This window comes from Leptinotarsa decemlineata, unplaced genomic scaffold (assembly GCF_025532065.1).
Source record: "Leptinotarsa decemlineata unplaced genomic scaffold, Ldec_3_MD MMD2_tig00026299_RagTag_RagTag, whole genome shotgun sequence".
Classification (NCBI taxonomy): domain Eukaryota; kingdom Metazoa; phylum Arthropoda; class Insecta; order Coleoptera; family Chrysomelidae; genus Leptinotarsa; species Leptinotarsa decemlineata.
The window spans coordinates 3,856,725-4,094,352 of NW_027412676.1; the positions used below are offsets into that span (position 1 = coordinate 3,856,725).

Below are 237,628 nucleotides of genomic sequence, written 5' to 3' on the forward strand. Positions count from 1 at the left end.
AGGGAACCTATATACAAAACTTAGGTGCAAAAAATATAGATGAATGGACCTTGAATTGATATTTTCAGGTACGGAGTACGGAGCCAACTACACAACATGTGCTACTCGTTGAGTTTCATGGGCAGCAACGACTGCAAAAGCAATAAAATAGGGAAGAATTTCTACTACTCAAACTATAAACATCTGATCGGAATACCTGAATGTGAAGTAGAGGTTGAGTGTTCACTGTGTTTTGTGATGTTCAATTGGGAGTTTGTGAGAGTACTGTTTTTGGTGCGATTATTATAGCATAGTGGTGAAATGAACTACTTTCGCTAACGGGGAGTACAATAAACCAAAACGCTTTGTGGAAACATCTGATAGGACTTAGTTTTTTGAGTTTCGTTTCTGACATGGTGGTGGGCGGACGTGCCGATAGCGACCGCTCACAAAGAAGGTACGCGGACGCCATTGTTGGAAGTGGAACTCATGTTGTATATGTCCGCCGTTTTCTAACGTTCATGCAAAATTTGAAAAAGTGATTATAAACATTGTTTTAGTGTATTTGAATAAATAGTGCTCCCATTCACGCCGGTTGGAGGCAGGGGTGGACCGGATGTCCACGTGGGAGTGCTAAAGTCAAATAATTATATAATACCTACTCTCATTCACGCTGGTTGGAGACCAGGTGGACTGGATGTCCACCTGGGAGTAGGATTGCAATTAATAATCTTTTATGAAAAAGACGTAAATTTTATATCACGAGAAGAGATAACGGACCAGTAAACAGCAAATCTAATTAATAAAACAGAAGTCTTGGATTACAGCATGATTCACAATCAGACCAAGCTGTAACCATTCGAATCGAGCTGGCTAAATGCGCCTATCTGAAAGCAAAGGCCAAGAACTTTGAGTGAAGTGAATTGACTTAGTTTTTGTTCAACATCTGCCTTAGTTCCAATGTTCCCGATAGATGTCACGTATGGACGTCTGGCTCCATCCTTGTGAGGATCAAAAACACAGAACATTTCAGGCTTTCGAAGTGGTTCATTGGCAATCATTATCATCTTCTTCCATATCACAATAAACAAAGTATCTAATAAATTTAATGTATTTTTTGTTTTGTAAAAAGTTCTATCACATCTATTTCCAATTCAATACTTGATAAATTCTTGACAGTATCAAAAAACCTTAACACAAAAAATAAAAATGTTTTCCTTTCTTACAGCTGATCATTAATATTATTCACAATAACCCAAAGATTTTCAATGGCTTCATTCCTATGGAAAATTTCAGATGTCTAATAATGTTTTGGAATCGATGCCGTACAAGAATAAATGACCTTCAACCTTAACTCCAGGATAGGAGGTTAACCTTTCTACCACCCTATGTACAAACTAATTTATACAGCATAACAAAATAAATGACCATTGTCAAACACGAATTGTGACCTATTATTCTTTCTCACTTTCTTTGTACGGCGTTTCCAGTCGTAATTAGTATCTAAATTTGTAAAAACCACAAAATACTTTTTGACAAATTCAATCCTCTTCCAAAATGTTCACGTGCACCACTTTCAAATGGCGATATTATGCAGGAATTTTTCAACTTAATGAAAATTATATATTTTTAGATATAATATAAATTTAGCATGAGGTTGCAACCTATTAGCATTCAATTAATTTGGAGACAGATCATGTAACCAATGACGTAACCATTGAAGACAGATCACGTAACCAATGACGTACCCATAGTTCTGAAAAGTTTGGTTTTGAGCATTTCCAAATAAAATGGCTTCTTTTGTCGAATGTCAGAAATCAAATTCAACGGATATTTTTTTAAATGGAATCAACGGTTTTGCTGTGGTTTTGACTTTCTTGTGTAGTTCGTCTTATTTGCAGGGAATTTTGAAGTTGTGATAGTATATGAGTGTTTATTGAAAAACTATTTGAGGCTTAATTACATCATGGATAATCCTGTATGGGAACGAATATTGGTGGATTGGGCAAGTGATAGTTATTTTCAGTATTTAAGAAAATGATGTTTATTATTACTTTCAGGTGAATTGTTTGAAATTGTCCAAACCAATACACAAATTAGAAGACCTGAAGGATGGAATATTTTTCAGCAATTTACAAAAAGTTATGTAGGTACCATGTTTCTCTTTATTTCACTTCTCTGATCTGAAATTTTTGTAATGGAGGGAATTTAAGGGATACTGAGTTATTTAAAAATATTGAAAATCAAAATGCATTTGTTTTGAATGACTTTAAGATTTGTTATTTCACATTCTTTTACATGTATTATTTTACAGAAAAAAATCTTCAGAAACGGAATCGGATGTTTTAACATGTTTATTTCTCATTCTAAGTCAACATTATCCACACTTTGAAATACATAATAAGGCGAATATTCACTTGAGTGATTTACCATATTTGGATTTGTGTGCAGTAACATCTTTGTTGATGCACTACACATGTATACATGACAGACGTGATGTTTTAACTTCTCCTTTATGCCATAATTTGCAACAAGTTATACAAATCAATATCAAAAACTTTCTGGAAAAAGTACAAGATTGTTCTAAGTTAACCAATGAAGAGCTTTCCGCTATTATAAAATGTTGCATAGAAGATAAAGAGAATGAAGGCGTTGACCAATGTAACAGTTGGTTGTCAGTTTCGGCTGGTAACAGTCCAAGAGGTAGTCCACTATTAGATATTTTGAAAACACCTGCTTCAAAAGTCAGTAGAATTTTGGAAAGAGACAAAGAGATAGCAAGACTCAGAGCGAATTTGGAGTTAGTTCAGGAAGAAAAAGATAACCTGGAAGAAGACTGGAAGCAACAAATAGAAAAAAATAAGAAATTAGGTGAGACTGATTATAGATCTGAAATATATACAAATTAATGTTTTGTTTCACAGAGAAACAGCTTAATCAAAAAACTATTGAGATATCGAGGCTACGTAGTGAAGTCATTGCCTTGGAAAATCGCACTCCACCCCATTACCAAGATAAAGATTTCAGGGAGAATCAGAAAATCTTGCGAACTAAAATAGAAAGTTTGGAGCAAATCTTAGAACAGTGTGACAGAGAAAATGAACAACTTCGAGATGAAAGAGATTCAGGAAGAGCACAAGTGAGTAAAAACTGAATATTTTAATATTTGTTTCAGAAATTACTAACATTGCAGTCTCAAAGGCTTATTGCGTTTTTCTCCCATCATTTTTATGATAATATTCTGGACATAATTTGGGTTATCTCTAAATTGTTTACTTTTTGTGATCCAGTGCTTCACATTTACAAAAATATGATCTCTATTACTTTGTTGTGTTGCCTACTGCTAAAACAATTGTTGTACAGCCCCATTTTGGTCAGGTATTCTCTTGATGGACAGTCCCCAGTAACAACTAACCGTGTAATTGTTCTGTAGCCGATATTTTCCATGTATTTTTTGTTTTTTATTGACCCACTTGTCATACCAGAGTGTCCAGGTACCCGGTATGAAGTCAATCTATTCCTCAGTTCTTCACGATATTCCAGACCATTTTCAATGTCACTGTTGGGTTCATCAGTGCCCTGATGAACCCATGGCTTCGAATTAATGAATGAATACGTTTATTTAGGAAATCCTAATATACATACAATAATAATAATATACAATAATAATAATAAATCAGTAAACAATAATAATATGTCCTTAAACAGCAATAATAATAACTAATAACTAGAGTCATACATATGACTGTAACCTAACAATGTTGAGAAATAAAATAGAAAAGGAAACAAAATTCAAAGTCAACTAACTTAGATAAGACTATACTTACAATTTAAAACATACTGATACATGATAATAAATGTTAAGGTTTAAGACTACTGATGTTCTGCATCATTGAGTCTTTTCCTACAAAATTGTGTTTGTTTTAATATAGTTGTTTAGTTTACATTTAAATATATAAATACTTTCGCTTTGTTTTATATCTTTTGGCAGCTTATTAAAGTGGTTTAAACCTTTATAAAACAATATTTTCATTGAGCTGGTTAATCTGCATCTTGGCAAGTGAAAAAGATGACTTTGTCTTGTCTCGTAGTTGTGAGTAGTATCACGATAAGTAATGAATTCATCAAAATAAGATGGTAACATATTATTAATAGTCTTAAAAATAAATATCATTGCTGATCTATAGAATCTTTCTTGTATTGATAACCATTGTAATGTGTCAAGCATAATCTTTATGCTTGTATAATGATTACATTTTAATATGACCCATTCCACGATTTTGTAGTTTTTGTAAAGTCAAAATTTTGTTTTGATCACACCCATATAGTAATGTACTACAATATTCGAAATGAGGCTGAATGATTGTGTTATATATAGTGACCTTGGAAGAAACTGACAAATGATAAGAGATTCGAGTAAAAAAGTAAAGTTTCTTTGATGTTTTTTTAGTTATGTATTTGAAGTGTGCATCATAAGATAAACAGTTGTGTAACATGAATCCCAGGTATTTAATTTCGGTTAAAAATTCTATTTTTTATTTATTAATTTCCAAAGAATAGTAAGTTATGTTTATATATTTATATTTATATGCTGTGGTCAGAATCATGGCTTTTGTTTTAGACAGGTTTAGTTTTAATTTGTTGACGTTCAAGTATTTATGAATCTCCCCCAAGCAGATATTTATTTTTGTCAAAGCTATCTCTAAATCTTTATGAGATGTTGTTAACATTGTATCATCAGCAAATAAATTCATAAAGTCACAATTTTGACATAAACTGATGTCATTATTATATATATAAGAAATAAAGGGCCTAAGACACTTCCTTGAGGTACCCCAAATTTTGCGTTAATAGGAGATGAGAGAACATTACCCACTTTAGTGATTTGTCTTCGATCGCTTAAGTAGTCCTGAAACCATCCTAGCACTGTTCCTTTGAGACCTATAGCTTCCAATTTTTTCATTAATATGTTACGGTCAATTGTCTCAAAAGCTCTTCTTAAGTCTAAGAATACTGTTACAACATAATCTCTGTTGTCAATAGATTGAGTCCATTTACTAATCGTAAGTTGTATAGCCGTTTCACAAGAATGATTTTTCCTAAAACCGGATTGATTACTTATGAGAATATTATTGGCCTCAACATAACTTAGGAGCTGATCGTATACAGCCATTTCTAGTAGTTTCTCCATTCCTGGTAAGGTGTTTACTGGACGGAATTCTCCCGCTTTATTAGTATTTTTGATTTTGGGAACAGGTACTATTATGCTAGTTTTCAGTTGCTCAGAAAATTGCCCATATTGTAGAGAGATATTTATAAAATGTAACAAAACATGACCAATGACTCCAAACGTAGCTTTAATAAACTTGATATCTAAGATTTCTGTTCCAGATTTATTTTCCAATCTATTAACAATTCCTGTAAGATCTTTCAATTAAAGTTGATTAAAACTTTCGAAACTAGAGACCGCCGTAATTTCACCTTTCCATGAAGTAGTAGTCTTAATTGATTTAACAATTTCTTCTAAGCTGTATTCAAAATATTTGTTGAAAGTTTCTGCTATTTCAGCTTCATCTCTAAGGATTTTTACTTGTCCTTCTCCTTCAAATTCAATATTGTTTGTGTCAACTCTATTAGACTTAGTATTAATTAGAGATTTAATGGTTTTCCACATAAGTTGTTGGTTCTTAGAGCTTGAATCAATTTTATTATAATAATATTCTTGCTTTTTAGTTTTCAGTAAACTAACTACATAGTTTCTTAGACTTTTATATCTTTCCCAGTTGACTTCACACCTGTTGTGTTTGAAAATTTGGTATGCTTCATCTCTTTGCTTAATTATGTCTTTTAGGTCCTTGTCAAACCATGGAAGACTATTTTGGTGAGAAAAATACCTCTTGACTGGAGCAATTGTGTTGACAGTATTTACAGTCTTATTAATAAAATCCTCATAAAATCTTTGAATGTCAACACAGTTTAGTTAATAATTATTGTCAATTAATTCCAAACAAATTTTATTCATGTTTTCGTTTCCCAAATTACGATAACTCTTTAGGGTTTTTGGTGAGTTGGATATTCTATTTAATAGGTTAACGGAGACTAAGGAATTATCAGTTATTTTGGGTATATTGTGAACTACTGTTTTAAGTTCAAAGTTACTGATGACATAATCAATTAAGCTTGCACTAGTATAAGTAATTCTAGTACATTCTTCAATACTTTGATTTATTCCAAACATATTCAATAGATTTTTGATGCGTGTCGATTGAACTTCATTACTTTCAAAGTTAATATTAAAATCTCCAGCTAATATAAATTTTGATTTTGATTGAGAAAGATCTCTGCATATATTTTCAAAATGATCAATGAATATTGTGTGACTTGCATTAGGTGAATGGTAAAGGGCACCAATTAACAATTTTACATTATTATTGTATTTTATTTTTATAATTAGTTTAGAAAATATTTTTAGGCACCAATAATTTTTTTCTAAAGTATAGTTCTTGTAAATGGAGTATTGCAAATGAGATTTTACATATATAAGAACCACTCCTGTATCTCGGGAAGGTGAATCACATCTAATTGTTTTATATCCCGTTAGCATTATTTCACTGTCCTCAATGTCAACAGTGGTACGTGTTTCACTAAATAATATTATTGATGGTTGGTATGGTAGTATGGAATTAATTATTTGGTCTCTGTGTGCAGTCAAACTTTCAATATTACCATATATAATGTCTGTTTTAAGCGGTATATTAGGATATTCGTTTAGTTTTTTTCATTAGAAACTTTATTTGCTATTATGGGTACATTATTTATGTATTTGATTGTTTTTGAATTATCACCATTTGATATTAATTCTTGTAATTGTTTTTTAACGTTAAGGTAATAATCTTTTTGTTTTTTGGTCTGATCTCTAAATATTCTAATGCCCTGTGGAATATTGTTTCTATTATTTTTTATTTTTCTTAAAATGGTAATTGCTTCATTTTTGTTCATCATAACTACTTTTATTAATCTATTTTTATTTGGTATAACTTTTCCAACTCTAAATATTGTAATGTTGTCAAGATTAACATTGACACTGACTTTCTTTAGTATTTCCTTAACTACATTTGCATCTTCTTCTTTTCTTTGCAAAGGGGTTGTTACTTGCGCCTCTCTAACATTAGCTACCATGATATTAGCTTCTCTTCTTTGGCGTTCTAGTAGTTCCATAATGATACTTTCAGTTGGAGTAGTTTCAATGTTCCTTGCACATTGTAAGATTGCATAAAATTCAGCCCGGAAGACTGACCGACTGGGTAAATGAAATGAACATGTCTCCCAACTCAGTAAATTCCATCCCATGTTCGATCTAGGACTCCACAGTATACTAGATGTTTCTGCTGAGCATGCTGTCGCTATGACTGTAGTGTCATGGGATCTGAGAAGATGTTTGATGTTCGTTCTTCCACATATTTGAAAATTTCTCTTTCTCCCAATTGCATGTAACTTGGTGAATTTTCCATTCTGAACTGGTCCAATCTCGCTAGGAGTTAGATTCCAGAATACCTTCAATGATGCTGTTGGAGTGGTTTTCATACCTTCCGTTATTCTCCAACAAGTCGATTTTTAATCCAAGGGGGACATGTTTTTGTAACTCAACTGATATACCTCCTTTCTCGCCCTTTGGTGAGCATCACCCTTAAAATAAGAATAGGGAAATTGCTAAGTTTGACATCATTAAAATGGTAGTTTTATAAGAAATTTATCCATGTCAGTCCATGTCACTGCATGTCATGAAAAATATAACAAAAATTTAAAAAAAAGATGTACATTGTATCAATCTAAAAAATGGAAAACCGCAAATAATACACATCAATGGTTTCGGTTGTTTGAAGGTGGTTGACAATGTTTCGTGGTGCATTTCATTAGTTCGGATTTCCATTGTCTAATATGATATAAATTGATTTGAAATCCCCGAAAATTAAGCAAAAAAACTGAAATTACAATGAAATAAAATACAAGCAACAACCAACAAATAAAAAAAATTGAACTATTAACACGAGATGAAAAATAAAAATTATTAACAAGAAATGAAAATTAAAAATCAAAAGATTCCAAGCTAAGTTACTTCACGATGTTTCGATTGTTAGTATCCACAATCGTCCTCGGATGATGACTGGACTTAGTTAGATCTCGGAGGAATAAGTCCAGTCATCACCCGAAGACGATTGTGGATACTCCAATCGAAACATCATGAAGTAACTTGGCTTGGAATCTTTTAATTTTTATTTCTTGTTAATAATTTTTAATTTTCGTTTCTTGTTGATAGTTCAATTTTTAATTGTCGCTTGTATTTTATTTTATTGTAATTTCAGTTTTTTTGCTTAATATAATTGTTATTTTTTAGCTAATATTTTTAATTTTTATAGATTCCTTCAGGGATTTCAAATCAATTTATATCATATTAGACGATGGAAGTCCGAACTAATGAAATGCACAATGGTTTTGGTCTTATCTTGATGGTAGATAGAAATATGTACAGATATCTCACATTAAGGATGATGGACAAAACAACAGCATGCACTGTTCTGATTTTCTATCGATAAATGTAGGGGTTCCATAGGGAAGTGTCCTTGCCCCTACACTTTACGCAGATGATCTGTCAATCCTAGTAGCAAAAGACTCCTTAGAAGCCATCCAACAAAACTGTGATGACAAAAATAATACTTTGTTTGGTTCTCAAAAAAACATAAATTTTTTAGGCATAATTATGAATGATACATTAGATTGGGAATTCCATATCAGAGAAACATTATCTAAACTAAACAGCAAAATATACCAACTGAAATGCCTACGAAAAGATTTCAACTTGTCCATTCTTAAAAAAATTTTATTATGCTAAAATTCAGTCACGACTCACATATGGAATCATATTATGGGGTTCAACATCAGCAGCTCAGAAATGCTGATAAAATGCCTTAGAACATTATTAAATGAAAGTAGGAGAGAATCATGTAGAGTTGTAAAACATTATTTACCAATCTGAAAATACCTCCTTTCTCTTGCCTGTGTATTCTAGAAATATTTTATTACATATTTAAACATATAAAAAGCATTAGCTCTCATAGTAATGATCACAGTTTTTTAACGAGATTTAACCACCATCTAAAAACACCTCGAAACAATCTGAATGTAACTCTCAGGGGTCCCACCTCCGATGGTGTAAGCATTTACAATAAGCTTCCGGAATCAATTAAATAGGAAACTACTGGCTTCAAATTCAGAAATTATCCCAAAACTTTTCTGTTGTCTAAATTGTTTTATGATATCGAAAAATTGTATACCAGCTAGTCAGATACTTTCATTCAATAATATATTTTAATTTACTTGATATCTATTTTTAAAATTGTCAGTTTTAAATGTGGAATGTGAATTGACTATATTTAATTGTGTTTTATATTACTTTCACTGTAATTTCTAAAACCAGTGAATAAAATGAATGAAATAAATGACTGAATGAATTGCAATAATTTTTAACTACAGCCCATTCGTTAACAGAGGCATAATAATTTATAAAAAATGTTATTGTTTTTGTAGATTAGGTAGTCATTTATTACAAATAAAATCCTGGTATCAATTTCAGATTAAAACCTTGGAATCGCAATGTAAAACTTGGCTGGAAAAGTTTATTGATACCGACAACAAGCTCCAAAGTCTTACTGTACACTCTGAAGAACAGGAAATAAAATTTGAAAACCTCCGAATGCACTGCAGTGAACTGGAAGGTTTACTTGAAGAGCTCCGACCTAAACATCATAATGATAGTTTTACCGAAGAAAGTTTTCGAGGTGTAAGATTGAATCGTCGTTCGAAAAATTTAGATCTTTCGCCATCTTGTGAAAATTTAGCTCATTCAGTAGTTGATGTACAGCTTAGGGAAGTTCAGAAAGAAAATGAGTATCTCAAAAATGCCCTAGAAAATGCTAATACCAGATCCAAAAGGCTGAATGAAGATCTAGAAAAGTCTGTAATGGAAAAAAATATGGTAACAGATGAAAGGGATAAGTTCAACAAAGAACTTGTTGAATTCAGGAAAAAAATTGAAGAAATCATATCAAATAACAAAAAATTCATTAGAGAATATGGGCATATTTCTGCAGAATATGTGACCTTCAATGATAAAAAACAAAAAATACAAGAAGGCTGTGATGATTTCTCAACTCAAAATGATCAACTAGATATGCAAATGATAGCAATACAAAAAGTGTTGATTAGTCTCGTGAATGATCTTGAAAGGGAGAAAAATCTTTCGAAAGACTTGAAAAAAGATATCCACAAACTCATAGCTGAAAAAAATGTAGTAATAGCTGAAAGAGATGAACTGGTGTATAAACTTGGATCATCTAACAAAAAAGTTGATGAGCTTATTATCGATAATCAGAAATTACTGTCTGAATATCAAAATTTGTCTGAGAGTTATGAGTCACTTATTCAAAAATACCAAGTTATATCAAAGAATCATGATGAATTGCAAAATAATAAATTGAATCTTGAGCAGGCTCTTCAAAACAATAATTATATTTTGAAAAAACTTGAAGAAGACATTAATAGAATGACTTCAGAACGAGAGAATATTATACAGGACAGAGATAGGTTCATGAGTAATTTTCATATTGCTAATGAAAAACATAATGAACTGAAACTGGAAAATGAAAAACTGCTCTCTGAATATAACAACTTGAATCAAAAATATGAAACTCTCAATCAGGTGAAATATAAACTAACTAAAGAGATAGATGACTATATGTTGATGTGTAAGCAACTTGATGAAAACCTAAAAAAAATGCAAAACAAAACTGAAAAATTGGATTTGGCATTCAATGAGGAATCTAATATTTCAAAACAATTGAGAGAAGATATCAGTAAGGTTACTATGGATAAAGTAACTGTGATGGAAGAAAGAGATAATCTAAAAAATGAACTTGAAAAATTGAATCAAAAGTGTGATGGAATCATCTTGAATAATAACAAATTACTGAAGGAATATAATGAAGTATGTCAAAAATTTGAGATATTAAATTCTGAAAAAGAAGAAATACTAAGAGAATTTAAGAAAGCCGCTGCTAATGCTGAAGAACTCAAAGTACAATATAATAATGTGAAAAGAGACAATGAATACATTGAAATAATCCTTCATGAAGAGAAAAACCTTTCCAAGCAACTGAAAGAAGAAATCAACACCCTGTTACTATATAAAACAAAACTAGCAGATGAAAATAACATGAAAAGTGAAACAATTGAATCACTTGTACTGGAATTGAAAAAATCAAATGAAAATTATCAAGAACTCATCCAGAATCACAATGATTTAACACTAGAAAAAGAAACTTTGAGAGGACAAAAAGATGCACTTTTCCTTGCACTAGAAAATGAAAGATTATCGGTTGCAGGCCTTTCAAAAGAATTACTAGAAGTGAAAAGTGAACTTGAATGTTGTGAGATCCTAAAAAAAGAATTGTGCAAAGATATAAAACAAAAATCAGAATCTTTGGAAAAATGCATGAATGAAAGTGATGATTTATTAGAAAAATTAAACATAGCACTTTCTCAAAAAGATGAAATTTCAATTCAATTTAGAGAACTTTCACACAAACTGAACACGGTCAGTTCAGAGAAATATCAGTTGGAGATTGAGAGAACTGATTTGTCAGATACAGTTGAAAAATTTGTTGATCAAGTGAAGGCATTATCTATGAAAAATGATAAGCTGGCCACAGAATTGGATGAAAGTATTAGAAAATGTGAAACAATGTTTAATTTGCTAAATACAGTGGAGTCAGAAAAGGTGGAGTGTACAGAAAAATTGAAAACTGCTGAAAGTGCATATCATCAAGCCATAAGTGTGAATTCAGCATTGAAATCGGATTATGATAATCTTAAATTAACGTTAGAAAATGTCAAATTAGAAAAAGAAATGTTTGAAACTAAAATAAAAACTATGAGTACAGAATTGGACAATGTTAAATCTGAAAATGACCAATTTCAAAACGAGTTAGATAAGGTTATCAAAAACTTGTGTGACAGTCAACAAGAGAAGTTAGAATTTTCTAATTTGACAAAAAAACTAAAAGATGAAAAAGACAATTTGCACATTAATTTGTGTCAAGTACAGGAAGACCTAGAAAAAGTTGAAACAGAGAATATTCTTTTGAACAACAAAATTGAAACATCAATATCTGAAAAACAACAAATTTCTGAACGATTTGATAAAGTTGCTTTTGAAAATGAAAAACTTTTAATGAAAGAAAATGAAAACAAATCAGATTTAGAAAAGGTTACTGAGGAAAATGTAAATTTGCTTGAAAAGTTGAGATACCTACAACAAAACCATACACAACTTACCGAAGAATTGAGCACATGTAATTCAGAAAAGAATGAATTGTCAGAAAAAGTCAATAAAGCTCTAAACGATATGAAATATTCAATATTGGAAAAAAATATGTTGTACCAGAAGTTGGAAAAAACTGTAAAAGATTTTGATGAAAATTCTGAGAAATTCAACAACACCTTGAAGGAATTAGAAGTTACGAGGTTAGAGAAAGAACAGTTGAGAGAGGAATTGAGCAAAGTAATATTGCAGAAATCTCAGTTGAAAGAAGAAATGGAAAACGTTGATGTAACAAGGATTCAAAATGAACAGAGCCTTTATGAGAAACTTTTAAATTCAAGAGAAGAAATAAAAAGTCTCAAAGAAGTGAAGGACCTTCTGGAGAAAGAAAAATGTGACTCGAACAGAAAATTGGAGGAGTGTTCAGAAAAAATGGAAAATATTCTAGCGGAGAATATAAGATTAAATCAACATTTAGACAGTGTAAACTTGGAAACCGAGAAAAAAAATAAAGATCTTCACTTGTCTTTCGAAAAAATCGATAGGCTTTCAGCAGAATTGAAAGTGTACGTTTCAGACCTAAAAAGGGCTCTTGATGAAAATTCTAATTTATCCTCAAAATTAGAACAAATCTCGAAGTCATTGGATATTTCTGAAAAAGAAAAAGATGAAATAACTAGAGAATTTGAAAAAGCCCAATCCAGTAATTCAGTCATTAAAAAGAAACTATCTGAGGACAGAAAGCATCTGTTCAGTATTCTTCAAGTAATATACAATGAATTGGGAACTTATGTTTTAGAAAATGAAGAACACCTTGAAAAATATATGTCACTCGTTGAAAAATTCAAAATAATTTCAGTGTGTGATCAAGATTTGAATAGTAGTGATTGTCATGTGTATATGGTAAACGTTGATAATCCAGAAGATGAAGGTGCTATATATGATGAATTAAAACAAATTATAATTCAAATGATACATATGATTATTCTTGATAAAGACTATATTTCTGAAAAAATACTACTCTTATCTCAAGAAAACATTAACTATTCACTGCAAGTGGAAACTCTTAGTTCCGATTTGCAGACATACGAGGCTGAGAATGAAGAACTTTCTAATATGTTATGTGAGGTTAAAAAACAAATGGAAATCGCATTTGATAAACAGAGTGAAAGCTCCAAAAATCTTGAAATGTTGTCCGATGAATTGACTCAGTACAAAGTAGAAATTAATAAAACTTCTGAGAAAATACACAATATAATCAAAGAATTAGAAAATGGCACTTCTGAAAACGGCAAGCTTACTAAAAAACTAGAAAAGAATCAAACACTCCAGCAGTCTGTGGAGTTATTAGAAAAATCATCTCATGATGTAACTAAAGAAATAAATCGACTTAATGGTGAAATAAAAGACATTTTACTCAAATTAGATACAGCAAATGAAGAAAAAAGTAAGATACTGCTCCAGCTTGAAAATGTCTCCAAGGTGAAAGCAGAATTTTCAGAAGAATTGGATAAGGTTTCTCAAGAGAAAGCCGAGTTGTCAGAAGAAATTCAAAACATGAAGAAAAAAAATTATGAAACTTCTGAATATGTGAAAGATTTGTTGAGTAAAATCGATCAATTAACTGAAGAAAATGCTCAACTGTTAGGGCAGATCACAATTATATCCAGCGATTTGAATGAAAAGAATAAGCAATTCCATTTGCTTGAAATTTCTTCCAAACAACTGAAGATAATTGCTGACGAGAAAGCCAATATTTTGGAAAAAGTGTCGGAAGAAAATAAAGGTATTTTTGAAATTGTTGACAGATTATCCCAAGAAAAATATGAAATGGCTTGTACAATAAATCAAATATCACAAGAGAAAATGGATTTGAAAGAAAATTTAGACAAGCTGACCAAAGATTTTGAATGGCTTTCCCAAGAAAAGACTAAATTAACAGAATCTTTTGAATTGAGTCAAAAAGAGTTACAAAAAGTAAAAAAAGCACGGAATGATATACTAGAGAGTCAGACAAAAATTATGAAAGAAACTGAGAATAACATTGTAATGGCTCATCAAAGTACTATGGACATGAAGCAAGAATTGCTGAAACGATTAGAAGAGTCAGAAAGTAAGAAGGCACAATTAGAAACAGACATGAAAAAAGTCCGAGAGGCATATGTATCTGTGGTTTCGGCGAACTCAAAGTTGGAACTTGAAATTGTGAATCTTAGGAAAAAGATTGAAGACAAAAACTCTCGTCTAGTTGAATTTATACATATCAAGGAAGCCTATGAAAAGCTTCTAGAAGAAAACAGTCGGTTAATGACAGAAGTAGATACAGTAAAGTATAAAAGGTCCAGGGATAAAGAAGAATTTGTTAATTTGTTGAAAAAAGAACGTGAAGAAGCTGATTCGAGGGAGAGCAAGAGAGTACGAGAAGTGAGAAATGAGTATGAAGAAAAGGTGGAAAAAATGAAAGACAAAATGGTATGTTGGGAATCATTATTTATTATAAAACATCAATTAAATTTTTATTTCAGTTGAAACTGTATAGAGAGGAAGTCAATAAAGAGATACAGAAAGTAAAATTTGATCCTACTGAGACGGTAAGTATTTCTATAAACGTTAGTCAGTAACGAATGTATACTATAATTCCAAAATAGTAGACACTAAATTCTCAGAAATGACTGAAGTTTTTGCCTTAATCTGTCTTTTGCAGTGGCGTACGGAAATTATATTATACAGATGAGAAAAAATGATGATGAAATATATAGAATCACAACCTTGACAACAATGTTTTCATTTTAATGAAATAATATTTCTGAGAATGTAGTGCCTGCTATTGACGAATTGTACTATAATTCTTTGTTTTTTTAGGCTTTCATTCAAAAAAGAAATGAAGATCTCACAAATGAACTCTTTGAAGCCGAACAGAAAATACATCTCTTACAAACTGAGATTGAAAGGTTGAAAACAAACGAAAACGAAGTAACTAGAAGCATGTATTCTTCCAAAGAATCTTTACGGTCTCTAAGAGGAAAAGAAAGTTCGGCATTTCAAGGTGGATTGAATCGAGACAGTGTTATATCACGAAGCAGTGTTACCTCTCGAAGTAGTGTCACCTCTCGAAGTAGTGTTACTTCCCTACGTTCAAGTAGTAAAGAAAATGAAGTTAGAAATAGACCAAGTTCGGTAGTAATAAGGAAAGGAAATAGTGTATCAGCCATGCATATACCAAGTGCGAAAAATAGGACTGAAAATGATAGAAAGTTGTCCACATTACCTAGATCAAATATAATGGAAATTGAAGAAACATTAACAATATCTCGAAGAACTTCCATAAACAATGTTCCAAGTAACATTGGTTCAAATTTGGAAATGGAAGACGAGGATGATGATTTCAACAATAAATATTTGGCTGATCTTAAGGCAGGAAGATGTCTGTTGGGACCATCAGATAATGATACAAATGCTGACAGGTTTTCAGAGTTAGCTTGGAGAAACTCTTTGGTACCACCACATTTAAAATCATCCTACCCTGCTGAAACACAATTTATCAGTCCATCCCATTTTAAAGAGGATGACATAAAGGTATTTCATAGCACACTGTTCAGTATTAGTTTGTCTCTTTGAGTTTTGAATATGAAACAAACAAATTCTTTCATATATATCTCCAAAAATTTATTATGACTGTCTTTGCTTTTTCAACTAAAATTTTGTTCAATTTTGAGTGAGTAAAATGTTTTTCGTTACAGTTACATCATAAAATGTTGATAAATTATTTGTCTTATACTCTCAAGTAGCTCTTCTTTGATATTAGGTTTATAGTAGATTGTAATTGGAGATTTCCTTTTCAAGACCATGAAATTCATTTGTGCCTAGGGCATCCTAGGAATCCACTACTTTTTACGAATTTCAAATGTGCAAAGCTCTTTTTTGATACAACACATATTTGCTATTAATATATAGAACAAAATTTGGGCTGGTAGGTCATATTCAAATGGAACTTATGGTACTAAACGTTTCATCTGCTAAAATGGACATCTTCAGCAGTGGTTGGCAGCGATGCATAGCAACCTTCTTGTGGGTTCATTATACAGACCCCAATATTACACATGTTTAAACCATGAAGCCATAGAGATTTATAAGCATCCGAACAAATTTGATAGAAAATAGGAAGTTACCAAGATTGACAAAATATGGTACCCAACTCTCCGCCAATGCTCTGTCAAACCTAACAATCAGGAATGTTTTCCTCACCATTTTCTCTCTATGAATATCAATTAATTGCAACATAGGTCAGTCGCTAGCCAAGCGGTTCGGCGTGTGTGCTTTGTTCACTCACTCGAATTGACTGCCGTGTTGGTCGGTGGTTCAAGCCCTAGTCTGAACGATCGATCTTCACTTGCTACCGTCCAACCCGTGTTAGGAATCACACGTTAAAAGGTAAGACCTCGTTAATCCTTAGCTCGCACAAGTTTCGACTTCTGAGGGTTGTCGTTCGTAGGGGTGCGACAGCTGGTTAACGGAAAAACAGATTTTTTTTTAAACAGATAGGGTCCATTAATGAGTCTGCCAAGTAGAACCACTCCTGAAGATGCTCATCATAGTTATGGGTGAAATGTTCAGAGTTAATCTTTCCATTGGGCCAGAGCCACTCAGATGGATAACCAAAGTTCGAAAAACGTGTTTGACTGGAAAAATCAACAACTTGATGCAAAATTTATGTTTTTTTGTTTTTATCTTTAAACAGAGCTTTCAAAAACCATTGATACATTTTTCAATAAAAAATATTATTTAAAATGGGATCAAGTGGAAATATTACTTCTTGATTTTGAATATATTTAATTGATAGAATCCAAATTACCAAATTTAATAGTACTTTTCATCTGTTAAAGATTTGTTTAGCGTTTCTTCGGGTAATAATTTTAGGTAGAAACTGTTCATATTTATAAATATTATAGTGAAATATATTGAGAATTAATCAGTTTTTTCAAGACATTTTGAAGATATACCAAGGGTTTTAAGTATAATGAAAAAACTTTATATAGTTTATATTATGGTACAAAACTAAATATAGAAGTAAATTTATATTATAGGGTTTTCCTGCAGCTGAAAAAGCAAATGCGCCACTGGAATCAATGAAGTCGCCCCAGAGCGCCAATTAATTTTTATTGTTGTTTTTGTTTTATTTTTATCGTAGTTTTAATAAACTTCACATACATTAAAATTTCATTATATATTATAGATTAAAAATAAAATGGCTCCTCAATTCAATATAAAATGTTATTTTCATAAATGAAAAAATATGGAAAATGTAAATAAAATTGAATATTAAGATGTAGGTATCGATAAATATTAACATTCTCCACACATGCATTATATATTACAAACAAATTAGAAATTAAAATCTAATTTTTCAGGAATCGGCAAATACTTTTGCTACTGAATACTAATCATATAATTGTTTGAAACTATATAAAATAAACAAGTAGTAATGCCATTACTTCTGTCAGTCCATTTTTAATATTATAAAGAAACAAGTGTCTTCAATTCAATACAAATAATTCGATTATTATTGATGCAGTAAACTTTGATAATGAAAATAAAATGAATTTAATTATTATTGAGCAGAAAACTTTGAAAATTTAAATAAAATGAACTATTCAAAAAGCTTTTGAGCTTTCTACTTCTCCATCTTCCGTAGGAACAAATTCAAAATAAAGAAAAGAGAATTGAAACTTTCTATGTGTTTCATCACTTTTATTTGTAACTAACGTTACTGCAGTTTCGTCCTTTAAGGACATTTTCAAACTTAAACTTTAAACTAACAATGGTTCATTACATTAGCCCTTGTATACATATACCACCCCTGTAGGTAATAACAGATGTACTTGGCTTGATGGAGTACGTGAATTTACAGTTTACAATGCGGATTTGACAATTTGAAAAGCATTAAGTGAACTAAATCGATTTGATCATTTAACAGGTTGCGCCCGCAATGTTTATGCTTGTGAATTCCCAAGGATTCTAAATAATTGAGTTTGTAACCCTTTCTTGCATAGTGCAAAATTTCCGTATCGTTTAGATTCGGAAACTTGTAGTTGCATGCCAAGGAATTGTTTGAAAACGTCGAATCATTTTTTCCTCTTCTGAAGGACCTTTCATGTTCAGCATACCGTTTTTGGAAATTTCGACCACATAAACACTATTACACTCCGGACACTTAAGCTTATAAACTCCAGATTTCTCCAACTTGTCCACCTTATCTTTGGCATTGAAAATGAAATCAGATAACCTGGCATGTGGTCTGAATGCCACTTCCACATTGTTTTCTCTGAAGAAACCCGCAATTTCCTCTGTTCTTTTTCTAAAATATGTTAGAGTTAACCATTTCTTGATTTCTGAGATTATACCTGAGATATACCTGAGGGTATATTAATCACTAAGTTAATTTACAGCTTTATTTTCTGGCTAACTTCTGACAGAAAAAAGCAGAGATAATTGCGGGTTTCTTTCAAAAAAAACAAAGTGGAAGTGGCATTCAGACCACATACCAGGTTACCTGATTTCATTTTCAATGCCAAAGATAAAGTGGACAAGTTCTAGAAATGTGGAGTTTATAAGCTCAAGTGTCCGGAGTGTAATAGTGTTTATGTGGGACAATGTGGTCGAAATTTCCAAAAACGGTATGCTGAACATCAAAGGTCCTTCAGACTAGAAAAAAAATTATTCGACGTTTTCAAATCATTCCTTGGCATGCAACAACAAGTTTTCGAATCTAAACGATACGGAAATTTTGCACTATGCAAGAAAGGGTTACAAACTCAATTATTTAGAATCCTTGGGAAATTCACAAGCATAAACATTGCGGGAGCAACCTGTTAAATGATCAAATTGATTTAATTGACTCATCGGTTTTCAAATTAACAAATCCGCATTGTAAACTGTAAATTCAGGTTCTCAAGCCAAGTACCTCTATTAGTACCTACAGGGGTGGTATATGTATACAAGGGCTAATGTAATGAACCATTGTTAGTTTAAGTTTGAAAATGTCCTTATAGGACGAAATTACAGTAACCTTAGTTACAACAAATAAAAGTGGTAAAAAACATAGAAAGGTTCAATTCTCTTTTCTTCATTATGATTTCCTGCCACGTAGTAACAGCTACATCCTTCAAATTCAAAATAAACTCTCAACAAAGGTGTGTGGATCATGCACAAAAGATACAGATACAAACTGTAAAAAAAAGCTTTATTTGAAACAACTTCACAGGAACATTCAATTACGTGAAAGAAGAAGTCCTTTCAAAATTGCTACTCTCATGAATATCGAATTACACGAAAAACACTTTTTTTCCATTCAGTCTGTGCTCCAAACATTTGTTTTGGAATTGAAACAGCGATCATTGACAGGAAAAACTACACGTGAAATTTCATATCAAGAGCATTGATATGAAATTTCACTTACATATAAATCCAGCATTGTTGAGATATACTTCTTGAAGTTTCAGGATTGAAAATACTTGTCACCAATACCTCATCACACCTTTTTGAACTACATTAATTTTAATCCCAACCATAGCATCTTCATTTGAATTTAAATAGTAGATATTTTTCATGGGAGATTAGTTTATGAGAAACACGCCTTTTGATTCCCTACTCCATCTTTATATAAAAAATGCAAAATATTTTTTTCATTAAAGGTCTCTCATGTTCAATGGCCATCCATATAAAATTTGAGTATTACATTCAATGATTAAAAAAAAAGGTAGTTAATTTGATAATAATCTTATGAATTAGCAAATATGCTATTGAAATATTATCATTCCAAAAAACGTTTGCTGGACGGCCCACATTTTGTAACAACACTTTTAAATGGTGCTTATTTTTTTTAACATATATCTAAATGATTTTATTCATTTCTATATTTTTCATAGTCAGGAAATATTGGATTGGATGACAGCCTCAGCAAACTCCTTCCTGGAGAAAAACCACGCCAAAAAAAAGATTTTGGCACGACCTCCTACAAGAAACCAGGTCCTCCGACACCGAGCAAAAATGGCGGCCGTTTATCACTTCAGGGAAATGAGGTTCAACCTTTACGTGAACACAATGACAGGACTTCTCCTAAAAAAACTACTCCAAGTAGAATCAAAGCATTATTCATGGGTCGAACTAGTCTAAGGGAAAATTCCGAGGTACACTTAAATGATTGCTTTTTGCATATGATCGAATGCTGTAGACTAGTGGATGAGAATCACCGCCCTGTTCCTCTTTGTACTGATTCTTGCTACAATGCCACCTTTAGAAAATCGCTCTTCTATTTGCAAACTCTTTCTAAACCTTGCTGCAGTTCCAAACGTGAAAATAGGAGTGATTGTTGTTTTAGAGCTTTTGTTCTTGGTAGGATGTGGGTGTGTGCTAAGAAACTTTGCATTCTGGTGGTATTTTCTTTTGTGGCATTCAAATACTGTTGTCATGTCTTGAAGTCAAAGTAGTGAGACATGTTTTGTTAGAATTTGGTAAGCTAAATGTAAAAACTTTTCTTAATTAATCGCATGATACATCCTAACATTTCCACTAACTTATTTCTCAATTATTTAATTTGAAAGGAGTCTATTTTGAGGAAAGTTGAATTTTTTTTGGAAAAGAAACGTTTTGGCTTTCTACTTCTCCATCTTTATACAAAATTATGTGTGGGAATCTTCGAAAAAAAGGAAGAAAGCAATTAATTTCCAAATATTTTTTTACAAAGATGTAAATCATTCAAAGAAGTAACTTTCAGACAAAAACTGGAAGAAAAAGCTCTCTTGAAACAACTAATTTCATATAAACATTGAATTACACAAAAGAAAAAATATTTTCTAAACAACTACTTTTATTTGAAAAATGAATTATACGAAAATAACTTTTTTCTATTCAGTTTGTACTCCAAATATTCGCTATGGAATTGAATCAGATATCGTTCATAAGTATGCTACACAATATAGTATATGAAAGAGATGAAATTCCATTTACATGGTACACTGTCATCCTCAATGGTGGACATCTGGAATAAGACACTTGTGTTATTGCCTCTTCACCAATCTGCATAATATTACAAGATGAAGCACTCAGTTCATTCATAAAATTATGACTTTATGTCACGAATTAATCAAATCTGCTCGTGTTATCAATGACGGTACTTAATGACATTTATTCGCTTATTTAATTTAATCCCAGCCATAGGAATCTTGTTTGAATATTTTCAACAACGAATAATTCTTTATATTTGCTTTACTGGCATAATTGAAAAACTTCAAATGTTGACATTTTTTATTGATAATTAACTTGATAAAATGTAAATAAAACCATACATGCTATTCATCTAAAGATTATGTATATTACTTCTGTTGCAAAGTAATTATTAGTTTGATTTATTTTGAAACAGATTTCTTTTCCAATTCCAAGGTTGTATTGGGCTTTAGTAGCATATTTATAACTATTGGTTTTACCTAGGAATTTGGAAAGAATAAGAATATTGTTAATATTACGAATCACCTGTTGAAATGTATTCGATATACTCTGAAATTTAATTTTGCATAGTTGATACAAAATTCAATTTCCACCAAAAAACAGGAGAGGTGAATTCTCACAAGTAGTATTTGAAGTATTTTCTGTGGTTTGTAGACATATGTTTCATCTTCACTGGCTTATATATCGGCCAAAAACATTTTTTTTATCACTAACATTAATTTTCTTGGAATTATGTGAAAGCTCATCTCTTATGGTGTAAAGATTACCACCAAATGTTTTAACATCATTCTAGTTGCTTCATTATTCTATAAAATGTATGGAATGTATTAGAATTCTTTTTTTTCACTTGCCAAGCAAAGTAAGGTGCTTGCTTTGAAACACTTTTAGAGTAATCGTTTGTCTAGAAACATTGATGAATATGTAGTTTTTTTGATTTTTTTTTATATGTGCTTCACTTGAATAGAAAGAAGTCAATATTATTTTTTAATTTTAAATCATTTTTTACTTAACAAAAAATAAGTATGTATTATTTTTACAGAACCATTCCACTCCAAAGACCAATAAGCGACTGAGTATTTTCCGAAAGCAAAAGTAATGGAAATGCAACTTGCCAGTTATTTAATAAAATGTATTAATTCTTCTTATTTATTTATGTAATTTATGTTTTAACTGTGTTGACGAAAATTGTTTGTACAAAAACAAATAAAAATTATTTCAGTTTTCTAAATTTGTAATGATGTGTACAGATAAATAAATAGATAATTTAATTATTCTCAATAAATCTATTATATGACATAAGTCCTAAAAACAAAATAAATATAAAAATTAATATAATAGTTTAAATAATCAGGTATTTACAGCTATGACAGTAAGTGATTGAGCATACACAAAATATACAAATATAAGTCAAAAGTTAGTTGCTAACTATTTACAAAACTTGTTGAAAATATAAAACAAAATATTTTGTATTAAATGAATAAATAGATATATTTCATTGACTAAGTTATGCAAAAACACATTTGTAGTACAGCTGCCAGACTGAGTCATGGCCGGCGAGCTTGGCTTTTATATATCTACAAGAACCCAAATGACATTTTAAAATCCATTTATTGTTCACCCCTTGATCTGTACTATGTAAAATTGCAAACAAAAGTTTCTATTCCTTTTTTCCTAATCCTTTGTCATACACCGACCCAAACTTTGCGCAGATACGATTTCTTCCACCGGCCACGACTCAGTCCCGTAGCTGTACTCTGGAATTTAAAACAGTAGTAAAATCAATATTTGAATACTGGGTGACAACGAAATTGTTGTGCACGGCACCACTCATTTGTTTGTGGGGTAAAGAATTTGAAAAGAAGGGGTAAGTTCATTGGAGCCGGTATTTCCAATAAACAACAATTGAAAACCTATTTCAGTTTAACCGAAAATGAGTCTGAGTAAAGAATTATTTGAATAAAACTATGTATGATAGAATATAAAATTATTGTGTTCAACGTAATAACACTTTCATAATGCCATTTTCTTCAAATTTTACATGGCTGCTGTATGACGTCATCTATGAAAATATTGTCAAACAATGTTTCTTACGGTTTTTTTGGGTGTATAATCTTCCACATTATAAAAAAATAAACAAAGCTGAGTCAAAGAAGTTGATAGAGTGAAAAACAAAAGACAAAATTTGCTCAGTTCTCAAATAAAAATTTAGGAATTGCAATTTTTAACGCACTTTAGGTTAATTTTTTTCAATATCCTTTCTACTTCATTCATCTCTAAAATCTTGATGGAAGTAATATTTTTTAAACTTTAACGTTGGTGTGCACCTCTTATACTACAAAACTATTCATTTCATTTTTCTGTACCAGTGAAACAGTGCATTTTTTAATTTTTATCAAAGTAGAAATTTTGGAAACCTTCTTTCATTCACTGAGCAGCACGTGTCCGACATTTTTTTGTGGTAAGCTTTGATGTTAAAGTTGAAAAAATACACCTTTCTATTAAGATTTTCGAGATGAAAGAAATGGCATTTCAAAAAAAAATAAAAAGACTATGATCTGCTAGTAAGTTCGATTTAACCTATTATCTATACCAAATTCCAATAATTTAACACTTTGAAATTCTGGCGGATTGCTTTTAGAAACGATCAAGTTTTGTGATTTGTATATATATATTCATCTATAGTTTAACAGTAAAATTCTTGTTCGTTTATTTTTTTTTGATTAGCCAAATATGCATAGTTGTCACTTGAATAAATGAATAATAATAAATATATCAATGCCAAGAAACATCACATGTTTATAGTAGGGACAATGTAACATACATATTAGAGACGTATCGTTCACAAGGGCCAGGTTTCATGACATTGTGCAAGTGAATAATACAAATAAAGAAAAAAGGGCCAATATAATTAACTGATTGGAGGCAATTCTAGTAGAAAACTGAATACTAAATTTGCCGACTTTACGGTCTACATATTCTAAAGACTAAAGATATATCCAAATATTTTGAACTGCGAGCCTTTTTAAAGATAGTTACAGTGCCGCCAAAAAACCCGAGTACTACAGAAATCATAAATTCAGCAACTTATTTTAGAAGCTCCAGGCAATATATACCTACTAATGGTAAGGCATACAAACAACGGCTTGGTATTAACAAATTTCGAGAAACGCTAGAAGATGCAAAATCTTTAAAATTACCACACCCACATAAATTTGGTGGGCATTGTTTCCGCAGAAGTTTTTCTACATTGATAGTGAACTCTGGACCAGATATAACTACTTTAAAAAGACATGAAGGTTGGAGATCATCAACAATAGGTGAAGGTTATATTGAAGACTCTATAGCTGCGAAAACAAATTTATTAGTGAATGACTTTTGTTGGATTCCAAAAAACAAAATACCGTCCGTTGTAGAAGAATTTCACAAATAAATGAAAATAATTATGCTATGATTACAAAGAGCAAGACGGATTATTCAATCCAGTGGAGTATTGCTGTAAAATTGTTGACACATTACTACAAATATCCACAACACAGTGATCCACAACAACAATTAATTTTATCTATTTACATGTTTGTTATGTTCTGTGCTTTACTTTAACCATCAACACCGTGTTACAAATCACATGTTAAAAGGTAAGACCTCGTTAGTCCTTAGCTCGCGCAAATTTTGACTTCTGAGGGTTATCGTTCGTAGGGGTGCCATAGCTGATTAACGGAAAAAATATATTTTAAACATAAGATATTTTAACGTTAAAATTATAATAAAATTTATAATGGGTATCTGCTTTCAATTATAATTTTCACAAAAAAATACAGTAAATAGTCAATTTATCAGAGTATTTTTTGGTCGGGTGCTTATACAGACCAACATTTCAAAAATGAAAAAAAAAAGTTATTTTTCAATGCCTGTGCTTCTGTGATCAATAAATGTCACTACATTGACGTTGAATGCCAATCGAACCAACTGTAATTCTTGCAATGCCCATTAAGTTATGCATTTGCGTCCGTTAAATAGCAGATTTCATATATGTGATAGAATTGGCAGATACTTAAATCCATAATTTATTCAAGTAAAACTTGATTTTGAGATTTTCACTGGAAAGTTTACAAAACCGCAACACGTGTTTCGATAAACAAATACGCGGATTCAATTCCCGAACTAATTTTTTTTTAATTTTCAAATTATTATTCAAATTGACAATGGTTTTTTCAATCATGAATTGAAACATGTAATCGAGACCGGGCGCGGATCTAGGCGGGAGGGGGGCAAGCCGGGACCTATGCCCCGGGCGGCAAGTTAGAGGGCGGCCAAATTCATACATTACAGATGAATGGACAATTCATCATTTCTCCATACGTGCAATAAAGGAAGGGAGATGAATTTGTTGAAAGCATTGGGAATAAAATAAATTTAACTGAATTTCAAAACGCTCAATGATCAACTGGAACTACGCAGCTCTTTCCTTTTGAATTTGTGGACAATATCGTGGCCAATCTTATGATAATGGGTCCAATATGGCTGGCATCTATCAAGGAGTAAAAGCTAGGACTGCAGAGCATGAGCTTACCGAGTTCGTACCGTGCCTCATCATGCTAGGAAGCTATCGACCTATTTGGACTGTATCAAAAACTATATTGCTTTTTTGTTGGCTTTTCTACTAGGTGGGACATATGAAAAAATATGTTAAAACTAATATAAAAGGAAGTAGTCACACAAGATGGTCGACGAAATATGTTGCTGTGAATGCCCTATTGAGAAATTTGCTAGAAGTAGTGGAAGCCTTAGAAGAAGCAAACTTATTCTCATGCTCCAGAAGCTAGATATATGTGAGAAATCTGTCAAAAAAGTCATGTTCCTGGCAGAAACTATTCTCTGAATGTATACCGTGCAAATAAGTTGGGGTTATTTTAGACCTGCCTAACTTTGGCGCCATGTCAAAAATTGAATAAAAAACAATATTTTCACATAAATCAGATGCACAAAATATTCTGATGAAGCATCCTGTGGACCAAAAACTCAAAGAGACAGTCTTTCCAAGAATGCTAGCCGATAAAATTTTTTTTGTTGCAAAACAAGATATTCTAATCTGTAAATAACAAACCATAGTGAAAAACACCATATCGTCGGGTTACAGGCAGAATACATTAAGTCAAAAAATGTACTTTTGAGTAATTTGGCTTGAAAGTTTTTTATTTTTGATTTTCTGTTATATTAACATGTCTTGAAATTATTTTGGTATTTTATGAATTTAAAATATATTTCACACATGTATGGAGTAATAAGACTGGATAAACAGTTTAATTTAACCTTTCAAAATTATTTTATTCGAGGTTATTGGTAAACAATGCACTGACTTAATTCACTTTACATGTAAGGGTAGACTTAAAAAATAATAATAGACTTATAATACTTATTTTAATTTATGTATTATCAAAAGTAAAAATACTTACCATTGGAGGATAAGTAATAATGTAGGAATGGTAATAAAAACAAACTTAAAGCCGAAATCCTTGAAACTATTTTAAATAAAATTGAACTAGTTCATGTTTTAATCTTCTTGGTCAGTATCATTTTCAGCTGGTTCGGTTGTTACATCCAAAACAGAAGATGAACAAGGCAAATTTTTGTACCAGTCACGTAGTGTCGACGGAATGTTTCGATCGCAAAGCTTAAGAAGATATTTCTTCTTAGCAACCGAATCGTCGAATTGCAATTCATGTGTTTTATAAGGGGATGTTTCATGTTTCTTACCAGCCCTTGCCATTTTGAACACATTCTCATATTCTGGCACAGTGAAGATATCAATATGACGTTTAGCTGACTCAATTGAGCTGTGCATCGAGTCCACCTCCATATAAGAATGTCCACTTTCCATAAACTTTTGGTCGATAACACAAAGTGTTGGGTGTAGTCTCACAATAATGTGCAAGAGTAGAGCTGTGATTTGCACATTTCTATTTTGACCTCTACATGTGTCCGAAGAAATAGTTAAATGTTTCACCTCTGGAGATAATGAATTTAAGTATAATGATAAGCAGGTACCAATTTCACAGCTTCCACGCTTTCCATTTACTTCTGTTCAAAAATAACAAAAGGCCTCGTTTGGTGGAGCTGATTCATAAATGGTGAAATTATATAAGTTCAGTTCACGGAGTACAATAAACTAACTTGTGATGTCGGGATTTGAAGTACACTCTGCATATCATATGTTTATGTGATTTAAAAGTTCTATCACCAGTTGCCTTTTTTATCTTTATCTTTTTCTTTCATAGACTCTTCTTTCCTTCTTAAGTGGTACTGGTACGTGGTACTTTAATTCTAACTTTTCTTTATCCACAGCCTGTTGATATTCATTGCAAGTTGAACATTGTTTTTTTGGTTAAAAAAAGGACAGATTGTATTGGGAAGAAAATATTCTTTTATGGGTAATAAGACCTACTCCTGGCCATTGATTTGTTTTACATTTTTCCATAAATAAATCAAACATTTTTTTAATATTAAGATTAGGATCTAAATAGAGGCGTTTAGTGAACTTTCTTGTGTAATGGCTTTCAACAACAGGAAAACTCTCAATGTGTTCTTTGACTCTTCTTATTACATCTTCTGGCGTTTTATTGGCCGGAACTTTTCGACCTCTCTTGTCTGTTTCACTGTACTCTCCAGTTTCACTCCTATTTTCAAATGCATTCAAGATAGGAATGTTTGAAATACATAAAGTTTTGCTAAAGAATGACTGACAAACTTGATATTTGCATTCCGTTTTAGTGAAAAAATATGAATTACATCTCTGCTTACTTTCTTCTCCTTTTCGAGGTCGCCGATATTTCACTTCTTTTGATACGACATTCATAAGTTTGAAATCTTTTTGCCTTGAGTATTCCAGATTCCAAAATGTCTTGCACAAATTCTTAAGATAGTTTTCAGAAAAATGTTTCGTACATTTATAACGGCACTTCTCACAATCCACTGGCTTGGGAACTTTGGGATTTTGTATTTTTCTTGCTACACTTTTATAGGGTTGACCTTGGCTTCTTTTTTTCTTTTCAATAGTTCTCTTCCAACTTGAAGGCCTTACAGTGCTCCATCTAGTTTTCTTAAGCTCGTTTCTTTTACCATTTCAGTTATAAACTCTTCATCTTTGTTGTTTTCTTCACTTGTTGTTGAACTGTCATCATCATTTTCTGGTTTATAGTCCCTATATTTTAAAGAATAGTCCGAGTCTTCCAAATCTGGGCTATATCCTGCTAGTTGGCAATTGCTAGGTTCAGGTACATCTGGATTTTGAGCAGAGTTAAGGTTGCTTTGGTTACTAAAACACTGATCATTTAAGCCATCCATATCTAAACCAAATTCCATTAACGGGATATTGATACGCTATTCTGTAACGCTGGCTTGGGCTTAAGAGATAATATAGCATCGTCAGTTGTATGCTCAAGCCTTGATTGTAAAGTAATAACTTGCGGTGATTGTCCTGGGCGCAGATTATCTAAAAAAAAAACAAAAACATTATAAAATAACGAATTTTTTTCTAGTTTTGTTAAAAGCACGTATCATTATCATTCTCGAAAGTACCTTGAACAATTTTAAAAGTTTAAAACGGCGAAAGTACATATTACGAGAAATATCAAATACACTAAGTCACAATGCACTAGTTTTTCCAATTCATATATAATAAATATTAATTTTTTACCTTGAAAAGAATCATCTGCCTTCACAGGAGTTAATGTGGTAAAAATTCTGTTATCTGACTCTACTTGATGCACTTGTGCAGTGGAGTCTGCAAAGAGAAGGTAAATAAATAAAATAATGCAGTTTATTATTATTGATCAGAACATCTGACTTTATATATAACAACCTACTTACCCCCCTGACACTTTGCTGAGCCCTTAATTGTTGAAATATTCTGTCAACACGCTTCATTATGTATATCACTCAAACACTACACAAGAGAAACTAAACCGTTTCACAGTAATTTCAATCTAAAATAACGATATATTTTTGCAGGTCCCAAAGAGTTATTTATCCAGTAGAATACATTAAGTCAGCATTTTGCTTGGTATCCGTACAATATGCTTACAAGAAATGTACATTAAGTCAGTTAGTATATTTTGCCAGAACAAAATACGTTATTAGTGACTTAATGGAAATATGAATTTGCAGAATAATGTACTAGGAAGATCTCAAATGACTTGGTGGATTTTACCATAAAGAAATTTTATGAAATGTCGCAAAAGATCGTGTGAATAACTCAAAAATGAAAAAGAATGACTTAGTGTGTTTTGCTTGTAACCCTACGATATAAACCTTTGTTCGCGGAAATGAGAGAACTTGTCAAAATATTGGTTGAAATCAAAAAAACTTCATCCCACCGTGAAAAATTTGTATGATGCTTTGCATCCAGTATATTTTGACTCATTTGTTGCAGCAACAAAATCGATATCTAGATTTGATGCGAGTAAAAATGAGTATGGATATGCAACTTTCACAATGAATATTTATTTATTTCATAGACTATTCTACAGGATGAACCCAATTACAGAATAGAGAGTAACAGTGGCATTTACAAAAAATATGTACTTACATAATATAATTTGTGAATCTATATTAAAAAAAAATTATAAAAACAGAACTGTCAGTTAGCTAAGAAATGTCTTTTGATTTGTATAATCCGGCAGTTAAATATATCTAGGACATGACTAACAGAATTAGAGGTATCGCACATTGTATAAATTGCAGATTTGTTCATTAGATATATTTGTATGCGGAGTGTTGAGATAAAATGTGACACTATTCCTAGAAGACCGTCTAGGAACTCAAAAATTCAACATATGTAACAGTTGAGAGCAGGTTATGATATTGTTTACGACCTTGAATAAAAAAAGAAATGAATAATATATACGACTTACCTCGAGACTACAAAAATTGTGAGTTACAAGCAATTCATAATAGGGTATTCCTACAGTAGGATACGTGCCTTCAAGTTTAAAAGACATATTTCAGAAAGAGCCTCTGTATTAGGGCTTCTAGTTGATTTATATGAACCTGATAGTAGGGACTCCACACGACAGATGCATATATTCCAGCCTAGATCGAACAAAAGTGAAAAAAAGTAATTTCAATGTTGAAGATTTTTTTAAGTCTTTTGTATTTCTAACTAAGAATCCATACATGCGATAGGGTGCTGTTAGAGTAGTGTCAATATGTTTATTGAAAGATAGGGATGAATCAAAAGTTGGTTTTCAGTGAATAAAACATTACATTACATTTGGATATGTTGAGAGATAGATTATTCTTTTGACACCGTGTAGCAACGCGATTTAAATTCAGGGCGAGACGTTCGCAATCATTAGAACATGTTATATTGTGATAGAGTTTCAAGTCATCTGCGTATAAAAGGAAATTGACATCAATCTCAGCTCCGATATCATTAATGAACATATTGAATAATAGGGGTCCTAGATTTGATCCTTGTGGTACACCAGATGTGGCTATATATTCGATAGACTCGAGGCCATTGAGTTGGACGTACTGCTTACAGTTGTAAAAATACGATTTGAAGAGGGCAATTAAGTCATTGGATAATCCAAAAGTCGAAAGCTTGTTGAGCAGGATACTATGGTCAAGTCTGTCGAACGCTTTAGAAAAATCAGTGTAGATGACATCAGTCTGAGACTGACAATTTTCGCCAATTGAAGTACATCACTAGTGCAAATATATTAAAAACCTCATACTTTTCACTGTTTCACTCACCAATCAGTTATGGGGTACAACTTTGGGGAAATTCGTGTCATTCCATTCAAATATTTAGGATGCAAAAGAAGGCATTGAGAGTGCTGGCTAATATTGGATACAGGGATCACTGTCAAGAATATTTCAAAAAACTCAGAGTTATGCCATTGCCAACATTATTTCTATATTACGTCTTGATTGAAATCCATAAGAAGAAACCGTCCTTGACGAAACACACGAAACGCTCACCACATTAGATTAAATCGATTTCGTCTTCACTTTTCGCAAAAAAATTCCATAGATTACTCTCTGTACAATATTTTGCCCCAAGATTTCAAAGAACTCAGTCTGAACACATACAAGAGAAAACTGAAAAATTATTTGTTGAGGCATTGCTTCTATTCTGTCCATGACTTCAGAACACATTTTTGTGGTAACATATAAGTCACTACTTCTTTTTGATTTTCAAAGTTTTTACATATGTGATTGTTTTGTAAATTTTAATTTGTGAATGTTGTATAAATTTTAACTTGTAAATTTCAAATGTAAAGCCAAACATGACTTGCTACAAACATATTGTATTATGTAACGTAGTCAAATAAATATTATTATTATTATCCTCTGCAATACATTGAATGATTGTTACAAGATTTGTGGTGGTTGAACGTCCTTTCATGAAACCATGTTAATTCGGGCTAATAATGTTGCCGACATGACAATAGATTGTCTTCTCGAAAAGCATCTCAAACACTTTACAAAAGTTGCATATGATATAGAGATTGGTCTGTAATTTTGTATCTCACTTTTATCTCCTTTTTTGAAAATTGGGCAGACTTTCGACATTTTCCATATTGATGGTACATTTGATGTTTTCAGGCATATATTAATTAGAGTTGTTAGTGATTCAGCCAGAGCTGAGCCACAATCTTTAATGATGGGAATATCACTACTGTTGTTCGCATGGTCACTTAATGTTGACACTATATAAGAACCACAGAAGAAATCTGCAAAACCATCAAGAATATCTGAGGGATTATCGAGTAGCTTGCCTCCATGTAACATTTTATCTCCGATTTCATTCGTATGTTTTGACTTGTTAATGAATGACCAAAACTTATTGGGGTTATGGATAATCTCGCTCTCAGTTTTCTGAATGAATTTTTTATAAGCTATTCTAATGGCTGCTTTGATTTCTGCCCGAAGACGTTTGAATTCGTGAAAAGCGTGAATGTCGCCGTTTCTTTTGTATTTACACCAACATTTTGTTTTAATTCGAATTTTCTTTGTCAATATGCACCATCAAAGTAGGCTGGATAATTATTTTTAGATTTTATCGAGAATTTTGGCACGCATATGGTGTGTTGGATGCCAATGAGACGCTTTGCGCATCAATAGAATTTTGTACGCCACTGGAACATAGCCACCTCGACACGTGTTTCGATCACCAAGTGATCATCTTCAAAGAGGGAGATCAAAACTCTTCCTCTTTCCAAACTTTCACTTCTGGTGGAGAGTGGCCAGGCAGGGCTATTTACAGGAAAAGGAAAGAGTTTCAATGAAATAGATCTAGACATGGAAGAAAATGTGAAAGAGCATTCATCAGTTGAAGAGGAAAATGAAGAAAGCAAGCTCCATTAAGCTCTATTCGGCCACAAAATAAAAGGAAACTGGTTCATTGGACAACAAATCAAAAAAATCTGACGATATCCTATTTTAGATTCCACATAACAAATGAAGTGTCTTCAAAAAAGGGGAATGCGAAGATTTGAAACCAGCCCATCTTGGGGTTTTTGATAATAATCAGTGGAAACAAATAAGAGTTTTATTCAAAACGTTTATCGTAAACAATAATACTGTTTCCCGAAATGAAAAAAAGTATTCTTTTGAGTTGTTTGTTTAATAAAAAATAAAATTTACCTTCGTTTGTCCGTACTTCAATTCAAAAAGTTATCAAGGATAAAAAGGTATAGTATTGCTTTTCTTTTCTCAAAATATTCTCCTGATACTTTTCCTCTTTATTGAAAAATCAGTTGTTACATTCAATTTTCAGTGATCGATAAGAAAAATCAATTGGGGGGAAATAATTCTTTTGTAAATATATCAAAAACCGTTTTTGAAAGAATTTCGATGGAAATGATTATCATTGATCTGCAAAAACAATCAGATGGTATTTTGAGATTTCACTACAGTCAACATATGGATAATGAATTTAATGAAAAATATTTCATTTCTGGGTTTGTAAGTTCAGTTGAGTTTAATTGATTTCCACTTAAATTCATGTCTTCTAATCCTATTCGAGAAATTTACAAATATTCCTGCATACTCTTATTGCATTGTATTACATAACATTACCATTGTCTAAGGATTTAGACAATGATATCACTGAAAAGCAAACTCTTACATTGGCAATAGGGAGAAGGATGCATGACTAGTAATAACAGATTGAATATATCCAAAGGAGATGCATGAAACACTAGAGCGCATAATCAAAATTATACGGATGCAGAATTTATTAATTCATGTAAAGATGCAGAAATATTGGTAAAATGTTCATTTTCGGAAAAAAAAATTGACCAAAGTATATTTTTAGATTAATCTCAATTAACTGAAATGAACCAATATTATTTCAATTTCACGTAAAAAAAACGTGATATACTCCATGATTTCTAGTAGACGCCATAATGATGGTATTATAAAATGATGCAAAAATGAACCACGAAGCATTCTTTATCATCCGTAGTATTTTGTTCCATAATCTCTACAACTTGAAGATATCGCAGGTCGACTAGGCACCTGAAACATACCTGATGACATACTTATACATTGTATTATAGATTAAAACCTTGTTTTCAAAGTCGAGTATGGACTTACGGTTGATCAAGGGTTCATATTTGAAATCTGCCCCTGTATTCTCGTCCTCACGTTTTTGATGTGCAGGGTCCACGTGAGCCTGCGGTCTATCAAAAGACCAAGGTATTTTATCTGCGGTTGCCAATTGATTTCCATTGTAGAAATATTCGCTTTCATGACCGGAGAAGACATCATTTTTTCAATGGTTATTGCCTGAGTTTCATTTGGGTTTACTCGGATCTTCCAATCGAGGTACCAGCGCTCGAGGTCGTCCAATGCGCGTTGCATATAGACAATTCCGACCTCACGACCCATGGAGGAGATGAGGAGAGCAGTATCATCGGCGTTCAGAGATAGCTTCACACGCTCGGTCCTAGAAAGGTGATTGGTGTACAAGGAGTACCACGTAGGAACTAGCACAGCCTCCTGTGGTACCCAGCAAGGATCTACCTACTATCAGATAGGGAGTTCTCTACTCTGATCTGAAAGGTCTTGCCCTTCAGAAAAGACCAGATCCACCTGATCAGGCTCCAAAGCAGACCAAATAAGAGTAATTTGTGAAGCTGGCTTTCGTGCCAGACACGGTCGAAGGCCTTCGAAATGTTTAAGCCAGCTATCAAGTATGCTTCATGGTTCGTGCAGCTGTCTTTCATTCAGCAGTCCATTCCGTCAAGGAATCGGCTAGAATATGATTGAACACCAGAAAATTAAAAAATACCTACTTCCTACCTCACTGAGACCTTCAAAAATTAGATGGAAGTTCTCAACATTGGTTACACACCACGGGATACCTTAATCAATATCAAAAACAGAATTAGGAGCAGTGAGTCGATTAGGATAAGGGATATCTTAGAACTGCCTGATGTATCCGATCGTGCACTATTTTTTTCAATAAAGGAAATGACAGTATGGTTGAATTAAAAATTGTGCTGCCATATGGCAGTTAGGAGAGAATTTTCCTATCAATAATGAAGTTTTTCATTTTTAGATGTTGAGGTGACATCTATGACAATATGTCGAAAGGAAAAGTATTTGAAAAATGAAGGATTTCCATTGTCTAAATTCTAAATTAAATCCTTTTCTATGTTGTGATCAAGTTTCTATGGAAAGCAGCTACTGTCTCTAGACGTTAATATCGCAGTATTTTTATTTTTGTCAGTAGTCAACAGTCAACATTGAAATCTGAAAGTGAATTTGAAAAACAAAAGATATCAGGAAAAATTTCACTTTAAGTGATATCGTTATTCTTTTATTTTTATCACAATGGCATCCGCAAGTACAACAAGCGCAAGATCTTTATTTTCAGATTCCAAAATGCGTTTAGCCGATCGTGTTCAAGTTAATGTAAATAACATTTCATCCTTAGCTAGACAAATTACAAGAGGCTCTAAAAGTACAGAGGTATTGAATGTGGACACATCTCTTGAATATTTTATTTATTCAGGTTGTTCTGTATGTTTTAGATCTTGATGCACTCAGCTCGAAATTTTGCTGCTCAGGAACAAGCAATGGAAAACACCGAAAATAATTTGAAAAAACTACAACTTTTGTCTATTCATTTGGGATATCAGCACGATTCCATGTTGAAATCAGCTCTACAACTCGAAGAAGTTAAAGAGCAAGTTTGTGCAATGCAAAGATAGGCATTGTGATTTTTTTTACATTCCGTTATAAGCCAAAACTAGTGCGAGCTCAAGATCAATGAGATCTTACTCATTAAAACTTATGCATGAATTTTTACATTCTGAGAACAATCCTAGTAAATAATAGCACAGATTATAATATTTGAATTTGAGCATGTATCCTGAATGTGAGGACAGATTCCATATTATCTGTAAAAGGCTGGACTGTTCAGGGGTCATATGATTCTTCTTGAAAATGTTTAAATAATATAGTCCTTATACTGTCAGTTCTAGGTGGTACATGTGAAAATCCTGGGAAAATGAAAACAATAACTCAAGGTGGGTAATTTGCCAAAAATTCTTATAGGTCATTTATAAATTCAGATACTAATTATGACTGGGATCTTTCCTAACCAAACGCTGTACAAAAAACTGGGACAGGACAACAGAATTTTTTTGTTTTCTGCAAAGATGATAAATTTATGAATGGTTTCTGTGAAATTAGTTTTTTATATTACGAAGGGTCATTTATTTTGTCATGCCATACAAATTAGACTTCTCAAAGGGCATAAATGTAAGGTCCACCAACACCATACGTGATTGAAGCTATCCATTTCCACAGAATACACTGAGAAAACAATATTGAATGGTTATTTTTAACGTAGGTGTACAATCTTTCTCTATTTTGAGATAGAGAAACAGATTAATTTCTTAGACCTGACCATCACACATAGTCATAATAAATTTGAGTTCAGTTTATTCAGAAAACCGAGCTATATAGACATTAATTACAATCCCAAGTGATTCTTTTCATCCTGACAGTTATAAATAGCAGCCTACAATTCAATGGTACACAGAGCATTCTGATTACCTTTGCTAGATAGGGAAATTAAAATAATAATACAAATAGGACATAATAATGGTTTCAATGCACAGACAATCCAGAAGTTAGTCAGAAAACGAAGCCTCAAATTTACGTACAGATTAATATACCCCCAGATCAAACAATCAGAAATCAAGAAATTTGTAAGTTTAACATATTTTGGTGAAAAAACAGAGACAATTGCTGGATTTTTCAGAAAAAACAACATGGAAGTAGCATTTAGGCCACATGCCAGGTTATCTAATTTCATTTTTAATGCCAAAGATAAAGTGGACAAGATGGAGAAATCTGGAGTTTATAAGCTTGAGTGTCCATAGTGTAACAATGTTTATGTGGGACAATGTGGCCAAAATTTGTCAAAGCGGTATGCTGAACATGAAAGGTCCTTCAGACTAGGTAAAAATGATTCGACGTTTCGAACCATTCCTTGGAATGCAACCACAAGTTCCCGAATCTAAACGATACAGAAATTTTGCACTATGCATGCAAAGGTTGCAAATTCAATTATTTGGAATCTTTGGAAATTCATTAACATAGGCATTACGGATGTAAACTACTAAATGACCAAATCGACTTTGTCTACTTACCAGTTTTCAGATTAGCATACCCCAATTGTCAGAGATAACAAAATTCAGATACTCAGTCAAGTTAAAGACCGTATGTTATTACCTACAGTGCTGTATAGATATGAGGGTTAACATTGTTAATTATTTCAGTTAATTGTATTTGTTTGGAAATGTCTTTATAGGACGAAACTGCATTAACGTTAGTTAGAAATACAAGTGATGAAAAAAATATAGGAAGTTTTATTTATCGTTTTCCATAAACTTGTTATCGATGACTTGAAAGTGTACTCCGCAATATTAAATCGTGCCTTCGAAGGACCAGTGTATACAGTCAATAAATTTTGTCGTAATTGAAGAAAGAAATACTTTGAATTCCATTTTAATTATTCCTATTCAAGGTTAACTTGATATTACTATGGTTTATTTAACAAAATCTATTGTACATATATCTAACAGATCTATACTTATGCTGTATAATCCTGCAAAACTTTGAACTGAAAGTATTTAACAAAAAATTCAAACAATCACAGTGAACACCTGCTAAAGATAGACAAAACCAAGAATGGAACAGAAGATGTAAATGTGGCCAAACCTAACATCTTGCGGTAAAGCTGGATTTTTTCATCGATGCCACTTCTAATTTCTGAATTTCTCGTAAAAACTTATCGAATATACTTTCAACTCAAATAATTTAGATGAAACAATTTGTTTTTCGTTCGCGACATGTCTCGTCGTTCCTGAAGACTTCTCTCATAATCCCTCTTCAAGAAGGTGGACCTCCTGATGATCCTTCCAACTACAGGTCTATAGCACTTATTATTGCCCATGCAAAAATCATAGAAAAACTGGTCAAAACAAAAATTTGATCATTTTGTAACAATAACATACTTACCCCTCACCAATTCGGACTCCAAGAAAATAAAGGTACTAATAATGCAATGTTCTCTCTACTAGAAATGGTTTATTCCCAAATTAATGTTAAAGAATCACTTGCTGCAATTTTCTGTGACCTATTGAAGGCATTCCACTGTGTCAACCACAAGATACTTCTGAATAAATTGCAGAAGTACAGCTTCAGAGACATCACCAATCAGTGGTTCCAATCTTACTTATCGGACCGCAAACAAATAGTGAAAACATCTGAGCGCTCTTCTGAACAGTCCATTAAATGTGGAGTGCCTCAAGGCTAGATCCTTGACCCAATTCTATTTCTCCTCTATATAAATGACTCAGCTCTCATAGATATATCAGCCACAATCATCCTCTTTGCTGATGACACAACCTTATTGAGGCACAACAAGGATAATGCCATTCTGCATAAGATTATTTCTGAAAACATCAAAAAAATAAGAGAATGGTGTGACTGTAATAAGTTATCCTTCAATATCAACAAAACCAGCATTCTTACAATTCAGTGCACCTTACCTAAAATCTGCCTTGGTAATGAAAACTTGGAAAGTATACATAGTTAGTTACTTCTTGGGCTGAATTTAGATGATAAATTGAAGTTCAAGGGCCATACAATAATCTTAAGCAAGAAGCTTGCCTCAGGCTATTACACGCTGAGAGCCATCTCTACAGAACTAGGCTATGCCCATTCAAGAACAGCCTATTTTGCTCTCATAGATTCCCATTTTAGATATGGAATTGCCTTCTCGGAAGTCTACTCCAGATACTTATTCCAAATAATTTTTGTTCGTCATGTGCAAAGCTGCTTCCCCGGTTACTTGCAAATCTCTTTTCAAAGCTCATGGTATTTTAACAGTAACTTCCTTATACATCTTGAAAACAATCTCTTCAATGAAAAACCACCATCTCCTGTGAGCCACACTCCTCCTCATAATACCCGCAGTCACATTACGAATATAGAACTGCCTATTCCCAAGAGTTCATTAGTTAGGGACTCAATTATTTTCAATGGCATTAAACTATTCAATCACCTGCCAATTGAAATTAAAGAAATCAATGTGTACAGTGATGGGGTCTATTACTTAATTCAGGAGTATTTTGATGATATTTATTTATATATATATATATATATATATATATATATATATATATATATATATATATATATATATATATATATATATATATATATATATATATATATATATATTACAATGTAGGTTTTCACGGATGGTAGAATATATATATATATATATATATATATATATATATATATATATATATATATATATATGTTATATTAGAAAATGAACCACATAATATATATATATATTATATATATATATATATATATTATATATATATATATATATATATATTACATTACATTACATAATATATATATATATATATATATACATCCCGATATCAATATGGCATCCATACATTGAATGCGCTGATAGGGCGTCCATCATAATTTGAAGAATTTACCGAATATATTTCATGGTAAGTACTAGAAAACTGATTTCTGTAGGCTGGCATGACATTTTTACCACCATAAAAAAATTGAGTTCACTATTGATTCGATAGTAGAGCGTCCGTCCGTCAAACATTCATAAGAACTCCTCAGTATACACCATCATCAGACATCTGATTGATAATAGGGAGTCCAATAAGTATATTTTCATACATGAAATAGATTATTGGGAATCCTTACAACGTTGCCAATATTTACCGCATTAAATGTAGGCAGCAAGTGGGTTTTAATTTCTTCACATCTGTTTTTCAACAAGCGTTGTGCCAACGACAAATTGCGTATGGATTTCAGGTAGCCGGTATGTATTTCATTTTTACATAGGTACCAAGTGATATTGACTGATCATGAAAAGTTTATTCCATAACGAAATTTTCAATATCATTCGATAATTTTTGTCTTGGTTGGCATATTTCCATTTTAACACTGTATGATATTTAAGCGAGCCGAATATAATGATAGGAGAAGTGAAACCGACACATGCATGGTGTGATTATTGAAAGTTCAACTTTAATTACAAAAAGTTCATTGTATATTTCCATTAGAAAACAGCAAGAATTCAAAGTATTCAAACTAGTTGAAGACGCCAAAATGACAGACGATAGGATAAATAATATGAATTACCAAAGAATGTAAATATTCACGGCCGTAGATGACAGTGTAAAATCTGTTTTCAGCGTTTGCGTGGTTTGCAGGTTTTTATGCCTGACGTTTCGTCTACTACTGCGGTATACATTATCAGAGGCGATGTGGTAACGGTTGCAAAGCCCGAGTTCGTGGTCGAGTTGTTGTTCCCGTTAACTGAGTTATTGAGCATTGAAAAATTTGGTTGTTGAAAATTGGACGTGCCTGAGTGTTTTGTTGAGCACAGTCATATTTACTCAGTGTCATATTTATTCCATTTGGCTGATACACACTACACAGGATAGCCATCTAGAAGGCATCAAGACCTGTCAAGATTCATTTCCGTGTATGGTATACGATTTTTCGAGTCATGCATTTTTCAATATTTCTTTAAGGACTGACCTAAATATTTTTTAATTTTTTCTAGAGTTTTTCGTTTTTAATACGCTTTTATTAGGTCGACCTGTATGTATGTATGTAACTATGTAGTCAAATCTAAGAAAACTAATTTAACCATCTTTTAAAGATCGTAGCGTTATGAAAATTGGCAGTTTTATGTGATTTTGATGACAATATGGTAGGTACTCTGGAGCTGATCTGATGATGGAGCCGGAAGATAGGCACTAGGATTCCATGATGAAATATCGTATCATAGTCGTGTTTGGTCTTGTAATGAACGTGAATCTCTTTTTATCAATGTGCTCCACAAGATCACATTATAAAAGTTCAAAAACATTATATTTTGTTCATTATGATTTTTTTTAGTAACATAACATATTGTTTTAATTTTTCTATATATTTATCATTATATCCTGTTTCTGTATCAAATAAAGACATTCGGTAAGTTGAACAAACTGTTTTAGCGCAATTTGTTTATAAATTGTGTATGACCGTATGGGAATTCAAAAAATTTTTATCTTCATAATATGATATTCAGAAAAAAATACGATTTTTAATTGTTTATGAACGTTTTTTTATATATCTCGAATGTTCAAATGATTATTCGGAGAATGTTTTCTATTTTGAAAATCATAATTGACATTTCTCTACAAATTGACAGAAACATTTTTCATAATTAATTTTATCATTTATTACCAAAACAATTTATTATTAACGCATTCTTAACCGTCAGAGTTAGTATCTGAGTTTGATACGTAGAATGCCTGAATCAGTTTTCGATATACTGGATGGTTAGTATTTTGTTGATCAACAATCATGCCGTACTCGAAGTTGAAATTGTCATCATCCCAACAACATCGGATGCACTCATCACTGTTTTTCTACTGCTTTAAGTTTTACTGCAGTTAGATACCTACTATGCAACTACAATGAACTAGTTTCAGTAATTCTAAACCTGCCAATGATTATGGTGTTTTCATGGGCAAAAACAGAGTCTCTGTTTTTTCTCATCCCAAATCTGTAGCTGTTGAAAGATTGTTAAGCTATGTTTGAACTTGACTAATCTGATCAAGAAGTGCTTTTTTCCGAACTTTCTTCAGCAGTCTCCGAAAATTATGGTTGAGGTGTCATTCGATTCGGAATAGCGTCTAGAAAGTTTTTGAAAACGGACGACTTCCGAAAATGAAAATAGCAAAAGTTATAAACAATTTAGAGAATAATAAAGAATGGATTTAATTTTTTGAAAATATTTCTAAAACTAATTGAGATTTTCAAAATCGAAAATTCGAAAATAGGAAGAAATTTCCTATAAAAAAGTTTCAACTTCCGGAACTGTAGGACCAATATATATAATTTTCCCGAAGCCCTGAAAATGAGCTCGAAATCGGCTGTCTGGCCGCGCGTGAGCCGTGCCTGTTTGGGCCATTTTTACTAAAAAAAATTTCAGCATTTAAAATATATAAATTAAGGAATGGAAGAATTCAGGCATATACTCAAATGATAAATGAACAATAATCTGTCGGTAAAAAATGTTTATTGCAGTTATTCGATTTATTACGCTATTGTTAATTAACAATTTTCTATCGCTCGATCATCAACAAATCAGAAGTTAGATGAACATATTTCTTAAAAATTTTTATCACTCATTGTTTAAAAATTTATTATAAACAAATGCATTGTTTATAACATGATTGAATTTTTTTTGGATCTTAATTTTTGATAAAAATCATGATTTTTTTCAATTGTCTCTTGAAGAAATTTTTACAATGCAAAAAAACGCATTTGTTGAGTAACAATTTTTTTACCACCAATTAATAATATTAAGAAACCAATTTTTTAAAATAATTATTCATCTTGTTTTTGATTCGGAACAAAAACAATTTAATTTTTAAAATTCTCCATTGTGTATTGAATAAACAATTTGTTATAAACAAATGAATGTTTTCATTTCATTTTTGTTCCAGTTGCAATTGATGAATGAAAAAAACCATGCATTTTTTTATTCACTCCATTTTTTATCGAATTTATAACAAAGTTTTAAACAATAAGTGATGAAATAAAAAAAATATTTTTATGTAGCTTCTGATTTGAAAAAAAAATATACTAATAATAATAATCAAAAAAAAATTGTTCTTCGATTATTTAATAAACTTTTTAATTCAAAAATGCAGTAAATGGTTAATAAATAACTGAAAAATAATAATTTTTCAATATTTTGGAAGTAAATCAATTCCTAACCGTTATAATCATAACTCTATGGAAGGAAAAAAATTCCACACTTTTAGTTTGAAAAATATCACACTTGCAATAATGATATTCGAGTGATAAAAAATTGTTAATTAACAATAGCATAATAAATCTAATAATTGCATTAAAAATTTTTTACCGACAGATTACTGTTAATTTATCTTTTGAGTATATGACTGAATTTTTTCATTCCTCAATTTATATATTTTATATGCTATAAATTTTTTTTTGTAAAATTAACCTAAACACGCACGGCCTACACGCGGCTAAACACCCGATTTAGAGCTCTATTTCAGAGCTCCGGGAAAATTATAAATATTGGTCCTACAGTTCCGGTAGTCAGGACTTTTCGATAGGAAATTTCTTCCTCTTTTCGAATTTTTTTTTTTCGATTTTGAAAATTCCAATTAGTTTTTGAGATATTTCCAAAAAACTGGACCCATTTTTTATTTTTCACTAAATTGTTTATAACTTTCGCAATTTTCATTTCCGAAAGTCATTCCGAAACATTGGCAAATGTTTCTCTGAAAATAGCTCAGCATTCTTGGATTATTCTTTCCTTCAGTGGCTTTATTGAATCAGATTGCGTCGTCTTTAAAACAACCTATTTTAAGTAAGTGGCCCAGAGGAAAAAATCTAGAGGAGATAGGTCCAGGGATATGAGAGGCCATTCAGTAGAATCTCTTCTTCCAATACATTGATCAGCATAATTATTATCTAACCATTGAATAACTGGAACTACAAAATAATAAGGTTCCCCATTCTGTTGAAAATGTAATACATTTTCTTTCAAAGATAAATTGCCGTGTATGTCTCTGTGATTCTCTAATTCATGAACTATCCGAGGTTCGATAGATCTTTCTAGCATGTGATCATACATTTCGCCATTTACATTTTCTTCTATATACAGTGTGTAACAACGAAAACCTAACAGAGCCGTTTTTGAATATAAAAAGTAAGATTTTCAAAAAAGCTCGGACACGTCGATTTCTAATTGAAGGGGGACACCTTTCAGACTAATCAGATTTTTTGTAGTACGCACCCCCTCAGAGAGGTGCGTCCGACGACCTTTATTTAGATGGGGAAAGTAGGTCGAGTGGCACCTTGTTTTAAAGGTCTTTCAAATACCTTCACAACTCTGTTAAAAGAAAATTTTTGTAACGATTAGTTTTCGAGATAATTTGAAGTTAAAATTGCCATGTTGATAATACATTAGACAGACCACTCGGTAACTTGTATGCCTAAATAAAAAAAATTTTAAGCAGTTCTTCTTATCAATTTTTTGTTAAATAACAACGTTCGATTGTTTTGTTGAAACGGGTCGTGTATTGTTATTTGTTTAAACATTTCTTTCACTACTGCCGAAAGGGTTTCAGTTATTGCTTCATTTTTTGGCAACGACCAAAATGCTAATAAAACATCAATTTTATTTAACGAGCAAAAACCTGGTAAACACCTAAGCAGAAATCACGTTCTGGATTTGGTCACAAAATTCAGGGAGACAGGTTCGGTTTTAAATGAAAAAAGTGATGTTCAGAGAAGGGTAGTGAATGACGATAATGCGATTGTAGTGTTTGGTCAAGTCATCGCCAATCCCAGGTTAAGTACCAGAGGTTTATCCGCAATGGCAGGAATAAGCCATATGATCGCATGGAGAATCCTTAAAAACCACAAATACCATCCTTACAAAATTAAACTTGTTCGTGAACTCAATGAGGATGATTTTGACCGAAGACAGGAGTTTTGTGAGGGCATGAGTGAAATATTAATGCAAAATCCCGAACTGCTTTATAACATCTGTTATTCGGACGAAAGCTCATTTTATTCAAATGGTTGCGTGAACCGTTACAATTGCCGTTATTGGTCGGATGAAAACCCAAGACAATACGCAGAAATACATACCCAACATCCCCAAAAGTTGAATATCTGGGCCGGAATATTAGGCAATCATATTATAGGTTCATTTTTCATTGATGGAAATTCAACCGGTGATTCTTATTAACAACTTCTTGAAGAGGCAATTCAACCTTCATAAGTAGGTGCCACTCAATTTACCTAAAATGTAATGGTGGTAACCAACCCCATCCCCCGGAGAAATCTCCTCGTAATAAACAAATAATTCGACATCAAATGGACACGTATTAGCAGGTTGTCATAAAAAGCAAAAATTTATTTTTTTTATGAGAGTTCTGAACGTAACTTGCACCTTAAAAACAATTTGATTTATTTTAAAAAGAGTTGAACTCAATGCAAATACCTTTAAAACTTCAAATTATCTCGAAAACTAATCGTCACAAAAATTTTCTGTTGACAGAGTAGTAAAGGTATTCGAAAGACCTCTAAAACAAGGTGCCACTCTCCTTCCCTATCTATCCCTATCTATTATCGAGACGAATAAAAAAAAATAGAAGAGGCGTAAAATATTCAAGTCTTAATATTAATGCTACGATGGTAAAAATCATGTTTTTGAAAATTTACTAAATTAATAATAGAAAATAAAATTTATTCTGAATGAATTCTTTTATTTGATGAACCAAAACTTACTGCATCGAATGTAGCTTTGAAGAGTACCATTGAAGAGCATATCTTAAGAGCTTTCAGATAATGTATCACAAGTAGGTGGTTGCCTTTCAAAAATATGAAGTTGTGGTGGCTGGGGGCAAGGGTGTGAGAGAAAAAACAAGTTAGTCATCACATCATTTGTTTCTCCCTTTATATTATGAAAGTTGTTTTCAGCGATTTCTTATATTTTATTTGGTTGCTCAGAGATAGACCTTGTAAGTTTTCAAATTGTCACCCTGTGTATGAAACCGGCGCCGACCTACAAACATACCAAATCAACGATATTTCTAACAAATCATTGAGACTTCCCTCTCGCAAAAACTATTGCATTGTTGTCAGTTATATGGACGCCTCATAATCGCTCACATGTATGAAAAATATACGGCACAAGTATACGCGTACCTCCCGAGCGCCACCAAAATAAAAAAGACTCAACTAGAATATACGCCAATACATATAATTTTGACAATGAAATTGATAAATAGGCGCCCATCTGAAATTTTGTCAGATGGAAGATAGGGAACCTCTGAACTGCCTGGCATGGTGAAACAATTCGGCGTCCATATATGGACGCCTCATTGAAACCGGACGCCCGATTGATAGAAAATTGTAAATGTACGGAAGCTCTATTGATAGTTGGATATATATATATATATATATATATATATATATATATATATATATATTATGTATTCTATTATATTTATAGATTGGTCGGTCGGTAGCCGGGTGGTTCGACGTGGGTGCTTTGTTCACTCAGTCAATCGGCCGATGTGTGAGTCGATAGTTCAAGCCCCAGGCTGAACGCTCGATTTTCACTTGCTAATGTGCGTTAGGAGTCACACGTTAAAAGGTAAGATCGCGTTAGTCCTCAGCTCGCACAAGTTTCGACTTCTGAGGGTTGTCGTTCGTATGGGTGCGATAGCTGGTTAACGGAAAAAACATATTTTTTTTTAACACGTACTGTTTCTATTATTATATTTTGTCTATAAGATGTATTTTTCTTCTGACAATAAGGTGTTTTTGATTTGATTTGATTGAATTCAGTGTATCTCAAGGTCATACTTAATTGTTCCCGTTCATTCTGCTTCCGAGATAACGTTGATCTTGACTTTCAAATAATTTGAAAGGTCATGATTAAGTTAAAATCTAAGCTCTCTATCAAGTAGTTGAAGAGAAAAACAAACGTGTACATTTTTGTTTGTTTCACTTTTAAATGACCTTCAGAGGTGAACTGTTAGGTCAGGTCATACCTGGCCCTAATTTTTTCCTGTTATTTTCATTTCCTTGATAAAAACATGGGTTCCCATTTGAAAATCTGACCTTGACGTTTAAATAATTTGCACGTACATATGCAAGGTCATTTTTCATTGTTGTAAGAAAACTTAATGAAAAGTTTTCCGTCATCCAGTCCCGATTTTTTAGCACGATTTCCAATGGACGCTCATCAAACACAACTTAACCTGTTCTCTCCCTTTGAACATCTAAGCTAGGCTCTTACCCTTCGAAGAGTACTCAAAGATATCGTTCAACAATGTGGTAACAAACTAATTATTTTCCATGACCCGGCCTGATTTTGTTTCGGATTATTATTTTATAACTATTCAAATATTTCTTGCTTCTAGGAGAGCAGTTGCCGCCTTCTGCCCCTCGCTAAGTACGTCCATGTGCACTGTGAGCATGGGAATAAATCTTGCAACTATTTTGATCATTGAAATGTATTTTGTTGTTTTTATTTTTCACTTTTACGCAGTTGGCAACATAGTTAAATAACCTCGCACTGCACTGCACAATATTTTGATTAAAGACATTTTTCAGAAGTTACCGAACGGAACTGAAATATGATATAGCACTTGATTCAAATTATCCGTGTAACATCGTTTTTTATTAGTCTTTAAGCTGTCACGGTAAGGTGAGTAGATTGATTTGGTCCTATAGGAAACTGAAATTCATACAAATACATTTTTAATATTATATTGAAGTACACTATGCTTGCTTTTCAGAAGTTTATCATCATACTCAAAAAAATGTCTTTATTAACCAAACACCTGAGAAGTTCAATCATGAAGCTCAGCAAAAGAGCTCAACAAACTCAAGCAAAATTACAAGCAACAGCTAATCTGCCCGGTGGGCCAGTTTTCAGAAATGCCCAAAATTTTCCTGATAGAGTTGCCCTCAGAGATCATATATCCAGTTATACATATGCTAACATATATTTGAGTGCCAATGAACTTTCCAAAGAAATTACTCAACTTGTACATGGTCGAACAGGTGAGAGGGTATTGTTTATGTGCCCAAATGATGCCAATTATGTAATAACTCTATGGGCTATATGGATGTCTGGACAAATTGGTAAGTGAACCTCGATTCGCCTAATAGTATAAATTTGTATGCACAAAGTGGTAAAGGATTTTTTTGTGATGGGCAGAGTTATCAGAGATGAGAATCATTGAAAACAAAAAAATTATGGATGTAGCTGTTACTACTTGGTAGGATATCACATGAAAAATGAGAATTGAAACTTCCTATGTTGTATGTTCGTCCTTCTAGGACGAAATTGCAATAACGTAAGTTACATATACAAAGTGGTATAAAAACATAGGAAGTTTCAATTCTCATTTTTCATCATAAACAAAATATGTCACCCTGTATTAGTTTAACAGAATTATTTTTTCCCTGTACTACTATAAGTTCGAAACTCTATTCTCCAAAGACTTTTCATCTGCTGAATTAAGAAAATTGAGAGAATTGATTTAAAGTAACATCTATTCATATCTACCTATCTGGGTATACCTAACTCCATCTATACTTATTTTTATTTATCTCATACATTAATAACGTAGGAACTGAGATTGCTTACTCCAACTGTACTTATTGCAGATGATTTGAAAAATAAATGTGATTATATTTTACTTGTAGCTTTTAATTTCATCTGTAATGATCTTTCTCATTTCTCAGAAAGCTCGAATCATTTGTTTTCATAATGTTTTACATAATATGTAACCTCTAAAATTAAATATGTTATTATAAAGTAATAAGGTATAATTTTTGGCCATGGTCTGCAGGTTTTTATGCCTGAAGTTTCATCTATTACTGCTGTAGTGCTCGAGTAGTTCTCTTTGTTGAGAACTATTCGAGCACCTCGACCAATACCTCATCGCCTCTGATAATGTCAGTAGACAAAATGACAAGCATAAAAACCTGCAGACCACGGATAAAAAAAAACGGAAAATAGATTTGACAAGTTATCTCTGGCCATGAGTGCTCACATTCTTTGATCTAAATTGTCTATTTACGAATTATCGATCTATGATTTCAGTAACATAAACAGTTTCAAATCAAACAAAGATGTACGTATTATAAATACTCTTTGGAATAATGAAGTCCAAGCCCTAGTTCCTAAGCTAAAATTACTGGAAATTATTGTGGATCAAAAATATTCAACTGCCCACTGAACTACATCAAATCTCCGGAAAAATTCAAATTTAATTTGATCTTACCTATAATCTGTTCAGAAATGAGAGATACTACAGCAGTATATATATATATATATATATATATATATATATATATATATATATATATATATATATATACTGCTGCTATATAACGTTAATTCAACAACATTTATCCTGAAATGTCTACCATTATTCGAAAATATTAGTTTTTAAGAAAAATGGAAATGATAGGTAAAATGTTCATAACGAATTTTTATAATGCAAACACGTTTAACTAACGAAACTCAAGAGCCTCAAGAGCAAACAGAAATGAAAAATTCGCTACAGAAACTGCTCGATATACATTTCTCTCTATACATTTTCTTAGTCTGCGAAGACACCCTCTCTGTACTTGAAATAGCATTCCAGGGTCGTTTCGTATGGCTTCACAATGTAATGTTATTCTATTCAACAATGCATCTCTTGTGTGAATAGGTGTAGCGTAAACAAGGCTTTTTAGATGCCCCCACAGAAAGAAATCCAATGGATTTAAATCCGGAGACCGCGATGGCCATGAATATGGCCCACCTCTACCAATCCATCTATTGTGGAAAATATGGTTCAGATGGTCACGCACAATCAAACTAAAATGAGGAGGAGCGCCATCATGCATAAACCACATATCTCTTCGGGTTTGCAATGGAACATGTTCCAAAAGTCCATTCAAATCGTTCTGAATGAACTCCAAATAACGTTCTCCATTCAATCGGTCCTGTAGAACGAATGGTCCTATAAGATGGTTTCCTATGATACCAGCCCAAACATTCACGTTGAATTTCCGTTGGTGTTTGGTTTGCAATATCCCATGGGGATTTTCTTCGGCCCATATATGCAGATTATGAGAGTTGATAACTCCATCTCTACTGAAACCTGCTTCATCAGTGAAAAAAACTCGATTAATAAAAGTCATATCCTCTCTTTGCCTATCCATGAACCAATTGGCATATTCCAGTCGTGCTGGAAAATCTTGAGGTGTCATGGCATGTATCTTCTGGATGTGAAATGGGTGGAGCAGTTGTTCCCTAATTATTCTATGAATAGTGGACTTGGATGTATGGAACTGTTCTGATAGATTTCTGATGCTCATTTAAGGATCATCAGCGACGGCTTCCAAAATATTTTCCTCCAATACAACGGTACGTACAGTCCTAGGAGCGCCCTCACCACCTCGTTTTGGCAAAACTGTACCTACAATAATATCGAAATAAAACAACGTGCTCAAATTAATTATCAATTATTACATACCTGTCTCCCTCAAGCTGCGAGCGACACGCTCGAATGTTTCTCTTGACGGTACCGTTCGATTGGGAAAATGCTCGGAATACAGACGACGAGCTTCTGCAGCATTACAAAATGCTCGTCCATAAAATACATGCATATCTGCATATTCATTGAATGTAAACTGTTCGGCCATATCAAAAAAATTCAAAATATCCTATAGAATATTGACAATACAATGATAGTCATATGACAACGCACCACTCAACAAAACAAAATCGCATTCCAGTTTCTCATTTTTTATCAAAACTTTCTAAAAGGTTTTTTTGTCAACATCTGTGAAAGAAATGGAACATAATTATTCCCTGGATATTTTTCACCTGATCATGTGCAGCCGTTTTTGTAGTTCATTCGTTTGCTTTTTATTAGTATAGTAAATATTTTTTCCGATGTGCGTTTTTTCAGCTAAATTTAGATTCGTGTTAAAGAATTTCTCCCATAAAATTATAATTATCAGTGAAACTCCTCAACAGTTTAGCTGTTAAGAAGAATTTGAAACATTCGAATGTTGAGTTTCATGAGATTCAGATAACTGATCAACACGAAACGTGATTATTCCACACGTATTATGTACATACAAAATATGGAATGAATTCGATATTTCATAGTAGAGTAGCTTGTTAGTTTAAAAACACCACGAATCTACAGAACTTGATATTTCTTTTGGAAAAATATCTGCTATCACAATTGTGACTTAAACTTCCATATAGGTACTGTACTTTTTGTTTACGACTTCATTTTAGCATACTTTGTATTATTCCTGTTATAAATGTTGTTGAATTAACGTTATCATTATTATTTCTGCTTTGATAATTATTCATTTCAAATAATGGTGGACGAGCGGGTTTGATGTCGTCGAGTAGAACTACATTTTTATCAAGACTCGTTGCTCCGATCGACTTTCCACACGAGTACTTTTATTCATAAAATTGTCCAAGTAACCTTATTTTGTTGAAAAATATTGAAAAATATTTGTCATTTCAAAGTTTTGGGGTGTGGACCATCGGGGGTAGTCCGTTCCTGACTTTGTAGCAAAACAACTGACTCCTGCATGAAAGCTCATCGACGGAATTCATTTGTTTAGTCAATTACCAAAATTTGGATGATTTTGAATATTCACTTGAAAAGTTATCAAAGAAAAACATTTTTCATTTTGTAACTTCGAGGGCCCGTAACTTGGTTACGAAGACTTTTAGGAAAAAAAGTTATATGAAGTACTGGTGATATTTTGACCCCATCTATACATTCCCGAGAGGAAAAGAGGATGTCCAGGGACACCCTGTATATATATATATATATATATATATATATATATATATATATATATATATATATATATATATATATATATATATATATATATATATATATATATATATATATATATATATAAATATTTTTTTTTGATTGATGCAACTAATTTTCCTTTATTTTGAGTATTTCAATATTAAATTCTACTTGGTATTCTATTTGGTATATGACTTTCCGTTCTTTGTTTCGGGCTTCATTGCTGAGTGGTATCCTTAACATTCTATATATGAATGCGTTATAGGCAGCCATTTTGTGTGATGGTGGATGGTTTGAACTTGCGGGTATGGTGGAGCTTGTTTGTGTAGGTTTCCTGTATATTGCCATTTGAAATTGTGTTTTGTTGTGGTTATATCCTATGGATATGTCCAGGTAGTTAAGTTTTGAGTTGTGTTCTTCCTCAATGCTGAAACATAGTTTTTGATTTATTTCGTTAATTTCTTTTGTTATTTGTTCTATTCTTATTCCATTGTTTTGTGATATGTACAGTCCATCGTCAACGTATCTGAACCATTCTCCTTTTTCATCATGTGTTCTTATTATTGTTAAGATTTTCTCATCTATGGTTTGCAGGTATATTTCGGATATAATGCTAGATATATATATATATATATATATATATATATATATATATATATATATATATATATATATATTTTAGTGCCATAGGCGTACTGCATTCAAATTATTTACTCTCAACAAATTGAATAAATGAATTTATATGACGAAAATACAATATTTATTCTTGAAAAATATCATTCATAACAAACAAAATAACAAATCTACTATGACAAATGTTAAAATATGTCCAATAGTAACCAAGACATTTTCCAACAAACAGGTATTTAGTTGAAGGGGATTGAAAAAACATTGTTTTTTTGAAGGCGGTATAAATAGATATTCCTTTGAATTATACTGTCAACAGACACATCGCATCCATCAATAAGACCGAATTGGCTTTTTAGCGGGGTTATTCGTGGTATTCTTCAGATTACTTAGAGAGCTCCTTGAATAAACAGCTATACAACATGGAAGCTAGTTGTTTGGGAATCGTGAAACGGCCGAAATTGTCACCAATAAATATAAATGAAAAAACAATTGTTATGAATGTATATAATTCTTTAAGAATACAATATCCGCCCGAAATAAAAAGTAAGGAGGAAGTAGTGTAAAAATGCCCGAGTATGACCGCTGTCAATAGATCGACAATTTTTAGAATTCTCAAGGAACTCAAGGAAGACAACAACTTTTTCGAGCCGAAAGTATCCACTGGTAGAAAGTGTTTGGTTATCGATGAAGAAGTGAAGAATTCTATTAGGAGAACAGTACACTCTTTTTACATAAAAAACAAAATACCTACAATAAATAAAGTTTTGTCAGTTATTCGTGAAGACTTTGATTTGATAATATTCAAAAAGTATTTCTTGCAAAAACAATCTCATTTTGTCATAATTTTTAATCTGAAGGAGTAAATTTCCGAAGGCCCGAGACCTACGTCCTATTGCAAACCTGAAATTTTTAGAATGTGTGTATTATATGTATGTTAAATACCTATACAGTGCTCGGGAAACAGTCGACCAAAAAGCTTGGGAAAAATGTATCCATAAAACAATCAGAATTGAAGCAGAGATGTGGGATCTGGATGATCGCATAGACTCATTATCAGAAAAAAATATTCCATTTGTCATTAATCCCTATGAAACTGGTTCATCCAGTGAAGAGTCACTCAACGAATCCCTGTAGACTTTTTTCAGATTAAAATTATCGCAATGTCTTATTCGAAGTAAGTATTCCCATTAAATCTATAAAATTGTTTCTGAATCAACTATAAAATACAATGAGGACAATGAATCTTCATTTCCAAACCAACAAGAATATATAAAGTGTATCTCTCATCGCAGCCACACTTTTCTACTTCCTGAAAATGTCGAAGCCGAAACGTCGAACAACGCAAAATTTTGAACGCGGTTCAACTGGAAATCAGATGTTTAAATCTGATCTATTCTATTTGTATATTTCGAATACTTTATCAATATTCATTATCATACCGACGATCAACTTGATATTATCAGTGTCAATGATAATAATAATATAAAATTTATGTATATCAAAAGACGAATCATAACTACAAATTATAGTGGTTTGATTTAAATAGGTTGGATAAATAAAATGGATAGAGTTTTCAAAACGTCACCAGATGATACATACATATTTATTTTAATATGCAAAATTTTTTAAATTCAAGTTAATGACAAATTTGATTTTTTTACAAAAAGCCAATTTATTAAATTCAGTAACTTTCTGCCCTTTCTACATTTGTATTTATTTGTAAATTTAATATTCTGATTAATTTATAGATCTGTAGAAGGTAACAATGCTAAATAATAAAAAACTATTTCAAATATAAATTGTCCTTCCCAAAATAAAATATTGAAATAAAATTAGTTTTCACCATATTTTAATTATCTTATCATATCTGTCTGTTTTAAAATCTGTTTTTCCGTTAACCAGCTGTCGCACCCCTACGAACGACAACCCTCAGAAGTCGAAACTTGTGCGAGCTAAGGATTAACGAGGTCTTACCTTTTAACATGTGATTCCTAACACACTGATATATTCCTATAGAATATATCAGTGGAAAATGTATATTAATACCCCCAGTCCGACGCCTATTAATATTATCTCAAATGTAATATCAGAAAAAACATCGAACGGTTCTTTTGGCGGTATTTTCGCATTCTTTGTCGGTGTTTTCGCGTTCTTTGTCACATATCCCTATTTTAATGGCTAGTTAGCAGCGTAATCAAGGGATATAGATAGAGGGTGGACATATCTCAATGATTTTGTGGGTGAATTGCAGTGCTATTTGCTTGAGACGACTATGATGCTTTCTTTGATGTAGCGACATGTTTGCATTCTTGAAATTCTTTTACTCTCAGACAATACTGAACGAACTATACTCAAGAATTTTTTATATATTGTCCAGGAGTTCTTTTATCAAAGTATGAGTAGTATTCGTAAACAATATTGCTTTCATTGTATGTAACTGCATTTTCTGGTTAATGCATAAATGCATGTTGATACATCAATAATAATAATACAAACATCTCACTGATCTTTCAATTCTCTATCCCATATTGATTTTATTTGTCGAAATCGGACCAGCCATTCTTGAGTAATATTATTCAAAACTTATTCAAGTTTATCCCAATAATTGTTGAGGAATGTTTCACCATTATTTTTCTCACAATAATGAAGTATGTTTATAAACTCTATCACTCTAATGCAGAGAGTTTCCTAATTTGAAGATATGGTTCATCAGTTATATGTCGACAAAGGCCACACCCATCTAACTTAACCCATCCTAACCCCAGCTAGTCCTCCACATCATCAACATTCGGATTTATATTGATAGCTCATGAATTTCATATATTATATATATATATATATATATATATATATATATATATATATATATATATAAAAAATCTGAAGTTTTCACGGATAGGAATATGCCGAACTGGTTTTTCCGGTATTTCGGTATTATCTCTAATTATATATATATATATATATATATATATATATATATATATATATATATATATATATATTGATTATATTACATTTTCTGAAATAATAAATTTAATAGTACTCTTAGTAGAAGTAAAAATGTGTTTGTAGGTATAGGATATGATGAAATTAATAAAATAATTGAATAATTTGGAACACATTATGCTATTAATTCAATTTGTGTCTTCTGAAAGTGGTAATGGAATAATTTATAAAGATGAATTAATTTTAAATTATCTGAAAAGCTTATTAGTGTTTGGGGTGATCATCATATCAAATTATTTTATTATGTATTTGAGATAAGTATGTAAATGTTTGATATGTTTAATTATAAATTTGAATCAGATGAGTATGTTTGGTTTATCTGATTGAATTTTTCAGCAACAGTAGATACGATGATAATTACACGCTAAATATTTTCATTTTTCGTTATTTGAAGTAATAATTATTTACAGTGGCTTAAATTTCACTCAGAAAATTACAACTTGATATTTAAGACCGGCAATGCAATAAATCATTGAATTTGAAGAAATGTTTTTTGTAGAGAGTGTTTTAGAGTGTGTACTGATAAAATGAGAAGTAACTTTTTGAATACTCCATTTCATTTATTGAATATTTGAAGATTGTTTGACTGAAATAGAAATTCAATCAAATTAACATACTTCTGATTAAATGGGATAAATCAATAAGTAAAATCAGCATTATAACATTTTTTATCATAGAAGGGAGGTGGTTACTTTGAAAACAGCATCTAGATTTGGTAAATTTATTTTTTCACAGTGAAATTTACAGTACTTTAGAATATTCCTTGTGCCACATAAATAAGAATAGGTATTTTTTACTATTTCAGTGTTAAAAATTTTCTAACTAAATGATATCCTGAAAAATAAAAAATAATATTTGTAACTAACAACTATTTGTAACTGACATTACTGCAGTTTCGCCCTTTAAGGATATTTTCAAATTAATATAAAAAACTGTAATTCAATACAATAAATTGTAATTCAGTTTATTTTATTAATTTCAAAATGTCCTTAAAGGATGAAACTACAGTAACGTCAGTTAGAAATATAAGTGTCAGACAATTTAGGAAGTTTTATTTCTCATTTTTCGTTTTCAATAATCTTGTTATCGATGTCTTAAAGTTGTATTTCACAATATCAAATCGTGTCGCTCAAAGGACCAATGTATTAGTCAATAATTTTTGTCGTAATTGAAGAAAAAAATACTTTGGAATTCATTTTAATTATTCCTGTTCAATGTCAACTTGACATTACTATGTTTTTTTTAATCTATTCTACATAAAAAATCACTGATCAATATATCTAACAGATCTATACAAATAAAAGTGATGAAAAACATAGAAAGTATTATTTCTTATTTTTCATGATGATCTCCTACCACATAGTAACGTAGTACATCCATCAATTTATTAAATAAAATCCCTCCATTAATTCATTTTCTGTACATTCATCTCCTAGTAGGAAGAAATTTTAAAGATCTGTGTATTAATATTGTTAATTTTTTGTTTTGTTGGCCCCCTTATATGCTCATGAATGCATGAGTCAAAAAAACAATAATAAGTTACAATTGTTAATTTTTATGGAAATAACAAAAGTTTATCTCAAGATATAGGAAGAACAGTATACTTATCTGTTATACATTGACTTCTTGAGGTTATTTGAAAGTGCTTCTGTGTTGTCAAGTTGTGTTTATAAATATATTTGCTAAAATTAAAGGCGCCTATTCAGATACGTTTTAGTAGTAGTCACATGATGTTTGGAATGTAAAAGAAAATTTGTTCTAATAATACTTGTCATATACTTCAACGATTTTGTCAAAAAAGTGTTTTTTACTCACTGAATGACTTCAGCTCTCTATGAATAACAAATTTTGATTTATTGTCCAATCATATTGTTATCCTATAACCTTTTTTTGGTATTCAATATCAAAGTAAGCAAAGTTGAGCTGACATTTATATAGTGTATTTCCTGTTTCATTGTGATTGATATGGTAGATTAAGTTTCAGTTTGGTATCAAATTTTACCGAAATTATTCATTCAAGTAAAATTACAAAACTTCCTGGCTGATAAAAATTGATCAAAAGTACGGAGATGTTAATTTGAATTCATGCAGATTTATACCAGTTATTACCTAGAAAACATTTAAGATAGTTTGTATAGATGCAGAGTTGAGATTTAGAGAAAGTTTAAATGACAGAAATTAACTTGTGGTCTGAAAGCGTGGGTAGAAAAATCAAATATCAGAATTTTGAAAAAAAAAATGAGGTAACATAAATTGTGTTGTTTTCGTGAAAAAAATCCATAATTTTGCATATAATTTTGTGTGTCTCTTATTCTCGGTGGACTATGTTTAAAACATTGCAAGCCATTTAGTTATCATAACTATTTGTATTTCTTACCTCTGAAAAGAGAGCCGGTTCATTACCACTTCACCATATTTTGTACAAATTTACTTACATTGAATCAAAAACTTAATTTTTATGTATTGATTTTCTATAGTGTGTGCCACACCCTGTTATTTTGGAACCCATGAACCGATTTTCAAAAATAAAAATTCAAATTACTATGACCTGCAAAAGGGTCGAAATTTCAAGAAGGGCCATTAGGCATTTTTTTATTGGAAAATTGAATAGCCCATTCGATTCGGGAATATTTCAAACCTCTATATACAAGTTTTAGCCCAATATCTCATACAGTGACTGACCCTATATAACAAACTGTACACTTCAAAGGAAAGGAAGTAGTCATTGAAAGAAAGAAAGAAATAAACTTATTGACCTCAAATTACAATTTCTGTTACATTTGAAAATATCTGCAATAACAAAATTTGCTTAGGTACGTCATACTGAAAATATAAAAAATATACATACAATATGCAAGGAAAAATCTCACAATACAAAAGTTATGACTCACAATATATATACACACATACTCACATATACACACACATATATAGAACCACTGACAATTGAATACCTCATCAATCTTATAGAAAGAACTTGGGTGACAAGTGAATTTTTAACTTTGAACTTCAATTCTTTTATATGAAGGTTTTTCCACTCACCAGGCAAAGTGTTATATATTTATGAAATGAGAAACATGAAATATTCAAATACGAAGTTTTATCATCAAAAATCAAAAGTTGATAATGTTTTATCCACATCATTTGATTTTTTGTTATAATGAATAGTCTCAATCAACGATGACCCCTTTATATGCTTTTTTTAAACATTTGACTCAACCAGATGACAGATTTTGGCAAATTTCTCATGATTTAATTTCATACGGGATATTCATATGATTAGGTCAATAAGCCAGGCACTGTTTTTCACAGTTTTTCATAATTGCTTCAAACCGAAAATCATACACACGTTAGAAAGAGATGATGGAAAACGAAGGTTGGAATTCTGTTTATTCTGCCAAGGTGAATATTTGAATAATAACTTTCTGGGTAATATTCTCCTCACCGATGAGGCGACATTTACCACTAACAGTACAGTGTCCACTCAGAATTCCAGTTACTGGGCAAGGGAGAATCCACACTGAATGATGAATGCAAAAAGATAATATTCACAAAAAGTCAATGTCTGGATGGATGGAAGGAACAGCCCTTTTATTTGTTGGCCCTCTCGATCACCAGACCTGCCTCCATTAGATTTTTTCTGTGGGGATATTTGAAAGAAAGTGTTTATAGAAATAGATCACGAAATTTGAACGAATTGAAGGACGGCATGAGGCAAAAGTGTGGTGAAATAACACCAAGCCAATTGAGGAAACCCCCGCCAGAATTTGAGACGACGTTATGAAAAATGTATAGAGCTTGAAGGAGGATATATTGAAAACTCCAATATCGGAAAAAACTTCTATTTATCATTTAATTCATTTCTGTTGTTGGTGATTTTTATAAAATTAAAAATACGTTTTCAACTTTTGATATGTTGATTTTAATTAAACTAGAGACAACTCCATGAAACGATTACAGCTGAGTATGCGAAGTATTATTCCATGGAATGGTTACTTCATCTTTTCTGTAAAGTTTATAGACTTTCATACTGGGTCAGTCAAAAAATCATGGATTTGTAAATTTGTCATCATATACTTCACACCCTGTATGAGATATTGGGCTGAAATTTGGAATCTAGATGTTCGAAATATGCCCAAATCGATTGAGGTATCTACTTTTTTATTAAAAAATACCTAATGGTCTTTGTCGAAATTTAGACCCATTTTGCAGGTCATAGTAAGCCTTGAAAATGAGAATAATTCATATCTGTCAACATACTTGGATAGAACTCGTCGAGTATCATAATTTGAAATTGTGATTTTTCCAAATTGGTTCATGGGTTCCAAAATACCAGGGTGTTGCGGTTTGAAATCGCACACACTATATAACATATTTTATTCTTCATATTGTCGAAAACTAAAAGTGCAAGTTTAAGTGGCTTATACTCGTATACTTAACAACAACGAAAAACCAGAATCAATCATTGTAGGATTTACCCGCAGACTGAGTAGGCTGGGCCTAAGCCAGCAGCATATTTGGAGCAAAAATTGTTTTTATATCTTACAGCAATTGAAAAGATATATTCATATACCTAAATATTAGGGCTATACAAATAATTCAACATTTAATGTGTTTAATCACTTGAATACATTTTTCTACGGTTTATGTAGTCGTATTTGGTTGTGATTTGAGAATGGGTGGAATGACTATTTGCTAAATGACAGGTCTCAAATTGAGACGCAGTCTGGTGAGATGTAGCAGGGTGACTAACGGTGATTTCTGCGGGTAAAAATGCTGGTGAGTAGTAGTGAGTAGTTTTGAAATGGCTATTAATGCACCACTACTGATCGACTTCAGTTCAGAATCAGAAAATGAGTGTGAGATCGAAAAGACAGTTTAAAATTATCTGGTGGAGATGATTATCAAAACATTTGTATCTGGAGAAAAGAAAAGCTGCGATACACAGGATCTCGTTTACCCTTATAAAAAAATACGAGATTAGAGAAAAAGAGGGCAAAAAAAAACTAGGGTGTTTCACAACCGTGCCATGTTTTGAAGGGAAATTTGGCACGATTTTGATCTTTTTAGGAAATTTGTAGGTTTTCAACAAATACTTCTCAATTTTTCCAACATCGAGACTTCTTAAAATGCTGAATTTTTCATTCATTTTTTTGAAGAAACTTTGTGAACTTTGTAACATCTAACGTCAGATCACTAATGTTTAACGACATTTTCTTCAGAATGTTACAACGTCAGTAATGTGACATTCTAATGAACAATGTCTTTTATTAACTGCAGTGATCTGACATTAGGATAGATCCCCTAAATGTGCAAAAAGGGCCTATTTATATTCAGATGAATTCAGTAAGATATGTTTTGATCTATCAAAATTGCCATTTGCCAATTCACGATCGAAGGGTTTGACTAATACTCAAGCTAAAAAAATAAATTTTATTATCATGAGTTTTCCTTTCAAGCATCTTGGTATGCGAGTAGAGCAAAAATATCAACAACTACCTAGATGAGATGTGTGAAAAGGATTGATAAGTATTTCTCAATAGGTCATGAATCTTACAGAAAAACTTTTCTCAATTTTGACAGTGTGTTCGTACTATGTAAAAGACTAGCAGCAGGATGTCATGCAGTGAGAGTTGTTGCAAGAGAGTTAGACATGACTATCACAAGATCAGTTTATTTTGCACAAATTGAGTCCTATTTACGTTATGGAATTTGTTTCTGGAGAAATTGTGCAAAATTTCGTTTCAATATGGTATTCTCTCTACAAAAAAGATCCATCAGATATTTATGCAAGGCTAGCTATAGGGATTCATGCCGCCCATTATTTGTGAAGCAAACAATTCTGACCTTAGTATGTCTTTTTATTTTGGAAACAGTGTGTCTTATCCACAAAAATATATAAAACTCAACTTAGTAACACCTCAACTTATAGTACGTGTCAATCTTACTCCGTTTCCCTTCCCATACCTTCTCTAGCCCTTACAAATAATTCTATTGTTAAATCTGGAGGAAATTTACTGGCAATACGACTGTTCAAGGGAACAAAGGCAACTGCAATGACTCGCTATGTGATTCACCAGCATCGTCGATATCGAGTTGTATAACTAATAAGTGAATAATAGACAGTCTTGAAATAAACCGGGAACAGTGAGGATCGTGTATCATTTTTGAAAAGTTTATAAGTTTGTATTTATAAGTTTATAGAGCAGCGGTGGGATAGAACTCTCTTCTACCGAGTGCATAGTGTTCGTGGTTCATCAGTGATTTTGTGCTACTAATTAACGTATAAATTAGTCATACGGTTGTGTTATTTTTGTTCACCAGAGTGTGTGGAACTGTAAGTACACTACTTGAACTAATTTAGGCTCGTCTACGATGATTGTTGCCAAACTCTAAAGGTCTAATTAACGTATAAATTAGTCACCTGAGTGTGTGGAACTGTGAGTACAAAACTAAACTAACTAAGGCTCGTCTACGATGATTGATGCCAAAATCTTAAGGTCTAATTAACGTAACAATTAGCCGAACGTGTATATATTTGCAGTTCTTCGTGGTAGCGATAATCATAGCGTTAGGTATCGTTGTTATTAACTATATTATTTACTCGTTATTAGTGGGAAAGTTTTCAGTCAATGTATAGACTGAGTGTTATTTTTCCGAGTTTAATCATCAGTTCACATATTAGATTTACAATATATTGATTAGTGTTTAGTGGTTCTACGAAGGGTTTTCAGTCAACGTATAGACTGAGTGTTGATTTTTTGGATTAAATTAATTGCTCACATATCGGGTATATTAATCATTGCAGACTAATTAAGGTATAAATTAGTCATAGTCTTTCTCTGCGTTGATATCTAGTATTGACGTTACTGGGTTTGAAGAAATGGGTCGATCAAGATCTGGTTCTCGGAGTTCAAGCGAAAGTTCTAGCGATGACGATGGACGCAAACATAATGGAAACCGTCGTCTACAACGCAGTGACTCGCGTGTACGATCTGCAGTACACGTTGTAGATTCGACTGTTCGCTCCACTATTAGAAGCTCTACGCCACCACTCCCTCGCGATAATGTGCAACGGTTAGAATCACTGGTAGAAAGGTTCATCGAATATGAAGTTTCGTCAAGACCGAGCACCAGTATGGTTTTTGTCAAACCAGAGTGTATCCCAGAATTCAAACCAGGAAATCCTAACCTGAGTTGTACCAAGTGGATCGAGAAGATAGAACAATTGGGAAGAGTGAATTGTTGGAACGAGCACACGAAAATATTCCACATGCAGAGCCGCCTAAGTGGATTAGCTCGAAAATGGTACGACAACTTGAGCTCGTACGAGTTGAGCTGGAATGAATGGAAAACTCTACTTCTGAAATCGTTTCCAGAGCACCAAGATTACGCGACGTCTCTTAGGAAACTCCTCAACCGACGGAAGTTGCCTTCGGAAGGATGGGAAGAGTACCTACTATTTCGATAAGATGGATATGATTAACGCTTGCGAAATCAAACCAAAACATGCAGTTTCGTGTCTTATTGATGGAATTAACAATCCAACAATCCAAGTTGGAGCGACAGCTGGACGCTATGAAACACCTGATGCTCTCTACGCAGAATTTCTTTCGTCTCTTAACCAAGAGGCTGATTCTTCATACTCTCCTCACCCTACCTCAAATCCCGTACCGTCTAGGAAGCGACTCCACTCAGATGACCGACGAAAAGCTAGAAGCCCGTTTAAGAAGTTCAGGAGTAACACGAAAGAACAGCGGTGTTACAATTGCAAACAACCTGGGCACTTCTCGAACAATTGTCCTAAACCTAAACTGGAGTGTTCCAAATGCAAGCGATTGGGTCACTTAGAGAAGGATTGCAGGCGACATTTCAAAATACAGATCGCGGAGTTCAAGAAACAATGTCACAACGACGAATACTTCTTCGACTGCAGAATAAACGGGATGCCGTCCAAGGCTTACGTCGACACTGGTTGTGGTGCTATGCTGATTAGAGAGGAACAAGCGCGCGAACTAAAACTAAAGATTAATGCCAGCTCTGTAACGATAACAGGGTACGGTGCATCAAAAGTTTCTGTTTTAGGGGAGACAGAGTTCACCATAGAATTAGACAATGCAGAGGCTAACGTAAAAGCTTTTGTAGTACCAAATGCAGCTCAAGAGGTGTCTGTTATGGTGGGTCAACCTTTCCTAAGCTTGCCACATGTTGTAATGATAGTGGCAGAGGGAAAAGTGCGAATACTCTCTTCGAGCGACGACATAAACGAGGTGCTTCAGTCAGCCCCGAGGAAAATACCATTATGGGCCAAGGAGACCGTCGTCGTCCCACCTAAGACTACTGCAATGATCGCTGTTACGTCACGAAATGCCGTGAATGGAGAAGTCTACGTTCCGGGTGGCCTACGATCAGCGCCAAATCGAGAGCATTATATAGGAGAATGCATCACACAAGGCGAAGATGGCTTTGTGTCCCTCACGAACATCTCTCAACGAGAAATTGAGAAAAAGTTGAATACCTTGGACACGAAATTTGTCAAATGGGCGTTCAACCTGGAAGAAGAAAAATCGAAGCTGTGGAGAAGTATCCATGCCCCACGGACATCAAAACGGTAAGACAATTTTTAGGTTTGGCAGGATACTTCAGAAAATATATCCAAAACTTCGCAAGTATAGCCAGACCGTTAACCATGTTAACAAAAAAGGACGTAGTATTCTCTTGGGGATCAGATCAAATTAGAGCGTTCGAGACCCTTAAGGAAAAACTCATCACCAGACCATTACTGGCTATTTACGACCCAAAGCTAAGGACGGAAGTCCATACGGACGCATCGAAATGGGGGCTCGGAGGGATCCTTCTACAAGAACACGATGGGAAACTGCGACCAGTCATGTACTATTCCAGGCAGACAAGCAAGGAGGAACAACGTTATCACTCATATGAACTGGAAACCATTGCCGTTGTTAGCGTTCTGAAAAATTTCCGCATCTATTTGATAGGGATTACGTTCAAAATAGTTACAGATTGCAACGCCGTAAGAACGACATTCTGTAAAAGAGATCTTGTACCTAGAATTGGAAGATGGTGGCTGGCGATACAAGAGTACACATTTGAGATAGAATATCGTCCCGGATTAAGAATGTCACATGCCGATGCACTGAGTAGGAATCTAATAGGTCAAATTCATTATCAAAATTTCGGTGTTATCGTGAATGAAGTAAATATTACCAACGAAGACTGAGTATTACATGCACAGATGATGGACGACAAATGCAAATATTTAATTGAAGTGTTGAACAAGCTGCCCGCAGACTACGAGGAACAACAAATTCACAAAGACTATTGTATCGAAAAAAGTGTATAGAAAATTACCCGATGGCAAGAAGTGGGTTGTACCAAGAGCTGCGAGACGGCAAGTTGTATTGCATTTCCATGACGGAGTGGGACACTTATCGTTCGAAAAGACCCTATCAGCGATATCCCAGTTATATTGGTTTCCTGGAATGAGAAGGTATGTCAAGAAATTCACAGACGCCTGTTTGCCATGCATATACAACAAGGAACCTGGGGGAAGACAGCCCGGATACCTGCATCCTATTGAAAAAGGGGCAGTACCATTCGATACGTTACACGTCGACCACTTAGGCCCTTTTGTAAAGTCGAAGAGAGGGAATCAATATCTCGTTGTGATAGTGGACTCCTTTACAAAATTCGTGTTCATGAAGGCTGTGCCATCCACCAAGACTCAACCACTCATATCGTTTTTGAAAAGTATAGTAGAGAACTTTGGAGTACCAAGAAGGATAATAAGCGACAGAGGAAGCTGTTTCACAAGCAAGGCATTTGAAAAGTACTGCCGAGAACTCAATATCAAACACGTCCTGAATGCTACCGCAACTCCCAGAGCAAATGGTCAGGTGGAACGATATAATAGAACGATTCTATCTTCACTTTCCACATCAACGGAAGATGAGGAAAGATGGGATATGAACGTCTCAAAAATAAAATGGGGACTGAATTCAACGAAGAATTCAGCGACGGGCAAGACGCCATATGAATTATTCTTCGGTTATAATCCGCGAGGAATAAAAAACGCGGTTCTAGACAACGAAATAGCTCTAGAACCCCAAGGAGATTGTAACTTAGACGAAACCAGAGCAAACACAAAAGCTCGAATTGATAAGGGGCAACAATGCCAAAAGACAAAATTCGACGCGCGTCGTTCAGCTGGTAGGAACTTTAAAATTGGAGATCGAGTGCTGATCCGAACGATACGAACAAATAATAGTGGAAGGAGTAAGAAATTACTTCCCAAATATAGTGGGCCCTACGTTGTTGTTGAAGCATTGGACCACGATCGATACGTAGTGAAAGACCCTGACGGATCTTCTCGATCGCAGAGAAAATATCACGGGGTTGTTTCACTTGATAAGATGAAGACCTTCAATGTACAAGTCAGTTCAGATTCTGACGAGGAGAATCTGACAACGAATAAGCGCTTAGTTACGGAGAGTGAGGGGACCTAGTTAACAACGTATGTTAACTGGGACTCCTCCTGGGTGAGCATGTCTGACGGATATGTTACATGCTGTTGTTGTTGTTATTATTTGTTTCCTTCACTTGTGTTGATGCATCAACCCCTTGTGTTTTACTAGTCGTGTGGGGTTTACTTTCAGCTAAGCGAGTATCCAGAGCAGACCACCTATGTTGATTTAAATGTGCATTCGTGCCACCACTTATTACTAAATTGTTGTTATTTCTCAGGTGATTGGATCGCGAGGACGCGGACAAGTGTAGCGTGGCCGACTGTTAAATCTGGAGGAAATTTACTGGCAATACGACTGTTCAAGGGAACAAAGGCAACTGCAATGACTCGCTATGTGATTCACCAGCATCGTCGATATCGAGTTGTATAACTAATAAGTGAATAATAGACAGTCTTGAAATAAACCGGGAACAGTGAGGATCGTGTATCATTTTTGAAAAGTTTATAAGTTTGTATTTATAAGTTTATACTATTATTTTCAATAGCAAGAAGTTATTTAACCACCTTCCCATTAATTTAAGGTGAATATATACTATAGTGTGGACGAATTGTACCAAGGCTCTATCGAGTAATTGGCATGTAGCTTTGTGTAAACAAGTTATTGAAACCAACACGAAATGGCTATCAATGTTCATTATGTAGCATTATATATTTACATTTACCTAATATTCATAAATTCATGTACTTATATTTGTATCTGTTCAGCTGGACCTAATATTGATCTGTCCATATACTCTGCTCTTGTCTCTAAGCATTATTTTATAGTTTATATTTGTTAATTGTCCCATATACATGTTTTACTTTACTAGACTTTGCCAATAAGATGTTCATATCTTGGGTATATTTTGATTTGATTCGATTCACATTAATAATAAATTATTTTTTGAAAAATATTTTTGTATTAATTCGAATTATAACTAATATCTGTTCTACGTTCAGTCGAAGTATTTAAATGATAGATAACCAAATCAAGGTATCGATTTTATATCATTGATCTGCAGTTGAAGTATAGTTATCCCATAATGCCAAAAATCGCCTGTTTTTCAATTTTGATGTATGACTCTAGTGAATCATGATTTAAAACCATAAAACCAATAATATCACTTGACCGCTCTTAAAAAATTATCTATTATAATTTTTCTTCTACTTGTTTCAAATATATAGGTTTGTATTTATGAATATCTCTGACGTTTCAATCACCACCCGGAATCACATTGTTTTTCACAGAACCTTTGATAAAACTTGGATCTAGATTCAGTAGTGACTGAGAACCAAACTTACAATGGAATTCTGGAAGATATTCAACTCATTGTTTTTCAGCTATTCTGATAATTTACTCTTCGAACGATTGAAATCTCTTCTGAATATTTATTATGGTAATAATTTGTATCTTCTCCTTTTAGCCGTTCCCCTCAGTCCTATGCACCCGAAAAACATTCTTCTCTACTATGCCAATGATTGTGCATCCAAGTTAATCATAACTACATCAGAATATGCCGACTTGATGCAAAAAGTGTCAAAGAATACACACAATCGCATGCATGTCCTTGATGAAAAATTGAAGCTTAATTGTACACAAAAAGTCACTACCTCTCAAAATGATTTGGAAGGTGGACTGCCCTTGGAGTTTTATGATAACAACAATGCCTTGATATTATACACCAGCGGAACTACTGGATCACCGAAAGGTAATGATAGTGTTTTTTCCATCATTAGTAGATTCTAATGAAAGTAATCAATATATATACTATATATATATATATATATATATATATATATATATATATATATATATATATATATATATATATATATATATATATATATATATATATATATATATATATATATAATAATAAAAAAACTAATAGGTAATTAATTTGTTTTGAAATCAGTATTATTGTATTGCTTCAGTTTATGAATTTTTTTTCTGAATATTACTGGAGTTTTATCCCAACACCTCGACACGTATTTCTATCACCAAGTGATCATCCTCAAGAGAAAGTTTAATCTTCCTCTTGAATAACTTAGTAATCGAAACACACAGTGCATCACAATAACTTTTTTCTGTTCATGATAAATATAATAATTGAAAAAAAAATATTTCCGTAGGTGTTGTTTTGTCACACAAAAACCTCCAGTTTCAAATTTCTACACTAGTTGATGCTTGGAAATGGTCTTCAAATGATGTTATACTACACACGCTTCCTCTTCACCATGTCCATGGAATAGTTAATGCTCTTCTATGTCCCCTTCATATTGGCGCAAAAACCATAATGTTGAAAAAATTCAATGCCAACAACGTATGGTCTTATCTCTTGGGAATCAATGCCAAACCAGAAGATAGAAAAATATCAGTTTATATGGCAGTACCGACAATATACAATAAACTCATTGAAGAATATGACAGAGTGTTCAAGGCAGATAATAAGATGGTAGAGTACATAAGGAACACAATGAAAAATAAAATCAGATTGATGGTTAGTGGCTCGGCTGGGCTTCCTGTTCCAATTTGCGAAAGATGGAAAGAAATATCCGGACATAGACTGCTGGAACGGTAAGAAGAAAGTGTCGATGTATACAATTCAGAAATTGACTTCGGGGTCCCTATAAATAAAAAAAAACATATATTCAAATATATTTCATTCATATGAAAAGGGGACAGTTGCCTTCTAAATTTCAACATAATTATGTACAATGATTCAACTGATTTTAGAAAACTATTTCAAATTTTGTCGTTTTTTGTTTTTACATGTAATCGCAACGTTTGTCACTCACAATTCTTGGTGACTTTTGAAACAAACTTTTAGGTAACTGCATGAAATGGAAATGGTTGAGTGCATTTACAAGCGCTGATAAAATTATTGTTTGAGAAAGCTATTGTATAGCGAAACACGTGTCACGGTTTTTGTAGAACCCTTGATAGTGAAAAACATACAATAAACTGTATTAATAAGTGAAAAAAAGGTTCACTGAATGCAGCTGAAATTGGCTCTTGAGACAAGTAAACAGTTAAATTAAAAAAATCAAAAGCTGATAAACATTCATGACTTTCAGTTCTACATTTAATTTTGGTTAGTGTAGAATTTAGGCAAAGTGCACTAAGGTCTGAGAATTGTAATGAAAGTTAGTGTTATTGGCAACATTGCTAGTAACACATAGATGAAACAAATTAAATTGTTTGATTGGAGGTAGCTTATTCATTGTATATAAAATTATTTATCATTATTTAAGAAATAAACTTATCAGTAATGATCAAATATACTCCAATGTATAATGGATATGATTGAACTTTATCTACTTCTGATAGTGCGAATGGAATCCATTCATTAAGCAAGACTTGATTAACATTCCAAAAATTTGTGGATTTTTTTCATGACAGTATACATTTTATGACTAAAAATATTATATAATGATTTATTCTCTTTTATGCTTATTGTTTCTGAATTGCCCCTGTATATTATATCTTATATTTATTTGTGAAGTCTCCTTTCAATAATTTCACCATGAAATGTTCAATTCATCACTCTACTAATGAAGTTTCATTTGATATTTTGCCTTAGTCTTCCTCATTATAATTTGGAATTGTTCCATAATTTTTTATATTTGATTATATTTATATTGATTATATTTTACCCGAATAATCAGGCAGTCAAAGTTGTGAATGATTTACAGATACGGTATGACAGAAACGGGAATGACATTATCACATGTTTATGAATCTGATCGGGAACCTGGTAATGTTGGAATACCTTTACCAGGTGTCTCAATCAGGTTAGTTGAGGATGATGAGAATAGTGAAGAACTGAAGACCATTTTAGAGTGTTCCAACGTTGATGGAGAACTTAAATTCACTGAGAAAGTTTACAAAAGCGAAAATCATAAAGGTGAGATATTGATAGAGAAAAGAAATAAGTATACTGGAATATAGAAAAAAATAAGAATATTTTGATGCAATAGAAGTTAATTATTTATAATTTAATTCAAATTTTATTTTAATTTAGAGGGGAACTTTTTCAAGGGCTAAGAGGAATATTTTCATTCCAACTACTTGCTTATGCTATTATTACTTTGCATTTACATTAAATTTACTGACCACTATAAAAAAATTATTTAACTGAATCGAACACTTTCCTGGGTAATGGACAACCTTGTAACAATATTTCACTAATCACAAACTAATTCATTCACAACACTTAGCAACTAACGCTTAATTTATTTCCACTATTTGAATTTCTTGTTTAGCCGCTCGATTCACTTTCTGAACTGCCCTCTTGGGTCGGGAAGACGTGCTTATATCGGTAACGGTTTGGTCTTAGAATTTTATCGGCGATTCCCGACTCCATTCTTTTACGGTGATGTCATGTGTTTGTTCCATGATTCGGCCGGCGTACTTCAGATTCGTTACAGTATGTTTCAGCATACCAAGAGTATATAGACCCTTTAAAAATAAAGTCTATTGTAGAAACTATATATTATATAATTATTCACCACCTTTTAGCTCAAAAATGTTTGTTGATCACATTTATTTTTTATGATATTTAATTAATTAATGAATAATTCAAATTAACCAAATAAAAATCGCAACATATTGCAACTTTATAGGTCGATGGTGTTCAAAGGAAATTTTCATAAAAATTTGCATCAACTCATTATTGATGAAGTGGATTCACTCATTTATTCTGAAACGAATTTAATTGCTATTAGAATGCCAGGAGTGACTCATAAGTGACAAAAAACTAAGACAAACATAAGAATGTCAAATATTCACTTATCAACATTATGATGAAATATCCTCAGAATTGGGATTTTTACTTTTTCATCTGTCTACAAAAAATATTAGAAAGTATCAAAGAAAGAAAGAAAGCAATTAATTTCAGATTTATACTGGAAAAAACCCTCCTGAAATAACTACTTTCACATGAAAATTAAATAACATGAAATGAAAAGTTTTTTTTCAATACGATTACTTTCATACGATCATTGAATTAAATGAAAAACAATTTTTTCCATTTGATCTGTTCTTCAAACATTCCATATGCAATTGAAACAGATATCATTAACATTTCACTACACAAAGTGATAAATGGAGGAATATTGATAAAAAATTTCACTTACAATGGAAATCCAGCATTCTCAAGGTGTACTTCTCAAAATTTCGGATTGAAAATGCATTGCTTCGAATACCTTATCAGTACCTATTTGAATTTTTGAAGTCGAAAACTCGCGCATTTTTTGTACAACATTATGTATTTATGTCACCAGGTGACAGGCTTATCTCCCGATGACAGTATGTAAAACATTCATACAGTTATTTGATTTTGTTCCCAAAAACTAATATCTCCTAAAAAGTATGCCACCTCTCCATTTGATCTCAAAATCCACTGTTTTGAAAAATACTTCATCAACTCATGTGTCATTTGGGGTGAAAACTTTATATCGATTTTTTCAAAGGTGAAAGTCTAAAATATTTTCTCATGATTTCAATCAAGTACCTGCCAAGGTCTGTAAAGAACATTAGGTCTTAGTACTGTAAGGTATTTTGCAATAAATTACCGATTTTCTTCATTGTCAGGTGAGCTGCTCGTGAAGGGTGATGGCATTTTCAGAGAATACTACAATCGTCCTGAGGCAACTCGCAAAGAATTCACCAATGACGGCTGGTTCAAAACTGGAGATATTTGTGAGTATTTAGCAGAAAAAAAAGTATTCAAAATTGTTGGAAGGAAGAGTGTCGACATTATCAAATCAGGGGGTTACAAATTGAGTGCCCTAGAAATCGAAGCAAAGCTTCTGTTACATCCTGACATACAAGAATGTGCCGTCGTGGGATTAGAAGATGAAACATGGGGTCAGCAAGTAGCTGCGTTTGTTGTACCAAAGCAAGATAAGGAAATTACCTTAGAAAATCTTCGAAAGTGGTCAGAGGATAAGATGCCCAAATATTGGGTTCCCAAAGTATTGAAAATAATGAATTCTATACCAAAAAATGCAATGGGGAAGGTTAATAAGAAGGAATTGGCGAAATCTTTTTCATAAGGGAACAAAAACTTGTGCAATAATGATTATCAGTGCCATAACTTTTGTATTACAACTAGGCACCAGGAAAACATACTTATTATTTTGAACATTATAAATTGTGGCATTCATGACTGTTGAGTGGGGTAATCGATGATTTTCAAGACTGTTTTGTAATTCAAATTTCAAGTCGAGTGATTGGAAAGTATTAAAAGACTTGTTTTCTACAATGAAAATTGTTTTTGTTATTAATGGTTTCCCATTTCCCTCCATTAAAAATATACAAAGCATCTAACCTGAAACACACACATAGAATATCTCCGGAACTGGATATTCTATTTCAATTTTGCAAATGCTAGTTGCTTAACAGGAATGATGATCTCAAGAGCCAATTCAAATTTTTTGATATTAAGTACAGCGCTGTAGCTCAAATTTTTTTATAGCAACAACTGTCAAATATGTGTATTTGATAAGACATTGAATTTTCATCATACTAATATAGTTATGATTATTTGATCTTTTTTCATATAACTTGCTGTTTTAAAGATGTATAGAATTCAAGAATTTTCTTCTAAAAATTTAAACCAACTGTTGACAAAAATGGTTTTTGAATTGATGCAGAAGATTCCTCTCATGAATTATGAATGAAAATTTTTGTAAAAATACACCTTTTTCGAAATACAGGGTGCTGAAATTCAAAAATTGATTTTTTTTCTCATTCAGAACTTCTGAAATATTAATTATTTCTACATGAAATTCTAGGTATTACCTTACTGTATATGGCATTATTTTTCAGAAGTAATATCATGTTTCTATCAGCAGCCACTGGCTTACAGTAGAAGTAGTTGATCCCATTTATACTGTAATTTTTTATGCCACTGGTCTGTGCTCAAATATATTTACATATTTAGAGTCAGCGCCGTCTTTGGGGAAGTAATAACTACTATTTAGTTGTTTACAATACAAACAAAAAAGGTAAAAACAAGCAAAATAGCATAAGACGCTCAGGTTATTTATTATGTTGTTAACCCTTCGCCACTCGCATACATTTTTTCCCCTTAGTCACTTGCTCATTAAGAGCTGGCATATTAACCGAGCTCAATGTTGCCAAATTTTTCTTATTTTTAAATATAAATTGAAAAAATTCTTTGGTGAATGATTTTAAGTTGAAATAAAAATAAATTTTAATTTCTGTAAAATTGTTATAATTCTGAATAATATTTCTAATTTTTACACCGTTAAAATTACAAAAATAACTTTATAACACTTAATTTACCCTTTTATAAGTTTATATAGTGTTCAAAACATATATCTGTTAAACGATTAGCATTTGTATTCAAAGTCAGTTTAACTTGGAATAAAAGTTCTGGCTTTCATGGTAATTTTTAAAGTAAATTTTGTTGGCTATTTGAGGCACCTGTAAGGTCCAAACCTGTTCAGGTTTGCTAAAATAACGTTTGAATATGAAAAAATATCAATTTTAGAGGAAACCACGAAAACAATATTTTCGATATGGTTTTATTGCCTATTTTTTGAAAAGTTGGTTTACCACTAAACTCTCGACTGAGTCAATAATCGTATTTTCAACAACTTCAAAATGAACTGTACACTGTTTCTTTCTTTAATTGTCTAACACCATCATGTTCCATTGGATTTTATTTTAAATTTGTGATGCTGGAACACCTGAAATGAAGATTCATAATTCATAGATCAAAACACTTACTGGTAGGTATATAATCAAAACAAATAACTTACAAATACTGTTCGAAATTATCTCATTTCATTTGTAACTTTGACGAGAATTCATTTACTGAAAGACTTGCATGTGGCAATAATTGTATTCTGAAAATCAGCCATATTTTCAATCGGTGTCTGCCATCCCATTTCTATTGATCGAACATTTCAAATACTTATTTATACCCTCTGTTACGTAACCAACGTAAATGTATTCACCACCAGTAATGGCAATTATGCTATTTATCATATTGTGAAAATGACTTTCATCACTCCAAATAATATTTTTTAATATACTTTCTATTCTAAAAATCGGAAAATCTAATATTTCCAATTTGTGGACGAGTTTTACTTCATAAACATGTAATTTTTTCTCTCAATATCCTACCGCAAGACCTTCTTGAATTCTCAGTTTTGATTCCTATTTCTTCTAGGCGTATCTCTGGGTCATTGAACATATTGAAGAACCAGAGCTGTGTTGTGAACAAATCACTTTCACCCTTTGGATTTTTCAAATGCACCAAATTTTTCTAAATATTGTCGCAAACTTCCAAGTGTTTTACGATCAGGAACATTTTTACTACACTCTCAAAAATGCCGAATTTTTCACTTTTCGATCATCGAAATATTATGAATATTTCAGTTTTACACTGCAGTCCATTGTTTAAATAATTAATATTGAAATCGCCTGTTAGCAAGACAGTCGCATTGAGATAAATTATACGAAAACGTATATACCGAGCTAGAGGGAGATATATATATATATATATATATATTGGATATATATATATATATATATTGGATATATATATATATATATATATATATATATATATATATATATATATATATATATATTGGATATATATATATATATATATATATATATATATATATATATATATATATATATATATATATATATATATATATATATATATATATATATATATATATATATATATATATTGGATTGTTTCTTATTTTCGAGAACCCATTTCCATATTAAATTTATTTCTTCCTCTGTTTCTTTTAGCAAGTCAAGTATCGATTTGCCTATGTTATTACACTCCAAAAGAGACTTGTTCACTTTTAAGATATTTTTTTATAATTTGCAAATTATTTTTGTATATCACTTGATATATATTCAAGTCATATTTATGAGTTTCCGAGATTATCATGCTGAAATCTTGCGAGAAAGTCTTCCAACAGTGCGGTAGGGATATTACAACCATATCTTTTTTGGAAATTTTTTTTGCAAAAGTGGTTGCAGTATCTATAAGTTACTCATCACCAGCATAGGGTTTTACAATAGATTAAACAGAATATTCTTTTGTTAAGCTGGTCAAAATTTCCACCATTCCCTCACCTAGAAATAATTAATATTTTTCTTTTTTTTTTATTGCTAGTTCCGTTTTTATACTCATCGACCTGAATCTGTTTCTGCCTGTTGTCTGTTATTATTTTTCTTCTCTTCTTTGATTGACGACTTGTTTATTTTGTCGAAATTCATGTTCACTGAGGATACACTACAAAAACACACTTTTGTCTATTTTCCACGATATTTCTTTATTGTTGACTAGTTTCGGCTATTACACCATTTTCAAAACTAACTGATTACCCCCCATGCCCCCTCACGGGTGAGTGCCCTGAAGTAGAAGCTTCCCCCCAGCTAGTTAGCGAGGAGAACCTACTACCCCACTCCATCCACCCCCGCTCTCCGAGCGGTCCTCAACTTACTGATGGGCACTTCAGCAAGATTGACATCTGACCTCTTTTGGTCGAAGGTCAGCCTTTAGGTGCTATTCTTTCGCGATCAAACTGATTACATTTAAATCTGATAGTTGCCTATCCTATCATAAATAATTTGGTACCTACTTTTTGTATACCTGTAATATCCATGAACATAACAAAACAAAGCTTTTGATATAATGTAGGTTTTGGGAACTGGATTATAGATTCAAGAGCGGACTATTATTTAGATCAAGTTGTTCATTGAGGACAATAGAATTGGGATTTTTCTTTGACTTGTTTATTTCCATAGATTCCAACAAATTCCTCATTTTCCCTTTTTCGCATATGTGAAGGAACTTTTAATTATCTCTTTCTATTTTATGTTTCGAATTTTGAAGATGTTCATACATAAATGATTTTTTTATGTCATACATGTCATTTCGGATATGTCATACATATCATTTCGGCCGATTAAGGGTTAATAGCCAAAGTTACCTAAATCGAAACCTGTTGCCAATGCATTACAATGAAGACTATCCATATGTAAACATGTACGAATCATATGAAGAGAATTATTTCTGTTATTAAAGATAATCGCGGTAACACAGACAGGAAAAATCAGAATACTTTAAACATTTCACATAGAAGAGCAGCTGCTATATTGGAACTGATTTGCAAATCCCGCGCACTGCAAGTCGCCAACAACATAGATCCAATCAAACGTTTTTCTAAAGAACATTTACCAGCTGTTAGTTTAATGTCGCTACATCCCAGTTCGACATTAAATATGAACATGAAGTGGAATTATGGTACAAGTTGTGGAAAGATGAAGGTAAACAAAATGAAGATCTAAAAAAAGCTGACTTTACATATGTGCTAAAGGAGGCGGACACTTTCTACCATTATATCGTTGGCACACCCGTGAACAACGAGCAATATAGACCTTGCGACGTGTAAAAACGTGGTTGAGGACTCAAGATGTATAATCATCTTCCTGAAATGCGTAGCAAACTGTACTGAATTTCGAAAATCAACAATGGATTTTCTTATCTAGAGGCCCTATTATAGTTTGCAAGAATTTTATAACCATACCTTTTGATCATATTTTATACACATATTTGTGTTTTTATGCATTATTTTGTCATTTTAAAAATTATTTTTGTGTTTGTATGTGTATATGTGTGTGTTTGTATATACCGGGTGTCCCACATTTTATGTGACAGGCAATATCTGGTTTGTTGAAGGAGATACACAAAAATGTTTCATACAAAAGTTTTAGGAATTCATGAGAGCTATATTTTGATATAATTTTTAAATATACAGGGTGTTTGGTGTAGGTGCTACAGACCAAAATTCTATTTTTTAAAATAGAACGCCCTGTATATCATTACATATTCAGATGCTACGTTAAATTCCGATATCATTTCATGTTTGGTTTTTGAAATTCGGTTACGGCGTTGTTGAGTTATTGCACTTTTCCTTAAATATAAAGTTTCAAAAAAACTTATTTACTCGTACACGAATCCAGTCTATATCTTTTATTAAATTGAACTAGACTACTACTTAATACAAACCATTATTCTCACCTCTACGATACGATATCGATATCAGTTGTATATAATATTGAAATTCTTGAGAATGTGACTAACTTGAGGGTGAATTGCTTTATATTGCACAATTTCATCAAGTAGCTTATGCTTGTTGATGCCATAGTAACAAATGTTGTTGAATTGTATCTACTTGTCAGTTCGATTCAGTAATTCTTTGCAAAACAGTAACTGTGTTCTTTGTGCGAAAACTCCAGTATGCCTTTCGCGTTTAGTCCAAGTGATTGTATTGATATGTTATTAATTTTTGGGGAATGTCAGAAAAACTGCCGTCAAGCACAACGTCTATACCAAGAACGTTTTCCAGACAGACCCATTCCGTCACGAATGACTTTTTCGAGAGTTGTAGAAAAATTGCGAACTGGGTCATTTCCTTCTACTATAAAGCATCGTCACCATACGAGATCTGTTAGAACTGAAGATTTAGAGATCAATGTGTTGGCTTATATTATTATTCATTCACATGTTTGTATCCATACTCTTGCAGAAGAAGTCGGTGTGAGTAAATCTAATGTACAGAGAATTCTGAAAGAAAATAAATACCACCCATTCAAAATTCAGTTGGTAAAAGGTTTGAAACCCACGGACTTTGAACGACGACTTGAATTCATTGCTTGTATTCAGGTAATATTACATGAAAGTCCTAACATATTCAGTCAAATTTTGTGGAGCGATGAATCGCGATTCCACAATAATGGAGTTGTGAATCGACATAACAGTCACTATTGGTCTCAAGAAACTCCCCACTGGGTCCGCGAAACTAATTTTCAAACTACTTGGGGTATTAATGTATGGTGTGGATTGTTCAATGGCCGCATCATAGGACCTTACTTTTTTAATGATTGCGATATTTACATTTTCTAGAAAATGATTTGATCCAGTTGATGGAAGATATTCCCATAGCAGAACGACAAGGAAGTTGGTGGCAACAAGATGGTGCTCCTCCTCACAATTTACAGGTTGTTACTGAATATCTGGATAGAACGTACCCAAATAGATGGATTGGTAATAAGGATCCAGTTCGGTGGCCGGCTCGTGCCCCAGATTTATCACCGCTTGATTTTTTCCTATGGGGTTATTTAAAAGATATTGTTTTCACTACTCCCCCTTTGAATGTGGATGATCTGAAAATGAAAATTCGACTGGCGTGCAGTGATATTACGCCTGATATTATAAGAGCGACTTGTACGAGAGAAGTGATTCGACGTTTCGAAGCCTGTATAATATCTAATGGGCATCACTTTCAACAATTTTTATGACTTATTTCTAGGTACCTACCATTCATATGAAATGATTTATCAAGTTATATTATTTACATTATTATTAATTAAAGATTTGTTTTCGAATACACCTCTTTTAATTTCGCAATTGTTTCATATTCAAAATGATTCCTGACTGAATTCCACAACTCAAAATTGAAACCATTACTTAGAACACCCAAAATTTTGACTAATTTTCATGTGATCTGATGCAGAGAGAATAATTGTATGAGATATTTTTAAAAATAATAGTCATTCTCAAGACTTTACATTTTAAGCAATAACTCAACAACGCCGTAACCGAATTTCAAAAACCAAACATGAAATGATATCAGAATTTAACGTAGCATCTGAATATGTAATGATATACAGGGCGTTCTATTATAAAAAATGAAATTTTGGTCTGTAACACCTACACCAAACACCCTGTATATTTAACAATTATGTCAAAATATAGCTCTCATGAACTCCTAAAACTTTTGTATGAAACATTTTTGTGTATCTCCTTCAACAAACCAGATATTGCCTGTCACATAAAATGTGGGACACCCGGTATATATATATATATATATATATATATATATATATATATATATATATATATATATATGTATATATATATATATATATATATATATATATATATATATATATATATATATATATATATATATATATATATATATATATATATATATATATATATATAAAATCTAGAAAGGTTAATGCAGTCAAGCTGCTGGAAAATAATTCCATGAAAATCAAAAAATAAATAGATAAGTACTCTTTGATCATTCCCATATTGATTTCAATTTAAGAGCCACCGGTATACAGCTGTTTCAGCCTATTGGGCATCGTCAGTACCGGGCAGGCGGTCCTCGATTGAAGACAAAATGAGAAAAAACCAAGAAAGTACTTGATAAAAATAGCTGCGTAAACGCAAGCGAAACATAAGTGGAACCACCTATTGGTGTGACACCCAAGTCAACTTGCCAAGTTTTTATGTCAGTGTTGGTGGTTTGACCAATCAACCGACAACTGCGGTAGCAGAAATTTGGGAAGCTATTTTTATCAAGTACTTTCTTGGTTTTTTCTCATTTTGTCTTCAATCGGGGACCGCCTGCCCGGTACTGACGATGCCCAATAGGCTGAAACAGCTGTATACCGGTGGCTCTTAAATTGAAATCAATATGGGAATGATCAAAGAGTACTTATCTATTTATTTTTTGATTTTCATGGAATTATTTTCCAGCAGCTTGACTGCATTAACCTTTCTAGATTTCATATCATTTCTAGAAACATGTGGATTCGTTTTCCGATGGCATTTCAGGTTAGCTTCCCAAATTTCTGCTACCGCAGTTGTCGGTTGATTGGTCAAACCACCAACACTGACATAAAAACTTGGCAAGTTGACTTGGGTGTCACACCAATAGGTGGTTCCACTTATGTTTCGCTTGCGTTTACGCAGCTATTTTTATCAAGTACTTTCTTGGTTTTTTCTCATTTTGTCTTCAATCGGGGACCGCCTGCCCGGTACTGACGATGCCCAATAGGCTGAAACAGCTGTATACCGGTGGCTCTTAAATTGAAATCAATATGGGAATGATCAAAGAGTACTTATCTATTTATTTTTTGATTTTCATGGAATTATTTTCCAGCAGCTTGACTGCATTAACCTTTCTAGATTTCATATCATTTCTAGAAACATGTGGATTCGTTTTCCGATGGCATTTCAGGTTAGCTTCCCAAATTTCTGCTACCGCAGTTGTCGGTTGATTGGTCAAACCACCAACACTGACATAAAAACTTGGCAAGTTGACTTGGGTGTCACACCAATAGGTGGTTCCACTTATGTTTCGCTTGCGTTTACGCAGCTATTTTTATCAAGTACTTTCTTGGTTTTTTCTCATTTTGTCTTCAATCGGAGACCGCCTGCCCGGTACTGACGATGCCCAATAGGCTGAAACAGCTGTATACCGGTGGCTCTTAAATTGAAATCAATATGGGAATGATCAAAGAGTACTTATCTATTTATTTTTATATATATATATATATATATATATATATATATATATATATATATATATATATATATATATATATATACAGTGTGACCCATTTAAAATGGAACCACCCCTGTAGAATGTGCATTTTTCAATCAATCTCAATTTTTTTTTATTGAAATATTAAAAATGAAAAACTGTATCTTGACACTAACTTTCACAATTTTAGTTTCATTTCCAAGGCACCAAGACTACACCACTGGATTCGTAGTCGTTATAAATCAAAACTGTCAAATTTTCTTTAAAAAATATTTGTTAACAACGAAGTTACAACAACTTCAATTTTGGAAACAAAGTATTTGTTTGTAATTTTTATTCAGATTATAGACATATTTGAGATCTGACAGCACTGTCATCACCAAGTAGAACACCAGTGAATTTGTACAGTGAAAATCCGAAGTCAACAGCTCAATGCGTTCTACAGTTATAACTCCTGAAAATATGGTAATGTGAGAGATTTGTGGTGCAAGCGTTTTGTAATAAAAATCTGACTACGCCACTGGATTTGTGGATAATATTCCCTTAAAATCATTCATTTGAGTGTAGGTTACGAGAAGTGAAAATTAAAATAAAAATTGAATAAATGAATAACAGAAAATTAAAAGTTCATTTTCAAGTTACGCAGTAGTAGACCAAGTTCAGAATCTCATGTCATGGGATCTCCCAATTGCGCTTTTACCAAATCTTGATAGAATCTTGAAGTATTAATGGTCATACTTGTAAGCTTTTTGGAAGTTTCCCAATAATAAATAATAGTACTTTTGTAACAGCGCACCTGGAAAATCACATTTTATGAGATTCTGAACTTACTCTACCTTCTTCTATAGCTGATGAAAACAAAATGTATACAAACAAGTTTCAAAGTATTTATTCAACAATTAATTGCCATTAAGAAAAAACTGATACTAAAATAAACATTGATTTAAAACTAAACATTCAAATTTTTGTGGCTTCTACCAAACCTCCATTAAGTTCAATACATTTATCGTATCTCTTCCGAATATTGTTTACACTATTTCTTATTTGTTGAACTGTAATTTCGGCACAAGCTTGTCGTATCCTTTGCATGAGTTCAGCTCGATTCGTTGGTCTTGTTCTGTATACTTTTTGTGTCAGAATACCCCACAGAAAAAAGTCTAATATTGTTAGATCAGGCGATCTAGGTGGCCATTCAATTAAGTCACTACCTCGTCCTATCCAATGATTTGGAAACTGGTTATTTAGCCACTCTTTAACAATCCTCGAATTGTGCACGGAACAGCCGTCGAGCTGAAAATATAAATTTACTTGTTCCGCAAGAGGCATTTCATCTATTTCGTCCGATAATTGGTTATTTAGAAATTCCAAAAAATTTTGCCCGTTTATGTTTCCATCAAAAAAATATGAACCTATTATTCTATTTTGTACTATACCACACCAAACGTTAACTTTTTCGGAATATTGACTTTTACAATTTATGATCCAGTGCGGATTTTCCGTAGCCCAATACCGAGCATTTTGCGATGAAACTACCCCATTGGTGCTGAAAGAAGCTTCATCACTAAACATTATGCAGTTTAAAAAATTTCTTGTATTCAGGTACTCGCCTTGTGCCCACAAACAAAATTCCATACGTTTCACTTCATCACCTGCCTTTAAAGAGTGAAGAAATTTAGGTTTAAATGCTCTCATTTTGTTTTGTTTAAGACATCGTCGAATAGTCTCTCTCGGTAAGTTTAAATCCAAACTGGCGACTCGTAATCTTTTGTTTGGCTGGTTTCTAAAATAATCTAAAACAGCACCTTGGTTTAAATTTCTTCTTCAGTGATTATTTTTTAAAATATGTTTGCTGACTGCACCGGTTTCTTTAAATGTTTTGTTAATTTTACTGACGGTGCTTCTGTCAATGGGAAGTCGATTTGGATGTCTGTGATTAAATATCCTAGCTGCTTCTCTTTCACTATGATAATTGTCCCCAGAAATTCTCACAATTTCAATTCTTTCTTCTAATGATAATTGCAAAGCCATTATTAAATGCACGTAACTAACAACTATTATTTTATTTATGATTAACTGTCAAAATCACAACCTACTGTTGATTTATTATAAAACCTTTGCATAATGAGTTCAGCTTCCTCAAATTATTGATATCTCCTCTAAAAGATTGTTTTAGCTGAGTTATGAAGAATTTACAGGGAACAATTTTTGTCCTGCTCTCTGTTTTATTATTGAATAAATGATTTCCATGCTTTAAATCAATTTGATTTTAGCGGCTATGCGGAAGAATGTACTAAGTACTGTATAACTTGAAAATGAATTTTTAATTTTCTGTTATTCTAGAATACACTTCTCGTAACCTACACTCAAATGAATGATTTTAAGGGAATATTATCCACAAATCCAGTGGCGTAGTCAGATTTTTATTACAAAACGCTTGCACCACAAATCTCTCACATTACCATATTTTCAGGAGTTATAACTGTAGAACGCATTGAGCTGTTGACTTCGGATTTTCACTGTACAAATTCACTGGTGTTCTACTTGGTGATGACAGTGTTGTCAGATCTCAAATATGTCTATAATCTGAATAAAAATTACAAACAAATACTTTGTTTCCAAAATTGAAGTTGTTGTAACTTCGTTGTTAACAAATATTTTTTAATGAAAATTTGACAGTTTTGATTTATGACGACTACGAATCCAGTGGTGTTGTCAAATTTGAAAACAAAAATTGCCTAATAAACTTTTGCCGTTTTTGACAAACAAAAAAAACCATAGAGTGCCTTGGAAATGAAACTAAAATTGTGAAAGTTAGTGTCAAGATACAGTTTTTCATGCTTAATATTTCAATAAAAAAAAATTGAGATTGATTGAAAAATGCACATTCTACAGGGGTGGTTCCATTTTAAATGGGTCACACTGTATATATATATATATATATATATATATATATATATATATATATATATATATATATATATATAAGAAGAGAATGACGTCATTTTTGGTAATTTTGTATATCCAACATAACAACGTTAAAATTCCCACTGCAATGAATTCAACAGCAATGAAACTAGTAACATTTCATTTTGTAAGGTGCTCAACTGATAGTAAAATTTCAGACGTTATCAAATCGGAAAAAACTCAAAAACTGTCAGTCTTTATTTCCTTCTCAGAACTAATAATTTCTTTTGATAAGACCTGCGTATATTCAATATGCCTAAAGCATTGTCGAAATAATCCCAACAAATACTAAAAGTGAGTAAGGATAATAGCAATAAAACATATCAACAGTACAAAAAAATTTGGAAGTTCGAAGTAGTGCACATGTTAGCAACGCCGTAACTTGTCATCTTGTTATTCATGTAAACAACCTACAGGTTGTTCACGGTAAGAAGAGAATGACGTCACATGATGACAAGTTACGGCGTTGCCAACATGTGCACTATTTCGAACTTTCAAATTTTGTTTGTACTGTTGATATGTTTTATTGCTATTATCCTTACTTACTTTTAGTATTTGTTGGGAATATTTCGACCTGAGATTTCGACAATGCTTTAGACATATTGAATATACGCAGGTCTTATCAGAAGAAATGATCAGTTCTGCAAAGAAAAGAAAGACTGACAGTTTTCAAGTTTTTTTCGATTCGGCAACGTCTGAAATTTTACTATCAGTTGAGCAACTTACAAAATGAAATGTTACTAGCTTCATTGCTGTTGAACGCATTTCAGTGGGAATTTTAACGTTGTTATGTTGGATATTACACAAAATTACCAAAAATGACGTCATTTTCTACTTAACGTGCACAGCCTATATATTTTTTTAATCACTACCTTCACTGCTCATGTGAAACTCATATGTTGAAAATAACGATCAAAACAATATAATCTAGGATTTTCTTTGTCTGTTCCCCCCCCCTATATACAATCCTGGCTACGTCCTTGCTTCCTGCTATTTTATTTACTATAAGTTGACTTCCTTCGAAACAAATGATCGCTAGATGTCATAATAGCTTCAGTTTTCCTGTGAATCAAGTAACACTTTTCTACTGAAACGTTTCTATGTAAATAATATAGGTGTTGATAAGAATATTCGGTTGATACTATCCTTCTAAAATAAAGTAATTAAATATTCATCGGGGAATGTACCACAAGATAATTCATCATACTAACATCTACATTGAGATTCAATATCGTTATTTTCACTTTGGCAGTTCACTTCATGCAACATTGAATTCTTTTTTTTTTGCACATGGAGCATTCGAAAGTGTTTCACAACAAAGGAATATAATTTCTTGAACTTGTAAAAATAATGAATATGAATTCTATAATATCCGCAACTGTTTGTTGATTAGAATCTGTTGCTGTGAATGATTTTTTAGCACAACTTGAGAAACTCGTCCTAAGAAAATAGCGGCCTAATTGCGCAAGAAAAACACTCCAATTAACCCATGCTCGGAAGTGTCAATTCAGATTGCATTTTGCTCAGAGTAATAAATATGTCTTTTGTTACTCTGAGGCATTTTTTGTTGGTGTTGTTCTGTGTTCGTCAGAACACAGGTAAGATCACTTACTGTTCTGTGTCAGATCAAATTAACAGCTGATGAGGTGCTATAAACATGGGTGACAAATAAAGAGTAAATTATCTTGTGTCAACAATAACGTTGTCTAATTACCAAAACAAGCTTGTGAATTCAGTATTATAGGCGATTTACTTTTTTTTCTAAATTATCTAAGAAAATGGATCCTGCCTTACTAAGGGAAAGAGAGTTATTCAAAAAGAAAGCATTAACAACACCAACGTAAGATTCTCTATTTTCAATATTTTTTGTAATGTAATGAAAAGCTTTTTTATTTAGAGTTGAGAAAAAAAAATCTGAACCGAAACCGGAACCTAACAAAGAAGAAAAGAAAAAGTCAAAATCATCAAGTGGGAGTAATGTTGCCCCAAAGCTTGATATAAACACGTGAGTTTTTCTAAAAGTACGGATACAATTCAGTGTGTATTTCATACTTTATAATGAATTTCAAGGTATAAAACATCTACAGGAAGTTCCCAGTACCGTTTTGGAGTTTTAGCAAAAATTGTTAAACATATGAAAACACGACATCAAGATGGTGAAACATATCCTCTAACATTAGAAGAAATATTAGATGAGACGAATCAACTTGATGTTGGAAATAAAGTCAAACAGGTGACACGTCGCAAATTTACTAGAAACATTGATTCAGCTATTTCATTTACAGTGGTTGCAAACTGAAGCCCTCATAAATAATCCTAAAATAGAGGTGACACCAGAAGGAAAGTTTTTATTCAAAGCTTTATATAGACTCAAAGATAGAAAAAGTTTACTGAAGTTGTTGAAGCAGCAAGATTTGAAAGGCCTAGGAGGTGTCTTGTTAGATGATGTTCAAGAATCTTTACCTCATTGTGAAAAAGCTCTCAGGGTAATTTCAAATTCATACTCATTATCTGATAGTGTTTGATATTACTCAATATAGATTGTTGCTTTGATTTTGAACATATTGAATTTGTAATGTGAGCCTATCGGCAATTTAATATACTTAAGTAAAGACTAATTGGCAGATATTTGTCAACTTTTGTTATTAAAACATTGAGAACATTTTCTCTCATGTACAGTGATTTATGAAGCTTCTCAGGATCATAATCTGGATTTCATTATTTACTAGTATACTTGAATATGAGATATTCACAAATTAAATGTATGAAAATGTAAAAACTAATATATTCTCCTTATATAAGCTTGCTTATGTATCTATGTACTGGATTTCATTGAAGAATATACCTTTGTTGTAGATTTTACAAAATCAGAATGAAATAATTTTCATCACAAGGCCTATGGATAAAAAAAAAGTCTTGTTTTATAATGATAGAACAGCGTCGTTGCCGATTGATGAAGACTTTCAGAAATTATGGAGATCTGTAGCAGTAGATGCAATGGATGATGCTAAAATTGAAGAGTATTTAGACAAACAAGGTGAATCAACTATTTTGTTGATTTGAAAATTATTTTGTAAAGTAAAAATAAGTTATTGTACAATTGTGCTCTTCTGTAATTGCAGGTCATATTAAACAAATTGACAATATTGATCATACATAATAACATAAAATGTTGAAATAACTATTTTCTTATTTTTTATAGGAATTCGATCAATGCAGGATCATGGCCCTAAAAAACCAGTTGCTCCTAAAAGAAAAAAGGCTGGAAGTCGCAAAAAGGTGTTCAAGAAACCCCGAGACAACGAGCATTTGGCAGATGTACTTGAGACTTATGAGAATGACACATTGACTCAAAAAAATACTGTATAAAGTAGTTACATTCAGTTGGAGATGAAAATAAAAAAAATAGCGAGAGGTGGTCAAAGTCTGGTCATTTCATTGAGGATTTACTATCAGATTGGACACCAGAAAAGAGTATCTGAACCTAATTTCTGGAAAGATCATATTTATCTTCTGTGGAACAGACGTTGGCGTTGTCTTTTTTAAGAATCTCAAATTTAATTAAATTAATTAAATCGATAAATTGAATCTATCCTTATTTAATCTAATCAAAATGGTTTTCTTACACACCAGGTTTTTCATTGAAGTGTTTTCATGCTGTGTACAGAAATAGTTATTAAACTGATTATTGCCTCGGGATTGTTGATTCTTGACTTTTCGAAGAAATAATAATCTCCATGTGGGACAAGATACCTCACTAGTGAATTTTCTTAATTTTATGAATTAAGGTGTGACGAACAATACTTGAAATTGTTGGAATGGGTACATGATACTAGTCCTTTGGATGCTTTTCAAAGTATTGGCAATAAGAACTATGAAAAAAGGTTATTTCCCAAGCAGGCAAAAGGGGTTATTCATGAACCATCAATAGTATCACTACAGTATCAGTACAGTACCTATATATATGGCACTACAGCCAATAATAGTGGGAGAAAAAGTAAAACACTGTCTATCCATAGACAATAAAAATCAAAAATAAACAATATTGACCTTGAAGTAAGCGAGCAAAATGTCTACCTGATGCAATACACATCTGCAATTGATTTGTCATTGATTGTCTGACACATTAAAAAATACCTGGAGTATTCCTTATGACATTGCATTTGTCAATTACTCCACTTCTCGAGTTATTCCCAGGTGGTACAGGAGTTTTCAGATGATCCCATGAATAGAAATATCCAGGATTCATATCAAGACTGAGAGTTGGCCAATTTTGACATCCTGCATGTCCAATCCAGCAATTCACATTTCAATCACACATGTAAAAAATGTGATGAGGTAGTCACCAATAATTTCTACCCAAACGTTCATCGAAAATTTTTGCTGAAAGTTACTTATTGTGTTTCATCGTATTAACATTATTAACATTAAACATTAATCTTGTTTGACAATCCCGAGGCAGTAGAGCTTGAACCCGTTGTATGTGATGTGGGTATAGGATAATTTTTTAAAACTTTCCAAATGATTTTTGGTCTGACACTAAACTGCAATCTTCCAGGTACTATTTGAAGTATATTTTATCCTATCACATTAAGTATGGCTTCTTCTAATTCAGGCGTTGTTACAGTTTCCAGTCTTCTACCACATGTATTTTTAATAAAACTACCAATTTCACATAATCTTGCATGTATCGTAGCGTAAATCTTTTAACACATTAAATTACTCTGTTACGATATATGTCCTGGTGAATTCTCTGTGCTTCTGCTTCTTCACATAAATAAAGTGATTAAAGTCAAATTTAATCAATAGCTCTAAATAAAAAGTAAAAAAAGTTGTTATTTGTGGTATACAATAGAGTGGTTTCATAATTTTTCTCGAAAATAAGGCCAGATATGACGAAAATCCATTAGACCAAAAGGTTGTATTTTTAATTGTTTGATCTGAAGAAGATTGAAAACTACAAATAACAAGGAAGTGGCTTACTTTTTTCTCTATATTATTGGCTTTGGTGCCCGCTGAGACGCCACTGGATCTAATAATTTTAATCTACTATGGGCTAAATAAGCGCCTATTACTTCAAGTACCTATAACAAATTTCAACCAAATCGATTTAAGGATATTCGTGATATTTCATATAGTTTTTTTCAAATTTCAACGTCCAATATCCCAAAAATGAGCAACTCCTGACATATGTTCATAGAAACCTTTTTTCTTGAAACAACTTAACAAATCACCCTCTGAAGTTTCGTACGGTAGTTAGGAAACAACTTGTAAAAAAGAAGGAAATGTATTCTTTGCTACTACAAATGTTCTGTATTCTCTAATGAATACAGAAGATATAATGGCAGTTGTAATCTTCAAGTGAGCAATATTGACTTTCAATTATTTCAATATTTTTCGAGGTGTTACCTCAGTTAACTTCCTTTTGTTTTTGTGAAAGAGCGTGCTGAATAGGCAAATATTTTATAGATCTGCTTTATATGTAAGAAAATATATTTATTTGAGGATTGTATGTTATGAGTGTCATAGAAAACCTGTATACTATTAGCAGTTTTTCGGTAATATTTATTTTTCCTGGTTATTTCTTTCTTGACTTTAGTACTTCCGTTCTTTCAAAATCACGTTGTTTCATAGGTGTACTGATCGGTATCACTACTGGTCAGTTAGTAGACAGTTGCTCGAGTTCTTTTTAGAAATTGTCATGTTAATACAAGTTCGTTTCCTGCTTTGGGATTCGATGGGTGACTTGTATGGCACTCATACATGATACATGTGTATGAGTGAGTACATCATGTGGGTTGTTCAGATGTCAGACCTTGGTTCAGTTGCTACCAATCGCATATTAACAGGTACAGGAAAAACTATTTTTTTTTAATTTATTTTTGAAACTGAAGTGAATGAAAAAGACAAATAAAATTGATTTACGGGTTCAGCCCTCATCCAATTTTAAATAATATCATAAAGTGGCAAATATTTGTACCTATGTATTCAAATATTCTATAAAACTGGTCATAGTGATATTAATATTTTATAATATACCGTCAAGACAAAAAAGTATAACAAATTTATTCAATTAAATCAGATATATATATATATTTAAATTTTTGAGACAGTAATTTTCAACCTGATAAATGTATCTCCCAAACCGGATTACTATGTGGGTGGAAATAGATAAACACCAAATTTGACACTTCCTGTTCATATTATCTTTTTTTAAATTCATTGTGCTGTGAGGTTTCTCAATGGAATTTAGTTTATTTCAATGACAGGTAAGATATGAAATTCGTTGAATTAAATGTTAACATAATTATTTACAGAATGTTTCCATCTCACTTGATTCTTTCTTTGTATCTCTTTCTTCAATTATTTGTGATGAAAGGGGCCCAAGGGTCAAAAGAATAGTGGGCGGGCGCCCTGCGGATCCACCTCCAATAGACGATCCTGCAGTTTTCACACATTTTGCTGGTAAATCGGCACGAGTACAGGGTGTTTTAGATTTTCCCCACTACGTTTTCAGAGGAATTAAATACGCTCACCCACCTATTGGAAAAAATAGATTTTTGGTAAGACACCAATTCTTCATCATAGTAATTGTAAAACTTGCTATTATGGTTTTTGCAGCGACCTCGGCAAAAATTTTTGGAAGGAACTGTAAATGCTACAATGTATGCTCCTCCATGCATCCAACCCCGCCCGGGAACAAATTTGGTGGTTGGAAGTGAAGATTGTTTAGCCCTCAATGTGTTCACACCAGAATTACCTACAGGTTCAGAGGGTAACTATTTGTATTTTGTATTCTCCAAAGTAGTCTAATTTTCAATGAAATCTATTCTATTCTTCATTCTTTGATAGGAACAATTCTCTCTGGAGTATACAGGGTGTAACTAAATAAGTGTAAAACATTTAAGGAGGTGATTCCTCTTCGAAAAAAAGATAGGATCTTTCATATAAAGAAATTTCATTGGAGCATCCCTTGTTAAGATACAGCCCCTTAAAGGGGGTACATAAAATTTGTATAACAATTTTTTTCACAAGCACTGAAAAAGTTACAATATTGAAATCAACCTGACGTTTTGTACTACCAAAAAGAGACTTAGCCAGAAATTTATTTGGTTTATCCCATGATTGTAAGGGGTGGAGAAGGCAACCCCTAAAATTTATTTCCAATGTAACTTTTTGTCTTATTATTTGTTTACCATTTAAAAATGTATTTCCGATAGCCTGTTTCATTCTAAACAAAAAATGTCTCTTGGGTTTTTTGCCCAAAATAAACCAGTTTGCAGCAAAAAATTATTTTAGGAACAACTACAGAGATACATCGTCATAAATGTGAAAATACGAAACTAATCTATCTAGTATATCGCTATTAGCGATAGTGACAATTAAATTGGTATGACGCTGTCAGTTTGTGAATTTTCGAAATTGAATTAATACTAATTGTGTGTTGTTGTTCTATTCTTAATTTGTTATTTTAATAACTCGTTATTAAAATGGTATACACAAATGAGGAAATGGCTGATATGCATTACGTTTACGGTCTGTAGCAGGGGAATGGGTTAGAAGCTTCTAGAAGATATGCTGAAATATATCCCCAACGGCAGCATCCTTCACATAGAATATTTGCTTGACTTCATCAACGATTACGAGAATATGGTTCATTCGACAAAAGAACGCAGAATTGTAGTCGCCATTGAGAAGTACGAACACCACAGCTTGAGGAAGCAGTATTTAATTTGATTGAAAAACAACTAGAAAGATTGCTTTCCAGCTAAATGTTGATCATATGACGGTATTTCGATTTTTAAAGGAACAACTCTTATACCCTTACCATCTGCAACGAGTACAGGTACTGTTACCGCGAGACTTTCCGAACCGTCTTGAACTTTGCAATTGGATGCTGAAAATGATTAGAAGAAATTGTGACTTTCTGAAGACAATAGAATTCACAGACGAATGTAGTTTTTCTCGGGACAAGATTATTAATTTTCATAATTACCACATATGGGCTGATGAAAACATGCACTCACGCTATTGTCGAAACTAACCATTAAGAACAGTTTTCTCTTAACGTGTGGCTCGGAGTTATTGGGGATGATTTAATTGGGCCTCATTTTCTACCTCCTCAATTAAATGGTGAGGCATACGTTCAATTTTTAAGAAAAGTGCATCCAGTACTGCTGGAGGAAGTTCCTTTGGGTATCAGAAGGGATATGCTTTTTATGCATGATGGGGCCCTGTCCATGGGACGTCCACATGGACTTTTATGCGGGCTTTGATTCGTTCACTTGCTCGCCATTGACATAAAATGATCTATTCAATCGATGAAACATTGTCGTATTTTTGTTTAATCAGAACTGTTTTTATGTAAAATAAAAAAATATTATAAATAAATAATAACATTATTATTTCAGGGTTGCCAGTGCTAGTTTGGATTCACGGAGGAGGATTTAGGTATGGTTCTGCATCTCAGTATGGGGTATGTCATTTTTTTAAGGCATCATCATAATCATACCATTCATTGAGACTCTCGTTTATCTTTGATATTTGTATTTTCAGTTTTTTGTCGGCTTGAAGAGAAAGTTGTAATCACTACTTATGTACTTTCAGAGGAGTACAAACTTTGCATTCATAACTAGGTTTAGTACCCTTGACAACATAATTATAAATTCATACATTAAAAAGGAATCTATACAAGATGAACTACTTGACAAGAAACAATTCCTATTTATATTATTATAATTCCAATTTCTTCCTTGATGATTGGGTCGGGCCATGTCTCCGAAGCCCCGATACATCATCAACCAATAATCACTCTCCCCACCGTGAGGTAAGTGATCTTTGGGTTCGAGAATCATTTGCCAAGAATGACAGCCTTCTGCTTTTGTACGGTCAAGATTTCTGCCTTAGAACGGCAAGCAGACAAGATCTTGAGATCCGAGAGTTGGGAGGGAAGCATTCCACCAAGACTCAAAAAATAGAACAGTCATCTTAATAAAGTGGTAGGGATAAAGTAAGAGTTACTGCTATTGCGGCTATGCCTCAAAAACTTGTCTGTGAAAATCTGATACTGAAAATCTGATATCCAGTAATTGCAGCTTGATAGGTAGAATTGAAACCTCTGGCTTAAAATGAATCTATTAGAACAATTTTCCCACATCAGAACAAAATGCTGTCTCTCGACGCGCGTTTGGCACCATCAATTGATGGTGCACCAAATTAGCACCATCAGGTGATGACTAGAAGTAGTTGAAGTAATTGTTTCTAGAAAACTAATTAACTTTGTCAGAAGTTCTAGAGAGCCTTGCAATCTATTACAAAAAGTGCTGGTACCATCCAGCTGTCTATCTGTTTGCCCTGAAAACTGCAGAAAGTTAGTCAAAGCGACTTTTTCAATAGACCTTATCGAAGCTTGACTTCACAACTAACCGCAGTTGAAATCTTTGATATACCCAGTTTTAGTTTTCTCTTGATGTCATAATTGGCGTCTTCATGAGGGAAGAATCACCACTTCTACCGACTGTCAAAAATTTGCAAAGTTAGGAATTCTGAATAGCAAAAAATAGCATAAATAAATGAAATATAAGGTGTTCTCGATTGGCATTTGTGTAGATCGATTTTGTTTCGGATACAATTGTTGTTCCAATTGATAATTAGTATCAAGCCATCAAATATTTAAAAAAATATAACTACTCTACAAGTTGCTGTCAGTTTTACATCAGTCACTGATGATACCAAACGCCAATCGAGAACACCTATGATTTCAAGACATGTGCCATCTTTAAATTTTCATGTGTGGCAGGCGTTCAATGAATATTAAACCACTGATAGCATAAACATGTTGATCTGCTGAAAACATTGAATGCAATCACTGTTTCATAAAGTATTTTCATGTACTTTCATTCCAACTTAAAATATGGCATTGGACATTGAAGGGCTTCATCCCTTGCTTCTAGAGTTTTGGTCGTATTTTGGAAAATTTGAAATCAACTGATTCATGTCGAGTAGCATTTGCAAACTTCTGAGTTTTAACAATGACATCAGTCTACATCTATGAAGTTTGCTGTTTTGTTTTCAAAAATAGGAAGTTTTTTGAATCAGAAAATTAATCACATCTACGAAACTCGTAACAAACAGTTATTAGTTAGTTCCACCAAAGCATTTAACAAGTCTCTACCAGAAAGGTATTTATTACAATTGATGTAAACTTTTCAATAAACTACCTAATTCGATTAAAGAATGCAAAAAATCCGTTAAGTTCAAACAAGAAACTAAAGAACTCCTTTTTACGAAAACTTACTACAGTGTTGAGGAGTTTCTAACTGACTCATAACACTTAATTTCTATTTTTGTTTATTTATATAAAAACATGTAACTGTGACCCCTGTCTAATTCAGCATGTACATTTTTGTATATAACATGTAATTCCTACTTCTCTGTTCACACCTGACATATTTGTTTTTATTCACTTTATATTTTATTCACTGTATGTGCATTGTGTATGTTGTTTATTATATTATTAAGTTAATTTTTAAATAATGACAATTCCGATAACCATTCATCTGTTTTATGATGTAAAAATTGTATGTATGAATGCTTTTCTGGTATGATTCAAATAAAAGGCAAAGAAAACAATATCAACAAAAAGACAGACATCGACAACCTCAGCAAAATTTATTCATTTTTAGTAACAAAAATTAAAAACCTGAATACATCCTGTAATATTTACAAAATATAAATCACCATGATAAACGACATTAAAAAATTAGAAAAAGTATTTCACATTATTCAATGTCAAAAAGTTGTCATTTTCATGTTGAAGACTTCTTTCAAAAATAAAATTTCCAAAGTAAATATCCTCACATCCGTTATTATGTTATATATATATATATATATATATATATATATATATATATATATATATATATATATATACAAAACTTGGAAATTATCTTTGGGTGATCAAGAGAACGGAAGTGTACTCTTATAACACAAGTTATTCCAATATTTCGATGAAATTTATTATCATCTTCAGGGAAAAGCTACAAATGTTTTTTATGATGGTGATACAATATAAAAATTATTAATATGAGAGGTCACACAATGTTAATTTAAACAATTGAAATATGTCAATATAATAAACAAGTCATTAAATTAAAAGAGGTAGACACAAAGAAGAATATTGAATTAAAATTTACTAAAAATCGTTATTTGTTCTAAAATTATGGATTACCGGTAAAAGCCATGTGGTAATCGATGCAAGGTACAAAGTTTTCTATAAAATAAACAGTAAACGTTTGTAACAAGTTTACAGGGTACATTATTATAACATATTAACAAATTAAGTGTGGAGATTCGGCGAGCATCTTCCTTGTGTCAAAAATGTGTCTACGCACATGTTCTAAATATTCTGAAGTGAAATAAAAACAGTTTTTTTTAAAATATTTTTTTACAACTTTTTTAAAACAAAACATATTCATATTTTTAATATTGGCAGGAAGTGCATTATACAATTTAAAATCATAGGAGTTTTTTTGTGATTTCATCAGCCTGAAACGTTGAGGTCTAATAAAATTGCTGTTACGTGTATCATGATTGTGTAAACTGGATTGCTTGAGAAACAAGGGGGCCCTTTTGTGAATATCTAATAGGCTTGAGTAAACATACAAAGAAGGCACCGACATAATTTCATGAGTGATGAATGATTCACGGCAAAAATCCCTAAAACCGATTCCAGCAAGAATTCTCAGAGGTTTTTTCTGTAATATAAAAATGCATTGGGCATCACTAGAATTTCCCCAAATTAGAATACTGTAAGAAATGTGAGACTGTATGAGCGAGCAAAATACTATTTTCAACGTAGTGAAATTTGTTATTGGTTTCAGCTGTCTGAGTAAAAATAAGGCACTCGATAGCTTACTTTTCAAACTTGAAATGTGGCTTGACCAATTTAACCTATTGTCCAGAGTAAAACCCAATAATTTGACACACTGGAATTCAGGTAATGACAGAGCCATAGAAACAATCATGTTTTGTGATTTTTCGTTTCAATCAAACCCAAAGAAAACCTCTTACAACATAATATGACGGTTTTTCGAGTAAAATGCTGTGGGAAACACAGTCAAAGACCTTTGGCAGGTCCAATAGTGTGACCCCCACAACCTTCCCTGACTCAAGTCCCTCAACTATGCCTCTGACAACACTCATAGTAGCATCGGTGGTAGAGCAGTTTTCACGAAAACCAAATTGATAACTGCAAAAAAATTTGATGATTTCGAAATATTTGGTGAGTCTTTTCTTAACAAATTTTTCAATGATTTTTGAAAAGATACTTATAATAGAAATAGGTCTGTAGTTATCGACAATCTCTTTGTTACCTTTCTTGTGGAGAGGTATCACTTTTGAATATTTGAAGATTTAAAGATTAGATTTATCAAATTGGTAAATCGGACAAGACTAATATCCTGAGTTTCCTTAATAATTCGACTATTTATTCCATTGATATCCGGACAAGCTGAATTTTTCAAAGATGTAATGATTTTTTGTACTTCATCACATGTAACAAGAGTTAAAAAGAATGAAGAGCCAGGAGAGGGAATATTTCTAAAGTTCACCAATTCAGAGATAGGCAGATTAGGTAGGGATTTTACGATATTGGCGGCTATACTTGAGAAAAAATCATTGAAGTCATTTTCAGTTAATTTCTTTGAGAAACACGTTTGTTTAGTCATCTTTCTGTGAAAATTCACAATGTTCCAGCTAGCCTGAATTTTTGTTTTCAGCTTCAATAATATATAAATCATTTTCTGATTTTTTTGTATTTCTAAGTTGCGTATTGTAGCCTTTTTTGAATTTTTTAAAGTTACTTATACTTTCAGGTGCATTGGTAATGTCACATATAATTTTCAGTTTTGATTGATTATTATATATTTATATATTTTACTATTAATGTAAGTTACAAAAAGGATTTGAAGCTCTATAACTTCTGTTTAATTATCTGCGAGCGCTTTCGACAGCTGGTCGTGCTGTCATCCTCTAGGCCCTACTCTATAAGATAGGGGCAATTACCCCGACACCTGTTTATCGGTTGGTCGAATCGTCCAAACGAAATTAATTTCTGCTTTTCATAGTGGGAAATAACTTCGATGAATCTTCCAAGTCGAAGACGTTGTACAGGTGCTTGATGGTTTTACTTCAACTCTCTGCGCGACATTAGCCGGGTGGGTTGTTGTTTTTCCGTTGGGTATCTGTCACACGTACCTACCAAGTCGTAGGTCTGCATGAGAGGAAAGGAGCAACCCTGAGCACAAACATATATATATATATATATATATATATATATATATATATATATATACCGGGTGTCCCACATTTTATGTGACAGGCAATATCTGGTTTGTTGAAGAGAATACACAAAAATGTTACATACAAAAGTTTTAGGAGTTCATGAGAGCTATATTTTGATATAATTTTTAAATATACAGGGTGTTTGGTGTAGGTGCTACAGACTAAAGTAATGGTTTCAATTTTGAGTTGTGGAATTCAGTCAGGAATCATTTTGAATATGAAACAATTGCGAAATTGAAAGAGGTGTATTCGAAAACAAATCTTTAATTAATAACAATGTAAATAATATAACTTGATAAATCATAAGTCATAAAAATTGTTCAAAGTGATGCCCATTAGATATTATACAGGCTTCGAAACGTCGAATCACTTCTCTCGTACAAGTCGCTCTTATAATATCAGGCGTAATATCACTGCACGCTAGTCGAATTTTCATTTTCAGATCATCCACATTCAAAGGGGGAGTAGTTAAAACAATATCTTTTAAATAACCCCATAGGAAAAAATCAAGCGGTGATAAATCTGGGGAACGAGCCGGCCACCGAATTGGACCCTTATTACCAATCCTTCTATTTGGGTACGTTCTATCCAGTAACAACCCGTGAATTGTGACGAGGAGCACCATCTTGTTGCCACCAAATTCCTTGTCGTTCTGCTATGGGAATATCTTCCATCAACTGGATCAAATCATTTTCTAGAAAATGTAAATATCGCAATCCATTGAGATTTTCATTGAAAAAGTAAGGTCCTATGATGCGGCCATTGAACAATCCACACCATATATTAATACCCCAAGTAGTTTGAAAATTACTTTCGCGGACCCAGTGGGGATTTTCTTGAGACCAATAGTGACTGTTATGTCGATTCACAACTCCATTATTGTTGAATCGCGATTCATCACTTCACAAAATTTGACTGAATATGTTAGGACTTTCATGTAATATTACCTGAATACAAGCAATGAATTCAAGTCGTGGGTTTCAAACCTTGTACCAACTTAATTTTGAATGGGTGGTATTTATTTTCTTTCAGAATTCTCTGTACATTAGATTTACTCACACCGACTTCTTCTGCAAGAGTATGGATAGAAACATGTGGATGAATAATAATATAAGCCAACACATTGATCTCTAAATCTTCAGTTCTAACAGATCTCGTATGAAAAACATGAGGATTTTAACAGTTAGTGGTATTTTCATTTTAGAACTTTTGAAGAATATACACAAAGCTCGTGACGACCATATGCGTGTAGATGAACTACACAATTATGATACTAGACAGAAAGGCAAATATTGCGTTCTCTTCAGACGCTTAAATATTAGCTTAAATTCACCTACTGTACTTGGCTTAAGACTCTATAATCGACTTCCACAAAGATATAGATCCTTTTCAAACCGGAAATTTCTTATTGAAGTGAAAAAGATACTAATTGATCTGTGTCCCTACTCTCTAGAAGATTATTATGAATTAATTTTTTAAAGAACAACCTGTAAACATGTATTATTTCACTATCCTATGTTAATTGTATTTTGTCTGCAATTCTTGTTATGCATGTACATAATTTATTTTATTTTATCATTTTACTCACTGTACTTTGTTGTATGTCTATATGTTTTTTGACTTGTCCTATAGCTGTATTTGCTCGAATGGATAAATAAAGAATTGAATTGATGACGATGCTTTATAGTAGAAGGAAATGACCTAGTTCGCAATTTTTCTACAACTCTCGAAAAAGTCATTCGTGACGGAATGGGTCTGTCTGGAAAACGTTCTTGGTATAGACGTTGTGCTTGACGGCAGTTTTTCTGACATTCCCCAAAAATTAATAACATATCAATGCAATCACTTGGACTAAACGCGAAAGGCATACTGGAGTTTTCGCACAAAGAACACAGTTACTGTTCTGCAAAGAATCACTGAATCGAACTGACAAGTAGATACAATTCAACAACATTTGTTACTATGGCATCAACAAGCATAAGCTACTTGATGAAATTGTGCAATATAAAGCAATTCACCCTCAAGTTAGTCACATTCTCAAGAATTTCAATATTATATTCAACTGATATCGATATCGTATCGTAGAGGTGAGAATAATGGTTTGTATTCAGTAGTAGTCTAGTTCAATTTAATAAAAGATATAGACTGGATTCGTGTACGAGTAAATAAGTTTTTTGAAACTTTATATTTAAGGAAAAGTGCAATAACTCAACAACGCCGTAACCGAATTTCAAAAACCAAACATGAAATGATATCAGAATTTAACGTAGCATCTGAATATGTAATGATATACAGGGCGTTCTATTTTAAAAAATGGAATTTTGGTCTGTAGCACCTACACCAAACACCCTGTATATTTAAAAATTATATCAAAATATAGCTCTCGTGAACTCCTAAAACTTTTGTATGAAACATTTTTGTGTATCTCCTTCTACAAACCAGATATTGCCTGTCACATAAAATGTGGGACACCCGATATATATATTATATTATATTTTCAATTTGACCTTTTCAATTTCAGTTTTGGTTTTACCTATAAATTGAGCCCATATCATTTATTAATTGTTTCAATCATAACTTTCGACTGTAACAAACTTATTTTATTCCAGGTCAAACATCTAGTGGGAAAAAGGTTAGTTGTTGTCACAATTCAGTATCGTTTGGGTTCGCTTGGATTCCTCAGTGACGGAACAAAACATTTACCAGGAAACGTTGCTTTATGGGACATGGTTCTTGCTGTTCAGTGGGTGAGAAATTACATCGGATTTTTTGGTGGAAACCCTTACAGAATTGTCGTAATGGGTCATGATACAGGAGCAAGCAGTGCACTCCTTTTGACTCTGTCAAATATAGCTAAAGGTAATTTCTTATGAACACGCACAGTAATGCGAATATAACCTTCCTCTAATTATAGTACTTGATAAATTATGAATTTTTTGCCACTAACATGAATTTTTCTTAACAGATTTTTGCAAGCATGAAAAATCAAATCATCTTGGACAAATAATATTAGTTATTAGTTGATTCAGATATATTATAGTTATTTTTGAATGTGATCAACGTTTTCTGTTCAGTGCTAGGACTCTCATTGCATAAAATGCTGCTGTACAGGTTACGAGTTAGAAACCAAAAAAAGGAAACATACAAAATCATAAGACAATACAAACATTTAAAAAATTGAAGTAGGAATCGAATACAAACTTCAGAAAGTAGAAATAATTTAGAATCTTATATAAACCATACATGTACTTCAAAGTTTGTTCTTTGTCTATACAAAGAACACTTTATGACTTTACTAATGATATTCTAAAGTTTTTACTTTAAAAATTCTTTACATTCTATAAGAGAACTAATATTTCTTGCAAATCTTTCATTTTCTACTTATAGTACGTAGTACAATACATAAAAATGGTGATGAAAAATATTTTACATTTATTGGTCCATCACAGAACTTTCGGTATTGTATTTTCGAAAATTATGAATGCTTGTTTGAATTGAATTTGGAAATGAGAATTGAAACTTCCTAAGTTTTTATACCACTTTTATTTGTAACTAATGTTACTGCAGTTTCGTCTGAAAATGTATTGTATTCGTTTGAAAATGTCCTTGTAGGACGAAACTGCAGAAACGTTAGTTACAAATAAAAATGGTATGAAAACATAGAAAGTTTGAATTCTCATTTTTCATGATGATTTCCTACCAGCTACATTCATGAATCTAGTGAAGTGAATCTATTGAAAACACTTTTTCCTCACCAGAACAAAATTGCTGTCTCCCGACGCGCCTTTCGCTAACCAAGTTAGCATCATCAGGTTATAACTAACACTCTTAGTGGGGGAAAAGTGTTTTCAGAAGTAAATCTCATAATTAACATACAGTGTGACACACTCAAGATCAAGACACCCCTGTATTTAATACAGGCGTAGACCTTCATGAGCCGCACTTTTCCGAAATACTTAGTCTGAGTGCCGGCCTTAAACCCAGCCATCTGCGTTTCCGCGAAAAGGACAAATTCTCAATATTGTGCTTCGCGTTGATGATACTGAAATAAGTTATTTAAAAAAGTTGCTTGGAAATCGATTTTGACCCTACATACCGAATTTCAACGCAAAATTCATATTTTAATTGTTTTTGATATTTTCATATTCAGGTTAGGTTAGGTTAGATCCAAAGTGAGTGGGTCTATTCGACCCTCAACCGCAACCCGCAAGGGTTTATTGTGGCTCACACCTATTCACACTCGACCAAATAAACCCAGCTTCTTAACGAAGCCGATTAGTTTGTATAGTGAGTGGTCTTTCAGGTCAGATGGTAAGAGTACGGCTCTGCCGAACCCTAAAAACCTGATTCGGTCCCCAGCGGGGCAGGCACAAAGAATGTGCACTGCTGTTTCATCATTTTCCAAACAGAGGCAACTTACACTGTCCTCCGACAGTCCGAGTCTCTGCATATGATGATTCAAATGACAGTTACCTGTAAGAAGGCCTGATAGACATCATATTTCGTCAACTGTTTGGTATCAAGCTTCGAAGGGTGTATAAACGCCTTGGAGTAAGCCAAGCCTGGAAGATTCTGCCAGAAGTCCATAAATCTTCTTGCCATGCAGGTGTTCAATGTTTGTTTGGCAAAGCCTAAAGCGATGCCAATGAGACGTTCTGGTCCGATGAAGCTGCTTGCAGCACGCTCCTTTGCAAGGGAGTTAGCAGGTTCATTGCCTTCCAGGCCAGTATGGCCAGGAGTCCAGACCAGAGAGCCGGAGCCGTTTTCTGTAAAGCCTTCGGCCACCAGGCAATTGCTTCTTAAGTGATTGTTGTTCTGACAATCATCACATAAATCCAATGGATTTATTTGTGACCTAAACCCCAAGTTTTACCACAAATCCTTCGACATGTCCATAGGGACAGTCTGGTTTTTCCAAGTGAGCGTTCCAGGTGAGTTTTTCATCAAGGACAATGACAAGATATTTCAACTCCGTTCCAAATGGAATGACCTCACCATTGAGGGAAAGTGGCGTTAAATCGTACAATATTCTCCTCCTGGTGAAGGAGATTATCAAAGTTTTTTCTGGGGTTGACAGATATCAGCTCCCTCGAGCACCAACTGTGAATAAAGTCCATCGTGCTTTGTAGGATATTACAAGCTACCCTTCCCGACGTGGACCTTGCCAAGATAACAAGGTCATCTGTTTAAACTTGCAGATCTACTTTTCTTCTGTCGAGGGCATCAAGCAGACTATCCATCAGCAGCGACCGCTGAAGGGGAGATGGTATCCCACCTTGAGGGCAGCCTCTGGTGACCCTGAACCTGATGGCCTCGCTTTAAAGAGTCGTAGTTGCAGTTCTGTTCACCAGCATGGCATAGAGTCTGTCCGATAATATTTTTATTGACTTGTGTATGAGGTTGGATTCTTCCAATCTCTCCGCACACAATTCAATAGCGTAAATTTCCGCTTGAACTACCGTCGCATAGGTTCCTAGGCAGCTTGATATCTCTGTCCTGGGTCTGCGACTGAAAACACCTGCACCAGAACCTGAAGGTGTTTTTGATCTATCTGTGAACCGACAACTATCTGCTCTTAATATTTCCTTCTCCCGGAGGATTCAGTCCTCTCTACTCGGGAACAGTACTTTATGAGGCAGTTCGTAATTGACAGTTGAAGGCATAAAGTCAAATGTCATTTCCAGAATGCTGTGACTTCCAGTGTCAACCAACAGTCTGTTGCACTCTGCATTAAATTGATTTGTGCAATTGGCAATGTGCACAAGTCTATATGCAGTCCATCTAGCCTTTCTCTACAGAAAAATGTGAAGAGGAGGTAGATTTAGAAGGATCTCCATAGCCGCTGACGGTGTGGTACTGATGGCACCACTGATGGCCAGACAAGCCTGTCTGCTAGCCAGAGCTTCGCCTGTCCATAGGGACAGTCTGGCTTTGTGTAAGACTTTTTCCAAGTAAGCGTTCCAGGTGAGTTTTTTTTTCAAGGACAATGCCACGATATTTCATCTCCGTTCCAAATGGAATGATCTCACCATTGAGGTAAAGTGGAGTTAGATCGTCCAATATTCTCCTACTGGTGAAGGGGATTATTACAGTTTTGCTGGAATTTCATATTCAAGTCTGATTTTAAATCCATGGTTCTAAATAAGAAGTTACGAAAATAATAAATTCGTAATAATATATAATGCAAATAATATAATGATTTTGACTATTTTTCATTTCTGTAGCTTCTTATTTGGAACCATTGATTGAAAATCGGATTTGAATATGAAAATTACAAAAAAAAAACAAATTTCCAATTTTGGATTGAAATTCGGTATATAGGTTCAAAATCGATTTACTGGGTTTAAGGCTGTCACTCGGGCTAAGTACGGTCCATGAAGGTCTACGCCTAAAATACAGGAGTGTCTTTATTCTAAGTGTGTCACACTGTAGAAAAAAATTAGATTCACTACTTCACATCCCCACTTTTACTATTGATATTTTTCGAGGAAAGTTGCTGAATGGATATTAAATATTGAAATTATTTTTTGAAAATGCATATTCTGATTGAATAATAGAAATTGTGACGATCTTTAAAAAAAATTGATTCACACAACCTCACTCTACTCCTGCCATTTCCGGAGAATTTTTGCGGAATGGGTAATAAATAGTGAAATTATTTTCTACTTATATAATAAAAATTCAGCCGATCTGTAAAGAAAAAATTGATGCATCCCTTAACACCCCAGTTTTAATCTCCATATTTTCAGGGAAATATTGCGGAATGGATGTCAAATATTGAAATTATTTTTTGAAAATGCATATTCTGAGTTGATATTGAGAATTGAGGCAATCTATACAGCCACGAAAGAGCGTCTCCCTCGTTTCACCAAATTGTCCTTCTTGCCACCTGACCTGAAAGATCATTCACCAAATGAAGTATTCGATTTCAATATGAGTATAGGATTTATTTGATTGTTTTGAAGTTATTTGAATAGGTAAACCTTTACGGGTTGTACTAGAAGGTCAAATACACCCAATCACTTTGGACCTGCCCCCCATTCAGAATATACATCAGTTTTATGGGCAGTGAGAATATTCAATTGTTGAAAGAGTTCAAAAGCTATCAAATAAATGAATTCCTTTTCTCATTTTGCTTTCTTGCACTTAATATATACGAGAGTTGAAGAAAAATTATCTGGTATATAGTAGTTGTATGCCGAGTAAAATACTTAACAGTTGCAATATTTTGTAAGAAATAACAGAAATCCTCATATTCAGGAGTAATACTGTTGAAATGAAAAGTCACTTTGGGTTGGGCCTTTTTTATTGAAACTTTGGTAGGATGAGAACATTCTTTCTTATAAGTATAAGTGGCTAATTTCAATAGCTGCCATTAGATCTGAAGTTTATTGAACCAAAGTTACATACTATTCAGTATAAAATGATATTGACATTTTATCGAATGATAGTACTTCTATTAGTAATCACCATGATGTTTGTGGAAAATACATGAAAAAATTTTGCTCAATCGTCTTGGTTTTTGAAAACTGGATGTGTATTATTCAGTTCGAAATTGTCAATCAAAAGTCGGAGTACGAAATCAATGAGAAATTGTAAGCATTGAAGCATACGCATATCAAAATATTCTTGAATTTTACAGGATTAACTTCTGGAATAATAGCCATGTCTGGAACAGCAATTTCACGCTGGGCTGTAGATCATACTCCCCACGATACAGCTCAAGATATTGCCAAACAAAATGGTTGTCCAACTGTCAATGCTTTAACGATGGTCAAATGCCTACAGTCGTTGTCTCCAGACTCAATAGTTAAGGTAAACAAATCTTCAAAGTGAAACAAACATTTTTGGTTCAATGTGTATTCATTAATTAGTTTCCTCAGTAAATAATCTACTATATTGGTTTAAATTACTCAGTCAATTTTTTATTGAGATCTAAGAGCACAACTTATTATGACAATCGTCAGATATAGTACCTTTTTTATCTTTCACTGCGTGAGTCTAAATACCAACCTCGTCATGTACTAAAAAAATACACTATACTTAGACGAATAAATATTCATTGAGTAGGAAATGATACTAATATACAAAAATAGCAATAAAATTCTGGGAAATTCAAAATAAAGTAATACAAATTATGAAATTATGACACAACAACAAAAATTAATTGGCGCTCCGGGGCGACTTCATTGATTCCAGTGGCGCATTTGCTTTTTCAGCTGCAGGAAAACCCGGAAAAACCTGCAGCACCACATCATCTGAGTAAATAAAAATAATAGCCCATTAATTAATAGGAGTAAGAATTCGAACTAATTGAACTAAATAATACTGACTGGACTATAAGTAACTTTCTACAAATAATGCATTTGAAGCCTTTATAAAAGAATTGACACACTCTAGGACATGTCATGTTCTAGAGTGTGTATAAGGTATAAATGTAAATGAAAACTAAAAAAAAGTTGGGTGAAGAGAGAACTCCAGAATAAAAGCAGAAAGTTGAGAGAATTGCACAAAAGAATTAAAGAAGGTGGAATCACACGTTAAAAGGTAAGACCTCGTTAGTTCTTAGCTTGCACTAGTTTCGACTTCTGAGCGTTGTCGTTCGTAGGGGTGCGACAGCTGGTTAACGGAAAAACAGAAACAGATGTGAGCGATGAGAACTACAGATGAGAAAATAGAGAATACACAAATGAATTGAAGAAGTTAAAAACAGGATAATACGAAAATCAAATAGAAATATGTGAAAACGAACAGAAAGCCACATGGTATATTGTAGATAGTTTCAAATAGTTTCAGAGGGAAAACTAAAATTGACAAAAATAAAGATTCTTCTTGAAGCAAATGGTATTCAAATCAATGATGCAACAGAAGTTGCAAATAAATGTGCTTGTCAATTTGCAAGAGCAGCCTCTGTAACTCTGTCAAGACATGTAGGTCAGAATACGTCACTGCCACATACGGCCTCAGAATTCAATGGAAACTAAATGTTAGAAACAACCTAAACTAGTTTCAACAATGTATGAACTGAAAAACAAAAAATCGAGTGGACTAGATGATATAATAATTAAGGTTCTGGAATATGCCATATTTGAAATTCTATTGAATCTTGTTAACTAATTAATTTTATACACTTACACACACACACACTTACATGTATGCAAGTCTCTCAAAAATAGTTGAGTACTCAGTTCTTGTGTTTTTAAACTCATTGAAAAGCGTTTTTTTTTCGTTTTTTGAAATCCAGCATTGCTTTTCATTTGAGTAAATTTACTCATACTTTGACTTTGTATAAATAAAAGGTTGACCACTGTTAACGGTTTGAATATTTTGCGTCAGGCCATTTAACTGCATTCAATATGAAATCGATAAATAAGCTAGTCTTAGAATGGTTTGAATATTGTGGTAGTAATCAACAACCGACAATACATCAAATTCTGAATTTGGTCAAATAGATTTCTTCATTCTTCTCAAACGTCTCTCAGAATTTGGTTTTTCAGCAAAATTGGTGAAACTCATGTCAAACTATCTACTCGATAGAAAACAGTATGTAGAGTATGAAGGCTTCAAATCTGCTTTATATACTCCCAGGTCCGGAGTACCCCAAGGCTCGAATTTAGGACCTCTTTTGTTCTTGATTTTCATTAATGATTTAACTGAAATAATAAACAGTTCAAAACTGCTCTACGCTGATGACCTTAAAATATTCAAGGTGATAAAAAATTATGGAGACTGCTTAGACTTACAGTATGAATTAGAGCTGATATATGATTGGTGTTCCAAAAATCGTTTGAATTTTCACATTGCTAAATGTCATGTATTGTCTTTTTCCAGAAAGGAAAGTCTAATACAATTTACTTACGAAATTTATAACAATACCATAAGTCGAGTTAATGAAATGAAAGACCTTGGCATTAATTTTGATCAGAAATTCACTTTTGTTTCACATATAGACCAAGCTGTTTCGTCCGCTAGTCGAATGTTGGGCTTCATAATGAGGAACAGCAGAGAATTTAGAGGTACTAAGGTGATAATCACGCTATTCTATGCTTATGTGAGGTCCAAACTAGAATATGGGGCGATGATCTGGTATCCCATTTATAATTCTCACATACAGCAAATTGAAGCTGTCCAAAGAAAGTTCTTGAAATTTTTGTCTTTTCGCACTACAGGTATTTACCTCCAAAGGGGATTTGGTTATTCCATCCTTTTGAACCAATTTAATATTATATCACTGAATACACATAGACTTCTCATTACGGTCACATTTCTATATAATTTAATAAATAATAACATCTCCTGTACTCCGCTCCTACAAAAAATAAATTTTTATGTATCACGCCTCAACTCAAGATAAGAGAAAACATTTCATTGTCAGAGTAGTAGAACAAATGTGAATTTCAAAATACCAGTAAATTTAATGTGTTATAATTTATATAACTTTCATTTGTTTTATCTCAACCTTGTGAAGGCTAACTCATTATTAATATCATTTGTAATTTGCCAATTTAATAAGTAATATGTGAATTTAATTGAATTGAATGTTATTTTTTTATTTATTTTCTTTAACATTTCCTCTAATTGGGTGTACACCTCTTGGAAATAAAATGCTATCTATATATTTGTCTATAATCAATGGCCGATTTTCCTAGGGATCCATATCATATTTTGCTAGTTTTTTATGTAAACATGATCGACAAATTATCTAAACGTATACAGTCGGGTCGACAAAAAAATACACATGCGTCATCAATAAAATACACAATAAAACCCATTTTCTTCAGTTCCACCTGAGAGCCGTCTGACTTGTCCATGTTTTTCAAGTCTCCGGAAAACACTGCGGCCTCATGGACTTATTGCATTTTTCCCCTCATCTTTTTCATGACACTCATTCAAATAATCTTGTTCCTCTACTGGTTTGTACAATTCTCTTGGTGGACCTATGTCATATTCTTCTGGACATAATTTAGGTTGTCCATAAATTGTACACCTGCTGATGTCTCACATTCGCATAAAATGTGACGAGCTGTCTCTGTCCCTTTGTTACATTGCCTGAAGCAAAGGTATCCATTGTGCAGCCCTATTTTGTTCAGGTGTCTTTATTATTATTATTATTCAGTGAGAATCCTTTAAAATTGAGTTTACAGCCCAGTTGATGTTTTCCAAATCTACCACTTTCTTTGCCACCTGCCAAATGTAGGCCCATTTGGGGGCCTCCGGTTCTGAATTTGTCCAGGACTTCGGGTATCAGATTTTTAATATCTGTACCTGGAAAAACTCTCTCCTCCTGTTTTTCTGTTCTCCCCAGTGTTTGTTCCGAAATTATTTATCGAGAATTGAAGTTATTTTGAGAGTATCTAGAGTCTGTTCAATCTCCTCGCATGGCCTCCCCCATGAGTCTCTCTTAGATTTCTTCAGGGCTTTGCTATTTTTAGTTAGGACCTTTCATATTGATTCCATACTCCTGATTTCCTTCCGTGTTGTAGGCTTTTCTAGTTTGTGGTCTCATTGGTGTCTGATCTTTATTCCACCAGGGGACATGAACATGGAATAACCAAAAATTGTGAGCAACTCATGATTGGTATCACTCCTTGTTCTCTTTATTTCGATATCGGAAAAAAATCCATATTCACAAAATATGCCCAAGTAAATATTTTCTTCAAAAACAATAATTTTGGCCTGACTTGAAATTAATGAATGAGCTGGAACATACATGTATTCATCTATCCATCCTTGACGAAAATTCGTAACGTATTTTCACTAGTTTTACAAAAACGCAACACGTGTTTCGCCATACAATGCCTTCTTCAGGCTTCTACTAGTAAAGACACGCCCGTAGAAGCCATTGTATGGCGAAACACGTGTTGCGTTTTTGTAAAACTCTTTAGGGAAAACAAGTTGCCTATATAATAGACTTTTATATATTAATGAAGAAAAAAAAAGATTATTGATAAAGTTCCCAACTCTAACTTAGTTTAGACATGTTTACGAAGATATGAGTTGATTTATTTTTGAGTCAATGTACCACTGAAATAACTTTTAAATGAAAGTTGAGGCTCATTGGAAAAGTATAACACTTGAAGGAGTTGTATCTTTTAATTTCTCATTTCACTTCTACACATTGTCTTGTATTGTCTCTTTCCTTCTGAACAGGAAATTAAATGTTTATATTGTAACAAAATATAAATATAGTCACTATTTTTCCAGGAAAAAATAAAATTTTTGGAAACAATCCCATGAGATTTTTCAAACTAATATTGCAGAAATATTAATAATGTAACTAGTTTATTTTATTCAAAGGGTGATTCTAACATAGAATTCCAACGGATCCAGTCAAAGGGGTTCATTTCGGGACTGTCAGGTGACTTGGGCTGTGCACCTGTAAAAGAAGGGTTTAACGACGGTAGGTCTCTGCCAGGTTTTGTTCAAGACGAACCAATGAATGACATGGAAAAGCAAAGAAATCCCAAAGTTCCCCTACTAACAGGCATAGTAAAGGATGAAACTAAGAAATCAATAAAAGGCAGGAGTGACCTACTAAATTTTTTTGCTGAACATTTTTATTGTTTTTTTTTTTATTTTTAGGGTACTTAAAAACTGATATTCTTCAAAAGTTGAATACGATTCCCGACTTTGTAGATAAAGTTTTAGTAGAAAAATTGAGGCAATTTGTTCCTCTCAAAGTTAACATGGACATTGTTAAAAATGTGAATGATCTTGGAAGTTCTCTTACTAGTTTGTTACCAGTCAGTTTTAAAAATTATTTGAAACACAATGCAGACAATCTTTTACAAACGCTGGACAAAATTTCTGATGTGACAAGTAGGTGAGAAAAACTTTTGATCAATACATACTTGATTATGCTGATTATTTCAGATGATGCACTATTTAATGTTCCGGCTTTTCTCACAGTTGACAGATGGTCAAAAAATGGTGCACAGACCTTTTTATACAGTTTTGAACATTCAGGAAAATTGAAAAAAGGGAATTCTTTTCTATTAGGATCTCCACTTATTGGTAATTCCACTAACAACGCAGGTATGAATACATTTATCATCCGTATTTGAAATATTATTTTACACCATATGAAATACACAATTATACATATAATTATACCAAAGTCAACTCATAGTCTCAATATGCTTCAGTAATACACAATATTATTCATCATATATCAATACATTGAATTTGTTAAAATTGATTGCATTTTGGAAAAATACTTTCAAATGGAATGTTCACATCGATCGATCATCATTATTCATGCTGCTATAAGAATGTTATGGAACAGATATTTATTTTTGTTGAAATTATGAAACCCTCTAAAGGGAAATCTTGTTAAGTAAGGAAAACCAACGAATAGTTTGTAAAACAGTACAATTTGAATTCAATATCAGAGAAAAACAATTATGTCAAGACAGAAGCAACATCTAGAAGCGAAACAAAAACAAGAATGAGACAAACAGGAAATTCTTCGGAGATGCACCAACACTGCAGGTTGATTTTGAAGATGCTTTAAGAGCGGTGCCTGTGCGAAAATGGTGTTTTCCTTTTTGATCCCTGTAGATACCTAGGTTTTGGTATGTGAGGGTAAGCTTTACATATACTTTTCACCCCAAAGAAAAAAAGATGTTGCCCAATGTGAATCACTACTTTCGCACAGGCACTGCTCTAGGAGGGCCTTGAAGGATTTTCCTACAGTACTTGTGTTTTGTCCTTGAAAAAAAAAGAACGAATCAGGTCTCCTGTTCCTCTCACACAATAAGCCTCCTCTCACTCTCTACACAGTTTTCGGCTATTATTATTGTTTATCCATCGAGCGTGGATACAGTTTGCGATGCCACCGAAGCTGTGGATTATTCTACATAGTTTTTGAACTCATTGGATTTGCTAGGCATACCACCGCATAATTCACAACTGTAGGTTGGATCGCTCCGTAATTTGAATCGAACACAGCTATGTAACTGCACACGATTAGTCATTAAAAAATTAATGAAAAACTTTGTCGAAGCCAGCATTTCAAACGGCAAGTTTCGAGGTGAAAATATATTCAAAACACGAATCCCTATTACACCACAGATGTGCCAATTCATTTTAAACGTGTGCAATTTCCAATTAGATTGGCATTTGCAATGACTAGTAATGATTCCTAACGCCAAACAATGTCCGTTTGTGGCTTGGATTTGAGCACACCAAGTTTTTTACACGGACAGTTATACATAGCATGCTCTCGAGTGATCAAACTATCCAGTTTGTTTGTGTTAGCTAAACATATGGACTAACGAAAAATATTGTACACCCTATAGCATTAAGACATTAATGTTATTTGTAAGTGTTATTCTTCTGATAGAAATAATTCATGTGACAAAACAAAATAATTCATGTGACAAAACAACGTTTGCTGGGTCAGCTAGTACTATTTTATATTATGATAGTAACACATCTGTAGAAAGAGATGTTTTTTTCAACACTTTTGAGGTTAACTTCAACATATTTTTGACAGTTGTCGTTATGCTGAAATTTAATTCTTTTTTGTTTTATTGGAGCATACCTCAATTTTTCTCTTAAAATCACAATGAAACGTAGCTAGACAAATAATTTTAGAGTTGAAAATATTTCGAAGTCTCAAATGAGAGATTTAAAATAACGTTATTTATGCGGTTCTATTAGTTGGGGTATGTTTCCAAAAGTTATATCCAATAAAGGAGTTAACCAGAAAGTGCACCATCTATTTTAAAACACTGGGATGAAACAACATGAAATCGAATTTCCTTTTGTCAACAATAATTTAACAATTCAAAAGGATTATTCTGAATTGAATGTTTTTGTTACTGAGTTCGGTTGACTTGTCGGCTTATCATATGAAAGACAATACAGGGCTTTAGAATGTACTGTTGAAATAGATAGGCAATTGAATAAAAAATTATCGAGTCCTCAGAGAGAACATTCTACATTGAATTGATTTTTGGTTAATTTCATCCTTAATGTATTCTGTATTTCAATTCTAAACTGAAATAATGATCATGATCATCTTGAACTCTCAATTTTTTATTCATTTCAGGGTACATAATTAAAATAACTTGCAATTGAAATACAAATTTTTTACAGATAAGGTTTTGATTATGTGTATTTCAACTTCAAAGTACCGCACAATGAGAATTGAAACAGTGAATATATTGATTTTATTTAATAAAATATATTTTCCACAATTTCAGAAGAGAGCAACGACACAGTTAGTCATGGAGATGATCTAGCATATTTATTTGATGCATATGATATTGAAGGAAACTCTCTGGATACCGATAATAACATAAGTGAAGATGACAAAAATGTCCGAGAATTTTTCACTCAAATGATAGCCGATTTTGCTCGACACGGTGCTCCCAAGGTGAACAATAAAATTATGTCACCATTTTCCAGCGCCAAGAACAATTTTCTTCGAATCAAAGCAAAGCCTATGTTGGCGGAGGGTTTCAAATTCTGCGAGATGGCTCTGTGGTGTAACATAGCTGAAAGGCTGAAAAGTACTGCTTGTGCCTTTTGGAATGGAGTTAATGAATTTATAAACAAAACAAGTCTTAATAACTTGGCTCCCAACAAAATATTGGAGAAAGTCAAGCCACTCGACGTTTTAGCAATGGGATCAGTAAAAAAACCGCAGGTAATGGACTTTGTTAACGGAGGACAGACTAACAATGTTTTTCCAAATTTATTTGGTGGTAGCAATGAAAACCTATTGTCGCCCCTAAATGGGGAGAGTTCAAGTGGAAAGAAAAATTCTTGGGGTTTGTTAGACAGTCAAACAACTAATAATATTCCGAGAGAGCAAAAAGGGCTTGCAGCAGGTACTGATAGTCAACAGATGAACAAATCCAGACAAAATATAAACGGAAGTCCAAGAAATGATTTTATTGACAATAAACTCGATACTAACACCAGTAGAAATATAAATTATGGACAAAGTTTTGGTAATATCGAAGATTCAGTAAATAAAGTTTTTGGTACCAACCAGAAAAAATATCCTGATTCACAAAACATTGAAAAGTTGGTAAATAATGTTTTCGGTTCCAAAGGTACAAATACAGATTCTGACAGTAACCCTGGTAACATGGAAGAATCAGAGAGTAAAAATGTAGGCAGTAATGGTGTTAGGGAAAATCAAGGAATAAATTCAAATGATATTAGCTATAAACAAAAGACATCTTCGCCTAACTTGTGGGGAATATTTGGGAACAAAAATCATGAGAACTCTAGAGATAGTAAGCCTACTTTAAGTTTAGGGGGTATCATAGGGTGAAGCAAAAGAGTTTTTATAAAAGTGTATTTACAGAATTATTAAATAAAAGTTCATTCTTATTTCATTATTTTCTTGTATATGTAATTGGAAAACCAAACAACTCCTGTGAAGAAATGCATCAGCGCCATTAGTCGAAAACAATTTTTGAAACTAGAATCTGAAAAAAAATTATTAATATACTATTTTTTTGTAACTCGTATTCTTACCAATGATCAGAAAGAATAAAAAAGCGAATCCACTCATGATACTTATTAGGTTGAACTCTTTATTGGTTTCTCCTCGTAGGGTTAAACCTAGCAGTGGCATGCCAATATACTGCAATGTAGCTATGCTAATAGTTACTTGGATAGCTCCAAATATCAGAATATTTGATTTATCAGAATCTGAAATCACTGAAAAGAAAATAAATTTTAACAAAGTCTTGAACGCCAGAAAAAAATATTCCCAAAAACACTGTTAGTGTTTTTGGGTCACATGTTATTGCCAAAACTTCAATAGTACAGGAATAATTATATTAAGTAATTTTCTAAAGTAAGTATTCTAAATAAATGAAAATATGTAATGGATAAAAATAGTCCCTCTATAATAGATTATTATTTTACCCTGAATAATATCTGAATTGGACAGGTATGTTGCGTTCCTCAACGTACCTTGGTATGTTGAGGAACGCAATAAATCTATACAAGAACAAGAAAAACTCTCAGGCTAGAAATACTACTTGACAAACATGACATTGACAATTTATGTATATCCGACCGATGGAGAAAAATAGAAATGGAGATCCTAAGTTTCAGAATCTACAGGATAATGAATTCATATTATCGAAAAGCATTCGACTGTGGTGGTGTATGTGAAGTCGCAAAAAACATGACATTTCAAAAACTTGATTTTAGCAAAGTAAGTATGTATTGAAAAACTTGTTGAAATATGTTGCACATAAATCAGTCTACCCAGTATAGGAAAACCAAAATATGTGAACCTAACCTAACTTCTATTTCAAACTTTTCATTAATAAATTGAATGGCTTCATGGATAGCAATTATAATAAAAAATATTCATATTTGATATGTGAGGATATGAACGTGGATCTTCCTTTCTTCTCATTGAGTAGCACCCCTCGTTGGTATTCTATTAAAAATCAGGAACTATATTCCTATATTAAAATTTGTATCTTTAGGTAATTTATTCAATCTCTATTCATAAACATTCAATGTTTTTTCAAATAATAAAGACAATATTCATTCCAGGAATTAATCTTAAAGGGAACAGTAATCTCTCCATGTTTATTAAAAAATTCAGTAAAACTTGCACCTTTACTAATATTGGAAACTTTTTAGCCCAAATCATTGATACAGAAATATTGAATCATTCATATCAATTAGCATCATGTAATATTAACCAGAAAAATTATCAGTCCATTGTAATGGGTAGAATATTGAGTAATGATGATATTCTGGATTCCAGACAAAATATGTTGCTTGTAGATTTGAACAATCTGTTAGTTTATGAAACAGGCAACCAGGAAGCATTCTCACTTTTTCACAAAAAGTTCTTAGATCTATTTGAGTTATCATTCCTAATAAAACAATTTTCAACCAATAAAAGATAAACTAAAGTTCCTTGGATCACTTCAAACATCAAATAACAGTCAGAACTGGTTAGAGAAACTGCAGAAACAGCAAAAAGACTTGATAATGATAGCTACACATTGAGACAAAAATGTCTAAAAGAAATATGAAAAATAAGTTATCCTATATCCCAAATATTGAACCCCAACATAATTCATTATATTTGTTCCCTACTGAACTCGAGAAAGTACATAAAACTATATTAAAAATGTGCATATATGAACACTCATATAATGTAAGACTATGATGTACTGTTTGGAACCTTTGGTGTAGTAATGAATATTACTGGAGTTTTTTCCTAACACCAAATCGTTTGGTGTTGGGAAAAAACTCCAGTAATATTCAATGTAAGACTTGGCAATTATCTCGGGAACTTAAATATACTAGATAGCTCACAGCATAGATGGAGCTATGTCTCATTGAAAAAAAAAGAAAACATTATGGGACTGTTTTTCGACATGTGCCGAACATTCGATATTGTTTGATCACAATTTATTGGAAGCTAAACAGTTTCAGGTAGGTGTTAGAGGCTCATGTTTGGAATAGATAATTTCTCATCTATCAAACAAAAACCAACAAGTTGAAATCAATGGTGTTAGATCGGAACATATTGAAATAAGGACAGGTACACCACAATAATCATATCTATCACTAACCTTACTAAATATATCTGTAATCGATTCATCAAAGGAATTGAATAAAACAGACTATTGGATTCTAAAGACGCTAATTCAATCGTCACTGGACAATCAAGGGGAATAATACAGAACAGAATAATACAACAACCTAAGGATTCGACTATCAATGTTCGGTCTGCTGTTAAAAGATGTTTCAAAAATTGCCAGAAGTGTAAAATGAGAAAAGCTCAAACCACATGTACCGGAAATGGGAATAGAAGCAAAAACTGGAAGCTTTTGTTTATCCATTTTCTTATGTGGGGATAGATTTTTTCAGGCCACTGACGGTTTTAGTTGGGAGATGAATTGATGAGGTATGGTGGAGTTATGGGGTATATCTTGGAAATTGATTCCACCAGAGGCTCCACATATGGGTGGCATTTGAAAAAGAATGGTACATTCTATAAAATCTTCACTCAAAATTACTCCAAAGTATTCATTCTAAAGAAGTGTTACTCTTTTGTCAGAAGCTGAATACATAGTTCTAGTTCTAACATATATTTCAGTCGATAGCAATGAACCAGAAGCATTTACTCCCCATCACTTTTTAGTACTTAGATCTGGAGGAGTTCCCACTTATAGAGAAAATTGCCCATGCACCAGAAAGCGAATAGCTGAAGGATTGGCTGATCTATATTGGCGTCGATCGATTGAATAATACCGCCCAATAATTATTCAAAGACAAAAATGGCATTCCACAACAAAACCCAGAGAAATTCGAAGTATTGTCATCATTGTGGATGAAAAATTGTCAAGAAATGAGTGCTGATGGGTCAAATAAAAGAAGTATTTCCAGGTAAAGATGGAATTATACGTGTGGCCCGAGTTAAAATGAAAAAAGGGGTTTCATACTAGACCTGTGTCAAAACTCTGCCTCTGTTCTGCCAACTAATAGGTGAAGATCACAGTTCACTCAGGAGAGAATGTTACCTACTTGTCACTTTAATGTGAATTATAGTTCCAAAAGGGTATTAAAATACGTTTGTGATATTAAAAAACATTCGATATTATTTGAATTGAATCATAAAAATAAATTCAATTTATAAATTCAATTCAACCACAGTTCGAAAAAATAAATGCAAATTCTTTGAACATAATTCAGTTAAACTTATTGTAGTATCCTATTAGTAAACAGTGTGTCATATTTAAGTGTATAAAAGGAAGAATATTCTTACTTTTTGTTGGTTATTATGACAAACATATGAAGGTACTATTTTGAAATGGAAAATAATCCAGAAAAGGAATCCATTCAAAAGTTCAACAAATAAGTCCGTTATAACATAATACTTACTGAAATATCCAAAGGATCCTAACCAACATAAAAACCATAAGCAGATAGCTCTTCTCTTTCTGTCGATGTTTATCCAATACGATACTCCTGAAAACATGAGACCGCTCAGTGCCAAAGTTCCAATGATGGAAGATACTGTTTTTATATGAATGTTCCCCAATTCTTGGTACAAATAAATTGGAAATAAGGTGTAGTAAACAAAAATCGAGAATTTAGTAGTTATCACAGTTAGGAGAGACTTATAAAAGGTCGGTTGTTGGAGTAGTTCCAGGCTTGAAAATATGGAGGATCTCTGTGAAACAGCTGGCATAAAAACCGCAGGAGGTCTGTGAGAACCTATATCCTGTTCCAAGGCATCATACGAGTAAGTGGTATTGTTATTTACTGGTAAATCAGAAAACAGAGGCATCGGAACCCCGGATATGTTTGTTGTAAGCTCATTGTTATTATTTCTTTCTGCAAAAGACAATTCAAGTTGTAAGTTGCCAGCTTTTATATTTTCCTTTCCTTTTTGATCGTCATGCGAATCCTTTATATTTTCTAGGTCCTCATCTTCGTCAAAAGTTTCCCAATCTTGTTTGAGAACTTCATACTTGTTTTTTTCTCTTTCATCTTCGGCATCATCCTCAAATGTTTCCCATTTTTGAATAACTTTCGGGTTTGTGATGCTAGTATTATGTCCCGATGTTGAAGGCTCAGTAGAAGAAGGAATTGGGTGTTTTTCTATTGTTACATTAGTTCCTGAACTATTTTGTCTTTTAATCTGGAGCTCTCTTGAATTTTTCGAAAATATGTCTTCTTCATCATCAGGATTGTTCTGGAAAAAAACTCTCAAGTAGCACTGTGCTTAAAGTAAAATGGAATACCATACCGTTATGTAATTATACCGGCTGGCCTGTTTAGATTTCAAATAGGATGGTTTTTTAAATGTCAAATTGAATATCAGCCCTTGCAGTATTATTGCTTGGTACCACAGAATCACTTTAAGCAAATGAGAGTTCAATATTTGGTTTCCTAAGACGATAGGAGTTAAAATAAATCCCACCGATGTTACTCCTTGAGTGATGTGCACTAAAATTGTATGCTTGAACTTAAAATACTGCGTAAGTATTATTTCACACTGGGAAATCTGTATTGAAGCGCCGATTCCTGAAAAAATGATTCATTATTCATAATGTATAGTAAATATTTAACATGAAGAGAAAATGCGTGTTCTATTTAAGCTATCATTGTATAGTGTAATACATGTTGCAGTTTTGTAAACTGTTACTGGTAATCATAATAATAATATCTGTTTGAAACTCTGTTTTTCCGTTAATCAGCTGTCTGATTAACGGAAAATCTATTAACCATTGTTGGTTCCTATGGTAGGTCATGATTAGGTACATCAAAACTACAAATTTTAAAAGCTAAAAATGAAACGTTGTAAATCAAATATAGGTATAATATATATTATTAGTACTATTTGATCGACCTTTTTTGGGTATTTGTTACCTTCTACGATCTGAAAAATATAAAAATTATAATGGAGAATTTTATACAAGTGTAGAAGGGCAAACTTTTGGCTTTACCCCTAAAAGTTACTGAGTAAAAATCGAAGGATTTTTCACAAAGAAAAATCTTCTGTTTATCAGTAACTTGTCGTATTTAACAATTTTGCCTATCAGTAACTTATCGGGGTAAACTAAAAAGTTTGCCCTTCTACACTTGTATAAAGTTCTCCATTATAATTTTTATATTTTTCAGATTGTGGAAGGTAACAAATACTAAAAAAAGGTCGATAAAAAACTGATTTTCTTCCACAAAAAAATGAATATTATTAGTACTGTTTTATATAAAATCTCTGTGTACTGAAATATAATTTATAAAATAATGATAATAGTAGTAACTGTGTCTTATTAATAACATTTTGACTGTGGAATACCTTATCATTGTTTGTTTGTTTCACCTGTTTGGGTATCTTGTAACAACTAACAACTGTTCACATCTCACTGTGGGGAATTTTTATATAATTTAATGATGTTCTGTCCAAAAGAGCCCCACGACGAGTGTTGTATTCGTGTTTAGATATATTTATCAAAAGTACTGATAAGTTATGTCTAACGATAATAATAGATGGCAGTTACTCCTAAAGTTTAGATTAAATATCAACCTCAGGATTGTTTCTCGAGCCACTAAAACTTTTGCCTGAATGTTTTGCTCTTTCCCAAGTTATAATATTCAATGTTTGTTTAAAGGTGGTTGACAATAATTCATGGTGAATTTCATTAGTTCGGACTTCCATTGTCTAATATCATATAATATGATTTGAAATCCCTGAAAGAACAAACAAGATTGAAAAAATGAATAACTGAAAACAACAATTATTTTAAGCAAACAAAACCTGAAATGAAATTACAATAAAACAAAAATTAAGCAAAAAATTGAACAATTAAAATGAATTAAAAATTAAAAGATTTCAATACAAGTTACTTCAGGACGTTTCGATTATTAGTATCCATGATAGTCTTCTGGTGATGATGACTATTTTATAGGTGATGACTAACAATCGAAATGTCGTGAAGTAACTTGGCTGAAAATCTTTTAATTTTTATTTCATTTTAATTGTTCAATTTTTAGCTGAATTTTTCATTGTAATTTAATTTTAAAAATGTTGTTTGTTCCTACATGGGTTTCAAAGCATATCACATCAGACAATGGAAGTCTGAACTAAGAAATTCATCATAATATTCAAGCTAAGATGGAAGTAAACCATTACGTAATGTAAACTAAGCAGGCCAGCTTCATCTGGGCTGGACTCCATTTGTCATATAGCATAAAATGCTTTGTTTAAATTTTGTAGAATTTCAGTCATCTATTTTAAAGTATCATGTGATGGAATTGGCCGATAATTGATGAACATCCATAACGTATTCAAGTAACAAATTATTGTTTCATTCCACAGTAGCTTCTTCAGAAGTATTCCTACTAACGACTATAGTCTATTTCAAAAGAGTGTAGAGTAATAAATCATGAAGTGTCATAAAATTTGCCTGAATTTCGTTGTCGTCCATGGGCGTAGGCAAATCTTAGGATTATTAAACTTAATAATTAAAGTAAATTAAAAATTACAGACATAGATAATAATAAAAGGCCATTTATGGGAAGTAATTTGGTCTAAAACTAAGTACCTACATGTATTTAGGTAAGTAAAATTTCTTAAAAAAAGATTAAGATTAATTTTAGTGGTTCTTGTAAACTTATTTAATATGCAATTTGGGTTCATATACTTGAGCATGATTTCTCAAAAAAGGGTTAACACTTAGTTCCGAGGTGCCATGTCATTATAATAATCCCTTTTTGACCCTGCCCACCAATCATGCAATACCTATTAAACCCAGGTAATTAAGAAAAAGGGTTTAAATATATTGTAATGGTGTCTTAAACATTCGAGTTATAATAGTAATTGTTACTACACCAATTAAACGTACAGTGATATTGTGATATAGAAATAGTGAAAAAGTTATAAAATGGGGACATTTACTCCAAAGAAAAGAAGTGTAAAAAATTCTCCGCTATCTGTTTGCGAAAAAGTTATAATTTTAAATGTATATGATTGCATAAAACACGATCACCCTAGTTTGTCTGTGCAAGAAAGTGTTGAGCGATGTGCCCGAATGACTGGAATTGGACAGTCCACGATTTTTAAATTATTGCGAGAAAGAAAGATATCAGGCCAGGTAAGTCCATGCAAGAGAAAATCAGGAAGACCAATAAAAATCTTAGATGAAGACACCAAATGTGACATTCGAAGAAAAGTTCATTCGTTTTATTTTAAAAAGGAAATACCCACTCTTGAAAAAATATTTATCGAGATAAGCCAAAATAACGATATTCCTTTGATATCCAGAAAACTTTTATGGAAAACTTTAAAAAGTATGAATTTTGCCTTGGAAAAGCACAATCGAAAGGCACTATTACTGGAAAGTGATGAAATTGTTTGCTGGAGACGAAAATATTTGACAACTATAAAGCAGTACCGCAGAGAGCAAAAGAAAATTTTTTATCTTGATGAGACGTGGATAAACGAAGGTTATATAGTCAAAAAAATGTGGCAAGATAAAAATATAACAAGTTCTCGCCAAGCTTTCATAGAAGGCCTTTCGACGGGTATTAAAGTGCCTTCGGGAAAAGGGAAGAGGCTTATAATTGCTCACATTGGAAGCGAAGACGGATTTTTAAAAGAAGGTTTGTTAAGCTTTGAGTCGTGCCGGACGGGAGATTATCATAAGGACATGAATTCGGATGTCTTCGAAGACTACTTCGGGGAAATGTTAAAATTTCTTTCAGCTGATTCGGTCGTGGTTATGGATAATGCAAGCTACCATTCAAGGCGCTTAGAGAAGGTACCAACTTCAGCTTGGAGAAAGCAAGAAATTATTAACTGGCTGTCAAAAAAAGGTATTCAGTTTGAGACGAATTCAGTAAAGAAGGAACTACTAGCCATAGTAAAACAACATAAATCTCGCTTCATGAAATATGCCGTAGAAGATGTAGCAGAAAAGTATAAAGTAACTGTGCTGCGCCTACCGCCATATCATTGCGAATTAAATCCTATAGAACTTATATGGGCACAAGTTAAAGGATATGTTGCAAGGCACAATACCACATTTAAAATGAAAGATGTCAAGGTATTGTTTGATCAAGCCATTATGGAAATCACATCAGAAAACTGGCAAAAAGCAATCCAGCATGTTTTAAAAGAGGAAGATAAAATGTGGGAACTGGACAACTTGGTCGATCAGGTGGTTGACCCTATAATTATAACACCAGGGGATGATGACAGTTCTTCGGATGAAGACTATACTGATGTAGAATAATTTAATTGAATTGTAAATATACTGTAGCGGGATAAGCAATCTGGACAGAGACCAGTGTATCAGTGACAGTGACACTTTTGCTTAGGTTAGGGTTTAGAATTAAGGGTAGTCTGAATAATTATTTTCTCGGAAGGTTCTCGAAAATTGTACCTAGTAATCTCTAGAACATTCAATTAGGGTATAAATAGAGTGTTGTTAAACGTTAAGGGAAGTTCACAGTTTTAGTATTGTTCAAGTGTCAAATTGTAATAACGTATCCAGTAAAGTTCTTGTCGTTTTTGTGAATAAATTGATTTAAAGTCCCCACAAGTGTTTCAATACGTAAAGTTCGTTCGTGTGTGTTTGTGAGTATTTCCCGATTTCGGTTCGTATATATTTTATTGTTACATTTTATATTTTTTTAATAACACTGTTCTGCTGTATTAAATTTTTATTTCTTTTAATATAATTTTTATGAATGCATATCCTTTTGGCAATTATCCCACTAGCGCGCCTCTGGCTCAGTATTTATCCGTCGATAACAATGGACAAATCCCTTAAAACAGGGTGATACCTACCTGCTCTTTATGAAACGACATAATTTTGCAATGCGGACTAGGGAAGTGACAGAATTTATTGACGGATCACCCTGTAGCGCTTTTGAATACTTAATGAGATTTTATTACTCTACACTCTTTTGAAATAGACTATAGTATGAACTAGCCTGAAGATATTGTATAGTGAAACAAGTGTTTCGATTATGTAAACTGTTCAATTATACTTCACAATAAAGTGTTACTTGGAATTTATTGAGGATTAATTTGCTTCTTCGTTACCAGGAGCTGAATTCATCGATAATGGTTTTCATGTTGGAAACATGTTGATCAACAGTCGAGTCTGATACTTTAATGGAAAATATTGTGGCATAACCTTTTGTTACACATTGACACATGCCATAAACATATACCAAGAGTAAGGGTCCAATTTCAGATCCTTGTGGTACCCCAAGTTTCAGAATATAACAGTCAGAGAGTGAATTATTACAAAAGACAGTCAAAGTTCTCTTCAACATACAAGATTTGATCCAATGCATGATGTTATATGAAAAACTGTAATTTCCTATTTTGTTTGAAAAATTCCAGGCACACTGTATCGAATGCCTTCGTTAGATCAACTAATAATGAAAGGATGTAGTTTTTACTGCGTGTAAATGTGATCAAGAAAATGGTAAGAAGTTATTTCAATAAATCTGTTTTTTACACAACCGTGCTGAGAAGTTGAAAATATGCTGTTACTTTCCAAATAACCATGCTGTTATCTTTTTTATAAATTCATTTGAATTCCTTTATGTGTAAAGAAAATACAAGAACTCTTATGACTGGCATTTTCTAAAAAACCACATGCAGATGTTTTGATAGGGGAACTATTCGGCAGTTTTCAAACATAATGATCAATAGCTAGTATAGCTTATCTACTCTAAAAAAAAAAAGAGAATTCTCACAACTTTTGCTTTACCTGGACCAAATCGAAATTTAGAAAGCTCTTCCTACAGTTGACAAGCTGTACACTCGTTCATACCTACATTCATACACAAAATGCAGCTTATCAAAAGTAGAAAGAGTTTTCTGAATTTCGATTTGGTCCAGGGAATGTGAGAATTTTCCAATCTCTTCTTAGAGTTGACAAGCTTACATTTTTCACCCCTTTTACGAAAATCCATTTTTTCAATCTTCAATCCAAATTCATTTCAAATTTATCTTTAGACCAAACAATTGAAACGTCATTAGGTATATAAATAATGAAAGCCTTTCCTCTACTACCGAAATCATTGACAGTTCAAGATGAAGAAGTGGAGTAATGAAATATGTTTCGTTAAAATTTATTTTGAGATATCAGTACTTTTGAAAAATGTAGGATTGTATGAGTATACCTAGCGGTTCAGAAGTTATGCAAAAATCAAAAGTTGATCTATTCAACCTTCCCCATTTTCAATAAAAAACCAATTGATAAAAGTAGATTTCTTTATGAAAATGTTTCAAGAATGTGTATTTTTTCCTTATTGAATAATAATTTGACTATGTTCTTTTTGAAAATATAGGGTTGAGTAGGTAAATGCTTAGTGAAAATTGGAAATGAAACTTTCTATGTTTTTTACCACTTTTAAAAAGTGAAAAGTGGTAAAAAAATAGAACTTTCACATATAGTCAGTGGGCATACTTGAAGACTGGCTATAAATCAAATTATCTAAGAACAATTCGTTCAGGCCAGTCTCAACTCCCTACACAGTAGGTTAATGGACTGACACCTATCTGACAACTACTCCCCTGGCTAATACCACGAAGGGCGTTGGATTATATCCGACAGGTGTCAGTGCAGGATTCTTCACAGAAGTTATTCCTGCATATTCTGTTGGCGATACAACTGCCGCAATAGATTTTCAATTATTGGAACACACTTGCAAACCGGTTTCGGGCTGTTTGGCCACTCGTCAGTGCAAGGTAGTGTATATCATCAACATAAAGTCGATGATTTTCGATAATTGAAAATCGAATTCCGTCAGAGTATCATTCCTCGAACTAAGCTGTTACGTGTTAGGAATCACACGTTAAAAGGTAAGACCTCGTTAGTCCTTAGCTCGCACAAGTTTCTCAACTTCTGAGAGTTGTCGTTCGTATGGGGGCGGCAGCTGATTAACGGAAAAACAGACAGAAACAGACAGATACAACAAACAACAGGTTTGTCGTCGCCCCATCTGCCTGTGAACGAAGTAACCAACTGCATATCCGAAGTTTGCCCAATTCCTCGTATAAGGAAAGAAAACCTTCACATATAGTCAGTGGGCATACTTGAAGACTGGCTATAAATTAAATTATCTAAGAACAATTCGTTCAGGCCAGTCTCAACTTCCTACACAGTAGGTTAATGGACTGACACCTACCAAACAGCCCGAAACAGTTCTGCAAGTATGTTCCAATAATTGAAAATCTATTGCGGCAGTTGTATCGCCAACAGCATATGAAGGAATAACTTCTGTGAAGAATTATTATTATGCCCACTGACTATATGTGAAAGTATAGAGGGGGATGTTCTGTTGGCTTGGCCACAAACTGTGGCCACATTTCTACTGTGGCCCACAGTAGAACTGTAGCTTGACGTTGGCATCGTGTAAGATTATAGCCAGCCTCTTCACAGAACTTTCGTAATTTTAATGCACTAATTAGTGACAGAAAATATTATTTAAAATTAGTTTTTATATATTTGAACAAGTTAAGAGGACTAGCTCATGCAGGACTCTGGTTATCAATTGCAGTTTGGCAATGGGCAAGAATGTAGAACTGGCGTGGGATCCACGCTATTTCTCATAATTAAACATTTTCTGTGTCCAAGGGGAGTGGAGCGACCCCTGGCTAGACCGCCACTGTATTATAATTATATAACCTAGCAATGTATCTTCCAAGTTGCCTGCTAGTAGTGAAAGCTGCAACCAATTAGAAAGTGAGTACTTATTCGGCAGATTATAGATGGAATACACGTTTTATCTTTGATATTTGCGGGCAGTTATCATCGTTATATCTTATTCAAGGACATAAGATACGAAACGTTGCACCCATGATCCGTCCTAGTACCACAATACTTATGACAGATCAAAACAGCTGTTTTCTATATTGGATCATGGATGCACTGATATTGGGTTCTGATATCGTGTTAATCATGTAGTCACAAAAAAACGTTTTTACAAATGATTTTATTTCCCTTTGAAATTTGTATAAGGTGGAGGTAGTGTGTGCAAATGTTCATTCCTCTCCATAGCACAAGGTGGATTCATAAACTCTCCGTGATCTATGTAATTAGCAAGAAGTCTTTTCAAATCCACATTTTGCCTTCGCAAAACAACCACTTCCTCTGACAATGTCTTACGATCCTTCAATATTTCGTGGTAATTTTTCAGTCCTTCGAGTAATGCTTCCCAAACTCTAATTCGCTCTTCGTTGTAAACTGTTTTATATTTATCCCAATAAAGTCGAATATCTGCATCAGTTAGCAACCTCGAAATGGTATTTCTCTTTTTTTCCAGCCTCTCTCTGGTCGTGGGAATGGCCTTTCTGTGCGTATAGTATGCTGTTACAAAATCTCTCAACGCCATCAATATAAACACAGAACTAATTACCAGCGGATGGTTGTATTGACATAACACTTTGTCATCAGATGTTATCATTTTCTTTTTCGTGAACCGCTTTTCTTTCAGATCGCTGTAAAATTGATCTAAGACAATTCCTCCGCATACGTTGTCTAATGACTCTTGTTCCAAGTGCAGTCCTTCCGAATATATTTCTGAACTGACTAAGTCCATAACAACCTCTTCTATCACATTATCGGGCTGTTGTATAGCACTAAAAGCTTCTTCCAGTTCAATGATTTCGACATTACTCTGATTTTCATTTCGACTGATTACGGAAAAGTGGGACAATTGCGAGTTATATCTGGATAAGGTCGATTCGGTTCCCAAATCTTTATTATTGCAAACTGAACAAAAACAGTAAGGAATGAAATATTTTACCAGCATATCGATATCCTCTGGTCTGCGTATGTCAAGCGACATCAAGACATTGTCCAATCTAACCAGTGTTTTCTGATCATCTTCGTAAAACTTCAATAGCATTTTCAGCCTTTTTTCTGTTAAGAACCCACTCTTGTCCGACACGAGGGTTAGTATATATTTTAGTAACCTTCGGTAGATAGGATTGGCGTCCAACTGTTCTGGTTTTTGTTGAACTTTTTTAGTTTCAGAGTCGGAATGTTCCAGCCTTTTACTCATTTTGTGATCAACACTAGATTTATTGCTCATTGCACTTGTTTTTGAAACCACATTTAAAGCATCTTTGAAACTACTCAAGGTCGTCTTGTTTATTATACTGTGTGGCGGAGAAAGCCATTCGATTCCCATTTGCTGTTCGTAAAGAATTTTATCAGTCGCTAGAATTCGAGTTAGAATAGCTTGACATTTATTTTTGTTCATTTCCCACACCTGGTGGAACTTCTCATCATTAACTTTGGCAAAGTGATCTGCTTTAGCTTCTACTTCTAATATGCTCTTGTGGAGTTTCTTTATGTCGTCCGATAATTTCTTGACATGATTTTTCGCTGTTGTTTCGTAATCGGTTATTTTTTTCCTAAGATCGTTTTTTACATCCTGAAGTTTGTTAATCCTTCTTTTCTGTTGGGACTTGATTATGAGGTTTTCATCCTCTCTTTTCTTGAGGATTTGATAGTTATAATCTAATTTTTCGCTATTCAACAGTGCTAAAGCTTTGATCCTTTCTAATTCTTTTTGCAAATTCTCTATGTCATTTTCAAGTTTAATTTTAGTTTCTCTAAATTTCTCTTGAAAATCTACCCGAAGTCTGTACATGTTTTTGTTGAATTCCTCCAATTGTCCAAATTTCTTGTTGGAATTTTCAATTTCCTGTTGATCTCTCTTCTTATGAAGTTCCTCCCATTTTTTGTTATTCAAATCTATAAAATTTTGTCTCTCTGAAAGGATTACCTGCTCAATTAACTCAAACTCGTTTTGATAGGCCTTTCTCATGAACGTTATCTGTTTTTCTATTCGCTGAGCCAGAATATTGATATCTTCCGATTGTTTTTTCTGGTCTTTAGTAAACTTTATTTCCGCGTTCTTCAGTTCCTCTCTGAGCATAGCAATTATTTCGTCCTTTTGTTTAATTAGAAACTCACACTTTTCTTTTTGGTTGGCGATATCTTCGTTGATATGTAAAGGATCGTTGTATTTTTGAATCACAGACCATTTCACTGCAATTTCTTCGAAAGCTTGATGGGCTGCTGCTGCTTCAGCTTCCAGTTGAGCTATAATCTTTTCTCTTCCAATGCCTTCAACCTCCCTTCTATCCACCTCTCTGCTGTCATTAGCAACTCGAACGTTAGTGACATACTCCTCAGCTTCTTCGAGAAACTTTTCTAAAATTTCAGCACTTTTCTGGACTTGTAATTGGACGGCGGTTTTATTTCCTTCGTGCAAACTCTCCGATTCCTCCATACATGATTTCCGAATGACGTTCCATCTTCTTTCAATGCGCAATTTTCTGGCCAATTTCCTTTCATTTGCGTCGTCCGATGTCAGTTGCGGTTCATCAGGTTGCAAATTTTCATATGTTGAGGGATCATCGTGAAATGATGTATGCATATTTTTCAAATGATATACTGGTAGTCACTTTGAGTATATAACCACTTCAAATGAATAATGAAATAGGAGACGATCAATAGCGTTGTTACAAATTCAAGTATAGTTGCTAATAGTTACGAATTGTACAGATCAGGGCCGAACTTTCCCAGTGGATACCTAACCTGGCGCTTCTCCCCACAGTTTTGAAAGAAAAAATTTCCCAAACGAAAAATAGATCAGAAACAGAATGAATGTAGCGATTAATTATTGACACTGAGTAAACGAGGGTACACTACCCAATGATTAAATGATCCAGTTAATCGATTACTGTTATGTTACGAGACTCATTAAAAAAGTGATCATAAATTATTAGAATATATTTCCAGTTTATACAGCGTGATAACATATTTAACGTTCATTTCAAAATATTGTTACATCATAACACCAATCAATTAATCAAGTTCTTTATTGTCTGAAGATTTACAATTCTTATTGACAAGGATCTGTAAAGCAGATATTGAGATATTTAAGGAACATTATTTGTAGTATATAACTATACTCAAGTATTATTCGCGCCTGAAGAAATTATAATGTATAACGAAACACATGTTGCTGTTTTGTAAGCTGTTATATGAAAATCTCAAATGTGGTGTTACTTCAAGTGTCACAATTTAACATTTTGTCAAATATTGAATCTTTTGAAAATTTCTTGCAACGATCTATCGAAGTTACCAATTAACCAATTACAAATGACAAAAGTAATTTTTTTTGGAGGAAATCAGAGTTTTTATCGACCTTTCACCTTCCACAATCTGAAAAATATGAAAATTATAATAGAGAACTTTATACCAGGTATAGGAAAGGCACAATTTTTAGTTCGCCCCGATAAAATTACTGCGTAAATTTGGTTTGAGCTCTCCCAGGAGAAGTCGTGACAGATGTTGTCAACGTTGAAAGTGAAATTCAGCACTTACCTGAGATATCGAAATCGAATATTCGGGAGGCTTGCAAGAAACAAATTTCTGATAACTTGTCCAGGAAGACTGATAATGTACAAAAGAAAGAAAAATTAACAAAAGAATGAAGGAGAAAGATGTTTTCTGTCTAAGAATGTGATATTGGGCAAGTTAGATTGCTTTAAGAGAATTGAGAACAGTCTCTATAATAAATTAGCAAGGAACCCATTGCCTTAGATGGTTTCAGAAGTGAAAAACACACTCAAGAAGTTACAAAATTTGATCAAACCAACTTTGAACAGGAGTCTACAGGTATCTAATTCCACAGTTCCTAAATTATAGAGTCTACCAAATATTCACAACCCTGGTGCGACCAATTATCTCCGCCATAAGTTTCCCTACTTATGAAATTGCTAAAAGGCTAACCCAGTGTTTCTCAAACTTTTGGAATACACGGCTCCCTTATGTTTTTTTAAGGTTATCGCGGTGCCCCGAACGTAAAGACTACACTAGATATTTAATTAATAAAAGTAGGTAGGTGGCTGTCTGAACGAATTGCATTTTGCAATTACCGATATCAGAGGATTTTTATTAATAGGTACCGACGTATTACCTTTACTCTCAGTTATCTATGTTGTAAAACGTTGTACCTTGAGACTACCGGTGGCCCACGGCGCCCCAGTAAAGGTTCCAGGGCGCCGCGGCGCACACTTTGAGAAACACTGGGCTAACCATACAGTTTGAAACTCTCTCAATCTCATACTTGAGTTTAAGTGTTAATTCACATGATTTCATAGAGCAGGTTGGGGATATAGAGTTGATGTATCCTCGCTGCTTCAAAGTGTCCCTATACCAAAATCTATTGAATATTTGAGGGGTCTTGTGAGGGTCAATCGTCTCAGTGGGGAAGTAATCGAAGACTACATACAATTAACAAAAAACTTCATGTAACCGAGTTGCTTTCAGTTTAACAACTATTTCTACAGACCGCACGATGACAAGGCAATGGGAAGTCCACTTTCCACCTTCATAGCTAATCTGTTCATGAGCAGATATGGATCCGATATGCAGACAATGTATTTGGCGATTTTTGATACAAAGAAACCAAAGCTAGAAGACTTTGTTTCAACTCTTAACAACAGAACCCCAATTATTAAGTCTTCATATGAAGTTACCATTCTTGGGTGTCTTAATAATTAGACGCCGCTTGACTTTCCGAGAATATTTCCATTGATTTGTGTATGAGGTTGGATTCTTCCTATCTTTCCGCACACAATTCGATAGCGTAATTTCCGTTTGAAATATAGTAGCAATGTTGTAACTTCCAGTGTCAACCTGCACTCTGTTGCAATTGATTTGTGCAATTGGCAATATTCACAAGTCTATATTCAGTCCATCTAGCCTCTCTCTCAGAAAGATGTGGAGAGGAGGTAGATCCAGAAGGATCTCCATGGCCGCTGACGGTGTAGTACTGATGGCACCACTGATGGCCAGACAAGCCTGTCTCTGTAAGCCACAGATGAACTTCGCCTGAGACGTTTTCTGTAAAGCCTTCGGCCACCAGGCAATTGCTCCATAAGTGATCATTGGTCTGACAATCATCACATAAATCCAATGGATTTTTTTGGGACTTAAACCCCAGATTGTCCATAGGGACAGTCTGGTTTTGTATGAAACTTTTTCTAAGTGAGCGTTCCAGGTGAGTTTTCCATCAAGGACAATGCCAAGATATTTCAACTCCGTTCCAAATGGAATGACCTCACCATTGAGAGAAAGTGGTGTTAAATCGTCCAATTCTCTCATCTTGGTGAAGGGGATTATCACAGTTTTGTTGGGGTTGGCAGACACCAACTGTGAACAAAGTTCATCGTGCTTTGGAGGATATTACAAGCTATTCTTCCTCACGTGGACCAAGATGACAAGATCATCTGCATACGTTTGCAGATCTACTTTTCTTTTGTCGAGGGCATCAATCAGACTATCAATCACTAGCAACCACAGAAGGGGAGATAGTACTCCACCTTGAGGGCAGCCTTTGGTCATCCTGAACTTGAAGGGTCACCAGAGGCTTTGAAGAGTCGTAGTTGCAGTTTTGTTCACCAGCATGGCATAGATCCTGCCAGTTATGGCCGATTTTGTCTTTCCTAGCCAGGGATGATACTATAGATTTAGGTAGTGCATTGTCAAAGGCTCCTTCAGTATCGAGAAATACAGCAATCACAATATGTTTCCTCTAACATCTCTTTCGAAAAATATGGAATTGTATATTCGTACTGCATATCGCACTGCTTATGTAACATGTACTTGGAATGTAGACTATTTCAATTATATCAAATAAACCTTTGAACAGTTGAATTTTATAGGAATCGTCAAAAAATTTGAAATTCAATTATTGAAAAGGTGAATTTATAATGGAAATTTTCTATTTTTTCTCCTCGAAATTAAATTGTCTAGAAAGAAATGATAAATATGATTTACATTTTGGCTGAATGTGGCAGAAATTGTTTATTAGCCGGTAGAATTATGTATATTCAAATAATGTAAACTTTCACGGCCAGAGATGACTATGTGAAAGCTATTTTCCGGGTTTTCTGGGTGTGGTCTGCAGGTTTGTATGCCAACGTTTCGTCTACTACTGTGCTAGATATTATCAAGGGCGATATGTGTTAATGGTCGCAGTGCCCGATGCGGTAACAGTGCAGCGGTGCCCGATACTCCAGTTGTTGTTCCCGTCGTTTCGACCGCGTTACCTACGATGCTCGTATTTGACTCTGGTTTTGTTGTTATTATTAGTGGGCGTGACAGGTAGCCGAATTTCATTGATGTTCATTGACTTTTCTTTTCTATTGAAATTATTTCTGTATTTTAGAACTCCTATTGCCTCTCTATATATACTCTTGGATAGTAATTTTGAGTTTCTTCGAGTATTACTGTATCTTAAAATGCGAGAGTAAGTTCGGCTACAGCTGATTTGTCGGTTTGTCCGAATCGACAATTTTTTCTGTATTCAGAGAGACCCACACTTCTCGTGGTTCCAATGTAGACTGACCCGCAGCTAAGAAATCCGGTATTCTGCGGGTGTTGATAAAGATTCTCTGGGGTCCTCTGGTCCTTAGACTTTGATAGTTTCCGTTGGCCTAAATATTGGTTTCACGTAGTGTTTCTCTAAGATTCTTCCAATTCAGTCTGTAACATTTTTAACATACGGAATAAAAAAATGTTTCCTTGACCAGCCTAGCTGGGGTTACTTTCAAGGCATTTTTCATGTGACAGGAGGACTCTCAGGTTCACAAATACGTCGTGCTCTCTCAACCAACGTTTTAATTACCCTTCCCTTTTGTTGTGGCTGGTAGTTAGAGTTCCGGTAACTGTCTGTGTATCTTGGTTTCCTGTCCATTCTGTGGCCCAATGTACCATCTTGACGTCTGTTCACAAGAACGCCAAGTTGGCTAACCAAGAAGGTTAAAGTCCCTTGAGTTTTTCGTTCCATTGTGAATTGAATTTTTGGGTCGAGAGTTTGGACATAATAGAAATTTGTTTAGTGTCTCTTCACCACCTTGCGATACCACGAACGTGTAATCAACATAGCGTAGCCAACAATATAGTTCCATGGCCGCTTGCTCTATAAGGTCTGTTGTTTCGAATTTTTTTTTAAGAAGTTTGACACCGCCGGACTTAATGGACTGTCCATTGCGATACTATATTTATATTCGTAAAAAGCACAATCCCACTGGAAATGAGTTAATGATAAATAAAAAGCAAAGAGGGCGGTTATATTTGCTGGGAATACTTCGCTAATTAGCCGTATCGCGTCCTTGATCGGAACCATCGTGTATAAGAAGACCACGTCGAAGCTCACTAGTACGTCTTCAGGACATAACTTCATGAGTCCTGACTGTATTTCCTATAAATGGCTGCAGGCTTATGACCAGAGTAGTCTATGCCGTTGCCACCAAAAACGGCTCTTTACGAAAGATAATAATCAAATGAATATCATGATAGAAGTAAAAACTGCCCGAGCCAAAATATTGATAATATTGAAAAAAGTGCGGTCTTCAGTTCAGACAAATTACAGAGGCCGCATATATTTAAATTTCTTTTGTCAACAAAACTAAAAATAAATTAAGAACACGTTTGCAACCACGCAAATCACACAGAACTCAAATCACAGAGAACTCGATCACGTAGATACTTTTCTGTGCTCAAACTTACCTGTCATTATTCCTGCCAATGGGAAGAGTATATTTTTACCGTAGTCTGCAAATCCCATCCACATAAATAAAAGCCCTGCACATGTTAAACAGGTACCTGCTGTAGCAACAAGTCTGGGCCACGTGCTGTTTGAAATTAACGATCGTATAGACGGATCTGAAACAAAAAAGTCGTTATTTTTTGATATCTGGATTAGGTGAGAGTAATTTTATTTAGTAGTCTAGATTATGTTTAATTGCGGATCATATTACTTGAGAGAACATGGACAACAATAATTATAAAGATGAGGGGGTAAATATTAATTCGTGCTAATAATTTATGATGTATTAACTGTGAAAAAACTTTTGGTATTCTAGATGTTTAGATAGTATATTCAACCAAACTAACAAATTAAGTGTCCACTGCAATAATGAATGTCTTTTGTTTATTGTTCAGAGATAAATGGGTTTTGAGTTTATGAATGGTGAAAAAACTCTGAATCGGAGATAAGAAAATTTTTATTCCAGTTGAAAGACATATAGTTTTTGGGAAAGAAAGTTTTTGGCTTTCTACTACTCCATCTTGATACAAAAAAATGTGGGAATCTTCCAACTATTCTCTACTCAGTTTGTATTCCAAACATTCGTTATTACTTCCTTCCTTTTGGAAGATTCCTACATTTTTGGATGTAGATGGAGTAGTAGAAAGCCAAATACTTTCTTTCCCAAAAATTAGTCACTCCTAAAAATATAACCCTTTCTATTTAAATATATTATAGTTTTCCCTATTGAATAATCTGAGGTAAATCTTAAAAATTAAGGACAATATTTGATGAATGTCCACAATGTGCTCACAATCAACATTGATAGTTGTCCTATTTGTTGAAAAAAATGAAGTTAGAATAGTTTTAATTAACATCTCTATCTCTAATTGCGATGCCAACAGTGAATTATGTAGTGAAACGTTCTGAAGGTGGGGTAATTTTTTTTTTTTGACTTTCACATGAGTCAGAAAAAATCCTTTCAGGGATTTCAAATCAATTTATTATTATTTATCATACTAGACAATGGAAGTCCCAACTAATGAAATGCACCATGAAACATTGTCAACCACCTGCAAACAAACCTGGCACTGTTCTTCTATTTCATTAAATAAGAAATAGAAGCGATGAGAGGTCACATCATCTGATCCTTTTCGTCCAATACTCTCATATGCGAAAAAATATGATGAGGAATCAGCAAGCACATCTATATTAAACATAAAATAACTGAGCTGTCATTTATAATAAACATAGGAAGATTTTTTTAGAAATCCATTGTTATTGTAACTGTTGTTGCATCTTGCCTTGCTCTCGAACAAGCTTTCCTTTATTATCATAAAAAACTTAAACTTTTTTGTGAGCTAAGTTTTTGATTTCTAATTTTCGAAGTTGTGGTGAAATCTGAGATTTTTCATAATCATCAGGATGAAAATCAAATTTAATTTCAAAATGCTTTTTTTCTGCTTAGAATTCGATGCAAATCAAAAATGTATCCATCCTGAAATACCCAAATATGTTGAAGTTTTTATCAAAAAAGTTTCAATAAGTTTGTAAACAAGATCATTACCTGCATATTTCAAGTGACCAAATGAGGTTAGTAGTTTGAATTTTTAAATTTTTGTTCAGATCAATTTTATTTTTATCTACAAAACCAAATAGCTGGATAACCGATTAATTAATTACAACTTACCTATAATCTAGAACGCACATAGCAAGCAAGCAGTTCAGTTAAAATGAACCATTTGATTATTTAGCATTGGATTATTCTTCTTCATAATAGGATAATACTGATTGTTTGAATGTCTGGATTACCAAGGATTTTTAATTTGAATTTTCTCATCACTAAATGCAAGTAAGGGAATTTCCTCACCTTACCCTCATAATTGATTAATTAGTTGTTTTTAACTAATTATTTGGTGATATTTTTTGATTTTGTACGAAATATTTATAATGAATTGATTAAAGCTTTTAAACACCACATTTTCTAACTATTTCAATATATTGTTGCTTTCTTTTTGACACTGATCACTTGAATATAAAGAATTTTGTTAATGAATCATGTTCTTTTATACAATTACAATGAACTGGAGGTGCGTCAACTCGTCTTATCAACTTGAGTTAACTCAAGTTGGATTTTTCTCACTCAAGAATGAGCTGGCGTTGGCACAGACGATTTTTGTTGAAATGTTAACAAAGCTGTTGACCGAATCTAGATTTGAGGTTATCATAAGTGATCGCCAGTGAGCTTCATCCTGCCGATTCAAGTTTATTAATTCTTTTATTTTTCAACGGTTAATCCTCAATAGTATAAATATATTCTACACATTTGAGAAAGTCAATACTACTACTACCAACCTAATTTTAACAATGCCTATATCATAATATTTATGAAAACTAGAAAAATATAGATAATTAAGATATTCAATATTTCAACCTTGTTATTTACTTGTGCATGTTTTCAATCTATTCTTGAGAGATAATAAAGCTATATGTACATCTAAGTAAATCAATTGGAAATATTGATTTCAGAATAAAGTGTTGCGTAATTACAATTATATTTGAATTAAATAAATTTCAACTCCAGTAGAGTTCATCCCCAGTTGACACATTTCTACAGTCGACAATATATGTTGTTGAATTAATATTATTCATGAACAGGAAGTGTTTCAGTGATCCTTATACTAAAAAATATCGATAGTTATGGCAAGTTTTTTATATTTAAATAATACAGTGTGGAGCCTTGCATCAGTTTCTAGAAACATCATTTATTCTCTTCTAAATCCTGTATTTATCTTTGTTTTTCTAGTTATTCCATCTGATAATTGAATTTTTAGTTTTGTTGGATATAATATGAATCTCTTTACAGCTACCGGACTGAGTCATGGCCGGTGGGAGAAATCATATCTGCATAAAGTTTGGGTCGGTATATGACAAAGAAAGTATTAGGAAAAAAAGAATGGAAACTTTTGTTTGCAATTTTACATAGTACATAAATGGATATTTAAATGCCATTTGGGCTCTTGTAGCTATATAAAAGTCAAGCTCAGCGTCCATGACTCAGTCCGGCAGCTGTACATTTCGTTAATAGGTAATCTTTCAACTGAATTGCCCTTGGCATTGATAGGCATGAATAATGTTTGAGAATTAAATTTTTTGAATGATACTGTCAAGCTTGAACTGCTCACTTATTTAAAAATATTTTTTAACGTTTTCCCGAATTAAATATGGAATTAACTATGGACCGTTTGATAAATATTTTCAAGTTTTCGATATGTACTTTGTTATAGTAATAATGTAAATGTCAGGAAAAGACTGATGTCTTCAACTTTATTTCGTTGTTGCAGTTGCACTTATTATTATAGTGGCCTCAAAAGGTTAATAGTTAATATTATTGGTTGTACTATAACTATTTTTTGAGTTATATGTCGATAACTTCCTGCACAATAACAGTTTTGGAGTTCAAACAGGAAATTTCGTTTTGTGGATAAAGTCAGTGACATATATAATCTGGTTTAATTTGCCTTCATATTGACAATATTACTGATTACCATGAATATAAAAAAATTCTGTTGGATTATAATCAGTTAAAATTAATCATAACTCTGAAAGTGATATTTCTTTTTCATGTTTTATTATTATGTAATGTTGGAAATGCATTTTTTTAAAAAGCACTCAATTTATTATTTTATAAATGACAAGAGCGTAGAAGATAAACCACAGAAAAGTATGTTTCAAGAAATTTTAATTCATAACTTCAACTTTGACTGTAATTATGTATTGTGCTAAAGTTAACTTATATTATCGAAGTTATACAAACTATATCCATCAAACAAACAAAGTAATCCAAACAAAGATAGATGCGTGATCAAAGCATGATCACCACGCACATTTGCATCTATTGGATGAAATAAACAATCCTCCTTACGCTGGCCAATCAGATTTAACTGCAATCGGTTGGCAGAATTCACGTTACAGTGTCGAAGTGGTCAGTTATGTTTTAACACCTGTGGTGTGTACATATACGGTATTTTAAAGTTAAAATTTTTTAAAACGTCAAGTTCTGAAACGGCTGAAGAAACTGTTAATTCGTGTCCCTACACTCCGCCTAAAAAGTTTTCTTATACCCAGCCGCATATTAAAAAATCGGTCGTTCCTTAGTGCGACTCTGTACAAGCAGCCTTGTCTGGGAAATCACATACACTATGAATGATGATGTTTTAGGGCACTCTGTTGCTTAGAAGGACGGAGTATGGCAAATCATGTCCTCTCATTGTTTGAAAATAATACGAATAAAATGATCCCTAATACTCCGTTAAGCAGCGACAACTGGTTATCGGAAAAACAAAAATAGAGATTCTTGTGAAGTTCAAAATATTTTGTTGAACAAGTTTGGCTGAAATAGATGTTCCTTGTTATACTTACACTTCTGTTGTCCTACAGGTCATCCAACAAGCAAAAGTTTTATCTTTATGTTGTACTTTTGACAGTTTATTATTTAGAATATTGCAATCTGTTAAAATCTGTTTTTCCGCTAACCATTTGTCCCCCTGCCAATAAAATCCCTCAAAAGTAGAAACTTGTGCGAGCTAAAGTTTGACAAGGTCTCATTTTTTTACGTGAGGTTCCTAGCACGGGAGAAATGAATCGATATTTCATATTTAAGTTATAACAAAGTTTTAAATGAAGTTATAATAGAAAATGTGGTAGATGGAATATATGGTGAACACATCCTGAAAAAAGTTATATGCTCATGAAACTGCAATCAGGTTCTTTTCAGACTCCGATTTCACATTTATATTCCCTTTTAAAAATAATTCTCCGTTATCTTCTGCATATTTGCTGAATTTAGTAAGTATATAATCTTTCAAACTATATTCATATAGTATGCATATTCTGTGGCTATTCATAATGATTGTCCAAATTATTCATCTGCATCTGCGTTGTTGCATTATTGCAACATGTGTTGAAGTATTGAATAACCCCTGCCTTGGGATTTTCTTACATACATCAGCACTTATCTATAATTTCTTCGAATAAACACAATGAACACATAACGATCAAGCATATTCAGAACCCCTTTGAATTTTATCTGAAATAATCTTCAAGACTCTGAATTTTTCACGATTAAATGTATATATTTCATTAACATCAAAGTGGCTAAGTCAATTTTAAATAAATGTTATTTGTGATTGGTAGTTTGTGAAAGAACAAAGTTGAAACCTCAGTTTAGAGAAATCAAAGTAAACCTTAATTCATTGACGTGAAAGTGATAAAGAAAGGAAAAACCAAATTTGAAAAGCATGAGACATAAAATGTAGAACCCAAGACCAGTTCTTAAGGAAAACAAATTACTATTAGCTGAAATTGAAATATGTTTTCTGTTTTTCCGTTAACCAGCTGTCGCCCCTCTACGAACGACAACTCTCAAAAGTTGAAACTTGTTCGAGCTAAGTATTAACGAGGTTTTACGTTTTAACGTGTAATTCCTAATACTGAAAGAATTAATAATGCGGATCAGAAACGTTAAACAAATATTAAATAAAAATATATCGAAAATATGAAAAAGAAAAAGCAATGAAAGACAAGTTATTCACCAGGTTTCGATAGTTGGTATTGCTGATAATAGTCTTCTAGTGATAGTGATAGGATTTTTGATTTTTTGGAAAACATAGTTCGCCTTCAAATTAAATAAAGGATTCTCAAGTTTTTAATTTATAGGTTGGCTGGCTGTATTTTTTTTTTATCTCAATATAATGAAGACCATATTGTTATTGTTGGTCTGCAGGACCAAGGGCATTGTTTGTTATTGAGACTTCAATTTTCTTAGAAAATTATGTTTACTGTTTGGATAGAGCCTCCGCTTGGAAAATTTTTAGTTAACTACTTGGATGAAACTTTCTTGAAAACTTACCAGTTTAGTATGAGATTGAACCAGATACAGATCAATGAGTATTTGATCTTGGTTCATCAGAAACTTTCAAATTCACTTAGATTTGAATATAGTATTTGAACTGCTTGGTTGGTTATTTTCATCATTATCTGGTAATTCAAAATCTTTATCCAGGATTTCTTGAAGTTCTTCCTCGAAATCTGGCTGGGCTCTTCCTTCAGCAGTTTAGGATGAAATATTGAATAATAGATCACATGGAAATTTCAGGTCAAGATTGATAAAGAATAACCAATACATTTATGCTGGATACATTGAAAGTTTTAAAAACAATTTTCTAATTCATTTACTTCTACAACTGATGATCATTACGTTTAACTGATGCGATTGTGGATGAACTTTGTTGTACAGGTTTTCTTCATTCTTAAAATTTTCATTATTTTATGACACAGATTAGATTTTATCAAATTGTTATTCTTGGTCCGATTAGTCTCCCAGATCTCTTTAACATTGTGATACTGATAAAAAAACACATCTATGACATGTGTCGTTATCGGTACCATGGTTGTTCCGTACATAGTAGAATGCTTCAGTCTTCAGCAGCTGCTTAAAATTTGAGTAATTCCTACTACTCAGATTATTGTCATTTTGACTTTTTTATTTGCAATAATATCATAGTTATTGCTCCGAACAAAGTATTTGTATCAATATGTTTCCTATTATTACCAAGTATAGTTTTGAAGTGACATCTGCAGTATTTCAAATCTTTGATTCGACCACCAGGTTGTGAAGTGAAGAGTCAAAGAGAGAATAGTAGAGAAGCATGAATAATACTAAAGAATGTAATGGAATTTCATAACAAGCTCCTACTCCTCAACTTAACAGAACATCAGGAGGAGACAACAGAGAATACTCAGGCACATGAAATAGATAGATAGAAATAGATAGAGATAGATATAAATAGATTGTTTGTAGTAATCAATCCATAATGATCTATTTGGAAATGTTTTTCAGTGATAAAAGAACAAAAAATGCTACAAAAAAGATTATAATCATGAGGAAATTATATAGTCAAACTCTGTGCTCTACTAAAAAAACCGAAAAAACACAACTGAATCGGTACGTACCAAAATTCTTCTCTTGAAGAAAAAACAAAAATGAATCGGTCCGTAACAAAATACTTCTCAATAAACATTACAAATTCATACCACTCGAGATGCAAGTAATGGTGGTGTTATATGATACAATTAAAAATTTTCCTCCCTGCATTCCTTATCAGTTATTTACACGCGTGGCGATATCATTTACGTACTTTTGAAAGATTTGAAAATATTTTCTTCCAAATATGGAAGTGAGATAAGCCGTTTCCGACATATAATCAGTTTTAATTGGGATTAGGTCTTACTTCTGATAACAAATCTTTATTTTCATTTATAAAAAATTTAAACTGCGGTTTTGAGAAACCTAGTAATGAAAGTAATGTTTTGATAATTCACGTACACTTGGGACAATGAAAGAATAAACCTGTATCATCAATTTGTGCATCCAAGTTGATAAAACTAAAGAAATCGAAGCGATGCTCCAAACAATCTAAACATAAACTCTGGCTGATTAAACGCAAACGTTAACTGTTTCGTTTTTCAATAAATTGATGAATGTTTAATGTATAAGTTTGAAAATGTCCTTACAGGACGAAACTGCAGTAACGTTAGTTACAAATGAAAGTGGTAAAAAACATAAAAAGGTTCAATTCTCTTTTCTTCATCATATTTCGTTTTTTCTTTCTTCGGATCAAAAACAATTTCGAATTTTAATTTTACACTGTTTCTTGATGGGAAAAATACCGTTCAAGCGAAATCCAAATGAGGCAGTAACACCAGAAAACCGTTCTGAATGACGAAAAGTGAAGTTGCATCAGTTAGGTAACATTGTAAAGATATCAAAAGAAATTGGCTTTATATTGCATGAGCATTTGACTATGAAAAAGCTCTGTTCAAAGTGGATTCCGCGAGAGCTCACTGTTGACCAAAAACAAGAACGTCTTGATGATTCTGAGCAGTGTTTGGCCACGTTTAAACATAACAAATCGGAATATTTGCGTCGATTTGTGACAATGGATGAAACTTGGACCCATCACTTACCCCGGAATTAAAACGATCATCATCTGAGTGGAGAGCAACTGGTGAACCCCGTTCCAAGCGCCCGGGAGCGCAACAATCGTTTGGAAAGGTTATGTCCTCGGTATTTTGGGATGTGCGTGGTCTAATATCCGTCTACTATTTCGAGAAGGGACATATCGTCAAGAGTAAATATATAGCGTTATTGGAGCGTTTGAAGGCCGACATTGTAAAGAAACGACCGCATATGGTGAGAAAAAAATGTTGTTTCATCAAGACCTCAAAGTGTCACAAGTCAGTCAAAACAATGGCAAAACTACATGAATTGAACTTCAAATTTCTCCCACATCCACCGTATTCGGCAGATTTGGCTCCCAGCGACTACTGGCTGTTCGCAGACCTCAAAAAACTGCTTACCGCGCTAAAAAATTTCGTTCGAATGAAGAGGCTATTGCTACTTTGAGGGTAAAGATACATTGTTCTATAAAAATTGTTTCGAAATGTTAGAGCGGCCCTGGGACGATTGTGTGGCTCTTCATGGAGATTACGTTGATGAAAAATCATATTTTGGACCAAAAAAACACGCTTTCCTTCTTAGGGCCGAGACTTTTCACACCAGGTTTTATAAAAGCAATGGTTAGAAATCAATGAGAAAATTATGCAACTAAAAATTTAATTTAGTGTTACCGCTTATGCGCAAAACATTAATGAGATGTTGAAAAACTTTACATTTCATCGCCTTCCAAATTCTGTATCACCTCTAAATATAATGTGAATCAACTATGTGATAGTCATCTATCGGTTTCGAGGTATTACGTCTCATCAGTGCAGGAAAGATCAGACCCAAACAACAAAGTGTCTAGGACTCAATTTCAACGCGGCTTAACTGCATGTACATGTGAAACTTTCGTCTAAGAAAGATTGTTAACTAGAAACAGCCTCTACTGTAGGTGATCTATTTGTGAAAAAGTTGTTTTTCGGCAGGCATTCAACCAGAATCTATATACGGTGTAGGTAGTTGGGAGCGATGAATATTTCGACATTTTATTTCGAAATATTTATTTTCTAGTACTCATGTATCTCCCCTCGATACTCGTCGATCACTTTATTAATTATTTTATCAATCTAAAAACAAAACATATTTTATATTTCATGTTTCAACCTCGAAATTTGTCAATTCGAATATTCCAATAAGTAAACATTTGACATAAAACTGACTTACTGTAAAATATGAAATGACCACTTTATCAGTTATGAGAACAACTATTTGTGTAGTACAAAAGAATTGAAACCGTAAAACTGTTCGATAATCAACATGCACAACCTTTGTAAACTGTCGAACGATAGTAGTACCCAAGATGCATACAAACGCATCTTGGGTATTACTGCATAATGAAAATGAGCGCCATTTTAATCGATGCACTTTTGCCAACGTAACACAAGTCGATTAATTCCGTCAGAATGACAATTGTGTGATCGAGATTTGACGAAATCGACGAAGGCCGTTTTTGCCTGATCCTGAATGTTGAAGGTTCTACTGGTGAGAAAATTATCGAAGTGCTTGAAAAGATGGTAGTCGGTTGGCGAGAGATCTGGATGAGGGCAGAATTTCGACGCTCAATTCGTTAAATTTTCGGACGGTGATTTGGGAAACTTGCGGACGAGCGTAATCGTGAAGCAGTATCGGACCTCTTCTGTTGATGCAATTTTCGGTACATTTCGTCGATTTCCTCACAATAGAACTCTGCTGTGATGGTTTGACCGGTTGCAGAAAGTTATAGTGAATCACATCAGCCGTTAACCACCCTACAGTAAGCAAGGTCTTTGTGAGTTTTCGCTACAGATTTTTCAAATTCAGTCACAATTATATTTGAATATTTAATTCCATTGGTTCGATTTGATTAGGACAAAGACTGATTGAAATTGTGAGAATGATGAATAACTAGGTCTCGAGTCACATATAATTCAAGAAAAATTACACCTAGATGTTAATTTCATAGCTATTAAGTTTTATCGCTGTTGGGAAGAAGCGTTTTATCGCTGTAAAACTTTGTTTTGGTAGCCTAGCGTACAACTTTTTCATTATTTTATCTGTTTCAAGGAAATAATTACTGAAACAATAAACTAACCCATGCTTATGATAACAGTTTTTTTTCGTATTCTAATTTTTCACGCATGCATGCAATAAACAGGCCTTTGAAAATTTTTGCCGGGAACAAGTAATGCATGATAAAAGCATTCATATTTAATTAGAGGTTTCAATAACTTTATCGTATAGTGAAATTTAAATATTGAAACTAGCCAGTATAGGGGTGGTTCTCCGAGGGGGTTAAAATGCCCTCTCCCTTACATAGGCGCGGATCTTTAAGTATCTTTTGCTTTTTTAAAGGATAAAACCCACGCACTCTCGGAAAATTCTTGAGGCTCTCTCCAGCGAAAATAGCGATTCACATTGGATTTGAAATTTATTCCACATAAATGCAGTTCTTCAAATGAAAGAGTTGTTAAACAGTGAAGTCCGAGGGGTACTGAGTTGAACTTCAAAACGATGAGCAGCCACAGTCCGTCGCGTATTTCTGATATGTACCGCTCTTGGTGGAATCAAATATGAAAGTATCTATAGAAGAGACACAAATCCCCAACATTTCTTCGATGTTCCAGATTATCAAGGTTGCAAGAGATGTCTCCAATCAAACGAATTGCTTTTTTCTGGATGGAATTCAGCAGCTTCAGGGTATTTTTAGGGGCGGAGCTCCATACATGAGAACAATACTCCAAAGAAGGTCTAATCTGATCATTATAAAGCATCAAAAGTTTCTGAGATGTGTACAGTTCGGAACCAGTTCGGAACTGTACAGTTCGGAACCAAGCTTTTGAGAAGCGGCCTTTGCAGTTCCAATTAAATGTCGCCTTGATGTAATGTATGCATTAGACCATTTGTTTACGAAAAAAAGACGCGAAAGAGATAAAAATTTGCATTATAGGTTTGTCCTGGTTCTACGAAATTCTGGTTCTAGGACGTCAGGATCATGCGCAGTTGATATAGAGCGTTCTGGTTTATTGAGGATAATTTCGGATTGATGAATTCTCTGTTCTGGTTTCGACTACGAAATGATCCTAAACTGTTTTGAAACGTCCCTAATCGGTCTTGCTCTCGAGGCTGAACTGTTGAGAACTGTTCCCGTTGCTCATGCGCATTCATGTGGACATTTGTTTGGGCTATTTGCTAGGATGTTTATTTATTTATTTGATTAGAATAATTGATGATTGAGGTTGGATAACGTTTGAACTGACAAAATGGACATGATCAATAGAATTTTCTCGTCTTCATCTCTTCATATATACGATAGGTGGCACAGTGGTCTCCTCAAAAGCGTTCTGGTTTAAACAAGTGTCCAAGACTATTTTGGACTGTTTGAGATTTTTTGTTTGTACGCATCATGTCTTGCGCTGATTCCAAACAGTTTCGGATGTTAGAACCAGAACAAATCTTACGTCTCCGCTCGATGTTCTGTTTGAAATCAGCATTGTTATCTATACAAAGAAAAGAAATATTTACGTTTGAATTAATCGAATAATTACGGTTAATTTTCGATATTTTGAGTTTTTTTTATATTTTAGAAAAAATGTATATATAGTTTGGTACCAAGAAGTCGCAAACGAAGTTTTATGTAATATAATTTTTAATTTTGAACCACCAAGGCATCTTACCAACTTTTATATGTTAATAAATTGAAAATACGAAGTAATATCTCTACCTTTATTGATTATACAACTGATGTCTACAAAATTCATACCTAACGGATATATAAATATTTCAATTTTTGATCTTACTTTACGTTCAAGATAAGGGGACCAAGTATGGGAATCTCAAAAACCGTCAGATAAACGGGTCGGTAAATTGGTAAAAAGTTGAACTAGTGAAAAGTCTTTTTTTAAATGATGTTTCAAACTTTAGGAAATTCCCATTACTTCTGAGGAAATTGTAAAAGTGAAACTTTTATTTCATTTCAATTTGTTTCGTCGTTATTTAAGCAAATGTTGAAAAACTCATTGCAAGTTTTCAAACTATACAAGATGGCGTTCACAGATTTCACAGTTCACAGATTTGAATTGTTTTTCACTATAGGCTATTGGTTTGTTTCCCTTGATAAGACTGAAAAATATCGTGAAATACGTCAACTTTAGTTTTAGTACCATCGAACATTTATAATAAAGTCATGTATTTATTACTGGATTACTTTTCCATTGTTCCATTAGAAAAAAAATTAATGAATTTCTACTTTTATTAGATATCAATAAAATTTATTTTCTAAGCGCACATCTTTCAAATTTTGTCGGTTAGACCCCAAGTATCATACCTTTTCGGAATCAGCTCGTTACGGATTATCTAAATCTGACAAACTGACACCAAATACAGGGTGTTGCATTAAAAAAAATACCGATGACGTCATCCCATTAATATGGATCATCCTGTATAATGAAATTTAGTTGTGAAATGTAGAATATTAAAATCAAAAATCGACTTGTTTTAGGTATTTGTAAAACGACCTTTGGTTTCGGAAATATCGAAATATATATATATATATATATATATATATATATATATATATATATATATATATATATATATGAAATCTAGAAAGGTTAATGCAGTCAAGCTGCTGGAAAATAATTCCATGAAAATCAAAAAATAAATAGATAAGTACTCTTTGATCATTCCCATATTGATTTCAATTTAAGAGCCACCGGTATACAGCTGTTTCAGCCTATTGGGCATCGTCAGTACCGGGCAGGCGGTCCTCGATTGAAGACAAAATGAGAAAAAACCAAGAAAGTACTTGATAAAAATAGCTGCGTAAACGCAAGCGAAACATTAGTGGAACCACCTATTGGTGTGACACCCAAGTCAACTTGCCAAGTTTTTATGTCAGTGTTGGTGGTTTGACCAATCAACCGACAACTGCGGTAGCAGAAATTTGGGAAGCTAACCTGAAATGCCATCGGAAAACGAATCCACATGTTTCTAGAAATGATATGAAATCTAGAAAGGTTAATGCAGTCAAGCTGCTGGAAAATAATTCCATGAAAATCAAAAAATAAATAGATAAGTACTCTTTGATCATTCCCATATTGATTTCAATTTAAGAGCCACCGGTATACAGCTGTTTCAGCCTATTGGGCATCGTCAGTACCGGGCAGGCGGTCCTCGATTGAAGACAAAATGAGAAAAAACCAAGAAAGTACTTGATAAAAATAGCTGCGTAAACGCAAGCGAAACATTAGTGGAACCACCTATTGGTGTGACACCCAAGTCAACTTGCCAAGTTTTTATGTCAGTGTTGGTGGTTTGACCAATCAACCGACAACTGCGGTAGCAGAAATTTGGGAAGCTAACCTGAAATGCCATCGGAAAACGAATCCACATGTTTCTAGAACTGATATGAAATCTAGAAAGGTTAATGCAGTCAAGCTGGGCAAGTTGACTTGGGTGTCACACCAATAGGTGGTTCCACTAATGTTTCGCTTGCGTTTACGCAGCTATTTTTATCAAGTACTTTCTTGGTTTTTTCTCATTTTGTCTTCAATCGAGGACCGCCTGCCCGGTACTGACGATGCCCAATAGGCTGAAACAGCTGTATACCGGTGGCTCTTAAATTGAAATCAATATGGGAATGATCAAAGAGTACTTATCTATTTATTTTTTGATTTTCATGGAATTATTTTCCAGCAGCTTGACTGCATTAACCTTTCTAGATTTCATATCATTTCTAGAAACATGTGGATTCGTTTTCCGATGGCATTTCAGGTTAGCTTCCCAAATTTCTGCTACCGCAGTTGTCGGTTGATTGGTCAAACCACCAACACTGACATAAAAACTTGGCAAGTTGACTTGGGTGTCACACCAATAGGTGGTTCCACTAATGTTTCGCTTGCGTTTACGCAGCTATTTTTATCAAGTACTTTCTTGGTTTTTTCTCATTTTGTCTTCAATCGAGGACCGCCTGCCCGGTACTGACGATGCCCAATAGGCTGAAACAGCTGTATACCGGTGGCTCTTAAATTGAAATCAATATGGGAATGATCAAAGAGTACTTATCTATTTATTTTTTGATTTTCATGGAATTATTTTCCAGCAGCTTGACTGCATTAACCTTTCTAGATTTCATATCATTTCTAGAAACATGTGGATTCGTTTTCCGATGGCATTTCAGGTTAGCTTCCCAAATTTCTGCTACCGCAGTTGTCGGTTGATTGGTCAAACCACCAACACTGACATAAAAACTTGGCAAGTTGACTTGGGTGTCACACCAATAGGTGGTTCCACTAATGTTTCGCTTGCGTTTACGCAGCTATTTTTATCAAGTACTTTCTTGGTTTTTTCTCATTTTGTCTTCAATCGAGGACCGCCTGCCCGTACTGACGATGCCCAATAGGCTGAAACAGCTGTATACCGGTGGCTCTTAAATTGAAATCAATATGGGAATGATCAAAGAGTACTTATCTATTTATATATATATATATATATATATATATATATATATATATATATATATATATATATATATATATATATATATATTATTGAGATTTATTCCTGTTACGACATTAAATTTTTTTTAATGTTTCGTGATTTTAAAATAAAATATCTTACCTGCTAACGTCCACGCACAAGTGAAAAATAAGGGAACGTAAATGAAATTGTCATCCCATAATTTTGGATCTCTATCATCTTTGCTCAAATTGGGCAGTCTTGAAAATATCAGGAATATGCCAAAACTCACTGTTATACTCGGGATCAGAGCCTAAAAAACACGTTTCAATAAGAAAATTGAACAGTTCATGAAGTATTGAAAGCTACGATATCGGAGTATTATAAGGTATTCTGAATTATAAATAAGATCAGTTCGTTTTCATAAACATGTTGTCCAAAGTTTTTTAGCAGCGGTAGCCGGTCGGTCTGACACGATGTGGGTGCTTTGTTCACTCACTCAAATCGACCGCCGTGTTGGTCGGTGGTTCAAGCCCCTGGCTGAACGATCGATTTTCACTTGCTATCGTCCAACTCGTGTTAGAAATCACACGTTAAAAGGTAAGACCTCATTAGTCCTTAGCTCGCACAAGTTTCGACTTTTGAGTGTTGTCGTACGTAGGGGTACGACAGCTGGTTAACGGAAAACCTGATTTTAAACAGATTTAAACACCAAATCGTTATTTTTAACACTTCGACACGTGTTTCGATCACCAAGTGATCATCTTCAAGAGAAAGATTAAAACGATGTTGGGAAAAACTCCAGTGATATTCATTACTACACCAAAGGTTCCAAACAGTGCATCATAAGATTTAAAAAAACAGCTTTTTTGTTATTTCGAAAGTAACTGTTAAACATGAGGAAAAATTGAATTGAAACTAGATATATTTACTTATTCTAAGAAACTTGTCTTTTATAATTTTTTTCTGAAAGTCGATACTTATTTGCGAGTGAGAATTAAAAAATAACTCAAAAAATTATGTTATCGAAAACAAGTATTTCTAGTAAAAAACAAAAACAAAAAGAATTATGGGTTTATGGTGTCAATAGACCCAATGCAAAAGGAGTACTTGAAAAATTGCTTTTGAAGGTTGTTTTTATTCGTCAAGCGCCAAGATTGAAAGTTTTAACGTGGAAACAATTTAATTTTCAGGAGAAACTCATAGACCCTTTTGTGTGCTTAAAAAATTTATTTTTGTTTTTATTTTTTTATTTGTTTTAGTGAAAGTTTCTATAATTAAACTAAAGCGAGTTATGGAAAAATGTGAAAAGATAATTTTTGTAATTTAATGATACGCAAAACACAGCTTTTGTCAATGATCCAATATTATATCAATAATGGTTCTTGAATCAATTTGAAGAAATACTTTTTTCACATCAATTTTTCTCAAAACTGAGCACTGTAAACGGGTCAAACTTTTAGAATGGTTGTTAACGATTTCTTCGTCTATAGAATCGTCCCATCCAATTCAGGTATTCGAAACGTCCTTGTACGGTGAAATTAATCAAAAATTACCTTTACTATTCTTAGCATGTCTTTTTGTGGGTCGTTCGTTATTACTCCCTTAAAAAAATTGACTCTGGAGGCGAGATGGTTTTGTGACAAATTCCAATACATTTTTTAAGAATCTGTTTTCAGTATAACTGTAACACAACACAACAAAAAAATATTTTTTGAATGTTTCCTACACTAAATTAGTCAATTTCTACTAATTTTGGGGTGATAAAAACGAAAATAACAATGAAAAATTTTTATTAGCTCTGGTTTTTGAGATACACAGTACTTAATCTTAAAGAGTAGTTATACTATACGTGAAAAGTGAAGGTACATAAAACAATATTGTTATGTTTCTTTTAGAATATTTTAAGTACAAAATTAATAAAAAAACATTATTCTTAGTGTTTTGACAAATAAAAGAAGTTTGTACCACCAAATTTCAATTAAGTCCATCCGATTCATTGTAAGATGTCATCAATGTCTTGATGGAATCTTTCTCCATGTTCGTCACTCACAGCTCCACAGTTTTGTGGGAAGAAATTAAGATGAGAGTGAAGAAAATGAATTTTTAAGGACATGTTGCATCCAAGTTGGTGGTAAGCTTGAAGAAGCTCTTTAACCAATGCTGTGAAGTTATCAACTCTTTTGTTACCTAAAAACCCATGTACAACCCCCTTAAAGGCTTCCCAGGCTCTTTTTTCATTTCCTGTTAAAATCATGTCACAAGCAGGATCATTTACGATTTCACGGATTTGAGGCCCAATAAAGATGCCTTCCTTGACTTTAGCATCACTCAACCTGGGAAACTTTGCTCTCAAGTACTTAAAAGCTTGTCCTTCCTGGTCCATGACCTTCACAAAGTTTTTCATTAGTCCCAACTTAATATGTAATGGGGGAAGGGGAACATCCTTAGGATCTACAAGAGGCTCGTAAACTACATTTTTCTCATTAGGGTTTAGGTCTCGTGTAGGCCAGTTCATTTTTTTATAGTGAGATTTTCTATCCCGACTGTCCCACAGACACAAAAAACAACAGTACTTGGTGAACCCTAATTGCGTTCCTAGGAGTATAGCAATGACTTTTAGATCACCACAGATGTGCCACTTGTGTTGTTCATATTTGATTGATTGGAGAAGTGTTTTCATATTTATATACGTTTCCTTCATGTGAACTACATGACCTATAGGAATAGAGGGTAGCTGATTTCCATTATGCAGAAGTACAGCTTTTAAGCTTAGTTTTGAAGAGTCTATAAACAGTCTCCATTCAGATGGAGTGTGATCCAAATTCAAGCAGTCCATCAAATCATTAACATCAGAACAAACTACGAAGTTTTCTTTTTTTTCAAAAAAAGGAAGCAAATCTTGACGCTGTCTGTACCGAGATATTTTCACATCATGTTTTAGAAGATTCCACTGTTGTAGCCTTGACCCTAACAGCTCAGCCTTTTCCTTAGACAAGCGAAGATCTCTTATAAGGTCACTCAACTCTGCTTGACTAATTCTGTGCGGATCACTAGACCTATCGCTTACCTCAAAATCAGGGTCATAGGATGTAGAAGGATGGGTTGCTCCTTCTAAACAGTCTTCATCACCTTCCTCTAAAATTTCATAGTTTTGGGGTGGAGAAGGGACTGGCAAATTGTCTGAGTGTGGTACAGGCCGAAGAGCAGATGGGAGATTAGGGTATTTAACCGTTCCTCTTTTCTTCATAGATAAACCTTGCTTAATGGGAGGAGTTAAGTAGAAATAACAGTCGTCTGTATGATTGGTAGGCTCACCCCAAACCATAGGTACTGCAAAAGCCATTGCCCGGTTTTTATTTTTCAGTCACTCTCGCAATATGACGGAACAAGAATTACAACATATATGAGGAGCCCATGATTTATCTTGGTCCCCAACTTTCACACCAAAATAATGTTCATAGGCTGTCTTAACGATAGGTGTCATTTTACGTTTCTGAGCCTTAAATGTTATTTCACCACATATATAGCAAAAGCTATCGACAGAATTCACACACTTTCGAGGCATTTCAGATCAGCACTTAAATTAATTTGAAAATCAACTTCACACGATAATTTCAATAGCAACCACGTGCGTACAATTGACAAACTCACATAGGTTATGTTTACTACTTAAGAACAGCTGATGAGAGGGGTGTTATGTAAACAAACATGTGTACCAACTGTTGGTGATGAAATATTTCATTTGTTGAAAACTCAATATACATATATATAATATAATGATACTATATCTTGAAAACAAGAGCTAATATATAATTTTTATGGTCACTTTCGGTTTTAACACGTGGAAATACATTAAAATCATCTAATTTCAACCCCGAAACAAAAACTTTGTTGTGTTGTGTAATCCAATATCAAATCTTTGTTTATGCTTTCGTTGAGTTTCAATTTTTCTCTGAGTTGACAAATTTACTAGTTAAAAACCAGTGGTTTTTGCTGAATCGGGGTAATCATCTACGTAGTGATTTTTTCTTATTGCCTCGATTCATTAAGATTTTTGATGAATTGGGCACATGACAGAGAGCAGCATGTAGCACTTTCACGATTCCATAATAATCTTTGAGCATCTTGGTCTTCTGGTCGTATTTTGATCATGTGAAAAATCTCTCTGACGTCACTTGTAAATGCAATCTTCCCTTGCCAAGGTGAATGATATTAGCAAATCAGGAATCAGGACCAGAAAGGAGATTGATATTTTTTAGCTGGTTCCCGATGACTTCGCTTAATTTCTGAGGTTAATTTTCGTTAATGACGCCAAAGTGTGGTAAATACCATGTTCTCGAACCTTCTTTGGCTGTTTCACCTGTCAATTTTCGTATGTAGCTTTTTTGAGGTAATTTCGGATATTTTCATATTTTCTAGAAAATGACTCGTTTTTTTCCATCTGTCTCTCTATACATGCCAGACGTCGTATAACAGTGGCTTCACTTGGCGGCAGTACAACTTCGTCAGACTTCCATGAGAGACTAATGATAGTCAGAGCTCTTTCGAAATATTTGTCATTTTCCGGAGAAGATTGTGAAGTTCCGAATGCATCTGAAATGAATGAATGTTTCACTAATTGGTGGAGGCTTTCGTCCGACATATGTGGAAAATAAAATTATTCTTCCAGGCATAACAATCAGTTTTACCGTGTAGAATCAATCCCAAGGCCATTGGTGAATTTTCTGGGCCTAGGACAACTTTTTCAGGTACAGCACGCCGAATATTGTCCAGTTCTATCAGAATCATAGATTTTTCAAAATAGTCACTTCATAGTGGTGACTGTTTTGAAGGCACGAAAAACATAACTTCAGTTTTGTCACTTGTTTCCATCTTGAGTCGACGTCTTCTGATTTGGAAAAATCACATTCGTCAATTTTGTGCAACAAGGACTTTTTCGTTTTCAGATATGAGAATCACTGGCGATCTTTCTCTTCGTTGATTTACTTGGTTGTAGGGTTTTTTGAGAGAAATTTTTGAATGTGTCACGTTGCAAACATCACATCGTGGAAATAAGTCCATTTATATGTGATTTGACATGTATACAAGACTTTCCATTTCGTATTCACTTACAGTACCATTCATTAGTGATTATCAACGAACAGCACGCATTTAGTTAAGGTAAATCTACCAACATTAATCTACTGTTGTACACCCAGTATATTTTGAATGCTCTGGAAAACAAACAAGTGGACGTAATTTACACCGATCTTTCAAAAGCATTTGACATCGTAAACCATGAAGTTCTTTGTGGTAGATCACAGTGCGTGAAAATTAAATGATTTATCTCTCACGAGATATCTGTTGCCTCAGGAGTACCTCAAGGGAGTCACTTGGGACCCTTTCTCTTCAATATCTTTGTAAATGATATCAAAGAAAAAATTACTCGCTGTGAAATACTGATGTTTGCAGACGATCTAAAAATGTTTAGAGCAATAGATTCCTTGCAGGAATGGACCTTAAATCTTTCTCTGATTGGTGTAAGATGAATTATATGGATGTCAATGTGGCAAAATATAAAAGTATTTCCTTTTCAAAGTCATTAAACCTTTATACAGCTGGTTATATAAATTTCTCAGATATGTTGCCTTCCAAATGAACATGCCAGCTAGAAGTCATTCGCTCTTTGAAAATCGCTCTACTATTGGATTGCTCAAACTCAGTACACACATGCAGACATAGTATTTCTACACAAATTGTTGAACAACGAAATTAATTGCCCAACTCTTCTCTGTCAAGTCAATCTGCATGTTCCCCCGAGGAGGACACATAACAACCAAACTTTCAGTCTCGACTTTCAAAGGTGTAATTATGGAAAACATTCTCCTATCTCCAGAATTCTATCAAATGCCAATGAGACCAATATTGATTTTTTAAGAGTGCTCTCCGAGCACTCTTTGATATTCTCTACGTGGAATAGATTTATAAGACTATTTTTTTTATCACAATTTTATTTTAATTTTCTCTATGTAGCTTGATTTATTAGATATATAGATACTAGAATAATTAACTTTCTAAGGTTAATATATTGTATAAAAAAGGTGGGGTTACCTGTTGAATAAATAAATAAATTTTTATGTTGTCAAACAGTGTATCGACTATCTGGTCGGGTCGCTAATCTCATTTCCAGGGTTTTAATGACTAGATTCAAGTTCAAATATATATCACATATTTTTAATTATCTCGGCTAAATAAATCGTCTCAATATTTTTATTGACAACTCCCTTAAATACTTTTTAACTTATTCGCGAAAAAATTATCTGAAAACGGGTTTATCGGTTGAAAAATTGATACAAGATTGAATTAGTCAGTCTATCCTTGTTTCAACGAAACATTGCTCAAATTTTCTAGTGGTGAAAATGTTTCCTCGAATTATTTCTAGTAATTACTACATACAGGGTGTCCCTGGACTTCCTCTTTTCCTCTCGGGAATGTATAGATGGGGGAATGTATAGTAACGGGCCCTCGAAGTTACAAAATGAAAAATGTTTTTCTTTGATAACTTTTCAAGTGAATATTCAAAATCATCCAAATTTTGGTAATTGACTAAACAAATGAATTCTTTCGATGAGCTTTCATGCAGGAGTCAGTTGTTTTGCTACAAAGTCAGGAACGGACTACCCCCGATGGTCCACACCCCAAAACTTTGAAATGACAGATATTTTTCAATATTTTTCAACAAATTAAGGTTACTTGGACAATTTTATGAATGAAAGTACTCGTGTGGAAAGTCGATCGGAGCAACGAGTCTTGATAAAAATGTAGTTTCACTCGACGACATCAAACCCGCTCGTCCACCATTATTTGAAATGAATAATTATATCAAAGCAGAAATAATAATGATAACGTTAATTCAACAACATTTATCCTGAGATGTCTACCATTATTCGAAAATATTAGTTTTTAAGGAAAATGGAAATGATAGGTAAAATGTTCATAACGAATTTTTATAATGCAAACACGTTTAACTAACGAAACTCAAGAGCCTCGAAAGCAAACAGAAATGAAAAATCCGCTACAGAAACTGCTCGATATGACCACCTTCTCTCTCTATACATTTTCTTAGTCTGCGAAGACACCCTCTCTGTACTTGAAATAGCATTCCAGGGTCGTTTCGTATGGCTTCACAATGTAATGTTATTCTATTCAACAATGCATCTCTTGTGTGAATAGGTGTAGCGTAAACAAGGCTTTTTAGATGCCCCCACAGAAAGAAATCCAATGGATTTAAATCCGGAGACCGCGATGGCCATGAATATGGCCCACCTCTACCAATCCATCTATTGTGGAAAATACGCTTCAGATGGTCACGCACAATCAAACTAAAATGAGGAGGAGCGCCATCATGCATAAACCACATATCTCTTCGGGTTTGCAATGGAACATGTTCCAAAAGTCCATTCAAATCGTTCTGAATGAACTCCAAATAACGTTCTCCATTCAATCGGTCCTGTAGAACGAATGGTCCTATAAGATGGTTTCCTATGATACCAGCCCAAACATTCACGTTGAATTTCCGTTGGTGTTTGGTTTGCAATATCCCATGGGGATTGTCTTCGGCCCATATATAGAGATTATGAGAGTTGATAACTCCATCTCTACTGAAACCTGCTTCATCAGTGAATAAAACTCGATTAATAAAAGTCATATCCTCTCTTTGCCTATCCATGAACCAATTGGCATATTCCAGTCGTGCTGGAAAATCTTGAGGTGTCATGGCATGTACCTTCTGGATGTGAAATGGGTGGAGCAGTTGTTCCCTAATTATTCTATGAATAGTGGACTTGGATGTATGGAACTGTTCTGATAGATTTCTGATGCTCATTGAAGGATCATCAGCGACGGCTTCCAAAATATTTTCCTCCAATACAACGGTACGTACAGTCCTAGGAGCGCCCTCACCACCTCGTTTCGGCAAAACTGTACCTACAATAATATCGAAATAAAACAACGTGCTCAAATTAATTATCAATTATTACATACCTGTCTCCCTCAAGCTGCGATCGACACGCTCGAATGTTTCTCTTGACGGTACCGTTCGATTGGGAAAATGCTCGGAATACAGACGACGAGCTTCTGCAGCATTACAAAATGCTCGTCCATAAAATACATGCATATCTGCATATTCATTGAATGTAAACTGTTCGGCCATATCAAAAAAATTCAAAATATCCTATAAGAATATTGACAATACAATGATAGTCATATGACAACGCACCACTCAACAAAACAAAATCGCATTCCAGTTTCTCATTTTTTATCAAAACTTTCTAAAAGGTTTTTTTGTCAACATCTGTGAAAGAAATGGAACATAATTATTCCCTGGATATTTTTCACCTGATCATGTGCAGCCGTTTTTGTAGTTCATTCGTTTGCTTTTTATTAGTATAGTAAATATTTTTTCCGATGTGCGTTTTTTCAGCTAAATTTAGATTCGTGTTAAAGAATTTCTCCCATAAAATTATAATTATCAGTGAAACTCCTCAACAGTTTAGCTGTGAAGAAGAATTTGAAACATTCGAATGTTGAGTTTCATGAGATTCAGACAACTGATTAACACGAAACGTGATTATTCCACACGTATTATGTACATACAAAATATGGAATGAATTCGATATTTCATAGTAGAGTAGCTTGTTAGTTTAAAAACACCACGAATCTACAGAACTTGATATTTCTTTTGAAAAAATATCTGCTATCACAATTGTGACTTAAACTTCCATATAGGTACTGTACTTTTTGTTTACGACTTCATTTTAGCATACTTTGTATTATTCCTGTTATAAATGTTGTTGAATTAACGTTATCATTATTATTTCTGCTTTGATAATTATTCATTTCAAATAATGGTGGACGAGCGGGTTTGATGTCGTCGAGTAGAACTACATTTTTATCAAGACTCGTTGCTCCGATCGACTTTCCACACGAGTACTTTTATTCATAAAATTGTCCAAGAAACCTTATTTTGTTGAAAAATATTGAAAAATATCTGTCATTTCAAAGTTTTGGGGTGTGGACCATCGGGGGTAGTCCGTTCCTGACTTTGTAGCAAAACAACTGACTCCTGCATGAAAGCTCATCGACGGAATTCATTTGTTTAGTCAATTACCAAAATTTGGATGATTTTGAATATTCACTTGAAAAGTTATCAAAGAAAAACATTTTTCATTTTGTAACTTCGAGGGCCCGTAACTTGGTTACGAAGACTTTTAGGAAAAAAAGTTATATGAAGTACTGGTGATATTTTGACCCCATCTATACATTCCCGAGAGGAAAAGAGGAAGTCCAGGGACACCCTGTATATCAAAAGTATTTTAAACTTTGAAAACCTAAATATTAATGAACAGGGACTTCCGAACTTTGACAATTGATAACGGCTATCTTGTTGAAGCTACATCTGTCAAATTAGTCGTCAGTTATTAAGTTTTTTTTGCCAAATCATCATGGACGGATATAGCATTCATCAACACGTGCAAATAATAAAATTGGTTTATAAGAATGGGTGTTCTGTTCGAGCAATGTACCGCGCGCCATACTTGTCCTACCAAGAGGACTATTCGCAATATGGTGGATAAATTTTTCTACTGGTTCAGTAAACGATCGACCAACGAAACGCAAGATCTGCCGAAAACATCGCCGCTGTCTGTGAGAGTGTGCAGGAGAATCTGAGGCAGTCGATTTCGCGTTGATCACAAGAACGCGTCTTTTCGCAGTCCACAACTTAGCGAATTTTGCGTCGTGACTTGGGCCTGCACCATTACAAAGTTCAACTGATCCAGGAACTGGAGATAAACTATCATATAGACAACGACTTGTGTTCGTTGAATGGGTTCTAGAGCAGTTGGCAACTGTTCCTAATTTTCATCGAAAAATCATCTTCAGCGACGAGGCTTATTTCTAATGAATGGGTACGTGAACAAACAAAACTGTCGAATTTGGGACGATACCCACCCACCTGAGATCCAAGAGCGTCCAACGCACTCCTAAAAATTCACTGTTAGGTGTGGATTTTGGGCTGGCGGCGTCATTGGTCCATATTTCTTTAAGAACGACGTTGAACAGGTCACTGTCAACGGTGTTCAAACGTCTTAGAATATTTGACATTATTTTAAGGATTCTATAATTTTTATCATTTGTGAACTTGGGTCGAGCTGTAATCTCAAAATGCTTATTGTTATTCGTTTGAAATTGGAAACTTTCACATTATTGGTATTTGTTTATGATGGGTAAATTTGCAACTTAACCCTCAATAAAAAGCCAATACCTCTATTGTTAACTTTTTCAAAAGCATCTATTTTTTATTTCTTCGTGACTATATTATTTGTGTTTATAAGGTTAACTGACGTTTCCCTGCATTCCTATCTTTTTTGAAATTATGCTGACTATTATTTAAAATTCTTAATAATTTCTCTTTGTTTGCGAAATCTCGACCTTAGCACCCTTTTTTCCAAGAGATTCAGAGACAACGTAACTTGACAATAATTTCAACCCATCTTGATAAATTACTCTCTCTCAAGAAGAAATTTTGGAATTGGAAGTGAAAATAAAATTCAGTCTTCGTCCGAGAGGACTTGTTACAAGACATACTATCTTACCGCGTATCTTTTGATTAAATTTTTATTTAACTATACCAATTAGGTTTCTGAAACATTGGGTTTGTTATTGTGAAAGTCGTATTTTTTTGTGCTTGTGGACATTTTTTAAACTGGTGTAGCTAGTAGACGCCTTATAAGAGTCTGTTATTTTCTTTCGTTTTGAGGTTTGTTTTTCGCCATTGTCGAACTTTTTTTGTTTTTTGAACATTTTTAAATTAAATTAAGGTAAAAATTGGAAATATTCACATTTTTGTAAGTAATAGCAATAATTGTCTAACCATTAAATAACCTTGTAATTTTTAGTTAAAATGTCTGGTCGTATTTGTGCAGTGTCAACTTGCAAAAGCAATCAGTTGACTTTAAAGAAAAGTGGTGTTACTGATGTAATATTTCACGTAATATTTCACTCTTTTTCCTATTGCTGAGGATATGATTTCTACAAATTTGCCAAAAGAATGTATGCGTCGTTGCAAAAGAGGGAATAAATTCACTCTCAAAAATGGATTTGTTTGTGCTAAACTTTTTTCAGAAAATGATTATGAACGAGACGTTGAAAATGAGTTGTTAGGTAAAAATTCTATTCATTTACTGCTTAAAATAAATGTTTTTTTTATAGGTTTGCCTTTGCGTCGTAAATTAAAAAAACTGCAAAAAGAGAGAAGATTTTCCTTTGAATATTATTTTTGAATTTTGCAAGCTGAGAACAATTGTCAGAATGAAATATAATAACTTAAAGGCTGACGAAAATAGGTTACTTAAAAAAAATTTAAACAATTTTCATATTAGAAAAAAAAATCGAAAATTAAATAAAGTAATACATTAGTCCTTTGAATTTATTTTTCTTCATTCATGCAAAAAAAATAATTCAAATATATTTAGTGGATAAAGTAATTCCTTTTTGCTCTAATGTAGTATTATAATATATTTAATTGTAGATTTGTCACTTTCATCATTTATAGAACAAAGTTTAAGTTAAATTATTCTATCTAAATTTCTCTCCCAATAAAAAGTAAAAACCGTATCATGTATTTTCTGTCAGATAAATAAAAAAAGTTGTTACAACTATAAACAATTTATTACTTTTATATATATTTTTGATTATTAAGCGTTTATTATGAAAGATGGAACAAGAAGTTATAAAAAAATTTTTTGGATAATATTATTATCTAAAACAAAGTTTTACTGTACTGAGATCATGCTATTTGAACCTTTAGACGTTTTCTCGAGGGAGTTTTCTTAAGTCACAGGTGCATGCGAATAAGCCACAAACCACAGCGGTCCTCAAAGCCAACATAACCCATGTCATCGGTCAAATTCAGCCTGATTTATGCGCCAGTAATGGAAAATTAAACGTTTCTGATAGGATCCACACAGACAAGCCGTGGCGGACATTTGAATGATGTTATATTCCACACATAATGCCATCAATAAGTCTTTCAAACGAATAAAAAAATTCGATGATATCTCACACACTTTTTTTTATTTAAATTTGAAGATATAATACGAGTATTCAATAAGAAAAAAACATTTTTAAGAATGGCAATTCGTTGTGGACTTTCTTTTCCATTGTTTTTTTCAGCTAATCTTTTCAATTGTTTACAGATTCTTTTAGGGATTTCAAATCAATTTGTATCATATTAGACAATGGAATATGGAAGTCCAAAATAATGAAATGCATTGTTGTTAAGGTTGTGAGTCTATATATTTTATCATCATTTTTCCTTATCTGTTTAGTATAGTTTCCGTACGCCACTACATGAGAGATTAAGGCAAAACCAGTCATTTCTGAGAATGTTGTGCCTACTAATTTACTCCAAACAGTGTCTCAAACATATACTATTTTTTCAGTAAATTTACTTTGAAAAAATATTTACGAAATGGTCGCTCGGTAGCCGGGCGGTTCGACGTGGGTGCTTTGTTCACTCGGTCAATCGGCCGATGTGTGAGTCGATGGTTGAAGCCGCATGCTGAACGCTCGATTTTTACTTGCTATCGTCCAACCCGTCTTAGGAATCACACGTTAAAAGGTAACACCTCGTTAGTCCTGCTGGTTAACGGAAAAAACATATTTTAAACATATTTAAATGAAAATTCTCTGAAATACATGTTTTTTATGGAGGACTGAATACTTCTTAGTGTTTTTTGAGTATATAACCTTCCACGAGCTGAATCGATAGAGAATCTGCTGAAGTGTAATAAAGGGTAAACTGAAAAGTTCACTCCGAAAAGTTACTGCGTAATATAAACCACTGAAGACTCCAAATAGTATAGTCTATACGAAGTCAATCCGAACAGCTAAGTAAAATATTAATGTACATACTAATGTACTCTATACTACTACTAAAAACATCCTTTAGTTTAATGAAAAATGAAATTAATCAAAACAAAAAAATTATACTCCCCGCCCACACCATACAAAGAAACTGTCGAAGTTCGGTAACTATTAAGTTTTTATGCCATTAGAAATAACTTCGTATATACTATAACTTGTAGATATTTATAAATTTTGCCTACAAGTCAAAAATCAATTGAGAAAAATTTAATATTTATACTTAGGGAAAGTTTGAAGTTCAAAGAAAGCTAAGTTTAAATATTGAATTTTTTCAATGTGTAAGCAAAATTTATTAATACAAGTTTCTAATTAATTGTACCCTTCAGTGGTTTATATTACGCAGTAACTTTTCGGGGTGAACTTTTCAGCAGATTCTTTATTGATTTTGCTTTATTTATTTTTCAGATTGTGGAAGGTTATACACCCAAAAAAAGTAAGAAATAAATGAAAATTATTTCATAGGTAGGTTATACCACCCACACTAGGAATTAGAAGTAGTTTTTTTAATTGAGATATTTCTGAAAAATCGCTCTTGTTGAAGGGAAATAATGTAGATATCTGAAGTTACAAACTACTCGGAGTCCCTTAAAACTTTTATGGTTCAATGACTACATACGTGATTCTATCACGTTCCACCCTGTAAGAAATATACTACCTGAAAGAACAAGGTTGCCATAAACACCACCCAACCATAACCGCCATCTGGGATACTTGGTCCGAGTTCTGGCTGTGTCGACAAAACACTGTCGATTACAAGTTCTTCGTTTTGCTGCCTGGTCTCTTGTTGTACTGAATTCATTTTATGGGAGGGAAATAACTCACACTTTCACGGCACTTCCAGGCCTATACATTAACGAAAGATAGGCACTCACTTCACTTCAAAAACATTAGGTACTTTGTGTATTGGATTATTTGGCGTGGTACTTCCAAAAAACTCGGGTCAGGTGAATCACTTCTTTTTACCTACATTGTTCAATAGTTCACAATCTATATTCTTATCTTATCGTTTGGGTGAGTACACAAACTTCGTTGCGCACATTTATAATTATGAGGTAGGTATAATATTATAGGTAAGTTTTCATTTATTTTCTCCGGCTCATGACTATAATGAATGATATTGAACAAACATATTAACGAATTTTATAGCAATTTTAAATAGCTACTAATGTTCAGAGCCAAGGTCTCGATTTCTCTTCAACAACATTAAATGTGGTCGGTAGTTTTCGTAAATTTAATTATTATTCTACAGGTGACTCGTCAAGTTGTTTATGGTTACTTTTATCATTCGCGTTTTAAACGATCTAGTCTCGAGTTTTTACAGGGTGCTCCACCTAAGAGCCTCGTACGAGTCTTGGACAATAGGACTACACTAACATCTGAGAATCTAAATTTCGAAGAAAGAAACAATTCGGGCTACAGCTCGGAATCGATCGGCGAATGTACCCGTTCCAATAATTGAATATCGATTCTGGCAGTTGTATCACCAAAAGCGTATGCTGCATATGTGTTCTGTAAAGACACTGACACCTGTCGGAAATAATCCAACGCCCTTCGTGGTATTAGCCAGGGGAGTAGTTGTTTTCTGATAGGTGTCAGTCCATGAACCTACTGTGTAGGTAAGTGAAGACTGGCCTGAACGAATTGTTCCTTTCTTTAGATTGTTCGATTTATAGCTAGTCTTCAAGTACGTCCACTCACTATAGGTGAAAGGTCACACAATTTGAGGAGCCTTACCTGATCATTATTGTCAGAACCTTCATTTCTTTCAAATGGATATCAATGACGGTCCAATTTCGGAAAGATAGATGTTCATTGAAATAGGACAAACTGAATCCACAGGTGAAAATTATTATTCATCGGGAATGAAGCTCAAATCAAATTTGTATGTCAATGGCAATGTGTTGGCTGGGTCGCCTAATAAAAAGTGCCTGCTAGGTTAGGTTAGGTTAGGTCCAAAGTGAGTGGGTCTATTCGACCCTCCACCGCAACCCGCAAGGGTTTATTGTAGCTCACACCTATTCACACTCTCCCAAATAAACCCAGCTTCTTAACGAAACCGATTAGTTTGTATGGTGAGTGGTCTTTCAGGTCAGATGATAAGAGTACGGCTCTGCTGAACTCTTAAAGACCTGATTCGGTCCCCAGCGGGGCAGGCACAAAGTATATTCTCTGTTAATGTGGTAGCCGGATAGTCAAGTTGCAAGACTCCCATCTTGATACCCACGACAACCTTCCCATATGAGGGTTTCTGCACGCCAGCTACACCTGACGATACCTTAAATTCAGCCGTGCAGGGCTTTTTCGCCTTTGGTTTTGGTGATTCATCACTTGAGCGCAAACGTTTGCTAACCTGCTCATGGGGGGTTTGTTCCCCCACCTGAGATAGATTCTGCGTTGCACACCTGGTGGCTATCTCTTCGCAGCCAAGTATAAACCGGTATTAGAGCTAACGTTGTGAACTATCTCTACTATTGAAAAGTAGCCGCAAATAGGGGTTGTTAGTTGTTAAAAATTGGTTAGACTGAAAGAGAGCAGTCTTTAAAACTACGCAACTGATTTTGATGCGGATAGTGATTTAAGAGAAAAGTTCATATGTATATAACAAGCATAATGTAGTAGAGAAACACTGATAATTTTATAGGTTTCTAAAGTGATGTCGTAACACATTTTTTTGCGCTTACATTGAAGACGCTGGCTGAACCCTACGAGATAGATCAAAATAATGGACTACATCATTATACACCTTAAAAATTCCTACAAAAAAGTCCGCGATGGTATATGTCTATATCCTTTAATTTTTTACGAAGCGATTTTAAGCAATACAGCATTAATCCTTATCCAATTGAGTACCTTAAATACTTTGTGCATTCAATATTGATTACAATGCCCTTTACAGCATGTAATTCAAATGAATATTTTCGAAGATGTTACAGATTTAAAATGCAGGGACATAGGGGTTGCTGCGGTACCGGCCGAGGGCGTCGAAGACTGCGCTTCGCCCTGTAGCACTTTATGATTAACAGCGATCGCTCGCGTTTATACAGTGTCACCGATAAAGTCCGCATCAAATGGGAAACTTTTTTATTTATCGTTTCATGTGAAATTTGATTTTGGCAGTAGATTTTGCTTAAGAAATGATGTCAAATGGCGTCTACAAAATATGTCACGTGATTTCCTTAACCTGTCAAAATTGACATTTAAAAAAAGAAACATCGAAAAATGACATTATTCTTCAAAATATCCAAAAATATCAAAGGATAAAAACATTTTCTTTTGTAATTTTATACCCACACACCAAGTTTCAAACCCATAATAAGTATTTTATATTTTCACTATTTTTCCGCATTCCTGTTTTTTCTACTTATCAAAATTCAAGAACACCTGTACTAAATCATTTATTTTAACTAAACTCTTCACCGAATTTATTTTTTTGTAATAAAATAATATTTTAAGAGCCTCTTTGATGTTAAAAACAAATTTTGAAAAATAAAAGTTGTCAAACTTGATGGCAAAGTTCATCTAGTTTCAACGGGGCTTTCCAAACTATACAGTACTTGAGTTTTTTAATGAGCAAATGGCCTCACAATATGAATTAGAACAAAACGGAACATTAGGAAACAATATCTTAGAGTGTTTATTGTTAACAAAAAATACAGTGGAATTTAATCTTAATTAAAAGGAACTGAAAATAAACATGTACCTATACCTAATAGCAAAAAAACACGAAAAAAAGACTCATGACATTAAATACACTACATTTCTGTATGTCTTCCATCGCGTTCTATGCAGATAATTGTCCTTCTTGATACATCTTTTATTGAGTTGCTGATACTCACAGGGTTTATGTTTAAAATAGAGTTTCTAATAACAGTTTCTAGGTGATTCACGTCACGAAAAGGTCTTTGTTTATAAACGATTTGTTTTAAGTAACCCCACAAGAAAAAATCTAGTGGGGTTAAATCTGGCGACCTAAGCGGCCATATTTGCTCCATATTTCGCTCAATAACTTTGCCCCTAAACATTTCTAATAGTTTCTCTTTGACTTGTCTTGAACTATGAATAGGAGCCCCGTCACATTGATACCACAGACTGTGTCTTATTTCAACCGGCATATTGTCCACTATATCACTGATCTCAGTATTGAGAAATTGCAAATAATCCTGAGAAGTTAAATTGTGTCTAAAAAAGAATGGTCCCATTACCTGATTATTTAAAACACCGCACCACACATTTGTTTTAAATGAATATTGGTCCCGACATTCTATCACAAAATGAGGATTTTCCTGAGCCCACCACCTACCATTCTGGGAACTGACTACGCCGTTCGATGTGAAGGTAGCTTCGTCGGTTCATAGGATTTTGTAAGGAAATTTTCTGTTTAATTCTACTTCTCCTTGGTACCAGAAAGAGAAATCTAGTCGAACATCGAAATCTCTTTTCTTTAAGGTATTTATAAATTTGGGTTTGTAGGGTTGGAATTTATTTTTATGTAAAATTGCTCTTACGCTTTCTCTTTTAACGCCAGTTCTATCTACAATATTGGTAATACTTGATTTTCCCTGTTCGATAACATCCAGGCAGACAGCCAACTGAACCTCATCATTATTGCGTGATGGATTATGACGTTTTTTAAAAGTATTTTCAACTGAACCAGTCAGTTTAAATTTTTTTTTAATCCTACTTACAGTGGATTGCTGTACATGTCTACCAGGATGTCTTGCGTTAAAAATATCAGCCACTTGTCGATGCAATGTGTTTTCACCACAAATTAGCACAATTTCAATTTTTTCTTGTAAAGATAACATATTATTTTAATTTTCATACATTACATTGAACTAACGGGCATTAATTTATTCAGTGACAGTGATGTTTTCTAAAACACATTATGTAGTTTCATATTTTTTCACAGCCTACCCAGTTTTTTTAAATTAGTGTTGTTAGCGGAGTAGGTAAATGTAAATACTATGAGTTTTTTTCTTTTATTGAATGGGCTTCAAGAATCACGAAATGATGTTTCCTAATGTTCCGTTTTGTTCTAATTCATTTTGTGAGGCCATTTGCTCATTAGAGGCTCTTAAAATATTATTATATTACAAAAAAGAAATTCAATGACGAGTTTAGTTAAAATAAATGATTTAGTACAGGTGTGCTTAAATTTTGATAAGTAGAAAAAGCAGGAGTGCGGAAAAATAGTGAAAATATAAAATACTTATTATACGTTATACGTTAGTAAGTTAAGAAAAATGATGACTCTAACTTGGCTTGAAAGAGAATTCAAATATTACGGTATTAAAGATGGCGCTATGGTTGAACGAACATTTTTCATTACGTTGGATTGGTAGAAATAGCCCATACGAACAATGGTCTCCTCGCTCTTCTGGCATAACTCCAATGGATTTTTATTTCTGGGGAACTATAAAGGATAGGATTTACAAGTCTAGGCCTCGAAATCGACAAGAACTTTGTGAGAGAATACGGCAAACCTACCGTGAAATAAGTATTCCAGAACTTGAAGTGGCCAATAATAATTGTTCGATTGGTGGTTTTTATTCTCTTTATTCTGTATTCAGTTTTACAAGATCGCAACACACGCAAGAACGTTTCGCTATACAGTAGCTTCTTCTGGCGTGTTTATACTGAGGAAGCTATTGCATAACGAAACATGTGTTGCGTTTTTGTAAAATTGTTTGGTGAAAATCTGATGTAAAGTGTTTCTTGAATACGTTATGATGCCGACTCCATCACAAGTCAAAAATTGAAATTGTTTTTTCTCGAAAATTGATTTTCATTTTCAAAAGTTATACTCACATTATTGAACAGGGACTCTGAAAGTAAGAAGTTTGACCTCAGATCAGAGGCGTAAAAATTGGAGTATACTCGTAAATGATTAACAACCCTTATTGTAATCCACCTGATGCTGCTAGATGCTGTTTTTGAAAAGTATTGTTTTATGCAATGAAATCATACCTAGAATTACGTGAAAAAATAATCAATATTTTAAAAGTTCTGAACAAAATTTTTGTACTCCCTGTATTTATAAAACAGTGGATTTCAAAAAAAGAGTCTCACTTTGAAAATATTGATGATTTATGTTAGGAATCTTCTGTATCAAATTCAAATGTTTTCGTTAACACCTTTCGGAAAAATATTTTTTGGAATCCTAAATATCCTCACAACGGCTCGCTTTACGAAAGCTCAAATGATCAAAACTATTCCAAATTCGATGCCCATCAAATACACCACATTTGAAAGTTGTTGACATCAAAAAAAATTTCGGTCCGCAGCGGCATCTTTAATATAAAAAAATATGAACTGACTTTTATGTCAACATGAAATCATACTTCCTATTACCCACTAACAAGCATTTTTAGAATTGAAATATGTTTTCTATTTCCGTGTGGGAGTTTGAGATGAGATGCCTGATATTTAAAAAAAATTGAATTTACCGCCATAAATGATAGTTTACCCCTTTGATAAACAATCACAGAATATGGGTAACACAAACTCGGCTCCTCAACATAAAAGTGCCGTCAGTTACTGATAGCTTATTATAAATTTTAATAAATAAAATTACAAAGTATGAAATTGAAGTATCAATTATTTAAATGTTTGTCTAATTACGCAATAGCTTTTTGTTCTATTTCCCATGAAAAATCTTGTGGAAAACACCTCATATTCTTAAAACATTAGAATGCCATGTGAACGGTAAGATAAATATTTGAGGCAAAAAATCAAAGGGTTTCCAATAAAATCAATAAATGAATAAAACATAGAAGGGTTAAGTACAAGAAAAAATGGATGACCACAATAAAGGAAAAATGTTTTCATTTTAATAAATTGATTGATGTAATTATGTAGGTAGCCGTTACTACTTGATAGGAGGTCATCATGAAAAATGAGAAATGAAACTTACTATGTTTTTTACCACTTTTATTTGTAACTATCGTTACTGCAGTTTCATCCTTTATGGACATTTTCATTTGAAATTTGAAAATGTCCATAGAGAACGAAACTGCAGTAACGATAGTTATAAATTTTAGTGGTAAAAAACATGGAAAGTTTCATTATTCATTTTTATGTTTTCATTTTATACACATCTCTATGCACTAAACTACCTTCGAATAACTTCTTTGGGAATAATCGTGATTTTTTTTGTGTAAATAGGTACTTTCAAATTGCTGCGCCTACGTATGAATTTTGAATTTCCCGCCTACTTCTTCATAGTCCACCTGTATCCGGTTTAATTATTCCATGCCCATAGGTCGCCATTTGCATTTGCGATTTACAATGTTCTGTCGAATTGCCTTAATTTGTTTGTAATATTTGAAATCGGACGTTTACATTTTAGTTTTCAGTTTTTGATACCCATTAATAAAAAGCGATCAGATTATTCAAAAGTTAATTTTTGGATAATTATCATTCAAACTGAGCAGACTTATGAAAAGTTCCGTTGAGGGTTAAGGTAACACATATTTCTTTAAAGCTTACATGCACCACTTTTAGGAATTCATAATTTCCATTTGTTACTTTTAAAAACTTATTTTCTCGTGTACATAAAATTCTTGAGTTAATAAATGTAATATATTAATACTTTTGAATGAATTCTGTTACTGAAACGATCCAATTACTTACCACTTATTAAGTACATACGATTTAAAATTTGCGACTCTCATTAAAAATTTGTGCATGAATCTGCCCTTTATTATCATCTACAGCGTATAACGGAATTGATTTTGAAATCATCATTATAGTGAATATAGAGAAGCAAAATGGAACCTAGAGGAAGGGGTCGAGCTAGAGGAAGGGCAAGGGGAGCCCCTCAACAAGGATCACAAGGTCCTCGTCCTGGTCCACAAGGTCCTCGTCCTGGTCCACAAGGTCCTCGTCCTGGTTCACAAGGTCCTCAAGGCCCTCGTCCTGGTCCGCAAGGTCCTCAAGGCCCTCGTCCTGGTCCACAAGGCCCTCGTCCTGGTCCACAACAAGTTCCTCCTCAGCAGAGGCCGGCACCTGTTCTTCAAGGCCCGTGGAACCGACCTACCTTACCTTCGCAGGCACCCCAGCAGCCTACACCAACTCAGTGGGTCAGGCCACCACAGCCCATCCCTACACCTGTAAGTACCTTTCCTCATTAATATTCTTAGGTGATGAGATATTGACAAAGTTCAGTCATTTCGAAAACGTGTACTCGGGTGTAATGAAAGGCAAACTGAAATGTTACTGAGTGACATAAACCTCGTGGAGAGTGTAATTTAGTCAGTAATTTGTCCAATTTTTTAAATTTTGCCAATCAAATAAAATAGTGCCAAATTTTTCATGAAAAACCTTGAAGATTTATATGTGAAATTATATGCACAACCAAATTTTCAAGAAAGAAAGGTTTTGGCTTTCTACTTTTTTGCATGATTTGCACATCTTCCTATAGAGTAAATATCGGAATTCTCATAATCGGACCTCTGATATCCGAGCTTAAATGCACATTTTGTACTTTCTCAATTCTAGATATATCTACCTGATATAGACGACTTCATATTGATCAATTCCTTTCCAAGACTTAGCGTTCCAAAGAGAAAGACAATATTATTGTCCTTGAACAAATCCCAATAATTTGAGTTATTTGGATACAATGTGATCAATATGACCTTTAAAAGGTTGCTTTGTTATTGTTATTAAACAACACTCACAAGTCCCGAATGCTGTTGGTCAACATTACATTAACATTTTTTATTTTGTGTGGATATACAATAGGTTTTGCAGTTCTTATAGATATTTGATAACATTATTTATTCTTAAATGAAGCATCATACCAACGAGATAAGTTATTTGAGTCTAGCTGTAACAGTTCTGCATCACATAAGTTATCTAATGTCTGCAAACATTGAGTAATATCTGTGATGTGTGACATCCGACACATCCAATACAAAAAGAATGAAGAGTATTGGGCATATATGCTTTCCTTGAGGAACACCAGACGTTACAGAAATTTGTGGTGATATGTGATGAATTGTGCATGATTATGCACCAAAAAAAAATCATCGGTCATATCTAAGACCTCAAAAAAGTTTTTGACTAAATATATATTTTTTGCGTCTAATGAACACTATTAGCAAGATAAATTTTACTATTTTCATCAGCACCCATGAATGATTGCAGATTTTATTAGTGTATAGGTATACAATTAAGATCACTAGTGTTTGTATGTGTAGTCATAGTATTTGAAAAAAAATGTTTTAAACTTTTGCTCTTCAACATTTATTTATTTCCGCCCTCCATAAAGGGGCTTATATATATATCTTTCCAAAGTTTCAACTTTACGTGAATCACTGGTGTCAGAATAATTTTATTTTATAGAATTTCATATTATGTAATATTGATTTTATATTTTTTACAAAAAATAGTTGACAGTATTATCTCTTTAAAGTTAGAGAAATATTCTTTTAGGATAAACATATTTTCTGTGAAATAAATTTTTGAACACTTGGAATTTTGTTTCAGTCAGCTGGTAGGGGATCCCGTCTCGGAGCTGGTGATTCAAGTGATGTTGTACCTTCGGTGGAACAAGCAGGAGGTTTGTATAAATAGCCATTGAAAACGACGGCCACTTTCATTTTTTCAAAAAGTAGGAAAGGCATTTTTATGGAACAAACTCTTCCACTTTATTCAAAAACATAGTTTTGAAAACTTTTAACAGGTTCTTGAGATGATGGAAATTGCAGCTTTAACATTTTTTGATTAACGTAGGAAAACAAAAAGTTAGCTTTTCTCCTTCTAATAATCATCATCTTGAAGTGTATGAACTTCAATGAAGAATGGTGCGATCTTTTAGTTTCTTTTCCCAATTTCGTTGAATTCTTTTGTCAAATTAAATGTGTGTACCATTTAGCTTTATATCTATTCGATCCTCTACAAGAATGGTAGTGATAAGTCCAGTGAACTTTAGCGACGTTGTATACAGATTACGCAGTTATCAAGTTGATTTTTTTCAGCATTTCTTCAAATCATTTCACATAAGTCATTTTCAAAATCATGGCAGTCTTTTGTGCGAAGGAACGCTTCTTAACTTGTGGTATGTCACATGCCCATCTGCTTCACTCGCCATGCTCACCAAATCATTTTTTTAAGTTCCTCCTAAAATTCTGCAGACAAATTGTAAACACTCATTTCTGATGCTACATAAAGTTGAAAAAAGCAATTATTATCGAGTTAGGCCTTTCTTAATATAAATAATTATTCAACAGAAATGTTCATGAATGACTTCCATTATTTGAAATACTCACTGCCAACTAACTTCGTCACCTTCAATTTCAATGCTGCCACTTAATTCAGTTAAAGGAGAATTTCAAAAATATTGTTAACCAGATGTTTACATCGCTAACTGATATCCATAACAGTTGGATATAATACCACTAACTTCAGTTGGTTACTGGAATTATCCATAAAAAAAATCTGATGAAAGAAACATCTTGAATATATTTTTTTTTCACAGGACATCAAGGAGCGGGTGAGGGATCTCTTGAACAGGCAAGAGGAAGAGGTGGTGGAAATGGAGGGGTGCGTGGTCGCACTCTTCGTAATGAAATTATTTTCACCAGGCCCAAATCATTGAATACCAAACAAGGTGAGATGAACCATCAACATTTTTTCTTTTTTTTATTGAACATGAAAACCCAAATAAAACACAAATACTATAAACTAATTTGGAAGTTTTCAGCTCCTTCCAAAAATATTAACAGCAGTATTTATGTGGCTAATTCTTCTATGAATCTCGAGCTAGTGTTATATATAAGTGCAACTCTATCTTCTGGAATATATATTCTAAAATATCAGTACTAACATATGTTGTGTTGAAATTTAAACATGTTAACAATATTGAGGTATCCTTCACTATGTAAAGCTTTACAAGGCATATCTCCATTTCAATACTCTTCATTTCTTCTGATTGTTTATATAAGGAATGTTGAAAAATATTAATTACCCTCTTTGAAGCCAAGTAAGTTTTATGTATAATATGTTGTCTTCTCTATTTTCTATAGTAAAACCAATAATGATTGAGTAGTACGGCAGACGGTGCGGTCTACCGTTCACTAACCCAATCATGGAGTACAACTTAATGGGACCTTACGAATATCATTCTTGAATATTATCTACATATAAAATGAGGAATTACGACATCGCCCCATGGTCGAGAGATTTTTTACAGTAGAAATTATACAAAACTCTCATTTTCCGATATGTCCGCAAAAAAGCTGTGTAACAAGAAAACTATTACAGGTAGAAAGACAAATGAGAGCTCATTTTGTAGCCTGAAGTATTGCCGATCGAATATTATATAATCCATTAATATTTGATCAGGCGAACTTATAGAAATTTCACCATTTCGAAATAATATCTCGATCATTCAACCTTTGATGAATCTTCATCAATCAAAATCTCGATCATTTGCTAAGTTGACTTTATCATATTTTTGTTCCAAAAACTGCGGAATTTCATAAGGAATATTTCATCTCGATTAATGGTACTGATATTCCCAACAGTTTTTCTTCTAGAACCGATTAACTAGAAGAGCGCACCACAGTCTAAGCGTTGCGGCAGTGCACAAATATACCATTCTAAGCGTACCCGGTCAGTCAGACATCTAGTCCCCTTGTGCTTAGAACTTATTCATTAATCAAATGAGCTTATTATTTATTCACTGTTATATTTTTGCGAAAATCTAGATATGGTAGGCAATTTATATTTGTATATACTTATTTATATGTAGATATTTTCGAATAAATAGTTTATAGTCACCGATGCAAAGTAGATTGTAATAAAAACTTATAATATACAAAACAGTAATAAGGTATTCTTTATTAATTATCTTCTTCGTCAGGTTTTTCAATATTGTTGCAACGTGCTTTGCATTTACAATCATCACAGCAAAACACACCCTCTGTTCTGCAAATGCATTTCTGTGTGGAACACGTTTTCTCTGTGCAGAACAGAGAAATGATTTTTCTAACGTTGTCTGGTACTGGGGCATATGTCATCATACAGGGTTCAATCAGAGTTTCCTTTCTTTGCCATCCATATTGAAGGGGGTCATGTTTTTCCATATGTCCAGTATGACTATTGATCCAAATTCTTGTCTGATAAAAGGATCTGAAAATTAAAAATGAATGAAATACTGTACTTATTCTAAAAATACTCTTAATTATTGATCTTACCTCAGAACATGTTGCCAAAAAACATCTTCAGAAGGTGGAATTTCTTGAGATTTCTTGGTTGTGAGAGTCATTTTAACTCTTATTTCATTCAAATCCTCACAGTTTTCATGCTTATACAAATAAGAAATGCTTCCTCCTATATTTGTTTCTGAAAAGGTACTCAAACTCAGTTTGGTGACATTCTTCTTATATACTTCATAAGCAGATTTTTTTCCGATTTTATAAAAACAGCTGGTAGTATCACATCCAGTTAATGCATGGAATGCTGGTAATCCATCACACATTTGTTTGCCTACATTTCTGGCGATTTCATGAATCGGAATGAATCTTCTTTTATCTGTCACCGTGTTTGAGTGTCCAGTTTCCATAAAAATTTCAGAATTATTCATCAGCTCATTGTTCCAATAATAATATAAAAGAAGAACTAGTACGTCAGTATCGGTAGTTTTTATGACAACAGAGCTATTTCTTTTTATGGAACTGATCATTTGGAAGATTATGCGGGTATCAGCTTCTTCATGGTTGCACCGCGAACTATTATCTTCCTCAACCGATACATTGTTGACCTGAAAGTGTATGATTGAATTATACAGAATATTGAACATTTACCTCGTAGGCATCAACAACCATAAAACATAATTCGGCATCTTCTGATCCTCCAGCAATAAAAATATGCTTTCCTTCTGGTATCCTCATAAAGGAATTCGTCAGATACTGGCATACAAATTTCAGAAGTGCAATTTTATTTGGTATCGATTTCAAAAAATTCCTGTAGTTTGGCACTGGTCGACTTCCTGTTATACTGAATACCCCTGAATCATGATGTCCACGTCTTTGTCTCTCCATGTCTTTTATGGAATCATCAATATTGTATCGATCAAATATACTGAGTGGCAGTGGGGATATTTTTTGAAAACAAAAATCATTCTCTGGAGTATCTTCTCAGCCAAATCATCGAATGTTTAGAATTACCATTCCATCTATAAAATAGTAACTAATCGTTGTAGGAATATTTACCGATATTTCACTACAATTTAGTTCTAATTTTTTGGCGAGTTCTGATTTAGATGTTTTTCTCATAGTCCCATCTTCATGAAAGAGAGATAGTGGGACTGGTGTGAGCTCGTAGGATAAAATGTTGGTGAAATCTAAGTCTCGGAACTGTGCAGCACTTATTCTCCTGAACATAAACTCTGGATTGATTTTACTATTCGTTCTTGATTTTTTATAGCCAATCCGATCATCAGTGAAGTTTAAAATTTTAAATCGACTAACGGTTTTCCAAAAACCAATAGCGCGCACTTCGGTGAATCTGTCTTTGATAAAATTCAGGTTTTCAGTTTTGGCTCTCACCTTGAAAGTATCAAGCGACATTTGTATATTCTCTGGCATTATTTTACCAGTTGCTATGTGTAAAAGGTCTTTTATAAGGTTGGATGTATCAAATGGATTCATCCACGTAGTTTCTATCAATGATACCATTTTTTTAACATCAGTTTCATCTCGTAATCTCTCGGCTTGGCCATATCTGAATGATGTTTTCTTAAATACCATTCGCTCCAATTTGTTAACATATTCACCAACAAGGTGCCTTGTTATCAGCCATCTACAGTGTTCCTTCCTGTTTTGTGAATCCAATCACTCCCCCAGAACTCTTACAATCCCTATTAACAGTTTGCTCTAGTGCCCTGTCGGATGCAACACAATTGAATTTTTTGTTATTTGATCTCTTAACGACAAAATTTCCTTGATTAAAATAATCATACATCTGTGGATGTTTCTTTTGTAAATCTTGCATTTTGATAAGGTAAACAGGTGTGTATTTAACATAATTATGACGACCTCCTGCCCTCAAGAATGGTAACGTCTCTTCAACAGCTGATAAATGGAGTTTGAAATCTGCATTCCTATCTGCTCTTTGAAGGGCCATAAGAATGTCAACTGCTTCTAAAAATGTGCACCAATACTTGGAAAGTTGGCGACATGCTATATCCATATTCCTTGAACTCAGTGACGATACTTTCAAATTCTTCAAGTCTGTCCATCACTCCTGAAATTGATTCCACGTGATATTCTGAGTCAGATGTCGGTTCCATAAGACATTTTTCCATGTTTTCAAGGAGATCTAAGAATGTTGTGAAAGTTTGTGGACGTGAACCATATTTATTGTTTTTGTATTGTTCAACTTCTGTAGTTTTATTTTTGTTTTTTAATTATGACTTAGCACATGTACTCAATGTACCAAAGTGTCAAATAAATATATAAATAAATAAGGATGTATCGATTTTCACTCATCCAAGTCATCAATGATTTGTAAAATAATCTAGAGAGGGCATCTCCAACTAAAATCATAGCCCGGATACCACGGGAATATTGCTTTCCTTGCAAAAGTTGTCTGCATGAATTTTCAGTGTAAACCTCCGACTCAACGAAAATATTGGCCAATCCACCATCTCCAAATATATTACCAATACTAGCAATGAAGGCCATCATCAAATGCATCCCACCAAGTTGCATAGTGACTTTATTGTGAAGCCCAGGGGGTTGGTACCACAGTATTTCTTGTGCTTTACTATAGATCGCAAGATCGCAGCAACGATAATGTGGTTCTGTTTCAAGGATTCTGATAATTTCACCAACTGTATGAGCCCTGTGTAAATGGTATCGTACGAAGAGGGAGGTGCGTTTATGAATGGTAGATAATATATGTTTGAAATATCCAAGTTTTTTTGTGATATTAAATTATTGAATTCATTCCAGCCAATGAATGTTTCAGATTTTTTCAGGTACCTGAGAAGCTGCCACAGATTGTCTAATGTCAATTTTTTTTCTGATTCACTTTTAAAATATGAATTCACGACACTGTCACTAGAACGGGTGGGTTCAGGTCTTTTGATTGGTTTCTTCATTCTGGTCGAAATTGTCAATGCTAGCATGTATGAAATTATTAACATTTTGTTCAATAGGAGCTATACCAGCAGGGACAAAATTTTCATTAGAACTTTCATGAGCAAGAGTTGTCAATAATGCACATATCTCATCGTAAGAACATCCATACCCGAAGTGATAAAGTGTATTTATCAGTTTTTTACTTCTAACTGCTTGATACACATATAATGACATACTCAAATCGAAACTTGTAGGAATATGTATCTTATCAAAATTATTAATTATGGCAGAACATGTAGCTAGAACTGGCGTGGTACAATAAGATTCAATTTTCTGTTCCGCATTATCGAAACTATTTTTATCTAGGATCCATGAAACGAATCTCAATAAATCTTCGGGAAAATCTTTTCCGAATTCCTTCTCGCTCAATGCATCAGGTGTTATATATTTTTTGCGCGATTCTTCAGAATATTGAGAATGCGCAATAATCTTTCTTCTTAGTATACCAGCAGCTTTATGTATAATACAAGTTTCATTGTCGTTGAAGGTCATTTCATTGAAGTTGGTCATTTCAGAATCACTACTTGTCGTATGTACTTCAGTTTGCAAATTGTGTCATTATTTATATCTCCCGCTGATATAATTGTCGACTTGCCAGGTTTAGATTCAAATGAAATTCTTTCACCGAAGTGACCCTGTATTAATCTTCTCAGATTTCCACTAGTGATTACCTTGTCACCTGTTGTATTGGAATGGATTCTTTCAAATTTCTTGCATAGTGTATTCATATACATAGGCTTCCTGTCACTGATGACAGACTGGTTTATCTCAGCATAAAAATTATTGAGTGCTTTATGTTCCTCAGTTTGTTGCTCTACATCTTTGGGTCTCGAGTATTCCACATTTTTTCGACCAATATAAGTCGAATAACACAATCGATGATATTTCGCATCATTAGCAAATAAATCAGTGAAATACTCCAAACGTCCTTGCATCTTCAAATCCTCTCTACATCTAGCAGCATTCAAAATTTTCGTCCTGGTGTTTTCACCCGTTCCCGTACTGATTTTTGTAAGACCCTGTTTTTTTTTTTAGTACCGCCTTTCCCGCAGATCAAACAGTCTGTTTTTACATTGAACGAGTCATCATTCTGTCTACTGGTAGATGGCTGATATTAGATTCTTCATTTGAATTTATTCTGATATGAGCCATGTTTTGTTTGCTGCAAAACGTTTTTCTGCAATTATAATGATATCAAAATCGATCTGGGTGAGACAACAGAGAAGTTTCCTGCGCTATGATTTTCAGAGAATTTTCATCGTTCCGATTTTTTGCGCATCTTATAATTGTATCCATACCATAACGTGTTGGCTTTTTCACAACAGCCTCCTCTTTTGACGACTCGAAGTCTGCCCCACATATGATACAATAATCCATTTTTAGGTTATGTATCTCTACAAACATATATCTATTATTGCTATAACCTGCTATACCGAAAAAATAACTATTAAACTAAATACTATAAATCTTCAGAATGGTCTACTCACCAACCAGTAATTCAAAGAATGCCACAACACTTATGTTTATTGCATCTGACAGTAAAGACACCTCATACACATAAACTTCTCAAATGTAATGACTGAAATACTTAATTGGCGGTATTTTCACGCGGTATTATCGCGGAAGCTCGTCCCGAGAACCGGGCAGCGGGCGGTACAAGGGTGCAGTAAAACGCTTATATTGGGAGATCCGTTCAAAATAGATCTTCACATAATTGAGACGAAATGATCGTTATGAAATTCCGCAGTTTTTTATATAAAAAAATAATGTCGATTATTGATCGAATAAGGAACTTATTGGGTGTTGAAGCGAACGGAAATGTGTTGAAAAGGCACAATCCTCCTACTATTTTGACTTTTTCTCTTATTCCGAAAGTAATAAAAACATATCTTTCTATACTGATAGGAAGCCAAATAATTTCTCTAGATAATGAAAAAACTTCATTTCCCTATCGTATATAATAGTCGAAATATATCAATTTTATTAGAGAAAACTGAAAATCTCAGTTTTTTCACATTAATATCAATATTTTTTCTCTCGACCAATGGAGAGTGTCGTAATTCTCCATTACACATGTAAAAATAATGGATTCAACATTATTTCAAGGTCTTATCAAGTTGTACTCTATGATTGGGTTACTCGATAAATAGAAGGCTTTTCGCAAGGAATCTGCTAAACTAGAGAGTAAAGCGCGTTGTCATATCTAAATTTTACGTTACCAGTTTATAGTAGAATCAAAATATAGTAAGCAGTAGAGTTGTAGGTTGTGGCAAATTATAGATAATACACAATACTGGTACGATTAAAAGGTATTATTTATGACAAAAATCAGTAACGAGCTTGTAATGAGTAATACTTATACATTTCCTGATTACTGATCAGTTAAAATTCATTATTTTCTGTATAGTGTTAGATATTTATTACAACTAGTGGCAACGCTATACGCAACGATATTTCTGTCTTTGTCACTTTACCGTAACTTCCATCTCATTGTTGCAGTCCTCACTAATGTACTTGCAGCCATGAGCGTATCATTGGTTTGTGAATTGTACAGCGTGAATTGTACGTTTTACAGTTAAGTTAGTCAGCAATCGACGTGTTGTGATAACAATTGGTGAAAATAATAGTGCTAATAAGTGTTTAAGCGTTACATAATTATATTTCTACACCGTTCTCAAACTACTCAAAAAATGGGAGACATGGTCGGGCCTTCCACGTCGAAAAAGGTAAAACGGTCGGAGTCTCGGTCAGTAAGAGAAAAACAAATTGTACTGCGAGTATTTCACTGTCTTGAAAGAGATCATCAGCCACCAAAAGATGACTTTGTGCGTATGTGCTGTAATTCTACGTGTGTACCTCCGAATAACCAACCGGGCATTTCTACATCATTAAGTTCCACAATTACAAAAGATAAATTAGTTGATATGTGCTCTGATTATACCGGTGTACCAAAATCATCGATTTACAAAATACCAAGAGAAGCAGAAATTCATGGGGACTTACAAACGCCAAAAACTAGTAGCAGACGAAAAAAAATCACAGTTGATGAAGAAGCCAAAACCAGTATACGCAGAACTATTCACAGTTTATTTTTCAGAAATGAGCTGCCCACACTAAAAACAGTTCTGGAGGCACTTAGCGATCATAAATTGGTCCCAAAAATGGGTAAAGACACTTTTAGGGAACTTGTACAGGAAATTAAATTTACGTACGGAAAAGTTGACAGGAAAAGCATTCTCATTGAACGTCAAGAAATAATAGCATGGAAAGAAACTATCTAAGAAAAATTGATGAATTTCGGAAGCTCAAAAAAAAATTGTACTTCATGGACGAGACATGGGTTAACCAAGGACATACGGTCAAAAAAGTATGGCAGGATGGTAATATAACAAGTGCACGACAAGCCTTTATTGAAGGTTTGTCAATTGGGTTAAAACAGCCATCTGGAAAAGGTAGTCGTCTGATGGTGAATTTATATTTAAATCTAAGAAAACAGGCGACTATCATGAAGAGATGAATGCGGAGGTGTTTGAAAAATGGTTTGAGGGCATCATTCAACTTGTGGAACCTGGGTCTGTCATCGTCATGGACAATGCCCCATACCATAGTCGACATTTAGAACCATTACCGAAACAATCATGGAAAAAAGCAGCAATTCAAGAATGGTTAATCAATTAAGAACATCCAATATAACAAAGATAGTTTAAAGGCAGAACTACTTCAGCTAACAAAATTACACACAGACAAATATAAAAAATTCGCAGTGGATGAAATGGCGTTAAGTCGTGGATATACAGTTTTAAGGTTACCACCATACCACTGCGAATTAAACCCAATTTAATTAATCTGGGCGCAACTAAAAGGATATGTGGCACGAGAAAACAGAACATTTAAATTAGTGGACGTGCAACATCACCTACAAGAAACTATTCGAACTGTTTCTGCAGAAGACTGGAAGAAATGCATGCAGCATGTTTTAAAAGAGGAGCAAAAAATGCGGGACCTAGACAACCGTATTGAACACAATATTGAACCAATCATAATTCACTTTGATGATAGCGGTAGCAACAGTGACGAATCTGAGGTTGAAGATTAGATGAAAATTTGTACCAATTTTAATGAAATAAATAAAAAATGTGTATGAATATTTTAACTAATTGTACTAAGAATTTTTCTTTCATTCTTAACCCTCTCAAAAATTAATAAGCACGCCCTGATTTGCTGTCAACTGGGCTTACTTCTACTCTCAATCATTATTGGTTTTAGTATAGATATGTTTCAGTGTTGTAAGAAATTTATCAAATTGCTAAGTGGAACCATATCTTTATAGATGATCTTTTAGTAAACAAACTTGTACAGCTACCAAGAATTATCAGAATTTAATTTCGTATATTTTTAGGAGAGATTATTTTTTGACAAAGAAAGGTTTTGATTCTCTACTTCAATCAATCAATTTCAAAAAAGTTAACTCTATACAAAGATGTGTAGATCATGCAAAGAAGTAACTTTCAGATGCAAACTGAAAGAAAAAGCAGTCTCGATACAGCTACTTTCATATAAACATTGAATTATACAAAAGAAATATACTTTTACTTCTGTAATGAACAATGAATTATACAATAAACACTTTTCCCTATTCAGTTGATATTACAAAAATTCGTTATGGAAGTGAATCAGATATCATTACTACACAATATAGTAAATAAAAAGAAATAAAATTTCACTTACATGGAACACTGGTATACATCAGATGTTTCACTACAAGACACTTGCCTTATCAGCTCTTTAGTACCAAATCTGGATAACATTTTAAGAAAAAAACACTCATTAAATTCACTATGATTATTTACCTCAATGAATGATAACAAAAAACCGTTGAAGGCTAGGCAGCGTTTACAGAGACTGAATAATTTCACATACTTCTCAAAATTGGGATTTTGAAACTGAGTTTTGAGTTTATATTATCATCTCCCTTCCTGAAAAGGATCTTAAATATGAATGAATTGAGTATTTTTTCTTATAATGTTATCCAGTTTTGGTACTGAAAAGATGATGAGACAAGTGTCTTACGGCAAAACATCCGATGTCTACCAGTGAGGATGACAGTGTTCCATGTAAGTGAAATTTTACTTCTTTCATTTACTATATTGTGTAGCAATCCTGTGAATGACCTGATTTAATTCCATAACGCATGTTTGGAATACAAAAAAGTGTTTTTTAAATAATTCAGTGTTCATATAAAAGTATTTTTCTTTCTTATATGAAAGTGGCTGTTTCTGGTGGACCTTTTCTTTCAGTTTGTGTATGAAAGTAACTTGTTTGCATGATCTGCACATTTTTGTACTGAGTAAACTTTTTTTAAATTTCTATTTTTTTCCATGACAAAAGTGGTACAGTGTCCAAAGTGTTTTTGTATAATATAAATACAGCCTGTTTATCTCATCAGATCATCAGCCTCTTGAAATTTATGTAATTTTTTAGGTACGAGTGGGAAGCCAGTTATGCTCATGTCAAATTATTTCCAACTGATGAAAGCTGGGAAATGGGGTTTATTTCAGTACAGAGTAGATTTCAATCCTGATGTAGACCACACTGGCCACAGAAAACGTTATATGAGTACGGCTATGCGAGGATCGGGCATTAATGGATACCTATTTGATGGCACAGTCATGTACACTACACAGAGAATCCACCCTGATCCATTGGAAAAACTTGTGGACAGCGATACAGGAGAAAGATTTCGAATAACTATTAGACTTGTTGGTGATGTTGCATGGGGAGACTATCACTATATACAGTTATTCAATATTATAATAAGGAAATGTCTCACATTCATGAAGTTCCAGTTAGTAGGCAGACAGTACTTCGATCCTACAAATAGGGTAATGAGATAAAATAATTTATATTCAGATTCACTTCATTATGTATTTGAAAAATGTAATTCTTCTCTAGAGTATGCCGAAAGACCAATTTGTTACAATAAGATTCTAAACTGTCCATCATATAAAACGCTACGTTTTAGGATGCCCTAACAATTGTTCAATGGATACTTTAGCTTGAATTATGTGCTCTGATGCAATCCAACATGGAAATATTGGAAAATCACCAGAGTCATAAAACCCGTACTATGAATTTGAAAGAGGATACTTTTTAGGACAGATTAGTTTTTCGGAAAAGTTTTTGACTTTCTACTACTTTATCTTCAAACAAAAAACATGGTAATTTTTCGAAGTTAGGAAGAAAGCAATTAAGTTCAAAATAAACATCTTTACAAAGATGTGTGGATCATGCATGTCATAAAGTTGTAATTTTTTGTGTTTTCTTCTTCGAAAGTTCAAAGAGATGCTAATGAGGGTGTTCAACCCAACACTTCGAAAAGTACACCTTAAGGATGATAAATTGTAATATAAGTGAAATTTTGTATCAACGCTTTCATATATAACATTGTGTGGCATTTCTGTGAATCACCTAGTTATTGACAATTTCATAACGAATGTTGGAAGTAAAAACAGAATGAGAAATTTTCGTGTAATTGTTCATATGTATCAAATCAGTTGTTTCAAATGGACTTTTTCTTTCAGTTTGTATCTGAAAAAAAATTATGTGCATGATCTAGAGGTCTTTGTAAATAGTTTATTTTGACCTAATTGCTTTCTTCTTTCTATTTGAAACTTCACATTTTTATTATAAAGATGGCTAAGTTGAAAACCAAAAAGCCTTTTCTCCCACTAAGAATATTCATTAAAATGTCGGAGAGACTTTAACGATAAGTTTTCAGAAATTGTTTATATGCTGTCATAACAAGTACTTCCTTAACTTACATCACCGGGAACATTTGGTTGAGAGTGGACCTATCACATCTTGATACAATTCTCATTCCTATATTTTTTTTAATTTCTGCAAATGAGTACAAGAGTACTGAATGATATTTATTATTAAATTTATTTGAAATGATATACTCCACTAATGTCAAATAATTTTCTTCTTGGTTTATTTTGATTGATAGTAATTTCTTTTTGATTCTTTATGTATATACATTTTGTGCGTTTGTTATTTAACTATTGTAAAGGTTTTAAAAGAGAGGAATTGGCTATTGCTCAAACTGATCTGAGGCATTGAAGATTTCAATAAATTAAAGAAAAAAATCCTTTTTTTTTTTTCTAATATTCAAATTGAATAAATTTCTCTCATAAAATACACCTACAAAAGGTGCATTTTTTTCTGAGCCAACCAATATGTGAATGCAAGATAACTAGTTATCTTAATTTGTAATTCCCTTTTTTTCTTTAATTCTATCATATTATTTAAATTGAGGAAAACTTATCTGAATTTGTTTTGTATATAATTTCGTATAGCGAGATTTATCCAAATTTAAATGTAACTCATGAGATCCCAACCAGAAAGATATTAGTTGTAAGAGTTCTAAAATGTATTTTTCAGTTATATTTATATTTTTAGAGAAGTAAATGAGGGTTATGTCTCCAGCAGAAAAATTAATAGAACCACATAAATTTAGCTCTGTAACAGAATTGCTATAAATTATAGAATTGAAGCTAGCACAGAAACTTGTGGAACTTCACACTTATGGTTTTTGATAAACTCTTTATCAGAAATATTATTATATTATGTATTTATAAAGGTCATTCTTTTTTTTCCAGGTTGCTATTCCCGAATTCTGTTTAGAGTTGTGGCCTGGATTTGTAACTTCAATGAGACAACATGAAAATGATATTTTGTTGAATTCTGATCTAACATTCAAAGTTATGAGGCAAGACAATGTCTATGATCTAATGTTGGAATGCAGGTCTTCAAATCATCGTGCAGAATTCCAATCGAAAATTATAGGCAGTGTAGTTTTGACATATTACAACAATAAAACATACAAAATCGATGACGTCGATTTTCATACATCTCCCGCCTCCACATTTCCTAGAAGAGATGGAAGCAGTATTTCATTTGTTGAATATTACAGAACTCGTTATAACATCAACATACAAGTATTACGATTCTTTTATTCAATTTTTGAGACTTGTTGATAATATTAATTTTTCAGGTGTTGACACAACCTATGTTAGTTTCGCGAAGTAAACCACGAGAAATTAGAGCCGGCATGCCTGAAACTGTACTTTTGATACCCGAACTTTGTCAACTGACTGGTCTTACGGATCGCCAAAGAGAAAATTTCCAGCTGATGAGAGCATTGGCGGATCATACACGAGTTGGCCCGGTCGGACGAATTGCGAAGTTACGAGAATTCAGCAACAGAATGCAAAATTGTCCAGAAGTTATACAAGAACTTCGAAACTGGGACCTTAATCTTGCTAAAGATTTGATTAGGTTCCAAGGTCGATCACTTCAGCAGGAGACTATTCTTGGTGGTAAGCATTTTTCTGAATGTATAATAAATATAAATTTCAGTTTTAACTTTTGAATATGTGATATGAGAACTGACCCCACCTATGAAGGAAATAAACAACAAATCATTCGAATGTGGAATCTTTCCTGATAATATCAAATCAAATCAAAATATACTTTATTGTCCGAAGATTTGCATCTTATTGACAAAGTCCAAGAAATACAATGTTGATATAAAAAAAGTATAAATGTAAATATAAAAAAGTTCCAAAAATGTATAAATGTAAATATAAAAAAAATTCTAAAAATGTATAGATAAAATACCACCATGTATAAAGTGATGGTACAATAGTAGTAAAAATATTAGTAATATATTATTAAAAGGATTCGCTAAAATATTCTTCCAAACTATAATAGGGTCTATCCACAAGGAGGTTCTTCACCGCCTTTTTGAAATGAACGTTGCTTAAATTTGCCGATCTCATTTCTAATGGTAAATGATTGAACAATTTACCACCATTGTAGTATATGGAATCCTTGATTAAATTCGAAGTTGGGATGGGAAGCCTAAAGGTATAATTGCTATTGCGTGTAGCATAAGGAGTAGAAGCAAAGTTGAGCTTCGATTTATGTTTATAAATAAGGCAAACTGTCTCTAAGATAAAAAGTGCGATGACTGTTAACATTTTATTGGCAGTGAACAAATTTCTGCACGATTCTCTGGGTTTAACTTTACAGAGACATCTTAGTGCCCTCTTCTGTAATATTAATACAGAAGAGAGGAGGGATGAGTTGCATGCTCCCCAAAAAGGTATTCCATAACGTAGTCGTGATTCAACAAGTGCATGGTAAACGGTCTTTGCGACATGGAAACCCAACTCATTTGAAACCACTCTAACTGCATAACATCTTGAGGAGATCTTACTCTTCAGTTGTTTAATATGCTCATCAAATTTCAGCCTATTATCAATGAATACACCGAGAAATTTTGTGTTTAATTTAGTTTGTAATACGTCAGCGTCTATTGAAATGTCATCAAGCGAACATTTGAATGATATTATATTTGTTTTGGATGCATTTAGAGAGAGTAAATTTGCATCGCACCAGCTCTTCACCTTCTTCAAGTCGGATGATATTATTTTAATTAACTCCATAGAGTTTTTTTCTTTCCACAATATTGTAGTATCATCCGCGAATAGAGTGAAACTACCAGATATGTTAATCATAGATATGTCATTCATATATAACAGAAACAGAATAGGGCCTAACACAGAACCCTGTGGTACACCAAATTCAATGGCCCTGTTCTCCGAGAGTTCCGTTGTCCTCACCATTTGACTCCGACCTGAAAGGTACGATTCGAACCAAGTGTTCGTTACACCTCTACATCCATATTTATGAAGTTTTTTTAATAAAATGTTATGATTAACGCAATCGAACGCCTTTGAAATATCCCAAAAAATTGCGGCAGCTACTTCACCAGCATTCAATTCAGAGTAAATTTCATATAAAAAAGAGAAGATAGCATCATTTGTATCTTTTTCCTCTTGAAACCCAAACTGGTTTTTGCTTATAATACAGTGCAGTTTTAAGAATTCATCTAAACGTACTTTGACTAATTTCTCAATAATTTTTGCTAAAGTCGGTATTAAGGAGATAGGACGCAGATTGGAGGGATTATCTAAATCACCACCTTTATGTAGTGAAATGACAACGGAAGTCTTCAGGGAAGAAGGAAATGAGCCAGTCCTGAATGAGGTATTAATAAGGGCGACCAAAGTTTCTAGAGCATTGAGTGGTAAATTCAAGAGAATCTTAACGGAAATATCATCATATCCGGCCGTGTTTTTATTTTTAATGTCATGAAGTGTTTTGAACAATTCATTAAGGTCAGTGTCATATAAAATAAGACTATCATGAATTTTTATATTTTCTAAGTTGATCAATGGATCATATGGAGCATGAATTGTGTTACTCAACTGTTCAGCAATAGAACAGTAGAACTCATTTATTATATTAGGATTAAGTGACAGTTCAGAGTTTTTCTTTTTTGTTTTACCTCTTATATCACTTATAATTGACCAAGTTTCTTTAATTTTATTCTTCGATTCCCCCATTCTGTTGCCGTAATATATTCTCTTAGCTAGACTGATAGTGGATCGATATACTTTTTTGTAATCATTGAAATAGTTCCAGAAAAATGTTTCATTCGTGAATTTTCTGATATAATGCAGTGAGCGCAGGTTTCTAGAGGATGTTTTCAGTCCTTTTGTCACCCATGGCTTTTTACATTTATTTTTAATTATTTGTTCTGGAAACGACTTATTGAACACATCAGACAATGCACTGTGGAATGATAAAAAGGGGTACATTCAGAGAGTATGCTCACCCAGTCTATTTCAAGGCAGTTTTGATAGAACCTATCATAGTTTGAACGACTGAACAATCTACCATACTTATGTATGGTTTGTTTTTTTGTTGATTTTAACAGAATAGAACATATCACTGCTTCATGATCAGATAATCCGGATGGAATAACTGTGCATGAAACATTTTGCTTGTCAATATTGCTACAGACATAGTCGATGCAGGATGCAGAAAATCGAGAGATGCGAGTATCCGTATCAACGTGCATACTCAAGTCAAATGATAAAAGTAAGTTCTTCAGTGACTCATGAACCAGAGAATCACAGTCATTGTAATTGATATTGAAATCACCTGTTACGATTATAGAACTATTTATCGGCAGGTCAGACAAGAGTAGCTCTAGTTTTCTCAAAAATATATTAACATCCGTAGAGGGAGATCGGTAAAGACAAACAACATATAAATTATATTTTTTGCTAAAGCAGATTGTGAATTCAAATGTTTTATCATCCAAGAGATCATTGAACTTTTCGATTTGAGAGAAAGAGTAATCGGTAATTACAGTGTCAGCCACCAGAATAACTGTTCCCTCGTGGTTTGAGTCTGCTCTTGAGTTTCTGCATACCACAGAGTAGCAAGGTATGTATATAGGCTCATTACTATTACACCAATGTTCTGTTAACAATACTATACTGGGAAAATTCAGAGTATTCAGAAGTACATAAAGTTCGTCACACTTACGTCTGAGGGACTGAATATTCAGTAAAAATAATGTGCATGTTTTTGTTATAGATTTGAAATTGTAACATTGTTCACTCTTGGAGTCAGTTTCTTGGGATATCACAGGTCTATAGAAAGGATGTTCTGAGCTTGATCTAAAAAATCGTCGCATATAGAGACATATTTTAAATTATCCCCTTGTTTTTTCGTTAGAATGTTATAGTTCAATACATTTTTCGCTATGGTATGAATTTTAAGCTTTTTACCACCGCGGCTGTTAATCTCCAAGAAAGAAATATCTCCTTCAGCATAATAATTTAGCTTTTTTGTGTATTCGTATAATTTGATATTGAATTTATAGATAAGTTGATTAAAACTCTATACACCTTTCCATAGGGTATAGAAGATAGTATTATGTTTGTATTTGTACAGAGTTTTAGAAGACTATTGATTTTTCTGAATGAAGGATATTTATTCGCCCTAAAATCGTTTGACCCTGCCAAAACTAAAATGTAATCATTGCTGTCTAGATCTTTCGACAAGTTGACAATATCTTCAATTATGTTTTCAAACAACTCTCCCGGTTTGATGATAGTTTGAACAGTAAACCTATTCCTATAAAATCTAGATATCATTTCTCCCAAACCATATCCAAAATCATCGCATAAAATAAGGATTTGATTTTTTGGAGAGCCTCGACCCATACACAATTTGCTTACATATGTTCTATCATCATCTTCTACATCTGATGATTTAGTCAATTTTTTCAAAGTTTCATAAGGCTTATTTTCTTCCACAACATTGTTTGGCAGTATTTTGTCCTCGGTTTTTGATGAGCTAGGACTAGGTCTGAGTTGAGTGTCACATTTGGATATTTGATTTATTTCTAATTTCAATGTCAAATTTTCTTGTCGGATACATTCTATTTCATTCAAATTTACTTGATTTTGCGCTGAAAGAGTTTCTATCGATGTAAGCATTTTTTTGTTGATTTTGTTGAGTTCGCCCAGTTCTTCCTCCAGTTTAGACATCTCTTTCAATGTTTCATCCAATTTTATCTGGAAGTCTTCATTTCTCAGTGCTAATTTATCTTTATCCGAGTTCAGTTTTGTCAGTTCCCTTTCCTGTTTTTTGATGTTTTTCATAAGATCCTCCTCCAAGCTGGCAGCTTCATCTTGAAAATCGCTTGAGACTCTTCTCAATCTCTTTATGTAGCTGTCCTTCTCTTGATTATCTCTTCTTAACTTATCAAGTTCTTCTTGTAGGTAATTAATTTTGTCTTCCCAGTCTATATTTAGTTTTTCTATCACAATAACTTTTTCTGCATTATCCTTCTTGAGTTTATTTATTATGTCTTCACTTTTTCTAAGTAGTTCTGCCTCTTGTTTATTTTTCTTCACAAACTCTTTAGAGCACAGTATTTTTGTACCTCCCATTGTGATGTGTTTTACCCTGTCGACACAGCTAGCGTGGAACATATTAAAACACTGAGCGCAACAAAAATTTGGACCTCTTAATAGAATTTCTTACCCTTCGTTTTTTGTGGCTTTATCTATCGGTGTTTTTATAGCCAAATCTACTTTTACAACTTTGATGCACTCTTCTGAGTTTATTTATGCACTTCACCAAAGTCCGACACAGATAACTTTGACGCACAAAACTGGATGTCTGAATGTTTTTGTATAATGGATATATAATTGGCTGAGCTGCTGCCAGCAATATGTAACAAGCTTTAATGTTTGCTTTGATATACCGACAGATGCAAACACGTCCATTCGCTAGGACAGTCACTACACTACTCTAGTCAATGAATTAGTTGTATTCAAGTCAATGTAATTTGTTCGGATCGAGTGATAGCAAATTTGCAGTGATGAATATCATTTTCAGTATTCGTTTTAACTATTGGGTAGAGATATGAAATATGGACTATCATTATCTTTTGAGGCATTTGACATAGTTAATCATATTTTATTGAAGAAATTGTCAAATTAACATTGGTATTCAATGAATTATTCATAGATAGTTTGAAAATTAAGAATAGTATAAATTTATCAGATATTGAAAGAAAGATTTTGACTTTCGACTTCTCCATCTGTGTATGAAGATGGAGAAGTATACAAAGATGCAGATGTAGAAGTAGAATGCAACATTTATTATATAAAGCTAAGATCGAGTCTCTTCCAGTGATGTAATCACTCGGTCAATCCAATGTACTTTTGCAAGTGAAATTTATTGAATCCAATTCATGTGTTCAAGAATTTGTATTAAGGAAGTGTGTAAAATGCTTTTCTTTAGATCTAATGAAAGAACTCCATATGTTTTGTACGAATCTAAATCTAGCTGGAATTGGGTTATGGTTACTACGGAATCCCTGTCTATTAAAATTTTGATGTCAATTCGTCAAGATTTCAGAGCTTTTCTCGAATCTAATATAATCATTTTTTTTCTGGTTCGGTAGGCTTGAGATACAATTTTGAGTAGGAATACTAGGCGATACATTTGTACCAACAGTAATAAAGTAATTATTGAAACTTCCACAAATATCTTGTACATTTTCAATTTCATTTCCATTTACGAATATATATTTAATTTAATTTCCATGATTCGTTCTATTATATAGAATTTTGTTGATTGATTTTCATACCAACTTTGGGGCAAGGTTACTGAATTTTTATTTATTATACTGATTATATAGATGTGGAACACAAATATCGGAATCCCAATGCATTCTGGAGGGGTCCACTATATCATCTGACCTATTTAAAACGGAATATCTATTATTTGATTGTACCGTTTCCCTTCTTGCACTGTTTCAAATCAAATCAGTTTATTCATTCCAAGGACCCATTAGGGTATAGAACATGTCAGGATATAATGTCTTAGTGCATGTATATAAATGTAGTAAAGACTACATACATAACTACAAGACAACAAAAGGAACATCGATATAAGTTATTTGCTTAAAAAGTTACAATAAAAATTCATCAATGTTATAAAATAAATTTTCTTGCAGAAAGCGTTTTATGGAGTTTCGAAATTTGAAGTGTGTAGGCTGAGTTTTAATGCCAGTGGATAATTTATTGTAAATTCTCACACCTGTTGAAAGTGGTCCATTTGATGTTATTTGGAGATTGCTATGATTTGGATAGATTAGCTGATTATTTCTGGTTTGGTAGACATGTATGTCCGAATGCCTGGGAAGAGAGTTTTTTATTTTATGGATGTAGCAGGCAACCTCCATAATATAAAGACAGGCCAGAGGAAGAATATTCAATTCGGCAAACAATGGTTTATAGGAATTCCTGGGTGATACATTTTTTACAGTTCTTACTGCTCTTTTCTGAATAAGAAATAGATGCAGTGCTGCCGGAGAGTTTCCCCATAGTAAAATGCCATAAAGTAGAATAGACTGGATTTCAGCAAAGTAGAAATTTCTCAAACTTCCGATATCAACCACATTTCGCATACATCGAATTTGATATATTTTGTTGTTGATTTTCTGTTAATATTTAAGTCATTCAGTTTGATCGAGAGTGGATTGTTTATTAGTCTTTGTCTGGTGTGAAAGATTAGATACTCAGTTTTTTCTGTACTGAAATGTAGTTGATTAGCTGAAAACCATAGTCCTAGTTTACCAAGAATATGGTTACAAGCTTGTTCGGTCATTTCACTGCATTCCTGGGAGACAAGAAAAGATGAGTCATCAGCATACAGCGTGATGTTATACTCAGGTAAAAATTCCACTATGTCAGCAATGAATAAAGAAAATAGTATTGGGGCCAAAACACTTCCCTGTGGCACTCCCGGCTCCAGTTGCGGGGCATCTGAGCAGTGCTTACTAATAGATCCATCAACTTCTTTGAAACAAATTTGGACAAACTGACTTCTATCAGAAAGATATGATTCAAACCATTTGGCTGCAATTCCTCGTATGCCACAAAGCCAAAGTTTTTGTAGCAGTGCCTTATGAGGAATACAGTTAAAGGCCCCGCTTAAGTCGCAAAAAAATTCCAACAGGGGAGTTTCTTTTGTCGATCTCGGACAATACATTATTATAAAAGTCAACTGTTGCAGTTGTTGTGGATTTTCCCTTCCGAAAACCGTGCTGCTGGTCTGGTATGTCTGTATTTATTGATGAAGGGAGTTAGTCTGTCTAGCATACAATATTCGTTAACCTTTGCAAACGGAGAGAGACCTGATACTGGTCTGTAATTATTAATGTTAGTTTTTTCGTTTTTTTTTATGCACTGGAGTTAGCTTTGCTGATTTAAGACAGTTTGGAAATATGCCCGATGCAAATGAATGGTTTACTAAATGGGTTAGAATACCTACTATATCTTTACCAAATTCCTTTATTAAAACAGAGGGAATTTCATCTGGACCGGTAGACATTTTATTTTTCAGTTTTGATACAATGTGTAACATTTCATCTTCAGTAAATGGCATGAAAGCAATAGAGTTTGTGTTGCTTTTCCCCGAAAAATCAAATTCACCAATTTTTTTGATGGACTTTGCTACGTCCCTAGGTGCTTCAATAAAAAAATTGTTGAATGTGTCAGCTATTATCTTGGGGTTGGTCAATTCACTATTATGTAGGATTTTCAAGTTAGAAGAGTTACTTGTTTTATTTCTTAGCTTGTTGATGATTTCCCAAGAAGTTTTATTTTTATTTTCAGATTTCTCTATTAAAGTACTATAGAATGTTCTTTTTGCAGTTTCGACGAGATGCGTATGTTCTTTTTTCGCAGATTTGTAGTAATTTTGAATTTCAGCATGCTGCTTTTGTAGAATGAACAGATCTTTCAGGTTCTCGCTAGAGTTTTTGATCTCAGCTGTAATCCAATTCTTTTTATTACTCTGATTCTTTCTTCTTGACATTGGAAAGCATTTATCATATATATCAAAGAAACTGTTTAAGAAGATGTTGAATTTATAATTACAATCGTTTGTATTATATACCTCATCCCAAGTTTCCGCTGTTAAGACATTTCTAAATCGTTGTTTATTGAAGGAGTTGAAGTACCGTTTTTGAAATGATAGATTCTTTTTACTGTTATAATGCATTTCCATTGAATTAATCTTAACGATTATGGATTGGTGATCAGAGATGTGGGTATCATTAACTGATGTCACTGCCTCGTTCCCTAAATTTGCAAAAACATTGTCAATTCTTGTACTACTAGCAGAAGTAACTCTGGTATTTGGAATACTATGCCATATAACCCATACTGGGCCATAGTGTTGATTATATCATCTGCTTCACGGGAGGAATTGTTAAAATTCACATTGAAGTCGCCAGTAATCCATAAGTATGCATCAATAGCGAAAACAGAATTCAGAACAACCTCTAGCCTGTCAATAAACACCTGAAAATTGCCTGTTGGGGCTCTATATAGGGAGATAATAATATGAGTTTTTTGAGTTAAACTGTATTTAACTCCACAAACCTCAAAATCTTGTTCAATACTATATTTACCAATATCTACCGGTTCAGCATCCAGGTCTGATCTGGCCCAGATGGCACAGCCTCCACCTCTCAGGACATTTCTACTGTACTGACTCATAAAATTATAACCGTTAATTGATATACTACACACTTCAGTTTCTTTGGCCCAGAGCAATAAAATATATATTTAAACCGTTCAACTCAAGTTCTATCATATTATTTTTTTGAATAATACTTCTAACATTAAGAAAATATATAAAAATATCTTCCAGATGCGATATTTTATCTTTCAGTAGAGGAATCACTATTTCTTTTTCGGCAATTATAGTATCTTTATCATTGATTGTTCGAGAAAGCAGTTGAATTATTTCTTTAAGGTACGATTCTTCTGTTGCACATTGAGCACTGTCCATCTGGTTTTTTTTCTTTGATTATCACCAATGGATCACAGCATGTTTTCCTCTGGGCACAACTGTTGTGGTATGCTTCATCACAGGTTGCATAGTTTACACCTTTCATAACATTTTTTTTGCAATACTTGCAGATTTTCTTCTGAGCTTCTAAATTGTCAGTTTCACTGTCGGCTATCTTACCAATTGTTGAGCAACCATAAAAATTGATAATAAAATGCTTTCCTAGACACTCTGAAAGGTTCAAGTTCACAAAGAAAGAAAAGATACAAATTTTAAAGTGCTATTTTGGTGATTACTCTATTTGAGATACAATAAATCTATTTATTGTTATGTTTGAAAAGAAGCCAATTCATACACAAACCACCATTCATCGAAGTATTAAAAAAGTTTGAGAAATATGGATTGAGTTCAGAACTGCTGGAAGTGAGTGATAGAATTGTTCGGAATATTTTGAAAAGAAATTATAATTGTTGATATGAAGTACCAAAAAACTCCGGAAATTTCTCCCAACAAGAATGTTAGGAGAGTTCGTAGCAAATAATTTCTGGCATAAATGGAACTTCTACGTCACAAAGTCTCTTCCTTAATCTGACATACACACATCCTCTCTAACATTTTCATACTGATGAATCGGTTGCCGTGAGCGCGGTCTAGCGGACACACGCACATTGTGAGTGAGGATCACCGTAGAGTGGTTCAATCGAGTAGTTGATAATCTGATGTTTCCGGATTTGTTAGGCGTGGTCTACAGGTTTTTATAGCTGACATTTAATCTTGTCTGCTACTTTGACAGACATTATCATAGGCTTGCGGAACGGTCGAAGTGATCTATCTGCTGCACTTCGCAGCAGATAGTGATCTACATTGCGTTCGTCTGCCGCAGTATCAGACGAAACGTCAGGTGTAAAAACCTGCAGACCACGGCTAATAAACCCGAAAATATCGGACTATTTGTTAGACACCGGCAGTGAAAGCCTACAGACAATGATAATAATAATAATCTTTTATTTTCCGGTTATAATCGAATATCAGTTGATATTCTGTTATGAACAAATCTCTAATTTTATACTGTTTTACTGCTATCGTGTACCTTAACCCATTATCTGCCATTATAAATGACTTCCAATTCAGGAAGTTAGTCAAACAATTTCTATTTGATAGAATATTATATAATATTATATTCCTATTATACTTTGGATGAATATTTTAACGATAGCTTATGACTTATGCATATTTTTTATCCTTACTTATTAAGGAGCTCTTAGTTGTTACTTTTTGACTACTGATTTATAAACTTGACTTTTACTCTTTTATATCCTCCATCTTAACATAGTTTGTACCCATGCACTATTTATATTTTTATTTTAATTTCAGTTGGTATGTATTGCTTTTTTTAAGTATGTACTACACACGCTTTGTCTACAAGATTATGTCTTATGATAATAAAGCATATTATTATTATTACAAGGTCTTCACTGAACCAGAGTTTGGAATTTTCTTTCATTTTCAATGATTTCTATGATGAACTTTTTTGAGAAATGTCTAATAATGTATGTAAATGTAAATATACATTTAGGTATATCAGTTGTAATATGTAATTCGTTTGTGATCACTCAGTTTATGATCTGTTATTTGAATTTCACATTATCTATTCAAATTAATGATAGAATTTCAGCAGTAATGACTTATCCTTATACATTTTTTATTACTGTTTTAAACATCTCAACAACCATAGATCACCAAGTATAAATGAAAACTTAGAACACATAGAGATAATAGTATGAGATTATCATTTCCAACACCTTTCCTCAATCATTACTACTATACTATTGACTTGATTCCAAATTCTTCTATACATAATTTCAGCTTGGGCTTACTCAGTGCTTTCGTTGAAGCGTCTGTTATGTAATCCTGTGTTGACACATACTCAAAATCAACATGCTTTTCCTCGATAGCTTCCCGTAAGAAATGATGGTGAATATCTATATGCTTTGTTTTATCATTTGGTTTAAAGTTAACTGATTGTCATTGAAAATTACAACACTGTCTCTTTTTACTCAAATTTCAGCCAATACATTTTTGAGGAAAATTGCTTCTTTCGTTGCCGCGAATAATCCCATATATTGTGCTTCTGTAGTTGATGAAACAACAGTTGTTTGCTTCTTACTTTAAATTGCTGCCCCACCAAGTATAAAATCGAACCCAGGAAAGGATCTTCGATCTATTTCATTTCCGGTCCAATCTGAATTTACGTATCCTATCAGTTCTGCCTCTTGTGATGAACTAGACAATAGTCATTTTGTCAGTTCGGACTTCCGGTGTCTAATGTAATATAAATTGATTTGAAATCCCTGAAAAAAATTAAAAAGATTAAGCGAAAATAACAATTTTATTAAACAAAAAACTGAAATTACAAACCAAGTGCGCGGCTTCTTTGAATTTTCTCCTAAACCAGTGTTCCTCTTTGTGGATGATTTCAGCTTGAGCCCACTTGATGTTATGTTGATGAGTCCAAACATGCTCTGCTATTCCGGATTTGCTGGTTTCTCCTCGCTTTGTGTTTTTTGTGCTCAGCAATGCGAACTTTCAATGGCCTCTTAGTTTCACCGATGTATGATTCTCTGCTCTCGCAGGGTATTCGGTAAATTCAATTCTTGGAATCGCAGTCCGCAGTATATGTTGTCCAACAACGCATTTAGTCAAGCTAGCGTAGATATACGTAACATATGGAAACCTCTACTCAAGCGAAAAACGACCAACTCCCGCCAAACGGTCATTTCCCGCTAAAAGCAATGAAGCGGGGAGAGGGAAGAGGGGATAGGTGAAAGCACTCGAATGACCTATAAATAGTCAGATCTTGGAGGAATAAGTCCAGTTATCACCCGAAGACGATTGTGGATACTAACAATCGAAACGTCGTGACGTAACTTGGTTTGGAATCTTTTAATTGTTATTTTTCATATTTTGTTGAAAATATTTTTTAATTTTCAGCTTTCATTAATATTTAAATTTTTAATTTTTTTTGGTTGTTGCTTGTATGTTATTTCCTTGTAATTTCAGTTTTTTGTTTAATGAAGTTGTTATTTTTTGTTAATCTTTTTATTTATTTTTTTCAGGGGTTTCAAATCAATTTATATTATATTAGATAATGGAAGTCCGAACTGATGAAATACAGTCTCTTCTACTTTTAATGTAGATTACTCTAAACTGAAGTATTTTTCACGCTTTTTATCTGTTCGCAGTAGATGGGAAAATTATTGTTTCAGGGTCAAAATGCAACAGTTATTTGAGATTTAAATTATTTTTAATTTCTGCTAGCTCTTGTCTCATACCAAATTTTGATTTGATTTCAAAAATTTGCACTATAAAACAATAATTTGTCTTCTACTTTTAACGGTACATACAATAATAAAAATTTTAGAGCAAATAAAGCAATCTTTGATAGCAAGACAATGAAAAAATCATGGCCGATTTTTCTATATCTTTTTTCTCGATACCTTCATCTAATTAAAAAAAGTTAGAAGCATTGAAATTGATCTTTCAAACCAGGTATGATTTGACCCATATTTTCAACAGGGTTGAAAAGTGCAAAAAATATAGATTGGGTTTGAACGATTTTCTATTTGTTAAAACGTCAAAGGCGATAAACAAAACCTTGTTTTTTTCCCATTGACTTTCGATGTAACTAAGTATTGAAAAAACATATATTTTTTTCAGGTGGAAATGCTAAATACTTTTCTGGACAGAAGGCTGATTGGACTAGAGATTTAAGAGTGTCACCAATGATTTCTCCAGCTGAATTTAAAAAATTTGTTGTGATATGTCCTGCAAAATTCAAAAGAGGTTGTCAAGATTTTCTGTACCAATTGAAACGTGCTGCTAGTGGCATGTCTTGGTTTATACCTGAAGAAAAAATGATGGATATTGGAGATGACCGTGCAAATTCATACCTTGACGGCATTGAAAATGCGATTGCTAAAGAAAAACCTTCTTTAATAATGTGTGTCGTATCCAATAATTCTGCGGATAGGTATGCAGCTATTAAAAAAAAGTGTTGTGTGGACAGAGGTTTACCTTCTCAAGTCATTCTTGCGAAGAATCTGACATCAAAAGGTACAGGTAATTTTTATTGTTGAAGGGTAACATTTCTTTATTGATTTCTGGTAAGTTTATTATTCATAGATATCAGATAAAAGTGACCAAATTCACTGAACCTGACAGGTAGGTAGAATGGAGGGTACAGCGTGATGACATCAGTTATCCGTATTTTGGGAAATAATAGGACTTATATTAATAATAATATATTTATTTCAAATTGGCATCCTAATATACAAAAACATTTGAAAATTGGATAGACAAAGTCACAGTCCAACTTCTTCATAACACTAAAATATGTATGCTCGGAATTATCCAAACATTCAATAAATAAAAAAAATAACAATGTAAATTACAAATATTAGATATATCAACGTTAATGTTGATGTTTCAAATGACTAGTAAGTTCTTTTTTGAATGTCATAATAGATTCACTTTGTTTTATCTCAAGCGGGAAGTTATTATAGTCCTTTATAGAAATAGGAGTTCGTGGATCGTGTAAAGTTCAAACGTGGTATATATAAATTAGAATTTCCCCTAGTGGAGTAACTATGAATTTGGTGATGGAAAATAATAATAGTCCAATAAAATGAGGATTTAAATTACCATGCAAAAGGCAAGCCTGCATTTTTCAATATAAGTTCATGTTAGCATACATTTAAAGGATTTATAGTTATAAAATGTTGAATTTCATTTAGGGGATAGAAAATGAATAAAAACTACCCAAAAATCACTTATATCTCGAAAGCATAAAAATATATGAAAAAAAGGTTGCAACAAAAAATGTAGGCAATAAATTTTTTTATAAAATCGTTTCTGATCACTTATGACGTATTTGCAATAGAAACAGAGATATTTGCAATAATCAATTAACACTTATAGTTCAGGCGTGCGGCTAGTAGAGCGGCTAATTTTGCCTGGCAACAGGTATTATAAGACATTCACCGAGCAAGCGTAAAGAAATAGATCGATGTTATAGGTTGTGAAATAAATCATTGTAATTGGGTGTTTGGTAGAGTGACGACACTTCCCGATTTTCGCGGGGCAGTCCAGCTTTTTGGTGGGTTTGGGTCATAAGATCTTTTTTTGGAACTTCTGTCCAAGGCACCGAAAATTATGACCCAATGCTCATTCGATTCGGAATGACCCCAATCAACTTTTTGAAAAAATTCGAGAGGCTCAAAAAATTGCAAAAGTAAAAATTTTGTAAAAAAAAGAGGGGTTTCGGTTTTTGCAAATATCTCTGAAACTAATAAAAAAAAATCTGTTTTAAAAATCTGTTTTTCCGTTAACCAGCTGTCGCACCCCTACGAACGACAACCATCAGAAGTCGAAACTTGTGCGAACTAAAGATTAACGAGGTCTTACCTTACGTGTGATTCCCAACACGGGTTGGATTATAGCAAGTGAAAAGTGTAAAAAAACAACCTTTCAAAACTCTATCGCCAACATTTATAATTTCAATTCAGAAGGGAAAATATCTCTAAAAGCGGGCAATGCGCGTCCCGTACGCACTAACCGATATGGACCTTTGAACAATAAAAATTATTTCAACCCATTAAATATCATCATTAAGAAAAACAACTTCACATACCTTCTAGACCCTTGAATGAACGAAAATCCATAAAAAAAATTCTCGTGATTATTTTATTAGATATACTTTGATTAATTAACTAATTTTTAAAAGTTTTTGATTTACATGAAAACCTTGATAATTTTCAAACTGAAAACTTTGTTTTTTTTACTTCTTGAAACTTCTCTTGAAAGCCTTCCTGTTGAAAAAATTAAAATTTTGATTTTTCACTTTGTTATTAATAATCAAAGACAGTAAAAAGTGCAAAATTCAATTGAAGCAATGAAAAAATTTTCTTTGTAGTCAAATTCATTCATATTCTTATTATTGAGAGCTACATAAAAATGGTTTTTACGCAACTTGTAGCTCTATTTGTTTGAAAAATTGTTATAAACAAATGTATTGTTTATGAGATATTTGAAATTTTTTGGGGGATTTTTATCAGTAATGAATATTATGATTTTTAAAAACAAAATCATTTCTCAAAATAAAATTATTGCTTGAAAACGCATTTGATTTTTTTTTAATCATAATTTCAATTTTTTTTTTAATTCTGAAACAAACTGTGTTTTTCATTCATATTCATTCAATAAACAATTTTTTTCAAACAAATTAATTTTTACAATTCATATTTTTTTAATGTTACCAAAAAAACAAAAACAACAATTTGTTACTTCTTGTGACACACGGTTTTTATGTAAAAAATACGGATTTTTTTTTTTTTTTTTACAAAAAAAGAACGAAAAATGTCACATCGTTGAGTCACACAGTTGGTATGACAGCTGCAGAACATCTGAAAATATAGTTTCAACAATTAAATTTCAATAAAAAATGAGAGTTTGAATAATAAAATTATAATACTTTGCAAATTACCTGTCTTAACAAATCTTCAGGCGCAGGTTTATCGGTTGTCATGATTGGGATCATCAACATATTAAGTAATTGGATAGAACTGGCCGATACTTGATGAAAATCCATATTAAAAAACTAATCAATACAGTTTATTGTATGATTTTCACTATAAGGGTTTTACAAAAACCGCGACACATGTTTTGCTATATAATAGCTTCTTCAAGCATAACTGAGAGTTACTTCTAAATTACACCGTTATATACTATAACCTAGTACCTATTCGTCTACCTAAATAATAAATCTACCTGAAAAAAAACATTAAGTCGTTTCCATCCCTATTGCTCAGGCTGAAGGTTATTTCCACTCCATTGTTGAATTTGATAAAAAAACTCTTTTAGCATGTTGAAGCAAGCTGAAGATGTAGGAGGTAAACTTGTCAGTCGAATTTCAATCTTAGTTTGTGTAGGGTAACCAAAAAGTTTATAACACAGTTCTTCAATTGTTAAATTTTCATCGAAATGTCCATATAAATAAAATATAAATGAAGTTGCTGCATTTTGTAGATGCTGGAAGTTCCTCAGCCAATTTTTCAACTCGTATAAACTTTGTCTTCTCCGCAGACAAACACTTAATCTATTTCGTAGTGCTGGAGAGATATAACCGCTCTACTGCAGCCCGTCTGAACTATAAGTATAAATTGATTATTGCAAATATCTCAGTTTCTGTTGCAAATACGTCAAAAGTGATCGGAAACGATTTTATAGAAAATTTTATTGCCTACATTTTTTGTTTCGACATTTTTTTCATATATTTTTATGCTTTCGAGATATATTCAAATTAGTGGTTTTTGGGGGTAGTTTTTATTAATTTTCTATTTCCTAAATGAAATTCAACATTTTTCAACTGTAAATCCTTTAAATGTATGCTAAAATGAACTTATATTGAAAAATGCAGGCTTGCCTTTTGCATGGTAATTTAAATCCTTATTTTATTGGTCGAAATATGAGGGTGCATTACCGGGCAATATTTTGAAAATTGATAAATAAAGGTATTTTTTTTTAATTTGCCTTATCGAATGAAAATAATGACGTTTTTTCAACGCTTTCGCTTATACCGGAAGATGGTACCATCTTCCCTTATTAAAATGTAACACCCTGTATATTTTCACATTTTTGAATGACTGACATTCTAATATGAGTTCATGTAATACACCCTATACCATAAATGAACTGTTCTTGAGATATTCATTTGTTTACTCAAAAATAAACTAATAATTCCGCAATCGAGTGATTATCCCATAAAATTTAAATGTGGATAAAGTACATAAATGAGCTATTATTGATCAAAAAAAATATTTCATTCCATCCTCTTGTAGGAGTAACATTTCCAAAATATTATACAAGGTGTTCTGAATCAATGACTAATTCTGAAAATACAAAAAATGGGCAAAAACTCACTTTTTCAAATTCCGAGATGATGTTTACTCATCTTCATGAAACATCTCCTGTATCAAAAATGAGGTACTTCAGCTTTTTTCGAAAAAATTGAACATGGACATGTCCGCCATAAAACTAGGGGCTACGAAATTTTAATTTCGAATAGTTACAGAGAGTTTATTAGTTATTAATTTGCCGTCATGGTGTTTATTGATGGCGGAAAGTAAAGTTGATGCATCAAGAGTTCTGTGATTATTGAAAAAAACAGCTATTTTAAAGAAAGTTACATGTGAAAACTGTGGGACAATCTTCCACTATAGTTGTGCTAATAAGAAAACAAAAAAGTGTTGTAATAAGCAGAAGTTCGATGAAGCAGTTGAAGAACATGAAAATCCTAACCTAGAAACACTTGATATGGAAATTTCCTTACTGATAGAAAAATTAATAGTATGGGAAAATAAGATTATGAAGGAAAATAATGCGAAATAATAAACTATTAAAAGGTGAAATTGAAAATCTGGAAATTGAAAATGACAAAATGAGAACTCATAGTGGCTTGTTAACAAAACAAGATCGAAATTCCACAACCAGAATCTATTCTACAGAATTTGAACCAGTTCCTAGATGAAAAACTAGAGAACAAATTGAAATCAATCAATGAGTTGATAGAGGTTCTGAATAATAAAATAGATAAGCTTCATAAGAATGAGAATAGGAATAAAAATGATGAAGAGATAAGAGAAAAAAGTCACCAAAGAAACATTAGCGACGAAAAATTCAAATGCACAAAAAATAGGGCATGGATGTATCTACAAGGTGTCACAAGAAGTTACCGAGGAAGACATCACTACATTCCTTAGAATAATATCGGATGATTATGTGGAGGATTTCATCGTTAGAGACCTGAAAGAAAATGGAAAATTTAAATCATATGCTACTGCAGCAGATTTCTGGTTTAAGGATACTTTTTACACTCCTTCATTCTGGCCTAGGGATGTTAACTATAGAAGATTTAATTTCAATCCCCATTATGAAAAATTTAACACCACAAAAATATTGATGAGGAAACCAGGTCCATTTCTTTTTTTAGAGAAACCATAAATGACACCATCAAGCATGACGTCAGCGGGATCAACAGGCGTGACAGGAAACTGAATATAATGCATTTCAATGTTCAAGAAATTTCTGGTAAGGCTACTGATCTTGAAATAATTCTTGAGCAATATGATATTGATATTTTTTGTATTACGGAGCATTGGCTGAGACATGAAGAAATAAAAAATCTCGGTGTAGATCTGACTGAAACTGGATCAAAATTTGTAATTTCTGTATATCGTACGCCTGACAGTTACATCAAAAATTTTCTGAAAGAACTGTATGATCTAATATGTGATATATACACTGGTAAATATTACCTGGTAGTCTGTGGTGATATCATTATCAATTTCCTAACTGACTTTGTGTATACCAGAGAATCAATCAATATTTTCAATGAATTCGGAGTGGTAAATCATATTGATCATGCAACAAGAATTACCAGCAAAAGCTACACTTCTATTGATATCATGTTCACAAATTTAGACGTTGAGCAACAAATAATCAAAGAAAGTCATATATCTGATCATACTTCTCAAATATACCAGTTTTATGTGAAATGTGAAAAATTTAAAAATGTAGTAATTTCAAAAGTGAAATCTCAAAAAATGATCTCTTGACTTTTGAAACTTTACTACAGAAAGAAACATGCGGAGGGTACATTTAATTCATTGAATTTAGACAAGAAATTCAATAACTTCTATACCACCTTCAAATATTATTACAACACCACATTCACTTGGCAAAAATTCCATTTGAGTGAAAATAAAAAACCATGGTACTCCCCCAAATTGAAAGAGCTTCATAATATGCTATGTTGCATCGTTTATTCCTCTCAGTTGGAAATAAGTGCAGCTCCGGCAGCTGTTCGTCTTGGTGAGCAAAAATTAAGGGCGAAGGCATTTGAGTGTACATCTGACTGAGAACAGTACAAAATTATGTAATGGGCGCCACCTGGCTAAATGCAATAATCAGAGTTCAAAGTTCGGCCTGCCAGGGTGACAAACTACATTATCAATTGAAAAAAATATTGCATTCGATTGAGCAACCTGAAAATATAAAAGGGAGCAAACAATTACTATTCTGAGTCCAATTAATCGGCTATAATTAAAGTTCTTGTTTAGAAGTACAGATACCAGTAATATTTTATTCTAAGGGATTTTTGTACAGATCTTCACCTTGCGATCACCCAGTACTGTGTGTTAGCTCACAAATCATATAAATTGATAATTTCATGAATTTAAGGTGAATGATAAAATTAAGAAAATTAATATATCTGGCCTGTTACTCCTGGACAAGCGACTCTGATGAACATAAAATCTGGGTTGGGTTTAATTTTTGCCTTCCTTCTGAACAACAGTTCGAGGGATCCTCAGCAGGAACAAATTGCAAATGACTGAGTATCAATAGTTCCAATCCACGGATATCCTGTACTAGTGTGTAACCGTCCCTACAACCTACGGGGAATGATTAATAGGAAAAAACAAAATCCTTGCTACTTACTCCACTGGAGGAGGTTTAAAACTTCAAAAAATTACCGAGATACTTTTTATTCCTTACAATTCAGAAGAAGAGATTCCACAACTTCAACTTCACTTATGAAATCTTAAAATAAGAGACTACGGAAATAAGTATTTACAATAGAAAACTGGCAACTGAAATACATCCTAAAAAAGGGAGCAGGTAGTACAAAAAAAAACACCAAAAGGCGTTTTAATCATCCTATATGATTCAACTTCAAGAGGAATATCTTATGGAGGAGTGTTCAAATCGACAAATGGAACTTATCGGTTCAGAACGCCATTTATTGAAGGCTCGTGATTTTTCCAAAACACATCCGCATCCACTCTTCATGAACTCGCCTCTCGCCTTAAACTCTAACTTAGTGGTCAGCTACGTGCTATTCGCATTTGCGCAGATAGCGGCGGGACTAATATCAGGATGCCATCTCTGGGAGATAGTGTTGGCATATGGACTTTTGAAATTTAAATATGAAAAGATCAGACTCAAAAAAGAATATGACCAGAGGCGTAATCACCAGCGATGACCAGGATAAGGAAAAGAGGAATTGATATCTATAGACAAGAGTAGCCAGTTCAAATCAAAATATACTGAGGTATTAACAGCTGGTTTTGTTTAACTAATTCGATTTCTGTCAATCACTGATTGACACCATTATCTTTGAATTGTTATCATAAATAAAAAACAAAATTCTGACTGTATTTATAACTGGAATATTTTTCGTGAATAAGAATTAAACTAATGATTTTGATTCATTATTTATAAAGGAAAGATTTATTGGAAATCACGTTAAATAGGCAATCAACATTGCATTCAAAAATTTTATCGTTACTGGACTGTGTTTGAACATTTCTGAGAGCTATCCTTGAATAATTGAACATTAATTTCGCTTTCCATACCTTTTCGGCTTCATAGAGGTACACCTACAACTTTTCTCATGAAATTTTTTGTTAAACCTCAAGTAATCTTTAAAATGTGAAATAGTAGCATTTTCTAACGCTACAATGTAAGATGTCAAAAATTATAAAGAGTACGTCTAACAATATAGTACATATATAAGATCTTGAAGCACTATTACAATGAAAAGTTGAAAGAAAATGAACCGTGTTAGGAATCACACTTTAGAAGGTAAGACCTCGTTAGTCCTTAGCTCGCACAAATTTCGACTTCTGAGGGTTGTCGTTCGTAGGGGTGCGACAGCTGGTTAACGGTAAAACAGATTTTAAAACGGACAGATGGATACTTATAACGACAGATTACAAGGAGCACCAAATCCCATGAGAGAGAGCTGGAAAATAATGAGTCTAAAAATGAGTCAATAAATAACGCAGTGAAACAACTTATAAACAGAATAATATCGAACCAAAGTGAAATTTGTAATGCTAAGTGACTTTTTCATGTGCATACCTTGTCTAAAACCACAGGTTGAAACTATCTCCTTATTATGAACACAGCTTCTTTCTTTGTCCTACCATAAGTCAAGAGATTGAAGAATATATAATGAAGACAACTAAGAAGTGCTTCAGGAATAGATTATATATATGGGAAAGCTGTGTGTCATGTTAGAGATAATAAGTTTACCATTGGCTCATATAATAAATTGATCATTTCATTTCGGGGCAGTACCTATCGGTTCTTAAGGTTTCCAAATCGATACCAATTTTCAAAAATGATATTTGTTGCCATAGATGTAAAAAAAATCATTGAACTCATCAGCATGTTGCACTTGTAGCCATTTTTCGAAAAGATGGAGACTCCGTGTTTGTTTATAGGGCGACAGAAATCAGCACAGACTATAAGTTTCAAGACTGATGACTCTCATTTGATGTAATGAATGCCAGTGTTCCCTAATTAGTAAAAATTGTGTTTGTAATAATTTTAAAATGTCTCAGGTTGAAGAATTTTGTTACCCAAGCACTGGATGTTCTGGTGAATATTTCAATTTTCATTTGTATTTTTTTTGTTGATCTTTATGTTTTCCTTATAGTCAAAGAGGCAGAACCAAAAAAGTCTTCGAATTCGTTAAGCCTGGTTTTTTCTCAGGTGATTATAATCATAATTCACAATAAAATGCTGCGGTCAGTCAAGCAGATATTAGAACAGATGTCTCAGGTGTGTGTTCAAACCATTCCGTAGAACAACGTCCTGTCACTCAGTTTTAGGTTGCGCGCACGGCCTGTAAGCGAGTACATAACTTGTAAATAATTTTTTTAAGGTAATTTAAGCAAATATAAAAATTAAAAAAATGTTGATATAATCTAAATACAATAGAGAACTGATTCCCGTTGGAATTTTTCATTAAAGTTATTTTTTCAATAATCTAGACAACTGTTAATTAACAAAATTTTCTAAAACTCCTTTATCATTCAAGTAAAATAAATATTTAAATAATTACCATAAATTTTTTTCGCTTCGTGGAGCCCTTCTTAGATACATAAAAGTTATGAAAATTTTAATACTTTGTTTATAATAACTTTTTCAAGGAAACAAAAAAAGAAAAAATACAATGTTGTAAAAAATTTTTTTCTTTATTTATCATTATTTTATCATTTTGATGTCAATAAAAGACAAATAATTATTAACAAATTAACATAATATTAATAACATAACATAATAATAATTAATTTTACTGTATTTCCATTTAACACGAATCTAAACATATAGCCCAGACTATGAATGATAACATCCTGTACAAGTTCTGGTAATTGATCTGCTTTGAAGCAATCAAACTCTTATTTCTCATTAACTAATTTTCAGCCATAGTCAGCAAATATTTGCAAATAAGCTCGCTCTTGAGAACTGCTGCATCACTTTTGATTGGCATGGTGGCATACTCGACCCATTCTTTATTTTAATTTCATAAGAATCGTTTGCAGTACTAAAACATTTATATGTCTTCGAAAATAAAACGAATCTTGTCTCCTCGATTGATTTTGTTTTTTTTTCAAGCTGTATAAATGGAAAAAAAATCATTTCTTATTCACTGACTGACCATTTTATTTATTAATAATATAGTCAGTAGTAGTTACTAAAAAAAAAATCATGCTTAATAAATGAATTGGACCCATATAAACCTCGCGTACATTACAGCTGACTGACCAGCTGTGTTCCCATTGGATGTTTACTGACTATCATCATTTTGATTTACATATAAAAAAACAAAAGTTCATAAAGTTTCAGCCTTAAGAAATTGATTTTATTATGTCAGTGGTCAGTACATGTTTGACCATGCACCTGAGACACTTGTTCTAATATCCGCTTAACTGACAACAGCATTTTAGTGTAAATTATGATTATAATCACCTGAGAAAAAACTATGCTTAATGAATTCAGAGAATTTTTGGCTGCCTCTTCATCTATTAGTAGTCCAACTGCATTTGGGAAAGGCAAGGGTATGAAAAATTACTTGAGGGATGAGTTTGGTCTTTGTATTCCAACCTCAGGTTGACATTATGTAAGGTGTCTTTGGTAATTTTTAAATCTTGTTGTTTCTGCTGATTGTTATTATTTGTGTGTGGCTGTTCAACTCTCTAGTAAATCCAGCATTAGTTCTGAAACGGCCCGAAAGTTCTAGTATTGACTTACTGATATAAAATTTTACACTTCTATTTAGTGTGGTGCCATCACTTTGTGGAATTGGCCGCGGTGGTAGTGCGTCAGACTCACGATCGGAAGGTTGTGTGTTCGATTCCCGTTTGGGACAGATATTTTTCTCGAGAGAATTTATCTGGTTGAAGCTGGAATGATTCTGCAACCGTGTTAGGAATCACACGTTAAAAGGTAAAACCTCGTTAGTCCTTAGCTCGCACAAGTTTCTTAACTTCTGAGAGTTGTCGTTCGTATGGGGGCGGCAGCTGATTAACAGAAAAACAGATTATAACAGATTATCACTCATGAAGTTTGACTTTCTCAGTATATTGTTGCAGTCCAGAAACAAAGTATTTTGTATTATGGGCAGGTGAAGCGCTTTAACGAATTTCAAATCATTTTCAATAATAATTTCGTTTACATTTCTTGAGTTATATCTAATAGGGCTGTGATATTATAATTTCAATCTTAATAACTCGCCTAGAGGAGCCAATCATATATAGGTATGAAATGGATTTTGTGTTTCTTGAAAGAAAGAAAAACTCTAACCAAAGATCTAGTGTTGATATATAATGCACGATTTTCATTTGTTAATCATATGTGAGATATTATAAAATCTGGTAGTCGGATATTGGGCTTGAATATTACCTTTAGAACAGCGACGCCAATTATTTTCAATTACTTGACTATCCGGGTACCTCATTAACAATGAAACAGCAGATCATATACTTTGTGCCTGCCTGAGGATTATTTTATTAATTCACCATTTTCATACATATTTCAAGGATTATATGAACTTCAATTTTTTTATCCATGTAATTAGGCCGTAATAGTTTCGTTTGGATGATGAATAAATAAATAAATAATAATATGCGTATTCTCCAAAATCATCGAAATCATTTTGAAAAATCAAATTGAGAAATATTTTGAAATGAAAGTTTTCTGGATCACATTCGATTAGGTTTTCGCAAGGGTAAATCAACATCATCAGATGTGTGAATATTGTCAGAGAGTTACTCGAGGGTTTTCAAATGGGTGAGTATATTGTTATTATATTGTACGACCTCGGCAAGACCTTTGACTGTGTTTCTCACCACATTCTTCCCAAAAAGTACTATAGCTTAAGAGGAACTCGATTGTCACTCGTCAAGTCGGGGTATGCAAATATGTGGACAGAATATGAAATCTGAAGTTTTCACGGATAGGAATATGCTGAATATGATCCGTGTATGTGCTATTATCTCTAATTTTACCGACGTTTCGACAAAATCTCATTTGTCATTATCTAGGTGTGCTGTTACGTGTTCAAAAGTTTTGTTGATCAAGCAGGTGCTTGATAAAAAGACCACGTGCTAGACATTAGTTCGCATCGGAACAGGTCAATTTCAGTTGCCCTTAAACACACAATTGAATTTAAAAATATATTGAATGTATTGATATATTGAAGTTGGTGGAATTACAAGTGGAAACAAATAATAATTGTGTTATTCCTTTTCACCAAGGATATTATTACTCCGTTAGAGTCTAGAGAATTATACCATTTCATCATCAACTAAAAGACTTAACCTTTCTACTCTACTTTTACAAGAGAACGCGAGCAATAATATGAAATGTGTCTAAATAAGGATTTCTAACATTCAATAAAACGTTCAATTATGACTGCAGTAATATATTCACATTTTGTTGATTTCATAAAAGTTTACGCTATTATTTTCCTGTTGTACAACACTCTTCTAGTCGACGACGTGCTACTCATTATCAACCCATGCTAGGTGGCAAAAAATTATTTCTTTTCTCAACACGCTTTTATTTGGTTCACCTGTAACTAACAAATAATGTAATAAAATCTTGGAAGTTAATTTTCACACACTTCCAATCGTCTGAAGAATATAAAATTTGGCACACATATCAAGAACCAATGACAATATAAGAATTTCGTGATGAGAATAATGATAATAATTATAATAATAATAATAATGATGTCCTCGACCATCAAAGTAAGACGATGTTCGTCATAGAGTTTTCGTCTCCTGGCGAAATGAACATCGCATCGTCCGAAAAGAGGAGGAAAAACGGACAAAATATCGAGACTTGCTCTTTGAACTCCGCAGGCTCTACCCAAACCATTCTGTAAAAATGGTGGTTCTGATCATAAGAGTTCTTGGTGGAATGATGGACACGCTGCTCTCCAATCTAAAAATCATACCGGTTTGCCGTGATGCGGCAGAAATCTAACGCTAGTTGCACACACACCGATTTTGGACGGTCGACTTTGTACCGGTCGTTCAAATTCTAATAGTGAACCACATGTGGGAACGGGACCTGGCACACACGCCGACCGGTGATCGTCGCCGGTAAAATACCGGTGAGCAGCCGTCCACTGCCACTGTATCACCGGCAGTACCGGGAAGTAGTGGCGTACATGACCAAATACACTCTTACATACTCACCGGTTTTTTATCGACCATTCCAGTCTCGAATGCTCGATGAAATTGTAGTTACTACGCATTGACTTCGTTTAGGCAGTGCGTGCTAATTACGACAACAAAACAACTGATTGTTTGACCGATAAAAATCCGGTGAGTGTGCAAGCACTCGCTACCAATAAAATATCGGCCTATTTTATACTGCCCGTCCAAAATCGGTGTGTGTGCAAGCACTCGCTACCAATAAAATATCGGCCTATTTTATACTGCCCGTCCAAAATCGGTGTGTGTGCAACTAGCGTTAGCCGGAAGAATGCAGAAGGCTGTCATCCTTGGTTCACTACGGCTACTCAGGTCACATGATTCTCGGACCCAGTAATCACTCACCCCACTGACGTGGGGAGTGGTTATCTGAGTGAATGATCCAGTGCGACCTCCGTAAAACGCATATTGAGCTGATACCGGTGTATGCTACTGTCACAACCTCTGTAGGCAACATCGAGGAACTTCTGGAGTATAAAATTGCACAAAATGGGTCCAATTTGAGATCCCAACAAAAATTCAATCATGCCTTTTCCCACACTTCTTACACCTGATGAACTCTATATACTCTCTATGAACTCTATATACTCTATATCCGAAATCGGATCTCGCCTTGAAAAATGGATCTCTACTTGTATGTTTTATATCTTGGAAGGATCTCGATTTGTTCGGAAATATATATATATATATATATATATATATATATATATATATATATATATATATATATATATATATATATATATATATATATATATATATATATATATTTCCGAAAGCTTGGACTAACTTAAAAGAGTACTCATTTACTTGCTGCAATACCCCACTATCCAATAGTTTATATATATATATATATATATATATATATATATATATATATATATATGTATGTATATGTATGTTCATTATATTTACATAGTTTAATAATGTAAGGTATTCATTAATTTTCAATTTTTTTGTATATTAGGCTTGCCTACTAAATAAATAAATGAAATATGTAAATATGTAATATGTAAATATATATAAATTATATTTTTGAATCCCAATAAATAGGTCTGGTTTGTCGACGGCACAACTTCAATCAACTTTGGGGAGCAATATCATGAACTCATCAATAATTCTATCTTTTTGAAAAGTAAAACTTTTTATATCTACACACAACTCTTAACACACGAGGACCTTCTTAAACTTAATAGGATGAAAAACTAGGTTGGTACCCCCATGTTGTGACTCTTAAAAAACTGGGTGTGAACTGTATATTTTTGTCTGTTCCTTTCAAAATTGAACTATGGATTTATTCTATGGGAAATTAGCTCTCTCTTGCCATTTTTTGTCAGCAGAAGCACTCAGAATATTGGCTAATGCATTCATCTTCTAGAGCTAGAGAACATGAAAGGCCCTTATTGATTGCACAACTGTGTTAATTTTCAATGTGTTACAAGCTGCTACAAGCTACAACTATTCTAATACCCTCAGAACTGAGCAATATCCCCTACTACAACACTAGAGGCGTTATGCAAATGCAAATCAGCTTCAAACTATCTTTATTTAGATAATTTGACCGTAGTTTGTTTATAGAGTCCGTATTTTTATGTGGTTTCGTTTATTTCAATTGTAATTTTAATATAATTTTTATTTTACTATTCAACCACATTCTTAATATGAATCTTGATTTGCTTCCAGGTGCTATGTCGGTTGCAACAAAAGTGGCAATACAATTGAATTGTAAAATTGGAGGCGCTCCTTGGTCCTTGAATATACCTCTATCCAATCTCATGGTTGTTGGATATGATGTTTGTCGTGACACGGCGAACAGAGGTAGGAGTTTTGCGGGCATGGTCGCATCTCTGGACAGAAACGCCACAAGATATTTCAACCACGTGTCCGAGCATCGCTTAGAGGAGGAACTGAGCGATAATTTTGCAGCTTTCCTGGCATTGGCCTGCAATAAATATAATGAGGTCAATGAAGTGTATCCCGAGAAGATTTTGATTTATAGGGATGGGGTTGGCGATGGACAATTGCCTTATGTTATTGAACATGAAGTGGAGAATATTAAAAAAAAATTGACTGAAACTCTTTATAAAAATAATGATTTGAAAATGGCATTTGTGGTCGTTTCAAAACGAATTAACACGAGGATTTTTACTGACATAGGGGAGAATCCTCCTTCTGGTACGGTAGTCGATGATGTGATCACTTTACCCGAAAGGTAAGTTTATTCATTTAATTTGCGAACCTAAGCACACTACTTGATTACACATTATTGGAACAAAAATCAATTGAGAGTCAATGAGTGCACATTCTCAAACACTACACAACAGATTTGTGTAGATTGAGTAGTCAAATAAAATATCAATACAGATTTTTGTAAACACATTATTATTTTTTCATAGTAGTTGGACGGTTATGATTGAATTACATGTAGCCTATACATAATCTATATACAGGGCTATTCAAATTAGTTTCTGTACATGGGATTCTCGTAAACGATAAGAGATAGTGTCGATTAAATTGTGGCAAAGTTGCGTATTTTAGAGACCTATTCAATGATGTAAAAAAATCGAATATAGCTCTTTTGGTTCTGGAGATTACAGGAAAAACCAAAAATATCCCAAATAATTCTTGTGCCTATATCTTCTTTATTCACAGACATATTGAAAATCTGTCCATATTTTTCAATTGGCACTTGATGTGATCTATCAGAATATGTCAATGAATTTTTTATTCAGGGTGTCATCTGACTTGGGCCACCCCCATCTCTGAATTTTTAAACACGGTCCTGTATTTTTTGTATCGTCGACGTCACTTCATACTGAGAAATTAAATTTAATATTTCGGGATGTTTGGGTAATATTTGATTATAATTTTGTGAATTATTCCCTTTTGAATTACGTACCTGGAAATTGGTTGACTGAGTTTAATAAAAACACGATAGCAATTTTCACGTCTCCCTATATACCGTAGAGTTTTTCGAGAGTTTTTTTTTTTTTTCATTTTTAGGTACCTATTCATATTTTTTCAATTGCTCTGAGCGTTTTCCACAATGAACTTCGAATAGGAAAACCTTTTATGATCATCTGAAACATATCTACATCAAAAATATATTATATGTGTTTTAATAAGCAGGAAAAGAAATGATAGCAATAATATCCGAAACGAATACTAGAGTTGTAATGAAAACTGAAATGAAGTAATTTATATACACAAAAAAATTAATGGCGCAATAAATGTTGAAATCGGAGTCCTTCCATTTCGAAACATTTTTGAACTCGGTTTTTCAAATTTATTTATTGCCCTCAACACCATATTTGCTGCATTGTTGCGAAATCGTTCAAAATCCTCAATCTTGAGTTTTCCACATTTTCTATCTCTCTCCCAGCGTAAATCCTATTTTTCAATATCCCCTATAGAAAATAGTCCAAAATAGTAAGATCTGGTGATCTTGCAGGCCATTATATTGGCCCAGTATATGTCTCGAAATGGAAGTACTCCAATTCGAACATTTATTGCACCATTAATTTCTTTGAGTATATAAATAATTATTATTGCTATCATTTCTTTTTCTGCTCATCAAAACACATATAATATATTTTGTTGTAGATATGTTTCAGATAATCATAAAAGGTTTCCTTATTCGAAATTCATTGTAGAAAATGCTCAGAGCAATGGAAATATAAAAAAATATAAATAGGTACCTGAAAATGAAAAAATATCTATGTTACATAGGGAGACGTGAAAGTTGCTATTGTGTTTTTATTTAACTCGGTCAACCAATTTCCAGGGCCGTAATTTAGAAGGGAATAATTCACCCAATTATAATCAAATATTACCGAAACATTCCAAAATATAAATTAAAATTCAATTTTTCAGTATAAAGTGAACGTCTACGATCCAAAAACTACAACAAAAAATACAGGTCCGTAGTTAAAAATTCAAGGATGGGGGTGGCCCAAGTCAGATGACACCCTATATAAAAGATTCATGAACATATTTTGATAGCTCACATCAAGTGCCGATAGCAAAATGTGGACAGATTCTCAATATGTCTGCGAATAAAGAAGATCTAGGCAATAAAATAATTTGGGGTTTTTTGGTTGTTCCTGTATATCTCCGGAACCAAAAGAGCTTTTTTCGATTTTTTTACATCATTGAATAGGTCTCTAGAATACGCAACTTTGCCACAATTTAACCGACACTCTATCTCTTATCGTTTACGAGAATCCCATGTACAGAAACTAATTTGAATAGCCCTGTATATTAACGGAAAATCCGTTTTATAATTATTGATTCACATTTTTTGTAGAAGGGCAATTGAACTAAAACTGATCTGATTGAAATTGAACAATTGTTTTTTTTTTTTTTTTTTGTTAAGTTCACCAGATCATGATGGGCGTTGGATGGCTATGTGAAAAGTTCAGGACAACCATTGTTGACTTTAAAAAAAATATTTATAACACGAAGGTCTAAGATGAGTTTTCTGATTGATTTGGCCGTTACTTGATGAATATCCATAGTAATTTCATAACTACACCTCACAATTTGATCTCCATATACTTTATTTCAAAAATTCAAGTCACTGTTGACAAAGCTACTGTGTTAGCGAAACATGTGATAGGTATATATTTCAAATAGATGAAATAAATTGAACAATGTAATAGACCTAATACTTAGTCAAATGTCCAAAAGGAAGTCTGAAATATTTGCATTTTGCGTTAATTTTACTTATGGGCACGTTATGTGTCAAGGATATAAGTAATGAACAGTGAGCTTCTTTTCACAACGAATATGGTACTAAAATGAATGAGTATGTTATGCGGTAAAGAGTTTTAGACATTTGGTCAGAGAACACTGAACGATTGCTGTCCTTTATACTTACGAGCGTATGTTAAACTATATTTGGTTCTGTTGCGTGTATTGTATTTAGGCTTGCTCAATCTATTTTTTTCCTTGTGTTGGTATAACGCAAGAGTTTTGTAGAAGAACTGTCTCAAGTCAAGTATACCATTTTCTTCAATAAAGTTTATGACTAGAATACCGGGGAGGTTTATGGGTGTCACACCAATAGGTGGTTCCACTAATGTCTCGCTTGCCTCTACGCAGTTATTTTTATTGAGTACTTTTTTTGGATATTCACATTTTGTCTTCAATCGAGGACCGCCTGCCCGGTACTGACGATGCCCAATAGGCTGAAACAGCTGTCTACCGGTGGCTCTTAAATTTATTTATTTATTTGAAATCAATATAGGAATGATCAGAATAGTAATTATCCATTTATCTTTTGATTTTCATGGATTTATTTTCCAGCAGCTTGACTGCATTAACCTACATAAATCGAGTTGCTGAACTCGAGCAAATTGATTTATGTAGCATCGTATGATCGTATGAATAAAATTAACACAATAAACAAAAGTTTTTTTATTCATTTCATTAAAGTCTTGAAAACTAATCTAGTTTCTCACGGACATTACAGCTTGGATAAGTTTTATGTTGAAATCTGAATATGCTTCATTCTTATTTAGAAAATATTCTGGTTGACAAATTCTGTTTATCTAAAAAGTATATAAATAAAATAACAGTTCAAGAAATGAGGAAAGTTATAAAAACTGTCACAGAATGTAAAATCATAACGGAATAATGTAGTTATAATTTGAAAATAATAGTGAGGCCAAAATCCTTTTGGTTATAATGACAGAAAAATAATGCAGGGTCTGATCTATTAGCTTTATATTAGTGCAAAAGCCCATGAATGTCAGACCTTCATTTCATAGGTCTGATAGTTGGGGTCATGTAATATGACCCCAACTATAAGAAGATGTAATTTTTGACTTCCAATATTGAAACATTGCTTGCCGCAGAGTTGAAACCACTGTTTAATACATCGATGACAGTGTGGGATTTGCCACATGAATAAAAAATTCTACCTTTCAGGTAATGGAGCGCAGAGATACTATATAAAATAACAGTTTTACAAATGATTGGTTACGGAGATAAAACCTGAACACAGCAGGAAATAGCTCGCCTATTTCATGAGAAATTTACTAATTTACCGCCCATATCTCAAGGAACAATAAGCAAAATAGAGAAACAGTTTCGCGAGCTGGGTCATGTGGGGCAGATAAAGAAAGCAGCTGCCAATGAAAAGAGTGATGCTTGAGTTTGAGGAAAACCCACATACATTGAGTAGACAGGCATCCACTACATTGAATGTTAGCCATACATCAATATGTATATATTGAAAGAAAATAAAATGCATCCCTATAAAATAACTACTCAGGAGCTCATGGATGACAATATTGATAGAACTTACTTTTATGAGCAAGTGATGAACATGTTGGATAACAATATCATCCAATTAGAAGACGTTGTTTTCTGATGAGTGTACTTTGTTTCTTAACGGTCATGCTAATCGGAAAAATTGCCGCTACTGGTCAATGGAAAATCCTCACTAGATGAGAGAATACACGCAATACCTTCAAAAAGTTATTGTTTGGGCAGGGATTGTAGGAAACCATATATATATATATATATATATCATAGGTCTTATGATATATATATATATGACTTAAAAGAACGAATAACGCTTGCTATTAGGTCGGTCACGCCTGATATGTTAAATAATGTTACAAGACAGTTTTATTTGAGATTAGGATGTTGCCAAGACGTTCGTGGTGAACATTTTGAAGATCTACTTCGTTAACATCTATAGTTCTTTTTCGTATTCTACATTTCATTACGTTTTGCATTACATTTTTTTTTTTTAGTTTTGAGTGTATTTTATCGAATTTCGGTAACCACATGATTTTAATTTATTGTATCTTAATTGTTGCAATAACCTTGAAAGCGATAACATTTTTGAATAGAGAATGAAGAGACTCGTTCGATTGATGACTTATTTATTTTGTAGAAATTCATGTTGACCGGTTTCGGCTTATAAGGCCATTTACTTGAAACTGGCCTTATTAAGCCGAAATCGGTCGTAACGAATAAATAAACACAGTAGAAACTAGACAAAAGTATTTTCTTTATTCTATATTCAGAATGAAGATACCTTTCAAACCATATGTCACAAACCTATACTTCCTATTTAAAAAATTGGGGGTTGTATCCGTCATTGAACGGGGATGAAGGTAGGGGTGTCATTTTTATGTTGAAAAATGTCAATATAATTTACATTTGACATATTTCGGGATTTTTTTAAATATGTACAGTAACCAAAATAATGAATTTATTCCATTTGGCTTTTACGCACTGTATACGTGCAGTAATGACTCACGTCAAGTCATTCAGGAAACACTTTCTCAAATTTTCGCTCAACACTTTTACAATAATTCTTTATTTAGAAAGGGGTAGATTGTATGTCATGAAATCTTTCTGCAGTTTCATTGACTAGCTGGAATTATATTTCTTCGGTCGTGATACTCGGATGGTGCACACCGTTCTGAAGAGACCATGCCCGGTACTGATGATAGGGCAAGCACCCAGAAACCGGAGTATCGGTTGGTCGTATCGGTCGTATCTGGTTCTCATAGTGGGAAATAACTTGACGACGAATCTTCCAAATTGAAGACGTTGCACAGGTGTCTGATGGTTCTACTTCAACTCTCTGCGCTGCCGTAGCTGGGTTAGTTATTGTTTTTTCCATTGGGTATCTGCCACACGTACCTACAAAGTTGTAGGTCTGCTATACAATAGCTTCTTCAGGGGTGTAACTGTCTCAATCATATTGATCAATGTGGCGCCTTGATCATAGGAGAGTGTTTGGTCAAATAGTCTGAAACGGCAGCCGACATGTTGAGAAAACAAGCTTTGTTACATTCATACAATGCAATAATGAAAAATTAAGGTAACAGAATTGTATCATATATTACAGATACAGATAATTTATTCATCATTGAAGTATGATTTTCTTCTGAGCAATGAATACTTTATCAATATGTGTTGAATCACCCCAGAAGATCAAGCCATATGTGAGTGCCGACGACACTAGACCATGATATACCATTCTGAGAACCTCTATAGATACAGTGTCCTTCAGTTGTCTGATAATAAAATTGATACTACTCAATTTCCCTACCAGATTTTCGCTATGAGTTCTGCATGTCAGTTTTTCATCAATTGTTACACCCAGAAATTTTATGTTTGATACTTGCTCAATTGACTTATGATTTATTTTAACAAGAGGGCTTGCGTCACTGCTGATATTTTTTTGTCGAAAAACCATGAAGAATGTTTTGGAAGCATTTAAAATCAATCCATTATTCAGGCACCATTGAAAGAATTCCTCAGCGCAATCATTGCTCAGATGAATGCTTTTGTTCAGATTATCTTGTGATATCATATGATTTGTATCGTCGGCATAAATTATGGTTTTTTGCGGGGAACCACATGATAAAATCATGTCATTAATGAATATGATAAAAAGCAGTGGACCCAGTATTGAGCCTTGTGGTACACCCATCAAAGTCAACATTGGTTGACTTTGATTTGAATGAATTCATCATGACAATCTGACTTCTATTTTGTAAATAGGAAGAAACCCATCTATTCGCTACTCCACGAACTCCAATACGGTTTAATTTTTGAAATAGAAGCTCATGATTAACAGTATCGAATGCTCTACTGAGATCAAAATATAGTGCAATAGGATATTCCTTAGTATTCAAGCTAGAATAATTCATATTACATAATTCGTTCATAGCTGATTCTGTAGATTATCCAGCCAGAAATCCATGTTGAGATCCTTTTAATGAATTATTATTTTTCAAGAAATTTCTTAGACGGAAATTGAAGCAATAATCGATTATTTTTGCTAGTTGACTTTGTAAGCATACATTTCTGTAGTTGTTGATGTCTTCCTTGGAACCTTTCCTCTTATATATCGGTACTGACTTTGAAACTTTCATTTTTCAGGATATTTTCCTGTACTGAATGATTCATTGATTATGTGACACAAAGGATAACATATTGCGTCATACTATTACAGAAAAACTTGCAGCAAGATACATCAATGAAACAATTTTTTTGTTTTTTTGTGGATTTCAGATATTCTTTACCTACTTGTTATGCAACATATCTGTTCAGAAAATCTGATGTTGTATCTGCAAAATAATATTTCCTATGATTTTTGACCTCTCATAAAAATGGATCGCAGGTCCAATGAACATGTAAGTCAGTTCAAATGTTTAGATCTAACCATCGATCAAAAATTAACATGGGAAATATACATAGAAAATATCGTAACGAAACTGAGCAGCATATGTTTTGTAATAAATCAGTTACGTGTAACTGTCTCACTAGAAATGCTAAAATTAATATACTATGGACTTGTGGAGTCTATTTTATCTAACGGATTGCCCTTCTGGTAAAACTTAGCTCATGTCATGAAAGCGTTTAAACTCAAAAAAAAAGTGATAGGATGCAGCGGGACTTCATTATAAACAATCATGTAAGAACACATTCACTCAGCCGTCCATACTTACTCTTTCCTGTCTGTACATTTATGTATTAGTTGTAAATATAACAGAAATGAAGCTCACTACACAAAAAATATAATGTGTCATAACTACAATTCACGAAGGGATAATGAGAACGTAAGACTATACAACAACTATCTAATAAAAAATACATTTTATTTTATGCAAGAATTTTTAAATTCTTAATGTAAGAATTTAAAAAATCAATAAAATTTTTAAAAAATGTGTATATATGTATACATCTTTTTCCTTGCTTCTTATGCTTCTACTGTACATGTATGATTCTATTTATATTTTATATATAGCCTAGTGCTCAGGTTTGACTAGTCTGATGAAATTTTATAAGTCATTTAATGTAATTATAAAAGTTTTAATGACAAATAAATTCTATTCTATATGTATCTAAAATTTTGTATTAATCTGACAATATTCACTAAGTAGTTCAATCCACCTATGTATTTTTAAAAATATTTTTTCACTTGCAGATACGACTTCTTCATTGTATCGCAGTGTGTCAGACAAGGATCAGTCTCTCCTACCAGTTATAACGTCATTGCAGATACTATTGGTTTGTCTGCAGATAGAATGCAAATATTGACCTACAAGCTATGCCACATGTATTATAATTGGAGTGGAACAGTGAGAGTTCCAGCTCCTTGTCAATATGCTCACAAGCTTGCATTTTTGACGGCTCAGAGTCTTCATCGCCCTGCACATAACAGTCTTGAAACTGTCTTGTATTACTTGTAGACTTTTTGAGTTTTTATGTTATAAAGAATATTTTTTAATTTTGGAGATTCGTTTTGACTAGAGTTATCATGTTTATTTTTTATACTTGTTACATATGTTGAGAAAAAAGGGAATATCTCACTCCTTCGAAGAGTTATAAATATAATAAGTTTATACCAATCCAAAGAGTACGTCAAATTATTTGAAGATCTTTAAAAAAATGTCTTCCTCTTTGATTTTGATATGTCATCTTTTTGCATATTTATATTGAGAGAGAAAAGTATTTGATTATCAAACATGAACATTTTTGTTTCTAAATAGAAGAAAATAACTGCTTGATAAGTTCATCAGTGTTATTGTGACCTGTGATGGAACAATTTTGGATATTTATTACCGAACTAATGGAATATAGAGTAGTAGTTTCATAATGTATTTGAAACTAAATTACATTTCTACTGGGTACTGTGTATCCAGTTAGGAATAGTTGACCTTTTGCTACACACGTTGTGTGACGTCTATAAAAATTTTCAGCAACTTCTAGAATTGTACTGTCTTGGGTTTTTGTACATAAACAGATCTAGAAGATACTCCCTTTTGCGTTAGCACTTTTTCTGAGTTTTGCAAATGTACATGTATAAATATGTATCGACTGTGTAGTTTTATAAAAAAACAACTTGTATGTTACATATGTTATTTTTATATGTTTTTTAGAATAAAATGTTCAGTTGAACATGGATTTGTTGACACTTAGAATTCATGAAAATTCATATTTCAGGAGTGAAATTTTTTGTTGAATATGTAACTATCTTTCGATAGTATTGAAAATTTATTATTTTATTGAAAAACTTTTTTTTAGTTTTTTATGTATCTAAATGTGATTCATGGGGTGGAAGAAATTCACACACTCGTTTGTAATGCACAGAGGCTTGAAATATCTTATCCATCACTACATAATTCATGTTTGAAATGACTGATTCAAAATAAGGTTCAGTTTGATACATTAAATTTAGTCTTCGAAAAAAGTTATTTTTTTATAACTAGAAGTGATATAAGAAAAAAATGTGAAGCTTAAAGGTGTATTTAGTTCCAACGAAATCAAATATACATATAACATTGAAAATTGAAAAATACCTATCACTAATGAAAGAATAAAATAATTCATTAAAACCAAAAAAATATCAATTTTATAAAAATTTAAACGAGAAATTCCGTAAGATTCCAGACGCTGAACTGTACGTAACTCTACGCAACCTTATTTCGATAGGAAAATATCGCTTTTCCTGTAGAACAGCAAATAAGGAACTCGCGTTCCCGGGGGTTTCAATACGTCTTCATTTTGCACGGTCTTGACCGAAGAATCGTCGTACCTAATCCAGCAATTGTAGCCGACGTGGAAGGCATCGGTCACGTAGTGTCCAATGTTGGCATTTTTGCCTTCATGGTAAACGACGGCGAATAGCTTGTATTGTCTCTCTGTTGGAGACTGTGTTTCCGACGATATCAAAGTCGAATCAAACTTCAAGTCGAATTCAAAATCAAAAGCCTTGATAATCTTCGTGCAACGGTAGTTACTGTATTCGAAAAACTTCAGATGCAAAATAAGGATAACGGGAAGTTTGCAGAGCGTAATTTGCTCCCATGCTTCGACCTTCTCGTTTGTTTTCGACGAAGTCACTCCCTTAAGCGCTTCTCTGACGGTCTTCACTTTCCCAATGTTGAGTGGCAGGGTAAGGAAAGGCTGAGTATTCTCAGTAATGTGGTACACGTTGCGATGAATGCTCGACTTTAGTTGCTTCTGCATCTTGTTGTCTACCATCGATCCAGTCGGTCCGCATGTTATGCAACATTTTATAAATCCAAGTCGGACCGAATGGGATGCCAGTGTTGATCTCTTCAAAATATTAGGTGAAAAGTTCATAATGTTGAGAATTATTCAAGAAACACTTTATTGTGAGAATTTCACTAAACAGTTTTATAAATACGTAAAGCGTATTTCGCCATACAATGGCTTCTTCAGGCGTGTCTTTACTAAACTTAGTAGACACGCCTGAAACAAGTGTTGTCTCTTTGTAAAATTGTTTAGTGAAAATCTCGCAATAGAATATTTTTTGATTACGTTATGGATTTTCATCAAGTATAGTGTTAGAAAGTTTGTAGTTTTGTGTCCATGGCCTTGAAAGCTAACAAAAATGAATAAACATGGTAAGTAAAGTTTTATTTATCACTTTACTACATTTTTTTATGCTAATTTGGATATTACCATTATCCTAGGCTATAATTTGCTGGATAATCTCTTACTAATCAGTTCTGATTCAGGGTTCAATTTTTCATTGCATTTGTTAATCTGTATCTGGGAAGTTGTGCATTTTCTATGAAATATTTATTGCACTGCTCACTGGACAATTTATTTTTTCTCTACTAGACATTTGGAATAGAACTTTTTCCAAAGTATACTATTCACTTCTAGTTGAAACTGCCCTATAAAAGAAATATGTGGCCCTTTAGCACCTTCATGCATTTTTAAGTTGTATCATATTGTATCTACTCATAGTTTTTCTATAGGAACTATATTTTTCTTGTTTTCTCTCTTGAGCAGTTAGGGTCAGTGTACTGGTTCTCGCTCGGCCTTTAAGTGAAAAAAACTACTTTGTTTCAAAATTTTAAGTGTAGAAAACGCCTTTAAATTGAAATTTGCTTTGAATGAAAAATATTAAGTCAAGTGTTGGTAATAACTTCTGAAAATTTTTTTTTGTTACTTCAAACCTTTCGTTGAAGAAACCTGAAAAACTGGGAAAAAATGCTTTTTTCTGGTTCTCAGCCACCCCTGGCAATTCTCGGCCTGCCAAAAATCTGTCTCAATAAGTAGGTATATAATTCTTTATAATTATATTCGTTAATGTTAACTATAGAATGTATGAGATCAACCAACAAATAATTATACAACTAGACATATAAAAATATAATTAAAATTTTTATTTTTAAATATTGAAATATATTACTAACTAAACTTAAATCCTTATTGGAATTTCAGTGTTATATTTCGCACTTGTAATCTTTGGCGGCAGCAATGCTATACGGAATCTCGTAAAATTCAGTACAGTTTTTGTGATACCATTTGTCTCAGAAGTCGCATCCTATATTCTTGTTATCTTGTCTTCTGTGTCACTGTTTAATACATCTTTGCATAAGTTACATGGTATTTTCTCATTTCTTCTTGACTTGTCATTTGTATTCATTCTGTTAGTAGATTTTTTCTTTGCTAATTTCTTCTCTTGTTTATTTTCTCTATTTTTTCTTTACGTTTTTCTATCTCCAATTTTTTGAGCTTCTCTTCATCCTTTCTCTTGTAATATTCCCTCCATTTATCACTACTAATTGCACTAGGTGATTTTTCATTCTTTAGCCTGTTTGTATTCTCACTTCGTTTCACTGGTTCGGGATAAGTTAGATGGTTTGCAAATGCATCATGTAGTTTGCATTTTGCTTTTTCACTAGAATGTTTCTTTTGTTTATGATCGTTTTTGTATTCATTTTCCTGTAACCAATTTTCTGTCATTTGTGAAATAATATTTTGTTCATTTTTCTCTCCAGCATATCATTGTCATTTTGATTTTCGCCTGTTTCATGAACACCATCAGTTGCAATTTCTGTAGACATTACGGATATTCCTGAAATATTTATTATCGGAAGATCATTTTCAATAGCTTTCTTAAACGAACTAGTTATACAATTTTCAATATTCATACTATCCATGTCGATAATAATCATATCAGAAGTAGTCGTAATGTCAAAATCATTTGGAATTTTTACTTCACTGTTGGTATTTAACTCAGTGTCATCAATATAATTCTCATTTGTTCTGGTCACTGGTTCTGAAGTGACCTGTAGTCCTTGATCATTTTTATTAGTTTTTTTTTGGAGTCACTGATGCTTCCTTAGAATTAAATTCATTTATAATAACATCAACATGAATGTCCCGCTGTGATATATTTTTGCTGGATTTTCTTTTACGGATTTTTTCTGCAGTATCTGCCACACATTTACTGTAATCTACAGCTTCGGAATTCAAAGGAAAAAGTCCAGATTTTCTTAATCCATTTATTACAGATTCCTTGAATTGTTCAGCTTCGGACAGTATTTCATTAAAAACAGTGCAAAAATTTACTTTGGTCACGGAACAATTCAAATTCTCTGGTTTACTTTGCCACTTGCATACGGATTTTTGCTACTCTGACTTCATTGGCCTGAACACACATCAGCTGGTTGCAGCATATGGGTAGTGTTTGGAGGTATGGCACCACTCACTTGTCGCCATAGTAAGATGAGATTTGTGCCATCTACAAAGAGAATGACAGGTTTTGGGATATTTTCTCTTGTTAAACAGGTATTGAAGTCGTTGCTCAGGAACTCAAAAAGCACGTCACATGTCATCCATTCTTTTTCGGACTTTCCCAAAATCCAGCCATTTGGCATGTTATCGACGATAGCTCGAGGAGGTCTAACATAAGGAAAGAGAACTAGGGGAGGGGCAAATTTTCCTTCTACATTGAACATAATGAGAACTGTTATGTTTTCTTTTTCATTCCCTTGTTTAACGGTAATAAGACTTCTAAAACCCTTTGGTTCTAAAACTTTACCACTAGATGGACATAGGGAGAAACCAGACTCATCTCCGTTGAAGATTCTTCTAGGATCTTCTAGTATATGAGTCATTATCTTTCAGAAACTGTTCAAATTCCTTGAAGCAATTTCTTACAGATTGTTCTGTTACTGCTGCTCGAGCTTTATTGATTCCCTCTGTTTCCCTGAGAGATATCTCTGGATTCCTTTTCATGAAGTTCATATACCATGTTTGTTTTGGTGTTCCCTTTTTAAATGAATTCAGACCAGAATCTGCATTTATTTTACAAACCGTATCCAGTAGCATCTGTTTCTTAATGGGAAAACCTACATTTAACTAGATCAAGTACCCATTTTTTAATTCGCTCTTCCCCTTCAAAGGTCAATAATTGTGGTGGTCCTGGTCTTCTCAACTCATCCGGTACTCTCCTTGTCAGCCTGTCCTGAATTGTTGCCCTTGGGACATTAAATCTTCTAGTGGCTTCTTTTATCTTCATTTTATTAACTCTGACTTCATGCAAGGCATTTTTCAAATCTTCTTCAGAGTATTGGTACATTATTCACCTCGTTTTTGCCATGGTCGAATTACCACAGAGTCTTTGGTTCTGATTCTATTTCTTTTAGATCTAGCCACAAAATGAAAAAAACGAATAAAAATATATTTGAAGTAAGTAATAACAACTACACGAAGCCGAGAACAGAAATCACTATATATTTTAGTTCTCAGCCCCTCTATTTCTCAAAGTGGCCGAGAAAAGCTTGTTCTGGGTTATTGGGTTCTTGAGATTATTTATAATCGAAGTAAATTGAAATATAGAAACTAATTGACGGCCGCAATCCAATGTGCGGAAAGAGTGCATACAAGTATACAAAAAATGATAAAAAAAGAAAAGTTTTAGATTTATTTTCATAACTCGATGGAAAGGCAAATATTAAACGTTTTAACTAATTCTCGGCCCCTTTGGCCGAGAACTAAAAAGTCATATTTTTTTATACTGTTTCGCGGCTACTGGAAATTTCGACTTTTCTCCAATATATTACATGCATTTTAAATGAAAAAGTCATAAAATACTTACTATTTCGTCGATTGACTCCACTTAACACTTTCCTAATTCAGACACACGTATTATCTCTTCCTCAGACATACAAGAACAACATTTTTTTGCGCGCGACTTTCGCTAATGATGTCATCTAAACCCTTACCGTATTGGATAAACATACGATGCCAAGAACTAGTTTAACTGTGGTAATAAGCCGGGATGGCTCATTTCTCTTAATATTTGCTTTAAATGATTACAAAAGGCCGAGAATTAGTGCTGGATAACCAGCACACTTACTCTATCAAAACTCAATTTTGTAGTAGAGGTAGCAGTGTTGCCAAAGATCTTTCTGGTCTTCAATACTGATTGTGTTGTTCTTCATGTAGTGAGGAGGCCCATGTCTTATTCACATCCTAACCCAGATTTATTCATGCTTCAACAATAAGAACTAATCAAATATTGCATGGTCATATCATTTCAAAACATCCTAAAAATATAATCAGCGGTTGGAAAAACGTGGCCTACTTCCGGCTCGTAGTTGAAAATTTCCAAATAAATTTATTAATTAATGAAAAACAAAATTATAAATGTTTTTCTGCAACAATGTGTAACCAGTGAACTGAAAATTTGCTCAACAATTCATGTCAGCAACTCCGGGAAAAAGCCCAACAATTTGAATGATTCTCTTTAGCTACCGATGAAAGTAATGACTTTTTCGATACTGTCCAGCTTTTAATATTTGTTCGTGAAATCGATAAGAACTTTAATGCCTATGAGGAGCTTTCACAGTTATGTAGTTTGAAGAAATCGTATATAGGGGAAGATTTGTTTTGTAATTTGAAACAAGCGCTAGTATCGATGCAATTACCATGTGAAAAATTGGTTAGTGTATCAACTGATGGAGTCAGGAACATGAGTGGACAAGGGTTTGGTAGGTAGAACTGAAATGGAACTGGCAAAGATAGAATGTGACATCCCAATTTTTGTTCATTGCATTATCCACCAAGAAGCGTTATGTTCCAAAGTTGTATTATAGAAAGAAGTCATGGACATCGTAGCATCACATCAGAAAAAATGGATCAACTCCTCGGACATTCCCGCAGTTTCTGTCAGATATGGAAGCAGATCATCAAGATGTTTAGTATTGAAGAGAGATGATTAAGTAGAGGTGCATTACTGAAAACATTTTTGATGTCCGAAAATAATTCAACACTTTTATGAATGAAAAAGGCAAATCTATTCCAGAGCTAACGCATATTCAGTGGTTAATAGACCTTGGATTTTTGGCATATGTAACCTATGAATTAAATACGGTGAATGTAAGGCTTCGAAGTGAGCGTCATATGCATAATGACGTAAAGGCAATCCAAATGAAAAACAAGCTTTTTGTAAAACATATTGATGAAAAAAATTGATCATTTTCCGAATTGTACGACTGTCGAGGAAGCTAGGATTAATTTTCATTGAAAAAGTGAGGAAATGAAGGATATTATTTTAATACAACTGCAAACTGAAGATTTTTGCAAACCCTTTTTCGTGTGATATTGATAACATACAGAGTCATTTTTACAAATGAACGTCGCATCGAAAATTTGTTGATACCAGATTATAACAAATGTGGAACGGTATTGAAAGTTCCTCTGCTTTTTTTATCATTTCAAGTGGAAGCAATAGAGCCAAAAAACTAATTCGACAATTCTAGTTTTTTTTTAAATATTTGAAAACAGCCACTGACATTCTCTTGATTTGAAAAGATATTATTCTAGTTCCCCGTTTTTGAGATGGCAATAGTGGGCTCAGCTAAAAAATGCCATGTATTGTGGTAAGCTTCACTTCATATTTAATGTAAATTTGGTTTTTTACAAAGATTTTCTAATAAATTGAAGATGGACGAATACACGAGAACTTTTTGTTAGAAAATCTGGAAGAACCCAAACAATGAAGTTCACACAAATGAAGTCGCTGCCAACACTAGTGATGAATATATCTAAATGTCGACTAATCCTTGGTCCACCCGAATAGATTAAGTCTCCACTTGTTATTGTTTTATCGGCAATTTACAGCAAGGCATCTCCCAGTCAGCAAAACAGTGAAAATTTAGTGAAAATGTTCCATTGGAGCAATGGAATGTTTTTTAATAATGTGGTGGTATATCTTTTATACCACCATCCTATAAAGTTAATCATAAGAATTAATTTTCTTTGAAAAACTGAAATAATATAGGGTTGAACTGTTGAATACTGGCAACTTTGATACATTCAGAAGTTAAGAGATATATGAAGAGAAGCACTATTTGATTCCAGTCTAAGGCAGTATATGCAATAGAACGTCGTCAGATAGATTAACATTTAGTTCAATTGCATGAAAAGAAAGTCTGGTAATGATAAAAAAGTATTAATTTTCTGCTTCTATAATATTTTAATGGATATATGGATGTGTTCATGTGTTCATAAATTCAATGTAAAATCCAAAAGATAAAAAAATTAGTTCATTTTATTTCTTGCCACATTCCAGAAAATCTGGAAATAAAGGCATTTGAAATCAAATTTAATTACTTGTAAGTAATAAAGATGAAGACGGGAAAACTCCATTTTTGTGTTTCTAAGATATTATCAATGAAACTACAGGGGAAAGCTTTCAAAACATGTTTACCTTAAATAATGAATTGATTTTGAACATTGCAAAGTCTACCATGAAAAGTTCATTCCAACTTCCAATCCAGTATTTTCAAATATTCAGCTTCGGAAGCTTCAGCTATTCTCAGAGTTTCCAAATATATCTGTAATAATAAAAGTATCAGTAACATAAATGTTGTTCTGGTGCAGGTGTTTTGAGTCATAGACCCAGGACAGATGAGATATCAACCTGCCTAGGAACTGATGCGACTGTATTTCAAGCGGAAATTTACGCTATTGAATTGTGTGCAGAGAGATTGGTAGAATTCAACCTCATACACAAAATCAAAATATTCTCACAGTCAAGCGTCCTTGGAAGCTCTTGGCTCCTACCAAGCAACATCTAAATTGGTAGCAAATTGCCAAAAACGACTCTCCTCGAACATATTGTCTCTGGTCTGGATTCCTGGCCATACTGGCAATTAGGCTGCAGACTCCTTTGCAAAGGAGAGTGCTGCAAGCAGCTTCATTAGACCAAAACCTGTCATTGGCATCACTTTAGGCTTTGCCAAACAAATATTTAACACCTGGATGGCAAGAAGATTTATGGACTTTTGGCAGAATCTTTCAGAATTAGCTCATTCCAAGGCGTTTATTCATCCCTCGAAGCTTGATACCAAATATTTGTTGGGATACAGTACGGAAGAACTTCTTACAGGTCACTGTCATTTGAATCATCATATGCAGAGACTCGGACTGTAGGAAGACTGTGTGTCGCCTGTTTGAAAAATAATGAAACAGCAGAGCACATCTTTGTGACTGCCCCGCTGGGGACCGAATCAGGTTTATAGAGTTCGGCAGAGCCTTACTCTTACCATCTGACCTGAAACTAATCGGATTCGTTAAGAAGCTAGGTTTATTTGGTCGAGTGTGAACAGGTGTGAGCCACAATAAACCCTTGCAGGTTGCGGTGGAGGGTCGAATAGACCTACTCACTTTGGATATAACATAAATATTGACCCTGTTTTGTTTCATTCATATAACTAAGTGAACCTTTTTAAGCTTCAAATTTATGAAAATGGAAACTTGAAACATCCCATTATGTCAATATTGAACAATCTTATTTGAAAAATATTTTCTGTTGGTTGCTCTCATCGCTTCATTAACAAAAAAAACTAGGTTTAGGTACATTTTTTTTCGTTTGCTAATAAAATTCAATTAACCTTGCTTCTCTAGACTCTGTAGAATTATTATTATCACTGCTGACTAGATACTAACCTTCTGTTTTTTAAGATTATCTACCAGTTGCAATTGTTTTTTGAAACCGTTCAGAAGCTCCATCTTGTGTTTCTCAATATGTTTCATTGTTGTTGTCAGATCACTAATTTGTTTCCGAAACGAATCCTTCAGTTCCTAAATGAAAAAAACGTCCAACTACTCAGAAAGTCCAATACATACCTGTCTAATGTGACAGTGAAGTACCTTTTCATCATCTTTTACGATTTTAATAGAATCTTTCAATTTTTCATTTTCTTCTTGGGCTCTGAGTAGTCGCACTTCGAAATTCTTGAGATTCAAATTTGAAGTCTTCAAGTCCTTCTTCAATTGTTCAGATTCTTTTTTTATCGATATGAATTCAGAGCATTTACTTTGAAATCTCGAAGTTATTTCAGATACCTAAATCAAAACCCTGTTATAATATTTGTGAAAATATACTGAAAATTGAGTTGATCATGCTTTCAACTAGTAGTGCTGCAAACTTGTAGGCAAGATGATTGTTTCCCTACCTAGTATATATATATATATATATATATATATATATATATATATATATATATATATATATATATATATATATATATATATATATATATATATATATATATATATATATATAGTAGGAGTAAATTTCAGCGACTGTGCGTGGTTGTTTTTTCTTTGTTTTCGTGGGTTCAGCAGTCAAATAATGTGAAAAAACTTTCGAAAAAACGGTTTTCATTTACAATATTTGCCAAGCTTTCGCTTTATTTCAAAGCTTCTTCAGGGCTATCTAAAATACAATTTGGTTTAATTTTAACAGAAAAAGGTTAATATTGATACTTACAGTGAATATAAAAAAAATATATAAGAACACTGTATAAAATAATTGTAGAAAGTTTGTAAAAAAATTTGTCAGATGATTGAATTTAAATTGAATTAATAGTTGTCAAAATTGATATAACTTCGTTTAACAATTTTGAAAAACAAATAATTGATGTTCATGGAAATATATAGTTATGTTTGATTTATAACAAAATGCCAAAATGATGTTACTTACTTTTATTCATGTCTAAATATAATAAATAAGTATATATTGTACTAAGATGATTGATATCTATTCGTTTGTTCATAGTACTGGACTCTTTCATGATTTCTACCATTTCAAGAAAAAGTCTTTTTTTGTAATTGTTTTCAATTTGTAAAATCACACTTTGTTCGTAATTTGGAAAATGATTTTTTGTAATACAATGCTCAGCCAAAGCACAAGATTTTTTATTGAGTCTTATGTCACTTTTATGGGAAACAATTCGCTGTCTGCAAGCGTATTCGGACAGTCAAGTGGAAGACACAGTGCGATACGCGAAGTGATCAAGTAAGGTGATAGACATTCACAGTCAAGTACACAGTGAAGTGGACATTACAGTGCGGTACGCGAAGTGATCTATAAAAATAGTAACGCGATAGACATTAAAAATTTTTAGTTGAAGTGTTTGTTGTATTTAAAGTGAAATAAAGTTAAATTTGATTATTCAGTGTAGTCAATTATTGATGAACCCACGGGTAAAAACGTAACAATATACAGTGCGGTCCTAAAGTAAGGGATACATTCATTTTCTACGTGTTTATGAATAGCTACAGGAGAAAAATCCTGAAACAAGTCAATTTTTATATTCGAAAATACACTTTTTCAATAAAATTATTCCACTGCCCCATCAACCCCCTAGAAGCTATAGCGTATGATACTTCGTTTGAAAAGGTTTCCAATTATCTATTCAGCCATATGGTATTTTTGACTTTTGAAATGAGATACTCAAGAAAAATTAATTTCATTTAATACAAACAGATCCTAGGGACAAATATACCTGTTACGATTGACTAGTCTTTTAGTTATTTTGTTGTCAAAAAAGTAGTATCGGATGTTTTTGTGATATCTGAATGTCATGAAAAATAAGTAGGTGGAGTAATAAGTAGGTAAATAAAGTTATTTGTTAATGGATTCTAATATTTCTTGAAGAATCGTTTCAAATGAAAAATAAATCGCTTTAATTTGAAAAAGTACTCTCTCAATGTGGGTTTCGCTAAGCAAGTAAGTATAATCAGAAAATGACCAAAATTAAATCTCAAAACTTAGAGCTTTTTATATGCATCTGAGCAAAACATCACCTTCCATAACATCAGTTGTTGAATGGGTCATTAAAAGAAATTATATACTACACTTTGATCTCAGCCAAGGGCCGAGAAGCAAGGCGTAGAACTGAACTCACATTAGAATTATAAAAGAAATTTTGAAAATCATCAAAATATTCTAATTTGTGTGTGCATGTGTACACATATATACATTCACCTGAGATTCTAGTTTGCCAATATGGTTTTTTGCAGAATTGTATGCCATAAACCACTTTTCTTTTTCTTCTTGTAAACACTGATTTTCTTTTTGGAGTCTCTTAAGATCTTCACTCTGGAAAAAGTTGGGTTTTATTATTGAATAATAGGTACTCGCATTCACAAAATACCTTAAATTATATTATCATTATACCACATTCAAAAAACCACACTATGGAGTTGTACGAAAGTAGACAAATTTGAAACGAATTATAATTTTATATTGCACAACACTCTTCAGATTTTCACATACGAGTAAGTACGTATATGGAAACTATCAGCATTTTAAAATACAAAAGCTTCTTCGGGCAGTGTTAACTTTACCTTATAAACATTTGAAGAAGATTATGAAACCTGCGTTATGATTTTTAAACTGTTACAAAATCTCAGTGTTGTTCAGTACGATGCATAACAATTATTGGGATTGAGATTGTCCAATATTTTGTAAATATTTTGATGGTATCATTTAGCCTGAATTGATTCATTAACTCTTTTTTTACATAGGGGAAATGGGATTATAGTGAATCGCGGATCATAGTGGATAATGTACAGTAACTTAGTATGTGTTGCACTCACGCACACAAACAAACCTGTATTTGCCGCTCGTCTATATCTGTTTGCGTCGCACTAATCGTCGGCGTGGGAGCACGCGCTGCCCCACTCCGGACCCTACGTAAGTATCTAACCTATTTTTCTACGAGATTTATAATTTATTAAATTTTAATTAAATAAGAAATGTAGATGTTTTTTTGTTGTTCACTTGTCATATCTTAGATCCGTTGTAATACATATTGATTTTGATTTCTACAACGGTCAATGGGTCACAGTGAATCGTTTTGCATTGGGTCACAGTGAATTGTTGATCCATTGTAACTTGTAACCCATCAAGCTAAGATTTATTTGTACTTTATGTTTAAGGTAAAAATGCCTCGCAATCGAGTAAGAAAGACTTCATACTGAAGAACAGATGAGTACCGCTCTAAAACTCATTTCGGACGGCCAAAAAATAAGAAACGTTGCTAGGTCGACTGGTGAAAGTTAGAAATAATCCAGATCCTGAAAAACCAATAAGGCCTACACCTAACTACGCAGTTCATGAAATATTTACTGATAAGCAAGAAAGTAATATTGTCGATTACATTGTTAAGTGCAGTCAAATGTTCTATGGACTTCATACCATCATAGACGTTCGAGGATTAATTTACGAAGTATCGATGTTGAATGGTATACAAGTACCTACCAGATAAATGGCATGAGACTAAGTTCGCAGGTATCGAGTATCTGTATAATCTCAGAAAAAGAGATAATCGATTACCATTGAGAAGTCCACAGGGTTGCAGTTTGAGCAGAGCAACGTCTTTCAATCGTCTTAATGTTGATTTGTTCTTCGATAATTTAGAAAATGTAATCGCTTGACATGTTTCCTTTGGAATTGGCACCAGAATATTCAATTTAGACGAAACAAATACTATGACGGTGCAAAAATGTGCCAATGTTATAGCAGCCAAAGGGCAAAGACAGGTTTCTAACGTTACCAGCGCCGAACGCGGAACGTTAACAACAACTTGTTATATTGTAAACGCTTTGGGCAATGCCTTGCAGCCAGTAATTATATTTCCTAGAGTTCAATTCAAGCAGCATATGGTTGCCGAGGTTCCAACTGGGACCATAGGTCTAGCTACACCATCCGGTTGGATGAACTCTGAATTGTTTGTGAAAACCATGCATCATTTTATTAGTTATTCAAACAACAGCAATAACAACCCTAGTCTGCTCATATACGATAACCACGAGTCGCACATTTGCTTAGAGGCCTTGAATCTGGCAAAAGAAAATGGTGTGACAGTTTTAAGAGTGGAAGTCGGAATTTTTAGTCCATTCAAAACTGCGTATAACAAAGATGTAGATAGTTGGATGTTGCGATCCCCAGGCAAAACTTTCTCAATATATGAAGTGGCTGGATGTGTCAGGGAAGCCCATATGGAAGCTATGACACTCGGGAATAGTTGCGCATCTTTCAAAGCTACTGGAATATTCCCCTCCGGCAGAAATATTTTTTCTGATCTAGATTTTGCTCCAAGTGAAGTTTCAGATCGACAAGTCGATATAGAAAAGAATCACCTGTTCACGATAATGAATCAAGAACCCCATCATCCTCAATATTACAGCTGTCCTGGTTCTCCTCAAGTTGTTCAACTTATAGAACCTGCTGCTCCAGACACTCGCAGCGATGGAACAACAATTTCGTCGGCTTATGAACTACAACCTCCTAGAAATCCACAAAAATCAAGTCAAGCTGATGTTACATTACACAACCCTGTATCGGCAATCCTGAATGACTAGCTGCACAATAAATCACCTGAAACCATGGTTAGTGTTTTTTGCTCAATCAAATCTCCAATTTTGTATCCGACTGCAACTGCATCTGGTAGCTGTTCCTCAAATGTAAAAAAAACATTCTTAAGTCCATTCCAATTTCGAGGGCTACCTAAAGCGGGTCCGCGTAAATGTGGAAGACCAAGTCAAAAAGGAAAACCAATGATTGCTTCTGACACACCAAATAACAATGAAATGCAAATGAGAGAAAGAAAGAAACGAAAATAGAAAAAGGCTATTGCAAAAACAAAGAAAAGAAGAAAAGTTTTACAAGACAGTTCCAGGAAAATGATATAAGTATTTATTTTGAAGAAGAATGAAGAAGATGATTATGCAGTTGTGGATCCTAACTGCTTGCCTGCACATCAGAGCTTGCCTAAAGAATGTGATTTTATTGTTGTTAACTTCCAAGTTAAAGGGAAAGGAATTTATTATATAGCCAAACTTATAGAACTGGAAAATGAAACTGATCTAACAATCGTGCCAGATATTGCTACGGTTGCCTAACATGACATTAAGATGATTTGTTCTGGTAACAATTCGGTTTCTTTGTGTTCTGGTAACACAAAGAGAAAACAGTGTATGTATAATTTTGACCTATATTTTTCTAAAATTGATTTACGTTAATTTTATGTGTGCTCGATTTATTACAGTTGAGAAAACAATTTTATGTTTGTTAATTCTTAGATCTAAGAAAAGCTATATGTTCATCAAAATGTGATTGATATTTTTTATAGCACTAGTAGTACAAAAAGAAAGAAGTACTTATACGTTTTGTTTGCAATTATTTTTTCTGAAGCGAATTTGTGTTAATTTTATATTTCTTTTCAAGTTTAATCACGTTAAAAGAACGAAATATTTGTTAAATTTAGGTCAAGGAAAACCTATTTTTATGTTCATTAAAAAGTGCTAATTTTTTAATTTGGCATAAAATACTGTCTAGTAGTACAAATACAAATATTATAATATGGCAATTGAGGTGTTTTGAAATTTCTTTGCAATTGGTCCTGTGTGCCCCAGTCGATTTACTACCATCCGTGCATTGATCCAAAGTGACCCATTCCCGAGTCACAGTGGATCATTTCTTATTTTTTTAAAGTGCCTTTACTTCGTAAATTAGTATAACACACGCCATGAAATGACTTTTACTTTAAAAATTAGATATTCAAATTATCATTTATTTTAAGGAATGCATCAATTTGCTATAAACTTCGGAGTAACACTTCTTAAAAAATTGATTCACTCTTACCCAATCTCCCCTACACATCCAATGTAGAATAATGTATAAAAATTGATAATCCGACTGAGGACTACACAAGAAGGGAATATTAAAAGTAATCTTGAAGAAGCAATGTGGGATATCAGACCTTTTTCTTATTTTCCGACTGCATCTTCAGATTTTCGACTTGTAGAGACTTGATTTTGGCTTTGTAATATTGAGTGGCACCCTTAGTGGCCATATTTTGGATTCCATTTGTGTTCGAATCTCCAAATTCAGTATCTTCATGTTTATTGCAGAATTTGTAATCATTTTGTTTTGAGAAACAGTCAGGCTTTATTTCAAAAGATTCTGTTATCAGATTATCTTGTATCTTCTGAAAAACACCATTATTTCTAAAAAAGTTATCTATTTTGTAATGTTCATGTAATATCAACATTTTTTGTTTATGTCCATAACTGAAGAAAATGTTAATGATTACGCTATTTAATATTAGGTATATTTTTGAAATCAGTCTAAATTTTTTCAGATATAATCCAACATTATTTTCGCAAGATGATATTTATAATAAAATTGGTGAACTCCAAGTTTAACCTACTAGTTGGATAAGAAATATCCGAATACCATTAGGCTTCTTGAATTTTCGTAGATGGAGCACCCAGTATTGGCTGTTTAGAAATTGTAAGCAATACAGAATTAATCCTTCTCCAATTAAGTACCTCAAATGCATTGTGCATTTAATATAGATCAATATGGCCCTTTACAGCATCTAATTTAAAAGAATATTTTCGAAGATATTACAGATTTCAAATGCAGAGACATAGCGGTTGCCGGTACCACCGCGCCTCGCCCTATAGCACTTTATGATTATATGTATATTTAGTATCAACATTGCGCCCGTGCGGAGCCGGGCGAGTCACTAATGTTAATAAAATCTGAAGTAGTTCACTTATCTCACCATCACATCTGTTACTTTTTTCATGAGTTCCTTTGTTCTTTCTTCCAATTTTTTATTTTCCCTTCTATATTCATCCTCTCTTTTTAACAAATCTGACTCCATGTTAATTTTAGTTGAGGTTTTTGTTACCTGAGATAATCAGTTTAGTAGTTGTATGATATATTTAACAATCATTGGCAACTATTCTTCAAATATTGACAACCAATGTGTACCATTACAATATTTTTGTTTGTATTATATATCTCCACAGTTACTGTAAACAGGAAGTATCAATTTAATAACTCCAGAAACAATTTAATTTAGTGTATTGAGTTTTAGTTTAAGGCTTGTATCAATTATTTAAGAGAACATATTTATGAAGTGATAACTTTGTATTAAATTAATAAAAACCATAAATAAAATGACTTTTTTAATCACATATGAAAATACATACATTCATAATACATTTTTTTGTAGGACAATGTTTTCTGAAATGATCAAAATAACCAAAATAAATATTCTTAATTTTTTTTTATTGATATTGACTCAAAATAATGTTTCAAAAGTATTTTCATCAATACCTTCTAGTAGATATAGAATAACAAAACAAAATTGAATAATTTCAAGTCAACTGAATTATATAATTATAATTAATGAAATATAGATTATTGAACTGATGGTAAGTGACAATTTCAAGTATTTGGATAGATTTAGGATTCATGTATAGACTCCTTCAAAATCTTACAATATATTCTATATAATAATCTGAACTGTTAGATGGTGTAATATAACTGCTTTGTGGTTCAGAAGTTATAACTTGGATAACCAACAGAATATCGCCATTTGTCATATTAGGGATGAAGCTATTAAAAACGACTGAACTCAAACCGCATCTTCTATAATCGACATTGTAATTTAATGCAGCTGTTAGATAGTTGGCTTTTATTTTTATATATCGCCTTACCTACAAAACAAACTGTTAGAACTGGAAAACATCAATATATGTAAGAATATTGAGTAACCTTGGTTTTAAATGATCCATACCAAGTACAATTTTTTTAAAATCCTAAAATGTTTGACCTGAACTGAATTATTGAAATGTTTCAACTGGGGTTCTGAGGTAAACTCACTTTGTAATAGCTGGTAAAAGGTTTTAAAGTCATCAAAAGCTGTCCCCTAATAAGGAATTGTCCCAAGTCATATATAGACTGATTTCTTTCGATACATCTTATGTGCTTTTTGATATCTAGAGTAGCCCTTCTTATCTCATATTGAATTTGTTCAAATTCTTCACAAGTTCTTTCCAATTCTATTCTCTGACACCATGAGTGAGCACTCATATCATCCTTTTTCCAGCAGTCTGGCACCCAGGAAAGTATCCCATTCTCCATTTTGTGTTCTATTATATTATAGGAAATAAAATGCCTTCATAAATCAATTTTTGTATAGACACACGAATTATAACAAATTGGTTCAATATTTTTCTTAAAAACAACTAGCAAAACTCTGGTATTCCCAAAAACACAAAAAGAGGGGAAGTGAAGAACCTTTGACAACTGATAGATTCGACAGAAATTGGATTTATGATGTTCATGAGATTTCGATTGAAAATATTTTAGGATCTGGCTGGAAACTCTAATTTTATTTGCAATATAAAATAATCCGTTTCCGTGGTAAAAAATAAGTGGAAGTATTTGTGGTATTATTTGTACATATTTACTTTGTGTGTGACCATGATAAGGGGAACCACGAAACTTCTTGCCGCGAGAGGGCGTGAGGCCAGTTCTCGTAGTACTTCGGTATCTAGATATGGATAAAATGCGACAAGGAGTCAAGACATCTTTTAAAAAAGAAAAGTTTGAAACCAGCGATTCTAGGGCGAATAGTATTAAGTGGTGATGTGACTAGTATTGCTGTCGGGTCCCAGCTGATTTCATATGTGTCCCAACAGAAATGGTTATGGATGTTATAGGTGTTACCATTTTTAAAATCTATGAAAACTGAAAATGTCTGAATGGAAGGTCGAAATATTAAAAATACCAGTACCGAAATATTCTGATGAGCTAGGACAATTTGTTAGACACCGGCCATGAGAGCCTATA

The 237,628-nt window shown here is 33.2% G+C and overlaps 13 protein-coding genes and 3 long non-coding RNA genes across 19 annotated transcripts; 6 read left to right on the forward strand and 10 right to left on the reverse strand.

The window, feature by feature from the left end:
• Window positions 1-1,846: 1,846 nt before the first annotated feature.
• LOC111503753 (uncharacterized) lies at window positions 1,847-22,586 on the forward strand. The gene is made up of 9 exons (XM_074180713.1): window positions 1,847-1,984; window positions 2,040-2,125; window positions 2,294-2,850; window positions 2,904-3,118; window positions 9,611-14,827; window positions 14,881-14,946; window positions 15,218-15,931; window positions 20,281-20,541; window positions 22,398-22,586. Exons 1-9 carry the CDS (start codon window positions 1,946-1,948, stop codon window positions 22,452-22,454), a joined length of 7,212 nt encoding a protein of 2,403 aa, XP_074036814.1. The 5' UTR covers window positions 1,847-1,945; the 3' UTR covers window positions 22,455-22,586.
• On the reverse strand, window positions 1,901-31,533 carry LOC141484966 (uncharacterized). The gene is made up of 2 exons (XR_012466907.1): window positions 31,112-31,533; window positions 1,901-7,665 (listed from the first exon to the last, which is right to left on the reverse strand). It is a non-coding gene; the product is annotated as an uncharacterized lncRNA (long non-coding RNA).
• On the reverse strand, window positions 22,606-29,948 carry LOC141484965 (uncharacterized). Its single transcript, XR_012466906.1, has 3 exons — window positions 29,225-29,948; window positions 29,052-29,138; window positions 22,606-28,847 (listed from the first exon to the last, which is right to left on the reverse strand). It is a non-coding gene; the product is annotated as an uncharacterized lncRNA (long non-coding RNA).
• A 3,551-nt stretch (window positions 31,534-35,084) lies between the features above and the next one.
• On the forward strand, window positions 35,085-36,588 carry BORCS7 (BLOC-1 related complex subunit 7). The gene is made up of 2 exons (XM_023160338.2): window positions 35,085-35,341; window positions 35,404-36,588. The coding sequence occupies exons 1-2, from the start codon at window positions 35,204-35,206 to the stop codon at window positions 35,581-35,583; spliced, it is 318 nt and encodes a 105-aa protein (XP_023016106.1). The 5' UTR covers window positions 35,085-35,203; the 3' UTR covers window positions 35,584-36,588.
• Window positions 36,589-47,029: 10,441 nt separating this feature from the next.
• On the forward strand, window positions 47,030-71,784 carry Acsf3 (Acyl-CoA synthetase family member 3). Its single transcript, XM_074180715.1, has 6 exons — window positions 47,030-47,198; window positions 47,290-47,638; window positions 66,934-67,218; window positions 67,643-68,087; window positions 69,206-69,417; window positions 71,106-71,784. Exons 2-6 carry the CDS (start codon window positions 47,314-47,316, stop codon window positions 71,567-71,569), a joined length of 1,731 nt encoding a protein of 576 aa, XP_074036816.1. The 5' UTR covers window positions 47,030-47,198; window positions 47,290-47,313; the 3' UTR covers window positions 71,570-71,784.
• Window positions 67,659-75,456, reverse strand: LOC141484967 (uncharacterized). Its single transcript, XR_012466908.1, has 2 exons — window positions 75,161-75,456; window positions 67,659-68,137 (listed from the first exon to the last, which is right to left on the reverse strand). It is a non-coding gene; the product is annotated as an uncharacterized lncRNA (long non-coding RNA).
• A 9,048-nt stretch (window positions 75,457-84,504) lies between these two features.
• On the forward strand, window positions 84,505-86,587 carry TfIIEbeta (Transcription factor IIEbeta). Its single transcript, XM_023160337.2, has 6 exons — window positions 84,505-84,728; window positions 84,786-84,893; window positions 84,959-85,121; window positions 85,174-85,374; window positions 85,745-85,925; window positions 86,091-86,587. The coding sequence occupies exons 1-6, from the start codon at window positions 84,667-84,669 to the stop codon at window positions 86,255-86,257; spliced, it is 882 nt and encodes a 293-aa protein (XP_023016105.2). The 5' UTR covers window positions 84,505-84,666; the 3' UTR covers window positions 86,258-86,587.
• Window positions 86,588-89,024: 2,437 nt separating this feature from the next.
• On the forward strand, window positions 89,025-112,590 carry LOC111505515 (liver carboxylesterase 1). Its single transcript, XM_074180720.1, has 10 exons — window positions 89,025-89,157; window positions 89,206-89,451; window positions 89,510-89,663; window positions 91,300-91,364; window positions 98,842-99,091; window positions 103,875-104,047; window positions 108,530-108,752; window positions 108,815-109,051; window positions 109,106-109,267; window positions 111,442-112,590. Exons 3-10 carry the CDS (start codon window positions 89,552-89,554, stop codon window positions 112,521-112,523), a joined length of 2,304 nt encoding a protein of 767 aa, XP_074036821.1. The 5' UTR covers window positions 89,025-89,157; window positions 89,206-89,451; window positions 89,510-89,551; the 3' UTR covers window positions 112,524-112,590.
• Window positions 112,531-160,590, reverse strand: LOC111505511 (uncharacterized). Its single transcript, XM_023160336.2, has 7 exons — window positions 160,447-160,590; window positions 146,985-147,135; window positions 132,307-132,462; window positions 116,991-117,268; window positions 116,120-116,936; window positions 112,730-112,915; window positions 112,531-112,680 (listed from the first exon to the last, which is right to left on the reverse strand). Exons 1-7 carry the CDS (start codon window positions 160,588-160,590, stop codon window positions 112,580-112,582), a joined length of 1,833 nt encoding a protein of 610 aa, XP_023016104.2. The 3' UTR covers window positions 112,531-112,579.
• LOC111505509 (dynein regulatory complex protein 1) lies at window positions 124,684-127,268 on the reverse strand. Its single transcript, XM_023160335.2, has one exon. The coding sequence runs from the start codon at window positions 127,157-127,159 to the stop codon at window positions 124,703-124,705; it is 2,457 nt and encodes an 818-aa protein (XP_023016103.1). The 5' UTR covers window positions 127,160-127,268; the 3' UTR covers window positions 124,684-124,702.
• On the forward strand, window positions 132,362-219,807 carry aub (piwi like RNA-mediated gene silencing protein aubergine). 4 transcript variants are annotated; one of them, XM_074180717.1, is made up of 10 exons: window positions 132,362-132,502; window positions 167,543-167,902; window positions 169,284-169,356; window positions 170,275-170,406; window positions 180,425-180,825; window positions 182,602-182,940; window positions 182,997-183,321; window positions 195,962-196,363; window positions 210,556-211,084; window positions 218,834-219,807. In XM_074180717.1, exons 2-10 carry the CDS (start codon window positions 167,561-167,563, stop codon window positions 219,096-219,098), a joined length of 2,808 nt encoding a protein of 935 aa, XP_074036818.1. In that variant the 5' UTR covers window positions 132,362-132,502; window positions 167,543-167,560; the 3' UTR covers window positions 219,099-219,807. The 4 variants fall into 4 exon arrangements, with proteins under 4 accessions (XP_074036818.1, XP_074036819.1, XP_074036817.1 ...); XM_074180718.1 differs by lacking the exon at window positions 132,362-132,502 and adding an exon at window positions 160,595-160,735; XM_074180716.1 differs by lacking the exon at window positions 132,362-132,502 and adding an exon at window positions 167,037-167,253.
• Window positions 171,604-172,893, reverse strand: LOC141484968 (uncharacterized). The gene is made up of 3 exons (XM_074180722.1): window positions 172,622-172,893; window positions 171,995-172,560; window positions 171,604-171,929 (listed from the first exon to the last, which is right to left on the reverse strand). The coding sequence occupies exons 1-3, from the start codon at window positions 172,838-172,840 to the stop codon at window positions 171,641-171,643; spliced, it is 1,074 nt and encodes a 357-aa protein (XP_074036823.1). The 5' UTR covers window positions 172,841-172,893; the 3' UTR covers window positions 171,604-171,640.
• A 522-nt stretch (window positions 219,808-220,329) lies between the features above and the next one.
• On the reverse strand, window positions 220,330-220,878 carry LOC141484921 (ubiquitin carboxyl-terminal hydrolase 10-like). Its single transcript, XM_074180622.1, has one exon. It carries the CDS (start codon window positions 220,876-220,878, stop codon window positions 220,330-220,332), a length of 549 nt encoding a protein of 182 aa, XP_074036723.1.
• A 2,435-nt stretch (window positions 220,879-223,313) lies between these two features.
• On the reverse strand, window positions 223,314-223,790 carry LOC111505777 (uncharacterized). The gene has a single exon (XM_023160644.2). The coding sequence runs from the start codon at window positions 223,788-223,790 to the stop codon at window positions 223,314-223,316; it is 477 nt and encodes a 158-aa protein (XP_023016412.2).
• A 3,577-nt stretch (window positions 223,791-227,367) lies between these two features.
• LOC111505773 (uncharacterized) lies at window positions 227,368-235,843 on the reverse strand. Its single transcript, XM_023160640.2, has 6 exons — window positions 235,548-235,843; window positions 234,738-234,965; window positions 230,957-231,070; window positions 228,835-229,029; window positions 228,631-228,765; window positions 227,368-227,516 (listed from the first exon to the last, which is right to left on the reverse strand). Exons 1-6 carry the CDS (start codon window positions 235,647-235,649, stop codon window positions 227,439-227,441), a joined length of 852 nt encoding a protein of 283 aa, XP_023016408.1. The 5' UTR covers window positions 235,650-235,843; the 3' UTR covers window positions 227,368-227,438.
• Window positions 235,844-236,158: 315 nt separating this feature from the next.
• Window positions 236,159-237,094, reverse strand: LOC141479862 (uncharacterized). Its single transcript, XM_074180723.1, has 2 exons — window positions 236,657-237,094; window positions 236,159-236,490 (listed from the first exon to the last, which is right to left on the reverse strand). The coding sequence occupies exons 1-2, from the start codon at window positions 236,915-236,917 to the stop codon at window positions 236,260-236,262; spliced, it is 492 nt and encodes a 163-aa protein (XP_074036824.1). The 5' UTR covers window positions 236,918-237,094; the 3' UTR covers window positions 236,159-236,259.
• Window positions 237,095-237,628: the final 534 nt, after the last annotated feature.

Coding starts and splice junctions, on each gene's coding strand:
- LOC111503753 (XM_074180713.1), top strand. CDS start 1,946: ATGGATAATCCTGTATGGGAACGAATATTGGTGGATTGG. Junction 2,851..2,903: donor AGAAAAAAATAAGAAATTAG/GTGAGACTGATT, acceptor TTTGTTTCACAG/AGAAACAGCTTAATCAAAAA. Junction 3,119..9,610: donor GAGATTCAGGAAGAGCACAA/GTGAGTAAAAAC, acceptor TATCAATTTCAG/ATTAAAACCTTGGAATCGCA.
- BORCS7 (XM_023160338.2), top strand. CDS start 35,204: ATGGCATCCGCAAGTACAACAAGCGCAAGATCTTTATTTTCAGATTCC. Junction 35,342..35,403: donor GAGGCTCTAAAAGTACAGAG/GTATTGAATGTG, acceptor TGTATGTTTTAG/ATCTTGATGCACTCAGCTCG.
- Acsf3 (XM_074180715.1), top strand. CDS start 47,314: ATGTCTTTATTAACCAAACACCTGAGAAGTTCAATCATGAAGCTCAGC. Junction 47,639..66,933: donor ATGGATGTCTGGACAAATTG/GTAAGTGAACCT, acceptor TTCTCCTTTTAG/CCGTTCCCCTCAGTCCTATG. Junction 67,219..67,642: donor AACTACTGGATCACCGAAAG/GTAATGATAGTG, acceptor ATATTTCCGTAG/GTGTTGTTTTGTCACACAAA.
- TfIIEbeta (XM_023160337.2), top strand. CDS start 84,667: ATGGATCCTGCCTTACTAAGGGAAAGAGAGTTATTCAAAAAGAAAGCA. Junction 85,122..85,173: donor TTGGAAATAAAGTCAAACAG/GTGACACGTCGC, acceptor TTTCATTTACAG/TGGTTGCAAACTGAAGCCCT. Junction 85,375..85,744: donor ATTGTGAAAAAGCTCTCAGG/GTAATTTCAAAT, acceptor CCTTTGTTGTAG/ATTTTACAAAATCAGAATGA.
- LOC111505515 (XM_074180720.1), top strand. CDS start 89,552: ATGTATGCTCCTCCATGCATCCAACCCCGCCCGGGAACAAATTTGGTG. Junction 89,664..91,299: donor ATTACCTACAGGTTCAGAGG/GTAACTATTTGT, acceptor TTATTATTTCAG/GGTTGCCAGTGCTAGTTTGG. Junction 109,052..109,105: donor CAAAATTTCTGATGTGACAA/GTAGGTGAGAAA, acceptor TGATTATTTCAG/ATGATGCACTATTTAATGTT.
- LOC111505509 (XM_023160335.2), bottom strand. CDS start 127,159: ATGCATACATCATTTCACGATGATCCCTCAACATATGAAAATTTGCAA.
- LOC111505511 (XM_023160336.2), bottom strand. CDS start 160,590: ATGAATTCAGTACAACAAGAGACCAGGCAGCAAAACGAAGAACTTGTA. Junction 116,937..116,990: donor GCCGGTATAATTACATAACG/GTATGGTATTCC, acceptor GTTTTTTTCCAG/AACAATCCTGATGATGAAGA. Junction 112,916..116,119: donor AGGATCCTTTGGATATTTCA/GTAAGTATTATG, acceptor TTTTCTTTTCAG/TGATTTCAGATTCTGATAAA.
- aub (XM_074180717.1), top strand. CDS start 167,561: ATGGAACCTAGAGGAAGGGGTCGAGCTAGAGGAAGGGCAAGGGGAGCC. Junction 182,941..182,996: donor GTTATAACATCAACATACAA/GTATTACGATTC, acceptor TTAATTTTTCAG/GTGTTGACACAACCTATGTT. Junction 196,364..210,555: donor TCTGACATCAAAAGGTACAG/GTAATTTTTATT, acceptor ATTTGCTTCCAG/GTGCTATGTCGGTTGCAACA.
- LOC141484968 (XM_074180722.1), bottom strand. CDS start 172,840: ATGGAGAGACAAAGACGTGGACATCATGATTCAGGGGTATTCAGTATA. Junction 172,561..172,621: donor ATGCCGAATTATGTTTTATG/GTTGTTGATGCC, acceptor ATACACTTTCAG/GTCAACAATGTATCGGTTGA. Junction 171,930..171,994: donor TTTTGGCAACATGTTCTGAG/GTAAGATCAATA, acceptor TTTAATTTTCAG/ATCCTTTTATCAGACAAGAA.
- LOC141484921 (XM_074180622.1), bottom strand. CDS start 220,878: ATGCAGAAGCAACTAAAGTCGAGCATTCATCGCAACGTGTACCACATT.
- LOC111505777 (XM_023160644.2), bottom strand. CDS start 223,790: ATGACTCATATACTAGAAGATCCTAGAAGAATCTTCAACGGAGATGAG.
- LOC111505773 (XM_023160640.2), bottom strand. CDS start 235,649: ATGGAGTCAGATTTGTTAAAAAGAGAGGATGAATATAGAAGGGAAAAT. Junction 234,966..235,547: donor AAAAAGTAACAGATGTGATG/GTGAGATAAGTG, acceptor GGTGTTTTTCAG/AAGATACAAGATAATCTGAT. Junction 227,517..228,630: donor ATAATCTTAAAAAACAGAAG/GTTAGTATCTAG, acceptor TTATTATTACAG/ATATATTTGGAAACTCTGAG.
- LOC141479862 (XM_074180723.1), bottom strand. CDS start 236,917: ATGGAGAATGGGATACTTTCCTGGGTGCCAGACTGCTGGAAAAAGGAT. Junction 236,491..236,656: donor CTTTTACCAGCTATTACAAA/GTGAGTTTACCT, acceptor TTTGTTTTGTAG/GTAAGGCGATATATAAAAAT.